The sequence below is a fragment of the Notamacropus eugenii genome, chromosome 6 (genome assembly GCF_028372415.1).
Source record: "Notamacropus eugenii isolate mMacEug1 chromosome 6, mMacEug1.pri_v2, whole genome shotgun sequence".
In the NCBI taxonomy this organism is placed as follows: domain Eukaryota; kingdom Metazoa; phylum Chordata; class Mammalia; order Diprotodontia; family Macropodidae; genus Notamacropus; species Notamacropus eugenii.
In genome coordinates this window covers 229,443,935-229,732,292 of record NC_092877.1, presented here as the reverse complement: position 1 = coordinate 229,732,292, position 288,358 = coordinate 229,443,935, and the positions used below count along the sequence as shown (strand labels likewise).

Below are 288,358 nucleotides of genomic sequence, written 5' to 3'. Positions count from 1 at the left end.
AGACTTGGACACAACTGAACAACAACAAACTCTACAAATTAAGGAGGCTGGATGATGTGGAAAGAGACAAGAAATGGAGTCAGGAAAGAGCTCCATCTGACTGCCACTTCTGAAAGTTTTTAGATAGCATGGCCAAGAGCAAATCACTTAAACTTGAAGAACCTCAGTTTTCATCTCTGTAACACAGAGATAATGATACCTAAAGTACCTATTGCCAAGGGCTGTTGTGAAATTGAGATGAGATAATGTATGTAAAGTCCTTTGTAAACGTTCAAGTCTCTGTATGTGTCAGTAAATAAATGTCTATTAAGCTCTATGTGCCAGGGACTGCGCCAACCATCATTATTAGGAGTACAAGACCATATCTTGTCTAAGCAATATATCTTACCCCATCCCCTACATATGCACCATGTAATAACACAGTCCTCTGCACAGCTGGGCACTTAGTGAATATTACTTGTATAAAGGGATCAATTCATCTATCAAGAAGCATTTATTAAGCTCCTACTAAGAAGCTATTATTATCATCAATTAAAGTGGCTGTAGGTGATGATTGGGCAGCTAGGTGGCACAGTGGATAACAGCCTGGAGTCAGTAAGATTCCTCTTCCTGAGTTAAAATCTGGTCTCAGACACTTAACTAGCTGTGTGACCCTAAGTAGGTCATTTAACTGTGTTTGCCTTAGTTTCCTCATCTGTAAAATAAGGTGGAAAAGGAAATGACAAACCTCTCCAGTATCTTTGCTAAGAAAACCCCAGATAGTCTGACAGTCAGACACAACTGAAATGACTGAACTGCAACAAGATTAAGCATCTGTATAGGAAGGTAATTTTTTAAATCCAATGAAATGAATGATAGATTTTTTTTTTCTTGACACACAGCCTGCTCTTCCATCTGAGCCTGGGGGCCTCTACTCATAGAATCTTGGCCTCATAGTCTTCCTGGCGCCTCTGTTCAAGATGAGTCCCCGGCCCAACCCCCACCTTCTGATTGCTGCTTGCCAGGCCAGCCTGTCTGAGTGGTTATTTTCCAACAGTCTGCCCCATGCCACATTGTTTGATGCTGAACTCCAGTGCGGAATTCAAAATGGCATATCAGATTTCATGACTTTAATCCAGGGGAGATGGCTCCAATTTAGCGCATCTCCAGAAAGAAATCCAATTTCTATAAAACAACATCTGGCCTTTCATTACTTATGACATAACCACATCCTAACTACAAACAACTAAGTGCATTAGGCCTCTGAAGGTTTAAATTCTAATAACCTTTCTAAGGACTACTGTGACAGGAGATTGTGTATGTCGTGATGTCTCTTAAGTTTTCTGAAACTCCTTCAACACAATGATTTCTCATCTTGGGCTTCATGGATAAATTTTGGGGGAGTCTGCGAACTTCAACAGGGAAAAAACTTTATTTTCACTAACCTATAATTGAAATTTACCATTTCCTTCAGTTATGAATACATTATGAAAAAGATATCTAGGCTTCACCAGACTGCCAGCAGGATCCATGACATAAAAAGAGGTTAATCTACAGTCTTCAAGACACTAAAGACAAACATACTATTTCTCTGAAGAGGAGGGGTAATGAGTGTCGTAAATTAAGCTAATGGAAATATCTAGAGAATATTTCTAAACCATGAGTTGTTCCCTTGGGGTACAAGATCCTAAAAGAGAAGATGGAGAAAATAAAGAAATCAGAAGCAGGGAATGTGATAAGCATTTATATAAGAGTGACAGGCATTGTGCTAAGTCCTTTACACAGCGTCTTCACAATAGCCATGCATAATAGGTACTGTTATTGTCCCTATTTTATGTTTCAGAAAACTGAGGCCAACAGAAGTTAAACAACTTGCCCAGGATCACACAGCTAGTTCAGTGTCCGGGGGTAGAGTTAAACTCCAGTATTCCTGACACTGGCAGCTAGGTGACACAGTGTACAGAGCATTGGGTTTAGAACCAGGAAGACTTTTCTTAATGAGTTCAAATCCAGCCTCAGACACTTACTAGGTGTGTGACACTGAGCAAATCACTTAATCCTTTTTGCCTCTGTTTCTCTTCTATAATATGAACTGGAGAAGAAGATGGCAAACCACTCCAGTACCTTTGCCAAGAAAATGACCCCAAATGGGGCCACAAAGAGTCAGACCTGACTGAAACAACCCAACAACAACAAATTCTTGACACCAGGCCCAGTGCTCTATCCTCTATACCATCGAACTGCTGCTAGACAATGACCAAATTATTATATATTTTCAAATATATACATAAATACATCAAATTTTTCAACAGAAAAACAAATCAAAGTCAAGAAAAGTAAATTTAATATATTGAACTCTCTTTAAATGTTAGAGTAGGAGTGGTAGAAAGGAAACATACCATAACTGTACCACAAGTTGACCCACAAGATGGATCAAGGGATGGGAACTTGTCCCAGAGGACAGCTCCCTAAGATAACTCTAAAGACTTATATGAACTGATGCTGAGTGAAATGAGCAGAACCAGGAGAACAATGTACGCAGTATAGCCACAGTGCATGAGGATTGTTTTCTTATAGACTTAGCCCTTTACAGCCATTCAAGGACCTAAAACATTTCCAAAGGACTCTCGCTCTTTGGATAAGATGCAAATTGAAATGCAAGATGGCAAAATGCCATCTACATCCCGAGAAAGAACCAAAGAGTTGGAATGCAGAATGGAGCAGACTATTTTCAGTTTTGCTTTGTTTTGGTTTGGTTTTTCTCATGGTTTCTCCCATTCATTTTAATTCTTCTATGTAACATGACTGATGTGAAAATTGTTTAATAAGAATGTAGGATCCGTAAAGATGGCATGTCATTGGGGGGAGAGGGGGAAAAGTTTTAAACTTACGGAGGTGATTGTTGAAAATGAAAACCAATTATATATATTTAAAGATATCTAAAGATCTCAGGACTCCATGAAGGGAGAAAGGAATTTCTATGGCCAAAAGTTGGGAGGTGCCCCTCTACCACTTGGTTCTCTACATGTGTGGCTCACTGCTCTCTCCATAATTCTGTGTATAATTGTAGGAAAGTGGACTTTGGGTTGAGGGTCAGGGTGGGGTTTTATTTTTTACCTACTCCTTTTGCTATGACTTCTTAGTAAATACCCTGTCTTGAAACGTTTAAAGAAAAAGAAAATATATCTTAAAAAGATCCCAAGGAACCAATCTCCTCTTATTTATCTAGAGGCCCCAGAAACAAAATCCCTCTGATGAAGGGAGAGAGCTTTAATGTTGATTTCCAACTTCACCTCAATGGGATAATCCCCCATATTCCTGAGCCTGAGGGCCAAAGCCTATGCCGTGGTGTGGACGTCTCCAGTGTCACCATTTCACCCAGTACAGCTTGAAGTACCCTGACCCCAGTCCCCAGCATTATAAGAGTATTGACTTGTATTGAGCTTGTCATCCACTAAAAACACTATATCTTTGCTGTTTAAATTTTTCTAGCCACACATGCCTCCTGCATTATAACGTTGATTTCTTTAAACTTGAGTTAGACTTTACATTTATCTGTACTATATTTCTCCTTATTATTCTATTAGCATCAGATTCCCCACTGCCCCTATTTCTACTGACCAAATTCATTGCCCTGACTATATTTTACTTCCAGTTTTACTCCACATTATGTTTGGTCAACTCCATTTTCCTCAGCAGAAAGGGCCTTTACCCACAATTGGTGACATTTCGAGAGTTATTGGAAAAGGCCAATAATCATAATCCACCCCCCATCTTGTAAAAAAAAATGCAATTCCCAGCACTTTGTTTTTTAGCTATAATTTATACCCACTACCATGCTTCATTTATACTTCTTTTTAGACTCGATCAGTGATTTCTTTTGTATTAGGAATTTCCAGTGAGGATACTGCTTCTGTCAATTCAGATCTGAACCCATAAGCTGATCATCTTGGAGAACTGCCTGGTATGTTAAGAGGTTAAAGTCCTTGCCTTACCATATGTCAGAGACAGAATTTTAACTCAGATTTTTCCAGTTCTGAGGACCCCTCTGTACACTGTGCCACACCGCTTCCTATTTACACATTATATTTCATGAAAGAGGTATCATTGTACAAAGTGATAGAAGAGAGGCAGGAGACCTTGGTTTGAATATCGGCTCCAAAATCTACAAGACGAGTGACCGTGGCTGGAATGTAAAGGATATCATTAAAGAAATATATAACTGAAGGGAAAAAATGGACTAGCAACCGGATGAGATGAAAGAAAACCAGTGGATAGCCTATCTGTACTCCACTGGTATTCTGGTGATATCAGGATATCTCTGAAGAGGACTTGTATTCGAATCCTATCTGGGATGCTTATTCCCTGAGTGACCCTGAGCATGGCACTTAATTTTTCTGCCTTGTCTGTAAAATGAGAAGATTGGACTAAGAGAACTCTGAGATTCCTTGGCTCCGAGTCTGTGATTCTTTCATGTACTCTGCGGTCAACTGAAGGCCAGAAAAGGATGGAGGCTACCTAAGTCAGGCAAACATAACTACGCTGTTGTCTTCATTGTTAGCGAACACATACTATTTGGCATATTGGAGTAATGGGGCAAGTCATTTATTCCTCCCTTAGAGTCAGTCTCTTAATCTGTAAAATAAGGATAATAATACTTGCACTACTATCACAGACCTGTGTGAGGGAAGTGTTTTGTAAACCAGATAATGTCAGGGAATCATTCTCCAGAGACACTCTTGCTGTCGATATTCATTTCCCTAAGTTAAATCCATCATCTATGCATCCATACTATTTGCAGTACCATACTTACACATTAGATAAAGAAGCAACAGCATGGCATAAGGGAAAAAGTGATGGATTTGTAAGGGAAAACTGCCCTCAATACTCACTACGTTTGTGACCAAACTTCTCTCACCTTCAGTTTCCTTATCTATAAAATGGGGATAATACATATCTATTCCACAGCATTTGTGTTTCTTTTTTTTATGGTGAGGGTCAAATGAGATATTTTTGTTATATATTTGGCAAACCTTAAAACATCATAGGAGCTATTATTGTCAACATATAGCTGCTAGTTTTCTCCCTGTGCTTCTTATCGTGGGGTGCAGTATGACCTATAAGCCTACAGCCAAAGACTGATAAAGGGGAATCAAAAAAGTTGGAATACTAACGTACACCAGAGAAGTCTTTATACTACACAAACCTGTTGCATGAAGTAGGTTGGGAAACAGTACTATAGTTTCTAGTTACATAACTGCCCACCCTTATTTTCAGGATTTGGTGGTCTGCTGGTTTTTCATGCTGAGGAAACTGATGATTAGAAGTTTCAATCTGAAAAAGAAGCCTTTTCTTTCCCTCCAAATACCCACGAATTCAGCTCATTAATTTAATCCTTCTGTCCTGTAGTTTCCCCTCTGGGACTAATTGACAAAAGAATTCTAATTTGACCAAAATTCCTTGTTGTCCTCAAGTGTTTGAGCCTCCCTGGTGCTAGGGCAGAATTGCCTCCTGAAGACACATCAAATGCAAAAGGCTGCTGAATTCTCTGGGGCTGGGCATAGATGACAGAGATTTTTTAAAAAGTCGCAAATTGCTTGAATTTACAGGGTACTCTCTCATTTAATCATTTCACCTTTTGAGGTGACCTTTTAGAGTACCATAAAATCAATCCATTTTATTTGACAGCCATGTCAATATTTAGCCCCCAAAAAGGGCTAGGACTCTTGACTCAGGAAGAAAACTGAGGGGAGAAAACCCGCATTATGCCAACCATTCCTGCGCAGAGAGCACTGGACTGCTGATTTTGTGACTTAAGAATTCTGCTATTGACTTGCTGAACAATCTCAGGCAAAACCCTTAACTTATTTGGGCTGCAATGCAGTTTCAGAGCTACGCATCTCAGCAAAGGCTCAGTCTCTGTAGCCACAGCACAGGGCAATCGCTACTGGGCACAGTTGTTTTCTGGACAGGCAGGCAAAGCCTGACTTGCCAAGTACCCTCAGAGAGTCTAATGAGATTGAGGTGGCAGACCTAAAATTAATTGAATTAATTTGGCTTCTCCTTTCTATTCATCTTTGACTTGGTTTTCATGGGAATCTTTGTGTGAGGGTTTCCTTGGGGAAAGGGAGGGAGAGGGGAAAAGAAGATCCAGCAATTCTGAATGGATGTTTTGTAACCAGATGTTATGTTTCTAGTCTAATGAAATTAGAGGCAGTGGGGGATGTAGAAGGCCAACAAAGACAGTTATGTAACAGAACACATACATATAAATATATATACATACACATATAAGATCTGTATCCATCTATCTCTCTCTGTATACATACATACATACATACATACATACATATACAGATGAAGACAGAGAAAAAGGGAATGAGAGAGATGATAGTCACCTGGATTCAAGACAAACGGCATACGTCTAGACTTTAGCACATATTGGATCTCTCACCACAGTCAAGTTTCCATTGCCCTGGATAACTCTAGGACTGTAAATTACATAGCAGTAGCTGATTTGCATTCATAGAGGGAATTTTCCTCACCATAGAGCTTCCTACATCAGTGATAATATATCCATTCTCCAACCTCCAATACAGACATACAATGTATACACAATATATACAAAATACTTGTGTATATATGGGTATATGTACATACAAATATAGATGTATGTATTCCTATACATTAAATAACCTCACCCTTACATACATATATGTCTCTATGTGTAACATATATGTACAACATACATATACACACTGTTGTTGTTCAGTTGTGTTTGACTCTTTATGACCTCATAGACCATAGCATGCCAATACTGTCCATGGGGTTTTCTTGGTAATGATACTAGAGTGGCTTGCCATTTACTTCTCTAGTGGATTAAGGCAAACAGGGTTAAGTGACCTGCCCAAGGTCACACAGCTGATAAGTGTCTGAGGAGAGATTTAAATTCAGATGTTGTGGATTCTAGGCCCAGTTCTATACCCACTGAGCCACTTAGTCGCCTCCACACACCCACACATATGTGTATATATACACACATAAATATATGCCTATATGTATCAGTGTAACAGGGCACTTTTCTTCTGAAATCTATTCGGATATGCAGCTGCCATTCTGGTCAACCATGAGGAAATTTAGGGGTTAGTTTCTAGAAGTGGCTGCTGGCCTGGAAGAGCTGATGAAGCTGAATGCCACACCTGGTAGAAGAGGAGGTGGTTTCTGACTGGTGACCCACTTGGAGACAGGCCTCCAGATGACAAAATATTATTTCAGCAAGAAGTGAAAGACAGCCCCTATCTGCCTAGATATAATGGCAAAGGGGGCTCATCTAGTGAGTCTTCTATTGGAACCTCTGGCAGCCTTTGCCTCTATTGTATATTTATTTCCTTTACATCAGTCTTGTGAGCATTGAAAGACCAATGGCAAAGAACAATGGCAGTTGTTTCCTTTTACTTTCCCAACACAGGGAATAGAACAGTGGATAGAGTGCTCAGAATCAGCAGGAGTAGGCTGGTGCCAAGGAAAGTATTGGCATTGGAGATAGGCTGCCAGAAAAGCCAAGCTTGAGCATTTAACCATTCAATGTCAAAAGAGGTTAAATGTAGTGTGACCAATTAGCAGTCTTGTAAAAGACTGTCTTGTGTCCCAACAAGGTTTGAATATTAGGTTTGCATAATCCAGCTGATTATACTGGTAGGAATAAATTAAGATACAGAATTCTGTTTAAATCATTCTGTTAATGCATACTGAAATTTTCTTATACCTATCATTGCTTTCCGTGTGGTAAAAAATATGCTGTCATATCCACTTCATATTAGACATCTCTGGGGGAAAATGATAGATGAGAACAAAAAGGATAGCAAGAGTAGTCAGGCTGGAGGTATATCAAGTCTCTAACTCTTGCCCAGTATGAATCATCTTTAATATATACTAAGTAGAAGTTCTTCTCTTTAGTGTTCTCATACTTCATATAAGTTGGCTACCTTGAGTAGAAAAGAGAAGCAGCAACATATCTCTGGTTTTCTTTCTCTTGGTCTATTTTAGAAGAAGAAAATCGTGAGATCACAGTGTCAATAAGCTAATTATCTCTTCTGGTCTGGTTTTCATTCTAAGAATGTTTTGAATGCTTCTTTATTATTGGACAACACTTTTTTTTCCATTTATGGTTAATCTCAGATTTTTCAAGGTATTCATCCTGAGCTGCATCTTGAGCTCCATAACTCTTCAGAAGTCACGATTACATTCCCTCCTGCTTTTTTGTAGATGGTGAAGAATAGTCCTGTATTATTCAAATTTATTTTTCTTTGTATTTGAAGGTTTTTCTCTTAGTCTCTTCCAGAATTTGGTGTTTTGGAATTGATTTGTTAAATTTAATCATTATGTGTCTTTGAGTTTGCAGTTTTTGTCTTTTTGAGGTTTGTTTTTTTTTCTCTTGGAGGTGATCTGTGCATTTTTTCAACTGTTATTTCCACTTCTGCATTCAGAATTTCTGGACAATTTTCTTATATAATTTTCTGCATTATAATGTTCAGTCTTTTTTTTACTTGTATTATTCTTCTGTAAGACCTATAATCAATCATTAGGTTGTCTCTATGCATTATGTCTTCAAGATCAGTATGTTTTTCTTGAAATGATAGCATGTTTTCTTCTAGTATTTTTGCTTTTGCTTCTTTTATTCCAGATTGTTCTTCCTGTATATTTGCATTTCCAATCAATTATTTAGTCTTTATTTTTTTTTGTTTTGTTTGTTTTTGTTTTTTTATGAGACTTGCCATGACAAATTCAAGTTTTTCTATTCTACCTTTATTTCTGCTGGGCAGATTATAAGCTCTGCTCTCATAATTCTCATTTAAACCACTCAGAAACAGTATATTGTGGTGCCATATTTTCCTCATTTTCCACAGGGTCCTCTGCATCATCATATGTTGAGTCATTTTCTTTTCTTTTGCAGTATTTATTCATAAAGACCTAAAGCCATTTACTTCCTCTGGAAGCCATATTTCCTCCTACTGTTAATATTTTTGCTGTTGATTTATGGGCTTACGTTCAAGGTCTCTAGGTTTTCTTCCTTCTCAGATCTTTGGTAATTTCAGAGTCTTTTCTTTTCTTATTGTCTCCTATTGCTCACTTTCTGACTCTTTCCCCTCTGATTATTTACCTAGAGATTTGATCTCAAAACACCTTAGCCTGCTCCCATGCTGGGCAATTCATGGTAAATCAGCTTAGGTCTCTGCCTCAAGTGACTTTGGGAGGGGAAGGGGGACAAAGCTAGCCCCATCTGGATATTTGGCTCTTTCCCTAAAGTTTAGTGGAATGTCACACAGTATACACACTCATACACACACAAACACACACAGATGCACACACGCACACACATGTGCATGCACACAATATATTATCCTCTCCCTCTTTTCTTCAGTTCTTTAGCCCAGTACCAGTAACTCTCTGTCACACTGGTATTATGGGGTTGATTTATGTAAATTGGGTATCTGAGGCTCTGGGAAGATGGGGAAGTGAACCATAGGGTTGAGTTCTATTTCAATCCCAGATACGTGTTCTGTCCCTTCCCCTCTGTTCCTCCATTCTCCTGAAGAGATCTTTTGCAACAGAGAATGCTGCCTCTGAGGCACTGGTTGTCTGTTAAGGCCCCAACAAAATTCGATAGACTGTAGCCCAGATTTCCAAGGCAAGAGGGAGATGGGACCAAGGTGTGAGGTTCTATTTCTTACAAGCCTGTGAGTCAACTAGTGTAGTCTCACACTGATAGCCTGAAGAGTGTTGGACTAGGGATGCTGAGTGAGCTCAGAGTGGGATGTTAGTTCATGGAGCTCTTACATTCTTTTGGATTCTTGGTGTCCTAGACCAGAGAGACAGCTGAAGTTATTTCATCTTTGTTGCATAATTATCTAGTTTTTATTTGAAGGCATAAGGTGATTGCTATCTTGGGAGCTAGTTCAGTTCAATTTGAGATTTTTTTCTCATATTGAAAATATGTGGAATATACACATAATTTTTCTCATATTGAATAAAAATGCATATTTTCCTAACTTCCACTTCTTACTTCTAGTTCTGGCCTCAAGCCAAGCAGAATAAGATTGGTCATTCTCTTGTCTTAGAACTTCAAATACTTAAACATAGCTATCATGTTCACAGGTGTTTTCAGCGCCAGACAAAACATTCTAGGACTTTCAACCAATCCTCAAGTATATGGGAAGACTTTTCTACTAGTCCTGGAGTCAAGAGGACGTGTGCTCAAATTTGGCCTCAAACTAACTGTGCTATCCAGAGCAAGTCACTTAACCCCTATTGCTTCAAAAAAAGACTTCTCCTCATTGCTTCTCAGGTTCATTCCCTCCTCTTAATTCATAGTGCTACCCTCCTTATCAACTCATACCCACATTATTACATGGATGTTATGGAGGTTTCTCATTAACCTGATCTCTTTCCTTTGAATGTAATCCAGACAGATTGTCAGCATCTCTCCTGAAGAGCACCCATGATTGAATATGACACTGGGATATAGTGGAAAGCATGTTAGATTTGCTGACAGAGGACCTGAATTCTCACCCTATTTGTACTTCTACTACCTCTCTGACTTTGGTCAAGTTAATTGACTTCTCTGGGACTCAGTTCCTCATCTGCAAAACGAGGTGACTGGAATAAATGACCTTCAAGGTCCCTTCCTGCTCTAAGTCTCTGATCCTATGTCAGACCAGGCCCTAACAAAACAGGACAAAAGTCTTGCTCATTCCTGTCAGTAGACTTCCAATTATGCATTCTAAGACTGCATTAGCTTTTATGGATACCATGACACATTGTTGATTCATTTTGAGTTTGTAGTCTTATAAAATTTCCAGGTATTTTTTAACATGAAATGTAATCTCATCATACTTTCCCTACCTTCCACTTACATAGTCTACATTTGTTAACACAAATAGAGGACTTTGCCTTTTTTTCTATTAAATTTCACTTCATTAGATGTGACCTGTAAAGATTTTTTTTTTTGCATTTTTTACTCATCACCTAACAATTTAGTTATCACTTCCATCTTTTTATCATTGACAAATGTGAGGGTAAATAAGCATTCTACTTAGTTCTTTGCAGGTAATAAAAATGTTGACCACAGCATAACCAATGACATTTCTTTGGGGATTTTCCACTAGAAATCTTCCTATATTTTTATATCAATCCATTAACTACATCAATTTATTAGCTCATTCTAAATTTACCTAATTATACTATCTTCTGATTAAAATTTCTCCATCTTGACCACAAGGATAGAGTGATAATTTTTTAGATCCTTTGCTTAAATCTTGGCATATTGTATCTACATTTTAGCCTGGGTATGGTGACAGATTCCTCCCTTTTTCTCTGAGATGGCTCACTTGCCCTAAAATGTAATTATAGTTGAAATTCTGGCTTTCAAGAGCAGAGTATGTCATGTTATTAAGTGACTACAACTCCTTATCTATTAGGGTTCTAGAGATAACCTTAGTACGGGGAAATATACTCCTACTACTCTCTGTGGTAGTTCTTGGGCCTCCATCAGTGTTTCCCATTTATACAAAATTAGTCACCATGATACCACACTCTTATACATAAAACATTTACTAAACAAAAAGACAAACGCAATAATAATACTAACATTTACACATTAGAAAGCAGGGACAGAAGTAATCATACTATTTTTCCAATAGAAGACCATGGAAGAAGCATTTAGAGCATAGCAGTTCACCTATAAAAGTGGGTCATGCTCATGCCAATGCATGGTGTCCAAGGAAGGAAAAAAGTGTTATTTCCTTGGCATGATAATCAATTCCCTTACTCAGCACTGCCAAGCTCCTCAGGTCTGCAAATACCTAGGAATTCCACTTCAATCATTTCCAAGCCTTATTCCCCAGCAAAGCCCAGCCCATGGGTGAAAGATGCAAAGCCTGTTCTTTTAAATGTGAAAGGGCAGAAGAGGGTAAGACAGGCAGGACTGAGAGCTTTTACCTCTCAGCTGTAGTTGAAGCTTGTTGGCAAGTAGCAAAATTCAGCTTTCAGCCTTTCATGAGCTCCCAGGAGCAGTTCCAGCCTTTCTTTAGCCAATCTGCAAAGAGATACCTCCTTTTCAATCAGCAAGTTCCCAGAAAAGCAACTGCAGTCATCAGTCTCAGCTGAAATTCATCCACATGTTTTTTTCTCCGGCTTCTTATTATTTCTCCTGTGTTCACCTCACTCTTCTGTTTCTGCTGTCTCGTCCTACAGGTACTGCTTGAAGTTTCTCCTACTGACTTGTTATCCACTCTCCTGCTAGTTTTTCCTCTCCTTCCAATGCCTCAAAACAGAGCTTTCTGGTGTTGGTGACTGATCTATACCTTTTTAGAACCTATTCACCACCACAGCCTGCTGCTTCAATCTCCTGGGACATCTCCTGACTCCATGTCACACTTGTCAAGGTCCAATTTCCTTGTACAATAACCTGCTGGGAGGATTTTAGGTTTTGTCCTCTGGCATAGCATTTTTACAGGATGGAAGAGTTCAGTGATAGTTCTTTAGAGATTTGTGGATTTTAGAATAGCAATCATCATCATTAGTAGATATTTTGCAGAAGAGATAGGGAAATGGTCTGGAATTATTTAAATTCCATGTTAACCTTTTTTTTCTTCATTCTTCCCCATTTAAAGATCATTCTTCAAAGAAGAGAAAAAAATAGAAGCAAAATGAGAGATACATAATTCTTTCTTTTTTCTGTCCTCTATTTTCATTGCATCACTCACTCCCACACAGTCATTCTATGCCTTCTTTGGTCCTCTTGTCCCAATACCAGTAAGAAAACCTTTTGTTTTTGTTGTTTGGACTAATTATGAAGTTTAGCAATTGTAAGCTTTTCTCATAAGACTTTGTCATTTTTTGTATTCATCTTTAGTGACCTAATCTCCTCCATGTGTTTTTCCAATCTATCTTGAATGATGAAACAACATAACATTTTAGTTAAAAATAAATCTCTGAAAACATTTAATAGCAAAATGGATAAAGAGAAGATTAATGAAGTGAGCATGCAATTAAAAAAACTAGAAAATCAATAATTAACAAATATAAAAGAAATATCATTCTCGAATCTACTTATTCTGCCCCAGTCTCTGCTGACCTCCAATTTCACATCTCCAGACACTGCAAACTGGAGGTCCAGTCGACATCTTAAACTCAATCCAAAATAGAACTCACCATCTATTCCCCTAAACCCTTTCCATTCACCTTCCCCCTACCCTACCTTCCCTGTTATTGTAGAAGGCAACACTATCCTCCCATCCCTTAGGTTTGCAATGTAGGAGTCATCTGGATTCCTCACTATCTCACTCCTCATATCCAATCTTTTGCCAAGGCCCCTTGATTTCACCTTAGCAAAATCTCTGTGATATGCCCCCTTCTCTCCGCCGCCACCACTCTAGGGCAGGCTCTCATCACTTCACACCTGGATTATTGCAATAACCTGTTGGTGGGTCTACCTGCCTCAAGTTTCTCCCCACTCCAATCATTCCTCTATTCAGTCACTAAAGTGATTTTTCTAAAGAGCAGCCCTGATCATGGCACCAACTCTTCCCCCCCCCCCAAATCAATAAACTCCAGAATCAATTACAAAATGCTCGACTGGGCATTCAGAGCCCCTCATTCTGCTCTGTCACACCTTTTCAGCATTCTTACACCTTACTCTCCAACAGTACTATTCTTTGATCCATCAACACTGGCCTTCTGGCTGTTCCATGAGCAAGACTTTCCATCTCTTGACTCAAGGCATTTTCTCTGGCTGACCCCTATGCCTGAATGCTCTCCCACCTCTGTTCTGACTACTGACCTTCCAACTAAAATCCCACTTTCTACAGGAAACCTTCCCTTACCCTTCTTAATTCCAGAGCTTTGTTTTATCATTATTTCCTTTTATCCTGTATATAGTTTTCGTTGTGTTTATATGTGTTTCCATGTTATCTCTCCCATTAGACTGTAAACTTCTTTAGGGAAAGGACTGTCGTTTGCCTTGTGTAAATATCCCCAGCACATAGCATGGTACCTGGAACATAGTAGGCAGTTCATGTTTATTGACAGATTGGAGTACTAAAGAAAAACATTCTTGAAAATTAAAAGATATTAATTACATTAAAAGATAAAAATTAAAGCCAAAGACTACAGAAATGATAAGCAAAGCCAAGAATTCTTTTAAAAATTAAGAAAACAGATAAACCATTAGCTAATTGGATCAAAAGAGAAAAAAATCTTTGTTGTTGTTGTTGAGTCGTTTCAGTTGTGTCTGACTCTTCCTGATCCCTTGTGTGGTCTCCTTGGCATTGATACTGGAGTGTTTTGCCATTTCTTTCTCCAGCTCATTTTATAGATGAGGAAGATGAGGGAAACAGGGTTAAGTGACTTGTCCAAATAATTAATAAGCGTCTAAGGTCAGTTCTGAACTCAGGAGGATGAGTTTTCTGACCTTAAGTCTGGCACTCTATCTGCTGTGCCACGTACTTGCCCAAAATCAAATTACCCAAATCAAAAATAAGAAGTTGAATTCACAATTAACCAAGAGGAAATAAAAAGAATTATTAGAAACTACTATACATAATTATGTGCTTGCAAAACAGAGAAGTTAAAGGAAACAGATGATTACAAACAAAATATGAAATACTAGGTAAAGGTGAAGTTAAAGCAACCCAATTTCAGGAAGATACATTGAAGAACCCACAAATGAATTCTCAGATTGGGGTGTAGGGTGAGGGCAAGAAGGAGACCTAGTCAAGATAGATTTTCAAATAAATTCTATGAATCATTTAAAAGCAATTCAATCCCATATTAAGAAAATTGTACTCAGTTGATTATTTTTTTCAAAAAGGCACTCCAGTAAACTGAGACAAATATCTCATGGTGTCTAAAGAAGGAAGAGAAAGAAATAAAGGAACTTCAGAACAATCTCAGTAAGAATGTTGATGCAAAAATATTTCAATAAAAATCTCCATAAAGAAACTATATAAATATGCCAAAAAATATTCACTGCCAGGAATAAAAGGACAGTTTAATATAAGTAAAACAGTTGGCATAATGACTCACATAAGCAACAAAAATAACCAAAAATATATGTTGAAATAAACAGACTCAGAAAAATTCCTTGACAAAATTCTCCTGACAATATTGGAATGGTACAAATTACTATGTGCCTTCAGTGTCATGTTTATCTTCATCACAGGGGTTCCACCCAACATATGGGGGGGTTTTCCTCAAGTGATCTTGACCTCATAAGGTTGCCAAGGGAGCCTGTAAGCTACATTCTCTATGAGACTTATTAATCTTTTTTTTTAAACTTATGTATTTTACTAACTTTTCTCATACTATTTCTTCTGTGTAATTCCTCAGTTGTGATGTTTTACACTCTACAAATATCTAGTTACACAGTCATTTCTGTTATTCTCAACTCAAATTTTTCAGACTCTATATCACCTGATGACTTATAGTCATTTGACTATCTATCACCAGAAGAATATTGGATTTAAGACTAGAAGTGTTTGTTTTAAAGGGAAACACTTCCCTTTTCTTATACCTATCCTTGTCAACCTTTCCTCTTCAGTGTCCCACTACAACTATAAGCAACACTTTCATTGTGATCTCTAGAATAGTAACTTCATACTCTAGAATATTTATTCCAAGTTAAGAAAACTTCTCCTTTCATATTCCTTCCATCTCCTGGCTCTTCCTGAGAACTGAATTCCTCCTGGTAACACGGTATTCTTGGCCACCCTTTCCAGAACTAGTCACACTTTCACTCACACCCCTGGACTCATTGGTTATGGTGGGGGAATTGGCATATTCCCAGTTTCTCACTACTCCTTCTAGGCTTTTCCTCTATCACTGTTACTCACTAACTGCTCCCCCTTGAGTTTCATTTATTATAAATTTATCAACTAATCAAAATTCTGGTAGCTATTATATGCTGTCCTCCAGAACACTCTTCTTCCTTCTTCAACGAGTTTAGTATTTGGCTCCATCTTTCTCTCCTTCCTAACTCCTGTCCTCTTACCAGAAGACTTCAACAAATATACTAATACTCCCTCAAACAGCATCACTTGCACATTCCTGAAGTGACATATTTTCCTTGACCTGCTCCTCTACTCTACCTCTGCTGAACACAAAGATGGCATACCCTTGACATTGCCATCACCCAAAAAATGTTCCACTTCCACATTCATGAATGCTGAAATTCCTTCATCTGACCTTAATATTTTATCATTTTATCTTTCCTTCTGCCTTAAAACCCCTAGGCTTGTTGATTGTCTTGTCCATGAACTCCAGTCCCTCTAGTACCATCCTCAGTTCTTTCCTATCACATTACCCAGGCACTGGATATAGTCTCCTTCCTTGCCTACTTTAGGCCCTTGATGAACCAGTTCAATTTTAACATTATTCTCTACATAAGATGCCCCTTTATGACCTATCATGCCTTGTTAAGTCCAAATATTGAATTATTTACACATCTAAAATGGCTTCTTGATCTGTCTACAGGTTTTGACACTGTCAGCACTTTCATCTGGATACTTTCTAGGCTTCCATGAATACTCTTTCTTGGTTCTCCTCTTACGTTTCCATCCATTCCCTCTCAGTCTCCTTTACTGATTCTTCATCTAGATCATGCTGACTAATGGGAGGTGGCTAGATGAATCTCCTTTGCCTCTCTTCCTTCTATATACTATCTCCCTTGGCATCAACTCCTACGGATTCAATTATCATCTTTCTGAAGATCTATCTCAGATCTATTTATCTAGACAAATTCTCTCCTGATGTCTCCAATTGCCTATTAGAAATCTTGAAGTAGACATGAATAGACATCTTAGAGTCAACATCTCCAAAAACTAAAGTCACTATCTTTTCTCAAAACTCTCTACTCTTCTGAATTTCCCTATTACTATTGAGGGCAACATCATTTCCCAGTCACCTGGGCTCAAAATATCATTGACTCCCTGTTCTCTATATTCACTATCCAATATTGGATATCCACATAACCAATGTGTTGTCAAGTACTACCTTCATAATTTCTCATTTTTTTTACTTAGAAACTGCTACCACAGTGGTACAAGTGCTCATCACCTAATGACTGGACTACAACAATAGGCTACTGTTTGGAATCCCTGACTCAAGTCTCACCCCATTCTAGTCCAACTGTGGCATACCTATCACAAGTGATCTTCATAAAACATAGGTCTAACTAGATTATCCCCTACTCAGCAAACTCCACATGTTCCCTATTACCTCTAAGACCAAATATAATATAATCTGTCGTTTAAAACATTTCATATGCTTGTTTCTTTCTATATTCTGAGTCTTATTACAATTTACTACCCTCCACATAATTTATGATCCAGCAACACCAGCCTCCTTGCTATTTCTCACACACAGAACTCCATATCCCACCTCCTTGATTTTTCACTGGTTGTTCCTCATTCAAGGAATTCTATTCCTCTTTTACCTGTACTTCCTGGCCCCTGACTTCCTTCAACTACATCTTTCACTGACTTCCTCCCCCATGTGTATGCACGTGTGTACACTTGTGTGTGTACATACGTGAACATGCTCACAGATTAGTGATGAATAAATACTACCAATTTCCTGACAGAAAGGTTAGAATAACATACAGAATGGGGCATATTTTTGGACTTGTCCAGTGTTGAAATTTATTTTTATCATACATATTTAATGGAGATATTTTGTGATTTTCTAACTTTTTGGTCATTGAGGTTGTAATGGGGGAGGGAGAGAAAATAAATGCTTATTCATTGAGAGAATAAAATTTAATTAAAAATGCTAACAACAATCCTAAAAATCATAGGCTTGATAGGACTCTTCTTTATTATAATAGAAAGTGTATATCTAAAACAAAGAACTAATATTATTATCTGTAATTTCTAAGCATTGGAAGTTTTACCAGTAAGTACAAGGGTAAAGCAAAGATGACTCCTCTCTTTGCAGCTATCTGATAAAATTCTAAAAGAGTTACCAATAGTTATGAGGTAAATGATAATGATTAAAAGTATAATTATTGGCAAAGAAATTATAATATTATATGTATTTTAATATGGCAGTACTTAGACAATCTAGAAAAGAAAACTAGTTAAAACAATAGCTTCATTAAATTAATGAGATGCAAGATAAATCCACTAAATCATCAATATTCCTAAAAGGTACTAGCAAAAATCAGAAGGAAAATATGGAAAGAAAAATTCCACCTAAGACAATTACAAATCATATAAAATATTTGAAATTTAGTCTACCTCCTTCCTCAAGAGAGAGAGTCATATAATTTATTAGTACAGAATGTTATATAGATTTTCAGAGTCACTATATCATACCTAGAAAGACTTAAGAACCCAAGCATTGGTTGTCTTGTGCTAGTCCTTCATTGCCAAAGAAGACCATGTGCTCAGAGAAATGATGACATGACACTTGACTCTGTTTTGAGTGAGTTGTCTAGAGGGAGGCTAATAGAAGAGTAACCACTTGCTAAGTAACCATAGTTAACCCACTACCCATTAGATGAGCAATAAATTTGGCTGATAATTTTGTTGACCTCTTGTAGTAGGTGAACATTTCACAACCCTTCTAGGAACAAGTAGAAAATAATGGCAGAGAAAACTGTAGTTCATGGGTTCTGAGAGTATAATGCCTATAGTTTGAGAAGCTAGATAGTATGGGAGATAAAGAGAGGGACTTGGAATCAGGAATATCTGAATTGAAATCCTACTTCAGACATAGTTTTATGCCTTTAGACAAGTCATTTAACTACTTTCAGGTTCAAAATAAGAATAATGCTAATAGTATCCAACTCACAGAATTGTTATGAGGATCAAATAAAATGATATCTGTAAAGTGCTTTTGTAAACCTTAAAGCTATTGTATAAATGTTAGCTATCATAATTGTTATGCTATCTAAATTAATTTGCAAAATTAGTTCTACGCAATCAACCTATCAGGAGAATACTTTATAAAACCTGACAAAATAGCAACACTTATTGAAGGAACAAAATATCTGGAATCTTGATGGAAACAATATAAAAAAACAAGAATGAAGAAGGTATGGTATTCACAGAGCTCAAACAGTTTCATAAAGTTGTAATCATTAAAATATTTGAAATTACTTAAAAAACAGAAAAGCAGATCAGTGGAACAGACTAAAAAATTCAGATCCACAAGGAAATGAATAAAACAGACCAGTGCTAGATAAACTCAAGAGCCTAAATAAAAGAAGAATCTTTTGTTGTCAAGAACGTTTGAGAAAACTAGAGGGTAACGAGGCAGATATTATAAGTAATGTATACCATATGCCATTGTAAGTTGGAAATATGACATGAACATGAAAGGTCGCATCATTTTATAAAAAAAAATAAGAGAAAGGAAGCAGTTATATTGACTAAGTAGAAAGAGAATTGTGAGAATTATGAAAGATGAATTAGATTATTTCAATTATGTAATATTTGGAATTTTATGACTAAAATTGATGTAATCAGAAAAGATATGAAAAATAATAGGAAAAATACATTAAATATCTCAAATAAGAAGTTAATACCCATGATATGTAGAGAACTCAATAATATAGACATATAGGAGCCATTCCCTAATAGATAAAAGTTTGAGAACAAACAGGTTTAAAAAGAATTTCTATCAATAGCTATATCAATGATCAGCTTAAATTACCAATGAAAAGAGAAATATAAAAATAACTGTTTCAACTCATACTCTGCAAAGTAGCAAAGATGAAAATAGAATTATAAATATAGAATAGAAATAAAAAATAGAAATAGTTAACAGAGAGGATGTTAGAAGAAAGACTCTTTAGAACAGTGTTGCATGGAATTGTGAATTGTATAACTATTCTCAAAAACAATTTTTAATTCTGAAGGGAAAAGATTATTAAACTGTTTAAATACCACTACTAGATTTATACTCCAATGAGACCAAAGACAAAAGAAAGGGCCCATATATACCAAATTATTTATAGCAGTAGTTTTTGTGATAATTAAAGAAAAGCTTAGAAATAAAAATAAACTAGTAAAACAGTCTATTTTGGTCAATAACTTCTCCATACATTCACTTCAGTCTCTTGAAAAGTCTTTGCCTTTATTTCCTCTTCAGAATTATATGTTTTTATGTTGTCAGTAAACAAATACGGTCTCAGAGTAGCTGTAATATGAAAGAAGAGCCATGGTTTTATTCTGATTCTTTCCCCCTTTGACTATTTTATATATGTGGCCTCAGTTCCATGTCCATCTACATTTCCTAGATTTTGCCTGTGATAGATATATTTGATCCATATGCATAAGCTACAAATGAATGCATTTACATGTTCTTTCCCATAGGCTGCTGCTATAAGAAGAGAAAAGGCTGAGGAAGCCAGTAGAGCAAGTAAAGGCAATTATCAATATCATCATAGCTACCTTCTGCTCTCTTCTTCTCAGTATGGAGAGTTACAGTGTGAACACAAGCCAAAACTGGAAATAAAGTATTTGCTGCAACTTTAGGAAAGAATTATTCCTTATCAAAGCTTGTATTTAACACTGTTAAGCACTCACTTCTTCCTGTGGAAGTGTTGATAGAAAGGGAGAAGAGGAGGGAATGTTCATTTTAATATAGTGCTATACCTTCCATCTCCATACAAAGAATATCATAATCTAAACATTATAACATTAATATGGTTGGGATATTTCTATTATGCACAGAGATGAATATAGCCTTTGTGTACCTCAGATTCACCCTTACACTCTTAGTTAGGAGTTTTTAGAACTAACTTTTAAGTTAGGAGAGTCATGATGGAATGTGGGAATAATGGAAATTTTCTACTAAAAGTATATCTTTCTGAGGTGTTTTTATGTCATCATTTTTATTTAGATTGTGGGTTAAAAAGCAGAAAGTTTAATGAAAATAATAACCAATGATATCTGAGACCTGGACAAATAAACAAATAGGAAATCAGTATCCATATCAACCTACACCAAAGAGACCCTCAACATGAGAATTAAATCCAAGGTCATCTGTTCTATGGTTGACATAATTACTATACAACAGGCCAATTCAGCAATTAAATCCAACAAATATTTATTAAATACTTGTGTATTATGTATGGGCAACTAGGTGGTACAGTGGATAGTGCCAAACCTGGAGTCAGGAAGACCTGAGTTCAAATCCAGACTCATACACTTACTAGCTATGTGACCATAGGAAAGTTACTTAATCCTGTTTGCCTCAGTTTCTTCATCTGTAAAATGAGCTGGAGAAGAAAATGGCAAGCCACTTCAGCATCTTTGCCAAGAAAACTCCAAATGGGGTCATAAAGAGTTAGATATGACTGAAAAAACTGAACCAAACAATATTATGTATAAGACACAAATATACTTAGATGGCATAAATATGTCCCCAAACCTGTTTCTTGCATGAATTGAGACCAGTGATGGAGGTCATTGCATGAATCACTCTGACTGGATAGAGTAATGGAAACCTGATTTGCATTTTGCACAAAGAAACAGAGGCTAACAGTGGAGACAGTGTCTACAAAGTGGGAATGTTGAAGTTCTGGTAGGACTCAGATTCCCATGGGTGTTTGTTGTGCTGGTGACAATATCTATGGGGAAAAGGAGAGAAAAATAGAAAAGCTTTCTTTGCTCCCTGCAAGAGCAGGTGGGCAGGCATGATGATTCTTTAGTTGAGATGGACTGCTATCCCTTGCTCAAGAACAGTAAGGGTTCTCTATAACTTTTGCAACCAAAATAGCCCTCTCTGGTCATCACTTCCTTAGAGAGGCTATCCTCAAAGTCTTAGTGGAGTTTTAAGCTATCAAAGTTCATCAGACTCTATATGGGTTTCTTTCCCTGTTAGAATGAGGGTAGAGACCATACTTACTTTTATAAATATGGATTTCACATACACTTACATTTAATGTTATACATTAAAATATATTTTATAAATATACCCTTAATATGCACTATCATTGACGTATAGTTAAGTGCTTAATACATGCTTTTTTAATTCATTCATTCATTTATATACGATGCCTGCATGTATGTATTCAGGCAATCATTCCAAGATGGAAGTAAGACATTGGTTCTAAACGAAGTAATGGATCCAGAACCTGACAGATAATTTTGTGCAATGGTTTCTTCCAAATTATTTCCTTAAAAGTACACAAGTGTTCCATTTAATTCATTCTTGACTTAAGGGACCCCCTCTGTGAGCTCTAGATGATGACAGCTGGTACTTCTAGCTAATAATAAATGATTTTTACATAGCACTTTGTATACATTTTCTCATTTGCACCTCATAACAACCTTGTGAGGTAAAAACCATCCACCAGTATAATCATCCCTGTTTTACAGAAGAAGAAACTGACACAGAGAAGTAAAGTGACTTAGCTGTGGCAATAGAGTTAGAAAGCTTCAAAGAGGAGATTGAAACTAAGACAAAGGCAAATCCTCTACCTACTCTGACATGATGCCTTTCAGAAACACAGATTTAAAAAATACATTAAAACAAGAAATTCTAATACCTTCTTACAGACATGCAGAAACTACCTAAATAAGGACATTTTTTTGACTTGAAAGTATTTCCAAATAAGTTTCATTAATTCTCCTAAAACTTAGATACTGCTAGCCAGTGTGGTACTAAGGAAAGAATGTCAGATTAGAAATCACAGCACTTGGGTTCCAATCCTTACTCTATGTTTCCTTACCTGTAAAATGAAGGAGTTGGACCAGGTGATATTTTTAGGTAATTTCCAATTTTAAATCCTATAATACAGATAGCAAGGACTATCCTATGATAAGTCAGGAGTCATACTAGATCCATGGGACTCTTTAGACATCATAAATTCACAATATTGAGAGCCCTTTTCTCACAAGAACCTAATGAAATAGGTTTCAAGCCATTAGCGCTTTGTTGGGATTAATCACAAGCTCAGGGTGTCTCAATAGGGCGGTGAGGACACGAAAGGGAAAAAGGCAGCCCCAGAGAGAGGCAAAAAGAGAAGGCTAAAAAACGACCTTTTTCTAATTAAGAATTTTGTTGGGGGGAAAAAACCCTTTAAAACTGCTAGTTATTATCATTACTATTAGTCATTTGGAGGAATTGTGGCTTCACCCCATCGTGGGAACTCTGTCTACCCTGATGCAACTCACAAACCAAGCCTTCTGATCACACTTGACTCTTCTCAATCTTATTCCTCCTTTTCTTTCTTTTCCAATTTGACACTAAAATTCATGAAATATTTATCAAGCTCCTAGTAGCTTCAGGGCAGTGTGTACACAGAGAAGCCAAACAAAACAAAACAAAAAAACTCACTCCTCAAGGATCTGAGACTCTTTCTCTTCTCATTATTATAAATACAGTTCACTATTTATTGAAGAATGGATTTTCATCGTTCAACAGGGGACATCTGCAGACATGATATTTTCATCAAAATGAATGAATGCATAACAGTGGAATTTCAGACTCTGGAGCTGGACAACAGGAGAGATATTTGAGGGCAAGGGAACCTATGTATCTGCATGATTATTTTCTTCATCATAAAGATTACCTTTTTTTGATCCAATTTTAATTATTTCTCTTCCTTGCGACCACATTATGATAAAGTTCAAGTAACCCAAATCTAAAGGAATGAAAAAAAAAAAAACCCAGACAAAAATATTGATCCTTTTAAAGTGTGATCCTCCCTGATTGTTACAGGGAGACAAAACTAATAGTATTAGGCCTATGAGGGAAATACCACCTCTGGAAAGTAAATTAAAAAAGCATTCAAGATGACTTTAATTGCACTCTTCTGCACACTTTCCAGGGCGGGGATATGGGTCATCTGGTCTCCAGGGTAAGAACAACCACCCCTTGGGCCACCTCCCAGTACCACAACTGACATACAAACCCAAAAAGGGCCTAATGAGACCACGGGCAAGAGAGACCATCAAGGGCCCAACTTCTTTAACCGCTGCCAATTCTTTCCTTCCAGACATTGGGCCTAAACAAAATTACTTATAAGGGCTGTATTCTGATCAACCAATATTCTCTGCTTCTGTCAGCTTTCAACAAAATAGCCACAAAGTTGGCTGAAATTCTCTCTTTAGAAGGGACCAAGGCCCCAGAATTATTTTGTTCCCATGAATAATTGATGCTGAGGTAAATATTACTCCTCATTCTTTCCAATCATGTATTCACCCCCAGGGCAAGTATATTTTGAGATTAGATCAGTACTAGAGTAATTCACAGACTTATTCTTGGCATGCATATAAAAAAGATATTCTTCTCTAGCCACCTGATTTTTCTAGTCAATGAGAATGAGTGAGAACGGGAGGTGTAGGCATTGTTTTCTATTTAGAGTAGAAAGAGCACTGGTTTTAAAGTTAGAGAACATGGGATAAAATCCAAGCTCTACAACTAAATAGCTGTATAACTTTTGCTAAATCACTTTACCTCTTGATGGTTAACTTTCTCATATGTAAAATAAATAGGTAGAAGAAGATGATTGCTGAAATCCCACTGAGACCTAAATCCTATGGTTCTATGATCCATTGGCAGATCAAAAAACAGCAGAACTTTGTGAATGTAGCATTTGTCTTGGAGAATCTGATAGAAGGGGGCAGGTCGTAGGAGTTAATACAAGCATGAGCAAGACCTGCAGCCATAGATTAAGGACAATGCCATGACCTGGATCTCTGTTTCTTCACCACCAAAATACAAATAATGATGCAGTACTATCATTGTCATCGTCATCACCACCATCATTGTTATCTTATCCCATAGTAAATGCAAATGACTCCTAAGCATACATAGATACAGAAAATATATAAAGCACCCCAAAAAAATCTATAAACTCCCTGAAGGGAATTGAACTTATAGTTTCAATCAGGGAAACATCACTGACATCCCAACAAAGTCCTTTTCTCTATAGGACCGTGCTGCCCTCCAATTTGAATTCCTTCTGTCTGGTAGACAAATACACTCTGGGGAAGCTGACCAAGCAAGCTCATAGCTTCTGAGACTAGCATTGTCCAAACAACACAGCAATAGTGAAGAGAATGGAGAATTCTTTGCAACCCAAGTTGTGGCTTTAATTCTTTATTAATCCTTCAGCTATGGAGGACCAACTGCATTGGCAATCCTCTCTCTCCAAGAGGCATGCTGCTTAGGGAGACTCATAACTGCAATTGCCCCCAGGGCATCCTTCAAGTCTGGCGCTGCCTAAGAAATCTCCTTTATTTGTCTAGAAAGATAGATTCTGATATCATATTGCCCAGGAAATCAAGACTCCACATCTATTGTACAGCAGATTAGGGTTCGAATATGTTGTCCATGGACCACTCTTAGTTTACATGAACAAGTAAAAAAAAAAAAGAAAATATATATCTATATATATATATATCTTCTGTGTTTCTCTCTTTTAAAAAAAATGTGTCTATTAATGTCTTTTATTTTTATAAAATCACTCTTAATTCCCAAAGACTCTCCTTGCCTCCACCTCCTATAGACCTCTCTCCTGTTGCTGTCAAGAAAAATACATCAACACACCGACCATGAATGAAAATGTATATGACATTCTATATGTGTATGCGATCTGCCACTTCTCTGACAGGAGACGGGAGGAACAGGACACTCAGTCCAACAAAATCTAATTGGATACTGCACTGATCAGAGCTCTGAAGGCTTTCAATATGGTTTCATTGTTTTCTTTTACATTATTGGAGTGACCACGCAAATCATTCTCCTGATTCTGTTTATTGCATTTGCATCAAACAATGATATTTGCTTGACCTGCTTTATTATTGTCATTGAGTCTTTCAGCCATGTCTGATCTTCATGACTCCATTTGGGTTTTTCTTGGCAAAAGTACTAGAGTGGTTTTCTCAGCTCACCTTACAGATGAAGAAATTGAGGCGAGCAGGGTTAAGTCACCTGCTTACACAGCTAGTAAGTGTCTGAGACAGGATTTGAATTCAGATCCTCCTGACTCCAGGGTTGGTACTCTAGTCTATCCCTAAACCTACTATATAGGAAGTGACCTAATTCATATGGAAGGATTAAGGGAGGTAATAGAAAAGCAATTACTTTGAAAAAATAAAAGCACTATTTAGATATGAGATCTGATCATATTACCACTATTGCAATTCTCATTATTCTCATCTCAGTGAGTTTAGGTAGAGATTCCTGGGGTGAGATAATTATACCATTCCTTCCATTTGGACCACAGAATATGCATTAGTTTTAATCACATTTTACTATACCATACATAAATGCTACCTCCAACTATTCACCATTCTACTAAGCAGAGAGATCTTTCCCAACTATCTATTGCAATAATTTTCTCCAAATATATTCTCCCACATAAAAGGGGAAAGGAAAGATGCATGTTAAATATCTAAGAATTTTGCTCCCTGATTAAAGTTAGACCTTCCCTGGTTTAGCACTATTAAGATAGGTCATTTTTTATTTTCATCTCTGAGTTTGTGCACTTTCCCTTTATCAAGGCAAAGTATAATGTTTGGTTAGAAGAAATGAAACAGTCCTGTATTTACTATAAGAAAAAGAAATGATTGCTTCCTTGACCCTTCTCCTAGCATATTTGCAGTGCAAATGGAGTACACAAATGAAATTAATATGATCACAACTTGGAGGGACAGATAAGAGATTTTTTAAAAAACAATTTTCAGCAAATTTTTATTGATGTTTACTTTGGGAAAGAAGTACACAGCATGCACAGCTGTGGGTACTGTGTAGCCACCTGCTACCTAGTGGTTTTTCAATCATGCTTGATTACAAGGAGGACGGAAGGAAAACAACCAGATAGCTAACTCAATGTGGGTTTTATCGTTCGGTTTGTGTTTGTGCAAAGTAGCTCAAAACATAAGTGTCAGCAGCATGTGGGATGGCATGGGGTTCAGGACACCTGCCGCTGTTCATCCCTTATGCAGGTTCAACTTGCCCCGTTGGCAGGACAGAAAGCCAATTCCAACTGTTCCTCATAGGTAGCGGCACCTGAGGTCTTCCTGTGACCAGGGCCTTTGTCCGAAATGATGCTAAATGTGGACATCTTGCATATTCAGGACCACTTGTCAAGAACAAGCAAGAAGGAAAAGAAAAGAGTGCATCTCTAGTTATCAATCTCATCATGAAAAAGCATCTACAATGACCTATGATAAGCCTAAGCATTCAGTGCCTACCTTCAGATGGGTATTTCTTTCAAATGATAACTGTCAGCCATTCCTGCAGTTCTTCAATGGCTCATCTGACAGAGTTTGTCATCTTAGATCTCAAGGTGTTATCATTAAGAAAATGATAATGGCTAATATCCCAGGAGGAATGAAAATTAGGCCATCCATAAACCACAACTTTGTTTACAATTCTTCGGCACTAGGAGGGTCATCATCTCTGAATTAAAGTTTGGCCCTGTGCTTTTATTTTAGATACTAACAACTGAGAGTGTTGATGGGGCTTGGGTACCTGCCCTGAAACCAGAGATAAGAAAATTCAAAGATATTTTCACTTTCTTTTAGTTACTTTGACTCTTTGTTACACATATATTTAAAATTTGACTATGTTCATAAAACAAACAAATTAATAGGCAGGTAGAGGGTTCAGAGCATTGGATCTGGAGTCCTGAAGACCTGACTCCAAACCTGGCCTCAGATATTTATTTACTCACTGTAGTACTCTGGGCAATTCACTCAAATTTCTGTCTACCTCAGTTTCCTCATCTATAAAATGGGGATAATAGTAATACCTACCTCCCAGGGTTATTGTAAAGATCAAAAGAGATAAACTTTGAAGAGCTATATAAATGCTAGCTATTATCATTATTAATTTTCACTAGACTCTAATTATAGTCAGTTCCAACTTATAAGTCAGTTCCAAACTCCATTAGTGAATTACTGCTTTGGAATCAGAAACACATAAATGGTGGTTAGATTTCCAGCTTAGCTCACAAAACATTCTTTAACTCATGATTCAACTATATATACACACACACACACATATGTATATATGTATACATGTGTATATATGTGTATGTGTGTTATATTTATATACATGCATGTGTGTATATATGCGTGTATATGTGTGTGTATATGTATATGTATATATATCAAAATACTTATTGACAAATGAAAGAATTCTCTCCTCAGAGACCCTTACATGTCACAGTTGAAGTGTGCACTTGCTATCCTGTTTTTAAAAAGGAATACTGCCATTGCTACCTTCTTGTTCACTGAGGTTTCTGGTTGCCAAAAAAGGGAAGGAAGCCCATTAAAGCATTTTCCTTACTCCTGTGGGCTAAAGGGAGCTTTCTTCATTCCCCATGCCAGCCACTTACGTGTATGGACATTGAAAAGTTTTATCTTCATGAGTCAGAGAATGCCTGTCATCAATTTTCTAAATAATCTTCCTGACAAAAGTGAAAATACACACAGAGGCATTGTTTCCATTTTCTAACAAAAGGCAACATCCAAATCATCTTCAGAAATAAAGCTGTTCCTGGAACAAAGAGTAAGCAGAAATTTGACATATTGAACAACATCTTCAACCACAATTTTACAAGAGAGACAATGAATGGATTGGAATTCCCTGTGTCCTCACTGAAAGGGGCTATAGTATGTGTGCATCATTGTGAAGCAGGCCTCCCCACAATGGTCCATCCATATCCTATAATCTCATCAAGTGGATTGGTGATAGGAAATAGGGAATTCCTCAAATTGACTGTAGACTTCCCAAATAATTCCCATTACAAGACACTTTCATGTTAGCAACCTATTGAGATAGGTAGCATCTTATTAGATTCATTTTAAGAAGAAGCAAATTGAGAATTTCATTGGAAATCATACCTATACAAAATTACATCTACTGAATATATGTAATATTAGCTAAAGTGAAATTCATAAACTGGATACTGGATATAGGAGATGAAAAATTTTGTAATCTGTTATGAAACTTTAAAAACCCAGCACTCTCAGAATGAACCCACATAAACCTGGTAATGAGGAACAGTTGACAAAAGTGAAGCAAATATTTTTTTTCAGGAACAGATTTTTTTTAATCTTCTTAAGCTTTCAGTCTCATAATTAATACAAAATATGTTCCAAAACAAGTTGTATTTTTCTTTTTAATTCAATATGGCTGCCATAATGTGTCTTATTTTAGGTACTATTACATCCTGTTCCAATTAGTAGAATGTTAGTTGCAAAAATGTTTCCTTAAATAGCAGAAAAAAGTAGATATGTATATAGAGTTGCTAAAGATCACCAGTTTAAAGGTTGAATGACTCCTGCATGCAGTAAATTTAGTATCTGATCCTTCCCTTGACCATTTGACCTCCAGCTTCCTATCTTGTGTTTGGGATTCTTGCCTCATCTGGCTTCCTGAATCCTGAATCCTGCTTTCCTAAAATTACAATTCTTGTCTATGATGAAATTGACTGTTTCAGAATATTGATAGGAATCCATGGGGTTTATATAAAAATGTTCTACTCTAGTGCTTCACCTGGTAGTGAAGTACCTTGGGAAATGAAAGCTGTGCCAGAAAAATGCAAAATAACTGCAAAAAAAGAGAACAGCTGTTGCAGAGTGTGAAACAATAGAGAAATTTATGATGAAATCAACAAGATTCTTCAAACTAAGACAAAATTTAGTGATCATTGATACTCTATCACTTCAATATGAAATTGGATGTAGGATAAGACAACAAATATATTAGAAAATGGGGAATGGAAAAAAGAAAATACATCGATTCTGATTGCCACCAATTCCAAGAAGTTTAACCAGTAGTAAGCATGTAGCCAATGTTGAGATAAGAAGGTCAAAATAACCGAGAACCTGCCATAGCCAATGAATGCCTGATTTCATTGAAAGACCCCAAATTAGAGCAGTGCCAGTTCAGGGGATGAAAAAAATTGGTAAAAAGTTGCAGAGGAAGGTCATACCAGATACCCAGTTGGGACAGAGTAGAAACAACACTGGGCCTGGAGTCAGGAAGACCTAAATTCTAACCTGGACAAGTCACTTAATCACTATTTGCCTCAGTTTCTTTAATAGTAAAATGGGGATCATAGTAATACCCATCTCCCATAACTATTACGAGGATCAAATAAGATAACATTTGTAAAACACTAGCTGTAGTACTTGGTATATAGCGGATACTTAATAAATGTTTATTCCCTTCCCTCTAGCATCACAGAGTTGGAGTTGGAAGGAGATCTCAGAGATCTCAAATTTTACAGATGCGGAAACATGCTCAAGGAGATTAAATGATTTGTCCAAACTGACATGCAGTCAATAGGAGGGTTAATATTTGAACCCAGGTCATCTGATCTACAACATCACACTGCAGGCATAGCTCTTATCAAAAGTGGAAAGATAAAAATAAGAAAACGTGTTCTGGGGAAAGTTTGTTGATCAATCTGAAATGAAGAGGTTTTTGAAGGATCATGGGAGAAACGCTGGAAAGGTAGGTTCAGGCCAGATGATAGGAGAATTTTAATGTCAAGATGAGTTTGAATTTTAGTTTATACGCTATGGGAAAATCCTGAAGAGATTTAAATGGGGGCAGATAAAAATGGTGCTTTAGGAAGATGAATCTCTCAGTGGTGTGAAGGACTAATTAGATGGGGAGAGATTCAAAGGTAAGGAAACCAGTTAGGAGGTTATCACAGTAATGGAGGTGTGAAGCAATAAAGACCTAGACTAGGGCGTGGAGGTGGAAGTGAAGAATTGAATGAAGCACATTGGAAAAGAAGATGCATTTGATGGTAGTTTCAGAGTTAGAAGGGAACACGGGAAATCATCTAGTACAGCTAGACTTCACAGATGTAAATGGTGAGAATCAGAAAACTCAGATGACTTACTGGGGGATGAGCATTTATATAGCACATTTCTATGCACCATGCCCTACATTTCATTCTTTTACAAATATTATCTCATTTAATCCTTATAACAACCCTATGAGACAGGTACTATTTGTTACTGTTGTTGTCATTCAGTCATTTCAATCGTCTAACTCTTCAAAACCCTATTTGGGGTTTTCTCGACAGAGATACTAAAGTGGTTTGCCATTTTCTTCTCCAGCTCATTTTACAGACGAGAAAATGGAGGCCAACAGGACTATGTGACTTCCTCATGGTCATACAGCTAAGAAGTGTCTGAGACCATGTCTGAACTCAGAAAGATGAGTCTTCCTGACTTCAGGCTGGGCATGCTATCCACTGTGCCTCCTAGCTGCCCAGGCACTATTACTACCCTCATTTTGTAGCTGAAGAAACTGATGCAATCAGAAGTTAAGTGACTTGCCCACAGTCACACAACTAGTAAGTATCTGAAGCTGGATTTGAACTAGTGTCTTCCTGACATCATGCCCAGTGGAACCACCACTGTACCACCAGCTAAACAGGCAAATAACTACCATATTCAGAAGTTAAAACCATTTTCTTTATCTCCAAATCCAAGCCAACTACTCTTTCCGTTATATCACATAGCCATATTAATATCCAACTAATTGGATGATAGGGAAGAAAGAAAGGGAAAAGTCAAAGATGATTCTGAGTTTTCAAGTTGAGGTGATGTAAAGAAGGATAATACAATGTATAGAAAAGGAAAACTCAAACAAAGGAGCTGCCTTGGGTGGGAAGATGATCAATTCTGTTTTAGAAATGTCTAGTTTGAGGGGACAGCAGGACGCAAGTGGAAATGTCAACTGGAAAGTTAAAAGATTGGAGTGAAAAATGAAAGGCAAGGACCAGGAGTGTGCATTTGAAAATGATTCACCCAGCAATGGTAGTTGGAGCTGTGAGAGTAACTGAATTCTCAAAGGGGAAAAGTTTAAAGAAAAGGGCAGAACAAAGAATTAGGGGATAAACCTGGAGGAACATTCATAATTAGGAGGCAAGGGAGAGGGAGAGTCAATGAAAGGGGGAGAAGAAGAGAATTTAATTATATGTACTTCTGTTATTTGTTCTTTATTGTTTTTTGTATGGCTTGTTTTTCTGAATAAATTATAAGGTCCTTATGGGCAGCAAACATGTTTTATTCTTTTCCATCTCAAAAAAAGTAACCTGGTGCTAGGCAATTAGTAGCTTCTTGATATGTGGGTAGATTCTGTTTGGTGGCATTGTAGGGGTGACTGACTTGACCAACTGGCTTACCAAGTCCTTAGTAGGTCAGATTGATTAATACATTGGTGATTTTATGTAGGAAATTAAATCAAACTTCCCATGTGTTTCTACATGAACTAAGCAGTGGTGTGAGAATAACAGATGACCATGTAACAGTGAATTAGATGTGATAAGTGGCTTAAAAGGATTTGGAGGTACATTTCCATCAATGTTTATTCTTTCCAATCTAGTCATTTTTACCTGACCTCCTCCAGATATTTTTTCCCATTTTGCCAATTGACTTGTTACTTTGCAATGACTCATTAGAGTTATGAGAATCTCACAATCTGCATAGTGTTGCTTCGTTATATAATAGTTCTATACAAGTTATTTGCCACATTCTTTTCACAAAAAGCCATATTAGTATCAGTCTGTGATAACCAGAGGCTGCCCATTATGTGCTCTCATAGACAATGTGAATCACATTTGTATACTTGATTTAGTAGGAAGTAAACTAGACCTAAATCAGGGAGTATAAGCTTCATCGATATGGATTGTGCCACACAACAGGATCCACTAAAGTAGGGGTAATCATATCGGCCCGATGTCATTGACAATGGTATTGTGAAGGTTAGCGTCAATGTTCTTATCCACAGTTTACAGATGAGGAAATGAATTCAAAGTAAGATGATTTATCCTAACGTATGCCCCTACCGAAGGCCAGTATTTAGTAAGTGCAACGTTGAATGTCAAATATTTTATAACCACAGAGTTCTAAAGCATTATATGTATGTGCTCTATGCATGCTAATAGGCATGGGGAAGATGCAAATCGTTCCTAACTCTATATTTGTTGTGCTGCTTGATTAAGAGCATGTATGTACATAGATATATGAATACACTGTGCATATATACATACACATATATATGTCTCCTGCATATGTGTGTGCCTATGTAACAAATATGTTTGTGCATATATGCATATATACATATATGTATGTTTATCTTTGTGCGTGTACAGATATACACACATAAATGCAAATGCTACAGAATATATACACATACATGCACAGGGAGTTTGTGTTATATACACACCTCTATTCATGCATGTAGGCATATGTACATATATGCACATATGTTACATATATGTATGTCTATGCTTAATAATAATAAACCATCATTATTCATATTGTTTCTCATGCCCACCTTGTCTTTTGTTCCTTGTGAATCCACCATGAAACAAACCAAAAAGGAACCAACCAAAATGTGTCTTGCAAAATACTGCCATACCACTAGACAGTTAAGAGTTGGTAGCCCCAGTGTCCTCTGGGCATTACACCCAAGTGCAAAGTCACAAAAAAGACAGTTTGAGAAGGAAGGTTAAGAAGATGAAGGAAGATCACATTTTTCATGTATTCTGTACCTTTTGCAACTGCTTCAAGTATTATTTTTTTTTCACTATATGAATAATGCTATCCTTAAAATCCTAGAGAGTATAAATTAGTTTTTTAAAACATCTGGGTCTTCTGTCTCTAAGTCCAGGATTCTTTTCATTGTGTCCCATCGCCCAAAAGTGTTTAGAAGGAGTGTTATGTAGTCCAACCCCTCCCCAAACCATCAATTCCATGTAAATGACATATAGAGTCCTGGGCCTAGAGTCAGGAAGACCTGAGTACCAGCCTAGGATGCATAGTAGCAATCACTTGATCTCTGTCTACCTCAGTTTCCTCAACCACAAAATGAGGATAAAATGGCATTTACCTCCCAGAATTGTGGTAAGGAAATGATATAAAATTTTTAAACCTTTTAGCACAATTCTTGGAACATGACAGGTGCTATATAAATTCTAGCTATTATTGTTATTCCTACATCCTCAACTAATGGTCCCTCATCCTCCCCTTAAAAGTGTTCTCTGTTGGAAAACACCATTTCTCAGAGAAGCCCAGAGAATATTTTTGAATCTCTCCACTTGTTAGGAAATGTTTCTCTTTAGTTGAGCCAAAAACTGCCTCCCTGACATCTACATTGTGAATTCAGGGTCTCTACAAATGGATTCTTTTTTTTTTTTTTAAATGAACAGTTTCTTGTAAAGATCCTTGGTTAGAAGATGATTTCTTGTATTTTTAGTTACTAAGTTTCTTCACTCATTCCTTGAGAGTGTTGTTCTCAACCTTAAAGCTTGCTACTTAAACTGAAAAATGTCAGCAGTTTCCTGGTACATTTGTTTTCTTTGTTCATTTACCCTAGAAATTATTATTCATAATAATGAATGAGCTACTTTTGATCAGTTGTTCTTGGCCAGCCATTTCTTCTTGACAGTTTTACATGTTTACTTGAATCTTACTTTTCTGTATCTTTTATTATCAGAAATATTATTTAAATAATGAATGGATATTTCATCTGCAATAGTATTTTATATACACACATATACATATATAATATACATACATATACACATACATATATATGTATATGTGTGTATATATGTATTGTGTGTGTGTGTGTGTGTGTGTGTGTGTGTGTATATATATATATATATATATATATATATATATATATATATATATATATATATATATATATATATATACTCTTAAAACAAAATGTTATTTTTTTTTAACCATTGTGACTAGGGTCAAATGGCCCCCTTCTACCTTTCCAGTCTTTTTATACTTTACTTCCCTTGGCATACTATGCAATCCAGTGACATTGGACTCTCTGTTTTTACTTGCACAAGACTCTCCATCTGCCAGTTCGGGTTATTTTCACTGGCTCTCTCCCCCATTCTTGTAATCCTCTCTCTTCTCATCTACATTGCCTGACCTTCCTCTCTGTCTTTCTATTTCTCTATCAATCTTTCTTTCCATCTATCTACATAGATAGATAGACAGATCTGACTGTTGAGACAGATTTCACTTGCACATCATAATTTTCACATTGTTTTCTCTATTAGATTGTGAGCTCCTTGAGAAGAGGGACTGGTTTTTGGTTTTTCATGTGTTTAACCTTTTTTTACCTTCTATATACTGAACTTAGAACAATGTTTATCATATAATAGTTATATTAGGTGACTGAATTTTTTAAAGTTTAAAGTCATCTATTAATTTTTAATATAATACTTGGTTCATTTGAATTATAATAAGGTAAATTTAAGCCAGTAGACATTTTTGTTTCTCAAATGATAATATGATTTTCCAATCAAATCTTTTACTCAGTTCCCATTTTAAATTCAAATTGTATCACTATTATTACATACTGAAACTAAAGATTTACTTAATTCTACTTACCAGATGGTTTGTTTTGATAGAATTATAAATTATGTGCTATAGTTTCCACTTTATATTGGATTTATATAGGAATAGAATATTGGGTAGAAATACACACTTAGACTAATTGTGTCCCATTACATTGGATCCAATCAAAGTATAAAAATGTATTCCTTTCTCTTTTTTTTCTTTTTAATAATATAAGTAAATCAATTGACATCCTTTAGAGTTTTGTGATGTTTCAATCTTGCAGCTTTTGGGGGCAGATTTTTGGCTAATCATAATCTCATTGCAATAAGAACCATCAATTAAGATTTTAAACATGTGAAATATAGATAGATAGACACACATGTGTGTATGTATGATGTACATATAGATATATAACATATAATTTATTGATATAAAGTATGATGACTGTTTTGATTCTTCAATTGCTAAGGTAGGTTTTTCTTTACTCTTATTTCTGTTTATATGTCCTTGGATTCTAAGAAGTTATTTCCCTGAACTAAACACTGGTAAAAACTGAGACACCTGAAATTTTCCTTATTTGTTTAATTTTGTGAATTGGATGTTCTATATATGTTTGTGTATAGTTTGAGACTTTGTTTAAGTATTGGTAAAATTCATTTCTTGTTGAGTTCCTGAAAATACTCTGTATTTTTATTATTTCATAGTAACACATTTCTATACTGTCTAAGGTCTATAGCATCTTCTCTCTATAACCCAGTGAGGCAGACAATAAAGTATTATTATCCTCATTTTACATCCTAGGAAACTGAGGTTCTGGGGTGTGAAATGAGTCATCTAGAGTCATGAGACTTAGAAATGTTAAAGTCAAGACTCAGAATGAGATCTTCTAACTGCAAATTAATAGACTTTTTTTTCCCACTACACCATTTTGACTTTCAATTCCACTTTCAATTCTACTCATCCTATGAGAATCTACCAAGTGTTAAAGGAGGTGAATTGAAATCTTTATACATTAAAGTCAGCTAATTGACTCAAGTATGCAAATTCTTACTCATTCAGTTGCCTGAAGGACGGTTCAAATTGGTTTGAGGTTAGGGGGTGAGTTTATTATTCCTCAATGAAGTAAGTCTGTCTAAGCAAACAATTCTTCTAAATTCTCCACCAATCTGTGCTTGCCTCTCCCCTCACCCCGCCCCCCGCCCCTCCCTCCAGTTGAAAAACTTAAGTATTCCTTTTGGTGTGAATATATTTCCCTTCCTATTCATTAAGTTAATGGATTTGCAGGTAAGAAATACATCTCTAAAAGCTACTTCCTCAAAGTCATTAAATGATTTACCTTTAATGATTGATCTCTTTCTTTTAAAGAAATGGAGCTGGAGGTCAAGAGAAGCATGATCATATTAAGTAAAATGGAACTATAGAAGACAGCACCTTTTGACCTTTGAAAATGTATAAACCTTCTGAGCTGGGGTTTGCCATTGTATTATCTGTCTGTTCTCTTCTAATAGAAGCCCGTTGTAATAAACCTATCTATTGGGCAGAGAATGAGTGTCTGCCTATGCTCTTGAGAGGGCAGAGTACCATTTGTGTTCAACTAAGTATTAATAATCCTTCCTTTCATGTGATCCAGAGAAAATAGTTTTCAATGTTCATGGATACAATATTGTACAGACAATTCAATTGTGCACCTATTGTTTGGTTAAATGAAAAAAAACTGTTGAATTTTATTATTTCTCAAAAAGTGTGAAAAAAATTGTTACTTTTAAACGTTGAGGCCATTTAACACATGATGCTAACGCTAGGATTGGTATATTTGCCACATTGTCTGAACCATTTCCATGACTTATCTCATTGTGCCATCTACTGTAATTACTTGACCTTGTGGTCTGCCACTGCAATGATTCATTGGATGCCACCATAGATTCCCATCCTACTAATTGGTAGCCTTTGGCAGCCCTTAGCATCTTATTCCTCCATTCCTGTTAACAGGATGCTGCACATTGTTAGAAAAAATCATGAAATTAGGAAATTTCATTCATTATAAATGTGTTGTACATATAACCTCATCTACACCTTTGATGCCTCTAAGCTATCCTTCTGTTCTATACTTATTGACTCCTTTTCTCATTTCCAAATAGCAATCTGTTAAGATCTACCCTCCCCACCTTCAATTTAGCCTTCTTCTTCAGAGGTCAAAACCATCCAGTCTGGGTTCAGTCAACTTCCCACTTAGATTCTTCAAAAATTCCCCAAATCAGAACCCATTCTCTCCTCCTTCCTTTCTGTCTCAGATGAAAAGTTATCCCTACTCCTTTCTAACATTAAGCTCTCTGCCTTCAGGAGGCAATAATGCATAGTACATAGAGTCTACTTGAATTTGGATTATACTTGAACCTGGGTTTGAATAGTGCCTCAGATATTTTGTAGCTATATTATCATGTGTATGTTTTCATTGAGCCTTAGTTCCCCATCGATAAAAATGGGGATTTCATATACATATATATGCATATATATGTATGTGTATATATATATATATATTACATATATAGTGTGTATATATCTATATGTAGGTATGCATACATATATATGTGTGTATATCTATAATATATTATGTATTATATATGTATATACTAACATATTTATTATGTATATTTAGCTCTAACTACTTTACCTATTTTTTATGAGAAAGGGACTTTATAAACAGCAAAGCACTATGTTGACATGAATTATTATTATCTAATCCCACCCCCCAGTCCTCCAGGACCTAGCTCAAGTAGCATTCTCTCTCCTTGTATCCGTTTTCAGTGTCTTCTTTTCTATTGGCTCTTTAACAAACATGCTCAGGTCTTTGCTATCCTGAAAAGAAAAAAAACAACCTCTTTTCTTGTCTGTTCAACTCCAGTAAGTTATTGTTCTGTCTTAGCCTTCTTATCAATGGCCACATTTCTTGAAGAGGAGACCTACTAGTGATACAGTTCAATTTAAAAAAACAAACATCCATTAAGTACCTAGTATTGTATGGTATTGTCATAGGCACTGGGAACACAAATTGATCTATGATACAGGCCTTACTCTTAAGGAACTTAAAACTGACTATATGTTTTCAAAAATAGAGAGCATGATAAACACAATGGAAAGGACCAGGCTAGGAATATAGAAATATAGGCGAGATATCTCTTTCAACTAGGGAAGGGGATGAGCATACAAAAAACCCTTCATGGAGAGGATTGCATTTGAATTAGGCCTTGAAAGAAGGGAAGAAATTCAAAACTTCAAAAATGGAGATGAGGATGGGAGATCTATTTCAGGAAGCTTTGCTGCTGCACCCAAAAAAACTTGGGAACATCTGCATCTAAAACCTTCTAGAGGTGCTATCTCCCCAATTAGAGTGTGGGTTCCTTAAGAACAGGGAAAAGATTGTGTTTTTCTTTTTGCATTCTGAGCACTTAGCATAAGGCTTTACAGATAGTAAACACTATCATTTTTCATTCATTCATTCATGACAGGTTTAAAGACAAAGAGATTGGAAGAGAGGGGTGGAAGAGAATTTTAATATGTCTGGAGCAGAAAGCATATGAAGAGAAGTAGTCTGAGAAAAGGCTGGAAAGGTACACTGAAGACAGATTTTGAAAAGCCTTGTTACCATTACAAAGTTACTTGTTCTATGGCTAAGAGTTAAAATGTATTTAGAAGATAATTGTGTTCAATCTTTGTTGCCGAAGAAGACCATGCCATCAGAGAAATGATGACATGACTTGCACTTGACTTTGTTTTAAGTGAGTGAGGGCTGTGCAAGGTCACCAGCCTTGCTTCTTCTCCAGAGCCATCTGAATCCAGTGACCTGATATTCCTCAGGATGACTGAAGATGACCCAGGATGCACTGGGAGACTTTGGCCCCTTTAGGTCAAGATCTTTGCAGGTACTCCCTTAGGGTGAGGCAACACCCATTCATTGAATAGGTCTGTTTAAGAAGTAGCCAAGGTATGGCCCCTTTAATGAGGTCAAGAAAAAGAAAGACATGGTGGGGGGGGGGGGGGGCGGGAATCCAGCAACACTTACTACTGATACTCATTGTAAAGCTAGGAGGGTCCAGAGGAGCCTTTAGGCAGGGGCCCTTTGGAGTCCCACTTTCCGAGTACGTTTAAGGTTTTAGGACAGGACAGAACTGGACAGCAAAGGAAAGGAGCCAGTAAAACCCAAGTCAACTGGGCAGCTTTTGGCCATCCAAATTTAATTATTACAGGTTATTGAGTGATTATTGGGAGTGGAATAGTACATTGGAAAGATTAAACCCACAGTCGCAAGATGTTTGCATGGGAGAAGGGAAAAGCTGGAAACTGGAAGAATAATTAAAACAGAATTACAATAGTCTGCTAGAGAAGTAAGGAAGGCCTCAATTAGGTTACTTAAAGTGCGAACAGAAAGGAGGTGGAAGGTTCTAGAGATATCATTGAGGTAGAATCCATGGGACTTATTAACTTATCAAATGAGGAGTCTAAGGAGGATTCACAATACTTTCTGAGCTTGAGTAATAACGAAATTGGTGTCCCCCTCAACAGAAACAAACAAGTTAAAGGAAGTGACAGGGTTGTTTTTGGAGGTAGAGAGAGAAATGAGGAATTGCATTTTTATGGCTGGTTTACATTACCAGAGGCAAATCAACCTCCAGGTATCCATATCTAACAGACACTACTCTGCTGAGGTATTTCTAAAGTGCTTAGCACAGTGCCTGACTTGTTGTTCAGTCGTTTCAGTCACATCCAACTTTTCACTACCCCATTTGGGATTTTCTTGGCAAAGGTATTGGAGTAGTTTGCTATTTCTTTCTCCAGCTCATTTTACAGATGAGGAAATTGAGGTAAACAGGGATACCAAAGCCAGTGGCCTCTTTGGACTTCCATGTTCTTCTTACTCCTCTAATCATTCCTTTTCAGTCTACCTTACAAGTTCTACAGAGGAGAAAATGCATTTTATATATTTGTATATCCCTGGCAGCCTCTGGCTGTCTTCCTTGTACTCAGAATAGTGAGTTACACAGGGCAGATGCTCAACAAATATTTGCTGAATGAATAAGTGAGAGAATAGCATTCTCATCAGCATCCTAGAGGATAAAATAGAAAGCATGCTCATTAAATGCACCAGGGACAAGTAGTGATAAAATGGAGTGTGGAGAATTGAATTAGAATTTTAAATTGCTGTGATAGAAAACAACAGAAAACAATAATAACAGTGAACTCTCATGAAAATAAAGGTAGAACATCATGAGATAACTAAACCTGCTCTAAGTCCAAGGGTAAAAGGCCTGTAATTAAGTCGGACGGAAGGATTTGACTCAGCTTTATTTGTTATTTGCAGCAGATGTTTTGGTCTGTCAGAAGTATTTGTGAGAGCAAACCCAAACAGTACAGGGACTCCTAACAGATCATCTAGAGTGGTGAAAACACAAATAACATGGAGACAGAGCCATAATTAGGGTGAGATGATCAGTTTTTGCCATCAGTTGCTAAAATTTAAGGGATGTTGATAGCATAGAATCAGTAACATAGGATCAGTTGAGTTGTGCATCCACTTAGCAAGAATAATTCATTATTAATTATTATTTAATATATATTATTTTATATTATATATATAACTAATATATAATATTAATTATAATTAATTATCAATCCTTAGATCATTTGTGTTTCTCTTTCCTCTTTAATTCATCTCCACCTTCTTCTCCTCCCCCCAACTCTTTACCTTCCTTTTAAAGGAAGTCAGTATACAAAAGTGGTTAGTAGACTGGAAGAATTTGGCTTGCAACATTTGTGATGAGCTGTAATAAAACTATGCTGGTTATGGAGAGGGTGAGGAAGAAAGGGATGCAGGCATATAATCAAAAGATCATCTGTGTCCAGAATAACAGAAATAAGTACACGTTTATTGAAGTCTGCAAAATCACCTTCTACACATCTCTTTCCCTCACAAACCCTTCAAGGGAGGCACTTTTATTATTCCCATTTTAAAGCTGAGGAAGCTGAGACTCATTAGAAATTACATTATTTGTCCAGCATCAAGATGCCTATGAGCATCTGAGGTGAGATTCCAACAGAGATCTTCCGGACTCCAAGTCCAACAATCTATATGGTATGCTCCACTTCTTTTGTCATGAGAAACCAGCATAAGAATCTGCCTCCTCATCCAAAATGCAGCAAGTTTGCAGGATTAAGATGAGCAGAATGTTGTTATGTTTCTTAACCTATTTTGAAAACGTAACATCACCTATTATCTGAAAGTAACAACGTTCCATGGAAAACTCTTTGGGGTCACAGATCAATGACTGAATTCAATAAATATTTATTAAATGCCCAGTATTTGCTAGGCACTGTGAAGGATATAGCTATAACATTCATGATTCATAGTTGCATCATTGTAAGATTGATTTGAAGGTTCACCTTTCTAAAAAGAGTTGCCTAGATCAGAGAAATGCCATGGATCCTCTGTACTTGGATTTAAGGAAAGGAAGGCAGGGGAGATAAATTATAGTCACGGGCGTTAGGTTGGGAATCTATTACAGTTCTAGTTGCGGCAGCTAGGTGGTTTGGTGGATAGGGTGCCAAACCTGGAGTTAGAAAGAGCTGAGCTCAAATGCGGCCTCAGACGCTTGCCAGTTCTGTGACCCCGGGCAAGTCACTTTTGTCTCCGTTTATTCACTGGTAAAACGAACTAGAAAAGGAAGAAAACCCTAAATTCAGTCATGAGGAATCAGACATAACTGAATGAGAGTAACAGCATAGTTATAGTTAAGAACCTATGGTTAGATTCAAAATTGATTAAATAACTAAACGCTAAGAATAACCCATTGTGGTCAGTCACAGGATCATAAACTTCGATGTAGAAGAGACCACAGAAATCATCTAGTCCAGTCCCTTTATTTTACAAGTGAGGAAACTGAGACCTAGACAGATTAAATAATTTAGTGACAAGTAAGAAAACTGCAGAACCAGATTCTGAACCCAGAATTCTTTCCACTGTAACTCAGACATTACAAGTATTTGACAGTGTTCCAACCTTTGTCTTATACCAATCCACATTTTTATCATTGACCATAACGATGTTGTAGAGGGCACACTTATCAAATCTGCACATGAAATGAAGCTAAAAAGACTAGCTAACACACTGAACGACAAAGTCAAGATTGAAAACACATCTTGACACAACAGAGTACTAAGCTGGATTTAATATGATGAAATTTCATAGGAAAAAATAAAAAGTCTTACTTTAAAAGAAAACTCAAAAATTAACTTCTTAAGTACAATTTAGGGATATTTATGTCTAGATGACAGTGTGCGGAATTAAAAAAAGGGGGTGTTTTACTGAACAATGTGTTGTACTGTGCCTCAGTCAGATCACATCTGGAATATCATGTTCAGTGAGGGGCATGATACGTATGAGGAATATTGGCAAATGGGAGCAAAACAAGGTTAATGAAATGGGTTGGAGACCATATGAAGAAAAAAGAAAAGATTGGTTGGAGGAACTGAAAATGCTTATCCTGGAGGAAAGACGACTTAGAAGGGTGGGCAGCTTTTTCAAGTATTTGAAGGGCTGTCATATTGCGAAAGCTAGAGAAGGAAATGGCAAACCAGTCCAGTATCTTTGCCAAGAAAATGCCAAGACTGAAACAACTGAACAACAACATGTAGAGGAGAGACTGGACTCAATCTGTTTGGTCCTTGAGGAAAGAGTCGAAGTTGCAAAAGGAACAGTTTTAGGCTTACGCTACCTGCTGCTGACTCTGCTTAGGAAACTGTACCATTGTAAGTTATGTCAAGGAAAATTCTTATGAGGAACTTAGGAAGTATCAAGTACTGGGTCAAACAAGCAGGTTTATTCAGTACATACTTGGAACCAGAAACAGCATGGACAGAGGAAGGAATTCATCAGTATATTGTCCTCAGGTGGAAAGTGACGCTAGAATTTTGGCTAAACAGGGAGGTATATGGGAACTAGAACTGGGTGTAGGAGGTCCTTTATACCCTGACCCCTACTCCAAGTGTGCTAGGTGTGGTCAGAGCCTGACTCCAAAATTAGCCTTACTGAAGCAGGAATGAAAAGAATTCTATTGGGTTAATGGTAAGGGAACTCAAAGTTTAGGCCCTGAAATACTCATTAGGCAACCCGAAGATGTGAGGAAAGGATCCCAATAGTGAAGGATCAGTCATTACAAGCTGATGCATAGGTTGCTCCAGAATAGGTGGACCAAGAGCACCACAAGGCTCAGTCAAAATTAACCAAAATTGGTTTTGTACAAAAATGAAATGACAGACCTTGAAAGATAATGGGTTTCCCTTGTTAGAAATATTAGGAGAATTTCTATTTAGGCGCAAGTTGGAAGAGATGACTTACAAGGTCTCTTCTCACTCAAAGGTTTTGAGATCCTGGAATTTAGAAGAGAAAGCGTAAGAGAAGATATTTAGAAATAAAGTATGGATGCAGTTAGAAGAGAGAAAGAGAAACATTGCATTTGGAAGATTAAACTCTAAGTGAACTAGAGGTAATATCCTAGAGTATTTAGATGGGATTTTATTTTTTTACTTTAAATATTGCATCAGTTAGGAATAACTGGGCTGAAGATTTGTCTGAAAAAATAAAAAATATGATTCAGAGCCTATAAATAAAGAAATAGTTTTTTAAGTAGATAGAAAATTTTGAATCAATAGTTGATAAAATGTGACCAAGTAGAGGTACTTTTGAGCCTCCATGTTTCCGTGGATAAAGCATATTTCTAATTAGCCACAACTATTTGGATGCCAGAACCCACATGTAATAAAATACTTGAAAACTATTCTCTTAAGTAGTTTAAAAATATTCCCTTGAAATTTATTAGAGTTATTATTGGTTTGCTTAGAAAAACTTTTCTTTCATATGTTATTACAGATTCTTAATTATTAATAATATTAATGTCTACATTAATGATGCTTTTTATATAAAAAATATGAAATATTTTCCATAGAATATGAAAACATTCAGTGTCACACATGAACTTTCCCCCAGTTTCTTTCTCAAAACCAAGTTGAAATGATCTAGTCCTACAATCTATGTAAGTTATTTTTGTTAAAGAATTTGAATATTTTTGTTGACCTAAAGTTTGAGTCATTTCCTGCTCCCACCCCCAACCTCAAATGGAAGGAAAACCATCATTTAGAGGAAGGTCTGTCAGAAGGTGACAGCTGTTTTTTGTTGGATTTGGAATTAAGTAAACAGTTAAGACAGTGGGGGCTTTTACTAAGATGATTTAATAAAGCTCATTAATTTTGTTGATTTACATAGCTGACCTAAATAGAATGTGTAATTCTGCTCTGTGATTCAGTAATGTGTCATAAAAATGCATTGATGCATTCTATGCAGCCACTAATGTTAAATTTTAATTTTGGATTTAATTAAACCTGTAAAGACAAAAAACAGAACACTGGTTGGGAATGTCAATTGTGAATCGAAAACTGATGTTTCACATTTTTTCTTATCTTATTTTAATCTACATAAAGCATTTGGGGCCAGCATTTAATTAAATTATTAATAGCATTTTAGCCATTATTTTAAAAAGCACAGAACTATTTTCCTGATTATGGATCAGCACTATTAATTCAATCAATATTAAAAACCAGTAAGTAGCTATTTAAGGGTACTATACACATTACCTTGTTTCTGTGATCTGTGCCTATGGTAATGAATCAGCAAGATATCACTTGACCTGACAAAGCTAGCCTTTATCTCTGTGTCCTGATTGATGTGGTACTAAAGCTTTGGAGAGAAATGGTCAGTCACCTGGATGCTTCCTCTCTTCTCCTTCTCTGACCAATTCCTTCCTCTTTCAATCACCACATTATGACTTGAGTGTATTATGCAGACTCATTGGCCAATGTCTAATTCACTTTTCTTAGATTATACACCCTTAACCATCTTTCAACTTTACAGGGGAAAGCAAGAAAAATGCTATTGTGAGTGATTTCAATAGGCATATACAGATCAACTGAGTCTATTGCCCAATGAGCTGGGAGAGTTATAAAATATGGGAATGAGTCTGTGAAAGGAAGTAAGGGTTCATTAATTAATTCACTTAACAAGCATTCATTGGAAGCCTTCTTCATGAACAGTACCTTGGTGCTAAATATTCCTGTGCATTATTGTGGTCACAGTTCATTGTGCCAGTAGACATAGCCATGCATTGATTATAATCTACATTCTATATATCTCCAGGATTGTAGAATAACATTTTGTTGAGCTTTCTTATTTTTAAGTTATATATGATATCTGATTATGATAAAACCAAGTGAGAAAAGAGTCGACTTCCTTACTGGTTTTCTCTTAGCAAGCCTCACTTCAGGTATGCCACACCACCCTGCTCCATGTCTGATACCCTGCCTCAGTCTACCCACAAAGCTGAAGCCTGACTCAGAGGCAGACTAAGACTCAGCAGGGCCTGGATGTGTCAGAACAGGACACAGTGGACTGGATTCTCATCAGGGATGCTATTGAGTTGACAGTACCTTTAGATAACCTAGTTATTGTTACCTTATCTGCAGGCAAGGAGCCAGGGGAGAGTGATCAGAGAGAGGCGAATCCTAGAGAAGGGATGAAGAAGGCACAGTTCATAATGGAGGTTAGCTTAAGAAGAGAGTGACTAAAATTGGAGGAGTGTAAGGTATAGATGGAGAAGGAGGAGTTAGGGCTGACTTAGGAAGGAGACACGTCTGATTCTTAAAAACCTTTCCAGAACTAACAATCTCTTATTTTCCAGGAGTAAAGAACACAAGGCCCAGGGCCAAGGAGATGGCCTGGCCTGTCATTCAGCCCTCTTAAATGTTGCCCCACCTCACCCTTTGTGTTAAGCAGAAAGATCCTCCTGGGCATCAAAATACAGACATCACTACTAGAAGCTCTTTTTGAAAGCTACACAAAGTTTCCTTAGCTTGGCAGTAAACTGAGAATGTGTCCTTGATAAAAACTCAGTTGAAAATACAGGAGGGCTTCTTTTTGCTGAGGCAGTTTTTCATATGAGCTTTTAATCAGGGTATGGCCATAAAGGTATAGCTGAGAAATAAAACTGTTCTCATAGGCAGTTTGAAAATATACAAAGAATACTAAAAAATGCATGTGGATATGATTTGGGGTATTTTAATAATCTGGGATCTCAGAAATATGAGTTTTTCTTTTTCTTTCCAACATTACAATAGAAGAAAAATGTTGGAAGTTGCTTATACAATTTTAGGGACTAATGAAAGCATTGCTTCCATTATTTTTCTGTATTCCAAGAAAAGGATTGTCAGACATCTATTTACCCCACAGGCTTTTAACTTACCGTCCCTCTCCCCTACCTATGTATGTGTACACACACACACACACACACACACACACACACACATATACATATACATATACATATACATACACACTGGGTCATGTTTCAGGATTATGCTATTTCTGATTTCTAGTGTGTCAAGGGAGGAAAATTAAACAAAGACTTGAAAACCAAGACATCTGCGTTTTTACCCACTCTACCATTAGTTTGCTATGTGCCTGAAGAGGACCTGGAGTCATATCCTTACTGTCATCGCTACTCTCTACTCTACTACTACTCGCTGATCCCCAGCGAGTCCCTTATAAACATCTCTGGGTCTCATTTCCATCATCCTTAATGTGCCTTAATTTCCCCATTTAGAAAGTGAAAAAAAAAGCTATGACCTACTTCTCACATCCCAGAGCTAATATGAAGAAGAAATAAATTATTGTAAAACACTTTTCAAAAAAGATAGTGCTCTGTGAATGCTTGAATAACAATATTTCCAATATTCGAGACATGAAGATAAATTAGGCAGCCCTTTAGTCTCCCTTGAACAATGACAGAATCCCTATTTGGATGTCAGCAAGTCTAATTATTCGTTGATTCAGTAAAGAAAATGTGTTCTAATTGCTCATTAAGCAAGATTTACATTTCTCTAGAATTTTTAGAATTCTTTTGTTTTACTGTTTTAGTTTTTTAAATAAATGTCCTTTTCAAAAAGGTATTAATTTCTAACTAAATGAAAATCTTCCTATTATACTTATTAAATATGAATATTAGAAAGGTGAAGGCATTTAAAGACAAATGTAAGCTGGAATACAAGCTTAGGGTCAAATTCAGTAACTCGAATTTTTTTAGGCATGGAACTAAATCTGAAATACTTTCTTGTAAGTAGCCTAAATACTATTTATATGGCACATGTCTTTGATGTTTAAATGGAAAGGATCATACGAGTTAAAAAGAGTTAGGTGGTGTAGTAAGTCAGATACTGGACCTGGAGACAGGGAGATGAATTTAAATTACGCTTCAGTCATGAGGTTGCTTTTTGACCCTAGTGAGGTCATTTAACTTCTGTCTACTTCAGTTGCCTTATCTGTAAAATGAAGATAATAATAACACCTACCTTCCAGGCTGTTAGTGAGGACAAAATAAGATAATATTTGTGAAGTATTATAATAAATGCTAGCTACTATCATCAAGACTTTTTCATAGTTAGGTTTTTACTTAGGTGCCCAACATTTGAGGGTACAAGGAGTATGAACTGCCTTTTCAAAGTATTAAAATGCATCCCCAGAAGGCAAATAATCACTAATATGTGATTATATTTTATAGAGGAAATTTCCTTTATAGAGGAAAATTTTATCCTCCCTGCATTTTTTCATGGTTTTGAGGGCTCCTAACTTGATCTTACCATGCTGGGAAATAGAATACACAGTTTCCTACCTCTTTGTTTCCCCCTATCATTACATCTGAATATGAACAAGCATAACCAAAATCTCTATGAAATTGTGATTGAAAATATTTTGTATATATTATATATATTTATATTTTACATTAAATTATATATATTACATAATATATTATATACTAAAATATAACTTCTTTTGAAAGGACAGAGGCTGTGCCTTGTTTCCTCTTTCTCTCCTCAGTACCTCATGCAGTTCATTAACCAGAAGAGGTTCTGAATAAATGTTTGTTGAAATGAATTTTGAGACCAAACATACATAAGACTGGAAATGAAAGGGAAAAAATCACTATTTCTTGGATTGGCTGAAATGATTGTGATACTTCAGTGGATTTATAATCTCATAATATGGGGCTTCTCCCTTCCCCGTGCTCATGATGTGAATCATGTTTGTCCATTCTATGTGATTTTTGTCCATCGGCTCCCATAAATTCTCCAAGATGCTAAGAGCTTTACTTTAGGTCTCATGCCATCCTTTGTATACTAATGGAGCTTGTTACATGGTTGACCAATCTTTGTTTTTCCAAGTAATAAATTTCTCTGAGGATATCCTTTAAAATTTCTTGGTTGATAATGTGATTCAGACTCCCTGTGCCCCCCATAAGTTTCTCCATCAATCAGCAACGAAGCATATGTGTGTTCCATGAACTGGGTTGGAATACAAAGAAAAGCAAAAATATTTCCGGCCTTCAAAAAGATTACACTCTACTGAGGGAGACAACATTTGTACAGATAAGTATGAGAAAGAGAGACACACACACACACACACACACACACACACACACAGAAGAAAGAAGAAACAGAGGAGAGAGACAGAAAGAGACTGAGATTGAAGAGATTGAAGGTAACCTTTGAGGAGGAGAAGGCTTTTAGCAGCTGAGGGGGATGGTGGTGACCTAGGATATACCTCTCTGGCAATATTTGAGCTCAGTCTTGAAGGAAGCCAGGGATTCAAAGTGGCAGAGGTGGGGAAGGAGAACCTTTCAGGTATGAGGGATAGCCCAATGAGAAGGCACAGAGATGAGAGTGCTGTGTCTAAGGAATGACAAATGGTACAGAATGGCTGGCTGGGTTATAAAATTCATGGAAAAGGAGTAAGTGTAAGAAGATTGGAAATATAGGAAAGATGAGATTGTAAAGAGCTTTAAGTACAAAAGAAAGGACTTGTATATTTGAAAGGGAGCTCCTATTCACTGAGGTGGGGGATGACATGATAAGACCTACATTTTAGGAAAATAACTTTGGCACACTTTGGGGAAGCTAGACTGGAATGGGTAGACATAGGAGGCAAGAACGATGAGATTAGTGTAATCACTGTGTAGGACCTGAACTAAAGGAGAGGTTGTGTGAGTGAAGAAAGGGGCACTTAATTCTCTGCAGACTATAACATTGTGACATACAAGATCACCAAGAAAATGTTGTCAGTTAAAAGATGGTCCTGAAATTAGTCAGTTGAATTTAAAGTATATTGGTTTGGAGAAGAGAAGGGCAGTGGTGACAGCTATTGGGAATTTTTTTTTGAATGTTTGAGAGACTACATAACTCTCTAATGTGTACAAAACATGCCCTTTTGTTAAAAAAAAAAAGTCATCTTACCCCCTCTTGGGCTTTGTTTCATATTTGGAAAATGAGGCAATTGGCTTAAATTATCTCTAAAAGCTCTTTTAGGTTTTTGGTTAGCTGCCATTTTTTAACTGAGGAAAGGGGAAATAGAGGGGAGAAATTTACCAAGGAAATGAATGGAGGCTAGGACTTGACAAAGAGAATCAGAATAAGAACCAATAAACTCCCTTTTTGTTTTGCTGCCATAATGTGAAACTCATTGAACATAGGATTAAGACAAGAATGAATCTGGAAATATTGAAAATATAACTGTGTAGCTTAGTGAGTAGAGCGGTGGACTTTGGTTAAAAGACAGGTTCAAATCCTCCATCAGGCATTTAACTCTCTGTGTGACCCTGTGCAAATCACAATCTCTCTGAGGCTTAATTACCTTATCTACAAAATAAGGGTAACAATAGCTTCCACCTCAGAGGTTGTGAATGTCAAAAGAGACTATAAATACAGAGTTCTGCAAACTTGAGCTAACTTTGTGTGTGTTTGTGTTTGTGCGTATGCCTTTGTGTGTATGTGTTATTTTCATTACTCTCTCCTTTCCCCATTGAGTATTTTGCTTAGAAGAGCTCAAAGTTCCTACTCATTTATTTTTATCCTTTGTACAATATGTAAATGACTAGGACAGTTTGTTCTAATTCTTTACCAAACTATCTCATTCTCTGATCATAATTCAGGAGCTTAAATGGACCTCAGAAGCCAATTTCTCCAACACTTCCACTTTACAGATGAGAAAACTGAGGCCCAGGGTGGCTGGGACTTTGCCTGGGATCACACAAATAGTAATTGTCGGAGGCAAAATTTGAACCCAAAGTATTCTGACTCCAGAGTCAGCACTTTTTCCATTGTAGCACCCTGTCTTTTCTCTCTAATCAGACTGGAACACAAAACAGATACCCATTTTTGGTAAGGAATTTAACCTAAACATAATGCTACTGCTGCAGAAAGTTGAAAGAAAGCTAGATAGATGTGTTCCCTTCACGTAAAGACTTGATAATTTAAAATAGCAACAGCTAACATTTTTATTGCACTTTAAGCTTTGAAAAGTACTTTGGATTCAGCATTTATTTGATCTTACTATAAGAATATATATTATCATCCCTAAACTACAGATGAGGAAACTGAGACTCAGAAAAGAAAATTGTCTTGCCTACGATTGACTGAATCACAGCTAGCAAGGGTTGAACAGATGTTCTAATCTGGATCTTTCTAATTCCAAATTCAGCATTTCCTCAGTAAAATGTTGTATCTTCATAATGGAGAGATGTTGATATAGGTTTAAAAATTGAAATATATTATATGTGCATATAAATTACATATATAATTATTTAAACATGGTACAATAGGAGGTGGTACAGTGTGGCAGCTAGGAGGCACAATGGATAGAGTGCCCAGTCTAGAGTTAGGAAGATTTCTCTTCCTAAGTTCAAATCTGACCTCAGAAACTTACTAGCTTTGTGACCCTGGGCAACTCACTCAACCCTGCTTCCCTCAGTTTCCTCATCTTTAAAGTGAAAATGACCTAGTTTGTCTCTGAGGTCCCTTCCAGTTCTTGAGTGAGCATCTGAGAATGAGATCATTTGGTAGAGCATCCCAATAGATTGTCCTAATCATTTGAATTTTATGAGAAGGACATGAGGAAACAAACCATTCCAGGCTCTCAAAGAGCAGAAAGATACGGCTTAAACAGTTCATTAAAGAAATGTTTTAGCAATAGCATTCTGATTGATTGAGGCAGAAGAACGATAGATCTGAAGACAAAAAAAAAAAAATGAAGCTACAATTATGTAGATATCAGATGAGAAGATGTTGGGTCAGGAGTTGTACCATCAGAGTGAAGAGATGGGCATGGGTCTAGGAGATATGTTAAAGTGGCAAAAGATTGAGTAAGGGAGGGTTTAGATTTACCCCTTCTTCCCCACCTTCTTTCTTCACCCCCAATCACAAAAGACTCTTTTGCCTTTTGTTAATTACAAAAACACAAAGCTGAGAAACCATCTAGTTCAGCTCTCCCCACCCCTCCCAATTTTCAAGATGAGGAAACTGAAGCCTAACCAAAGCTAAGTAAGATTCACTCAGTTTATAGTGAAAAAATGGCAAAGTCACAATTAGAACCCAGATCCCTTGATACTTTTGATTCTTGCTCCTATAGCTCTAGATCTGTGATCCTATTATTAGGGCAGAGGCCCATCAGTCCTAATTAAACATAAAAGCACTAGACTTCCTCCCTACAAGATTCTTTCTTGAATCATTCCATCAATCACTAGTATAAACTATGCATGAACAAAGCCTTGATCAATTTTTGAGGAGCAAAGTGCTTTGATCAATGAATGAAAACAGATGATGCCACACAGGACATATTTTATGCTGTGTTAGATAAAATCATTTACAACCTGTGCAGCTGTAGATAAAACAGAAAGCCTGTTCAGAATCCTGGATAGGTAAGTTCAGTCTAGGTGTAGAGCAGCTCCATTCCTGTCCTTGAGAGGAATTGCTTAGAAGTAGTGGGAGAGAGACTCTGTGTCATCCTCACCTCCCAACCCTAGATAACTGAAGGACTTTAGCTATCTACCATAGCTATTGGAGAGGTCCCATTAACCACTAGAGCTGGTAGCAATGTCCCTGGAGTAGCAATGGCTGATGGCAGGATCTACACCAAGAGCTTAAAGACATCAGAGGACATCCAAGAAAAGGTGGCTTTAGGACTCAACAAAGGCACAGACCTTCAGAATTCCACTGAGAGCTCCACCTAAGGGAAACTTGATGAGGATCCCACAAAAGGAGTAAAGGACTTCCAGTAACAACTATGAATTATCAAGTTGTGGCCACTCTATTCACAGATTCTATATATATTAGTGGGAGAGTGTGCCCAGACTATTGGGGGAAAATGTACCAACTGTATCTACTATACTACATAAATAAATACCTTTTCTAAGAGCAAAAATTTGACCAGTAACCTGTAAGCAACATCTCAGATAGGGGCTTCTGAGTGACAGTACTAGAAAAGCCCCCAGTACCTTAGAGTTATTCTTAGAAATGATGGAGTTGTCATTGAGATGAAATGATTGGAGTTGTCTGGAAAGGTATCCTGCTGGTATAGTGTAATGTGGGAGAGTGAGCCCAGAGGGGATTCTACTCTATGAACACAACCCCTCTGATTCCAATTCCAGGGCTTCTTGCACATTTTCTATGCATCACCTGAGGCACAACCTTTCTCAAGCTTCCATTCCAGTTTTCTTCTTCTCCCTGGCCAAATTTCTCAAACGTGTTAAGATAGAACAATAGCATGGGAACATTTCTTCTGCACAAGATTTTTCCTTGTTGGCAGGCCAACTTCCTTTCTCAGCATTCCACTGAAATCGCTCTTCCTAAGGTCACATGAGTGACCTCCTACTTCTGCTTGCCTTTCTTTTAATCCCTATTCCTCTGTAATATAAACAATGAAATCCTCTCTGGGATTTAATTGTGTTATTTTTAAAGTTCAGCTTGATTCTGTTGATTCATCAACATATTTATCAATTAGAAAGCATTATTTAGGGACTTTAGTGTGCTTAGAGCCTGGATAGCTCTGTAGGTGACATAGAAGTATAAAACCGCAACCCCACTCTCAAGGATTTTTTAATCTAATGGAGGAAACTAGACTAATTGTGTGAAATAGCAACAATCAATAGAGCAATAATAGTTTGTATTTGTGTAGAAATTTACAAAACACTTTTTATGGCAATGCTCTAAGGTAAGTAGGGCAACTATTATCATCTTCATTTTATCCTGGATTAGTGGAAGGATCTGTGATCTCAGATGTACTATGACTAGGTATATAAGTCCCAAGGAGTTGCTGGAGTTATATAGAGATAAAGTGATCTGTTCATATTCAACTCTCTGGTAAGGGTCTAATGCAGAATTTGAACCCAAGCCCATATTTACTGTATTATGCAGCTTCTATGTCCACATTTTACAAATGAAGAAAAAAATTCAGGTGAAATGTCTTGTGGAGGCATCATGAGTATAGATGAAATCACCCTGATTCTTTAATCAGAAGCTATGGCTTGAAATGTGCCCCTAATGTTTTCTACCTGTGTGACCTTGGGCAAGTCACAACCTCCCTGGGCCTCAGTTTTTCCATCTGTAAAATGAAGGTGTTGGACTAGATTGTCTCAAAGATTCCTTCCAGCTATAAAGCAATAATCATACCTATGATCCTATGATTTTACCCAAGGACATATGTATATAGCTATACACTTAAAAAGGCACATAGACATACATGCATATACCTGGCTTGAGCCAGTTATCTGATTAGGAATAGGAAATTAATTGCAATGACAAAGACTAAGACTAGGTGACTATACTAAATCAGGGAAAAAGATACAGGGAATATCAAGGTGTTGACTATTCTTGTGATTCACTTTATCACCACAAAACTTTTATGGTGGCTACTTGCATTTCCCACACTCACCTTATACAGATGTTCTAGACTAGCCACAGACCAAATTCACTCTATATTGACCCAGTAAGGCTAGGGCTTCCAATACCATTCCTCTCTCCCTATTGCCCCTATGTATCTCTATTCCACAGCTTTATAGCATGGTGTTGGCGGAAGAATTCTGCCATTTCCAGGATGCCCCCATTGCATTCTGGCTCTCAGTTCTTTTAAGGCCTCACCGGTTCTAGTTCACTCGGTACTATAAGTTTTGCAGTCACCCCCTCAAGTCAAGGCTGTCCTTTTCCTGCCCATCTACAATTAGTGGTGGTGAAAGATGACTTTTAATATATGATTGAGGCAATCTATCAAAATCTGGGGTGAATATGGAGAGAAAAGAAGTAATCTATCCCACAGGCCACCAGACTTACTATCTGAGTCATTGGAAGGTGGTATCATTGTTTCTACCAGGTTCCTTAAAGTTTTCTGTTGTGGAAGTTGCTAAAACTTAGCTAGACCCGGTCCTCTATTATCAATGACTTCCAAACAATGTTGGTTGGTCTACTTTTTGTGTACTACTTTAGAACAATGGGATATACTACAAGATAGCCTGGGCAGCTTTCAACTTCCCTGCAGTGTATTAGATGGGTGCAAGGGTGGGTGGGGGAAGTAAAAATTGAGGAAATCTAGTAATGCTGAAGGTACAAAATATAGCCCTGGAGATAATTGTTCCAGGGTTCAGTTTGTATACTATTCATGCCTATAAGTTTGGACATGATATGAAATGGAAAGATGAATTTTTACACGGAAGGCCATGAATAATGCAGGCTAAAAATATGGTATAAACTGAGTGCCCTAGTCATAGGTGATATGGAATGGAAAGATGTGAAACTGAAGAAAATTTATTAAGTACCTGCTATGCTCAAAGCACCATATTAAGTGTTAAGGATGCAAATAGAAAAATAAAACAGTCTCTGTCCTCAAGATACTTCTGTGTGTTCGTCCTTCATTGCCAAAGAAGACCGTGCCATCAGAGAAGTGATGACATGACTTGCACTTGACTTTGTTTTGAGTGAGGGAGGGTTGTGCAGGTCACCAGTGTCACTTCTCCTCCAGAGCCATCTGAATCCAGTGACCAGATATTCATCAAGATGACTAGAGATGACCCAGGATGAGGCAATTGGGGTTAAGTGACTTGCCCAAGGTCCCACAGCTAGTGAGTATCAAGTGTCTGAGGTGAGATTTGAACTCAGGTCCTCCTGACTCCTGCACTGATGCTCTATCCACTGCACCACCTAGCTGCCCCACCCTCAAGACACTCATATTCTAATGAAAGAAAAATATATGAGAAGGTTTCGAATTCAATTCAGATAGATAAGTCCTATGGTTCTTACAATACAGCAAAGAAAGAGATAGTAACACATCTTCTTAAGGATATTTCCACTAATAATAATCGTTTCCATTCCTGATGATGAAGCAGTTGGGGGAATCGAGGACTTTAGTGTTACTCATGTGCTTCAAATCACTAGACATGAATTAACATCATTCTCTTGTTGTAGTCACCAAACATTACATGTAGCAATGTGATATTCTCGATAAAGCTCTTAATAAAGACCAGAACTGCATGAACATGGGTATGATTTCCATTTGAGTAGCCTATGACCACTGCTAGTGGGCTAATACTAATAGATATTGTTGGGATTTGTTGGTCACAACATTTATAGGTTGTAGAAGGGCTGCTGGAATGGTAGAGGCATATAGTAATAAAATGCAGGTCTTTGAAATAACATGTCTGCTTGAAGATTGTAGAGTCTGGGAAGGCAGGGAATGGAAGATTTGACCCTATTAAAAATAATGCTCAGAAGACCTAACATTGATAGAATTTTTGGACGGCTAAAAGATACTCTAGGTTTTAAAGTGGGTAAGACATTGCAACCCCTAAAAAGGTGTCCATGCATGAATGTGGATATGACTCTCCTATTTTCAAATTCCTTATTGAATTCCAAATGGATTAACATGAGAGAGAAGTATGTAGAGAGCTGGGGAGTGGGAGGTATGGCATGTATGAGGACATCCCTCACAGTGATGTAGAGTTTATCCATCTTTATCAAGATCTGTGACTGGCACTGTCAAGTAAGAAAATTTAGGGAAAATGTAAAAGTACACACACCCCATAAAGCCAAAGAACTATTACAAGTCTTTCTCAGAGGTGGGTGTCTTCCACTGCAGTATTTCATTTTGCATGGACTCTCTACTAGCTATTCATGTAATCTTGGGGTTTTAACTCTTCCTTCACAAGCTGATATTGCTCTAATTTTTCAATTAAGCAATTGGCATCAGTTGGCATTGGTGAAAGCCCTGGAAGAGAGCTCTGTAAGGAAGGAAATGTTTTTCACCACTGTGGACAAGGACAGTTCGTGACCAATCAAGACGTAAAGAGAATCACAGTAGATAAAACTGACAATTTTATTACATAAGATTGAAAATGTTTTTGCACAAATAAAATGAATACAGTTAAAATCATAAGGAAAACAGTTAACTGGGGAAAATATTTGTGGCAGATTTCTCTGGTAAAGCTATAATATCTAAGATACATACATTATATATATAGAAATGGTTCATATACATAAGAAGAAGGGACATTCCCTAATATATAAATGGTCAAAATTTATAAACAGTAAGCTCTTAAAGGAGATAATCTAAGGTATCAATAGCCATATAAAAATGTTCCAAATCAATAATAGAGAAATGCACATGGAAACAACTTTGCATTTTTACCTTATACACATCAGATTGGCAAAGATGACAAAAATGGAAAATTACAATTGTTAGAGGGGCTACAAGAAAACAGGCAAATAGTGGGGTGGACCCATGATGGCCAGAGTAGAAGCAGGGATCTGCTTGAGCTCTCCCCCCAAACCCCTCAAAATACCTGTAAAAATGACTCTAAACAAATTCTAGAGCAGCAGAAGTCACAAAATGACAGAGTGAGACAGATTTCCAGCCCAAAACAATCTGGAAGGCTGACAGGAAGGGTCTGTTGCACTGGACTCAAAAAAGAGCACAGCCCAGCATGAGTTACACAGGCACAGATGGGACTAGGGCAGGCCTCAGAGTGTTGAATCACTGGCAACTGTAGCAGTTTCCAAACTTTTAGACCCACAAACACCAAAGACAACGTCAAAGATCAATGGGAAAGCTTTTTCACCTGGGTGAGAAACATGATCAGGCCCCAGCCCTGGCCCTAGGGACAGAAGCAGCCTCTGCAGCAACAGGGGCTTCTTCTCACAGTCCTGGGTGGCAGTCCTGGGGCAAGGAGGGGAGCTGATGTGGCAGAGCTGGTATTAGCTGTGGAGAGGGAATCCTACTCACAGTTCCAGGGCAGAAAATAGTGCTTGTGGTTTTTCACAGACCAGAGTAAACACTTCTCCTTTGATCATACCACTTTGGAGGAATTGAGAATTTTACTAGAGAAATCTCTGAAAACAACTGCACAAACCCCATGAAACTTGGGGCAGTAACCCCTCCACTTGACAGAGCTCAAAAGTCAAGTAATTGTCTGGGGAAATGACCAAAAAAGGGGAAAAACAAGACTAAAAAGGTTATTTCCTTGGTGAAAAGGTATTTTCTTATGATGAGGAAGATCAAAGTGTACAACCAGTGGAAGACAGCAAGGTCAAGGCTCCTACATCCAAAGCCTCCAAGAAAAATATGAGGAGGAAGAGAAAGGGAGAGGTAGAATGTAGTAAATCATCTCACATAAAAGGCAAGAATGAGCTTTTACCATGGAGGGGAAGAGGGGAGAGGTAAGAGAGAATAAGTGAGTCTTACTCTCATTGGAGTTGACTTAAGGAGGGAATAACAGATTCAGTTGGGTGTGGAAATCTATCTTACCCTGCAGGAAGGCAATGGGAAAGGGGATAGGAGAGGAAGCATAATAAAATGGATGGCCGATTGAGAGAAGGGGTAATAAGAAACAAACACTATTGTGGGGAGACAGGTCAAGAGAGAGAATGGAATAAATGGAGAGCAAGACAGGATAGAAAGAAATGTGGTTAGTCTTTCACAATATAACTGTTATGGAAGTGTTTTGCATGGCTACACATGTGTGACCTATTTTGGATTGCTTGATTTCTCAATGAGGGTGGGTGGGAAAGGAGGAAGGGAGAGAATGTGGAACTCAAAGTTGTAAAAATGAATGTTAAAAACTGTTTTTGCATGCAACGGGGAAATAAGTTATACAGGCAATGGGGCATAGAAATCTACCTTGTCCTATAGGAAAATAGAGAGGAGGGGGATGAGAGAAGAGGGGGTGATAGAAGGGAGGGCAGATTGTGCAAAAGGGTGGTTGGGGTGCATGCTGTCCTGGGGTGAGGGGGAGGGGAAAGATGGGGAGAAAATTTGGACTTCAAAATTTTATGGAAGTGAATGTTGAAAACTGAAAATAAATGAATTATATTAAGAAAAAAAGAAAACAGGCAAATAAATGCATTTGTTAGTGGAGCTGTGAATTGATCCTGCTGTTCTAGAAAGGGCTTTGGAAGTATGATCCCAAAATCACTAAACTGAGAATGCCATTGAACCAGAAATTCCACTACTAGATTTAAACTACAGCAATATTAAAAAAATAAAAAGGACTTATATGCACAAATTATTTGTAGTAGTTCTTTTTGTGGTCATAAAGAACTAAAAACTTAGGGGATACTCGTCAGCTTGGGAATAGTTGAATAAATTATGGTATGTGTATATAATGTAATACTAATTTTCTGTGAGAAATAATGAAAGGGATGGTTACAAAGAAAATTGGGAAGATTTATATGAACTGATGCAGAGTAAAATGACAATAACCAAGGGAATAATTTGTGTAATAACAACATTTTCAAGAAGAAACAACTTTGAAAGCGTTAAAGACTCTGATCAATGAATTGACCAACCACAATTCCAGGAGGTCAACAATGAAATATGTTACCTAACTCCTGATAGAGAGGTGATGAACTCGAGGTGCAGAATGAGACATACATTTTTGGACTTAGGAAATGTGGGAATCTGTTTTACTTGATAATGCATATTTGTTGTAAAGGTTTTTTGTTTTTCTTTTTCTCTTTTGTTTTCAATGAGAGAGAAGGGAGATAGGGAAATTGACTAGCTAAAGGACTGCCAAAATTGAAACAAAACAAAAAAAGAAAAGAACAGTGAAGTTTTTTAAAATGTGCAAATGAGAGGAAAAGCCAGGAGGAAACAGATAGATAATCAAGACAACTTTGAAAGTTACATTTTGAATTTTTTCTATATACATATGTATGTATTTTTGTACATGTATATGGGATTGTACAATTTTTGCATATTGATTTTTATACTTTCAGTCTTATTGAAATGTTTTGGTTTTTATATTATAAACATTTGCAAATTAATCTTACATCTTGAGAGATCTCTGGAAACAAAGTAAAACAGTTAATTGAACCAAACTAATACAGTGACATCATCTGAAAGTTCATAGAACATTTCATATCTATAGCACCCCACTATATGTCTATTTTTTAAAAAATTAACAAAGATCTATTCCTTCTTCTTCCCACACTGTTTTAAAAAAAAGAAAAGAAATCCTTGTAATAAATATGCATAGTTAAGCAAAATAAATTTCCCCAATGGTTGTATATTCTGTATACTAAATCTATCACCTTTTTCTAAAGTATAGCATATTTCATCATTAGTTCTCTATAATCATGACTGACCATTGTATTGATCATAATTCTTACAGCTTTCGCAGCTGTTTTTGTCATAGAAATTGTTCCCCTGGTTCTTCTCATTTCATTCTTTATTAATTCATAAAAGTCCTCAAGATGTTTATTTTTATAATATCGATGTTTTAATATGTTATTCTTCTGTTTCTGTCCAATTTACTCTGCAAAAATTCATATGTCTTTCTAAGTCTTTTTTGAAATAATAATCTATTTCCTCTTTTCTTACAACATAATAGCACTCCATCACATTTATCTATACCACTATTCAGTCATTCACTGTTGGACAACCTCTTAAGTTCCAGTTTTTTACTACCATCGTAAGAGTTGGTATAAATGTTTTTGTGTTTCAAGGGCGTTTTCCTCTTTCGTCTCTTTAGAGTATAGACCTAGTAGTGGTATAGCTGGGATAAAGGGAAGACACTGTTTAGTAACTTTTTTGTGTATAATTGCAGGTTTCTTTCCAAAACAATTATACCCATTCACAAGGATACCATCATCATCAATATATCTATTGTACCATTACCTCTCCAACATTCATCATTTTCACTTTTTGTCAACTTTCCCACTCTGTGAGGTGTAAGGTGGGATCTCAGAATTCCTTTAATTTGCCTTTTTCTAATTAGTAGTGTTTTGAAACGTTTTTTATCTTTTAGTTATATGTAGCCTGGGTTTCTTCATTTTAAAACTATCTGTTCACATCATAAGACCATTTGTCAATTGAAGAGTATTTTTTCTTATAAATATATATCTTAGAAATTAGACCTTTAGTAGAGAAAATCACCACAATTTTTTTTGCATAATTGTTTCCCTTTTAATTTTAGCTTGGTTAGATTTGTGTTTTTAATATTATATATTCACAATTATCCATTTAATGTCCTATAAGCCTCCCTATTTCTCGTCTGGTCATGGATTTTTCTTCTATCTGTAGATCTGATAGGCAATTTTTTCCCATGTTTTTCTAATTTTGTTATAAGACTTTTTTCTTCTAGGTCATGTGTTAATTTGGAGCTTATCTTTGTATAAGTTGTGAGGAGTCAGTCTAAATCTAATTTTTTTCCATACTGGTACTTTGATTGATATGACATTGAATAAATAAATTTAAGTATCCATTTTGTATTTATTGGTTCTTCCAACTCACTATTTTTCCAATTATTTAGGTCTGTATTTCTATGAACATTGTTTATATTTATATTTTTACAGTTTTTTTGTATATCTTGGAAGGTAGAGACTCAAGTATTATTTGTATATATATATATATATATATATATATATATATATATATATATATATATATATATATATATATATTCTGTAGTAATTTTAAATGGAATTTCTCTATCTTCTCCATGTGGGTTTTATTCATATTCTATAGAAATACTGATCATTTATATGGATTTGTTTTATATCTCACAAATTTACTAAACTCATTAATTTTTTTCAATTCATTTTGATTGACTCTTTAGGGTTATTTAAATGCATAATCATATCATTTGCAAAAGATAATTTTATTTATTTTTTATCTATGGTTTTTATTGAAACAATACAAAGAAATGGTAACAAAAAGAGTTCCAGCAGAGCCAGATCTCAAAATATATTGCTAAACTATTATTACTAAAAAGATGACAAAATTTGGACTAATTTAATGCTCTGGCTAGGATCCTAGGAACAGATGAGAGTATCATTGAGATACTCAAATGGAGTGATCTTATCAATTATCTAATAACGTAGATGACAGGTCATTCATGGCTTTTTATCCTATGAGACTGTAATCCATATCTTCCTATGAGTGTGCCTAGTGTGCCTCCATATTCTTCCTATTTGCCTACTGAACCCCAGTGGTGTTGAGAAGAGAGAATGTGATATTTATGTTAAATTTGTTGTTGTTCAGTCATTTTCAATTGTGTTATGTTACCGAATTGTGTGACCCCTTTTGGAGTTTTCTTGGCAAAGATACAAGATACAAAGATACAAGAGTATCTTTGCCATTTCCTTCTCCAGCTCATTTTAGAGATAAAGAACATGAGGCAAATGGGGTTAAGTGACTTTCCCAGGGTCACACAGCTAATAAGTGCCTGAGGCCAGATTTGAACTCAGAAGATGAGTTTTCCTGACTCTAGGTCTACCACTCTATCCTAGTTGTCCATGTAAGTTAAATACCTCATAATATATCCCCACTCTGACTCATGGGGGCTTGGTCTACTAGATTACTAATCTGAGCTCAAATGGATACTCATCAGTTGTTTAGATTACTATCCAGGCAGACTATATTCTAATTTACTCACTTTCTGCCAATACTGCCTCCATAAAATTTTCTACCCCCTAGTTTACTTTATGAAGGATTCAGTGTGAATTGACTACTTCTTGGTAGTTTGTTCTTAAAACTATGAAATAGTCAAGAAATAATCTATCCAAGGATGAGTGCTAGTATGGAGGCAATGTCACTGCTGCCTTATTTATGTGACAATAGATGGCTCTCTGTCTTGGAGGATCCCATGCATGGGCAGTGAGAGTTAGCCCCACATGTTACCTCCCTCAAACTATTCTGATTCCCCCAACCCTTGATATGCAACCCTTGTGTGTGGGATAGAAGATGCCATGATGGAGGATGATCCATCATGGCAAGTATTTTATTCCAAAAATATTTGATATAGTCTATTATGAGAGAGAATCAAAATCATGAGTCTCTGAAAGAACCTCTCCTTGCTATCTAAGAGGATACAATTTTCAGTGAAATATAAAGTGACTCAGCAGGCAGCTGGACCCTTAGCCTGGACTATGTGCAATCCTCAATGGTAGGTTACCCAAACAACATTTATGGTCCCAGAAACCCTACGCATTCCTTTCTATTGCTTGACAAAGACATCTAGGGAAATATAGGTGCTATCTGGAGCCAGGACTGCTGACTCTACCTGTGATTTACTTTATCATTTTGCTTTCCTCAGAATAACAAATGCAATTTGTGAGGTAGCCAATTCCTCAGAAGTCTGAGCCAAATATTTTCATGGCTCCCTAGTCTCTGGAGCCTCCTGCTGGAGGAATTGATTCTTGTTAAGTGACTTGAGCATTGATCAAGGAGTCAGACAGTATAATCATCTCCTATCCTGGGTCTGGTCACTGGATCCAGATGGCTCTGGAGGAGAAGTGAGGCTGGTGACTTGTACAGCCCTCCCTCCCTCAAAACAAAGTCAAGTGAAAGTCATGTCTTCATTTCTCTGATGGCATGGTCTTCTTTGGTAACGAAGGATGAATACAATCCTGTCCTGGGGGAAAGGGAAACAGATCAATGAATTACTCAATCAGCAAGCATTTCTTAAGTGCCTACTATGTACCTGGCATGGTCCTAGGCATTAGAGATGCAACAACAAAAGTGAAATAGTTCCTACTCTCAAGGAGCTTACATCCTATTAAAGGAGATACATTTAAGAGTATGAATGAACAACACAGTTGAAAAATAAAAGGTAACTTGATGGGACACTAGCAGCAGGAGGGTAAGGAACAGCTTCATAGAAAGGTGACAAATGATCAGAGTTTTGGAGGAAACAAGGGACTCTGCGGGGCAGAGATGGCATGGGACTGCATTCCAGACATGGCAGACAAGTACAAAGCTACAGAGATAGGAGATGAATTGTTATGGTTGAGAAGGAATGAGAAAACCAGTTTGGCTGGACTGTATAGTATGGAAAGTGGTTGTGACCAGATTATCTTAAAGCCAAACAGAAAAGCGTATACTTGATCCTAGAGACAATCGAGTTATCAAAATTTAGTGAATATATGAGTGACATGATCAGGCCTGAATATGAGGAAAATCACTTTGGCAGCTATGTGGAGAAAGGATTGTAGTGAGATGAGAAGAGAGGTACAGGAAGATCCATTAGAATGTTATTGCGATAGTTTAGGTGAGATGCCATGAAGGCCTGAATTAGCGGGGTGGCCATGTTACTGAAGAGAAGGGGATGGATGTGGAAGACATGAGGGAAGTAGACACAATGAGTTTGGCGACTGATTGGATATGTTGGGTAAGAGAAAGTGAGAAGTCAGGTGAAGAAGCATGAAAAAATGATTAGACAAGGAAGACAGTCAAGGAAGTGCGATGTCATGAAAATTCAGAAGGGGGAAATTTCTAGAAGAAAAAGGTATTCAGTATAAAAAATACATAGAGGTCAAGGGGGATGAGGAAAGTGGGGTCCAACATGGAGTCAAGTAAATATAAACTGAAAGCACAGGCTACTTTGTTACCAGATTTTCTTGAAAGTATTAAAATTCAGGGTCTAAGATAAATGACGAAACACTGAGGAAAAGCTACAAAGTTGACTTTATGACTCAACCTTCCTGCCCTAAATATCTTATCTTTTTTATGACAGATCCTTCTGTTTCATTCCCCCAATTTACTCAGCCATGTTGGCATGACTATAGGCTAGGCCCCCAGTGCCTTCTGATTGAATCATGTCAATAGTCCAAACTCAGACGAGTATAAACTAGAAATACTATAGGAGTCCACTGTAATGAAGCATGTTAGCACTGACATGCTCAGGGATGGCTTTATAGAGAAGGCTAACCTTGAGCTAGGTCTTGAGGCATAGGAAGGAGTTTCAGTATGTGAAAGGAAGGAAAGGGAATATTTTAGGCAGCATGAGGTAAACCCAAACAAAGGCATAGGGACAGGAATGAGCATGGAATATCCATTGAATGATGTATTTAACTAGAACATAGAATAAGTGTCAAGAAGTTTATGGAATAAGGTTAAGACAAGACCTTAGAAGATCTTGGAAGTCAAGCAGACTTTAGATAACTTTTAGATTTGTTAGGATGGGAGTCCACTATAATGGATAGACCCCCTGAATCTTGAGTCAAGAGATATGAGATCCACTTCTGGCTCTGCTACATATTAGCTGCATGACCTTCGGAAAGACCCATCATATTCCTCGTATTTAATTTTCTCAGAGGCAGTCTGTAAGCTCCATTGATATTCTTACAATGCCAAAAGAGCATGAGGAATGTCCCATGTGACAACCACAAGGGAAGATAAGGATGAGAGCTGCACTAGGTAGGAATACTCACATCTTTCTGATGACAGGTCCATTTGGAGCAGGAAAAAAATGAGGAATCTGAACTAGATGATCTCTCAGGTACCTTCTAACTCATTATTGTATGACTATGAGGATTATAAACAGGGAGGCAACATGATGAAAGCAGAGTTACAGGAAGATTAGTCTGGCAGCAGGATGGATAGTGTGTCATACACATCAGCAAGAGGGCTATTGGAGTAATGCAAGCCTGGGATGATAAGAGTCTGAACTGTGAGGCAGAGGTGGGAACTGAGGGGAATAAATGAATCTGTGAGACAATTTGAAGGGAAAATTAACAGGCCTTGGTGACAGAGTGGCTGTGACTGATAAAAGAGGGTAATGAGTCAAAGGTAAATACTATGGCTTAATAACTTGGTGACTTACTACCTCGGGGGGAGTGTTAGTGCCACTGATAGTGATAGAAGTCAGAGGGGAAGAAGTATGCTCCTGTATTTTCATATACATATATAAAGCATATGTGTATGTGTCTATACACATACACATATGTATTTTATAAAATAATATGTGTTGCATGACTACAAGAATATAGACAGAAACAATAATAAGAAAAATCAAAATCAAAATATGAATGCTGTAAAATTTTATCTACCAAACTTGGCCCCAAAGAAGACCTATGAGAATATACTACCTTTCCATATTTATAGACCTGGAAGACTGTATCTATAAATGTTTGAAACACTGTGGATAATGTTAGATTTGTTTCATGTGTTGGATAGCTATGCTGTATTCTTTTCTCCTTTTCATTCTTTGTGATGGCTCCCTGAAAGGGAGGGGGAGAGTGTATGTATTGGGAACTGAAGGTGATATAAAAGTGAAAGATATTAATAAAATGTTTTTATTATTTTATTTTATTATTTTTATAATAAATAAATATATTTATTTTATTATTATTCAGATTATTACTGAAGGTATTTTTATGAGACTTGTTTTATTGACTAATCCAAATCAAAACAAATTAATCAAATTTGAAACAATTTTTGGAGATTGTGAAATGAACAATTCAGATTAATTGAGATATATTATATTAACTTTGAAAAGTCACAAACTTTATGGAGCTCAGTTGTTTTATACAACGTTGATAATGGTTTCCCAGTCTGAGTGAAGGGGAATAGACTGGATAATCTCTTTGGGCTCCTTCCAATTTTAGGATTTCTGAATTTGTTAGATTTTTATGGGGAATGCAAAAAAAAAGGCACTATTTTAAAAGAGAGTTAACTATTGTAAACTATTTTATAACTATTTTAAAGGAGAGCAAATGTGGGGAAATCAATAATGTAGTGTGGTATACTGGATTTTAAATCCTAGTTCTGCCCTTTCCTTCCAGTGTGACCTTGGGTAAGGCCCTTAATGTCTCTGGGCTTGTCTCATTATCTGAAAAATAAGAGTTGGCCTGGATGAATAAGTGAAAAAGAATGCTACAAAAGTAAATTCTCTCACCCTGAGTGTCAAACAAAAGCTTGATTTGTCAGATATTTTGTATAAGGCTTTCACAGTTAGACATGGGTTGGATTTAATGGCTTCTAGAGACCCATATAGCTTTGAGATTATGTAATTCTCCCTTTTATAGCTCTATAAGCAAATATTCATTTTTCAAAGATATTTCCCTTTCATGACACGTGAAAGACAGCATGTCATGGTGGAAAAAAAGCTAGCCTTGGAAAAAGGAAAGCATAGTTTCATGGCCTACCAATGATATGACTGTGGGAGCCTAAACAAGTCACTTAACCTCCCAATGTCCCTAGCAACTTTAGACTCTAAGTTTCAGAGTAGATAATGACTTGCATTGGTAGAGGGAAGTTCGTTACTGGGAACTCACTTCACCTGTGAAATCACAGATCTAGATTTAAAAAAAATAAAAGAAACATACCAAGAATGTAACCATCAGAAACTTTAGAAGAATATGATTCAGACAAGTTGCTGATCTGCATGAGAGGAAGGACTTTCCACACCATGAGTTCCGAACACAGATGAAATTCTAAGGCCAGATCAAGAAAAAAAAATTATTAGATATCCTCATTATTGACCTAAATATCTAAAAATTTAGCAAAATAGAATTAACATTATTTTGTGTATATTTCCACTTTGAAATTACACCCCTTACTCTCTTCTTGTTTACATTGCTTTACCAAAGAAAAAGTGCTTGATGAGCCGTGTGAAATACAGTGTTTTAAAAAATACTCTTCCTAAACTAAAAACAAGCTTTCCAGTTCCAAGAGTTAACTTCACAGGTGCACTGGAGAGTCACTTATACACAATGGTGCTTTGGGTTAAACCTTTCACATGAATAGTAGCTTTATTCTTGCCTGTGTGTACTCATGTCATCATTATACTTATTTATTTTTTTTGCTCACATTGTGCTTAATGTAAGGAAAGTACCTGCTTTGTGTGTTTTCCAAACACTCTAGAGACTTTCAAGATGTGGGGAGCTGCTGTCAATTCTTTCTTAATGTAAACCTTTATTTACCCTGTTATTGTTGTCTCCTCAACCACATCTCTTGAACACCAGACATGCAGAGAACTCTCCATGTGGGAGAGCACCTGATAGAGAGTTCTGGCTCATGTGCTAAGCATGTTTGGCAAGATTTTGCCATGGCAGCAGGCATCCTCCTGAAATCATTTCTTCATGAAAGGCAACCTGAGCAAGGGCTCAGAATTTATTAAATAGCAGCTAAGTCCGTTAAGGTACACCTAATCCATTCGTGGGCTCCTGCCAAAATTATAAAAGGGTAATGTATGGATATCATTTTTATTGTTCACCGTTCCCTAATTACAGTCCCTGGTGGTCTGAAAACTTAGATGAAAGATATACAGGCTCTAGCAATTAACCATAGCAACAGCAGATGTTGTACAGTAAAATTGATGTGTTTCTGAACTAGCAACATGTTTGGATTTTGAATATGCATTGCAGCTAATGATCTCTGGTTTTATCATAAAAAATAATTTGGAAAGATAAATGACCAGTCTCAAGAAGCAGGTAGAGTTCCTTTCCTTTGTTTCTTTCTCTAAAAATCTGCCCTGTCATATGGGGCAATTACTTCAGCTTTATTATCTGTGGCCTTATTTCATCTCTGTTCTGCACAATTTTGTATTTGTGAAAACATCTATCCTGCAAACAAGAGATCACAAAAAAAAAAAAAAGGTTTTCTTTAGATCGGTATATCCCTGCTTTGCCAGTTATATGACACTTTATTTTCATGCTCTGACTGCTTTCTTCTGAGAGGGAAATTCCTTTTTCATCAGTATGGATGCACTGTTTTCACATATTACAAGTGCTGTGTTGCCTTGTCAGTCATCCTATTACAGCCAGTTTCAGACCAGTAGAGCTGACGAAATAACTGTTGATTGGCCAGCATCGACTGGGAGGGACTTGTTGGAAGGAAGGGCTGCAGTCTTACAGCAACAGAGTTTAGACGGTGTCTTTGCTTCATCATCTGAGGGGAAAATTCCCAGGCAGAAGGCTTCCCGAGTACAATAAAAAGGGAATGAGAATCATTTCTTCCTAATGATGCAGCGGGAAAGGTTTGGCCCTTTGATTTTACCCGGTGGCCCTGTGCCGATGGCAGACGTGAGGAGCAGACAGAGCTAAATAAGGTAGGACGTTCATTGTCCCTTTTTTGGAATGTTTAAAGAGTTTGCTGCAGTGTGCTGCATACCATGTGTGTTGCTCAGGGAAGCCAGTGAAACTGAATTCCTCCCATGCAAATGTGGAGCTTGGGGGAGAGACGAGACTTTTACGTAACATTTTCCTTTCAGGGAAGGGGCTAGCACAACTTGAACCAAAACCACTCGATTTGAGGGGGAGAGAGAAAATCGTGATTTTATTTAAGGAAAAGATCGGTAGATCGTTCTAAAAGTACTGTGCTACTTCATGGGATCCTCCATAGTCTGCTCATAGCTTGCCTGGAAAGGCTTCATGCAGGGAGAGTTCACCCCCAGATCAATAAAGTTTGCAATGACTATGTTATTTGAAAAACTGACTCATAATGGGGGGCGGGGGGAGAGAAAGGGAAAAAACCCTCCCTTGTAAACAATGATCGGTAGACTGCTTGGCCAAATCCAAAGGACCGTCTGTTTAGAAACCAAGGACTGATGCCCTCGGATACATTGTGCCTTCTCATGGAGTTTGAAAAGCGCATTTTTAATAACACGGCCAGGCAGTTTCTGGCAAGTTTTGGATACTGTAGCCCAATGTTTACACTTCTCTTTCTGGCAAGGCGGAGTCTTTGTTTCCAGCTTAGAAGTAGAAGCCTTCTATAAAAAAGTAAAGCTGGGTGAATAACGCTCACTGCAATTATCTGATCTTTATGCATTTTTAATGAGAACACACAGCCAGCAGAATAATTTAATGAGGGCAGGCTGGCTTTTAAAGCTGTGTTTTCACCGTGCCCAACCATATCAACTTTCTGCCTGAGACTAAGAGTGGGAAATGGTGGAGAAGATTTATATTTAACACTCTTGGCAGGGGGAAGCGAAGGGCGATATTTGCGGAGGAATCCTCGCTGCCCTTTCTGTTTTAGATTCTGCCAGGCAGAGGGGATCAGTGCCTTTTTGTTAGGCCATGGAGGCATGTGTTTACAATAAATGTGTAACATTTTCAGAATAGTTAGCAAGCACTGAAGCGAGGAAAGAAAGCCTCGCTCTTCCCTCAGCACCAGACAGAATGCTCTTCTGAACACCATTTACTGTCACGTTAACGATGGTTATATTTAAAGATATTTTTAATAATCGGGTAATATGTATTAATGTGAAACTGAAACCATCAATCCATTTTAAATGGCATTTTGTTCTCTGTAAATAAAAGTGATTTTTCTGAGACCTTTCGACTGATTTTCCAAGGCATAGCCCAACGACTTATTTAGAAACAAGTCCAGTGCCACATAGATTCTTCTAGACCTGCTGATTTTACTTTCAAGGAGAAGTGCAGGACACTAGCCCAGAACTTCTGACGTCATCTCCCAACTATTTCTGCTGTCTGTTCTTGTATTCCAGCTTCTGGAGAGAAGCCTTCTAACTCCAGATTGACAGGTCCTGAGTTGTGTCTTCAGATGGTGAAATAGCTAAATTCTGAACCGACCTGAATGGTTCAGAGGGCTTCTACCTAATACCTGCCTGAGAAGCAGACAGCAAAGGCCTTCTGTCTGGTGCCCGGATTGGGAGGGGGGAGGGATGACGAGAGGTGCTGGCACACTGAAGCACAGAGCTGCTCTGGCCCATCCTCCCTTTTGGTGCATACAGACAGTTGCCACCATATCCAGTCTCCCCAGAACGAGGACTGAGGAGGCAGCTTCCCCCAGAGTCCGGGCATAGTCATGACGGTGGCATCAGCTGTGCAGACCCTCCATACCACCAGCATACATTGGGCCAGGAGGGCCAGAAGAACGGGAAGGTGATAGCAGTTAATGCGGCACAGGTGGGAAGCTGTTAGTAGACATCCATGGGCAAGTTCGCCTTTAATAACGAGCCTATTAGGAAAGAATTTTGATTAGAGCAGTTTGTCAGGACTTCCAGAATCCATTCTGTATTCACACTAGCTGATTGTGTAACCTTGGGCAAGTCACTACCGCAGTGTTTCCATATTGAAAGTCAGCAACGCTGTCCTCTTTACCTCGTAATTTCTGGGAGCATGGGATCTTTTATGTGCAAAGAAGTTGTTTCCTTCTTGGTAGAATTATGTTTTAATGTACAAAGGCTTACATCTCAAGTATTAAGGAAACTCTCTGGGCAAAGGCTTCCGGGAACTGAAATGTATGGTAGTGTGTATTTAACCCTTTACAATCCTGCATAATTTTATTTTTCTAGAAATGTTCATACTTATTCTGCAAGACTAATTTTGTCAGGTGAACTGAACACAGTGGGAAAGTAACATAAGAGGGACTGTGTAAACAAAATTCTAATTATGGATCTTGCTTTTAAGAAAAGGCTTAACGTTATTTTGTTTGACTTGTGGCAAGTTTGTGAATATGGAGTACATCGGAGAGGGTAAATTACAAATGTTTATGAAATACAATTGTTGTCACTACTGATTAACTGCTGCCGTTTAATACTAATTTTAATTCAGTGCTGTTGTAGCAAAAATAAATGAGAAAGATTGGTATAGGAGCCAGGTCCAAGATTCAGCAAGCTGCATGAGCATGGAAGGCCAAGGGGCCGATCGTACGCAAGACATAAAGATTAGGTGTTGTGAAGGGAGCTGAAAAGTGTGTCCCATGTTAAGGTAAATTTGGGTCACTTACAATGAAGGTGTTTTCTTCTTATCTTCCCATACTATCCTCAAGGAAAGATAGTAGGAAAGGCACCTTGAATTCCTTAGATTTAAAATAAAACCAAAAGCTACACCGCATTACCATCCTACAAACATTTTTTTAATTGTAAAGAAAGTAAAGCTTTCTTATTAATGAAGAGACATTACAGTCTCAAGTGACTATTTGTATTTTGGGTTGTTGGGTGATAATTACATAGTGGTGAAACCTCCTTTTCCCTTTAGGTATCTGAATCCATCAAAGCTAGGCAGGACCAAGAGTGAGGCAATCTTGGTACCAGACAGGCAGGGCAAGGACGGAAAAGCTCTAATAATGTCTGTGTGATAAAGAGTCAGAGTGAAGCTTGGAGGGGTGTGGGGGGGGGAAGTGTCAAAAAATAAAGAAGGTAAAACTCTAGCTCAAAACCTTGTTCTACAGTTCAGGAACAGGTAAACACTGCAGTTGCGTATTTGTGGACCCAAATCCCAAGTAAACTGTTAGACACTAGTAGGTTAACAGGCCCTTTGAAGGGGAAGTAAAGACTGAGTATCTATAATCAACTTGAGCTGATGTAGCTCATAGAAACCTTGATATTCTTTCTACTCAGGTTTGAGTCAGCGATTTAATGAGGCCAACCTGAAGCCCAATGAGTTATGGCAGGTGGGTGTTCCTGGCTGGGGTGATGAGTGAGGGTGCTATGAGCACAGGCCTCAAGAGGGCCTTGGCCTTACTAGACGTTTTGTAAATATATATTCAGTTGAACTTCTTGAGGAATATTGGGTCATAGCTTATCAGTATGCGTTGACTTATGATGCATCCATGAGCAACTAATTTAATATTTTATACTTGCTTCTCTTTCAGTATAATGAGGCAAGAAGATAATACCAGCACTTGTAAATTTGTTATAGGACTCTTTATTCCAAGCTTTCTGATCACCTCAGATTTAAAAAAAAACAAAACCCTGTTAGCTATATGTGATAATAGTCACATTAAGGAATTAAAAAAAACCCATTAGGACTAGGTCTGTATAAGACAAATGAGTACAAGCTGTACTGTATGGTTTGGTTTGAGATGTTTCAATTTTCTAGCACAAAAAGTTAAACCAAATGTTTAGAGATAAGGTAGGGAACTTTATTTTGTAAAGCTGAACAATTTCGTTTTTTTTTAGCAAGATTTAGTCTAGAAAATTTCTTTTGCTGTGACAGCAAATAAATACCCTGAAATAAAGGTGCGTAGGATCATTTTTTGCCTCCATTTAGCCTCTGTCAAAGAGTTTGTTATCTGATGGATGAAGTCCATTATCTAAGTCCATTATCTAATGGATGAAGTCTAGGGCATGCCTGATGTATGGTTTACAAAATTGCAATTTAAGTGAAATCTTTGTGAAATGTATACTTAACTTAGTAATGTTAGCCCTTCAGGCAATTAAATCATATCTAATTTGGGGTCAGATTTGCAGGTGGTACTTTCCGGAAGAACAAGTATAAGGACCCTTTATCACCACAGTTGAATGCAAAATCCAATAGAAATTCCACCATTGTGAAGCCACCGGGTCCATATTGTACATTCACAGTGTATACCGCAGCAGTTTCCTATTAACACTCATACCTATGTCATTTTAAAACTTTTGGACTCCAACCAATTGGAGAATAATCTTGAACTTAGTCCCTGATTATCTGATTGAACCCACGGTCTTCATCCTATCAAGGAAAAGTGACTCCTGGCCCTCAGGGCATTGTGATCTTTTTAAAAAGCATATTTACCTTCTTAATTATATGTTTCTTTTCCTACTATTAAAGTTAATTTACATTTCCTGAGCATGTACCAGCTAGGTGATGGGAGAAAGCAACCTGAGAAAGTCCTAAAGGTGAGGGAAGAAGGTTCAGTTTTAAAAATTTATCACAGACATATATAATTCTCTGAACTTGAATACTCAGTTTTGTAAATCATATAGCAGGTATGCCCTAGATATGTGACTGATCATGTTTAATGCATAAGTGCTACATTAATTTAGAAACTTTGATTAGAGTACATGAGTCCTTTAACAGACATGCCTTGTTCCTCAAGCACATGTATATACACACATACATGTTTCATACATGCATGCATGTGTGTATGTACATGTGGGGGACATAGAACTGCCTTAAGAAGTTACCATCAATAGTAATTGGGTGCCCATGCAATTTACACAAACACACACATGCAATTCAAGGATAGTTTTTTAAAACACTCACATGTATACAAATTAATATAGTCATAATATATATAAGTATATAAATGCTGAAAGCATACTGACCAAAAGACTAATCAGGTTGGGTGTTGACATGGTTTAAGGAGTCCGTAAAGGAGTTGAATTGGCAGAACCAATAATAATTCCAGATTTGGATAGAATCCAAGGAACATGGAAATAACCCTTCTGGCAGACTTTGGAACCACCTACATAGCAGGTATGGTATAGAAGTTAGCGAAGTGGCCTCAGTCACCTGGTTTAAGTCCCTCCACTGAACCATATTGACTGTGTTACCCTTGTAAGTCATGCTTTAAGTTGCAGAGATAATGTTGGCCTTCACTGTTAGAGGGAGCTTCTTTATCTTGGAATACCCTATATCTATGACAGCCAGGGGTGGGGAACCTGTCGCTTCTAGGCACAATCTTTTGAATTTGAATCCAAAGATTCAGTCAAAGGGTCACCCTTGAGAGCCTACAGGGCCACATGTAGCCTAGAGGTCACAGGTTCCCCATCCTTGCCTCCAGACCCTATCCTGGGAATAGATTTACTTGTTAAGAATTCCCCCTCACCCCATATATATGTCTTGTGTTTTTGAATTCTTGGAGGAAAGAAGAAATTATTGGAGAGCATCTTAAATTCTTTAAATGAGACATACAAAGATGAAACATAGCAAAAACAAAAATTTTTTAAAAATTAAAAAAACACACAGCAAGAACTGAAAATCTTGTTTCCTGATCATACCTTAGCAGCAAAGCATAAACGATGCCTATCCTTCTGGGTCAGTAAATAGCCTGAGGATATCATGAAGTCTTCACCTTCCAGGTTCTCGTTCCAGCTTCTCCCTGCCAGCACCTCCTCCAAGTATCCTGTTTGACTATAAATATTATCAGTACAGGTCTGGAAGCAAGGAAACAGGTTGGGTCCAGTAATGGCAAAGATTAGATATGTACGCTAAGGAATTCTCTTAGGAATAGCAAAATCTAATGTTTGTAATCCTTTGTTGGAAATGTAATATATGGATTTTAGTCTAAATTTTAATACTAACTTGCATTTTGACCTCGGGCCTTTATAGAATGATAGGTTTGTAAACTGAGAGCTGAAAGTAACTGCAGAGACCACTAGTCCGACTGTCTAATTTATAGATGAGGAAACTGAGGCTTTAAATGACTTGTTTTCCATCCTACCACATTAATCTCTAGATGAGATTAACACATTGTTCATAAAATTCAAAATTCATAGAATAGAAGTGGTTGTGAAGGAAGCCAGAGTAACACAAACACATTTCATTAGTTCACCTTGCCCAAGTATGTCTGCTTGTTAATCTCTTTATTTCCATATTTGGTTCTCCAATGGTTTTTGGATAAAGTATACAAAAAAAATTTGTTAATAGATAAAATTGCTAGACTTTTCTCTGAGATAATTGGTAGGTACAATATACCTCTGAAAGAACTTAAAGTTTTTGTATGAATTCAGTGTTTTGGGTGAAAGGATAGAGAGAGTAAGGGAGAGAAAAGGAGGAAGGGAAGATGAGAGGAAAAGGAAAGAGTGAGAAACACAGAGGAAGAGAAAGGGAGTGAAGGGGAAAAAGAGAGAGATGGGGTAGAGGAAGATATTGAAGGGAAAGGTTGAGGGTGGGAGGTTAATTGCTTTTCTCCTAACAAGCTTAAAATTTGCATCATGTAGACAGTTTAAATTATAGTACATCAATATCATGTGTAAATGAGTGATTGTGTATGAATATAGTATTTAGTGAAATAAAATAATTTATGTTTAAAATTGCACTGTTGTTTGACATGGGAGTATCTTGTCTGGCCTTTTGAAATAATATTGAGTTCAACCCATCACTAGCAATTTATAGTTAGAAATTATTAGAGATTGGCTCCACTTCTTTACTTAAAAAAACAAACTCTGGTAGCAATGATGCAATTAATCAAAAAGTATTTATGGAGTTCCTATTTTATGACCACCAGGAATGTGGTGGAGGGAGGCATCAAAAAATATTCGTTGACCTCAAAGAGCTTTTAATCTAGTTAGAGACAGCACTAATAAAGATGAAACAATCTGAAAAAAAAATATGTTAGATTGTCAGGTGCAAATGAGATGTGTACAAGGTGTTAGTGAAGTTTCTAGATTAGCAGAGGGAAGGAAGAAAGGATTCCAGGAGTGGAAGATACCAGGAACATGAAATGATCCAGAATTGGAAATGAGTTTGGCATCTATGGATGACAGTGCCTTGAATATTTAGAGAAGAGGTTCTGTGTTGGGGAGTAAAGGGAGAACTGGTTGGATATGTAAATGAGAACATATTATGTAGGACTTTATTAAAGGAAAAAAGAGTTTGAGATTAATGAGGCAGGCGATGAAATAACTATTCTAAGGAAGTTGATCAGGTAGCACTATGTAAGATAAAATGGAGGAAGGATAGATCAGAGAAAGTGAGACTAGATATAAAGAAATGCAGTAATACAGGCATGAGGCAGTGAAGTTCTGAGCTAGAGGTGACAAAAGGAATGGAGAAGAGGGTGAATCTCGGCGAGATTTTGAAGGGGAATGAAAAGCTTTGTCGAATGACTGCATATGACATGATAAAACAGAGTAAAGGGTTTAAGAAAACTAGGGTTTCTGATGGGAAGATGGCAGTTTTATTGGCTTTGATGGGGATGAGGGTAAGTTCAATTTTTCATATGGTATGTTTGAGGAGAACAAAGATCCAAAAGGGAGGCATCCTGTAGGGTATATGGAAGTTGCAAGCTGAAATACAGAGAAGTTAGGGCTAACTATGAGCTACGGTCTTATGATTCATCTGCAGAGGTCCTAGTTACAAATATAGAAATGGTCCAGCTTACTAAATGAGTACAAAGAAAGGGAGGAAGAGGTGACCAAAGGCTAAGCCTTGGGAAGACACTCATGGTTAGAAGCAAGATGAGGAGGAAACACCAGAAAAAGTGAAAGGAAAAGGAATGGAGATGTAGAAATAATGTCTGAAAAGTGCAGTGTTACAGAAACCAAGAAGGAAAGAAAGAAAAACAATACATTTATTACCTGTTTATTACATGCCAGGCACTGTGCAAAACAATTGGGGTGGAGAAACTTCCAAGAGGAAATCTGGGATCCAATTGCATACCAATTTCTTTGGCTGTAGAGGAAATAATATGACTTCCCTAAGTTGTTTGGGTTTTTTTAACCTCGGTGTCCATAGTTACTGGTTTCTCTGGGATATTTCATATATAACAGCAGTAATATAATTAGAGGTTACAGTGAAGTTAGTGTCCTAATAAGCTTTAGCATAGTGGTTGAAAGACAAATGCTTGTTTCATGCATAAGCATGAGAAAGGTGAAAAATTAATTCGTTCCTTAGACTGAAAATGGAACAGATTAAAAAAAATGTAGCACTTCACTAGTAACAGGAAGCTTAGTCTCATAAGTTTTTTTATTAGTAAGCCCTTGTACCTTCTTCATTTGCAAGTGTGTGTGTATGTGTATGTGTGTGTGTATGTGTGTGTGTGCACCTTGTGGGAAGAGGAAGTGTTTTATTTTCATGTTTTATCCTATCAGTTTCAGTATATGATGAAGTAAGGGTCATGTGTGTTTCTACATCCACAACATCTCTTGCTTTCCTTCCCCTCTTCTGTTCAATCACACAGTCACCATCCTATCAGTCCCTCCTCACTTAGGCTATTGACAGAGGCTCCTAATTAATCTCTCTGCCTCAACTTAAATCTATATTACTCCCATCTCCCTCTCTCTGTCCCCTCCCTCTCTCCTCCACACACACTTAAATTCCAGTGGCTCCCTGTTGCATCTGGGAACAAATAGAAGCCACTCCACATGGTATTTAATTTTGCCGTTGCTATTCAGTTGTTTCAGTTGTGTCTGATTCTTCATGACCCCATTTGGGGTTTTCTTGGCAATGATACTAGAATGGTTTGCCATTTCCATCACTAGCAGTCATTTTGCAGATGAGGAAACTAAGGCAAACAAGGATAAGTGACTTAACCAGTCACACAGCTATTTAATTGTCTGAGGCTGAATTTGAACTCAGATCTTCCAGATTTCAGAGTTCTATCTTCTGTGCCATTTTGCCTTCAATCTATGTTTCCAGTCTTATTATGTATTATTCCCCTTCATACACCTTATAGTCCAACCAAACTGGCCTTCTCACTGTTCCTCACATACAATTTTCCTTCTCCTACCCCTGTGACTTTGTACTGGCTGTGTCATATGCTTTCCTTCTCACTTCCCCTCCTAGAAGCCCCAAGCCTTTTCAGAACTCAGTGTAAGCATTGCTTTGTGTATGTCCTCTCCCATTACTTTGTATTTACTTTAAAATATATTTTGTATATGTCTACACATGAACATCTGTCACCCCAGATAAAAGGTAAGCCGCTCTGGGATTGGAACTGTTTCTCTTTGTTTCCCCAGTACCTACCTTGGATAGTACCTGAAAGTACTTAACAAATAGTAAAGTGTTAGAAAGTGCTTAATAAATAGAAAGTACTTAATAAATGCTTGTGTTAATGTAAGACCTGTAGCATCTTGGTTATTTCTAGAGATGGTTTAAATCTGTGCTTAAGCTATGGCCCAGGAGCTCTTAAATTCAACTTCCCAGGAAGAAAAGTGTTTCCCTAGGGTAGTGGAAGTGAGAAAAGAATGAAATTAGGGAACTCATCTTACCATTCACCTGGCTATTTGAAAATTAATGTCTCCTTATATTTGTGATAGTTAGAACACCCTAGATATTGAGGAGTACTGTTGTCTGGAGGGTGACCTGGCATATACATGGTGCCTGCTACTTCTTCAAATCAGAGATAACTTGAAGCATCTCCACTCAGGGGTCATACAGTACCAAGCTTCCCAGTTTGATTAGACCTGAGGTGGAGGTGAGATCTAAATGAATAGTCCTCCCCAGCCCCAGCCTTTGCACCCCAAACTGTCCAGAATCCCAGGAGAAAAATCAAGCAAATAGCTGCCTTAGTCTCCAGAAAGCTGCTGAGGTCCCCATCCCTTTCCCACTTCCAGGATGCTGAGTGACCCAAGATGGATGTTCTGTCTCTGCCTGAGTTTGCTTATTGTATATGTAACCTGCCACCAGCTCATGTTTCTGTGGAGACAGAGCCTCCCCACCATCACAAGGGATTCAGCCCCTGCTGTTTAACCTCAGCAGACCAGGAAAGGAGGATGTGTTTGTTTACATGTCTGCAGTGCGGTTTTGTTTTCACATGGAAGTGTATGTCTCTTAAATCAGGATTAGATTAGCTTTCCCAGGTACTGGTCAGGTCACTAGACTGAGAGTCTAATAGGCCAGCTTCCATTCCTCCCTCCTCCCTGAGCTGGTTTTGTGACCTCTTACAAACTAGACAAAAATGCCTCATGGACCAGTTTTCTCCTATGACAAAAATAAGAAGTTTTGCTCCAGATTCTCTAATAGGACAGTGAAGAGCAAGGTGGAAACTAGTGGTAAACAGAACAACTTTAAAATTCTAGGTCTGTTATCTTTCTATGTAAATTAATAAGTTACTGAGGAGTTATCAGTCTTTGCTCCAGGCAGAAGTATACATGTACCCAGGAATTCACTATCCAGTTCTGATCTCTGTCTCTCAAACACCCTGTGCCCTGAAACATTCTGTTCCTCAGATTGTAACTACCAAAAAAAAAATACCAACACAAAATTCAAAGTTAAACTATATATATTTTTATGGAACGTATTTATCTCTACATATCCATGAAAGTGTAACAGTTTTGGGAACAATTTCTAGAGAAGGCTTTATAAGTATTAAAATGTACTTTTTGTAGCTCATAAAAGCGATAAAAAAATTTACAGTCTCGAGTCTTTTGGAGTCTGACCATGACCTCTAGTCTAATCAGTCCCCAAAAGCCATAGCAAAGACTAGGAAGTTCTTAAATGGGAATGTGCCAGGTTCATCTCAGGAGCTAAGCCCATGCCAAGTCTATTCCGGGTCCAATATCCTTCAGGCCTCATCGAACTGACTTCCTGTCCTTTTACAAAAAAGTTGGTGATAACAATGAAAGCATTTGTGTAAACCCTTAAGGTTTAGAAGTTCTTTACAAGTATCTCATTTAATCCGTATATATTACAGATGAACAAATTGAAGGTAAGTGACTTACCCAGGGTCACACAGCTCCTGAAGCCTGAAGCTAGATGTGAACTGAGGTCTTCCTGATTCTGGACCCGGCATTCTATTGATTGTGCCATCTAAATGCCAAGTAGGGAAAAGGAATGTTCTCCTCACCCATGCCCACTTAGGGACCAACCAATCAAAGAAACTGAAGGAGGAGAAGGAGGTTTGATACCATGTTATTGATAAAGCAACCATATGGAATTCTGCAGAAAGAAGGATCTGAGTTTGCTTTGAAGTTTTCATGCTTAGAATCAATGGAAGCTCTTGAGTTTTTGACTGAAAATCCAAAATCGATATTTAAACTGAAATACCACACCCTGGATCCATTCTCAATTTTTAAAACTGCTATTGATTATGAGTGCTACTATTATTGTTGTTTTTAATGCCGGAACTTTTTTGTGTGTTTTTTTAAGTAATGGATTATAAGCCTTATCAGCACTCTTTTATAAAAATTGTTTTTGCTTTTAAAAATACATATATATATTAAAATACATATATGCATAAATACATACATCATTATATATACATATATGTATGTATGTGTGTATATATATGTGTGTGTATATGTACACATACATACAATACACACAAAACAACATTTTTACTTGACCACTAGAGAGCAGAAATTTCCTTCTTTGCTTTAGTTCATGGTGAGAACTAATAAGTGAATAGAAAATGACTAACGAGAACATAATTTTTATAAAGACAAATCTGTAGTGGTTCATATCTGTAGATTCATATCTATGTGGCGATTTATAATTTACAATTTATAATGTCCTTTGAGGTAGACAGCACAAATACCCATTTTACAGATTATGACCCTGAAGGTCAGAGGGGTGGAATGACTTGCTCTACAGTCAATAAGTAGAGAAGCTGGACTGCAAACCTAGTTTTTCAGACTCCCAATTCAGTCCTCTTTCCACTCTGACACATTACTTTTAAGTAATGTATGGCCAGAAGCCAATAACTAAAGATGCCCAACATGAAGGTTGGTGGCACTTTAAATCTAGTGGGCTTTTAAACTTATATTTGTTCCCTTTATCAGCTACATGGTATATCCTGAGCTAATTGCCTTGCCCCTGTGGAATTTTATTTGAAGCTCTGGTCTCTGGCCTCTGTCTTAATAATTAGCATGGAAACTAATGAGAAAACATGTCTTCATTATATATGTTTGGAGAGGTCAAAAATTCTCAATTGTTGTATTAAAGTTAATCAGTAAAGGTATATTTTAGGTCATTGGCACTCAGCCATTTTACCTCCTGTCCTTAGCAGTTAATGTAAGAGGGCATCAGTTTACAACATAAAAAAGAGTTCCATTTTAGGTTGGCAAGGTCCTGGAAATCCTGGCATTGGTTTTGTGAAGTGTTCTGTCTTGTTTTCTGATTTTTTTTTCAAAGCTATGTGTTTAGTACAAAGCCAGATTTGTAATGGACATTTTCTTACTAAGAATAATAGTTACACCTGCATGCCCAGACATTAATGAGAATGATGGCTAGTTTCCCAAGGCTAAGACTGAGGAATCTGGTAGGAGGGCAAGGGGAGAGTTTTCTCTTCACATCTTTGTCCCACAGGGCCTGTTGCTATAATATTCTCAGATTCTCATAGGAGAAACAGAAAGTATTTACTTGTTCATGTCCTCCCTTGTGCATTTTCTCCTCCCCTCACGTTTTGAGAAGAAAAATGAAGCAATATTTTTCCACACAAAATTGTCCTTTAACACATGCCTTTTTCTTCCAGAGTAGCAAATGCCACTGCCAGTGGAGACTTCTCTAAGCAGAATGTAATTTATCCTTACCAGAACAAAGGGGTAAATTAAAAGAGCAGCTGGCTACTTGCCACTGGTTAGGATAGTAGGAGGAAAGACCTAGTTAACATTCATTCCCCTACCTCTGTTCAAATAGCATTCACCCCCAGTCCCCAACTATGTTTTCCTCTGCCTTTTGGGCCTGGAATAGAGAACTGCTAGAAGTCTAGTACATCTCTGGACCTATGGGGGGAAAGCAGCAAGAAGGAGCTACAATCATTCTTTCTTTCCTTGGGCCAAAGGAGTGTAAGTCCCACCTAGGAAACTTGAAAGGAAAGGAAATCCTAAATATTAAAAAAAAAAAAACCAACCAGATTTTAATCACTTCCAAACCATCTCCCTTACTCTTCACAAATGCAAAGAAGCCTTTCACATAAGAAAATTATTCAAAAAGAGAAAGATTGGGATCATATTTCAACATCTCAAAAGATGTGTTATTTTGTGAATGTAGGTATTCCTTCCACCAAAGCAGACTGCTGTCCTTTCATATCTTAATAGATGATTTCTTTAGTTTCTGTGGTGAAAATGACTTAACACTCAGTGACCAATGTTCTGATGATGAGTCCCGATGTACTTAACTAGACTGGTCTTCATCTAACATCGTCTATAACTGAACCCATATGTAAAGCCTTACGTGAGTCATTGGAGAGAACACCAGATTGGGAGTTCCAGAGGAACTTCATAGTACTTCATAGCTCTGTACCTTATTTGGAAAGTCACTTAATCTCTCTGGGTCTGTGGGTTCTTCTAGCTTTATAAAAGCTACCAGAATATGTGGTTCACTGGAATAGCATCCAAGAAGTAATGCTATGCTCATCACCCTGCCACGATGAACAATGGAGCAGAACTTTGCAAGAGGAAAATAACAATAACATTAGGATATAGCTATGCTAAGACCAGTACAGAAGGACAGATACTGAAGCTGAAGCTTAAATACTTTAGCCATGTAATGAGGAGACAAGACTCATTGGAAAAGACTTGGCGCTGGGAAAGATTGAAGGCAAAAAGAGAAGGAGGCAACAGAAGATGAGATGGATGGATAGTGTCATGGAAGCAATAAGCATGAGCTTGGATAGACTTTGGGAGGTAGTGGAGGATAGAAGGGCAATAGTCCATGGGTTCACAAGGAGTTGTACCCACCTGAATGAATGACAGAATCAACAGTGATAGCACTAGCCCATAGTATTTACTAGAAGATAATAACCATATTAACAATAACACATAATATATACTAGAGAACAGTAATAGTATTTATACACTAATAATATTGCTAGCACTTTGTATGTCCTAATGGATAACAGTAATATGTGTAATAATTATAACACTAGCACAAGGTAGATAAATCAATGTTTGTTAAAAGAATGGCTTAATTTATAGCACTTTATGATTGCAACATGATTTCGATTATTAGAGTGGTATCACACCACTCTCATTTTGGATGGGAAATTATGAACAAATGAAAAAGTATTTACTTATTGAGTGCATCTTTAGCAATTTTTCAAAATGTTCATTGTTAAGGAAATATTTTGGGAAATATTGTTTAAACTAGAATAGTTATGTTATTTTTAAAAGTAAGATTGAAGGTTATAGGTTAGACTAACAGGAACACTCATTCAATCGTCCTTCTAGATTTGGGGGTCTTAATCTGGAATCTGTGATCCTGTCCTTTTAAAAAAATTTTATATAACTTTTATATTTATATAGTTCGTTTTGTGCTCCTAGGCATTTTGTTTTATTCATTTAAAAACATCATTTGGAGAAGAGGTACAGAAGCTTCACTGGACTGCCAAAAGGGGTCCGTGAAAAAATATAAAATAAAATAAAAACATTTATCCTAAATAAACTTAGAAGCTTCTAATAATCGCTAATGATAAATAAAATGAGTATTTTCCTGAGTGCGTACCAGAGCAGGGAACTTCACTTTGGTGTAATGCCAGAGAAGGAAGCTAAATTTAGAGGGGTGGGGTGTTGCTTGCCACTAACTCCTAGAATTCTAGCTTTGTTGGAAACTCCTCTTCGTTCACATTTCAGAAAGAAGATGATGAAATGAAGAAAGGAGGGAGAAAGGTGGATATTTTTCTTGAGAATCCAAATGTTTTCTGGTTGCATAATCACCACAAAAACAGGCCTTTCTAGTAATCTTTGACCACACAAGATGTACAACATCTTACGAAACTGATTGACCTAGTTGTTTGCCCTTGAGCAGCACCACTCAAGGTCTAAGTTAGAGACACACACACCTATGGGACTAATGTCCTGCATTTGTGACAAGGCTATGCATATGTACCATGGGGAGGGTTTAGTAGCATAACCATGTTCTCACCTAGCTCACTCTGCGTCCACCCATACTCACACATCTTTGAGGATTCCGAAAACTGTGGCTCTGGAACAGAGAACAACTAACTGACCTATAATGGAATCAAAGTCATGAATTTAACCTCATTAAAGCTATACAATTTAGTTAATCAGTCATATAGATGTGTGTGTTTGTGTAATGTGTGGAGGATGAAAGGAAGGAGACAGGAGGAGTCTTTTAACTACCTGCCTCTTATATATTATTAATATCAATAATATAAGCATACATATAAGATTTTACTGGGGACCAAGAAGGTGGATCAGATAACCTCTCGGTCTATTCCTGCCCTCTAATTCTAAATATGTAGCTGTACCATTTACTGTTTCCCCAGGATAAATCAGGCAAGGACCTAAGGTTTTTCCTAGAACTAACTTTTCCCTCCTGCCTGAAGGCAGTGTCCTAGTTTTAATGTGTGAGATGGTACCATTTCACCTACATATTAATTTCACCTACAGTCCATTATTGCCAATGACTCTTTCACCTCTAAGATGCAGAGCTGAGCTAAAAACTAGGGGATCACATACAAATAAGAGGAAGAAAGGTGGCAAAGTTCATATTAGCGGCATGCAGGGACAACATATAAGGGGAAAGAATGAAAACAGAAGTAGTGAGAATTTCCTATAGGCAGTTGGGATGTAAAAGTTCCTTTCTCTACATTCGAGCAGGAGAGAGTTCCAAAGTCATGAACAAAAATAATTTTAATTCCAAAAATATTTATTAACTACTGCATATCTAGTACCATGAATAAATGCAGAAGATGTTCAAGAGGTGATCCCAATCATCACAGAGCTTATCATATCTTTGAAGTAATGAGACATACATACATCCCAAATTCATCCAACACATATTCATTAAATGCGTACCATGTACAAAGCACAGTACTAGACACTGTGGAAGATAGAATGAGAAAGAGTAGCTCCCCTCAAAAAGCTTATAGTCTGCAAAAAAAAAAAGACATTTACACAAATATATACAGTAGAAATTTTAAAATGTTAAGTGTGTGAGGAATAAAAAGCATTATAGATATTGTATGAGAGGTAAAACACTCCCAGGTTGTAGGAGATAAAAGCAGGTCCATGAAGGAAGTGGAATTTGTCTTGAGGGATTCATAGTATGTCAACACATAAAGACAAGGCAGGGAAGAACCTTTCAAGTGCAAGAAACAATGTGAGTAAAGAAGTTAGAAAAGCTTAGCATGTATTCTGGAGGAGAAAAAGAAGAATCTAGTTTGGCTTTAATATATGAAGGAGAGTAGCAGGAGATAAGGTTGGAAAGGTAGGTTCGAGTTACATTGAGTACTAAGGAGTTATTCTTTATTCAGTAAAAAAAGGGAGACAAATACTTTGTATTGAATATATTTGAGTTATATGATCATACCTGTGATCCAAGAAGATCAATAAGGTAGTAGAGTGTAGGATGAATTGGAAAGGGAAGAGTCTAAAAGCAGGGAGAAATGTTAAGAGACGATTACTAAAGTCTGACCTAGAGGTAATGAATCCTTAAATCAGCGTGTGCGTTCATCCTTCATTGCCAAAGAAGACCTTGACATCAGAGAAATAATGACATGACTTGCACTGGACTTTGTTTTTGAGTGAGGGAGGGCTGTGCAGATCACCACTCACTGCTCCTCCAGGGCCATCTGAATCCAGTGACCAGATATTCCTCAGGATGACTGGAGATGACCCAGGATGAGGCAATTTGGGGCTAAGTGACTTGCCCAAGGTTCCTCAGCTAATGAGTGTCAAGTGTCTGAGGTGAGATTTGAATTCAAGTCCTCAGATGGAGAGTTTGAAAGGAAGTTAAGATCAAATGAGTTAAATCTATGTAGAGGCAGCTAAAATGATAAGGTGTTGAGCAGTCTGGGAAATATTGATCAGGTCAAATAAAAAGGAAATGTCAGTAGAGAACAAGAAGAAAATAAAGACAAAGAAAATGCTAAGGTTACAAGTATGGGTAACGAGGGTGATTGACAGAAAGAAAAGTCTGGAAAAGGAAAAGGACTTAAAGGGAAAATGATTTGTTCCGACTTAACCATGTTGAGCTTAAGATTCTTAGGGAACATCCAAGTGCAGATATCTAGCAGGCAGTTGAAAATGCTACTTTGAAGTCTGGGAAGGAAGTCAGGACCAGAAAAGTTCATTTGGGAATCATCTTCAAAAATAGTTTGAATATGAAAAAATACAAGATTCATATGACCAAGTATTAAACTCTGTACCAGAGACTACTAGAAGGGAAGTTCCTTGAGGGTAAGAACCATTTTTCTTTTTTTTCTTTTCATTTGCATCCCAAGTACTTGATTTGTTACCTGGTAAATAATAGATGTCTAATAAAATTGGGCAGCTAGGTGACATTGTGGATCTTGGAATCAGGACCCCATCTTCCTGAGTTCTAATCTGACCTCAGACACTATGTGACCCTGGGCAAGTCACTTAACCCTGCCTTTAGTTTCCTCATCTATAAATGAGCCAGAGAAGGAAATGGCAAACCACTCCAGTGTCTTTACCAAGAAAACCCCAAATGGAGTCATGAAATTGGACACCACTGAAAAAATGACGAAATTGTTATTGTTGTTACTGATATTATAAAAAACCAGAATAGGGAAAGGTCAATATATACTAGAATAGTGACAAAAAAGGTTTCTCGAATGTGATGAATTTGAACTAGACTTTGAAGGAGGAAAAGGGTATGGTCAAATGAAGAGGAAAAGGACAGGAGCCACAATTCTGTTTGAAGTAGACAGGGTGAGCAAAGATTTGCAGCTACTCTGGTATACTATTAAATCTGTGGTATTACACCAACCAAAATATAACTGGCATGTATCAAAGAAACATTTTTTCCTTTCCTTCCATCTCTGAAAAGTTGAGTTGTTAAGGAAAACATGAAGGAAACCACTGTAGAGCTAATAGCAACATGAACCAGAACAATGGTTTCGTTCTTCTTCCTCATGCTGAGGCTACAAGGCTCCTAATTTTGTCTGAGAATTCCGAGCACTGAGGCCAGTGCTGTGGTTGGGATACAGGTTGTTGCCTCTGTTGGCATCCCATTCTCATTCCTGTTACGTGTCGCAGCTACATAGGAGTACCACGTGGGCTTGGTGGTGGCAGGGAAGAAAGGTCAACATGAAGGAGAACTCAGTGGGTACATGAAACAGTTTGTGCTACTGTTGTTATACTGGGTGAGTGTTTTTCCCTTATCCTAGAGAATTAGAGGCACAAAATCTGTGCATTTTCTTTTGGTGTTCTAGTGGGATCTTTTATTTCTAATATATTTGCATCTCTGAATCATGGGACTATAATTGTGCCAAAACAAATAACCAACTGAGAGCCCTAAGACAGAATTTTCTGTATATTTCCATTATAACCTCTCATCTCACTCTCTCCTTCCTCCCTTCCATCTGTCCCCTCTTTCTCCTTCCTTCCAAAACATTTATTGAGCACCTAATCTGTGTAAAATAGTGGGTTAGTTAGTCTCTATGGCCATTGAACTAGACATTGAGTTAACTAGTATTTTAACATCTAATATACAGAACAAGTGTTAGCCACGCTTGGTCAAAAGGGACTTTTTAGATGCTGGTACTAATCTCAGTTTGGTTTTTGGTTGTGCTGTCAGTCATCATGACAGAGGGCAGGGCTAATAAAGAGAAACAATGACTGTCTGAGAAATTCTATTTTGTTGCCTCCTGTATATGACTCTTGCAAAGTACACGGAAGGGAAGCAAGGTCATTGCTTCCTTCTTCATGGTGAATTCAATAGTCTCTCCCTCCTCCCCTCTGGCTAGCAAGACAACTGGATAATAAGTCTATTCATTGCATTTGACATTTGATAATGATATCCTCAAAATGCTTCATAGTTTAAAGACTGGTTTACTGGATTAAGTCATTGAACTGCTTGCAGAATTCCAGGCTGATTAAGTAATGGATCATTTCAAATGTTCGAAAAAAAAATTTTAGTTCTAAAGATTTAAGGGGAAAAAAGGCTTAATTTCCTTAGAAGGATTTTAGCAATCATGCCTTTTTAGTACTTAGTACAAGATAATCATTTAGAAAACTATAAAGTAAAAGATTCAGGGAAAGAACTAGAGCATTATGTAATGCTACAACTCAACTGATCACAATAGAGAAAGCCCAGAAAAGTGTTAATCTATAAACAGAAAAATTATGGAACAGGGAGAAGTCATGTGATATCCAGGATGATTCCTAAACTCTTGCTTTGCTAAGAACCATGTAACTTGGTCTTTTCTGTGTGCTGAAAGCAGTTGTGTTCTTTGTTTTTCAGGGGGAAAACAGGGATTCTTGACCTGGGAATCATAGATCTCTGTATAGATTTTGGGGGATCCATGAGCTTAGGAGGGGGAAAAAATGACATCTTTATTTTTGCTAACTCCTAACTTAAATTTAGCATTTCCTTCAATTATTTAAAAATATTATTCTGAGAAAAGGTCTTCAGGTTTCACAAGCTTGCCAGAGGGGTCCAGGACACAAAAAAGGTTAAGAATCCCTAGCATTAAGGAGCTAATAATGTGCCTTGGTCCTGATTTACTCAGGAATTTTCATTCTTCACCACAAACATAATGGTTTGTTTATTTTCCTGCGTGATGCATACTGGCCAAAGAAATAGCCATTTGTTCCATTGCCCTTGTTTTGTTTTGGAGAGAGCAGTTCTGGGTACATCTTTACACTGCCAATAAAAGAGATGATGACATGCCAAGGTAGGAGTTGCATAAAGGTTGACATTACGTATAGGTTGAAAGCATAAAGACCTTTTAATTATAGAATTGTCTAGGGTAACTGGGCTTGGTTTGAAATTAGCTTTGTATGCCAATAAAGCTTTACTTATTCTGATTAACTGTAGGAAGTATGACTTATAGAACATTTATAAAGAAATGCCCCTTTTGCGAATTTACAAGTAAACAATTCCAATTGGGTGACTAAAGAGATACTTGACAATAACGGTCCAAAAGTGCCTTGCACTAATTTTATTTTAGTGGTTTTAATAGCAACAGCCTGGTTTAGGGGAGAAATAGTAGGCTCTGGCATCAGAAAGGCCCAAGTTCAAGTCAAGACATATACCAGATGCATGATCACAGGCAAAGTCCCTTTTTATCTCAGTGCCACAGGCATCGCTGACCTTAAGTTATAAATGGTTCCAATTTACATCCACTTGAGGAATTTCCACTCAGGGAATTCCCCAATACCAAGGATATCATAGATTTAGACACTCTCCACCCCCATGATCCCCCACAAGGATCATTGTTTACCAGCAGACTTAAATCACTGGAATTCTGCTAAAATTGGTTTTTCTTCCCCAAAGAACCCAATCATAAATCAACCAACACTTGAATTGTTGAACTGAAGAAGCACTGATAAATAATAAGGGAAACCTCTCTAGTGGGGATACTTGTGCTTTGTAATAAAAAAGAGAACAGACAGCTTTATTTAAATCTTTAAGAGGGTTTAAAATTTAAACTTCCACCAGTGGCCACAAATTTTAAACCAAAATAATCTAATAGTTATAGAATTAAAAAGGACCTTAAAAATCACTTCTTCCAACTCCTTCACTCTACATGTTGAAAAACTGAGGCCAGAGAAGTTAAATAATTTGCACAAATTGATTTATAGAGTAAATGACAGGATTTTTAGCACTTTCTACACAACTCCCTGCTGAATGAATGCTCTGTTAACACTAATTTTCATAATCATTGAATATTTAGACCGAAGCGGATTTTAGAAACTGAAAAAGAGTTTGGCTGCCCTGCACCTTTAATAGATGTGTGCTAGCTACCTGTTGATTGATGGTCTGTGAAAAAGCGAAAATGCTCCCTGGAAACATTTTTACCTTCTTTGTTTGATGGAAAGGGAAATGTTAAATTTGAACTTTAAATCCCTCCACTTCTACTTCTCTGTCTGTCTGCATAGGAAAATGAGGGAAAACTTGGAAAAATAAGAACAATTTTAAGAGGAAAAAAGGGATAACAAGAAAACAAAATCGTCAGTATATGCAACATATTCTGCAGGACATGTAAATGAAAGTTCGCTCATTAAGGGCTTGTCTGTTTTCGTAGCATTGTGAAGACAAACCAGTTGTTAAAGTTCTTGTGGAAATATTAGGGAGGTATATGTGTGGGGGGGGGGGGGAGTGGGGAAGTGGAGAAGGATGCCCTTTTTTCTTTTGAGAAAATTTCTTAATGTCATTTTTTGACATTATGACGTCTGCTTCCTTTAAGAGAAAAGAAAATGTTCTGGTGCTTTTTTGTAGCACACCAGGCTTTGTTTTGTTTAAATAATAGATTGGCTTTTTACTCTCTGCTGAAGGACATGGGAGGTGTCAGGGCTATGATGCGGTGCAGTGAGCTTTATACTAAAGCCAGCAGATTTCCCTAATATACTTATCGCTGTTCTGTAAATAGCATGGGGGCATCCCATAAATCTGAGCCACACGCGTCCTGGGGAGGAAAGGATCAAAGCATCAGACTGGTAATCTTGGCTAGAAAGTGCCCAGGGGCACATTTCCTGAGGCCGTGGGCCTCTGTTGTTCGTTCACAAAGTGCAAGTTTATGGCATTGGTACCAGTTAGCTTTGAACCCATTGCTTGCCATCTGAAATGAAGATTTTGAGGCTGAGTTCTACCATTGTCAGGAATGTTTGTTAGAAATAGGCTAGATTATAGCTTAGAATTTGCTTCTAAGGGTTTATTTTTATTTCATAATTTTCGTTTTGAATAAAACTTTTTTTAAAATTTTTAATGGAGCACATCCCTGCTTGGCAGCGGTGTACAAGTAATACAAAAGCTGCATAGAAACAAACAGATTTAGTCAGTTTGTTGTGGGGTTTTTCTTAAAAATTTTAGGTTGCTTTGAAAAAATCTTTCTAAGGAGAGGAGCTTTAGCTTCTGTTTGCAGAACAGCAGGAGAAGAAACCTGATCTAACAGCAGCTAACAGTGGTAGAGGGGGGTGGTAGAAGGGGGTGGAGTAGTAATTCCTAATTTTTAACCCTGACATTGCTGCTGGCTTTCTTTCTCTATGACCTTAGCTGAGATTTTAAAAATTCCTCTAAACAGATTTCAGGGGGGCCCTTCAATGGGAAAAAAAATAAATCTTCATCTTTATTAAACACTGGTTTCCTTTGTAATCCCATGCATTTTATTTTATGCATTTAAGAATATTATTCTGAGGAATCCATAGGTTTCACCAGACTTTCAAAGGTTCCATCATACACACACACACACACACACACACACACACACACACACACACACACACACATACTCACACACACACACACACACACACACACACACACTGCTAAGAACTCCTGATTTAGATCCATTTCCCTGTGCCTGTCCATAGAATGGAAATGATCATACCCAATATCTGTAGAAACACTAATTAGCATCATTCTTTTAAAATATGGTTATTGTTAAATTCTGATATTGCTAAGGATCCTTAGGAAAGAATCTGTTTGGGGCTTTAAATCAGGTGTTCTGGTAGCTCCTTTGCTGCTTCTTAATTTGCAGAAAAGCAGAGTGCTTATCAGTACTGCATCCAGATTTTGTTACTGAAATCCTGTTTTGATTTCATGACATTTCCATTTGTACACTAAATTTGAGATGCGCCTGCATCTCAATGAACAGTTAAGATCAAAGCCTGTACAGTGAACTCTTGTCACTTTTTTCCTAGCAATTTTGTTTACAGCCAGGCAAACGCGCTCCATTTTGTTTATATTATGGAGCAATGATGTTTTCTTGTAAATGTGCCTTCTCATTTTACTACTCCATGATTTAACTGGGATCTGTGTGTAATTATTGATCTTTTGCATAGCAACAATTTAGATGGTATAGTTTAGATGGAATTCACACTTACATGCTAGGGATGGAAGGAAAGAAAGAGTAACAATCCCTGTCTGCCCTCAAGAAACAGGGGAAAAACTATGTATGTAGTAAATAGAATGTGTATATTTGAGTATGTGTATATACATATATATGTAAATTCATATAAATGTGAATTATATATGCACATATATGCATACATATGTATATATTTTTAATTCCTCATCAGTGCAGAGAACTCATGATGAAGAATTACTGCCACCATATTTTCTCTTCAATTTAGAGATTTGGTGGTCTGAGGCACTAAGAGTTTCAGAGATGTGCCCAGGATCACACTAGCCTGTGTCAGGAGTGAGACTTCCAAGTCTGAGACCCACTTTATATCCAATAGACCACCCTCCTTCTCTAAGTGTAAAATATACATGAAATAAATACAAAGGGAGGGAGAGAGGGAAATCATGAAAGACATTTTTGTAGGAGATAATAGCTGACCTGAACTTTAGAGTTATTGATTCCATGGATAGAAGTGAGGAGGAAGAATATTCTAGACATGGATGATGTGCTTTGTAAAGGTGCAGAGACAGAAGAAAGAATGTTTGATATGGGGAACATCAAGTGTGGCAGTTTGCCTTGGAAGAGTACTGTACTATGGAGTCTGAAAATCTAGATTTGGATCTTGGCTCTAATAATTAGTAGTTACATGATGATGAATAGGTTGCTGTATCCATTAAACCATTCTGAGTCTGTTACCTCCCTTACAAAATAAGAATTTCAGTATTAGTGCTACCTTCCCCTGAAATTTGTTGTGAAGAAATTTTTTGTAAACTATAAAGTAAGCTAGCCACCCTAGCTTATTCAGATAGACCATTAAGTCAGTAATCAGTAGGATGTCACAGAATCACAGAATTTACAAGTTGGAAGGGACCAGAGCAGCCATTCTCTGCCTGCTAGAATTACCCACTAACTATAACATATTGGCCAGCGGGCATTCAGCCTTACTCAGAAGACCTTGAGTGAGGGAGAACCTACCACCTCTCCTGGCAGCCATTTAAAATTTTGTTAACTGAATATTTTATTCCACAACAACCTGCCCTACTAAACCCTAAAAACGTATGCCACTGGACATAAGAGAGGAAAAGAACAAGGAGGTAGAGTTGGATCACTGCTAATTGAGTACTATGGAATAGAAGAACAGTTTTTGATATGAAATAGGTCAACAGGTTCAACTTCTCATGTTAAGGACAACACATAATTGGTATTATCTTGTGAAACCATAACTGCACTTCTGTAGGCCTATTGATAAGACAGTCACAAGAAATGTAAAGAACCGAAAGTCAAGAAACCTGGATTGAAAACCCTATTCTTCCTCTGTCCATGAGCAAATCACATGGTCTTTAAATGAGGGAATTGTAATAGATGATCTCTAAGGGTCCAGTGTCCTGTCATGCCTTTTGAGGCCTGAGGAAAGTCCACTCAACTTAACAGACAGAAGAGAAGGTAAAAGGAAAGAGGAGGACAGATGAATTATTTTCAATGGCTTCAAGTTTGCAAAATGGCACAAACTTTCAAATATCCATACACACATATATACACACAAAGACACATATGTGTGTACATGTATATGCACATATATGTCTATATACTATAGTGTTTTAATGTTGAATTTTATCATTTAACATAGTATTATAATTAATAGTATATTTATAATTCCATCTAGGTGTCATTTTATAATTCCATCCAGGTGTCAATCTATACAGATATTTAGATGGCATCTAAATATTGGGTTTTATTTTACCTATGTGTTTGATTATTGGTAATAATGAGTGAGCATTAGTTGTACTTGAACATTTTAAAGTCAGCTTAATGATATTTTCAAAATTGTGCTTTTGCTTAACTAAACTTATAAACAATCCATTCATACATGTACTTCGTGGCCTTTTCATTATTAAAGCAATATCCATATTTATAACATTTAAAGTAAAGTCAAATCATTTAAAAATGTATCTGTCTTTCACCACTCAACTTATTATTCTGTTGTACTTAGCACTTTTTTTTAAGTTCTGCTAAATGTCATCAAAGATCTAGAGTTTGACAGATTTTTTTCCTAGTCAATGACCTAGGGTTTGACATATTTTTCCCCACTTCTCACGGTCCTATGTTTCCAAAATTCAGAGTAAACAAGAAGCCTCCCAAACTTCGCAGCATGTTACGATGACTCTTCTCAACTAAGTGAGAGGGCGGATAGGCTTGTTGGTGCTTTCTGCCTGAGTCGTTCAGCCCTGGAAAGAGTGATCCTACTTCAAAAGGGGTTGCTCCCACCCTCAGTTTTTTTTAAAACAAACATTTGTCCTAGTGTTCCAATTAAAAAAGGGAAATGAATTACCATAAAAGATAAAAACTGGTACTAGGAAAAATTTGCATCATTTCTTGATGTGCTATTTTTTACATATAATCATACAATATTATAACTTTCCTATTTCATTTTCTTTGCAAAGCTCTAAAATTGGTTAGAGATGGATATTATCTCTGTAATGTCCTACATGAAATCAACTTTTTCTCTAATAAATATTAAAATAACAACAACCAGTAGCATCAGACTATTTATCTTGCCAAGTAGAGTCTAAAATGTTTAAGCATCTCATGAATATTAGCATTATGAAATCTAAGTCTTAGTTCAAGGTAACAGGCGAAAATTTGGAAGTATGCAATGTTTTCCTTTATACAAATTATACCTAGAAATGCTAACAACACTGGGCTAAATAAAGATCCTGTGGGCACTGCATTAGAGACCTCCTTCCAAGTGGACATTAAATCATGAATAACTAAGAGTCTACCTATTCAACCAGTTCCAAATCCATCTAGGAATACTATCATCCAGCCCTCATCTTTTCTACAATAGTAGCATGAGTGGCATTTTGTCCAAAACTTTGCCAGATTTTTGATATATTCCATATACAACATTTCCTTGATCTATTGACTCTGAGGGGGAAAAGATGAAAACCATCAATCTGTTAAACATTTATTAAGCGCCTACCATGTGCCAGACATTGTGCTAAGTGCTGGGGAAAGTTTAGTTTATTATTGAAGCTATGCTGGTTCTTTTCTTTTCTAGAAGATTATTAACTATCACTTTGATTGCATAGTCTAGAATTTTTCCAAATATATAAATTAAATTCACTTGCCCATGGTTTATAGACATTATTCTTTTGTCTCCTTTTTGAAAATTAGAATAGGATTTGCCCTCCTCCAAACCTGGGGTACCTCTCCCGTCTCTTCCAAAATCCTTGACATTGGCTCAGAAATAACATCTTCCATTTCTTTCAGAAACCTGGAGTACAGTCTATCTGGACCTAATGATCTGAACTCACATAGAACAACTAGGTGAGCTCTTAATAGCTCCTTGCTTTTTTTAGGTATCAGTTCTCTAAAAGTCATTTTTGTTCAGTCCTTTCTAATTCAAAAAGCGTAGTCCTTGGCAGGAGGAAAAAAAAGACACAAAATAAGAGTTGGGCAGCTCTCCCTTCTCTCTCTTGTTGAATGGTATTATCCTACTCACCCTGAGGAGCAGTATGGTACCTTCTTTCATCTCACTCTTTTCTTTTTTTCAATATTTTGTTGTTGTTGAGTCATTTTCAATCGTGTCTGACCCTCTGTGACTCCATTTCTGGTTTTCATGGCAAAGATACTGTAGGGGTTTGCCATTTCTTTTTTCCAGCTCATTTTATAGATGAGGCAACTGAGGTATAGTTAAGTGCCTTGCCCAGGGTTACAAAGTTAGTTATGTCTGAGGCTGGATTTGAACTCAGGTCCTCCTAACACTGAGACACCTAGTAGTCATTCTTCAATATAGAGTGGCTTTAAAAACTCCACAATTCCTTTTTTTAAAATAATAGATATGGATTTTTTTATTGTTTTTAAATTGCCTTTATTTTGCTTTGTATCCCTGCCCCTCTTTCCTCTTAGAGAACCATCCTTTATGTCTGTGTGTGTGTTTGTGTGTGTGTGTATGTGTGTGTTTAAAGAGGAAGAAGAGAGAAAGTGGATCAAGTCAAATTGGAAAAAAAATCTGTCATTATATGCAAGGTTGCATCTTTGTAGACCTCTCCCAGATCAATATATTTGGTAGGTAGCTGGTAATATAATAAGCCTTGAGATCAGGATGAAGTTTAGACCTAGATAAATAGATCTGAGAATCATCTGCATTAAGATGACAATTTAATCCATGGGAACTGATGAGATCACCAAATGAGATAATATCAAGGGGAAAGAGAAGAGGACCCAAGGCAGAGCCTTAGGGAACACCCACACTTAGTGGGTGAAGATCCATCAAAGCATACTGAGAGGTCAGAGAGAAGGAAAACCAGGTAAGAGTAGTGTCATAAAAACCTAGAGGGAAAAGAATATCCAGAAGAAGAGGGTGATCAGTAGGGTCAAAATTTGCAGAAAGGTGAGAAAGGATGAGGATTGAGGAAAGGCCACTAGGTAGACCATTAAGAGATCAACTTTGGAAAACAGCAGTTTCAGTTGAATAGTGAGATGGGAAGCCTGACAGCAGGAAGCAGTGGGGAACCAACTGGCCTCCACCTCAAGGTCACATGTCCTTCTGAGTCTTTGGGTGCAACCTTTTGACTGAGTTTAAGTTTTACAGAACAAGTAATTTTATTAAGGGGATTTGTTCCATGAAGTTTGGATGCAGTCAAAGGGCTGCACTTGAGGACTGAGAGGACCACATGTGGCCTCGAGGCCGGAGGTTCCCCACCCTTCACAAGAGAGTATACAAGGGAGTGAGTGGAGTGAAAGTGGAAGCACTGATTAGAGTTGGCTTTGTACAAGAATTCAGCCAAAAAAGGGAGAACAGAAATAGGATGATAGTGAGGATGGTCAAATCAAATGAGGGTTTTTTAAGGTAGAGGGAGACATAGGCAAGTGTAGCAACTAGTAAATGTGGGGAGATTGAAAAAATTAATGAAACATTTTCAAAATATTTAATTTTCCCACTAGTGGACCAAAAGTGACTTTTAGATCACTCCTTCTTTCAGAAAATAATTATAATAAAAATTAATTAGTCAAGACAAAAATATAAAAGCTTATACTTATATTAATTAACCATTTTTAAAAAGTAGAGCCACTGATCTCTAGAAGTTTTATGTTAGAGAAGATCTGTATTTGGAGCTGGAATCATTCTATATGATGCATACTAAAAAGTGATATTTGGTTTTTGCAACTAATAATTCCATTTTAACTAAAGAATAACTGATTACTACTTAGAAATTTGAAACTACTTAATATCTCACAGTTCTCATTCTGAAGATAATTTCCTGTTTTTGTTAATATCTCTGAACTGTCAGTGGGGAAGGGGTGTTACATACACTTAAAACAAGGAAGGTAGTGCATATTCCTTACTAGGAGTCAGGCTAGAGAAGCTGGTTGGTATAGTTGAAAGACCTCCTAAACTATGAGTTCAGAGACCTGAGTTGAAATCCAGGCCTGCCACGAAGTACATATTTAACTTTGAGGTACTGTTCTCTAGGTTTGGTTGCCTTTTCTGTAAAACGAATGGATTGTATGAAAGTATTTCAGATATTCCTTCCTAAATTCTGAATCCATGAATATCTTGAACGGTAGTTGAAAAAGCTATAATCATACAAACCTGAGAAATACAAGAATCATGAACAAACATAAACTTGTAAAGGGCAGAAAAATAGAATCCTACCAGTTTGCATCATATTTAAACTGTTAAGTATGAACCTCCTGTTCCTTAGAGAACATTTCCATATACAAAAAAACTTTCATTTTCTACATGCAAAAGTGATACCTAATTTATCTTGCATAATTGGGAAATGAACAGTTCTGCATAAATTAATTTTCCAGATAATTGAAGCTTACCCCCTAACTAGTATTCATTTTCATATTTATGTTTCTAAAATATTGTAAGACATGTTCTCCTTGGAAGGCTTTAAAGCAGACCAACATATGCTTCTGGACTACATTCAGTAGAAGACTGAGGAAAAGAGTGCATGACTTTCTAGGTGGCTTCCTGAAGGTACTGAAGTATGCACATGAATGCATGAAGGGAATTTATAACTATGGAGACGGTAACAAGGCAGAGGGTCCTTCCCTGTTGCTGTCTACAGTGCCAAACTGGGGAAATTTTTATTTTACTAGCCTGCAGAGGCAAAAAGATGTGAAATGTACACAGGTGAAAGCCACATGGACAAGGGACTCACATGCACCTAAGAAATATGCAAAGGTAGAAAAGAAGGCACCTTGGGGAACATGGCTTGTGGCTGCCATGCTGCCATGCCCAGTGAGGACGAAAGGGAATTTTCAGCAGTAATACTTATTCCTGCGTTATGGACAATCAGTGATGGCTATAGGTTCCCATTCTAGTATTTGGACTTGGAAGGTTTTGATTCCCATATGGAGTTCAGGATGTTAGGGATAATGGCAATAGACTCCAACCTGAAAGTTAGTATTTGCCTTGGGAATGGGAGGTGGAAAGTGCTTGGAATATCACATTTTATGATATAAGGGGATGATGCTTTTTGGTTTTACCATGTTCTTACTAATCTAATTAAAACACAACTTAGAGATTTGAGTTACTGAAGCAACATGTTGGGTCTAGAAGAAAGTGGACATTGGCTAAAAGTTGAGATGATGTCGTGATTGACAAATAATTGATTGATCAGTAATTCTAAATAAAGAGGCTGAGATGGAGCAGTGAGAGATGGAATGCTGAGTGATTGATAGCCACCTGTGCCTTGAAAGAAAAGGAAAGTAAGTCTCTGGTCAGTGTAGCTGTTATAGTACAATACTCACTCTCCTGTGTTCTTAAACAACATTAAATGAACACAATTTGACTTCTTAATGATTCACAGTACTCATGACAACCATCATTATGTACTAACCTACAATTAATACAACATTGCTTCCTAGGGATTTTGAAATTCTAGGGAATTTGAAATTTGAAATTTGAGTTCTTTGCCCCTATGCTAAATAACTTGGATTATTGTTCTTCATTTTCTTTTATTTCTATTTGTGACTGCCATTATCCTTCTTGCTTTCTATATTTATTTTCAGACTCACTTTACATAAAATAGTCTGGTTATGTGGTTCAGTGGATAAAGCATTGGGCTTGGAATCAGGAACTTCCTGTTCACGAGTTCAAAATTGACCTCAGACACTTGCTACGTGTGCAACCCTGGGCAAGTCACTTCATCCTGTTTTTCTTGGTTCCCCCTCTGTAAAATAAGCTAGAAAAGGAAATGGCAAACCACCTCAGTATCTTTGTTAGGAAAACCCCAAAATGGGGTCACAGAAAGTCAGAAACAATTGAAATGACTGAACAACAACAAATTCTAGTTAAAAATTTATCACGAGAGTAGTTTCATCTCTCCTATGAAATGCATGGGTAGACTTCATGGAAATTATTTGCTGGTCAAGGAAGGACTTTTTTATTTATTTCTAATATGAAGTAAATTTACTTACAATATGACTATGTGAATTCTTGTTGACTGGGGTTACTTGATATCTTATCTCTGGATAAGTGAGGTGCTTCTTCAGTTAATTTATTATCATAGATTTCTAGAGCTTTAGAAAGGACTTTAGAGGTCACTGAGTCTAAACGCCATTAATGAAATAGCTCAAATCCTATTCTGCTTTGCAAATGATAGTTCACTTGCTAAGCAAACAATTAAATTGAAATTCTTTAAACATTTATTTAATGTCTATTCCATGTATCGTGACAAGTTCTGGATGCACAGTCCTTGAAGCTTTAGGAGAGTTTACAAACTAAATTGGAAGATAAGACATGTGCACAAATAACCACAATATAAAATAGAACTTCAGAAAAACAAGAGAAAAGGCAGCATGGCTTTGTGGATAGATGGCCCACCTTTGCCTCAGAAGACCTGAATCCATGCCCTGTTTCCAGTAAAATGCCAATTGTATTATCACAGGCAAATCACTTTTACCTCTCACTCTAAATTTTAAACCAATAGCTGATCTGCACAGGTCAGAAGAACTTCCATGAAGAGGATGAGATTGCAATCCCAGACCAAAATAGAAAGTTTGTGAATACTAAGTAAGAAGAGGCCTACGTAAGATGAGCATACATTCTCATACTTTTATTCAAATAAAAAGAAGCAGTCATTATATTTCCCTGTATACATCTTCCAAACATTAAATGTAAAAGATCATGGTGAGATAGAGTCCTTGTTCCAAGGCTATTTCTATTTTGGTTCCTTGGAATGAGATGAGAATAGTGAGAAAATAATGGCTGACTTTACATAGTGCCACATGTTATTTTTTTTTTAATTTTTAAAAATTTTATTTTTCCCCAATTATAGGTAAAAACAATTTTGACATTTTTCTCTCTCTCCCATACTTACCCCACCCCCTCCTCATTGAGAAGGCAAGCAATTTGACAGATCATGCATGTATAGTCATGCAAAATACATTTTCATTATACACCATGTTAATGTGCAAATATAGACTCAGATTTTAAAAAAAGAGGTGTTTCCTATCTGAGGGAATCAGGAAAGCTTTACAAAAAAAATTCCTAAGTCGTTTTAAGTCCTTCTGAAATGAGTGCTGCATTTGAATGACTGAGAATATTGCCAGTAGGAGTTACTTTTAGTCACCTCAAGGCCATCTCTGCACTGACCTCTCTGGGTCCCATATCTAGGTTCTGGTGAAAGGCAGCCTTCGTTACTTCTCTGTTCGCTTCCTTTCCTCCCAGAGCACTGACTTTCTTGTTGCACTGGTGGACAGATGCATGTCTGTAGTAAGGGCCAAGCTGAATGAAATCAAGGGAGCACTAATGGCCTGGGAATGTTCCTAATGTGTTATTTCAGATTTTAATCACCAAATAGGTTCTGCCCAGACCTATCATTACAGTGGGATTAGACAGTGCTGTATGTGCAAATAAAAGTATTCATAGATTTGTTTGGATGGGAGGCTTTCAAAGTGCACTGAAAATATCCTCTCTTTAATACTGGCCCTAGGGGGAAAGAAAAAAAATCCCTAATCATCCAAAGGGTTCACCATTTTACAAATAGGAAAGAACCACAGTCAGATCTGTTTAAAATGGACTTCCTCAGGTCATTAAAAGGTAGTCATTGAAAGAGTTGGGAAAAAAACTAAGAGTTCTAACCATAACTATTAGGCTGAATGGATTCTCTGTGTAAAATATGTCCATTACAGGCAAATTTATTGTTCATCTAGTGTTAGTATTAATTTGATCATATATTTTGTTTCTTTTGCATAGTTTAGACTCTTTCATCCTTGCTTAAATGGTGAGTTTCTCTTAGAATTAGCAGTGCAAGTGTAGGCTTAGATTTTGTGTGTTCATCCTTCGTTGCTGAAGACCATGCCTTCAGAGAAATGATGACACGACTTGCACTTGGCTTTGTTTTTGAGTGAGGGAGGGCTGTGCAGGTCACCAGCCTCACTTCTCCTCCAGAGTCATCTGAATCCAGTGATCAGATATTCATCAGGATGACTGGAGATGACCCAGGATGAGGCAACTGGGGTTAAGTGACTTAACCCCAAGGTCACACAGCTAGTGAGTGTGAAGTGTCTGAGGTGAGATTTGAACTCAGGTCCTCCTGATTCCTGCACTGTTGCTGTATGCACTGCACCACCTAGCTGCCCCAGGCTTACATTTAGAATCGAAGAAAACATAGAGTTCAAACATTCTCCTCCTCTCTCCCCCTCCCAGCCATTTTATAGATAAGAAAACTGAGTCACAGATCAGTAACTTCGTCAAGTCCTCATGGTACCATATCCCATTGCCTACTCTAAGAAAACTCAGACTAAATATGGGATTGTTTTGATTTTAGATAAACGGTTCCTAACCTGTTTTTGTTTGTTTCATGAGCTCCTTTGAAATGTTTGGTGAAGACTATAGACCCTTCAGAGAAAAATATTCTTTTTAAATAATTGAAAGAAATGCTAACTTTCATTTAGAGGCTAACAAAAATAAAGATGTAATTCCCCCCCCCCCCCGTCTATGTTTATGGATGCCCTGAAATTCACTTACAGACCCTTAAGGGGTCCATGAATCTGAGGTTATGAACTCGTGATTTAGCTACCTCCTGTAACAATGCAAATTGCAACCCATCTGTATCTGCCCCTCTTCTACAACTCTTGTCTATATTTTTCTACAAGTGCTCTACAGGAGGTGTCACCCATTGTACTGGGTTCTTTTTTCTCTTTATATTTCATAAATAGTAATGGAAGATGGACTGTCCAATGATTATACTTCATTCTCTTTATGGGACTGGCTTATTTTTTTCACACATCTCTCTAATGAAATCATTTGTGGTATTTTTCCTTGTGTATTTCTGTTCAAAACAACCATGGACCTCTGTGTTTCCATTTGGGTTATTCTCACCCTTGATTTCTTCAGAAACAATGGTATTCAATGTCTCACAGCCATATAGCATCACCAGAAAAATGTTATTAACAAGATAGACCTACAAAAACCTAGACTTAGAAAAGATAAATTTGAGTGATGGTTCACGTTAAGGAATTTTCAAATTACAAAAGTACAGTTATTCCATAAAGTCACTAAAGAATTCCTAGGGTGTGGAGTATGTGATAATCATCTCCTGGAAAACAAGGATTGAAAGGAGCAGTGCAGGTAGGAGAGTACGGAAAAATTTTGTAACAGCTAGTAGTCATCTACTATTTGAATATAGGTAAGAGAAGAAATTAAAGCATCTCTGAAGTTAAGAAATGTAAATGGGAAATATGGGACCTTGTTAACAAAAAATATTTAAAACATACCTATTGCATAAATCAAAGCATACCTCTGTAACCTCTCTCACAGATGAGATTTTGAGATTCCAAAAGAGAAATACAGGATGTCCCCCAAAGCCTTTGTTCTTGTTTTAAGATATTACAGTTTAAAACTAGTAGAAAGACTTTGGAGGACATCCTATATTTTGTAGTAATACTTTCGAGGGACAGGGCAAGCACCTACCTCATAGGATGTAGAGGCTAAATAACTTGTTCAAAGTCGCACAGCACAGAAATAGGAAGATTTCTGATTGAGTCCAGTAATTCTGACTCCAGATTCTTTTGTCTTTACATTAGACTCAGATGTCTCTCCCTCTTCTTCTCCCTTCCCCTCCCCCCTGTCTCTTATCTCTTTCTCTCCTTCTCTTTCTCCCTCCCCCTCCTTCTCTCTCTCCCTTTCCCCCCTCTCCTTCCCATCTTCCTCCCTTCCTTCCCTCTTTCCTCCTCTTTTTTCTCTCTCCCCTTCACCCTTTTCTCTCTCTATCATAAACCCATATACATATATACGTGTCTTTATATTTAGATTAGACAAGTGATTTCACTGATGTAGTGAATTCCTAGTGAAGAAGAGGAATCCCTTTTTACTAAAACAGACCCCGCCACTCAGCATTTCATCAGTACTTTTCAGCCTTGAGTGTTGTCCAGAGATCCTGAAAGGATTAAGTCCCTTGACCAGGGTCACATAGCCAAAACTTTTGCTCGACCTTCCAGCCTCCAAAGAGTGCTCTCACTTCACCATGCCATGCCATTGCCTCTCATCAACTATATTACTTTAAACACTTATATGTAGTTCTTACCTATGATCTTACCTATCAATCAAGAGGCATTTCTTATGCATCCATTAAGCACTGGCTGACACTGTGCTAGAGACTGAGGAGTCAAAGTAAAAAACTCCCTGTCCTCAAGGAGATTACATCCTATCAGAATACCTATTGTGTTCTAAGTTAATTTAATAATGAATGTGGTAGAATTGGAATTTCTCATAATCTTCTCAGATAAAATAGTGCACAAAAAGGTTTTAACTTTGAGATCCTCATGTCAGAGGCATTAAGTATGACTAAAGTACAGTGAACACTAATTTGGAGAGACATGAAGAATGTGTTATAGATAGGGATAATATGTCATGATCTGCTAACCAGTACTAACAGACTTTGTTCACATATTTAATAAATTGAAATTCTATGAGTGTGGTATCTTAATTTTGAACATATGCTCTTGCAAATTCAGGGTATTAATGGGTTTTACATAGAATGTTTCCTTCCCTGACAGTGGTCAGTATAATAATTAAGATGGAAGCTTTAAACATGATGGATCTAGAGTTATTGCTTTAGGGCAATAAATGGAACCCCAGTGACCTGAAAGAATTAATCCAGCTCTCTAAGTACCTCTCTTAATACAAAACCATAACTTAGATTCATAGGTTTTCAAGCTGGAATGTATGTTAGGATCACCTAGTCCAACTTCCTCCTTCTGTAGCTCAGGAAGCTAAAAGAGTAATTATGTCTTGCCAGTGCCTATTGCCTAGTTTAGAACTCAAGTCTTCTAACTCCACATAGTATTTTTTCCTCATTGTACAAGACTATCCCAAGAAATGTTAAGTATTTTCCTAGGAGTGTGGAAAAGTAGGAGGAGGAAGAGAGGAAGAGGGAGAGAGAGAGGAGTCTAATGTAAATACAAAAGGATTTTCATTCCCAGAGACTCAATGGGTCTGACATCTTAAGAATGAGCCCAGTGTGCTTTATTGCGCAACTTATTGAGTATCCATAGTTATTCAAGCAAACTTTACAATGATAAGTCCTGAGATCTCTGCCTTATTGTCTCTCATTTTCTGGGTATACTTAGAAAAATCATTTGACCTTTCCAAAGAAAGCTGAGAGGTAAACTTAATAATTACCCTAAGGAGGGACCTCCACTGACCCTTAAAATTTCTAGCTCAGTTAGGTATATATCTCTCGTTTCTTTTCTTTGCAAATGCTGGAGAAATAGTTTGGGAGGTTGAATAAAAAATTGAAATATTAATTAGTCGACTTTGCTGGGAAGCATGGTATTGTACTTACTACAATGATAAATAGCCAATGCTCAGTAAATACTTCCTTGTGGTGAGTCATGCTCATTGGACCAGGTGATGAAAGGAAAAAAAAAATATCTAGAGGTTCCAAGTATAAAATTTGGCAACCAAACTAAGAGTTTCATGGGCAACCTTGCACATAGTGGATGCTCAACAAATGTTTGATGCTGTATTGGTTATAGTGTCCATCTGCGATACAGTGAGGAGGAAGCTTCCAACAGTTGGGGGTTCTGAGTGGTTGGTGGACAGGAAACTGGATTACATGATTACTTTAAACCATTAGTCCAATTCTTTATAAAATCAATAATGGTGTTTAAATTCGAAATTAAGAGCTTTGACTATTTCCAAAATGACATAAGTTAATATGGAAAATCCACCATATATATCCATAATGCGGGATCTTGATTGAAATTGAAGTTTCAGAAATTGAAAGGATATTTCTGCTTCATTTTATCTGAAAGCAGACCTTTGTATTATGAGCTTGCAAATATGTGTCAGGTGAAGGTATCAAAATGAAATATTTACATCCTTTTTTCATTGAAATATTAAAATAAAGATTTCCTTCTGGTACCTCCCTTATTTTTTTATTTATTGCTGGGGAAAAAATATGTACAACAAATATATATGTTTAAAAGAAAAGCATTAACTATAAGGCCAAATATGTTTAATATTTTGTCCATCCAGATGCTAATAAAGAAAACATTAGAACATGGAACAATTTTGACAAAAAGGAGAAGTTTGCACACTTTCCCAGTTGTATTGCCTGAGAGGATAAACGCATTTAAATTCTAAAATTGTTGCATTTTTTCTTTTCAAAATTGTGTGACTCCAAACTACTAGAATATCTAAAAAAAAAAGAGAGAGAGAGAGAAACAGCAAATGTTTTGTGACCTAGTAGCAACTGAAGAATGCGCATGGGAGAACAGATGATAAAATCACTTTGGAAACTAGAGAACAAGTAACTTGAGAGCTTGTCATGAGGGTGGTATCTCAGAGCATACTGAGTTATCATCAATTGTCCATCTAAGTGTGCCTCTTTAAAATGCTTTGATTGATATAAACGTAGATAGATAGTTTAAAGAAATGTTAAAAAATAATTAAGGAATTGGCTGAAATTAAGCAAGCCTACTTATGTTAAAGAGAGAAAATTTAAAGAAACATAAAAATCTGTAGGGAGGCTACATGGCACAGTGAATAAAGCCCTGGTCCTGCGGCCAAGAATACCTGAGATCCGATCCAGCCTCAGACGTTTACTCGCTTTGTGACTGTGGGTAAGTCACTTAACCCTGTTTGCCTCATTTTCCTTATCTGTAAGATGAGTTGGAGAAGGAAATGGCAAACCACTCCAATATCCTGGCCAAGAAAACCCCAAATGAGGTCATGAAGAGTTGGATATGACTGAAATGACTCAACAACAACAAAAATCTGTAAGAGAAAAGTATCACCATCTCAGGAGTAGAATATACTAGCCACAATATTAAAAATTATAATCATTAATATGTATAAACCATGTTATGGTTTATGGTATGCTTTATGTACAACTCAATTCTGACAGCTCCATAATGAGAAGATATGGATGGATTGTGGTCTCCAGTGGTGGAAGGAATACCCACACCTATGATATCATATATCCATCCAAGTATCAACTTTGTGACATTGGTAGAATAGATATTCTCACCCTCCTCTTTTAGATGAGGCAGCTGACACAGAGGAGTTACGTGACTTATCTAAATTCCCATAGCTATTTAGTAGCAAACCTGGAATGAGAATCCAGCTGTCCAGATTGCAGATTAGTGGCTCATTCTACTGTCATGGCTTTCACCACCTTGGTGGCCATCTGAATGATGCCAACAAAGCTGTGGGATCAATTTAGTCAATCTGATGGGGGAAAAAGTCAGCCAAAACAATACCCTGGTTACTAGATCAGTGGGTTCTGTCAAAACAGTGGATAATGGCTTCTCTGTTAGGTTAACTTTATGGGCATCTAGGAGTATAATCAGAATGTTTTTTCTTAGTTGGGGGCCCCGGGTCTCTCCTTCTATAAAATGGGAACCCTCCTCTTTGCTATCTCAGAAGCTGTCTAAATGAAGACACAGTACAGCATGTGATTATTGTTTTTCCTTCCCACCCATTTTCATGTGGCACATCTTAAAGTAATGGCTCCCTGTTGCTATGGAGACACAGCACCAGGAGATGCTGCTTAGAAATAATGAAAGTGGTGGAGGCAGGGAAGCAGTATTCCTGGTGATTAGTCTCTAAGGAGAACACCCTCTGAGCTAAGGCAACAATGGAACCTATTCCCAGAGTGAATGGAGTCCCAGGAGGGAGGGCCCGATTTAACAAGTTGTATTGCCTATGACAGCAGCCAGTGATTAACAAACGGCGTTGCTTACTAATAAATAGACACCTTTCTTAGACTAGGTGTTTAGTTCCCTGGTCTTTATTGCTCTGAGTTTTGAGTTTGCTCTCAGCAAATATTTGTCAGCAATGATGATTTTTGCCAGTTTGCTTAACTTCCTGAAAAATAAGAGGGATTCTTGGTTGACTCAGACCCACCTTTGGAACCCACTCTCAAAGCTGTGGTTTGTGAGTCATTCCTGGCCAGTGAGAATTAAAATATGCCAAGAGAACTTTTTTCCCCCTTTCAAAAGCAATTCAATTCAATTTGCATTTGTTAAATGCCTACTATGCATTAGACATTGTAGGGATACAAAGACAAAGATGAAAATAGTCTCTGCTCTCAAGGGGCTTCCAATCTACTACAGAAAGAATAACTTAAAAAAAAAAAAGTCCAATAATGCTCATTTTCCTAAGCCTCCTTTCCTCAATCCTGTTCACTTGACTACTCTTAGAACAGCCATGCACTGAGTTCCTGCTACTACCCCATCTCATCCCTGCCAGATTTTACTTTTGTCTTTGCATGGATCCTCTCTTGTATCTTCTTGCTTTCTTCTGAATTTTTGACCCTTGATCATTGTGGTTAGTGGAAAGGACTAGAATTCAAGCTCTGGTTTTGTCATAGATTAGCTAAAGTACTTTACTCTCCCAGAACCTGAATTTGCTTATCTAACAAATAGAGTCTATATTTATGCTCACTGGGTTGTAATAAAGATCAAATGAGATAATTTATTGGTGTCTGGACCTTGGATTCACTGGGTAAGGAATTCCCAGTAAGGAACCTCCCTCTACCATTGCAGATCAGCAGTCACTCAACAATTTAGGGTCTTAGAGCATCAAGCCCAGCACTGAGAAGTTGAATATCTTACTTATAGTCACACAGCCAGTGTTGTATCCAAGGCAAGACTTGAACCCAGATCTTCCTGACTTAGAAGCCAGTTTTGATCGACTTTTTCACCTTGCCTCTCATGATCAAGGCAGTGTATTTGTAAGGATAACAATACTAGAATTATCCACCTCATAGGGTAGTTATGGGAAAAAGCTCCTAGCAAGCCTTAAAGCACTAATAATAACGTGGGCTACAATTATTGTAACCATAAAGCACCATAAAAATGTGACCTGTTATTATACCCTGACCACTTCACTAAGCAAAACCCTGCCCACTAAGAGGAGCCATGTAATCAGAAGAAAGAAATAGGCTCTGCACTTGTACTGAATGAAAGAAAAAAGGGAGTGAGGTGGAATCAATAAAAAATACCTGACAGAGTACTGGACCTGGAGTCAGGAAAACCTGAGTTTGAATCCAGCCTCAGAAACTTATTAGCTTTGTAACTCTGGGCAAGTCACTTAACTTCTATCTCTGAACTATCTCCTCTACTATAAAATGGGTATAATAAAAGAACCTACCTCTCAGGGTTGTTGTGAGAATCAAAAGAGATAACATTTATAAAGTGCTTAGCACAGTATCTTGAATATAGTAGGTACTTAATAAATGTTTGTGTGCCTTCCTTCCTGTGGACATGCAGCAAAGGGGTGCATTTGCTTACTCAATTACAGATTCCAGGACAGAGTGTTAGCCTGAAGATGTGTAGAGATAATACTTCACCAGATCATGTAGGTAATTAGAAGGTGGTGATCAATAATAATAATATTTATATATTTTTATAAATTTGGTCTATAAAGGCTCTTCTTTACAATGAACTAAAGAGGTTGGGTAGTACAGATATTCTTACTTTCATTTACAGATGAAAAGACTTTGGCCCAGAGTATAAATGAGTTAGCCACAGTCCCAAGGTGGCAGAAGAATTAAGCCTTGACCCATGTCTTCTTCTGACTGACCAATCAGCATTCTGGCCCATTAGAAATATCAACTCCAAGAAAGTTGTTTACACACCAAAAATGCACTGTGAGGAATGATTGCTGGAGACTAAAACCTGGAGTTTTATCTGTGAGTGGCCTAACCAAGAGATACAGCTTTGTGAAAGCATTCCAAGCAATGGAATTTATGTAAATAGATGCAAATTTTCAAATATCAGTTTTGCCTTGGTAACTATCAGAATCCCTACATTCAGCCCATCAGATACTGCTCCTGTTTCAGAAATTGTGGTTGCTTTGCTGGACAGCCCAATTTATGCCCTGATGTAGAGGAGAGACGAGGGAAAAAGCTATGATCACTATATGGTCATTGGGATAGGATTGGGGAGGATGTTTGGCGAAGCCTCTTTGTGACTTAGTAACTGTCCTAGTATGCTGAAGGAGAAGACTTCAGCCTTGCGGATTTAACTTCCTGGGGCTGAGTCTTTGGGTAAGTAGGATTAACTAACACAAAGATATTAAGATAACAGAGAGATAGGGTCTGGACCTTTGGTTTCATTAGCTACATGCAGAGCAGATCCTTCTTTACAACTTATAACCCTAAGAGAGTTTTGCGTAAAGCCCTAGGGATCCAGGGACTTACTTGCTCATGGTCACCAACCAGTATTTTTAATTTGTTGTTGTTGTTGAGTCATTTTTCAGCGAGGGCTGACTCTTTGTGACCCAATTTGGGATTTTCTTGACAAAGATACTGGAATGGTGCACCATTTCGTTCTCCAGCTCATTTTACAGATGAGGAAACTGAGGCAAACAGGATTAGAAGATTTGCCCAGGTTCATACAGTTAGTAAGTGTCTGAGGCCAAATTTAAACTCATTCCTTTCTTCAGGCCTGGCACTCTATCTACTATGCCAACTAACTGCCCATTAGTTGTTCATAAACAGAATATTCCATTTGAGGATAACTCTCCAGCTACTATCCCATGGTGCCTCTCTGTTGATGTAATGGATATAGTAAATGGTGAATGAATGAACGAAGATGTATGTGTATATAATTGTATTAGAGATTTTAATAAAACTAATAATTATAGCAGGAACAAGCAATTGTTAAATTCTTAAATTATCTATTTATACTGAGTCGCAAAGCATACACGTCAAAACGCTGTTTTATGCCTTGGTCAGAGTATTAGCACATGGAAGCTTTGACTTCTTAATACTCCCCTTGATGTGAAATGTAACCCAAAATCAAATACATTTTTGATACCTAAACACCACTCTATTTTTTCCATCACAATTTTCCTGATTTCCCCCTTCCTGTGTTGCTCTCCCTTTGGAAATGATTCTTTATCCCAACTCCCATGGATATCAAATAGCACTTTGTACTTCCCTCATGCAGGCATGGATCATGCTTTCTTCTCAATTATAGCTGTCTATGAATGTGCCATATAACGCTACTGACTTGCTAATTAACTGGCATTAGCTATTCAAATTCAGTTAAGTTCCCTGTGGTTCCATGATGGTTGCCATGTGCTATTATACTCCTATCTTGCCATCATCATCCCACCTTGATTCTCCTATTTTCTACCTCCCCTCTGAGGTATGGACTCCAAGAAAGGGATGAAGGTAGCTGCAGGAGTGACTCTGCTCTGCCAATCTCCTCCTACCCTTCCATTGCAGCTTTTTCTTTCAACTCCCACTACTTAAAGGCCTGCTGTTACTAAATCTAGGAAAAACTTCGCAGGAATGATGAGACTTACTGAAGGACAGCTAAAAATATATCCCTCCTGAAATCAGCCTTGCTTAAGAATTAGTTGTTTAAGAAACTTACAGAAGAACTTGTCAGTGTTAAAATTGGAAGGGACCTTGGAGATGATCTAGTCTAGTCCACTCAATTAGACAAATATTCATAATACAAGGCTATTCTGTACATGGATAGATACCAAGAATACAAAAATGAAAGGCACAATCCATGCATTCAAGGGACTTTTATTCCACTGGGGATAGGTTATATACATACATGTGCACCATCTACTAAGGCAAAGAGAGGTCATGCTCTGTCAGTGGAGGGGAGCCACCATTCTGATGAAATAATTAGTTCTTGAAGAATAAATCAATGTTCTTGTCAATTTAATTCAAGGCAGTGAGAATTTGCTAAGTGCCTGCTTCATTACAGGCACTATACTAAGTGATAGGGATACCAAAAAGGGCAAAAGTCGTCTTTGCTATCAAGGAACTTGGAATTCAATGGTAGAGACAATGTACAAACAAATATTCAGGACAAATTGGAGATACTCAACAGAAGGAAAGCACTATGATTGAAGGGGACTAGTAAAGGGTTTTTGCAGATGTTGTAACTCAGAAAGCCATAGAAGACCTGGGATGAAGATGAGGAGGGAACAAATACCAGGTATGGGGAAAACAGTGAGAGAAAATGTACCATCAGGAGATGGTATGTCACGTTGGAAGAATAGCTAGGAAGCCAGTCATTGGATCATAATGTACATGGAGGAGTAAGCCATACCAAACTGGAAAGGTAGGACGGGTTCAGGTTATGAAAGGCTTTAAAAGTCCAACAGAGGATTTTACATTTGATCCCAGAAGTAATTTAAAAGGGATTGGGGAATGCATATGGTCAGTACTTTAAGAAGATCATTTTGATAGCTAAGTGGAGGATGAAAGACTTGTGATTGAAAGACTAATCAGAAAGCTATTATAATAATAATAGTCCTGGTGTAACTTCATAAGAGCCTGTGAAGGGGTGGGTGGATATTGGCAAAGGAAGGAAAAGTCTTATATTATAGATATTGGGAGGGTAGAATTGATAGGACTTGGTAAGAGATTGGATACGGAGGATGAGAGAGAGTAAGGAGTCAAGTATGACTTTAGGTGGTGAGTTTGGGTGACTGGGAACATGTCAGTGCCTTCAATGGTAATAGGAGAGGGTTTGCGGGGGGGAAAGACAATGAGTTCAGGTTTGGACATGGTGAGTTTACATGGCGTTTACAGGCCATCTATTTGAAGATATGCAATGGGTAGCAGTCAGTAAAGTAAATTTACTGAAAGTCAGTAAATAAAGTAGGCTTGAAGAAAGATCTGAAGATCATCTGCATAAAAATAATTGAATTAATGGCAGCTGATGATATCATTAAGTAAAATAGTATAGAAAGAGAAGAGGAAATAGGATAGAGCCTTGGGGGACACCCACAGTTAGTGGATATGATCTGATGATGATCTAGCATAGGACACTGTGAAGAGGTTAGACAGATACCAGGAGAAAGTCAGATCATGAAAACCTAAAGAAAAGAGTATTCAGGAGAAGAGGAGATGACCAGTAGTGTCAAAGGCTGCCAAGAGGTAGAGAGGGATTAGGAGTGAGAATCATCCATTTGATTTAGCAGTCAATTATTTGAGAGAGAGAGACAGAGATAAAGAGAGACCAACCTCAGTTAGATGATGAGGTTGGAAGCCAGACTGCAAAAGGTTTAAAAAGGACATGAAAAGAGAGGAAGTGAAGGTAACCATTGCTGAGGGCTTTCTCAAGGAGTTTAGCCACAAAAGGGTAGGAGGGAGAAATAGGATGATAGAAGGGACGGTTGGCTTAAGTGAAGTTTTTTAAAGGTAGAGAGATATTCATGTATTTGTAGGCAGCAGGGAAGCATTCAGTAGACAAGGAGAGACTGAAAATTAGTAAGAGTAGGGATATCATTGCAGCAATTTGCAGGAAAAAATGAAGTGGAATGGGATCACTATTACATGAAGAGATGTTTGCATTGGCAAGGAGGACTACCTCTTCATCTAAGACGGGTGAAGGAGGAGATGGTGAGACTGGGATAAGCAACTGAGGAATGTGAGATGTGTTGGAGTCTATAGAAGAGGGAGATCTCTTTTGTGTTCCAGCGAATGGAACACATTCTTTCCATTTCTCCAATGGCTCTCTTTGCCACAGGCTGTAGAAGTTGCAGCAAGGAGAATGAAACAATTCACAGTGCCAGCCTTGAATACGTTGGAGCTAGGTAGTTTACCCAGTGAGCTAATGGCATGTCTGCTTTAGCCCAAATCTTTTTGTTCTAGTTTCCAAGAAACCAGTAGATGATGTGTCGATCTTAAAGAGTAACTAATGAAACTGCTTTTATTCTAATAAGAAATTCTCCTAAATGAGTTAAAATATTTGGATTGAAAACACAGACCTAGTGAAAAAAATGTAATTTGGATGCAAATATGTATTGAATACATCATATCTAGATACAGCTTCAGGGATATATTTAGATTATTTGTTTTTATTTCCTTCTAATTGAAAACTGAGCTTTCTTCCCTACTCACTGCTGCAAACTTGGCTATTGTAACTGAGTGGAAATAGTTCCATGAGGACAGACTCAAGTCATACCTAAATAATGGACGTCCCTCATGGCCCAGCTTAATGCTGTCCTTACAGTACAGTGCTTTTTAAAAGATTTATTTAAAGGAATTAAGGTGCAAAATATAGCTTTTGTGTGTATTTGTTTTCTCCTATCCTAAATTTTTCATAGGCTTTTTAAATGCATAATAACCTTTCAGTTTTGTTTTGTTAATTAACTTTTGTACTTCAACATTTATAATGAATAGGTTGGATCCTAATAATTATAACCTCTAGTAAGTAGGGCAGCATTGGCATGGTGGGAAGAAGTCTAGTAGAGGAGATGCCAGAGTGCCTGGGTTCAAATACTGCTCGGAAGCCTTTGTGACCTGGGTCAGCATTTATGAAGTGCCTACCATGGGTCAGGCACTTAACCTTCCTGGGCCTCAGTTTTTTCATCTGTAAAGTGAAGTTTATAGCTAGATAACCTCTGAGGCCTCTTCCAGATGTAGATAAGTGACCTTATGAATAATAGTGCCATGTTGATTTCACTGTATTACCTTGAATAAATAATAACCTTTATATTTTTGCTTCTCCTACTCTTAAAATAGATTTGATAATAATATCTATATTACCTTCTTCATAGAGTGATTGCAAGGATGAAGTAAGATTGTGAATGTGAAATTATTTTTAAAATTTAACGCAGCTTATTTAATGCATCATTATTACCTATGGTTATATCCATTAATTAGAATTATGGTTGTTGCAGAAAGAATTGGCTTAAAAGCATTCAATATTTGTAGTTAATCTTAGAAAATATGCTGCTCAAGGTCTAGCTGATTGCATTATAGAAAAGATCCCATGATGGATTATATAATATCGCCACTTTTATTAAGGGTATTTACTTTTTCTTTTTTTCAATATCCAACTTCATTTACAGATTTCCATTTTTTTGGAGATTAAAGTTATTTGTGTTTTTTTATTGTTTTGTCATTTTTCAGCTATGTCAAATTCTTTGCAATTCTATTTGGAGTTTTCTTGGCAAAGATGCTAGAGGAGTTTGCCATTTCCTTCTCTAGCTCCTTTTCCAGATGAGGAAACTGAGGAAAACAGACTTAAGTGACTTGCCTAAGGTCACACAGCTATTAAGTGTCAGAAGCCAGAATTAAACTCATGTAGATGAGTCTTCCTGACTTCAGTCTGGCACTGTATCCACTGCATCACCTCGCTTTCTCCATTAGTGATTACTTTATAATTTAACATTTTTATCAATATTTTTGGAGAATTTCATCTAATAGGACAGTGAGAGATTTGAGATAGGGGATCGTGAGGGGGACCACATAGAGCTCTTATGTCAGTCAGTCCCTGGCTTGATAGACGTCCCCAATACAGTGCATCATGCATTCACCTAGCGAGCAGTACATGCTTTCTCGTATAGTTTCACTTGAATTCTTTTTTTAATGTTGTAGGAAATAGATGAATCTAAAGATAACTCAAAAGGAAAGGCTTTTTTTAAAAAGAAAATTCCATATCACTATTTTAACTTCCTGTCTCCTGCCTCAAATAAAACCAAATAATTCTTTCATTCCTTTATATTAACAATACTGCATTGGTCCAGATGTAGGCCATCTCACAAGCCTAGGCTACCCCCTAAATATGTGTGTATATGCACATATATGTGTGTGTATATGTATATATATGTACGTGTATATGTGTGTATGTATATATGGAAAAATATAAATATACATTAAAACAAATATTCAAATGACCATATGAAAATGTATAGTTATTTAAAGGGTTTTATTATATTTTCATTCAAATGAAATTTCATTCAAATAAAAACATGTTATTTATTATTAATTCTCTCTTCCTCTTCGTAACATTTGTTGTCTTATCCAGTAGATCAGTGGCTACAGTAAACATTTCAATCAATCAGTAAATGTTTATTAAACACCTCCTGTGTACCAGACACTGTGCTAAGTATGGAGGACACAAAAAGAGGTAGAAGACAGTCCCTCCCCTCAAGGAGGTTACAGTCTAATGGAGGAGACTGCATGCAGACAGATACGACAAAACAAGCTATACAGAAGATAAATAGGAAGTATCTAATGGAGGGAAAACACGAGAATTAAGAGGGGTTGCCGAAGGCTTCTAGTGATTTCTAGAGATTTTAGTGGGAACTTAAAGGAAGCTAGGAGTTCAGTAGGTGGAGAGGTAGGAGAGTGTTCAAGGCATGGGGGACAGCCAGAGAAAATGCTGAGAACCAAGAGATGAAGTGTCTTGTTTGTGGAATGCTGGGAGGCCAGTGTCACTGAGTGGAAGAAAACCTGTAAGGATGTAAGAACTAAGAAAACAGGAAAGGTAGGGAAGGACTAGGTTATGAAGGACTTCAAATGCCAACAAAACCATTTTTTATTTAATCGTAAAAGCAATAGGGAGCCACTGGAGTTTATTGAGTAGGAGTGGGGGGGCAGGGAATGGGGTAACATGATTGCATCTGCACTTTAGGAAAATCCCTTTAATTGCTGAATGGAGGGTGTATGGTGTGGGGAGAGACTTGGGGTTGGGAGACCCACTAGTATACTATTACAGTCATCCAGGTGTGGTGGGATGAAGACCTACATTAGCTTGAGGACTCTGTCAGAAGAGAGAAGGCTTAATAATCACCTTCTGTGTGCCAGGCACACTCAAATTTTGTACAAGCCAGATTTATGGGAAAATGGTCCATATTCAGATCAGAATGATAGTGGCTTGTACTTATATTGTGCATTTAGGTTACAAAACATTTTGTATATGTTATCTTATTTGATATATAATATGATATAATAATATTATAATATAATAATAAATTTATTATCTTCATTTTAAAGATAAGGAAACAGCCTCAGAAAAGTTCAGTGACTTACCTGAGGTCACAAAGCTAGGAACCTGTATAACTGGGAGTAAAAGTCAAGTCTTTTGACTCTGAGGCCAGTGCTTTTTCTATTAGTCCTTTGTGTGTAAGGGTGTGATGGGAAAAGGAGGGGTGTTGTGTCCTGTATTCAAGTCAATCTAGTAATATCTAACCTTGATATTGTGCTTTTAGGTTCAGAGTGCTTTATATGCATCCTTTCATTTGATCCTTACAATAGCCCTTTGACACAGGGAGCATAAAATTTGTTATCCTCATGCTACATATGAGAAAACTAAACCTTATAAAGGGCTTGTCTCCTAAAACTCTGTTCTCCCTTTGTACCCTCCGAAGTATTTTTCTTTCCAAATACAACATTCTGGAAAGACCTCAGTTAGAGACATCTTTCCCTGTTCCTTTAATTATAAAGAAGGATTCAGCATCTCTCCTCGAGGTCAATCTCCTCTTAGCTCCTTTCCCCACCTAAGATGCGCCTTGAGGTCACTCTTAAATCTAGTCTGCCATCAGACAGGCCACAACGATGCAGCCAAGCCATCAATCCAGGGGAGTCAGAGCATTTAGTATCACTTTAAAACAGGCTCTTTAAATAGATAGGAGCATGTTTGATGATGCAATCTGATGAGCACCTGATTTTTTTAAATAAAATATTACAAAGATGCCTGTTTTGTTAATAAATTGTGGTTTTTGCAAACAGATTAAAGGTATCCTACAGATCCTTCTAGTGGATAATATTTCAAGACGGTCTGGCTCAGAAATGAGTTTGTTCTGCTACCACCCTTTAATCGATCCTCTTCTATCCAGATGTTTGGCAGTCAACTAAAATATACCATAGTGAGCAAAAAACAAGCTGAGGGCTAGAGTGCCAGGAAGTTATTTTTCTCAATATGATCTTAAATTTTCACCAGCTTCAGTTTCAAGTTTGACATCATAATCATTGTGGGGGGGGATTTTAGGGGGGGAATATGTGTTAATTGCAAAGTATAAACTGTCCTTTGAATTTTCCTAAGTCCCCCCCCCCAAAAGGAGTAAGGGAAGGGTCAGTTTAGGGTTGGTGGGGAACACGAAGAAGGCAATTTCAAAAGTGCTAGGTAGGACAATGCCTTCATCTCCTCAGATTTTAGTGGTCGAAGATAGAAAATTCTCCTTGGGCTAAAGTAATCAGAAGCTGGGAGAGAAAATCAAGTAATATGTTTTTTTAGACTTGCTTAAAAAAAAAGCATAGCTGTCTGAAAATTTAGCACTTGGGAATGACTTTTAAATACAAGCAAAAAGTGAGGTCTGCAAAAGGCTTTAAAAACAACTTGGTTTTCTTTTGTACAGTTGAACAGCAAGTCCATCAGCATTTCAGAAATGAGTTGAGTAGCTCATTCCATTAACCTCAAATTCCAGGCGTGACTTTGACAGAGAAATTGAGAGAAGAACAGCAAAGCTTGTTATATCAAATGCTGTCTGGAGAGGATGGGGCCATTACAAGGATACAGGCAGAAATATATCCACAGAGGGCACCCCTGTCAATAAATCAAGTACCTAGCAAGTGGGGAGATACCATAACAAGGTTCACCAAGGCCAGGCATTTTCGAATGCTTCTCTTTGGAGGCTGAGTCCTGGGTCTCAGGTACCTCATAGTGGTTTTCATCGATGTGCTTTGTCTGAGGGGAAATCTTTTGTTTTTTCAAGTTTCTAATAGTACCTGTCCCCTTCCACTAGAAGTGTCTATTCTGCCTAATTACTGCATGACTAATCCCTGGTTTCAGCTCAAACACCAACTTCTGTGTAAAGTTTTGGTTTTTTTTCCTAATCCCCCAGCACCTAGTGCTCTCCATTCCAAAATGGCCTTGTATTTTTTTCTATACATATACATATATGTATAAAGTGTCCCTATATATGTACATACATGGGTACATATGTGTATATGGTATCCCAAAAATCTTAGTGTGATTTCAAGCTATTAAAGCTAATAACTGCACTAAGACTTTTGGAACACTGTTGTATATCTTTATTTATGTAATGTTGTTTCCCTTAATAGACTGCACATTGAGGGGAGGGATTTTTTAGTATCCCTGGCACCTAAGAATTGCTCCTGACCTGTAGTTGGTGCTTAGTAAGTGCTTGTTGATAAATTGATAACCAACCAATATTACTCTACTCTTACTTTCTTTTTCCAAAGAGAAGCCCTTAGAAAAATAATTAACCTTGTCCCTGCTCCAAGAAAGATCTGAAAGCATGGCTCTAGTTAGGCTGCTGCAGAGAGGTAACAACTAAGAGAGATTGGTCTCTTCTCATGGTGGAGCACGTTGCAAGAAGTCATAATGGATAAACTCTGTGTACCATTTATTATTGTTAACCCCTCATCGTGTAGCTACATCTTCTTCAAAAATGAATTTCTAGGACATCAGATACACATGACTGAATTATAAAAATTAACGTACATTCTCAAAATCAAAGGTAATTTCTGGATTATGTACCACTTAGGATTATTCTTAACTCTGCCACCTCCCCTGCTGTGTAAAATTGAGAACTGGACAATACATTCAAAACAAAGAATGAGCAAAATGAAGTTGGTTTTTTCCACCCTTTTAACCAATAAGTCCAGCAGCCTCTGTGGAGACAAAACCACAGTAATGTGCTAGGTAGGAGGCAGTCACACTATAACTAAGATAACCCCATGCATCGATTTAGCATGCATACCTTAACTTGGTAGTCAGACCCTCTACTCAGTTGATTTGATGTTGACAAGGTATACAATTGTTCATCAATTGATAATTAATATTTTCATGAAGATACAGGAGAAATTCTAGCTTCCTATTATTCCTGGAAAGAATGTGTTGTCAGTGGCCACTAAGTCTGCATCTGCCAGTGTTTTCCCCATGGATTGTTGAAACAGAGTTTCCAGTTCCTCTCTGGTACCTGATTAAACCTGCTCTTTTAGATGCTCATGGACACAATTCAGGATTTCAGGGCCCAGGGCAGGGAGCATTACAACCATTTTCCTCTAGAGCAACAGACAGGACTAGTCATACACATCCAGGGTAATTAGTCACCTGTGCTGGCTAGAGTGATTTTAGGGTTGTTGGAATGCCTTGCTTTCTTTTCTTGCCCCAATCCTTGACACAAAATACCTTTCTACTGATCAAAGACTTAAAAATATACATCTGAGGCCTTTTCTTTTACTTTTTTCAAAATATATTTATAGATTTTTTTTAATGAAATACTTCCCTAGGAACATGCAAACAATCCTGACATGGTACATTTTCTCCATTTTTTCATTCATATGATCAAAGACCTTGATCCCTGTGAATATGAAAATACCTGTTTAGAGGGGCAATTCTTTAGTCAAATTTATGTGAATGAGTTTAATCTCCTTTGAAAAGAGGTAGTTTTGACAAAGAGGAAGACGTGGAGACCAGTGAGCCGGGAGGCAAAGAGTTCACCAAGGAGAAAAAGGACCATTAATCAGAGGAAGGTCAGGTGAAGAAGACTGATGGAGCCAAAGAATAAGGAAGGCAAAAGCAAAAAAGCAAATTGTGCAGAGACGGAAAAAAGTGGACTCTCAGATAATGGTGTAGCCAGGAAGCCCTAGATTTCCGGGAAGGTTAGCACAGATTTTTTTTTCAACTACTGATAGTTCTAGATGTTGATTCTAGGACCATAAAGCTGCTGAGCCCATTTCAATGTTAATAGAGGCTGAAAAAATATAGAAAAAAGCATGGATAAGGATTTCACAGCGCCATAGTTCCTCCACTTAATGGCTGTTTTCTGGACCTTCCTGGCTTAAGAGTGATTATCAATAGTAACTGTTGCTCTTTCCCTCCCAACTTGATTTACTTACATATTTCTTTCTTTTGCTCATTAAAGGGGCCATTCCCTCACTACTTTTTAAAGAGGTCTCATCATTGACTGGGCATGACCTCACTCTAAGTGAGTAACTGAAAATGCCTTACCCTAAAAGGCCAAGGTCTCCCATTGCATCCTGGGCCTTCTCCAGTCATCTTGATGAATATCTGGTCAATGGATCCAAATGGTTCACGAGGAGAAAATGAGGCTGGTGACCTTGAACAGCCCTCCCTCCCTCACAACAAAGTCAAGTGCAAGTCATGTCATCATTTCTCTGATGATATGGTCTTCTTCAAAAACAAAGGACGAACACAACAACAAGTTCCTCATGGGCCCTCATCTTATTCATACTGTGACTTAGTGAAAAGTCAATGGTTCTTATTAAATGTAGTACAAAGAACTCTTGATTGACCTAGTCCTGTCTTTCTTCCTGCATTCTCCAGCTGCTAGATCCTGCTTACTGAGGAAGCTTAAGACTGGTGCCATTATCAAGGCAGTCACTTTCATAGCAGCATCCTTGGAAATTTTAGCAGTAGGTGATGTGGACTAGGTAGAGATGAGATTGGTTTGGTGAGAGACAATAATCCTGTCAAAAGTGAGTCTAACTTGCAGATCTTAATAGATCTTGACTTATTATGTGTGACTGATTATTAGAAAGTTAGGCAATCTTTGCTGTAAAAGTAATAAATCCATGTATCTCCCAGCTTGATAAAGTTAGATCACTATTGGGAAATCAATTTCTGGTTAGATTTTGATAAAAATAAAATGTATAGGAAGAGAGTAAAACTGAATCTTAGAATTTACTTCTTCTTGAAAGTAAAAACAAGGCTATGTCTCATTCACTGCATTAAGTTACTTTAATGCATTTTAGAGGATGAAGATGCATTTAAATATTTCAATATTTATGCAGCTAATTTAATGACAAAAGAAGTTGTTTATTTAATTACATTTAACCCACATTTTAATTCAGTGATAATAATTTTAGTTTTTTCTTCTTTGTATTAAAACCTGTTGTATCTATTTATAAGTAAGGAATTGAGAATTGATTATAAGAGAGAAGAAATATCCTAAAGTAAATGCAGAAACCTAGGTTGACTTGGTCTCTCCCTCCTCCTCAAGAGGAAACCTGTGCTTTAAACACTTGTGGAGTTAGAGTTCATTGAAATCTCATAAGCTCCTAATGATTCAACTCAGCAAATACTTTTAAATGCATGTCTGTCATGATACAGGATAAATGAATGTTTTATAAATCATCAGGCATTTTAATTAGCAAGTTTGAGTTTCATTATTTCTCTGCCTCAGTTTTTGTTATGAAACGATCCGTGGCTCTGAGAAAAATGTGCCTAGGAAAGTTGTTTAATTATGGAATAGAATTTTGTGAAATATTTAAGACTCCTATGGCAGTCTCTATCATATACGTTTATAAACATGATTCACTTTTGGTCCTTATTCATGAATCTTATTTACCCTCCCATAGGCAAATTTTTCTTCTCTGAATACTATTGGTCTAATGTCCAAAATGTTTTAGCAAATATGTAATATTTTTTAAAAATTAAAAAAGGAAACAGCTTATTGTTTTATTGTTTATGTTTAATTTAATGTCATGAGATTGTTATGTAGAATGGAATATTTTCATAAAGGTACATAAATAAAATATAAATTGCTGACATAAGAGAAACAAGCACATTTTTTTTTCTAAATGATGAGGGTGATAGAAGAATTTCATCCAAAATGGTAATATCTTCCATATACAAGAGGGACAGATCACAAATAATTGTTTATAGCTTCTCAAATAATGAAAATAATGTAATCTGTGGGCCTAAATGTGAAATTAATTGGAAACTGTGGATCTAATACATTGTTTTGGCGATTAAACACATTAGATTGAATTGTTTCAGAATCAGAATGCCTAATTATTGTGTCTACCACATTCATCTGGTTGAGTCATTCCGTGCTTTTGGACTGCTGCCTGGATTGTTTCTGCAATACGTGTTTCAATTGCTTATCCCTTTTTTTCATGCAAAAGTTTATGAAATTCCCTACATTGTTTTACTGACTTCATCTAGAATTGAGAAAATTCCAGTTGAAGGAGGTATTGGTTTTAGAAGTGTAATTTCCAGGAAGGTTGGATGAAAACTGACATTTGATTTATATTTTATCAGGTTCATGATTAAAAAGTGCCTTTGTGAAGTCACTTTTATCGGAAACAACTGTCCTACGCACCTCTCTGTTTGCAGAACTTGGTCTCTGCCTACTCCAAACACCTTGTCCCAACCTCATATGTGGCTGAGGGTATCACAACTGCCTGAATTCGCGATTTCAACCTTAAAGAGGTGAAAGGAAGAAACAAAAGTGCCAGGACGTGAACAACTGACAGGGTTGTTTTCCAGTGTCACCAATACAAGAAAGCAGCATTGGAAGAATTAACATTCTCTCGAGGAGTGTGATTGCCTTGGAGCCACTGTCGAAGAAACAGTGTCAAAAACAGACAAGAGACTCAGACATTTTACAGCCAGAGATGACACTGAGCATGTTTTCATTGCAGCCCACCTTCTTCAAGTGGGGCATATTGATTGATGAGTGACTGCTTGCTGAGAAACTGTCTCTTCTCATTCTGCTTTGTGCATATTGGACTTCATTAATCAATTTACTAGCTCTTCTAAGAGCTAGATGCAGTTTGTTTCTCAACAGTAGTTTTGTTTTGTTTTGTTTTTTGGAGTTGGTGGACACAAGACTGACATAATTCACTTAACAGCAACACCCAGAACCTAAACCTCCTTTTCATCATGGCTTTGAACGTTGCTCCTGTAAGAGACACAAAATGGCTGACACTGGAAGTGTGCAGACAGTTTCAGAGAGGAACTTGTTCACGCTCTGATGAAGAATGCAAATTTGCGCACCCCCCCAAAAGCTGCCAGGTTGAAAATGGCCGGGTAATTGCCTGCTTTGATTCTCTAAAGGTAAGGAAGTCGATTGTATGTACAAATCCAGTTCTAATACCTTACTTGCAATGCCAACGTCTAAGTTTCATCTTAAAAACTCCCTTTCATTTTATTCAGAAGTTTAAAAATACTTTTTGGAGCACATTTCCTCACATATGGTAAAAATTAGGAGATTTTTACTTGTTTCTCCCCACCCCTCCCCAAGTGCGTACATATTCTTTGCACGTCCATGTTTAAGCAAAGAATGTAAGAGGGCTTGGTTTGAACATGTTCTTCACAGGTCCAGGAGCTTGGAAAGGGAGTCTGCTTTAGCACAACTAAAGACAAATATCTTATTAAAACTTGATCTGCCCAGAGCTGAATAAAGCAAATGAAATTAACTGTGACATCTATGTGCTGGTTTTGGCATATCACCTCTCTGGAAAGCTCTGGTCTACCACTCTCACTTGCTTTTTGAGGTCTTCATTCTCCTGGCTAATTTGCCATGGTCCACACAAATAGAAAAGCATTATTTGGAGACAAACTGGCAAGACCCTATGATAACCCCATTTATTAACTGAGAGACAGACTCCTAGCAGAGGATATTTTCAGGTTTCTCTTACCTCCACAGTGTTAGGATTCTGTCTGATAGTGTAGGATTAAGATCTGTTTTAAGGTAGGAATGGGACAAGGAATATTTGTTTGTGATAAAGTAAAAAGAGCAGTCAAAGGACCTGGGTTCAAATTCCACTGCTGATGCTTGCTACCTATGTGACCTCCAGCAAGCCCCTTAGCCTTCGCAGATCTCAGTTTCCTCACTTGTAAAAGGAGGGAGTTTGACTAGGAGACCTTTGAGGTCATTCCAGCTCTAAACCTCTGATTCCTATCTAATGTTTCTGAGAGAGAACATCTAACAAAGAGAGCAGAGTGTATGAAATGAATTATAATTATAGTATATAATTATATGTGAACATATATAATTACATATTATATAATATGTAATTCACAATTATAGAGCACTTGAAGGTTTGCAAAGTACTTTCCTCAAAGCAACCTGGTGAGGTCTTTAGTGCAAGTAGTATCACCCCATAATAAAAATAACTTAGATTTATAGAACACTTTATGGTTTGTGAAGTATTGTACATGTATCTTCTCATTTGAACCTTACAATGGTCCTCTGCAGTTGGCACTACTCAAGGCATTATTATCTCCATTTAAAGATGATGAAATTGAGGTACAGAGGGTAACCTCACACTGTGAGAAGCTATGTGATATAATCTCAGATGGTGGAACTCTGCTAAAACCAGCAGTTTGGTGAAAGCAAGGCCTCCTGTGTTCCATAGTTATGATTTTTTTACAGATGCAAAATGAGCAAAGCCAAGGAGCAAAGGATTTGTTTGTCCAGCAGCTTCCCTAAACCTCATTTCTTCGAGACATTTCTTCTGCATAGTTCCTTCTGTCACTTATAAACCATATTCACGGGGAAAGTTCCTAAGAGTCTAAGGAATTCCAGTAGTTTCAAAAGCTCCAGATAATTCAGACAGCTTTCTTCTGTAGGCAAGATTGAGTCTGGTAGCAGAATGCAACATAGAAAAAGTACTGGAGAATCTTTTCTCTTGAAATATAATTTAGGCTTCATCCTCCTTAGGGCAATTGGACTTTCACATCTCTACAGTCTAAATTCCAAGGTGTGAAATATACAGCTCTTTGACAATGTCAGTGTGAGAGGCACCCTGTAATTTGGATGATGGCAAGAGGTTTGTCAAATTTAGTTTCTCTATTTCATATTTATGGACTTCAATTTCAAGATTAAAGACTTACACAAATGTTCTAATAGAGACAGCTCCTAATATACTTTAATTAACTAATGCAGTTCAAATAGACAACATTGTGTACAAAGTAAGTTTGTCCTTCCTGTAATGTCCTCAAATTCCCACGTACCCTGAAATTGTGCAAACAGAAAGTTCAGATGTGGTTACACCCATATCCCTCATCTCTAGCTTGATTATTTAATATGACTCAGCCAAAATGGCTAAGATCACTTACCCAATTAATTCTATGAGAATCTTACTACCTGTATTTTCTACAGATTTAGCATCAGAAGGGACCATGGAGTTTTAGTCCACTACCTTTATTTTACAGATGTGGGAACAGAGGCACAGAATGGTTAAATGAGTTTCCCCAAAATCACAAGGTCATAAATGACAGTGTCACATGAACCCTGTTCCTCCAGATTCAAATCCAGCATCCTTTCCACTGTGCAATTCTCTCTCTTGTATTCAGCAACTTAAGTACTTTGAAGTGTTCCCTCCTCCTAAAATGCCCTGGTAGAAGAGCCCCCAGATAATCTGATTTTAGAAAACAAGTAACATAAAGATAATCTCAAGTAATAGAGCAGCCAAGGTGTATGTTTATAATGAAAAAAAAGAAAGCAATGGTTTATACCCAGTTATCAATTCATATAATGCTTGCCATTTTCAGCCCATTCCCACAATAAGCCAATACTAGTCGCGTAGAATTTTTCTCTTGTGCCCTCCTTTGTATTACCTCTGATAATCAGGCACCAAAATAATCATTAATGTTCATGCACAATGAGACATGGGTTGGTCATAATGGGAACTTTTTTCTTTTAAACTGAGCCAGTAAGATAAAAAAGGTAATTTCAAGTTAAAACTGTTGTATGGAATGTGTACAACAGGCTATTTGTGTGAGGCTGTTAGCCCTTTTAATCATTCATTGTAATTTATTTTATTAGTATGTATAGAAGTATGTCACTGTGACTTTCTAGATTTGAACATAGAACTATTGTCACTGGTTAAAATTGAGTTTGTGTTTGAGTGTACTTGAATAGATTTGATGTATGTGTGTGTGTGTATATGTATGTATGTTTGTACATATCTATATCTATATCTATATCTATATACATCAGTTAAAGGACTTAATTTGAAGCTTGTACATTAGGGATCACTGTACCCAAACAATAGTATACATTGACATAATAGCACATAGGTGTGTTCATTTCCTGACTCCTAATCTCCTTATTAACCTCTGAAACTCAATTCCTCTTGCTACCACATTTGAAAAGAGTCCCTCAGTCATCACCCCCAATGCCTTACTTACTGCCAAATCCAAGGGCCTTCCTTACCTTGTCTTTATTCCCTTTAACCTCTCTTATATTTAACATTGATGAGAAGCCCATGTTTCTTTTTTAGAAGTATATTATTTTTTCAATTAATAAACAAGTAGGTTCTCTACCTGCCAATTTCTCACTATTGAAAAAAAGTAAAAGAAAACATTTGTAGCAAATGTATTTATTCAAACAAAATAAATTTTCACATTGGCCATATCCAAAAAAATGTATGTCACCTTCTTTGTCTGATCTTCGTGGTAACATACTATCCTGGTTTTCCTTTCTCTCCAGCCAAACACGGCTTACTTCTGCTGACTCTTCCACCTGCTCCTACTCTCAAACTCCTACTCTCAGATATTAGCTCCAGACTTTTTCTCTCTAAACTCATTCTCTTAGTTACTTTCCCTTTTAACATGACTTCAGATACTGCCTCTATATTGATGACTGGACAATCTCTATCTGTAGGCCTGCCCTTTCTAGGTCTTTCCTTCCCATTCCTGAATTTATAACTGAACGCTGAAAATTTCCACTTCTGCCTGTCACTCTGTCACTTCAAACTCAATATGGCCAAATCCACATTGATCATCTTCCTTCCAAATCAACTGTCCTACCTTCACCAAAGTGTCATATTATGAGTAGTATTATCATTACTGAAATTATTAATCATAATGTATTTATAGAATGCTTAAGTATTTTTTACTTTGATTATCATGAATTTAACAAACATTAATAAATGAGTATTCATACATACATAGAATAGGGCCATGCATGATTCTCTTAATTACAAGGTATTTCATATGTGGTTTATCAGATTTTATCTCATGATCAAAGACCAATAATCTCAAATTGGTTAAAGATTTATCCACGTATAGCTGACTTTTTCTAATTGATTGAATCCAGGAATTTGTTTTCCATAATTAATTGCGGTGAGGGCAGAATCTCAGTCCTACATAATCAAGAACGACAGGTACCAGAGTGAGCTGAAGGAGCTAACATCTGTCCTAGTGCCCAGTTTAATCTAAAAGTGACTTTAACCCTGAGGAGCTGCTGGTTTCTTGGTGTATTAAATTTGCCTACGGTGGTTAAATCTTATTTTAACATGAAAGGATCAATAAAAAATTAAGGAGAAAAAAATGAAAAGAATGTATTTACCTAAGCACATTTTTTTTAGTTTTTATTTTATTAATGTCAATATTTAGGATATGTTTTCAGCAATTCAATGATTGTTTATTGAATACTTTGGGGTACAGCATCAGATAGGGCAAGAACTTTTTGTCTGATTATAATGTAAGTTCCATGACAGCTGAAATTGTTTATACTTTTATTTTTGCATCCCAAAGCTTAGTATCACACTTATCACATGATAAGCACTTAACAAATGCTTTTTGATTAATTGATTGATTAACTTCCCTCTTTGGGTCTATTTAGATTCATTCAAACTATGTATTTGAATTTCAAGGATCTTTTTTCCATGTGGAAGAGAAGCCATCTTTATATTAAGATGATCCATCCTTCATAGTGCAACCTTAGTCATATTTCTAAAACAGTCTCTCTGTGGACTAACAAACTAAGTGTGAATCTTAAAAGAAATGAAAACAAGTAGGAAAGGAGGGAGAATATAATTTCCAGATCAAATTATATTACAAATCAGTAATCCTCAAAATGATTTGGTATTGTTTAAGAAATAGGTAAGATCAGTGGAACAGATTATAAAAGCAAGAATCAGAAACAATTAAACTCAATAGCCTAATGTTAGCTAAACCTTAGAACATAATTTAATTGGGAAAGGCTCTCTATTTTACAGGAACTGCTAAAAAAAAAAAAAAAAAGCCTGGAAATCAGTTTGGAGATACATTAGTATTATATAACGTCTTTCTATATCTCTAGACCTGGAGTCAGGAAGACATGAGTTCAAATCCAGCCTCAGACACTTTGTGACCTTGGGCAAATCAGTTAACTTCCATTTGTCTAAAATCCACTGGAGAAGAAAATGGCAAACTACTTCAGCATTTACCAAGAAAACCCCATAGACAGTATGGTCACAGAGTTATAAAGAGTCAGAAAAACTGAACAACTGAATAGCAACATTCTTATAGCTTGCCATATATGATTATACAGACATGCATGTGTTCACTTATACACATACACACATATGTAACATTGGAAAACAGTGATACTCTTCACCATCTTTTCCTTCCTACCACCTTTGTCTTAGAAAGTTAATCTGCCATGCCCTGTCATTACTGTTAGCTCATTTTTTTGTGTTGGGCCAGTGTAAAGACCCATTAGGTCTACATAGTTCCATCCCCTGTTGCTTTTTGGAGTTTATATTAAATGACAAGTTCTAAGTACAGTCATAATCACTCAAGTTAGAAAAACCTTTCCCTCTTCTAAACTTTCCTGTTTCTATCAAAGTTACCGTAATCCTTCCAGTTTTCCTTGTCATAATCCTCTGGTCCTACCTCTTCAGTACTTATCACAGAGCCCAACATATAGTAGCTATTTAGTAAATGTTCATTGAGATTGACTGACAAATCTCCCTTCTCCTATCCCAACGTATCTGTCAGTTATAATAATTCTGCTGTATCTACCTCTGCATTCCTAGTCTCTGGCTCCTTCTCTCTTCCCATACTTCACCAATGAGGGGCAGCTAGGTGGTGCAGTGGATAGAGCACCAGTGCAGGACCTGAGTTCAAATCTCACCTCAGACATTTGACACTCACTAACTGTGTGACCTTGGGGCACGTGACTTAACCTCAATTACCTCATCCTGGGTCATCTCCAGTCATCCTGAGGAATATCTGGTCACTGGATTCAGATGGCTCTGGAGAAGTGAGACTGGTGACCTGCACAGCCCTCCCTCACTCAAAACAAAGTCAAGTGCAAGTCATGTCATCGTTTCTCTGATGTCATGGTCTTCTTCGGCAACAAAGGACGAACACATACACTTCACCAACAACAATTGCAGTTCAGGTCCTCATCACTTTTCACCTAGATTATTGCAATAGCTTCCTAATTTTTTCTGCCTGCCTTGAGTTTCTTATCAGTCTAGTCCATCCTATAGAGTTCTGCCAAAGTGATTTTCCTTAAAATTAAATATGACCATTTCAATCACCTTCTCATTTAACTGTAGTGGTTAACTATCAGATCTAGAAAAAAATACATAAAGCTCTTCTGTTTAGTTTTAAATCTCTTTACAACTTGGCCCCAGCCTGTCTTTCCAACCTTCCCTCGTTTTGACTGTAATGTAGCTAAACTGCTTTCTCCTCTGTTCCTCACATATAACACACTGTCTCCTATGTCCCATCACTGTGCATTTGTACCCGCTGTTCCTCATGCCTGGAATGTCCCCCTTCTTCACCTCCATTTCATTAAACACTCTCTTCCTTTGAGATACATTTCAAGTACTACCTTCTACATGAAGCCTTCTTGGATTCCCCCAAACCTGCCCAATCTCTTTACATGTGTGTGTGTTGTGTGTATACATATATATACGTAGATAAATGTACATGTATATACATATAGTGTGTATGTATATAAAATGTGCATATATGTACATATGCACACATGTGTGTATATATGGTATACATATTTATAATATATACACACATATACTTATATTTATTTTCTTTGTGTTTAACATGTCTGTATATACTTGTCATCCCTATTAAAATTTGAGTTCTTTGTAAGGAGGATTTTTCATTCTTCGTTTTTGTATCCCTAGTGCTTAGCATAGTACCTTGCATGTAGTAGGTGCTTAATAAGCTTTTATTGATTGATTCAAAATGGGACCAGTAAATCAAAAGACATAGATAGCAAACTGATTTTGAAAATAGCAATCATACTTTGACTATATACAGCACTCAATGTGCACTACAATCTTGTAATGTAATTAGATTGGACCCAGTGGTGTTCAAGCTTCAGAATGCAGTAGATTAAAGGTTTTAGGAAGGGAAGGGAAGGGAATCTACCCAGTAGAACCCAAGTCAACTGGGCCCAGATGACACATATACAAACAAGATAAATCCTCACATTGCCCTTGTCTAAAAATGTACATTTCCTTCTGCATCTTAAATCCATTATCTTTCTATTAAGAAGTGGGTAGCATAGTTCATCTCCAATCCTATGGTTCATTGTCCTTGATCAGATCTCTTAAGTGTCAAAATTGTTTGCCTTTATAATGTTGTTATTGTATGAGTTGTTCTCTTGGTCCTGCTTGCTTTACTTTGCATCAGTTCATACAAGTCTTCCCAGATTTCTCTGAACCTTTCATCATTTCTTATGGCACAACTGTACTGCGTTACATTCAAGTACCATGATTTGATCAGCATGATCCAACTGATCCATACTCCCTCAGTTTCTAGTTATTTGTCATGACAAAAAGAGGTGCTATAAATATATTTCTACATGTGGTTAATTTGCCTAATTTTTGATAATTTCTTTGGCTTGTAGTGCCAGTAGAGGTATCATTGAGTCAAAAGCTGAGTGCCATTTATAGCTGCACAAATTCACAGTTCTGCCAACATTGGATTGGTGTGCCTGTTTCCTTCGCCGTTTGTCATTTTGTTTTTTGTCACCTTTTTCAATTGGATGGATGTGAGGTGGACCATAAAAGCAGCTTTAATTTGAGTTTCTCTAACTATTAGTGATTTGGAGCATTTTTTCATATGACTGTTGATGACTTCTTTGAGAAATGCCTCTTTATATCCTTTGACCATTTATCAAATAAATTTTCATCATAATTACGTATCTTGGAAATGAGATTTTTATCAGAGAAACTTAGTGCAAAGATTTTCTCAGTTATCCCTCACTCTTCTAATTTAAGCTATATTGGCTTTGTGAAGAAACCTTTTTTAATTTTATATAATTAAAATTGTCCATTTTATCTTTTGTGCTCTTTATCTATTGTTAAATCATGATCCAAAAGGAATGTCTTCTTTGTTGTTCTGTTTTTTATGACCTTACTTCATATCGAAGTCATATAACCATTTAGAGCTAATCTTGTTGTATGATATGAGGTTCAAACTTTTTAAAGCATTAATTATTCTTTTAAGGGTGGAATCTGTTCTGTTATCCATAGGTAATGTCCTTGACAGAAGAAAAAAAATAGGATTACTCTCATCTAGCTTATGAGCTAATCAGTTCTGTTAAATTCATTATTTTAGTTATTTGCAAAATCAATTGCCTAGGACCTTGACTCTAGGGTTCTGTCAAGCACCTTTAGACTCCACTCTTTTACTGTGATTAAGACACTGGTGCATATATAGAAAGATTCTTAAGTTGAGGTCCATGAATTTTTTTAAATAATTTGAAAACCTTACTTAAAAATAATTAGTTTTCTTTAGAATCCTAATCTTTGTAATTTAACAAATTTAAAAACATTCATCTGAGGAAGGATCTACAGGCATAACCAGTCAAAGATGTCCATTATTTTATTTTTAAACATATTTCCACATTACTCATGTTGTGAAAGAAGAAACAAAGCAAAAGGCGAAAGCTAAGAACAACAAACAGCAAGTGAAAATAGAACGCTTTGATTTGCATTCAGATTCCTTAATTTTTTCTCTGGATGTGGATATCTTTTTCCTTCTTGAGTTTTTTTGGAATTGTCTTGGATCATTGTATTGCTGAGAAGAGCTACATCAATCATAGCTGATCATTACATAGTATTGCTATTTGCCAAGTACAGTGTTCTCCTGGTTCTATTCACTTCACTCAGCATCAGTTCATGTAAGGCTTTCCAGGTTTTTCTGAAATCTGCCTGTTCATCATTTCTTATAGCACATAGCATTCCATTACATTCATATATCACAACTTGTCATTCCTCAATTAATGGGCATCTCCTTGATTTCTAATATTTTGCCACCACACAAAGAACTGCTGTAAATATTTTTGTACATCTAAGTCCTTTTCCCTTTTTTATGATATCTTTGGGATACAGACCTAGTAGTGCAGATCCAGTAGTTGCTGGTTCAAAGGGTATGAACAGTTTAATTGCCCTTTGGGCATAGTTCCAAGTTGCCTCCAGAATGGTTAGATCAGTTCACAATTCCACCAACAATTAGGGTCCCAATTTTCCCACATCTTCTCTGACATTTATCATTTTCCTTTTCTGTCATATCAGCCAATTTGTTAGTTGTGGGATAGTACCACAGAGTTGTTTTAATTTGCATGTCTGTAATCAGTAGTGATTTACATTTTTTCATACGATCATAGATAGCTTCAATTTATTCATCTGAAACTTCCTATTCGTATCCTTTGGCCATTTATCAATTGGGGAATGACTTAAAATTTTATAAATTTGGATGTCCAGTATTAAAAAAAAAAATTAAGAGCCACAACTAGAAACTTTCCACACACAGCTAACATTCTTATGAAGAAACAAGAATGGGAGGGTGAGTGTCACTCACCAGGACTTTAAAGAAAGATTTCATGCTGAAGTCCTGAGGTCTGGGATTTCCTTAAGTGAGACTGTTAAGCAACATAGCATTGAAAATAAAAAAAGTATCTTAAAGGTAACTTTTTATGTTCTTTTAATTAACCACCTCAGAAAATAACTGAAATTTAAAAGTGAACTTCATTAATTGAGGGCAGCTATATATCTGGAAGTGCATATCACTGATTTTTTTCTTCAAGCATTCATGTCAAATATCTACCCAGATTCCTAAATCAGAATGTTAATAAATGTTCTTAGTAATTTATTACTATGAAATATGACATCAGGGTTAGTAGGACACAAAATAAGTAGGAAAAAACTTGTCAAATATCTACTTATATGAACTAGATTAGGTTATTTATTTCTCTTGCTTAAACTGAGGTTAAACTTCAGTATTAATATAGAAAAGCCATTGTGATTCATTTCCTTCTATTGCCTGTGTTTAGGAATATAAGATGGGAATAGACCTGTGCTTTCACTGGTATAGGGAAGCCCTGGATGATGAAACTCCCTCTAACCAATCAGATCACTACCTTCTCTGCAAGTTGCAGTCATAGATTTGTTTAGAGCACTGTAAAGTTATCATTTGCCCAAGGTTGCACAGTCAGTATATGTCCGAAACAGCACTTGAATTCAGGTCTTCCTAGCTCAACTCCCTTATCAGCTATACCACACTGTCTCTCCTCCATTAGAATGTAAATTCCTTGCAAGTAGAAATTGTTTCATTCTCTGTGAACAACAAGCAGAATGCCTGACACATAGCAAGCACTTAGTGAATGTTTGTTAATTGACTGATTTTAAATGGCATCAATAAATTTTTAAAAAGGAATAAAAGTAAATTGGGCAGCAGACTGTTTTTATATAGCATTTTATCCTAAATATTGTTAACTGCAACACTTAGCCCTTACTTAATATTGCCTTATTAGTTCGCCAGTATTTCTGAATGGCAGTATATTTAACAGTGTTTAAATGAGCCAAGAAGTTTATTAATTAGTAATTTTGGATGGTTTTTCCTAATTAGTCATTTGCTTTTAAATCATGAATGTACCAGGGAGTAGAGGATTAAAACAGCCAAAATCTTTGTTTTCAAATTTTTAAAAAAAGAACAAAACTAGATTGTATGATCTGGTAGAGAGAAGATTAGATGGAGAATAAGAAGACATGGCTTCTAGCTCTATCTTTGCCACTAATTAGCTTTGTCATCTTGGACAAGTCATTTCTTTGTTCCAGGCTGCAATTTTCTCATCATTTAATGAGATGTTGAACTATACAATGTAGAAGGTCACTTTCAGCTCTATGATTATGTGAACATGTGTTTTTCATAAGAAATGCAGCATTTCATCTATTTCAATATGACATACAATACTTAAACTGCTTGTAAGAGTTTTCTTTATTTATTCTATGCATATGTACCAAATCATAATGAACAAGAAAAGTCATTTAAAAAATATTTAACTTCTATGCCAAAATATTTTTTAATTTAAGGGGTTTTTTATCCTAAGTGATAAAAATGGAAAAAAAATGAAGACATTATTTAACTATAAAAATATACTTTGGAGATTACTTTGGAGACGCTGTGTACTGAGGAATAAGGCTATGCAAATATTTCAAACTCTTTGGCAAATAATATTCTTTCTGTAGCAAAATGGATACAGTTCTATGATAGGCATTAAAATAGGCAAGGGAAGAGAATGACTTTTTGGCAGCCAATCTGAAGAAATCTTATTTTCTGAAAAACTGCCCTTAAAGAGTGGCAGGAAAACTAGAGAGAAAGGTTGATACTAATCATATCCGAAAAGTATATTTGTTTTCTGAAACGTGAAAAAGGAGAGCTGAATCATATCCATATTGACAGTCTTGTGATAAGTCGAACTGGAATATAAAAGGAATTTATAGCCTTACAAATGGCCTACAGCTTCTCCTTGGAGAACCAAAGAGAATTTGTACAGGTGGTGTCATCATGTGCCTAAAAGCAATAAACACCATTTCTTGGGACCCAGTCATTTATTCTTGAAGTACTCACGGGCCAGATTTCCTTCCTTCCTTCGTTCCTTCCTTCCTTCGTTCCTTCCTTCGTTCCTTCCTTCCTTCCTTCCTTCCTTCCTTCGTTCCTTCCTTCCTTCCTCCCTCCCTCCCTCTCTCTCCCTCCCTTCCTTCCTTCCTTCTCCCTTTCCCTCCTTCCTTCCTTCCTTGTCCCAAACTGCACTTAATGCCTCTTTTCAGAACCTTCCTGGCTTCAGCGTGGTTACCAATAGTAACTGTTGCTCTTTCCCTCCCAGCTTCATTTACTTTTTTTTTTCTTTGTCTCATTAAAGAGGCCTATTCACTGAATGGGTGTTACCTCACTCTAAGTGAGTACCTGGATAGGCCAAGGTCTTCCATTACATCCTGACCCTTTTCCAGTCATCCTGATGAATATCTGGTCACTGGATCCAGATGGCTCAGGAGGGGAAAGTGAGGCTGGTGACCTTGCACAGCCCTTCCTCACTCAAAATAGTCAAGTGCAAGCCATGTCATCATTTCTCTGATGTCATAGTCTTCTTCGAAAATGAAAGACAAACATAGACAGATAGACTCACAATGAACCTAAACCCCAAAAAAGTAGTTTCACAAAGCCAAGGGTTTTGTTTTTTTCTGTTTTAATATGTACGCATTTCCACTTATTTAAAATCTTGTGTCTCAAAATTATTTTTTTTCAGAAGCCAAACCACTATAAAGCTAAACAAAGTGTAAGTGTACCATTATATTAATATCTGCTACAAAGAATAAAGCAAAATGATTTTATGAAGTCTGCAAACCCCTACTATTAACCCTGTGCTAACTGCTGGGTATGCAAAGAAGGACCAGAAAGAAAAAATAATCCTGCTCTCAAGGTGTTCACAGTTGGGAGCGACATGGGAGACAACATGAGAGATAACATGAAAAAAAAAATCTGTATTTATGCAAAATGTATACAGATTAATTGAAGATAATCAACAGAGGGAAGGCATTAGCATCTAAGAGGATTAGGAAACATGGAATTTTAGTGGAACTTGGGAAGGTAGGGAAACCAGGATTTGGAGATGAAAAGGGAGGAAATTTTGAATGGGAGACAGGCAACCAGTAAAAAACATTAGGTGGAATGCGGAGATGGAGTATGTGAAGTGTTGTGTGTAAGAAGCAGCAAAGGAGGCCAATGTCACTGGATCATAGAGTACTTAGAGGGGAGGAAGGTATAGGAAGATTGGAAAAGAAGGAAAGGGCCAGATTTGAAGAACTTTCAAAGCCAAACAGAGAATTCTGTTATTTGATCCTTTAGATAAAAGGTTCCCACTAGAGTTTACTGAATAGAAGAATGACATGGTCAGACCTGAATTTTAGAAAGATCAATTTAACAGTTGACTGGAGGATGAACTAGAGCAGGGAGAGACTTGAATAAGGGATACCAATCAGCAGGCTATTGCAGTAGTACAGACATGAGGTGATGAGAGCTGCACCAGGGTGTTATTGGTGTCAGAGAGAAGAAGGGCATTTACAGGAAATGTCAGAAAGGCAGAATCAGCAGAACTGGACAACAAATTAGATATGCAAAGAAAGGCCTAAGGGGTGCTGGCAAAAATATACTGGAAAATGTGGCTCAGTTTTAAGAAATAAAAGAAATAAATTGATAAATAGAAAAAAATGAGAAAGAAAAGAAATTTTTAAAATTTAAATAAAAATAAGAAATAAAATAAAAAACCTCAAGCTACTGTATCATTGCTTCAGTATAAGAAGTGTGAGACTTCTAGGATTAATAAGTTGACACCAGTAGATCTGAAACATGGTAGTAACACAGTCATACATGTTCTTTAGTAATATCCCTTTCCCAGCTATGTGGAATATCAAGTGAATGAAGAGGGAAAAAAACTAGAGACAGACAAATAAGGATCCTTTTGAAATGGTCTGGGCAAGAGTTCATAAGGGTCTGAAGTAGCATGATGGTCTTGGGAAATACAGAGAAATAAATGAAGGTGACAGACATTATGGAGGTAGAGCTGCAACTGTCAGCATTTGATTATGTATGGAAGTTGAGGGAGACTGAAGAATTGTGGGTGAGTTTGAGGTCATGAATCTGGTTGACTGGAAGATTAGTGGATACCCTCAACACAAATAGGAAGAGGGGCGAGTTTGAGGAGTCAGAATAAGTTCTGTTTTGTGCACATTGAGTTTGAGATACCTACATGATATCCATTCCAAAATGGCCGATAAGGAATTGGTGAGGGAATAGAGAGAGTGACTTGGAGTTCAGGAGAAAGACTAGGGCTGGATCTGAAAGTGATCTACAAAGAGATGATGTTTGACCTCGGTGAAATGACTAAGAAAGGACTGTAGTACATACAGAACCTTAGGATATGCCCACAGTTAAAGGACAGGGTACAGGAGAACAAACAATACTACCTTTATCTGAAGGTGTTCAATTCTGCAGAGATACACACTGAAAAAGTGAACTAGTGAATGTGAGGGATAATAGATAGATAGCCAGAAGGCTGCACTGGTATCTCCCAAAAGTCAAAAGACCTAGAAGGCCGCTGGAATGTTGGACAGATCAGTCTTCTAAGGAATTTCTAAGGGAGATAACAGACATTACATTTTTGTATGGCACTGTCAGTTTTTAAGGTAATTTCACATCTGTTTTCTCATTTGATCTTTACAAAAACCCCTGTCATAGGCGGTACAGATGTTACTATCATTAGCATCATCATCATTTCCATTTTACAGATGAGGCAACTGATCCTCGGGAGGCTCTGAGATTTTTACAAGGTCATAGAATAAGACTAACCTCTGACTCTGAATCTGGCATTCTTTTCACTTCCCTAATTATCATGATGACAGCCTGTCTTCCTATAGAATTCCTTTGGAATACTGTATCCCCATCTGTTTTCCTATAGAATGCTTTTTTTAATGTTATGATTTGTTCATGTTTGTGCTAGAAGTGCATAAATGCAAGACACATTTTTGAAGGAGAGATTGAATCATGAGGTGGAGTGTATTACTTTTCCCTCACAGCTGCAGTGATGCTTCCAAGCTGAGACGAAGCCTGTTCAGTTTGCTCTTAATAATAAAAAGACAAACGCAGTCATGTGGAACAGCTCATCCTAGTAATCACAGATGTGTTGCAAATTGTAACATGCTGGTGTGTGTAACAAACCTGTAATCTTGTTTTACAATGAAGGGAGAAGTATGTAACTTGCCATGAACCCAGCTAATTTGGAGAAATGACAGAACAGGAAACTATGTGACAGAGGGATTTGACAAGTTTAGGAGAGAAGCCTTCTATGATTGTCTGAGTAATATCCAAAACTCAAAGTGTCCTTAGTTCATCCAGCAAAGCTTTACCCTGATCCTTTTGTCCACTTACAAAACTAGACTTAAGCTTTCATCTTTTTTGCCTGTGGTTTCTTCTTCCTTGATTTATAGATACATGTGATTTTTTAAAAAAATCTTTTGCTTATCAAGCTTTAAGGACCTAGCTCCCCTAGGATGGCTGACCTTCTCTCTCTCTCTCTCTCTCTCTCTCTCTCTCTCTCTCTCTCTCTCTCTCTCTCTCTCTCTCTCTCTCTCCTCTCTCTCTCTCTCTCTCTCTCTCTCTCTCTCTTTCACACACACACACACATTCAAAGTGGAATCAGTGGAACCATTGGCATCACTGCTTTTTTAAAATTGATCATATAGACAGGATTAAACTGCTGTGCTCTTGTGAATCTGCTGCATTATCCTGTTTTTATAAGTATTTTGATGATTTTTTTGAGGCAGCATGCCATAGCGGATAGAGAGCTAGCCTCAAAGTCAACAAGATCTGGGTTCAAGTCCTGAGTCTGACACATACTGGTACCTGATCCTGGGTGTAACCTCTCAGTGTAGAAGGCAGCTCCCTAAGACTAAAGCTGTAGAAAAGGTACAGACCTGCATTTCTAGAGGAAGCTTCCTTACCTGGAAGTTCCCTATATCAATGAAATTACAGGGACTTGCCCTATTTTAGGTGCTTTACTGTGAGAATCAAATAGTATAATGTACGTAGAAAACTTTTCATTATAAAACATTTTGTAAATAATAACTCGCATTACTAGATCACTTTAAGGTATCAAAGTGCTTTCTTTATAACAATCCCATGGAGTAAGTAGTTCAAATATTATTATATCCATTTCACAGTAGAGAAAACCGAGACTCATCAAGAGGGAAGTTATATGCCCACAATTACCCAGCTATTTTTGTAATTATTCCATTTGGTCATTAGAGATGTACTCTTTAAAAAAAGTCAATGTATTTGATCACTTTCATGTGACCAAATGTGTATGTTCATGTGCTTTTTTAAGTTAAATTTTATTTTATATTCAGATCTGCATTCTATCCCTTATATTTTCCCCTACTTCTTGAGGAAGAAAGAAAAACAAAACCCCCTAAATGTACTCTTTGAATATCTAATATTTTCTCCCAATTATATGTCAAAATAATTTTTAACATTTTTTTTAAAGTTTTAAATTACAAATTCTGTCCCTACATCTCCCTTTGCTCCCCTCCCCCAAGGGCAAACATCAGATATAGGTTACATATGTGCAATTGTGTAAAACAAAATGTACTCTTAACAGTATTTTGTGGAAGAGTATTTTCACAAATGCTAGGTTATTGATATTTTATGTATATCAGATGTTGATATTTTATACATAGTATGTATATATGTGTGTTTATACATACGTGTGTATATATACATGTATATAAATAATATATGAGAGCCCATCCAGTAATTCCAAGTATATGATAACATTTATCTCATTCTAGATTTTGGAATGCAGGAAGAATCCTGTTTTAAAATACCATTGTAACATTTGGTTCAATAATATGACACTGTTTCCATGTTCCAACTGAGTGTCATTCCTTTCCTAATGTGGATGTAACAAAGTCTGTCCAAAGGAAGAAACTATAAACACTTGTTCTCACAGTTCCTGTCCATTTAGCAGTCAATCTCCTTAATGGAGATGTTGTCTTTATGGTAAAGTATCTGTGTGTACTCATGGAATTTGAATACCTAGAAAGTGGTAATACCTCTTAGTGTATTCCCAGGGCCATGCCCATTAGCAGGTGCCTAATAAATTTTTATTGGATTTGGATTGATCACAGAATTTCCGATATTTATCAAAATGTCATATTGGTTATTTGAGAATTTACCAATTTAGGTGTGGAGGTATAACAGCAAGGACCCCAACGTACACAGGAACCTGCTATCACAGGTTCTTTGCTTTTCTAAAAGGAAAACAAACTTGAGGGGTCAGCAGTCACTTTAATCAAGCACATTTATCATTCACTTAGTTTAGGGGAAAAAGTCAGCACCCTGAACTTCAGGGAAAATACAAACAGAGAAACAAAGATCAACCAGCCAGCAGGACTTCCAGCTGTCTGACCGAAAGCAATACATACATCAGCAATCAACAGACAGATAACTCTCTGACTATACATACATAGTTACCAAAGAGAGAAGCACCAACCTCTGGGTTTTCAAAGCTGCAGGGGCTCCTTAGCAGCTACCCAGAGTCTCTCCAGAGTTTTGTCTGACCAAACAAACACTTCCAGTGAGTAAGCCCCAAAGTAAACCTCACCTCAGAGTTTTTCCACACTTTTCAGAGCTAGAGGGCATCACAACCTTTGAGAACCAGTACCTCATTAGAAATTAACTAAAGGTGTGAACCTTCTTACAAAACAAGCCTCCCCTAATCACACTTCACTTAATGGGCAGGCCCATTAATGTGTGGGGAAGATCTTTAACTCTCATTAGCATTACAGGAGGATAGTAAGAAGGACTTCCTTTGAGAACTAGAAGGGTGTACAATGATTTTACTCTGCCTGCTTCCCAAGAGCAGACTGATATTTTGGAAATTAATATGCATTATTTCTCCATAGGTCATAGGAAACACGTTTAGTTTTATTTTCTTGGTGTCCCCAATGCCTTTGGTCACAACAAGCAGTCAGTAAAGGGGCTGGGGCTGGGAGAAGAAAGGAGAAATGCTTTGTTCAAACATGGAATGGGGGTTTTCTTTTTACAGTTCTTCCTTCCATCTTACTCAGAACTGGTTAAACATTGAGCAAACCACATAGCCTTTCATGGCTTTATATGCCTCCTTTATGTTGAGTTTTTAATACCTTATGGTTACAAAGACAAGGAGAAGAGACTAGTCGTTTATATAGCAACTACTCTATGTTAGGTGGGCAGCTAGGTGGTACAGTGGATAGAGCACCAGTGCAGGAGTCAGGATGACCTGAGTTCAAATTTCACCTCAGACACGTGACACTCACTAGCTGTGTGACCTTAGGCAAGTCACTTAACTCCAATTGCCTCATCCTGCGTCATCTCCAGTCATCTTGATGAATATCTGGTCACTGGATTCAGATGAGTCTGGAGGAGAAGTGAGGCTGGTGACCTGCACACCCCTCCTTCACTCAAAAGCAAAGTCAAGTGCAAATCATGTCATTATTTATCTGATGGCATGGTCTTCTTTGGCAAAGAAGGATGAACACACTCTGTGTTAGACACTGAGCTAAATACTTTTTACAAATATTTAATTTGGTCTCAACAACACCATACCAGGTGCCATTATTATCTCAGTTTTATAGATGAGGAAGGTTAGACAAACAGAGGTGAAATGACTTGCCCAAGTCACTGAGCTAATAAGTTTCTGAGGTTAAATTTGAACTCAGGTCTTCCTGACTCTAGGTACCTTGCCACAAGCTCTCTCCAAGACCTCTGCATTCAATGCTTCAAATAGCTGTATGTTTACTATTTTTTCAGATGCTCTTCTGCTAAAAGATAGGGTCTTTCTCGATCCTTACCCCCAGTACTTAATTCATGGGCTCACTCATTCAGCTACTTATTTACTGAGCAGTCTTTACATGCTGGGTGTGGGGGGTGGGATAGTGGTAGTACATTTCGTTTTGCTGTTATGTCATATCACAAAGTATAGTCATATAGTCATAAGTTCAACAGGAGCTGAGACCATGTGTCTTCTAAAATCTGTGCTGTTCCTAAAGCTCTCCTCATAGTAGAAGCTTAAGCAAAACTGAATGTTATTAAAGTATAGAATGGTAATATCCATCCTCAGAGTTTATAATCTAGTTTCTATATGTTCTTGCTTTCATTCATTCACTCAAAAGTGTATTGAGGACATATTATTTGCCAAGTATTTTGAAATATTTGTATAGTCTTACTCTCTCTTCAGTATATAGTTTTTTGGTTGGTTTTGTTTTAATCTGCAAAGTATATTTGTGGGAGAAGCAAAGATCTCCATCTAGGACTCTTGTCCTCAAAGAGCTCATTGCTTAATAATGGACATCCGACACACATATAAACGGAGTGGTTGCACAACGACACAAGCTAGGAAGTTAATGAATGTCAAAATAAGCATTGTAAGAGTGCCCACAGGTGGTGAGTGGGGCCTGAAAGAAGAACAAAAGGCCCATTAGAAGCCGTGGAGGCCCTTAAGGATATGGAGTATTTAGGTTGGCAGAAAGTGAGAAGGTATTCTAGACAATAGACAACCTGAGCAAAGCTTGAAAATTTTCAGAAGACAACGATGAGACTAACTTGGAGCAGTTTGTAACACATCTGTATCACCGGGCTGAGACAATGGGCAGATTGTCCCAGGTCCTCAATCACTAGAGTGACATAAGGGCATTTTTCTTAGGAGAACAGATTGGATTTTAATAGATGGACTCTTCTGTGGAGAGAAAAGCAGCTCAGCTGTCCTAGCGATATGGGACAAGCTGTCCAAAACAGAACCCAATATCTTGCCCTCTTCTGAACATTACCACATCTATAGAGGGCACTCGCTGCCTAGGTTTGTAATCTTGACAAGCCTTCCACAACCTCCATTCTCCCTCTACATCTCTCACACTGATTCCCTTTGCTCAACTCATATCCCTCCACCCCCACCTCAGTTCAGGTCCTTGTCACCTCTTCCTGGAGTTTTGCAAGTCTCCCAACTGGTCTTCCTGCCTGAAGTATTTTTAATCCATCCTAATCCTCTCTAATCCATTCTCCACACAGCTGCCAAAGGGATATCCCTAAAGCCCAGGTCTGATCACTTCACTGTACTGCTCAGCTAGCTCTCCTGACTTCCTCTTACCCTTAAGATCCAATACAAACCCCCTCTTGTCTGGCATCTAAAGCCTTTACAGCTGCTTCCAATCTCCCTTCCTACCTACCTTCTTTCTATGTAGCCTGCCAAATGGGTTTACTTGTGTTTGTCACACACAACAATCTTCTGCCCACCATGCTTTTGTTTAGGCTATTTTGTGTTCTGGGAATCCTTCCCTCTGACTCTTAAAATCTCCATTTCGCTCAAAGTTCAGCTCAATCATCACTTTCTACATGAGGCCTTTTCAAACTCTGCCAGCTATTACTAACTGTTTCTCCCTCACCCCGCCCCGCATCCCCAATGGGCTTGTATTGATTGGATTTATTATGTACATGTTTTAAATGTGGGCAGCGAGGTGGTGCGTAGATAGAGTACAAGGCCTGAAGTCAGGCATATTCTTCCTTAGTTCAAATCTTGCCTCAGACACTTACTAGCTGTGTAACCCTGCTTGCCTCAGTTTCCTCATCTGTAAAATGAGCTGGAGAAAGAAATGGCCAACCACTTCAGTATCTTTGCCAAGAAAACCCCAAATTGGGTCACAAAGAGTCAGATATGACTGAAACAACCGAACAACAACAAATTTTAAATGTACTTTGTATATATCTCGTCTCACCCAATAGAATATATATGTAGCTTGAGAGCCAGACTGTTTTAGTGTTTCTAGCACTTACCACAGAACCTGGTACATAGTAGGCACTTGTTTATTGATTGGTTGGTTAGTTGATTGATTGATTGATTGACTGATTAATGAGGGACTGCTATATGTTAATATATATTCTACTAGAATTCTTGAACTGCTTTAATCTAAGAATCATGGAAAGTGCCACTATCAATACCAGGAGTGAGACTTAGAACCAGACTACGATCAGGGAAAATCTGTTGGCCATGACCTAATTTCTTAGCTAATGATCTAGTTTCCAGTTATTTTCTCAGCTTGATCTTAGTGCTACTGGAAAGAAAAGGAATCAGGTGGTTTTAAGGGCAGGGGGCCCTCTACCATTATTTCACCTAAATGATCCTAATTTATTTACTATTCTTTGTATCCCTATTTTTCTATTTATTCATCTTTGGTCTTCTATAGAGTGCTATGCAAGTTCTCTTTGCCTTTCTTTTCAATGAACTACTAGACTAATAATAGAAGTGAAGACTTTACAAGTCCTGCGTCCTGGATTTACTAAGTCCTAGTTATACTGGGGCAAATTTTCCAATTGCTTTCATGCTTTCATATTCTTCTTCCCCCTCTATCTACCAGTTCTTTCCAAATTTGCTGCTCATGAACACCTTCATAAGAACGGAGCACCACAATCTCCAAATCCACATTTGATTCAGAAGTTTCTGGCAGAAAAAAAAGTGGAGAGTACACTAAAAATAGTGGTTAAGATGTTTTCCATATTGATCTGTTATTTTTGATATTCTGTACTCTTGTCATGATTAATCAAGAAATTATTTTGATAAAAAAACTCTGAATAATAACAATACCTTGCATCTATGTCTTTCTTTCTGGTACACAAAGTACTTTCACACGTTATCTCATAGCTATTTTAAAATAAGAGAAGAATATAAATATTGGATACACATTAAGAAAATATGAATATGATCAAATCAGATAAAGAATTGGGTGGATACTCTCTAGAAGTCACCAGCATTTAGCATTGTGTGTGTGTGTGGATTTTTAGATGAATCTAATAAAGAGTTGCATATATGCTTCATGATGCCATATTATATATCTGTAGACAGAATGTAATTTATAGCAAGACCTTATAGTGGCCTTTTACAGAAGAATTCAAGAAAACTACTCAACTAATAATTAACATTTCTAGGAAGCATAGAACAGATGGGAAGAGGAAGGAATAAATTAAAAAAACAAATAAATTAATTGTGGTGTTTTCTGCTACACAAAAATTTTCAAAAGTCAATATTCCTTTGGGGGCTTTCTCTGTCCAGGAATGAGAAGGCGTGCCAGTACAATGGACAGTTTTGTCTGCTTTTGTCATAGAATCCACCTTTGTTATATTGCTTATACTTTCATTAATACAATCTATGATCACATTAACATTTTTGTTTTTCTCATCACACTGTTGACTTGTACTGAGCCTGCTTTTCATTAAAATTCCCAGGATTTCTTCATATAAACTATTGTCTATTCACATCTCCCTCATCCTGTAATTGTAACAGGACATTCAACATTGTATAGCTGATCTCTGAACATGAAAAGTAAAATAGAAAAAAATGTAATTACTAGATGGTTAGATAATAAAAACCAAAAAAGTTCCTGTATTTCCCATAGTTATTTGGATATTTCAGGCAATTTTAGAACCTAAATTCATTTTGTTTTATTTAAAAACTCAATTTAGTAGCCGACAACAAAAATTTGGGCAGCTAGGTGGCACATTGGATAGAGTGCCAGGTTTGAAGTCAGGAAGACCCATCTTTCTGAATAAAATCTGCCCTTAGACACTTGCTAGCAGTGTGACCTTGTTTGCCCCAGTTCCTCATCTGCCAAATGAGCTGGAGAAGGAAATGGCCAGTCTATAATCTTTGCCAAGAAAACTCCAAATGGGGTCACAAAGAGTCAGATGTGGCTGAAAATGACTCAACAATAACAAAAATTTCCAATAAATAAAAATTATTATACCTAAAACTATTTATTTACAATTTGTTTTGAAGTATAAAATTTAATTTTTAAAAAGCCCTTTTGCTATGGCCTACTAAATTATTAAATTATAATATTATTATTAAAAATTAAATTTTAATTTATTAAATTATTATTTATTAAAATAATCTATTTTTATCCTACGTGGGCTGTTGTTGTTACCATCATTATTTTTTTCCATAATTTAGTTGGAATATCATTATTCTGCTACTGTTTTCTTCTTCTTTTGTATTTGGTATGCTTTCTCATATCTCTGTTTTCTTCATTTTTGTCGTTTCTTATGACTCAGTAATATTTCCTTATATTGATATTTGTTCAAACACGCATCAGTCATCAGGCATAAGGATTTTAAGTCACAAGGTCATAGGATCCTAGTTCTAGAGCCAAAAGTGAGAAGAGGGGCCATTTAACCCACACTCTCATTTGACAGATGAGAAGACTGAAGACCAGGGATGTTGTGTAGATAGCACAAGATCACACAGATAATAAGCATCAGAAACACAATTTGAACTTGATCTTCCAATTCGATTCTTTCCATTGGATATACTGTTTTTAGTATAATAAATAAATCACCTATAAATATTTTTTATAGGTGGGCTTCTTTTTTCTTCTATAAAATCCTTATCTTGTCCTAGTAATGTTATCCTTGAGTCAAAGAGTATTATAAGTTTGGTAGGTCTTTATTGAATCTTACCATGTGGTTTTCCTAAAGGGATTTCATCTTTTCATAACTACTGAGTGTGACAGTATTCATGTAAACCTAAAATTCTACCAATAGCAAATGTTATTGTTTTTAATGTCTTTGCCAACTTAAGTGTATAAGAAAGCAAGCTAAAATTGTTTTAATTTGCATGTTTATTGTTATTGGAGAATTTCCACAATTTCCCAGGTGACCATTGATAATTTGTATTTCTTCTTTTGAATTAACCTTTCTTTTTGTTATTTCCCAAAATTCTCTTTTCTACTTTAAGTCTGATGGATTTCACAGGCCCAAGAACACACCATGCTTAATTCTGCTTTCTGCCTTCGCTTAGGTTGTTTCCTTTAAAGGACAGTGCCCTTCATTGTAATTGTCATTCTTCATGCCCTATACCCTTTCCAAATCCTTGAAAAGCTCGAAGGTTTACTTTTCTACCTTGGTTCATGAAACTCATTCTGATTTACTTGAGTCTAAATGAGGACAGAACCATACATTTCAATGCATTCATTAAATATTGTTCTGAATTTTTGTTAAGCTTATCTCCAGAACTTGACTGAACGTTCTTAGAGAACAGGGATCATAATTTATACTTTGGGACCACAATAGTCAATGATAAGTATTAGAAGACAAAGTAAATATGTGTTGATTGGTCTAAATATAATAATTTAAGATAATTACCTGTGTATCCCACTTCACTCATCCTTGATAGGCATGTCCTTGTTGCCTCTTCTGGGCCAAACCCTACATGTCTCGGGAGTCAGAATGCCTGGCAAATCATTTAGCTCCCAGGGTCTCAGTTTATCATCTGTAAAATAAAGTGGTTGCACCAACTCTGGATCTAGTCATACAGTTCTATGATTTACATCTATTTTACCAACATGGTGTGATGGAAAGAGGATTATAGTTGTAACAATGATAATGATAATTTATATTACATACATATGTATGTATATACCCATTAGATTGTGAGCTCCAGGGCAGGGCCTGTCTTTTGATTTTCTTATTATCCCCAGCACTTAACACAGTGTTTGGCACATAGTAAGTGCGTAATGAATGTTTATTGACTGAATGACTGGTGTCAGAAAATGTAGGTTCAAATTCTGACACCTCTACTTATTACCTTTGTGGCCATGGGCATGTTGCTTCACTTTTCTGGGCCTCAGTTTCTGCATTTCTAAAATGTTAGAGCAAATGAAATGATTTTTGAGGTTTCCTTCAATTCTAAATTTGTAATCTCTATTGAAGTCCTAAATTGATTATAGTCCAATTATCAGTAGATAATTGGATTTTTTTTTCTAAATCTGTAATCTGTGCTCAAATCCTAAATTGATTCTAGGCTTTTGGCCACATTTGCACCTTTTTTTAAAAATTATGGTCCAGAAAAAAGGTTGAACATGCTTTAACTCTGACTTGACTGAAATCAGTTAACTTTTCAGAAACGCATGAACAGATGACAGCCTGGTTGCCTCAGAAGCCCATTGGCCATTGTATCATGTTTCAGAGATGTCATGGAATCTCATCTTACACATCACTTCTTGCACAAGAGAAATATTTGGTTAGCAACATAACGGGAAAAATAAGGTCAAGAGCTCATGTCTAGATCAAAGGTTCTTAACCTTTTTGTGTCATGGTTATCGAAATATTTTTAAAGTTCATGCACCATAGGTTAAGAACCCTTGGTCTAGATGGACAACTCCAAACCGGAACAACTTAATCTACAGCATCGGGACAAATCATCCTTTAGTTATTTGTAAAGTGCAACTGTTTGTTTCTAAGAAGAGCCATTTTTGAAAATTGTACTTTGTTGTAAATAAATAAATGTTCCTTCTTAATAAGCTTCTTGAGGATAGGGGCTATTTTTTGTCATTTGTTTCTGCATCTTCAGCACCTTGTATGTAGAAATTATTTAATAACATTTGTTGAATTGAATTTGCCTTGAAACATAAAACCTTAAATTTGGAAGGCACTTTAGAGAATATCTAATCCACATACCTGCTCTGTTCCTTCTAAGTCACTCACCCTCTCCTATAATATCTAAACTACAAAGGTCTTTAGGGCATATTTCCTACATCTTCCTTAAATCCCTATGGTGCTAAATACCCTCCATACACTGTAGTTATTTAAATAAATGAGGATAATGCTGATGCAGATGACAATGAAGTAACTCCTATTTACTTTGTAAACACTTCTTATTTCCTAGCCTAGTTTCTTTGATAATGACCCTATAAGAGCCATAGGATTACTGGTCACATTAGGAATTGAGTCTTTCAGATGGTCTTTGTGTTTTTTGCTCATTAACATGCAAAGCAAAGAGCCTGTCGCCTTGGTTGCCATGTTCTGGCATATTTCCATAACACCTGCAGCTCTGTAGTTTATAAAGTGACTGGTTTATTGACCCATCCTCACAAACTTGGATGCATATGTTTTATCTTTATATCACAACAGTGTGGTGTGATTACTCTTGAAGATGCCCTGTACTGATACTAGATCCATACTTCTATCAGAGTTTTTTTAAGTCTAAACAGCTGTCACTTAAGTTTAATTAACAGGTCTCTCAATTATTTATGCATGCTGGGTGAAAAATTTCAAACATCTGGCTGGGTAACAAAACCATCCCTTCTAGTGGGAAAAGGTCGTTCTAGCCACCATCTGGATCGTTACTTTTCTTCAGAAATGGATGATTATAAAATTTCCTTTTTGATAGATGGAAAGGGAAAAAATAATTACCTAAAAATTATTGTCATCTTCCTTTCTGTTCTGTGTATACTGCCTCCTCCAATTTTACAGTCAACTTTTGTCCAAGTCACCTACTTCTCCTACTTCATTTACATATTGCCTTGGCAGTACCATTACTGAAATAAAAATCAAGATCTAGCTGGAATGCTTCTGATGTGAGTGGAATATCTAATTGTCTGTTTCTTTTGTCTCAAGTATGCATAAATAAGGGATGACAAACTGACCTTTGAGAAGGTTTCCTTTTTATTGAGAGACATAAAGAGAAAATAATAAGATAGAATTTATATTATAGCCTCCCCTTACCTTTTTTTTTTTTTGCAACATTTGTACATAAAATCCCATTTTCTAGCCTACTTTGAAAAAATGCTTAATGAGAGACATTTCCCCTTTGAAACTCCAGCCTTGAGAACTGTACCTGCACATAATAGGTACTTGGTAGATGCTTATTAATTGATTTGACTTAAATGGTAGCACATGTGACATAATCACCTTTTTCCTTGAGACAAAGTGGGTAAAAATGTATTTGACTTCAGTATCCTGGTTGACTTTAGCACTGAAAATATGACTAGGTAACCAGTAACAATCCTGCCTTTGCTTTTCATAATCCTGTGTATATAGAGCCCAGCATAGTAGAAATGCAATACATCTCTCTCACTACATTGGGATACAATATCAAAAAAGTCACAACTTCTCTGGATTTGTGTGTGTGTGTGTCCCTAGAAAATGAGAGGGATGGATTTATTGCTTGTTCTCTATGGCCTCTTCTAGCTCTAGAAGTCTGATTATATGAGGCTAATTACCTTAGAAAGTACTTTGCCAGTATGATATTATTAGTTATGGAGGGAAGAATCTGGGCTGGGAGCTCAAAAATATTGCAATTAAAAATGAACCAATTCAGACACTTAGGTATACCTTAGTGCCTTGCTTTGTGAGGTTAATTTGGGGGAAAATAAAAAAGCAAAGAAAAAAACCATTAAGCTATGGCAAATAATCATCCCATATGAGCAATATTGTTAATTAAGCAATTTCTTAAACCAGGTGCCTTCGTCAGCTGATTAAAAAAAAATAATTTTTTACCGTATCATGGAAAGGAGGCCTAATAGGAGCTATCCTGGAAGAAAAAGACAAGGGTTGAAGAGTTACCTCTGCCTTAAACTAGCTACATGCCCTTGACTCCCAGATAACTCTCTTACACTGAAATCTGCAGAAAAGTTGCTGATCTGCATTGGTGGAGAGAGTTTTCAGACGGATTCACTGGCCTTGGGATTCGTGTGATTAGCAAGATGGCAAAGGAAACTGCCCCCAATTAAAAACTTTAGAAAATAAGTATGTATCAGAAATAGTTACAGGTAGAGTTAGGAAGGCTCATCTTCCTGATTTCAAATCTAGTCTCAGACTTACTGTGTGACTGTGGGCAAGTCACTAACCCTGTTTGCCTCAGTTTCTTTATCTTTAAAATGAGCTGGAGAAGGAAATGGTAATCCACTCCAGTGTCTTTGCCAAGAAAACCCCACATGAAGTCACAAAGAGTCAGACATGACTGAAAAGTGACTGAACAACAGCTCTAATAGTTACTAAAGCTGCATCCACAAAAATAATGAAAAAAATTACACAAGTTAAAAACCTTATTAAATAATATCAGTGAAAACTCATTTTCACCATGCAGCTCATGAGATACAGTTTGGTCTGAGCAGCCCTTCAGGCTTACGCTTCATGATCTGGCTATAGGTGTACATTAACTTTTCCCCTACAGTAGGGACTCATTTGAAACCCCATCAACCCCCTATATCTCACTAGAGGCATCAAGCAGTCATTCTGCCAAGCCTCTAGTAGCTACTATTAAAGGAAAACAACTGGAGTGGAGGGGATGGAAAGTAAATAGTACAGAGAATGTCACAGAGCTGGCTGGAAGGGGGAGTGTTCCCATGCCTAAGGAAAGACTGCTAGAGACCAGCCTGGATCCCAGCAAACCCTCAGGGATGCCCAACCTCAAGAGCTACTATGCAACAACGAAACAGAGAGGAACCAAAGACTAAGAACAGAAACTGGAGACAGATGACTGGGAATATAAGAGAAAGGTTAAATGACCAAATCCTAAAAGTCTGAGCTTAAATTAAAAAACCCCAGCTCACAAGCAGGTAAAATAACAGAGGCTAATAGAGACAAAAAAAAAAAAATAGTAAAATACAGGGGCGAAAAAACAATGAGGAAATACTAGACTTTGAAAGGAAATGAACCATTAATTACCCAATGAAAAAGAATTCTGTAGACTCCTCAGAGATCATGGAAAAAAAATAACAAAATCTAGAATGTTTCAAATGAGAAATAAAACTGTTTGAAGAATATATTAGGAATGAAATTAAGTAGAAATTCAACACGGAATTTTAAAAGATAGAGATTAAGCTACAGAAGTTAAGAGGACATGATAGATAGTCTCTCCAGAGAAGTAGATATTCTGAAAAAGAGAATGGCAGATTTGGGACTTATGTCCCAAACTGAATACTGAAATGGAAGAAAATTTTACAATAAAGAACATATGAATACCATATAAGCCAAAACAACTAACCTGAAAGATAGAATGTACAGTCATAATTTAAGGATATTAGGTCTTCCAGAAAATCATGATAACTCAAAAAACATGAATACCATTTTTTTGGTATCACATCTGAGATTTCATTTATATAGTGGACTTTCAGGGAAGAAAGTCTTTATTGATACAGATCAGCAAATATTCTATATCTAATAGTTTTAGAGAGTCAAGGTGGGGCTCTAAGAGAGTAAATGATTTTTCCATAATCACGAGGAAGGATCTGCATCACAAGACTTGAACTGAGATATTCCAGTCTCTAAGGCCCAACCTCTAACTACTATATAATAACCTTCCCTCATGAATACCATGTGATTAGAAATAATCCAAATAAATTTCCCAGAAGCTTTAAATATAGAGAGCAGCTGTTTGAATCCAAAGAACTCAGTCATAGAAAAACTTCATCCTTAAAACTCCACGGTATGTACTGGTTAAGATGAACAATTTAAATATCATACAATATATTTTACAAGCATTCAGGGAACAACTGTCAGCTATTATGGAGAACCAATAAAAGGTGTCATATTTCTTACTTTCTCAATGAATGGTGGAGGGAGGGAAAGAATTTGGAACTAAAAAGAAAGATTTTTTAAAATTAAAAAACAAAAAAAGAAAAGGAAAAAAATGAGGAATGTCAATTCAAGCCGTAAAAGATCACAGACAGAAAAAAAAATTTGAAAAGAGAATGAAAAAAGATATTCCAAAAAGCAAAGGAGCTCAAGTTACAACCTAAAATAACATCTGGCAAAGCTAAGCCTAATCATCAACAAATAAATTTTGACCTTGAGGAAAAGATAAGTATTTGATACATTTTCAGTTCATAATTGAAAAGTTAACTGAATTATAAAAAGACATGGATAGTAACATAATAATTCTAAATGAGTCATGTTTCCCTCTTAAGCTGAACAAATGTAAGAGGTAGATAAAGAAAGAGAAAAATCTAGAAATAAACTGTTAAGGAAGTTAAATCTCAATATTTTATGATGTCTTCTGAATGGGAATTTTAAATAATATGCATATTTCTCAGTACCACATGATAGTTTTGCAAAAACAAATGCTTTTCTAGAGTAGAGAGAAACTAAATACATAGAGACACAGACATATGTATATATACACACATAAATATATACACATATACACATGAAATAATTATCATATACCGTATTTTACATAGTACAATATAAATTTTAATTTAAGGAATGGAAGCAAAAGATATCTAAATGGAAACTTAATAGTGACATTATGATTGTAAGCACAGGTTGAAGAAACAATAACTTTGTGAAATATAATTTTTAGGATGCATCTAAAGGTCATGAGGGAAAAATTTCTCTCTGAAAACATCTATCAACAGAATATAGAGAAAATAAATAAACTGAGCTTAAAATTTTTAATAACCTGGAAGATCCAAAAAAAAAAAAATAACCTGGAAGATCAAACCAAAATAAGCACAAAAGATAAAACTTTGAAAATTGGAAAAGAACTCAATAAAATATAATATAAAGACACTAGAAAGGATTTTAAAAATCTAAAAGGTGATTCTTTGAAAAGCTTGTCAAAATTGATAAATTTTCTGCTAACCCAATCAAAACATAAGGGCATAAGGACTAGATCTTTGATTGCATTGATCTAGGGAATTCCTACTTCAAGGAACACCATCTACCAATGCAGGTCAACATCTTATCTACATTTTGTAGCCTTGAAGATTTGCCTACAATAGAGAGAGAGGTTAAATGACTTGCCCAGGGTCACATATCCAGAGATGAGACTATAAGTCCAGCTCACTACTCTTTCTCTCAATCAAATATTGTACTAACTCCTAAACCAGTGAAAGATAAAGTGAAGAATGAGCTTTGTGGAGCAATGTGTGTTGTTGCAAAATTTTAAATAAATCCTGATTGTGTGATGCAGTGGAAACAATAATAAACTCAAGGCGCTTAACTTGGGGTTATTGGTCCTGACTTAGAGAATCTAAGATCTGCTGCTTCCTATTTTGAGCTCTCTATAAGCTCAAGATTTTCAGCTTTAAAATCCTATGATATAAGTATATCAAAAACATTATTTTTTATAAAATAAATTTGATTTTTACCAGGCATGGAGAGATAGTCTGACATTTGGAAAACAACATAATCAATCATAATACAACAAATAATGAAACATCTGACAGAGAAGAAGGCAAATTTATGCTTTAAAAAAACACCAAAGAAGCAGAAGAATAAAAATATCATTTTAATATGAGCAAAAAAGACCTATAGGAATTGAACTAGCATTATTTGCCATGAGGAAAATATTAGAATTGTCCCTCATAAATACAGAGATAAACTATGGATACTCCCTCTTCCTATTTTTTTCACTTAGTTCTATAAAACTAGTGATAGCAATAATAAAAGAGAGAAAAATAAAAGGCCTAAGTGCTGGAAAAGAAAAGATAAGAATATACCTATTTTCAGATAACATGTTTTACTTAGAAAAGTCCAGATAATCAAAAAAAGAAACTATTAGAAAAAAATTATTCAGTAAAGTAACAGGATGCAAAATAAGTATACAAAAATGATCAATATTCTATAAGGCAATAGTAAAATCCAAAGAGAAATTATGCAAAAAGAAAATTACATTAGAATAACTGCTACATGAATAATATATTTTGGAATTAATTCACCAATATGTAGTCAAGATTTCTATAAATATAATTATATAACAATAAAGAAATAAAGGATATATTAAGTAACAAGAGGAATAATATTTGTTCACGGCTGCTATTGTAATAAAAATTATGATGCTATCTAAATTAATTACAGATTTTGTACTATATTATTCAAAATACCAAACTTTTGCACAACAAAATCAATGCAGTTAGGAATAAGAAACTTGGTTGAAGGGGAAAAATCTTTGCGTTACAAAGTAACTCTGATATTGTTTTATACCCCAGATATATAAGGAATAATAATACAAATGTATGTTGAGAATATCCCAAAATTTTTAAGCTATTAAAGCTTAAAACTTCACTAAGATTTAAGTATATGTCATACACATATACACATGTATATAATCTCCAAAAATTATTTCCCAATGACTGTCCAAAAGATACAGAGAAATAATTGACAAAATAATAATAAACTCTTAATAATATTCAAGATTTCTCCAGATTATTAATACTGAAAATGCAAATTTAAAAAAATCACAAGTTTTACCTCATACTCACCAAATTAGAAAAGATGGCAAAATGTAAAACTAATCAAAATTGAAAGAGTTTTGGAAATACAGGGACATTAATGTCTAATTGGGAAAACTATGAATTGCTGTAGCCATTCTGGAAACAATTTGGAATTATGCTTTAAAAGATAAAAATGACTGCATTGTCAGTAACCTTTGACCTAGGCATTACACTGCTAGGCATAAGACAGAAAGATCCCACCATAGTAAAAGGTACATTCCAGCATGGTTTCTTATTGCAAAAAAGCTTGAAACAAACTGAGGAATGATGGGGAAATTGCTAAATAGATTGAAATAAAATGTGTGTGTGTGTGTGTGTGTGTACACATATAAAGATATATACTCGTGTGTGTGTGTGTGTGTGTGTGTGTGTATATATATATGAATATCACTGTGCTTTAAGAAACAATAAAGAACTCAGAAATATGGACCTACTTGAAATATTGTAGAATTAAGCAGAATAAGAATGATATACATACTGAGAAAACATTGTAAACAGAAACAAGAGTAAAGTGTACTGAATGATGGATAATTGTAATAACGAAGCTTTGTCTGGAGAGGAGTTAAGAAAATGCTCCTTCTCTTCTCCGCCTAAATGGTGAAGTATGAAATGTTACATATGTTGTTGAATATGAGCAAATGTGTCAATAGGATTTGCTGAAGTTTTTTTTTTTTTTAATTTTTGTTTCAAGGGAAGGTTCACTTGATGGTTGAGGAGACACATTAAAAAATAAATGTGATGTAGAAACCAAATCAATAAATAATAAAATATATTTTAAAAATCATGAGTCTGAACAAAAACTATATTGTGATTATCTTAATGGCCTTTTTAAATTTTATTTTATGGATCCATTAGGCTTGCCTAAGGAAGCATCAGTTCAGTTGTTTGGTAGGAAGCAATGATGAAATAGGGATTATAAATTTTCTGATTTGTCACACCTTTTATATTTTTCTCTAAGTCTCCTCTCTTGAACACCTAGGTACTAACACATGTTAGTGCTTTTTGGGGACCATCTGCCCTATGGTCCATTATACCATAATTCTTTTCCTTCTCAGAACTGAAATACGCTCCCATCCTGTTACTGCTCTAAATGAGGCAAATAGCATCTGCTCCAGATGTTAATTCAAATGAGAATGAATAAATACAATCTAAAAAAAAAGTAGTACAGGAATTTTAGGATCCATTCAAATTCCCATGACATGTAGAAACATTCTATGGATGACTTAGCCCAGGAAATAACTTGGCAAAACTCCCATAGAGAAGACAGCTTTAGAGTACAGTGCCAATCTTGGAAACATTCTGAAGTAAGCAAAATTTCTCTTCTACTCCACCTTTGCCAATCCTGTTAATGCCCTTGTCATTTAGGACACCTCTCCCTACATGCTCCTCCTCTTTTATGCCTTTCTCCACAGACCCTCCTGTTACTCCCTAACAGTGAGCTATTAAACTAATTCACACTAAAGTGTTAGTAACTTAATGTGTTACTCCTCCCAGAGGAATTTGTGGTTTAAAAGGGATCATCATGGACAGAATTACTTAAACCAAAGCAATAAAATTGTAGTAGTTAAATTTCTAAGTGGAAGAAATATTTTTGAACACAGAAGCTCTTATATAGACCATCCAATTTGAACTTACAGATCTAGCCATATAGATGTGTCTATTGTCAAAACTATCTCTGTGAATGAATGTTTTGTTTATAGACTCTATCCTGAGGCATCATAACCCCTTTTTTGTCAGTTAAGGATGCCCGTTGGCAATCTGGTAAAGCCTCTATGGCCTCTTTTTTGGAGTTATATTTTAAATGCATAAAATGCAAAATACAGGATTACAAAGGAAACCAAATAATGTTGAAATACAGTTGTCAGAATTAAACACACAGACGTGCACGCACAATTCTAGACCTTGACTTAAAAAACTTTTGTCTCTTCTGTACGCAAAGAATGTCTGGGATATTACAGGAAGGCTAGTCAGGTGGAGACACCATAAAAATCTATGAACATTTTCATGAATCAGCACTTTGTGATCACATTCCAATTGTGCGAAGTTGGGCAAATTATGACCTCTCTGAGCCTCTGCTTTCTGATCTGTAAAATAAGGGACTTGGGCTGAAAGAGTTTAAAATTCCTTCTAGCTGCAAGGCTGTGGCCCTGTGATCCTGTCTGTAAAATTAGCTCTGTCCAGGACAAGTGACCCTTACAACTAAGTACTTCATGCTCAAAGTTCAATTGATATCTATAGCCTGAGACACTGATAATGGAAAAGTTATACCAAACACTAAGCCTTGAATTCAGAAAAAGAAGACTGAGTTGTCCAATGAGTCATTCCTGCCTTTCCTTCTTTTCCACCTGGCTTGCCTGCATTCTGGCCATTGCCACACTCATTAGTATCTATCCCCCACCAATTCTATTCTGCTCAGCTATTTCACAAACATTTAGGGTAGAGCCCGTAGGAATATCTGCTGTATCAATCACTTTTGCTCCTTATTGGAAAGGTCCTTTTCCACCTCTACAACCAATTTGTTTTATAGGTGTTAAGACTGGTTATAAACTTTGGTTTTTGAAAAAAAATGTGGTTTAAAGTATTTAGGACAATATATAAATTGACTAGTCCTATAGGATAAAATGAAATTGTCTGTATAAAATCCAAATTCAGGAATTAAAGTATATCATGGGATATGAAACCGAACTGGAATTGTCTGCATAAAGTCCAGATTTTCATTTATTGTTATACGTCTTTCTTCATCTAGATGTACCTTGCTGCTTAAAGTGCTGGTAATGGATTGCAGCTCATCTTGCATTTACTGCTCGAAGTAGAATATGAAAAGATTTTCCAGTCCATTAGCAGCTGTTCCAATGATAAGGATAGAGCAGGGCTGGTGGGAACTCTATCCACCTGCAGGAGGGAGGGAGGGAAGGTAGAGGGGATTTGTGCTATACCAGGACTTTGTTGACCTATTTTTGTGGAGAATGGATTTCCCTGTGTCCCCAGGCTAGAAGGGCAACAGCCATTTATGGGCCCAAATCTCACTACAGATGGGCTCAGAAGCTTTGATCTTCTCATTTACTGATCTGTGCCAGTTTATCTCTCCCTAGGCAACCTAGTGACTTCCCCATTTTCCTACCCAAGAGCTCACCATATTGGTGCTGGGATTAGTGCAGAAACCAGATCAATTTTAGCCCTACTGCAGTTCCAAACACCTGCACTCAAGCAATCCACCAGCTCTAGCCTCCTTGGTAAGAGGAATTATGCCAGGCAGCTAGGTGGGGTATTTGATAGAGTGCAGGACCTGGCATCAGGAGGACTCATCTTCCTGAGTTCAAATCTGGTATCAGACACTTACTAGCTGTGTGACCCTGGGCGAATCACCCTGTTGGCCTTAATTTCCTCATTTGTAAAATGATCTGGAGAAGGAAATAATAAACTATTCCAGTATCTTTGCCCAAAAAACCCAAGTGGGGTCATGAAGTGACAGACACAACTGAACCACCACTACCTTCAGCCTTGAACAGACTTTTAAAGAAAGTTTAAAAAGAAAATTCTACAGTACCTGTGTATTGTGCATTTCAGTGGTACACACTATCCCTCCCTCCCTCCCCCACAACCCCATTACCATTACTGTACTAAAGGGAGATTTGTGGGAGATCAGCAATATTTATTGCTGTTAACTTTTACATAATGCATTTTCTCATAATTTATTAAAGTGTCTAATAAATCAAAGAGCATATGGAAAGTGCACTGAAACTTCACACGTACACAGTTCGGTATGGCCCAAAATTCAGTACAACATTTGTCCAAGGGGATCTTTTCCTGGCTTGAAATCACTTAATGCCACAATCTCCAAGGACTCCAAATTGCTAGTCATGCCCAGGGTATTGAAGAGACCTGTGGGGGGAATAGGCTATAACGGATATAACTAGAGTAGATTGTACACAAGAAGTCAAGCAAAAGGTGTCACCTAAGGGATGTATGCCTAGGGAGAGAGGTGAGTCATTATGCAGTAGGAAGTTTGATAGCCTATGTGTTCCATTGGTAACCCTAGAATATAAAAAGTCCTGTAGGAAAGCCTGCGTCCTTTGGGAGAGCATAGGTAAGAACCATCAGGGCTGGGTGGGATGTGAGCTAAACAAAGGATGTATCCACATTGATGATATGACAGAGCCATTGAAGAAGATGATGACATCCAAATGGGATGTCACATTTTAAACAACACACGGGAGAACAGTTTTAAAATCTTTCCAATAATATTCCTTGATGCCATTTACCAAAAGTAGAGCCACCTACATAACCAGAATCTGATAAGTGTGTATCCCCAATGTTTTTACTGTTTGAAGGTCCTAAAAAAGGGAAGAAACTGTCTTTGATTAATCAGCAACATTATTATCATCAATTAACTCGTCCCACATCAGGACACGTTTAGAAGTGTACCTGGAATGTCACAGAGTTCAGACCTTCATTCGTTTATTCTACAGCTGTTCAGTGAGCACACACTATGTGCCCAACATTGTGTAAAGCCCTGCAAGCGATCAAAATATATGCATTCTGATAAAGGCTGCCTGCTAGAAGAGATAAAAATTGAAGCTTTCTAACAGACTGACTTTTGACACAAAGAACCTGGATACACTTTGGGAATTTCTCACTTCTTGCCCCTTACTCAGAATGTGGGGACTTGAGTATCTCTCTTAAGGAAAGCCATCAGTTCCTTACAGGTACTCAGGCTTTTAAGGTTTCAGTGCTCGAAACATAATGATTTTTATTTATAAAGTATGTAGAAAGGACTCACATCTGGCACTGTGAAAAGTAAAGAGATCTGTCAGTGGGCCAGTCTAACAAATGACCTGTTCAGTGATTCTGCATCTTACAGAGCTGCCTTGGATGAGGGTCCACCTTTGGATGAAGCCAAAATTCACCCTCTGACCTTATCACTAGCTTCCACGGACCCTTTGCTTTTTTCACTGGAGACTTTTCTTAGGTCAGTCCTTGTGAATTACTTACTATTCTACTGAAGCTCTGCCTATTAAGTGTTGTACATCCTTTTGTCTTTGAGGGTGCTGTGGGAATATCACTCATACTTAATTGAGTCAGATCTCATTTTTCTACTCCTTGTTGACATAAGGTGCACTGGACCCCTTTGCCTTCTCTCTCCTACAGCATCTGGAACTTTGTACTTCTGGCTATCAGTACCTTCTCTTGAATCTTGGAGGTTAGAATAGGACCCCTTCCTTACTTTTCTTTCTCCCTTACTCCTAGATAAGAATGTGGCCAGACTATAACAATTACCTTAGGCTACTTCTTGAAATATTTCTGAAAAGAAGGGACAGCCAGCTCCTGGTGGCTCCTATCAGATGATATGAAGGGAAAGGGGGAAATGTACCCCCTTCTACCAAGGCTAAAGTTTTGTATCTTCCCTACGCAAAAACATTGTGCTTGGGACATCATTGCATTTGCTGAACCTGGGCGCATCATTTCATCTCAGTTCCTTTTCCTATGTGTGGATTGTTACAGGTTTCCATGTGACAGCAGACATGAGGGCACACAAATAAAGAAGGCACTACAGGAACATAAATATTATAACCCACCCTTTACTTTTTGTCAGAGGGAAGGGAATGATAAATAATTTGTGCAAGGCAAACACCCAGGGAGTCCTGACTGCTTTTCCTGTTCTGCTCATCAGTGTTTGAAAACCTCACCTTTTTTCCTGCCTCTACCTGCCTCTACACCCCACAGAAATCAAAGCTAGTTTTCTCCAGGTATATGCCAAGCTCTTTCCACTGCCTGCTCCTCCTGAGTATGCTAACTACATACTCAGGAGGAAGCACTGAGATAATTAACTGGCTTCATAGCAACCACTGGCCCTAGTCCTCTTGTGGCCATTATATCCCACCTGCATCGTCTCCTGCTCCGGTGCCCTGATGCAAGTCTTCCTCCTAAGTCTAGTGGCAATAGTCATGGAGATGTAGTATGGTGTAATATAAAGAACATTGAACCTAAAGTCAAAGCACTTGGACCATATCTTGGTTCAAGAGACTTATTAGCTCTATGTAGGACTATAGGCATTTCACATAAGCTCTGATTCTTAGTTTCCTCATGTATAAAATGGGGATAATGCTTATAGTACTACCTATTTCTGATAAAAGCACCTTGGAAACTTGAAAGTACTATATGAACAGGCATGGAAGTAGCACAGTGGAGTCAAAAAGACCTGACTTCAAATCCTGCCTCAGGCACTTATTAACTGTGTGACCATGAACAAGTCATTTATCCTTGTTGTCTCATTTGTAAAAGGAGAAAGATGATAGCACCTACTTTACAAGGTTCTTATGGGGATCAAATGAGATAACATGTAAAGTGGTGTTTTTTTAAAGTATAAACCTTATAACGCTTCAGAAAGTTTAGTTGTCATTATTATTATTGTGGGACTGTAAATTAATATTATTAACTCTAATTAAAGAGGCAGCATGGCATACTAAATATAAAGTCAGGTTTTCAGTCAGGAAGCTCTAGATTCAAGGCCTGCTTAGGAAACATAGCAGCTCTCCCCACCCAAGAGCTCACCATATTGGTATTGGCCTCAGTGCCAACACCAGATTAATTTTACTGCACTATCGTGCAGAAGGGCTACTGTCCTGCGTTTAAGCAATCCACCAGCCTTAGCCTCCCAAGGAGCAGGAATATACCACCATACCTAGGTGAATTTGAATTATATTCAACGGACAACTTGTTGCCTTTGAAATTGTCAAAGCAGTATCAGAGAACTTAGAGTTAAAAGTGATGCTAGGGATCATTTTGTCCAATCCCTTAATTTTATAAATTAGAAAATTGTGCCCTAGAGAGATTATATAAATTTCCCAACTTTACATCGACAGATAATAAATTAAAAAGCTGGACTTTAAACTCAGAAAAAAATTGAAAATATTGAAAAATTGAAAAAAAAATGGATTTGGAGTCAAAGAAACTAGGTTCAACTTCAGACTATTCCATGATATTTATCTGTGACCCTGAACAAGTTACTTACCCTCTGGGTTCCTGTTTCATCTACAAAAAGGAGTTGAAATACATGATCTCAGATCTAAATTCTATGAAATGAGATTCACTGATTTCCAGTGGTCTTATCAGGATGTTATCCTGATTTGTACATGCGTAATGTGATCTGAAATGTGCTTTAAATTTCAGGTGGGAGAGATTGAAAGGAAAAAGTAAGGCAGAACTCTGTTTCAGTAATAGAGAACAGGTAAGACAGGCCTCAGCAACATCAAGGATTAGCAACAGGCAAAGAAAACACTCACTTAGAGCATTCAAGGAGGATGCAAAAAGAGATATTTCATAATCCTATAAATGTACATATTTTTTAATACTAGAGAACTCTGATTTCTATTAGGCACACATTTTTACTTTGTATTATAGTGGAGTTTCAAAATATCCATTAAATAATAAATTGGGGAAGAAAGGAAAAGAAGGGACCAATTTTAAACCTTGCATCAGGGACACAAATCCTATGTCCTCCCTCTTCCTAGAACTAGAGTGGTAACAGTGGAGATATAAAGGAAGAGGTCAATAGGAGAGACATTGAATTTAATATCCAATTAGTTTATTTATTCAGAGTACTAGGCTAGTGAGGGTCTTGTCATAATTTCAATATAAAGCAGTCTAGTTTCCTTTGTTTTCTTTTTTAGTGCTTTTTTAACTCAATTTTATTTTATTTCTAATTTTAAATTCTCCTCCTTTCTCCTTCCGCTTCCCCAGCCATTGAAAAGGCAAGAAAAACAAAACTCATTGCAAATATTTATATTCTTGAAAAACACAATCCCCCTTCAGCCAAGAAAGAGAGAAAGAATGATTTCAATTTGCATTCCACTAGTCCATCAACTTTCTATCTAGAGGTAGATTCATCGTGAATATTTTGGAATTTGGTTGCTTATTGTGTTGATCAGTCACCGTCTTTCAAAGTTGATTATCTTTGCAGTGTTGTTATTGTATACGTTTTTCTTCTGGTTCTGCTCATTTCATTTTACATCAGCTCATACAAGTCTTCTCAGGTTTTTCTGAAACCATCTCCTTTATCGTTTTTTATAGGACAATAGTATTCCATCACATTCATATAGCATAACCTTTTCGGCCATTCCCCATTTGATAGATCCCCTCAGTTTCTAATTCTTTGCCACAACAAAAAGAACTGCTACAAATATACATATGTATATATGTATGTGTGTATATATATATATGTATATATAGGAGCAGAGACCTAGTAGTGGTAGTGCTGGCTTAAAGGGTATGAACAGTTTAGTAACATTTGGTTCACGGTTCCAAATTGCTTTCTGGAAGTGATGCACTGGTTCACAGTTCTACCAACACTGTATTAAAGTACTTTTTTTTCCACAGCCCTGCCAGCATTTGCTATTTTCCTTTTGTGTAAGCTTAGCTAATCTAATAGAGGTGAAGTGTTACCTCAGAATAGTTTTAATTTGCATCTTTCTAATTATAAGTGACTTAGAATGTTTTTATACAGCTTTGATAGTTTTAATTTCTTCTTCTGAAAATTGTTTTTCATATCCTTTGAACATTTATCAGCTGAAAAATGGTTCTCATTCGTAGAAATTTGTCTCAGTGTCCTGTATATCTTAAAAATGAGATCTTTATCAGAGGAGTTGGTTGCAAGGATTTTTTTCCTTGTTTCTTGCTTCTCTTCTAATTTTATCTACATTGGGGTTTTTCCAAAAACAAATTTAATTTTATGTAATCAAGATTGTCTATTTGACTAGCTGTGAACCCATTTTAACTTATCTTGGTTTGTGGTGTGAAATGTTGACCTATACTGAGTTTCTATAGGATTGTTTTCTAGTATTCCAAGCAGTTTTTGTGAGAAAGTGAGTTCTTGTCCTGACAGCTGGGATATTTGAGTTTATCAAATGCTAGGTAGCTGGATTCAACCAGCCTGCCCCTCCCCATGGCAGGCCAATAAGGTCACATATTTAAAGCTAGACATGACCTCAGAGGTCATCAAATCTTCATTTTGCAGATCAGGAAACTGAGGCACAGAGAGGTTAAGTAATTTGAACAGGGTCACACAGCTAGGATATGAGACAGGATTTAAACTCAGGTCTTCCTGACTTCAAGTCCAGCCATCTATCCACTATGACACCTATCTGTATCCTCACAATATCCTTCTGGGATTTTACCCACAACTAAATTTATCTTTCATAATTCATCTGAGAATGTTTTTTATTCTACTTGCTCAAAGTACAAAACTTTATAATCACGTCTTTGTTCACTTTGCCATCTTCACCCTGGACAACTATCTTGCAAATATCCCCCAAAAGCCTATCTGGTATGTTGAAAGAACACCAGCTAAAGTCCCTACTCTACTTCATATAGCTGCATTTTGCCTCCCTGATCCTCAGTTTCCCCAAAGAATTCTGAAGATTAAAAAGAGGGTTGCAGCCTCTTCTGGTATAAGGAACTCTTCCGAATGTTGAAAATTTTAACAGACTTTCAGGTGATGGTAGTTGTACAATTAATATCCATTGAGAAAAGTGATATTTTGCCAGTGGATTTGCAGAACTCTTCCAACCGCTCCATGAAAGACACTGTACCAATCAGTCAACAAGCATTTAATAAAAGCTTGCTACATTCCAGTTGGCACTGCATCTTAGATCATGTATAAGGCATCTTCCAGCTCTGACGTTCTGTGATCCTGTGAATAACCAAGAGAAGCCTGATGGATCAGGATAAACTCAATGAAGAAAACCATCACAAAAGTATGTGTAAAAGCAGCAGTGAAATGACAAAATCAGGAAGAACTCTCATAGCAGCAGTAGTAATAATAATAGCTAACATGTCGTTCTTACTATATGCCAGACATTGCTAAGCACTTGGTAACTATCATCTCATTTGATCCTCATAACTATCCTGGGACATGGTGCTATTATTATCCTCATTTTACAGATGAGGCAAACAGAGGTTAAGTGACTTGCCCAAGGTCCCACAACTAGTACATGTCCACGGCTTGATTTGAACACAGTTCTTCCTAATGCCATGCCTGGAGCTCTATCCATTGCACCACCTAGCTGCCTATATTATTGAAGTATGTTTACAACATCGAATTGCAGTTCAATGGTTGTCGTTTTTACTCATGTAAAATTTTCTATAATTCACATACGTAATGATTTAGAGAAGACTCAACTGAGTCATTTAGTAGCAATAAAGAACTATCTGGAAGGTTGCTCATTTTTCCTCTTTTTTTTTTTTAAGTTAGACAATATTGATCTGTTTTGTTTTTACATTTACTTATTACTCTCATTTCATGAGAAGTCTCTTGTAACAAAGTAAAGCAGTTAAATAAAAACTTACAATACAGTGACTTCATTTGAAAATGAATACATTTCATGTCTGTAGACATGCCCCCAACTTATGTTTTTAATTAACAGAAATCTGTTTTCTCTCCCTCTCAGCCCCACCCCAGTAATACCTTACCCATCATAAGAGCAGACAGTTGTTGAGTGAGAGAAATTTCCAGGATTACTAGATATCAGGGGTTAGAGGCATCTGGAGTGGGAAGGCACCCAGTCGTATTGTAGGTGTCTGCCCTCTACTATATCTCTAAAAGCTGGCTTTGCACCGTGGAAGCACGTCAGATTAAGAACACAGTTAAGTAAATCATGAAAACTGCACAAGAATCTGATCAGTTGGTTATTTCTACAACCAAAATAAAAAGCATCAGGAGTCAGTTTAATTGTATGATACAGATGTGGTCTATGATTCTGTTATGTATAGCTTTAAGCATATGACCTTATTTAATATGTACAATTATATACTCATGTTATCTGTGAGTCAAACACTCTGTAGATTTCACCATGTTGTACTATTATTGATACTAGGAACAATCCATGATGGTGACAGGTATTGATCTTAGGATCAGACAGCATCCTATTATGTTCTTATACTCTGATAAGACAATAGATTTTGAGCTGACCTCCTCTCACTGTCCCCATTTAACTACATTTTTGATTCATTACAGTGTACTCAATCAAAGGACCATAGGATTTAGGGCTAGAAAGGAAACTGGAGATCATCAACCCTTTTATATGTGATTTATAGAAACATTTTAGATATCCTTTTTGTCTGCAATTGGCTAAAATTCCAAATTCTCATTCTCTCTCCTGTAGTGTGTGTACATATACATATATACATATATGCGTATATGATCATATATTTGAATAATAGGGATATATATGGATATAAACATAAAGACCAGTAATAAAAATAACAATGGGGTTGTGTACATCTCCACACATTCCTGTAGCACCTCATTTCTCTCACCTAGGTGTACGGTCACCTATTTATTCTCTATAATGGCTAACTCCAACATGCTCAACTGGCAAGTATGGATTACTAGAGACAGACTATCACCATATAGTTATACGCAAATTCTCCTAGCATCCTAGACATAGCTTCATTGAGGAGGAATATACCCTCCTCTTTCACCACCTTAGTTCTTGAGCCCTGACTAATAAATTTATTTTTATGTAACATTGCTATTCACAATAATGGCATGCTTAAATCTTCCACATACCATTTATTTAGCAATAAATCAAATAATGATAATTTTCCATATGCTAATATATTAAATCCATTGCATGAATAATGAAATACATTGCAATCTACATGTGATTTGGCCCATACTCTCCTCCAATGAATTAAGTATTTTTGAAGGAGAATAAGTTCATTCTTATATAAACTTGGCAGTGAAACATATGGAGAAGCAAAACCTATGTGCTTAGGGGAACTCACAGTTCTGGATTGCAGATTTTGATGTCTTTGTGCCATTCTGGAACATCTGCATCACTCAAAAACTAAGTTTCTGCTAACTACTTTTTGGTTAGTCCAGTTTAACTATTCTTAAGTTAAACAAATCCTCCTTGTTTTTATACTCCAGCTGATATAGATTTGCCAACTCTTTCTACTTAGAATAGGCCTTATTAAAAGGATAGTGAGGAAATGTTATACCTCTTAATTTGGATAGCAGTTCCCTTTAAACTAGAAAATACAAAGTTGATCACTTTTAAAAAAATAAAGTATATTCCTCTGCTCCTTTAAAGCATCAAACTGCTCACATACAAATGAGGTATCATTTCAGATCTTTTCAAAGTTTTTTAAGTGTTTGTATTTATGCCACAGTTCATTTCTGTCCAAAATTGCACAAAGCCTAACTGAAAACTTTCTTCATGAACACATTTTATAGTTTTTATTAAACAAAAGGTTTTTCCCCTTTCTTCTTACTCCTTTCAGGTATCCAAAAAATTCATCTATAATAGCAATGATATCCTGGATATTTTACCAGTTTAAATTTTTCTGTTTTTTCCAGCAAAAATAAATCCATATGGAAAAGATCTTAGAGGAAGGTATTTATACACACACATACATACATACATGTGCTTGGGAACTGGACCTGTGATTTCATTACTTTCCCCATTCTCAGATCATGCAGTTCAGCACATTCTCTGCAGCTTAACAGTCTTACAGAGTTGCCTATAGTACTGAGAGTTTAAGTCACTTGCCCAGGACTCCATTGTCAATAGAAGCCAGAGATGAGACTTGAATGTATCCGTTCCTGGTTCCAAGGCAAGCCCCCTATCCAGTATGCCTTATTGCTTCTTACATGTAGATTATTAAAATTTTAGCACAGAATATTTATTTTAGTAGGAAGCCAAAATGATTCACTGAAGAACTCATTAGTAATGCATGAAGTACTTACTTGAGCCTTAACTAAATATATTTTTAAAGACTGTGTATACGTACTTCTATTAGACACACACACATGTGCATATATAGTATACATACACATACATGCATATATAATGCCATATTATAATTCTGGCCTAAATCTGTAATTTCATTGTACAGGAAGCTTCCAGTGAAGTTACTCCCTCTATTAATGCAGGTCAGTACTCCATCGGCAACTAAGACGACTGCTGATTCATTCAGGGTCGCTAAACCCTGGAAGTAGCCAGGCCAGTGGCGTGACTTGAATCTAGGTATTTCTATCTCTACTCATAGCCACAGAATGGCCCCCTCATCCCTATTGTGGATACTCAGTGATGTCCAATGGGAGGAACATTGAATTATGTGGGGATTGGTCGCAGTTCTGGAACTAAGTGAACTGGAGCAAGTCACTTAACCATCTATTTCTTCTCCATCTGTAAAATGAAATGATTGTACAGAATGGTTTCTAACGTGTCTTACAGTTTAAGCTGTCTTCTAACAACACCAAAGCTACTTCCATTCAGCTTCCAAAGTTAGTCGGACTAGTGGCTTTGCATCATGGCAACATAACTAGAGGTGCATGGATATCCAGGACCTGAGTCCATGGATTGGGAAGGGGAGGATGGAGATAGGGAAGGAGGAGACAGTAAAAGTATCCTTATAACAATAGTGCAGGAAAATCACAGATTGGAGAATGAAAGAGGAAAAACAGAGTAGAGAAAGAAAAAGAAAGAAGACAGAAGGCAGAAGAAAAGAGAAAATAGGGCCTAAGAGAGTTTCCCCTTCACTTTCCTCACTGTTTCTCAAGGCAAGTAAGAAAATAATTCAGTAAACAAGAATAGTAGCTGTTTGTGGTCTCCAGCTTAAGAAACTGCTCTATTGACTCCTTAATGAATGTTTCCAAACAGAAGGGACTTACTACTTTTTAATGCGGTCCATTATATTTTTAAACCATTCTGTTTTTTAAAATGTCTTATATTGATCCAAAATATAGCTTATATGCAATGGTTCTAGTTCTTTCTTCTGTGCAAATTAAGTCTAATCTCTTTTCCACATACTTTATTTCAATTTCTCTTTCCTTTACTTTTTTTTATTCAGCGATTCTCCACCATACTTCCATCTTTAGTTCTGTAGATTTCCATACTGATGAATACCTGATGCAGTGGTATTTCTTGCTTCTTCTTTTGTTAACAAAATTATACTTTTAAAAAAAATTCTAGTCATCAGCCAGCAAGACTCAGTAACTTTTTGTCTAGTTGAAGAAGAAAAAAAATTGAAGAAGGCACAAATCTTGCATCTTAATCATTGGTCACTTTAATCCAAATAAGAATGATATTCAGTGCAGCATGAGGGTAACTTATCTAACATACCTTTATTAGCACCTACTGTATTCAGAACACTGCTCAGTACAAAGAGAGAAACAGAATTTATGTAATTAAGGTAATTTGATTCCTGGTACTGTCACTTACTAGCTCGGTGGCTGTAGGCGAATCACAGAACCTACCAGAATCTGTTTCCTCATGTGTCAATTAGGAGAATTCTAATTCTTTTACTAACTTCCTCTTAAGACAATTGTGAGGACTCAAATGAGACCATGAATGTGGAAGGATTTTGTAAAAGCCTGTATACATTTACAAGATTGTTTTTAATGAAAAGTTTTCTTTTACCATTAAAAAAGGATAAGCCATAAACTAGATAATGGTGTCTCCCTCCCTTTTCCTCTCAGCTCTTTAGTTCCTCCTTCATAACTTTCTAATACTCTTCCCCTGCAATCCCATCTCATTTCTAGGAAACCTTCCCAGTATTTCCTGTCAACCAGTCGTCCAGATTACATTGTAATCATAAGAGTATTCTCTACACTCTGGATCAGAACCCAGGGAAGCCCTAGCATGTTTATATCAGAGTTAGGCAAATTTGGCTCAGTATGCTTAAAATCACTCTATGTCTAAGATTACGTGATCACAAATGCATAATGTGACCTGTGGATGAATTTCATCTTTTCATAACTGAGGAAGTCCTGGAATTCTGAAGCCTATTGACCATCTATCTGACAAGAACACAACAGAGCCCAGGAACACCATTTATTTTGTAGAGAACATTCTACTACAGTGAAATGCAAAAGAAGCAAAGACATGAAAGGGAAAGTTTATCTCCTTATGGGAAAAATATGAATCCAGTGATACTTCAATACTTTGAGAACTTACTCATTGCACACATATGAGTCCTATTATATTAATTCTTTATATGACTGTTGGTTCCACTGAAGTTTGGAAATATGTTTGCTGTCATGTAAGATAAGCAGCTGAATGTTTATGAATCTTGTGATAGTATGCATAGATGATCATTTATCTTTTCTTATGTATTTTTTTCCAAAGTACCAAATTAGATGGGAAAATTGTAGGTACAATTACAGTTTGCTGAGGTATGTGCTTTTAGACTTTATTATTCCTTACTAAAGTCCTCTTCCTATACCTCATCATGATATTGAGGGGATCAGTACTATCTCCAGTGGAATCCAAGTTCCTGCAAGTCACACCAAATTGAGTATTCTGGGACTGTCCAGCTGAAGGGTTGTATTCTTGGAAGAGTAGCCTGCCTAAGATGAGAAAGATTCATCACCAGATTAGCTTCAAGGTGATGAGTTTAGAGGTAGCAACTCTTAAAACTGGTCACCAAATTATAAAGGGGGTCCCAAGTACATCAATGGAAGAAATACTAAGACCAATGAAATTGTATGTCCTTCAGATATTGAAATATAATATTCCTATTTCCCAAAGGTATCATTTCTATCCGTTAGAGTGCACATCATATAGTCTCAGTGATAGAATTCACACAGAATGAAAACTAGATGTTGTAGATAGACTGTTTTGGTGTAGTATAGGCAGAGTGATGCAGTATATCTTTAGCTGATAAAAAGGATCATTTAAGTGAATCACCTGGTACACAGGAGAGAGCCCTTTGTGTCTTCTGAGCGATTATTTTGAGCCTTGACTGGAACATTTTCAGTTATCGTATAGTATTGACAAAATACATTGAAAAGGAAGACATGATTGCTTCATAGACATCTGAAATGGCAAAGAAAATTTAAAGAATTGACATACTTTATTTCTTCCTTTTTTTAACATAATGCTGTAGTATCCATTGAAAATATGTCAAGAAATTAGACCTAAATGGTATGTGGATATAATGTTGAGATACTAAAATTTAAGGTAATAGGGAAGTCAGTTATTATGCATTTATTAGACCCCTATTATATGTCAGGCACCATACTAAATACTGGGGATTTAAAAAAACACAAAAGATAGTTTCTGCTCCCAAGAAACTCAGCTTAATGGGGGAAAGTAAAAACTATGTACAAACAAGATGTATACAGGAAAACTGGAGATAATCAATGGAAGCATTAAGGACCATCAGGAAAGGCTTCTTTTCCAGCGTAGGGATTCAACTGGAACTTGAAGGAAGCCAAGAGATAGAAATGAGGAAGAAGAAAAATCTAGGCATGGAAAATGCCCTAAGACAGGAGAAAGAGTGTTTTGTGAAGAAAAAAACCCAGCAGGGGAGCCACTGTCATTGTTTCAGAGTATGTGGAGACAGAGGGAAACAGGTAAAGTGTAAGAAGACTGAAAGGTGGCCAGGAGGAAGCACGTTCAAGTTGTAATGGACTTTGAATACCAAACAAGGATTTTGTGTTTGATTCTGGAGAGAACCACTGGAGTTTGAATTGGGGGAAAGCATGGGGAGAAAGGGGATGACATATTAAAAGATCTTCATTTTAAGATCATTTTGACAGTTGATTGGAGAATGGTCTATATTAGGGAGAGACTTGAAGCAGGGAGACCAACCAATAGACCATTGCAGTAGTCCAAGTATAAAGTGATGAAAGCCTGCCTCAGGGTAGTGGCATTGTCAGGTAAAATCAACAGAACTTGGAAACAGATTGGATATGGGAATTAAGAGAGAATAAGGAGTCAAGGATGGAAACAAGCTTGTGAGCCTGGGTGAGTAAAAGGGAAAGTCACACAACAGGAGTATTTTGGAAGAAAGATAATGAGTTCAATTTTGGACATGTGGAGTTTCAGTTATCTACAGTACATCCAGCTCAAGCTGTCCAATAGGCCTGTGGAGGTGCAACACTGAAGGTTAGGAGAGACGGCAGGACAGGAAAAAAATGGCCTGAGAATTATTTGCACGGAGATGGTAATTGAATTCATGAGAGTTGATAAAATCACCAAGTAAAATAGTGTAGAGGAAGAAAAGAAAAGGGCCAAGGAGAGAACCTCAGGGAACAACCAAGTGTGATACATGACTTGGATGAAGATCCAATAAAGAAAACTGAGGAGTGGTCAGACCCCCCCAGGAAAGAATAGTGTCACACAACCATAAAATATCAAAGGGAAGATGCTGATTGTCAGTGTCAAAGGCTTAGGAGAGGTGAAGAAGGATGCAGATTGAAAAAAAGATCAATAGATTTGACATTTGTGAGGTCATTGTTACCAGACTTTGGAGAGAGCAGTTTTAGTTGAATGATAAGGTTGGAAGCCAGAATAGAGAGTGAGAAGAAAGGAAATAGAGACATTAATTTAAAATGATCTTTTCAGCCCCACAAAAGGAAGGACAGATATAGAACAATAACTATTTGGAATGGAGATATGAAGGAAGGGTTTTTTGAGGATCTTCTTGCCAAAGCTAACCTCTCTACATTCACACGTGTCCCCATTCCATCTCTCCTCCAACAGATTGTCCCCCTCTATTATCTCCACTCTCACTTATCTTCAGTCTCTCCGTGTCTACTGTTTCCATATTGTCTGTAGCCATGCCCATATCTTCCCAGGTCATCTCTTCATGTGAGATTGGGTGATGGAGATAGCGATAGAAGGCATCTGGGTGATGTGAGCCAAAGAATGTGAAAGAATGAGCTCACAAGGAATAACATCAATTTTTCTAGTGAAATATGAAGCAGGATTCTCAAGTTGAGAATTTGGAGAAAAGGAGAAGCATGCAAGCTTGAGAAGAGATGGGAAGTTTTGGTGAAACTGCTATAATGAGTGACATAGTGAGTTAATTAGGAAGGTGATAGCTGTGCTGTATGTGTTGCTTATGGTCAGACAGTTAGAAGCCCTGTCTGTTGGTCTTTATTTCTCTGCTTGTATTTTCTCAGGTGACTATAATTAAAGTAGGTTGTTGAATTCTCAAAAGTTGCTTTTGTTTTAGAAAAACAGATCTAAGAACCTGTATATCAGGCCTTCCTGTGCATGTTGGGGTGCTTGCTGCTACAAAAGAGTGGTCAGAGAAGCAGGAGCTAGGTCTCAAAGAGAGTCCAAAGATGGAAGGAATGGGAAAGAAAAATATTTAAAATGATAGCAAGTTTGTTTTCCGTGAAGCAGGAATTTCAGGGAACACAACGGGACACTGGGGAGTTGAGTTGAGGGAAATAGGACTAAAGGAGTGTAGAGTGAATCACAAATTATCACAAATAGCAAAAATAGTAAGACCCGTTATATAATGCAGACCTGAACAACATATGGCCCTTGGGCCACTTGTGGCCCACCAAAGGATATTGAGTGGCCTGAGGCAAATGTAGAGGATGTGAAAGAAAGTAAAGATGCAATGAGCACTTCTCCGTGCCAGTTTAACCCACCTTCCCCTCGTCACTATTAAGCCCACCATGTAACTTGATGAGTAGGATGCCACTGTGCACTCTCTCCTGTTTGTCATGTGACCCACAGCAACCAACCACTGTCAGTCTCTCTCTAGTCTGAGAGGAGCAAGAGTCCTATCTGTTCACTGTGTTTTTAGTTGTTACGGTCATTAAACAGGGACAGAGTGAGATGCCCACCATGAGATGGGTGACAACAACATGAGAGCTTCTTCCCCTCCCTCGCTGTGCAGCTGCCCTCCAAGTTACATAAGTGTCTGGAACTTTCTTGAGCGTCACTCAGTTCAGTATTTCTTTGTATGTGAGCAGTTGCTGTGGAGTGGTTTTTTTTGTTTTTTGTTTTTTTTGTCTAATATTAAAGTTTTAGGGTGACTTTATAAAATGGGTGATAAAAAGAAACAGAAGAGTGTTTTATCCAGAGTGGGTAAATAGATACTTGTTTACTTACATGAGAGACAAAATTATGCCTTGTTTGCCTAGAAATAGTAGCCATTCTGAAGGAATACAATCTTTGTCGCCATTTCAAATCAAAGCATCTTGACTGCAGCAAATTGGACATCAATGAAAAACAAATTAAAGTGTCCGAAGTGCTGAAAAATCTCAGTGGGAAACAACAATTTTTTCAAGAAAGTAAACTTAGAAAATGAGGCAGCTACTAAGATTAGTTCTCAGATTTCTAAAGAAATTGCTGCTATGGGGAAGTCTTTTACTGACGGTCGCTTCTTTAGGAAGTGTTTGCTGATTGCAGTTTCTACATTATGTCTTGATAAAAAAAAAAACAAAACGTGGTTTTGAGAGATGGTTTAATCATTAGTTATACCTTTGCTTGGAAAGTGAGCTGCTAAACACCTTTCTGCGCCCCAAAAAGCTTAGCCTATTTTCATTTTGGCTCCTATCTACTGCCAAGTTATGCAGGTCTCATATAGTGTTTTAAAGTTGACACACCCAGTGAGCTAGGTAGTATTAGCATTATTATCCCCATTTGAAAGATGAGGAAACTAAGACATAATAGTTAAGTGACTTACCCAAGGTAAGCTGGTTGGTTTTGCTTGGGGCACTCAAGTTCAAGTCTTCTGACTATAATTTGCTGTAGATAATTTTATGTCCTGAGATTTTTCCACTCTCCTATAATACTTAAAACTGCCAGACGGCCAAATGTAGATACACTCAGAAAAATCTTCTTTCCAACCTAGAGGAAAGGTAAATCTTAGCAAGAGCACTATGGACCTAAGCCACTTCCTTCCTCCTGAGAAGAGTATGAAGGGGATAAACTAAATAACTTCTCAAGCTTTCTTCTAGTTAAATGATCCTAAGTCTATAAGGTAATTATTTTAACTAAATGTGTGATTTGATTTAATTTAAATTAATTTACAGGGAACTCCTGGCTAAGAAACTCCCTCTACCAATGCACACTGACACCTACTCAGCAACTTTTATAATAAGTCTTAGAAAGTTGTCTTAGACACCAGTTGCTTTTTTTATTATCTTGCCCAGATTCAGTATGATATGTACTTGCCAAAATATGGTAGAGGCAGGACTTCAAAGCAAGTCTTCTTGACTCCACAGCTGGCTTTCAATCCATTATTTCCAAGATCTTGGGGATAAAGGGAAGATTGGGAGTACAGGTGGAGGTAGGGGAGAGCAAAGTGAAGAACATGACCTACTACATCTTGGAAGGTAGGTTCAGAGTGTTTCAGGAATTCAGTGCCTCTTCAGATTTGCATCCAGCTATCAATTCAAATCTTCTTTCCACTTTTCTTAATGTGATTTTTATCATCATAATCATCATACATATATATATTTATGTGTGTGTGTGCGTGCTGAGTACTGTAATAAACTTTAGGGATTCGGTAAGCATGAAAATAAAGCAATCACTGCCCTCAAGGACTTTAGATGGGAGGAGATAGGTAAAACACATATCCAGGTAAGTAAATATAGGATCATCTCAGGAGAAAAAGACCAAGGTCAGAGAAGATCAAAAGATGTTTCCCATAAGAGTTGTCACCTAAGCTGAGCCATAAAGGAAGCTGACGATTCTGATTTGGCGTCTGATGAGACCTACATTCAAATTCTTCATCTGTTACCCTTGGCAAGTCATTTCACCCCTCTGAGTTTTTTCCCTTTAGTAAAATAAGGACAACAATACTTGTTGTACCTATACCTAAAAAAATTATTGTAAAGATCAAATGATCTATGTAAAATACTTTGTGAAATCTTGAAGGATTATATATATCTCATAAGGCCATAGGTGAAACCTGCTCCTGTGCTTTTATTATGCATTTATATGCCATGTCATATGTCATATTGTATTATATTATCATCACCATCATTATATAGGAGTAGCTAAAGAGGAAGTGTATTCCAGACTAGTTGAATTGAGGAGGCAGCCTGAGAAAAGGCATGAAAATCATAGACGGAATTTTAATTTGAGGGAAGAGGTATGGGCCAATTTGACTGGGGATGTATAGTACATGAAAGAGAATAATGTGAAACAGTTCTGGGAAGGTAGGCTGGGGAAAGATTTAAAAAAGCTTCTGTGGTAGGAGTAACATCTTCACCCTGTCCCCAAGCAAGTTAAGCTAGTTTTTCCTTTAAAAGTATGGAGAAATTCACTGAAACTTGGTTGACTTAAGGACTAAAAGATTCAGACAGCTAACATCATGTTCTCTCTGCCTGAGTAGAAAGCTGTCATGAGGAGCGCCAAGGGCATTCTGAAGCATGGCTAGTGGATCATAATGGGCTACTCAGGGCAAGGGATCTTCACTCAGATGACTGAAAGTGTCTTCAATGCCTAGCCTTCTTGAATATCCTTCTCCTACTATGGCTAAGTAAATCTCATTTTATTATGGTTGAATGACCTATGAGTATCTTATTTTGCTCCAGTATCAAACCTAAACTGCCGGAGGGCTGGCTCCAGTCAGAATGGCTTCAAATGAGAAAAAACATTTGTATTTCAGCTGAAAAGCAAGAGAGTTGCTTAAGTTTCTTGAGGAGGAGAGTGACATGGTCAGAGCTCTATGGCAGACAGATTGGAGAGGGAAGAGAAGGGACTAATTAAGCCACATTTACATTAGGTCGGATAAAAGCTGGTGGAGGTTTGAACTAAGACAAAATAGAGAGAACTACGTCATTGCAAAAGATGTTTTGTAGCATGAATGGATGACACCTGGTAACTGATTAGAAAGGAGAATGAGGGAAAAGGAGGAGTTGAAGATGAGCCCGAGACTTTGAACCTGGGTGACTAGGACACAAACAAGGAAGTTAAGAAGAGAAGTAGGTTTTTTTGTGAAAGATAATGAGTTCTATTTGGAGTGTGTCGTGTTTGCGATATTGTTGGACCATTCAGAAAACAGCTTGCAATGTGGAACTAGAGTTCAGGAGAGTAACGGGGGCTGCACAGGCATCTTTTGTGATTGTAACTCATTAGAACTGGAAACATGAGAGATAGAGAAGACGGGGCGGGAGAGACTTGGGGGACAGACATGCTGGATATGGATAGTAAGATAAGGGATAGTGAGATAAACAGGAAGAAAACCAAGAGTCAAGGGAAGAGAGCTTCATGAAAGAGGAGTTGTTAACTCTTCACGTGTTGTATAGAGGCCAACAGAGAGAATAAGCACCAAAAAAAAAAAAAATTCATTGGATTTAACATGAATTTAATGATAAATTTAACATACTGTAACATAAGAAAGAAAAATTCTGGTTGAGCGGTAAGGTCAGAAGCCAAACTTCAAGGTGTTGAGAAGTAAGTAAGATACAAGGAAATTAAAACAATGAGTACAGGTACTGCTAGGATGAAGACCTGGCTATATTTGTATACTGCAGTGAAAGAGCCAATTGATAAAGGATTTAAAGAAAGATGCAGAATGATAAGGACAATTTAAAAAATCCAGTATCTCCTAAAGCATACCCCCTAACAGGAGAAATATATATTTACAGATAACCTATAGTTTTTGTTTCTGTTTCTGTATTGCCTCTTTTGATCTAAGCAACTTTTACCCCTAATCTCATCTTCTCTTCTCTGGGTAATTGACTTTATCCCCCAGAAATTTTTACCTAGGATACAGTCTCTGTGTCTGCTTGGCCTTTGAGCACTGCCATACCGGACTCAACCACCTTCTTACTGTTAAGTATGAGCTGAATTCTCTTTCTTATCTTTCTTCTCTACCTTCCTGATTCTTGGTTGATTTTCAGCAGGCCATTATTTGTAATAATTGACTTCTGTTTCCTCACTGTGACTGGGCTATGGAGGTGACTATAGATTCTCAAATATTACATTAGTAGGTTTTCAAATGTTGTATCATTAATAACTTTTCTTCCAAAATTATATGTATGTATACATACATACATGCACGTGCACACACACACACACACACACACACACATTATCCCTTCCACAAGCTCATTGAAGTTGAGGATTGTTTCATTTTTGTTTTTGTATTTTCAGGTCTGATATATACAAAGTCTGACACACAAGGCTGGGGACTGGTTGTGATTTCAGTAGTATAGGAAACTTCTAGGGGGTATTTCCCAATACCATAGGAGATCATTACTTCTACTTTAATTTATAGTTTTAGAGAGTTGCTTAGAGCACTGGAAAGGTGTCAAGTTCTTAGATCACACAGCCAGTAAGGTGTCAGAGATGAGATCTGAATTCAGGTCTTCCTGACTTCAGGGTCACCTCTCTATCCAGTACACCACACTGCCTCTCCACAAATAATGATTGATTGATTGCGCCTACAAAGCTGGAAACGCTTTGAATAGAGTACCAAAGAAGGACTGTGTGTTTATCATTTGAAGATGAGCTTAGCCAAATTTGGACAATCTAAAGCACTGACCATCATCAAGGTGATCTTTTTGGTCACAGTAATTCAAGAAAACAATATTTCTGTGATCCTGTGATATTGCTGGAGGGGGATTGGTTCTGCCACGGTAGAGATAGGACCCACCACTGGTGAAACCCAGATCTCGGAAATACTGAATTCTAATAAGAAGTGCTGTATTTAATACAATTCATAAAACTTTGTAGAGTACATGGAAAAGAAAAGATGAATTATCAAATAAATTGACTTAAATTACTTATCAAAGAAAGGAAAGTACTTGTTATAGATTTGTGCACAATATCTTGGAATAGGCAATGACTCATTCTGATGGCAGTTCTGGCTGATTACAATGCCTTAGGAACATAAAGACCCCTCATAATGTTAATTTCCTTACAATGCTTTCTTTGATTTGCTATTTCCTCCATTTGAAATAGACAATATAGGGAATTTTCTGCTATCTGGTTTTTTTATCTGTTTAAATTTTAAAATATTCTGGAGCTTAATAGATCACTAACAAGTTGATCTAAATACTAAGTATAATGTTGCAAATCATGTTTTGGTATAACTATTTTATTCACTTTCCCAATTGAATAACACCTTTCTACTGAAATTTTAAGCAGGAGGAGACAGAAAACACATGAGGCAGTAGGACTAGTGCAGAGGTCTCAGAAATATTTGGATAGTACAGTCCTATCGGCAAAAAAAGAAAAGTGCACAAACACCCCATTGCATGAGTATTTACTTATTAATAAATTATATATATGTACTAGTAATCATATATATTTTAAAACAAGCAAGTGTATAAATTTTAATGTATTAAAAAAGACAAAAAACATTGATACTTAAGTGAATAAGGGATGCCTAGAGTTTTTGGAAAATCACTTTAGTGGCTCTGTGGAAGATGATTTAAAGTGGCCAAGAGTTTTAAGGCAAGGAGATCCAATTAAGAATAGATATTATTTGTTTCAGTTTTTCCTCCCACCTTTAGCACTGAACACCAAACACCAGTTGAGGTCTGAAAAGGGTAAGGTACAAGAGGACTATTGCTTCCCTAGACCTCCCTAGCAGCTGTGCCTTTTTTAATGCAGGCCAAGACACCAGTACATTTAAAAAAAATTTTTTTATGCAAGAAACAGTGAGAAAACTGGTGTTGCTCCAAGTATGTAGTGGGGAATAAAGTGCAGGAAGACTGAAAAAGTAGGAAAGGGTCAGTGTGAAGGGCTTTAAAGGCCAAACAGAGAATTTCATATTCATACCTGTAAATAATGAGCCCCTCAAATTTTTTGCCTAAGAGCTAGGTAAGGGGGGAGTATGGTGGGAATATGAGTGTCACATGGTCAGGCTTGTAGTTGAATGGAGAATGGAGACTCTGTTGCAAAAAGACTCTATTGCACAAGAGGATGAGGGTTTCCCCAGAGTGACAATTGTGTGAGTGAAAAAAAAGGAGACGTATATGAGAAGGCGGTAAAACTGGAAAAGGCGAGATTCACAAACTTATAGCCAAGCTCACTAACTTATAATCTGCTGAATTTGTTTCCTTGCCTCATCTGAAAATTGGGGACAACATTCACCTTTGTCCATTCTTATGGTACCTCTACTGTTTTCTGGAATCTTTCAGATATCAATGAAAGTGGCTCAGATCATCTTGACCAAAAGACATGCATTTGTCAAAGGTAGCTAGATGCTCCTTACTATTTCCTTATCTTAGGTATCAGGTCCTTAGTCACTTTTGCCCTGAGTTTTCCAGTGCAAAGCTCATTTCCTTTGACAGAAAAAAAAAAAATCAAAGTAGTAAACGAGCCGCTTTCGCTCCTTCCTACAGATGTCCTATCCACCCCAAGCAAGGTCTTATCCTTCTCTGATCTTCCTTTTTTCTCCTAATAGAGACAAACAAAACAGAAACAACACACTGTATTTCCCTCCACTTCCTCTGCTTATTCTGAGTTCCTGATACTATTTTGAAAGAACTGTGCCATGCTTTTCTGTTCATCGTCTATTAGATGTTGCTTCTATTTTCTGTAGATTTCTTTTCTTTGTTTAAATTAAGTTGTTTGGTAAGTTCTCTGTGCAATCATATTGCTCCTTTCAGGACAAATCCCTGATTTCCCCTCTTTGGAATTATTTCCCTTTGTGTCTTTTGACTTTCGTTTTTGAACATTTCCCATCTTTTTTGGGTTGACTTTCCCTAAAGCATTTTAGTACATTGGGATCCTATCTTTGTTTAGATAGGTGGCATGGACAGTAGAACATTGGACTTGGAGTGACGTAGACCTGAGTTCAAATCTTACATGACCTCTTTCAGCTTTAGTTTCTTCATCTGTAAAATCATGGTAATAATAGTAGGTACCTCACAGGGTTATTGTGAAGATCAGATGACATGTGAAGAAAACTTTGCAAATTTTAAAGCACTATATGAATGCTGGCTACTTTTACACCTCTGAACCCTTTGAAATCTGCTTGCCCCAGACTATACCTGGGCTCCCTATGATTCTTTACCACACATTCCAGGAAGCATCATGATTCCCTTCTAACACACACACACACACACACACACACACACACACACACACACACACACATACGCACATCCATCATTTCCCACTCCAGTAACAAATCCTTTCTTATTAGTGAGAACTGGATCCATAATAGGATTCCCCCTTGTTGGTTCCGCAACCGTTTCAAAGCTGAAATTATGAGTAGGCAAGTCAGGAAGTTATTAGCTTCTTTGCTTTTGGCAAAGAGAGAGGCTCTAGCAGATAATCAGTCCACCATCACTACTATCATGTCTTTATACCAGACTTGTGGTCTGTTTCACAGACTCTTCATGTGTTTCCTCTTTCAATTTGGGTGGCTGTAGTATGCTCCAATGACAAAATATTTCTATTTCTCTCTCCATTGATTTTCACCCCAATACTTCCCATCATGCTTCTCCCCTCTGGTTCTGGGATTTTCTCACAGGAATGTGCCTTTTCAGTATACATTACTCACTCTACCCTCCCCCACATAGCCTTTATCTGTCTTGGTTTTTGTTTTTTTTTTAACAAGGTAAATCTGTCTGGAGTGTCATGACTCAGACATGGCTTTCTTCCTACCGAATCTCAGAGAAATCTATGAGGTAGGCATTTAGCTCTTGTTTACTGCCCAGATTTTGGGGGTTTTTGTATAGACATTTGAGGCCATGGGTTTTTACTACTTTACTACTATTTTATTACAATTTCCTTGGTAATTCAATGAGGGAAAATAATGACAATGATAAATTAACATAATTACATTAATTAAATAAAAATTACTCATAAATGATATTTAATATGGCAACTTAGCTATTTAAGAATCATGAGTATATGAAAGGTATTGGGGGTTTTTCCCACTCCACAGAAACTAATAGATTACTGATGGCTATCAGGTATATATGGCATAATTTAATTGTTTCAGTATGCAAATATTGAATATATTTGCTGCTTTTGCTCCACATTTTAACATAATTTTCAATGAATACCATGCTGGAAAAGGATCATGAAGACTATTTTATAAATTAGCAAATTAGAAAATTGGGTGGTTTTCAAAATATGTTATGGTTAGTAACTTCATTTTGTAACAATTTTCACATTAAACTGGTTCCCGAAATCTTTCCTCAGCTAAGCTTGCATCTATTTTACTGTAAACCCTGTAATTTAATAGCCATCAAATTTTTACAGCTCTGATTTGTCTGTCTACTATGTGCATATTACATTTACCACCATCCTTCAAGTCAAGGAAATGAGTATTTAACCATTGTGCACCATGTTCGAGGCACTGTGCAAAGTTCTGGGGATATACAGAAAGGCAAACAAAAAAAGCAAAAAGCCCCAGGTTTCAAAGAGCTCATAGTGTAGAGGAGGAGACAGAATGCAAAAAACTATGCACAAATGAGATATGGACAGAATAAACTGGGAGTAGTCTCAGAGGACTGAGAATAAAGAGGACTGGGAAAGTCTTATAGAAAATGGAACTTTAGCTAAAATTTGAAAGAAGCCAGAAAAGCCAGGAGGAAGAGATGAGGAGGGAGAGTTCCAGTTATAGATGATAGCCATTGAAATGCCCAGAGTTGACAGACTGACTTGGTATAAGGAATAGCAATGGGGACTGCACCGTTGGATTACAGTGTGTGTGAGCTGAGCTGGAGAATAGAGGGTGTACAGTGTAAGAAGAATAGGATGGTAGGAAGGGGCCACATTATGAAGGGCTTTAAAAACTGGACAGAGGATTTTATATTTGATCCTGAAGGTAATAGGGAGCTACTGGAGTTTACTGAAGGGTGGGGAGAGGCAGTGACATGGTCACAGTTGACTTTTAGGGAGATCAATTTGATTGCTGAGTGGAGGATGGGTTAGAATGGAGAGAGACTTGAAGCAGGAAAAACCCATAGATATTTGCAATCGTTCAGGCATGAGGTGATGAGAACCTTACCAGGGTGTGGTCAGTATCAGGCATATCTGAGAAATGGCAGAAATGGCAGGATGGAGGGGATTGAGAGAGAACAAGGAGCTGAAGATACCGTCTAGATTGAGAGTCTGGATGACCAGGGTGTTCTTGGCAGTAATAGGGAAGTTTAGAAGAGGTGGATATTTGCAGGGGAAAGATAGTGTGTCCAGTTTTTCTTGTGGAGCTTTTAAAAGATTTTTAGAAAGGCATACAGTTTTAGACCTACAATAGGTAATTGGAAATGTGAGACTGGAAGTTGGAACATTCACAGTTACTAGGTATGACCTGGATGAAGATCCAGTAAAAGAGACTGAGAAGCAGTATGGTTCTTTATTTTTATCTCACTTTGGCTTGGAAATCTATATTGACTTTAGTGGCACTTACTAGCCTAAAAGGAAAAATAAACTGCCCAGATCACCATAGCCAAGAACTCATTGGAGGAGATGAAACCAAAAGGGATGGAAGAGAGTAAAGATGAAGGAGTTAGAAGAAATACTTGATGGAACATGGCCCCAGATGAGAGAATGTGCATGCAGGTGGATAGGATTAACCTTAACAAGGAGGAAAGCCATCTCATCCTCCAGAACTGGAGAGCATATGGGAAGATATCAGGAAATATTGAGGTATGGAATAAAGGATTTGAGTAAGCACACAACCAGTGGTCTTAGTTTTCATAAAATAAAAACGAATGAATGGAGGGAGAGATGTGTGAATGAATGGTTGAAAAAACAATTATCAAGTATTATGCTCTGGACATTGAATGGACACTTGGGATTCAAATATAAAAGGGAGAGTCTCTGCCCTCAAGGTCCTTACATTCTAATAGGGGAAAACAATACATAAAGTAGCTCAGTTGTGATCTGGGTTGTCCAAGGATTGTGAGTGGAACTGTAAAATATTTGAGTGCCTTCTTCATTAGCAATGGTAGTATTGATTTAGTTACTGTTAACAAAGCAAGAGGTGGATAGCACATAGAAATGCTCACTGGGTGGCAGGGCAGATGGCAAAATCTCAAGATAGACCCCAGTGTCCTGGCGGATGACTCGTTGGAATGTGAAGATCTAGCAAGGTTAAGTTAATTAAGGAAGGTCAACTTTGGCTAAGTCACTTCAGCTCTCTTGGTTTCCTCATCTGAAAATGAGAAGCTGCACTATAGGATCTCTCAGGCCCCTTTCAGCTCTGAGCTAATATGATTCTAAGAGTTTTCTAGAGGTCAGAAGATGATCACAACCAGGATTGAGGGCTGGGAGTGGGAGGAAGAGGATTAGTTGAATAGCATGGAAGTCAAAGGAAAGTTTGCTAAGTGATGATAACAGAGCAAAGACTTGAAACTGGCAGCGGGAACAAGGAGCAGCCAAAAATCCCTTTCTACTGTGAATCAGGTAGAACAGATGAAAGAGCATTTAGTCTTATAGAGGGTTGCCAGAGATAGGATAATCCTTAAAGAAATGCCAGGTTTCATTGAATGAGAAAGAAGACATAGAGGATGTCTCACAATTCTTATTGCAGCTTTAAGATTTAATAAATAAGACTTTTGGAAACAATTTGTATAAAAATAAAGGATCAGAGATAAAGAAGTATTTGTAATACAATCAGCATTACATAGCACACAATAGAGGGGTTAGTAAATGGGTGGACATCTAGACTTCCTTCAGTGATTTCAAGCTAACAGGGTCAAGCTAACCGAATTTCAAGGTTCTAGCAAATATGAATCATGACCCAGAAGAATCTTAACAGGCTAGAAAAAAGGATTAAATATAATAAGGTAAAAGTTAATGATCAACTAAGTGGTACAGTGGATAGAGTGCAGAATTTATAGTAACTAGTTATAGTGAATGAGATCAAATCCAGTCTTAGACACTTACTGGCTGAGTGACTCTGGGCAAGTCACTTAAATCACCTCAATTTCCTCATCTATAAATCAGGGTTATAATAGCATCTACCTCCCAGAGTTGTTGTAAGGATAAAATGAGATAATATGTATAAAACATTTTGTAAAATTTCAAGTGCTATAAATGCTAGCTTTTTTTTACTCGTTATACTTGCATTCCAAAAATCACCTGCACAAGTACAGAATGAGAAAATCATGGCCGGCAATAGTAAATACACAAAAACCTTGGGGACCTAAGAGTCCTGGACATTCAGTAGTATTATATGACAGCCTAAAAAGCTCATTCACACTTGGACCGCATTAATAAAAGTACAATTTCCAAAATAAGAGAAGTTTTATTCTGGTTGTACTGTGTCCCAGTCAGACAATCTGGAATGCAGTATTCTGTACTAGGAATAACATATCTGAGAGGACATTATCAAATAGAGACCTAAAGAGGGCCAACTAGGATGACTAGGGGGTTTGGAAACTGTGCTGTTATCTAGCATCAGTTGAAGAATCTAGGAATGTTTAACCTAGAGAAGGGAAGCTTGGGAAGGGTATGATAGATGACTTCAGACATTTAAAGGGTTTGGGCTCTAACTAATCTAAATGACAAGAAGTTACATAAAGTAGATGATATTAAGGTGAATACTTCCTAATGAGAACTATTTACAAGTGGAATGGGCTGCTTTAGGAGTTAACAGGGTCTTCGTCTTCTGGAGGACTTCAAGTGGATATTGGACGATCCCTTGTCCACGCTACTATGGAGGACATTCCAATTCAAGTGTAGGGTAGGATAGGATAGAATACTAAAGTTTTGTAAGCTCTCATTTTTTTTTTCATTCTGAGATTTGGAGGGTAGGTGATGGATAAGGACAAGGGTGGTATAAGAGAAGGAGATAGTTTATGGCTAAAACATTAACTGAAGGGACATGCTAGCCACAATAGAAGAGATGGAGATAGTTAAAACAAGAAATTTGCAGAATTAAGAATACCTAAGTTTCTAGGTAGTTAAGTTTTCACAGAATGGTTTCTTCAGGTGAATATTCTTCACTTTTAGAACCTGTGATTGGTCAACCTCTTTTCATGGGGAAGAGGAAAATGAGCTGGTTGCAAACTTTCAGTGAAAGGGTGACCTGTCAAGATGATTTCTAAAAATCTCCCAGTTGTGTCTGTCATTTTTTGCCAAAGTGGAATTTGGACCCAATCAGTCAGACTCCGAGAAGCAACATGTTATAGAGGCTAGAGCTTTACTCTTAGATTCAGAAAGGCCTGGGTTCAAGTCCTGCCTCAGATACATACAAGCTATTGACACTTGGTGAGTCACTTAAGTTCTGAGTACCCCAGACAACTCTCTCAAAATCATAAATGCCAATCTGAATTGATAACAGAAGTTCCTCTCTGGGAACTCCCTACCCGATGAAATTGCAGATATAGTTAAAAACAAGTCAGGGGGGACATACCATAAAGCTTTAGCATCTGTTTAGAATGTAGAACTTTAGGACAAAAGAGATTGCTCAGTTCAACCACTTCATTTTACTGATAAACTGAGGCCCAGGGGAATTTGAATGATTTATTCACAATCACACAGATAAATAAGGTAGCAGAGTGGATATTCAAACCCAAGTTCTCTTTCCAGCAAATCAAGTCATCCCTCCACTATACAGCACTCTCTCCTGCTAGGATTGATGATCGTCCTTGTCTTCTTGGCCCAGTCCAACTACAAACAAGACCACGCAGGGCTGGACTCCCAAAGTTCACTGATTTTCCCCCAAATACAATGAGTTTTCTAGGGAGAAACTGGGGTTAAAAAATATGACTAAAAAGTAACTGAAGAGGTATTTTGTTTTGTTTTGCTTTTTAATCTGTAGAATGAAATGATCAGAATTCTATATGTTTAAAGATTAGTCAGGGACTTGCATACAGAATATATTAGAGAAGGAAGAGATCGGAGATGAATGAGCAAATCAGAAAGCTGTTGTAGTAGTTCAGATGAGAATGGGAAGTAATGAGGGCCTTAACCATGGAAAGAAAAGACTGCGCTGGAGAAAGTGGAAGGAAAGACAAACATGACTTGACGGATGATTTAATATGGGGACAAAGGAAGAGTCCAAAATAACCTTGAAACTTCGGGTTACTGGGAGAAGGGTAGTGACCATGAATAAAGTAATGAAGTCAGGAGGGACACTGGTATAGGAGGAAGTGGGCAAGTTCAATTTCAGGTGGGTTAAGTGGGGTGCCAATAGAAGTTAGGCTACCTATGAGGAGAAGTCCTGTCTTTGTCTATACTGGGGCAAAAAGAAAATATTTCCCAGCCTCATGTACCAGCACTATTATCCTGTATGAATTAGAACTTCCTGAGCTTGGTGTACCACAGTCCTTTTGGGGGTATGACTTTGTATGGGGAGATACAGACCAATAAAAGAACAATTATATTGTCACGTTTCTTGACAATTCATTTCCAGAACCAGATTTTCTACATTCTTTATTTTCACTGTACCCAGCAGCCCTTTCAAAGACTTGTCAGGTATTCTTTAACCTTCAAGACTATGGGGGATGGGTCATCATGTCATGAGTAAATATTAGTGTTACTGATTATTCATTAATCTCTGTCTTTAAATTCTTCTAATCACAGTGACAAGTTGCATTCTCTTTCTCTCCAGATGATTATGAATATACTTATCTATTTGCATATTGCATACCCCCCCAAAAAATTATGTAAACAACTTGGGGGCAAGGACTATTTTTATTGAGGCTTTATATTCTTAGCACCTAACAGTGCCTCGTATGCTTTTTTTTTTGTACTATACTTTTGACTTTACCTTTTGCCTCAGTTTTCTCCTCTGTAAAAAGATTGGATTGAACTCAGTGGACTTGTATATCCCTTCCCCTTAGACTTGTATGTCTAAATATATAGCTCTATGATTTTATTAGTGTAGGGAATTCTCAGTAAAGATCTTTCTTTGGCAATTTCCTAACAGTTAACACTCTTAGAGAGTTGCCTGGGACACTGAGAAGTTACATGACTTATTCTGGGTCACATTATCAGTATGTCAGAAATGGAACTTGAATCAGGTCTTCCTAACTTCAAGGGGATGATCCATAGACTACTGTATGCCGACTGTATGCTTTGTACATAGTAAGTATTTAATAAATGCTTGATGAACTTGATTAGACTCACTGGTACCATATTAACTTGAGGTTGGTTTGTTTTTTTTTTTTTTAATGTTCATGTACCTCTCTAACTAACTTGATCAGGAATATCTTGTATCTTATATTTCACTGAAATTCACCTGCAATGCCTAAAGTAGTAATACCATGCTACACAAATAGTATAACTTAAGAAATATAATTTATCTTATTTGGTTGTCAGTGGGGCAATCATTTCTATGAAAATTTGAGGCTCATAACTCACTTTGAAGCATAGAAATGAAAATATTGGCAACACTCTACCTTTAAGGGAATTAATACTATGTTATGCACAGAGACAACTGGGAAAATGGTTAGGTTTGGTGAGGAGCCAGAATCTTTAAAATAATCATTTATGAAGGTATATTTAGTGTTTTCACCTTAAATAGTTCTTTCAAAGTGGCAAAATGGATAGAAAATCAACCTGATGGTCAGGAAGACCTATGGTCAAGTGCTGCCTTAGATACATGCTGCCTAGGTGACCTCTCAGTGCCACAGGCACATCCCTAAATTGCTGAGCAGCTGAAGGTTGGCACTGGTAGAGGGAACTGCCTGATCTGGAGCTTCTTACATCAACAAAGTCACAGTCCAAAAACATTGCTTTTTTATACCTCATTAGATGATTTTCTGTTGACCTGTGCCAATAACACTGTAGATGTATATAGAGCTGTAAGGTTTGCCTAACATTTTCTTTACCAAAAAAACTAAAACCTATAACATAGCTAGTGCAAGCCCTGTATTATTAATTTCATTGTACAGATGAGGCATTGGACCTCAGAGATGTTGAGGGTTTTACCCACAGCCGTACAGGTAGTAGAGAAGCTAGGTGCCACAGAGGATAAAGTGGTGGGTCTAGAGTCAGGACAACCTGAGTTCTAACCTGGCCTCAGACCTTAATAGCTGTATGACCCTGGACAATTCACTTCAACCCGTTTGCCTTAATTTCCTCATCTGTAAAATGAGCTGGAGAAGAAAATGGCAAATCATTCCAGTATCTTTGCCAAGAAGATCCCAGAGTCACAAAGAGTTGGACATGACTGAATGGACTGACCAACGACAGCAGCAAGAATTCAGCCAGTAAATGCCAGAGTGGGAATTTGAACCAAGTATTGGTTAATTAAATAAGAAAATAGTTAATAATTAATAAATAAATATTTTCTTCAGCGAGCTTTTGGACCTACTTTTGTATTTGGCCAATTCTGCTTTTTAAGGCATCTTGTCATCATTGGCTTTTTAGACTTCGTTTGCCATTTGGCCTAGTCTGTTTTTAGGTGTGTGTGTGTGTGTGTGTGTGTGTGTGTGTGTGTGTGTGTGTGTGTCCTTTACCAAGAGTTGATTCATTTTTCATTATTTTCTTGCATCACTCTCATTTCTCTTCCCAATTTTTGCTCTACTTCTCTTACTTGATTTTCAGAATCCTTTTTGAACTCTGCCATGGCCTGAGACCAATTCATATTTTTTTCTTGGAGGCTTTGGATGGAGGAGTTTTGACTTTGTTGTCTTCTGAGTGTGTGTTTTGATGTTCCTTGTCACCATAGTAATTTTCAATAGTCAGAAGGCTTTTTCTTTCTGTTTTTTGTTCATTTTCCCAGCCTGTCTGTTGGCTTTTAACTCTTTGTTAAAGTGGGGCTGTTTCCAGGGCAGAGGGTGCACTATTGCAAGCTTCAGGGGTTTTATACAGCTGTTTTCGGAGATGCTTCTAGGGCACTGTAAGTTATCAGTTCTTCCAAGGTGGTATGATCGAAAGAGAGACATTTACTCCTTTCCTGGCCTGTGCTGTGGTCTGTGAGCAACCATAAGCACTGTTTTCTACCCTGGAACTGTGAGGAGGGCGCCCTTCCCCTCCACTGTGGTGGTAAGCTCTACTCTATTCCTCTTAGTCCTGTAACTGCCATCCAGGATTGAGATCCAGTTTCAAATATGGACAAAGAAACAGAGTCCCACCCCAGTGCTAGCAAAAAGACTTCTGTAATCTCCTTCTGACCAGTTGTTTGACCCCCTTACCATCTGTGGGCTGAGAACTCCAGAAGCAGCATCTGCCTCTGCCACAGCTGATTCAGTCACTCACTAGACCTGCTCCTGGTTTGCTGGGACCTGGGCTGTGCTGGCACAGCCTGCGCTGGAGTGCATTTCTCTCTCACGTAGGTCCAACAGACCTTTCCTGTTGACCTTCGAAGTTGTCTTTGGCTTCTGTGGACTGAGAGGTCTGCTGCCAGTGATTCAGTCGCCCCGAGGTCTACTCCAGGTTTTCTGGGGCCCAGCCTGCGCTGGAGTGGCCTGTGCTGAGCTGCATTCCTCTCTCACCTAGGTGCAACAGACCTTTCCTGCCAACCTTCCAGATTGTCTTGGGCTGGACATTTGTTTCACTCTGTCTTTTTTGTGGGTGCTGCTCCTCTAGAATTTATTTAGAGTCACTTTTAAAAGATATTTGGAGGGGATTAGGGGGAGAGTTCAGGTGAGTCCCTGCCTTTACTCCGCCATCTTGACTCCTCCCCATTGTGCTTCCTATTCTTTAAAAAGCAGCAAAATGTGCTCAAAGCTCAAAATGTACCTGTATCCCTATGGTCTTTACTCGTACCTTTCTCCTCATCTTCACAGCCCTCAAATTCCTCTAACATTGCAAACATAATTCAATAAGTTCTCCTACTTTTGGCTTCTCACATATTTCTGCTGTGTTTTTTAATAAAGAACTAAAAATGAGAGAAAGAGAGAGAAAGAGAGAGAGAGAGAGAGAGAGAGAGAGAGAGAGAGAGAGAGAGAAATGGAAAATATATAAAGAACGAGTCATATTAGCAGTAGGGAGCAAAATGATGAAAAGTGCAACTTGTCCAGTGTCTCTCCAGAAGAACGTTGTCCCCTCATTTGTAGTATAAAGTTCAGAGGGTGGTAGGTTTTTCCTGACACATCAGCATTTTTCCCTCCAATGTATCCAGCACACCTTGCATTTCTGTTCCCTGCTTTCTTCAGTTCTTGTCTGACATTCTGTGTCATTCAGTCCCGTTTGCATAATGAAGTGCTTTCTTTCAACTTTTCTATCTACATGGGTATTTTCTTGCAAATTGTTTACTATATCAAATAACTCTCTCCTTTCCCCCTCCAAAAAAAAATTGTTTCTTCTTTGAGATTTTTGAAGCCTACAAGAGCTTATCTCAGGATTCTGCTATACAGTATACTTCAGTGTTATTCTCTTAGAATATGTGTACCTACCCATTGGTCGTATCCTTGAGAACTGATGATGCAATTTGGGGTAACATCTTTGGATGGAATATTTCTAGAGACTTACCCAATCCTGTTTAAGATAATGTTAAATATATACATTATTGCATTATGGACAATCGTTTTAAGCTATCTTTGACAAAACTTCCAGATATTTATTAGGCCCCGCTCCCCATCACAGACCCTATCTTAATTAACGTATGCCTGGCGGATTCTGTAGCACTTGTAAGCATCAGTCATCTTGCCATCAATAATGCTTATTTTTCTGTGATCAGTACTACGTGTTCAATTACAGTAACAACTCAATAATCCATAATGCCCCCAAAGATCTATGTTCTTTCTCAGATATCATTCCTCCTGCCCAATCTATTCTTCTATGAAAGGCAGTATTGCACATTATTCCTACTGGGAATAAGGAAGGCACAATAGGAAGTTGCATTAACTCTCATGGAAACAGAGTTCCATTAATAAATTACCAACCAGTTTAGAATGCTAACTGGGGTTTGCAAACAAGCACAGTTTTTCAGCCCCAAACAGATGTTTTTCTTCTCAGTATATCTAACCAAAGCAAACAGAAGGATTAGCCATCATACAGACAATTACACCGAGTCAAATCTTAACAGTTAAATTGGTTGGTGTATAGAAATATAACACATTCTCATCCTTCTCTCTGGAATTCTATGCTTTCTCCAACACCAGCCTTTTTATTCATTTCATTCATAGGTCTGTGCATGCCTTCCTGAATCCTTGGAGATATATATGTATATATATATGCACATGCATATATACATATATATACATACACATATATGAAGTAAGCATTTGTGCATATCAGCATTAATGACCTGAGAAAGAGGTGAATCCTGGGCTCTGCATTGTTTCAAGCTGATCATAGGGTGGGGGGAGATTTACATATTCAGTATCAGCCCCATCTTTTTTACACGTTGATTGAACACTGCTACAGAGGTCTCACTAGGAGATTAGCTATCCTTCATAAAAACTAACTCACTATTTCTGAGCACAGAGCCTGCAATTGTGAAAGGTAGTTCAAGCCCAGCAAGTTATAGGCTGCCCGAAAGGACACTAAGACTGTGGAAAGCATGTTCACAACTATAGATGTTAAGAGTTAGACAACTGATGTCATATCTGCTGTTCTCTTATCTACTTTTTAATGAGTCTGGTAAGCAAAATCATTCCCTTGATGGTCAGTAGACAAATAATGATTATTAATGACTCAGTCATAATACTGGTTAGCATATCTTGATCTGGGTATTTGTTTTCTAGAAATTTATCACTTAAAATGAACATTTCATTCTGAATAGATGATGCATAAAAAATAGTGTTATTTAGGAAAGTAAAGTTTAAATCTTATTTCATTCCAAATTCTATTACTACTCAGGTCCCTGCTCATGCATTGCTGTCACCCAACTGAGCAAACTGTAGCATCTCTCCCAAACTCCCCTAGCATGTCTCTCTCTCTCTCTCTCTCTCTCTCTCTCTCTCTCTCTCTCTCTCTCTCTCTCTCTCTCTCTCTCTGTCTCTCTGTCTCTCTTTCTCTCCCTCCCTCCCTCCCTTACACACACACACACACACACACACACACACACACACACACACACACCCTTAGCAGCTTTACCATTAGGCATTTACACTGTCACTGTTATCCTTTTCGCCATACCTCAATCACCAGACATCAGCGTACCTGTTCTCATATGCTTAGTGAGGTTCACATTTATGTAACCTGCAAAAAACTGCCGGAACTTATAACTTCCTTAGAAACCTTCTCTTTTGACTAATTTCTTATTTGTTGCCAAGGACTGTCTTTTTGCCTACGATCACTGATGAGGAAACAACAATATTTGGTATATTTGGTATATTTGGACAGTGTAAATAGATAACCCAGATAACCCAGAAGACATAGAATCATAGAATCTCTGAGTTGTTAGGGTCTTTAGAGATCATCTAGTCAAGATTCTTAACTTGGGATCTGTAAACTTTACATGCATGCATACATACACACATACATATACAGAGGAGATCTATGTCTATGTGTTTCTGTGTCTATATAAAGTTTATAAATCCTGGGTTAAGAATCCTAGCTAGATGATCTATGCTGTATATATGTATATATTCATATATGTATGTTTTCATGTATATGAATATTATGTATGTATATGTACACAGATACATGTATATATGTATTTGATAATAATTCAATGTAATTGCTTTCCTTTGTAATTCTATGTATTTTATTCTATGTAATTCTATGTGTTCTATGTATTTTATCTTATGCAATAATGCAAAAGCATTTTTCTAAAAAAGATTCCATGCATTTCACTAGACATGATATAAAAAATATTAAGAATTCTTGATATAGTCTATGTAGGAATTTTAATCAGAGTAGTGATAATAATAATTTGCATTTATATATAGTACATTCCTCATAGAAGCACTATTAGATAGTGTAAATATAATTATTGCTATTCTACAGGTGAGTAAACTGAGGTGCTGAGGTGAAGCCCCATGCCCAGGGTCTCCCAGCTAATAGGAAGTACTCCTGAGGTAGTATTTAATGATTAAACACAGGTATCCTTTGGGTTCAGTGTTCTTTCCACCATGCCATGCAATCTGTCATTCTTGATGAACAGTCATCCAGCCCTACCTTGAACACCTCTAATGATGGGACAATATGATCTTACAAGACATCCTAAATCTGATTACTGCATGGTTTTTATGCTTCAGTAGTAAAAGGACCTGTAATTTCATTGCTGTGATCACTCCTTCCACTGATTCAGATCGCAACCCCTCAGTAGATTGGTCATGGTATGTTACTATAATCCAAAAAAACCACAGTATTCGAAGCTGTGCAACTCCACGATTAGAATGATTCTGAGACAGTGGAAATGTGTTCATTACCAGACTTGTTCTTGAAGCTTTTCCAGATTGATGGCACTGCCCAGAACTTGTCCTCCGTGGGCATGCCTTTTAAGACCTTAAGGTAACCTCTACACCGTGATTCTTTCAATATTCAATAAATATTTATTAATCACCTACCATGTGCCAGGTATTATACTAGATGTAATAGATACAAAGAGTGAGGGGGGAAGGAGTGGGAGGGAGGGGGAAAAAATCTGAGATATATGGAAATGATTGTAGAACACTGAAAACAAATAAGATAATTTAATAAAAAAATTTCTAAAAAGGATACAAAGACAAAAGCTAAATAGGCTGTGTCCTCAAGAAGCTTGTATTCTACTGGGACAAGGAGACGGGAACAAAACGTACATGAAAAATTAACTACAAATTTGGAGAATGGGGAAGGGCACTGGAATCTGGGGTAAGAGCTAGTAAGAATAGGCTCTTCTATAGGAGGGGACATGAGTTGAGCTTTAAAAGAAGACAGAGATTCTTCAAGGTGAAGAGGAGGTGCTTTCCAGAAGTGGAAAATCGTTTGTGCAAAGGCATGGAGATAGAAGACAGAATGTTAGCATGTACAATACACAGTAAGCAGGCCAGTTTGGCTAGAAGGTAAAGGAGAAAAATTGTTTGTATTTTACCCCAGAGGTAAGAAGGAAATCTTGGAGCAGGACACTAGTGGAGGGATGGCTGTCCATTCTGCCTACATTTACCTTGACTTCTGTCTGGCACAAATAAACCAGTTTAATAATAATAACTAGCTTTACATAGCACTTCAGGTTTGCAGAGTGCTTCACAAATTCTATCTCATTTAAACAACCCTGGAAGGTAGGTTTTATTATGATCATTCCCATTTTTTTTTTCACTTGTGTCTGACTCTTCATGACCCCATTTGGTGTTTTCTTGGCGAAGGTATTGGAGTGGTTTACCATTTCCTTCTGCAGCTCATTTTACAGATGAGAAAACTGAAGCAGACAGGGTTAAGTGACTTGCCCAGGATCACACCTCTAATAAATGTCTGAGACTTGATTTTAATTTAGGTCCAGTTTAGGTTCAGTAGCCAGGTCCTTTCTCCAAGTCCAGCACTATCCACTGTATCACCTAGATGTTCTAATCAGTTCATAGCAAGCAGTCTGACCTCTCTTTTGAGAAGCAGCATTACTATGCCTTTGCCTTCCCCTCTCCTTTCCATTCTTTATAATGTTCATCAGGAGCAGGAGTTCTTTTTAGTCCCCCTCAAACAATTTACTAAGCCAAGTTTTCAGAGCCAGTATCCCAGCAACAAATTCAGGAGTTTCTACATCTCTCCTCTGACAGGTCTGCGTTAGATGTTATGCCACCCTTGGAGTGGCCTGGGCAGGATGGGGAGGGAGGAGGTTGTGTTTCTGGATCTGTCATAGACTTTGGTATAGCAGCAACACTGAGCTCCTTTTAAAAGCTTTAAATTTTTTTTTTTTTTGGAATGTTTCCTTCATAGGGTCGTTGCTCAAGAGAGAACTGCAAGTATCTTCACCCACCAACACATTTAAAAACCCAACTAGAAATTAACGGGAGGAACAATTTGATCCAACAAAAAACTGCAGCAGCAATGCTTGCCCAGCAGATGCAATTTATGTTTCCAGGAACACCGCTTCATCCAGTTGTGAGTACATTTTATCCAATGATGGGGCTGATGGTTAAAGTGTGGGAACAATTGGAACCATATTGACTTGGGAAAAAAATGTCCTCCAAATGCTGGCACGTTAATTGGAACCAAAGCTTATATAATCTGGTAGCCTCAGAGATACGAGAAAAGGGCCATGTATACATTTATCTGGGAACAGGTATGATGGCATGGTTTGGAATGGGTAGTTCTCTAAATTACATCAAGAAAGACTTGGATTGACCACAAATTCCATGTGTCGGGAAATGGCTGCTCTATTTATTTCTTTCTCCCATGAATTATTTTCTTGAGGTTTTGGAAAAGTAAGAGCTGGACATGGCAGTATGTGGAGAATTTGGTAAATCTTACATCTTAAGGGCATTTACCCATACGGTAAACTTAGTCTGCGTTATTGTCATTGACTTCAGACTTTATGGGACAACCACTTTTCCCTCCATTAACCTTTTCACTCCAGTAGAGTATAAGCTCCTTGATGGCAGGAAATGTTTCCTCTTTTTGTATCCCCAGTGCCTGGCACATACTAAGTGCTTAATAAATGTTTATTTATTGATTTAATGATTGGGGTCAGGGAAATCAGATTCAAAATATTGCTCTGCTACTTATTAGGTGACCAAGTAACAACTTCTCTGAACTTGTTTCATAGATTCTTAGACTTAGTGCTGGAAGGACCCCCAAAAGCTGCCTAGCTCGATGTACTCATTTAACAGTTGAGAAAATTAAAAAACAGAGAGGTAAAGGAATTTACCCAGAGATGCAGAACTTCCTAGTATGAAGCAGGATTTGAACTCAAGTCTTCCTGATTCCAACTCCAGAGCTCTGTTCACTTCTTTTTCAACTAGGAAAGGATTGGATTTTAAGTTATCTGGGGTCTCTTAGAGCTCTAAATTCTCCACTTACCCCAGACTGATGTTTTGTGGAAAGAATGTCAATATATGGAATGTTCTTTTGGTAATATTAGAGGCATATGTATGGACGCAAGACAGCAGAACAAGGAAAGAAAATTAAGTTGTGGATTAGCCCATAGAAGGTAAACAGTACCATAAGGTCTTCCCTGTCTCTTGTATGGCAGAGATAAAAGCATCTTTCAGAATTTCTTCTCTGAGGATGGAGTGGGCGAGAGAGTGGCCCTAAGACTGAATTCCTAGGAGTGGGGGATGAAAGGAAGGAAAGGCAAGAAGCTTATAAACACTTATTTTGTAAAATGCATGTTCGTCCCCTTTTTACATAATGTTTGAAAGCACTGATTTTCCCTAAAGAGTTGGCAATTGTTTTCAGGACTGCAAATGAGAGATTGGCAGGAGGAGTATATGTGACTACTAGGTTTGATTCATGTTTATGAATTGTTCGTTTAAAAAGACCAATTTTTTTAAAAAGCCACTTCTGTGAGTCTTTGGAGGTTTGAAAGCAAAGCATACACACAAAAGGCACTATTGTGTAAAAAAATCAGTCTTTATTGTGTAAAAAATTATATATTACTGAAAGCCCCCAAATTAAAATGGTGTGCTTTGGATAGGAATATGCTTGAATTTATTCTTATTTGGTTGAGGATTGGATGCTTTGGGCCATCCCTAAACTCTCCATGCCTTTGTACAGCACAGAGTACCCAAGATTACAGAACAGTCCTGCTTGGGCTAAGGAATACTTAAGCCCTGCCTTCCTTCCGATAACATTGTTGGTTGCATTATGATCATCTTTTTCCTATGTTAAGTGCCTCTCACTTTCATTTTCTAGCTACAGTATTCCCTTTGTCCATTTGAGTAAGTGCTACATAATCCAGTTACCAGAAGCCTGTGATTAATTTCATATTGACTGAGAAACACATTTGCTAGATGTTGATCAGGGCATACAAAAGACAGTCCTGGTTTATGGGATCATATGTTCTAATTATGATGGGAACAAATCCAACTCTTTGCTTTAAAATCTTTCCAGTTTACTGGAAAGCTAGATGAGTTGATCTCAGTGGGGACATATATGAGAAGACAGAGGTCTCGTTATGATTTCAACAGTCTGACCTCTTACTAATCAAGAAGTAACAATTTGTAGAACTAGATTTTGAATGATGCACTAGTTTTGTTGACTAGGAAGCACAAAGATTAAATGAGGAAGAAAAAAATGGAGATTTGACTGAGTGGAGGCCAAGTAGTTGATTTTAAAGTCTGTGAGCCCAACAGTTCTAAGATCCTTGAGTTTACTTTTATTGGTGTTATCTCTGTGTGTGTGTCTCTCTGATTCTGTATGTCTGTCTCTCATTTGTTTAAACCTTTGTTACATAAACTCAAATAATGGTTTTATCCATTCTTCTGGCTATCACCTACACCTAGATGCTCATTCCTGTCATCTGTTTCATTCATTGTTGTTGTTGAGTTGTGTTTGATTCTTCATGACCCCATGGACCATAGTGCACCAGTGCTGTCCGTGTGGTTTTCTTGGCAAAGATACTGGAGTGGTTTGACATTTCCTTCTCCAGTGGATTAAGACAAAAGAGGTCAAGTGACCTGCTGAGGCTCCCATACCTAGGCAGTGTCTGAGGCCAGATTTGAACTCAGATCTTCCTGCCTCCAGTTCTCGTGCTCTATCCACCGAGCCACCTAGCTTCCTCCATTTCATTCATAAGAAGGGTTTTCTTTCCATCCCCTTTCTAATTCCTTACCCTTTCAATGACTGTCTAGAATATAGTCCCATGGATGTTTATAGCAGTGTGCAGTAGAAAATATATAACCCAAGTCCTGGGATTCCCATACTGTTCTTTCTAATTCTTTTCATTCCTTGGTACTACCATTGGCATTCTATTTTGACTTTGAGTCTCTAGAACTTTGTACTATCATCACCTAAATGTGATTTCCCAAATACTCAACCACTTCTCCCATCCCCACTAAGGGTTAACACTGAGGCACATGACTGCCTTTTGTAAATGCTAACATGTGCAAGCCTCAAACTCCACCTTCCGTAAGGTTTATTACAAACCCTTTGAATCACCCTTTCTTGACTCTGACAGTCAACTTAATGCTACTGCCTAATTATTTCCTTTCTGCTAGCTATAGTCAACTCTTGAAATAACCTGCTAATTGGTCTTCTAGACTCAAGTCCCCATCCTCCACTCAGCTGTCAAGCTGATCTTCCTGAAGAAGACTGATTGTATCACCCCACCCCTTCCACTGAACTCCAGTGGCTCCCTATTACCTCTGGGATCTAATATAAAATCTCCTCCATTTGGATTATAAAAACCTTCCATAATCTGTCCTCTTCTTACCTTTCCAGTTTTCTTATAGCTTACTGCCCTACCCACCCCCACCCATCAGGTACTCTGAAATCCAGTTACAACATTGCCTCCTTGCTATTCGTCTCATAAGCCATTTTTAGAAATTTCTCTCTCCCATGCCCAAAATTCTCTCCTTCCTCTTCTCTACTTCCCAGCTTCCAATGCAAGGAAGTTGAGTCTCAGCTAAAATCCCTTCTATAAAAAGCCTCTTAATGCTAGTTCCTTCATTCTGTTGATTATTGTATATCCTGTATATATCATGTTTTGCATAAAGTTTGGGGTTTTTTTTACATGTTTTCACCCTCATTACTCCAGAACAAGGAGTACCTTGTTCTTTTCCCTGTATCCCCAGCCATTAACACAGCCCTTGTCTCTTAGTAGGTGCTTAATAAATGCTAATTGACTGATTTTATCAAGAATACTCTGGATTTCATGTGGATAATTCTCTGTAAGTGGGCATATGAGAGCACTTACTTCTGTTTTCTTAGTCACCTTTTTGAGGGTATTAACATTATCCTTGTTTCTATTTTCCGTTTCTTTGTATTCTTTCCCTCCTTGAGATATCTTTTAAAGCAGACTTTTGGTGCTATAAAGATTGTATTACTTCCATGAAGATGGGGTTAGCCTTACCCAGCTGTTCTTCACAATTCCACCTTCCTAAATACTATTTCTACTTCTTTGTCAAGCATGTTTGAGACTGCAGTGTTTAGGTTCAAATGTGGTGGTTCCTGTATTCCTGATTATAGAACATTGTGGTATGTCTGAACAGACCGTGGTACACAAATGTTGTGGAATATTACCAGGAACAGCAAATATGAAGAATTCATAGAAACATGGAAAGATATACAAAAAGTAATGCAACAGGAGGAAAAAGATCTAAAAGAATATAACTACAAAAAATGTAAATATAGTCCCTAATAAAGGCAAAAAATGAAACAAAACCAACAAGCCTTCTGTCATGGGTTATAACAGCAAGAACCTTGCATACACAAGAGGGTGTGTTGTACAGGTTCTTAGACCTGCTTTTCTGAAAGGAAAGCAACGTTTGAGGGGTCAACAATCTAATCAAGCACATTCACTTAGTTCAGGGGGAAAAGTCAGCACCCTGAACTTCAGAGAAATTACAAATAGAAATTACAAACAGAAAGACCAACAGACAAGGCTTCCAACTGTCTGACCATAGACAATATATAAATTGTTGTTGTGTTCGTCCTTCATTTTTGAAGAAGACCATGACGTCAGAGAAATGAAGACATGACTTGCACTGGACTTTGTTTTGAGTGAGGGAGGGCTGTGCAGGTCACCAGCCTCACTTTCTCCTCCTGAGCCGTCTGGGTCCAGTGACCAGATATTCATCAGAAGGACTGGAGACTGCAGTGGGGGTCCTTGGTCTTTTCAGGTATTCACTTAGAGGGAGGTAATGCCCATTGTGTGAATAGGCCTCTTTAAGAAGCAGTCAGGGAATGGCCTTTTTAATGAGCAAAAGAAAAAAATAACTAAATGAGGCTGGGAGGGAAAGAGAAACTGTTACTATTGATAATCACTCTAAGCCAGCCATTAAGTGGAACTTGGGTATTGAAAATGAAAAACATTTTCACTAGAGGCGCCTCCGTGGACTCTGCCTGAAACTGAGGCCTAGAGTGTTTAATAAACATTGTATGTGCACCCACAAGTGTCCAAGGACAAAAAGTGACAAGTTCTTCAGAGGCCTTAGAGTCCAAACCCTTTATGTGATTCAAAAGGAAAGTGAGCCCTAGAAAGCTGGATAGCTCAATGTAAGATCACTAATATGATCACTCAGTGTAAGATCACTAATATAATTTAATCACTGAGGATTAAAAATGTGAAGGATTTCAAGAACTTTTGAGACAAACCCCCTACTGTGACCATACTGGAAGCAGAGGCCTAGGGAGCTTCAGGAATCTATATGTGATCCAAGACAGTTTCCTAGACCTAGAGGTAAGAAGCCCTTAAGACCCTTTAGACGACAAACCCCCCTCCCAGGTATCGTCCTGAAACTGAGGCCTAGTGAGCCAAATGACCATTATAAGATCAGCCAGAAGGGTTCAACGAATAAACGTGACTAGTCCTTCAGAGGCCTTATTGTTACCAGAGAGAGAAGCACCAACATCTAGATTTTCAAAGCCAGGGAGCTTCTTAGTGGCTCCCCAAATCTCATCTGGCACACCAACCTTCTTCCAAAAAAATAGGCCCCAAAAACCTCAGCTCAGAGGATTTATACACTTTTCAGAGCTGGACACTCGTGAGTCAGTGCCTCATTAGAAATTAACAAAAGGTATCTGAGGCCTGTTAACGGGTGGGGAATATCTTTAATTCTTTCCCCCACCCATCATTAACCTTACATTAACATTACTTAAGTAAGGGATAATTTTGTTACCATACTAGCAAAGGTAAAGGACACATCCTATCTCTCTGTTAACTAATGACTAAAGTTCAAAATAATAGGAACATTGGTCATAGTATCAGGTAGTTTTGTTTAACTGTTTTCAGGGAATATATTCTATTGTTGGGTGATTAGTTTTTTGTTTTGTCTCAGTGAGGAAGAAGACATTCATGAAAGATGGTCCAAAATAAGAATAAAATTTGCACATCCCATAAAGTGGTCATATCTTCATTTTTCCTACTCTAAAATGTTGAAAAGATATATGTTAATGACATAAATGATCATCATTTATACTGTCAACAAGTTCATAAACTTTTATCTTTTGATTAAACTTGACAGAAAAAACCCCATAGATTTCTAAATAGTTTTTTAGTGAAAGCCATAGCAAAGAGATAGGCTGTACTGTATCTACTCTGGAAAAAGAAAATGAGTGTTGTCCATATTATGACATGGATCCCATTAAATTGGGCCATAAATGTTTATACCTTGAAAAAACAATGCAGAATAATAATTAACTAAGTATAAAATTGAATAGGATCACGAATGAATTATATTTGGGATTTCAATAACTATAATCTACTCACTATTTTAAAAGCTCATCAATTTAATAACAGTATTTCCCAGTAATGTTTTATGTCTTCTTAACGTAAGACATTGTTATCTCAGTGCATTTAAATGATAACTAATCCAAAAGGCAATGTAAAAGTTTATGTTGGGCCTAAGAAGGTTGTTGCATATTACTACAGACAATTCTGGGGAGAGACTCAAAAACATTGCTGAAAATGAATTAGCAAGTGTTGAGAAAAAACAAGTGTTGAGAATGAAAGAAACAGATGGGCAGATTGAGTGGTACACTGGTACCCCCAAAATACTAAAAAAAAAAATTAGAGGATATATCAATTCCATTAGGTATATCATCTTTCTGAAATTTATGGGGAAATGTGGGCAAGAATTACAAAGAATAACAGTGCAGAAGTGCTGTAGAATGCGTAATCATGCCAGTAAAATCACAAGTGTTTTCCTAGTTACCACAGTGAGGTATGATATGGATTAATGAGATAACTTTGGCATTCCTCTAAGCTAAAACTATATTTCCTAAACCATAGTCTTCTAGACATATGCACCAAAAAAGCTGGGGGATAGGGGTGAGAGGATGAGGTTTATTGTAGTTAAACAGTATGTAGTCAACAATCCCAAAAAATGGGTAAGGGGATTTTAAAGGCATTGACTGTCATTATTTCTTAGAGAGGTTTGACATAAAATAATGACCATATCAAGGAGGCCAGCAGAGCCTAAAAAGCAAATAATTTCCTTGCCTATTGTTGAAAAATGGCAGCCAATAGCAGTATTGGTTTAAAATACAATTTCACCTGGAAAAACTTTGGAAAAGAATTATAGAAAGAAGAATTAAATCAGAAAAACAATGGAGTGTGTGGTATGAACAACTAAGCCACATTTTCCTGGGAGAATTTGTCGATGAAACAGGAGGACAGCAGATGTATAATGGAACAGGCATGCTGCCATTTTTAGCTGTTTTTCAAGAACAATAACAGTCAAACTACCACATTTGGACTCTGCCTCATTACCTAATATTGCTCGTATCTAATATATGTGAGGACATGACAACGGCATTTAAAAAGGTCAAGTGAGGATCTGATCAGATACTTTTTTTGAAGAAATCTGCTGAAGGTAACAATTTTAAAAACCTTCAGGAATTACTTCTCATGTTAAAAAGGGAAAGATTCCGAAAGATTGGTAAGCCGCATGATTCATGCTTTTACTTTAAGAAAAAACATGGGATTTGGACTAAATGACCTTAGAATTCCCCTTAAAACCCTAAGATTCTATGATTCTTTTTATTTAAGATACCAACCACCAAATTACGTACCTGCTTTCATATCTCTGTAGAATCTTTGTGATAAAGTCTATACAACCTTCAGACATATTCTTAATAAAACATGAGATAGAAACAATCCAGTCTTCACAGATAATTTTCTATACTGGGACACCTCATTAAAGTCACATAATGGAGAGGTGAGTCTTTAATGGAGAATATTAAACTGCAATGTGCTTAGTATTTGTTAAGATATGACACAGAAGAAAAATATTTTATAAGCTATATAGAAGATAATTTATTTGATATAGAAGAACAGTTCAGGTTTGAAGGTCTTTTCAGATAAAGTGTCTGCCATATGTATATTAAAATCATGTAAGAAAGAACTAGAGTTCTAACTTTGTAAAAACCATAGTTTGATTAATGGCATTGAGTAACATTTAAAATAGGGAGATGAGTTATGTACCATGAAGTATCCTTTGTACTCCAGATAGATCCCTAGATTTGGAGTTAGGAAGATCTAAGTTGAAATCCGTCTTCAAACATTTAATTGCATGGTGTTTCTGAACAAGTCACATAACCTCTGTGAGCCTCAGTTTCATCATCTGTCAGATGGGGAAATACTATCACCTACCTCCTAGAGTTGTTCAATGCGTTGACACAGTGTATGTACAGTGCTTTACAAACCTTGCAAAGCTACATCAAAGTCAACTCTTGCTAGATAGAAAGTTAACTTTGTTACCACTTGATCTTTTCTTGTGATCAATTTTTTTATTCTATCTGTGATTTCCTGAATATAGGGACCTCCAGGGATCAACTTCCTCTACCAATGCAGATAGAAATCTCTGCAATTTATATTATAGAGAGCTAACTGGGAACACTGAAAGGTGAAGGGACTTGTCCAGGGTCACACAGTTGGGACGTCTGAGAAGCAGGACTTCCTGACTCAGAGCTCAGTCCTTCTAATTCCATGCTGTCTCATGCTGCTTTTAAAACAATAAAATAATTAATGAAATTGATTTTAGCCTATTAATTCCTTTTGATAAATGAAATATGTTGGATTTCTGAAAAAAAATGGTTTCATGAAATTTAATTGAAGGCATGTTTAATTTGTAAAATGTCATCAAGAGATTTGAGATGGTTCTACCTGCCAACATTCAGGGCCTGGCTTCTGCCCCCAAAGTGAACTAACCTGGAATTGGGAACATTCTTTCTTTTTATATATGTGTGTGTGTCACACACACACGTATACATATGTATTCATTTTATTTATTTTTAATGTTCTACAATCACTACCATAAAACTTAGATTTTTTTCCCTACCTACCTCCCATCACCCCCCTCCCTCCCCAAGACGGCATACAATTCTATATAGGATCTACATGTACATTCCTATTGAATACATTTTCACTATAGTCATGCTGTGTAGAAGAACTAAAATAAATGGGAGAAATCATATAACAAACCAAAACATAATACACACACACACACACACACACACACACACACACACACACACACACACAAAATGATCTGCTACATTCTGCAGTTGAATTCCATAGTTCTTTCTCTGGATGTGGAAGGCATTTTGTCTTAGAAGACCACTGGGAATTTTTTTTAAGTTGCATTGCAATGAAGTTCGAAGTCTACCAGAAAAAACTCGCACACCGTGGTCATTGCTGTGCACAAAGTTCTCCTGGTTCTGCTCCTTTCACTCAGCATCAGATCATATGAGTCTTTCCAGGCTTCTCTGAAGTCTTGTTCATCATTTCTTATAGCGCAATAGTATTCCATTATATTCATATACCATAATTTATTCATCCATTCCCCAATTGATGGGCATCCCCTTGATTTCCAGTTTTTGGCCACTACAAAAAGTGCTGCTATAAATATTTTTGTACATGTGGGACCCTTTCCCATTTTTATGATCTCTTGGGGATACAGTCCTAGAAGCGATATTGCTGGGTCAAAGGGTAAGCACATTTTTGTAGCCCTTTGAGCATACACACCGCTCTCCAGAATGGTTGGATGAGTTCACAGCTCCACCAACAATGAATTAGGGGAACATTCTTTCTTAAAAATAAGAAAATAAAATTTGAGAAGGAAAATTTCCTTTATTCAATTATTGTAGAATTTGGTCATCAGCCAAAGGTTCTAAATGATACAGTTAGAAAAAGTAATATTTCATGAGCATTTTCACATATCTTGCCTAGGAGGTTAAGGTCTTTTAGAGTTACATTTTCACAAAAATTCTACCCTTTTGCAGTTCACATTTATTTGAAATGACTGAGATTTTTTTTAATGGAACCAAATTATAGTTATGAGAGCTATAAAAAGCCAGTGAAAACCCATGGATGAGAAACATTTATATACAAATACACTAAATTTTGAACAGAAAAAAAAAAGGAAATGAAAGAAGAGCTAACCACTATTTATTTCCCATGCTGAGAGACTGTAGGGACTTCTTCCCCAAGTAAATCTTATGCCTGAATTTTAAAGATTTGGGAGATTCTTGTGAGAATGCTGAGGCAGCAGTGCTGACAAACGTGGTTATAATTAGCTCAGCCAGCACTTAGTTACTGCAGTAAAGACTTCTTCAGTCTCTCCTGGGAGTAAAACAAAAATTCTACAAAATATCAAGGATCTGTTGTCTTCTATGAAACCCATTTGAAATCTCTTTGCCCAGAAAATTTGGTATTTAAAAAGAAAAGGATTCTTATCAACCCTTTCATATAAAAACGCCGTCATTGTAGCACATCCTTCACTCATCCCTAAGCTTCCTACGTAGGACTCAGGAGCCCCCCGCTATATAACGGCTCTCCTGATCAGTGTTTCTCCAATCCCATGTATCAGCACTCTCTTCCTCTCTCAATTAATTTATGTCATTTTGTACATTATTTATATTTACTCAATTGGTGCAGCATGTGTCCACCACTAGGATTTAATCTCTTGGAGAGCAGGGACCTTGGCCTTGCATAGTACCTTCCACACAACAGAAACTTAATAAATGTTGAATTGAATTAGATTGAATTGATAAAGTGAAACATTTATTAAGAAAATCTTAGGGACATCATTGAATGTTTTAACAGCAAGCCTTAAAAATTTATGTTTTCCTGTGAATTGTACAGGAAATAATTCCATAATATTCCATTTTACAAACATTTAGGTGACACCTGAAAATATTCATCACTTTTGATATTCTTAAAAAAAAACAAAAACAAATCTTAGAGCATTTCTTCTCAACCAGCATGCAGCAAAGTCATTGAGGATTTAATGGATAACTATGGTGATTATTCAGTTCATGATGTGATCAGAGAGGAAAAACAAATTTCCTATGACTGATTTCTTCCCTTCCCACCTCCTGTGCAAAGAAAGTGAATGTATCCAAATAAAACTGAATTGGAACTGAAAACACAGTCGGTCAATCAACAAACATTTATTCAGAGTCTACTATGTGGTAGGCAGTGGGTAAAAGTGAAACAATCTCTCAAGAAGCATCCATTCTATGCTATTGGTCAGTCGTTTTCAATTGTGTCCAAATCTTTGTGACCCCATCTGGGGTTGTAGTTTGCCATTTCCTTCTCTAGCTCATTTTACAAATGAGGAAACTGAGGCAAATAGGGTTAAATCACTTGCCCAGGGTCGCACAGCTTGTAAATGTCTGCATTTCATGGACTCCAGGCCCTGCACTCTATCCACTGCGCCACCTAGCTGCCCTTACTTTTTACAAGGGGAGATAATATGTACGTATATAAGTAAATTCAAAATAAGGATGGGGAGGGAACCAGTGGGAGGCTCAGGCGAAGCTTTTTTATAGAAGGTAGTGCTTGAGTAACAGTTTGGGGAAAAAAGGGGGTTCTTTGAGGTGGGTGCAAATGCATGGAAAGTGAGTTTTGTGCCCAATTTTCGACAGAACATTAAACTAGAAAGTTTTACGTATATGTATATATATATGCATATATATGTATATTTGCACATACATATATACATATATATACACATACATATATGATATACAAAGAAAGAAGAAAAGCTGGTGGGCAGACTCAGTCGTGCTATATGAAGATCAAGGTTTTCATGTTATCCTCTTTTGTGAATAGAAAAGACAGAATGATGTTGGGTTAGGGGTGGAGGGGGGGTTCTTATAAGACAAAGGACAGAAATCATTGAACATTTGTTGGGTATTTGTATAGAGGACCCTGTTTTGGGACAGATGACTTCATCAGGACTCAGGTGTCTCACCTGTATAATGAGAGGGATAGACTAGATAAGTTCTAACTGTCGTTCTATGGTGCTATGATTCCGCAGGGGTATAATAGACTAGCACCTAAGTAAGTGACTATTCAACAATCCGAAAGGCTGAGAAGTCACAATGAAACTTCTCTTTTTTTTTCCTTTGCATGAGTAATAACTCCATTTCCTCCCTATTGTTGCATGCTTAGATTGTTCTCAGGTGTTTTTTTTTTTTTGTTTTTTTTTTGTACGTTGAAACTATTTTAAAGGAACATTTTTTTTTACAGGAGGAGCCAAGTGCACAGGTGCTATCTTGGATTTATTCTTCACCAAACTCCCTTAGCAGAACTGTTATATGCCCTTTAAAGCTATTATTAAATCCTGCTTAAAGCCAATGAAAATATTCATCCAATAGATTTATAAAAATTGTATTCGATTTTCATTGCTAACTTTTTCCAAGGAAAGCTTTTTTAAAAAAATGTACAAAAAGGTATCTATTTCTTTTCTTATGTGTTGTCTTCATTTCACAGCCTACGTTTCCTGTAGGTCCAGCACTAGGAACAAATGCAGCAATTAGTTTTGCTCCTTACTTAACACCTGTAACCCCTGGAGTTGGGCTAGTCCCTACTGAAATTCTACCCACCACACCTGTCATTGTTCCTGGAAGTCCACCTGTTACAGTCCCTGGCTCAGCTGCTACTCAGAAACTCCTCAGGACAGATAAACTCGAGGTACTTTCCTTAATATTCGTGATGAGAAGTGCATTTCTGTGCTAGCGAGTGCATAAAGAACAGTAATTCCGGTCTAGTGAAGCAGCCATGCCAAAAAAGAAAAAGCAGACTGGTTTATAGATAGAAGTATTAAAAGGAATTGGACTGTGAGTTAGAATTTTAATAATAATGAAAACAAGGCCCACAGAACTTTGTTCAGTTATATGTTTCCTTTCACTAGACACGTAGCAGTATTGTGCTTAGTAAATAGATGACAATTTGGGAATTTAGTAAAAATATCAGTGAACTAGTAGATGTTTAAAAACTATTTTTCGAGACCATTGTAAAATGTGATTTTAAAATAATTTCAGTTGTTATAATGCATAATTCTGTTGTTCTAACTCAAGAAAACCCCAACAAATACTTTGTCTATTGAGTTTCTGTTTGAATCTGATCTATAGAATTCATCCATTTATTTTATATTTTACATTCCTTATGGTAGAATTGGCCATGGGTAAAAAATGTAAATATTATAGTAGATTTGCTGAGGAATTCACTTAAATCTACCTCCACTTTTAGTTCCTGTAAATTCTTATGTAAAGGTGCTTTGAAATTATGCTGTCCTTTGTATCCAATCATGAGAATATGTTCTTTCAACTTGTATTTGTTTGAGTTAAATATACGGTTGAGTATTTGCCTACTAAACTCTAGTGGCAATGAAATGTTGAGATGTTTTAGAATCTAGACTTTCAGGCTGCCACTATTTAAATAAACATTTTCAGAGGGCTTTTATTGGAACCATGCTTCTTTTTCATTCAGAGTATTCAGAACAAAGCATATACTTAACTTACTCATACACATCAACGCCCAATATATATCATAAAATTTCTTCTCACGCAAAACAAAGGGCTTAACAATGTCCTGACAGCGTCATCTCCCACCCTGGGCATGCTACTTCAGTCTTCAGTACTTGTCAAGCAGGTACAATATCCTCACGAACAGAATAAAATATAGGACAAATAGATTTTTAAAAATTCACAAAGGAAAGTTATGCAAGGCTAATGGGGAAGAAATTAATCCCCACCTCCTTTTTGATGAGTAATTCTAATATAAAATGAAAAATAATTGTTTGCCTTTCAAAAAACTGCAAAATGTTTTGGGCTCCACCTACTGGCCTCACCAGGGAATTGATGATGAGCATTGTACAGTAATGGGCAGGTTAACACTGCTGAGGCAAATCCAGGTGATGAGGAGAGCAGACCTTCCATAAATTGCTAATAGACAATAATATAATACAAAATAATTGAAATGGCTTTTGGCAAAGCAGGTTTTAGTTCATTTCAAGTGAAGAACAAAGTCTCTAACAGTAGAGTATATTCACCCCGGATACTCCTTAATAGGAATACTTGATGAATGTAAAACATGACTAAAGAGTATATTTTTTCCAGCTATGAAAAAATCTTTACATGTAATTTAGGGGAAAATCAAAAGAGTTGTTTCCTTCACTTGTTACAAGCTAAAGACAGAATGTTAGTTAACGTTCCTAGCGGGAAAGACCTACTGATATTTTTATAATGGGTTCAAGAAATATGTTTGAATTTTAGGAAGCTTGCATTTCACACCCAGAACTAAGCTCAGTTAAAGACTTTCATACATCAATAAATGTGATTAAGGCACAAAACACCACTTTAACAAAATAATATTTAACTTTTAGAATTAAAATCTGAAGACAATTTAAAATTTTATTAGTCTTTTTTTCTATACTACTGACATTAGTACTAACAAATTACTGAGAATTTCCTAATTCTAAAGAAATTTTGCTTTATATACTAAAACTGTGTTGAAAAGAATGCTTTGGAGATGGCATGTTCTGGTTACTTGCAGTTTGGAGATGAGAGTTGAGGGAAAAGCCCTTTTTTATTTCAGCGTTTCCTCTTGGAAATATTTCTAAAACATATTAATCCACTTTGATGTTTTACCAAGTACACTATAGTGAGCATAACTGAATCTGTCTTTGATGATTAAGGATCTTATAGTTCATTAGACTCATAATTACAGACATCAATTATTATTATTATCTATAGCAGGACTTACTCTTACCTCAGTAAGGGGAAAAATAGCTTTGATTCCTTCTTCCCCTGCCCCTTTTTGTTACATGTAAACCTGTAGGAACCCGGAGAAAACCATGGAAATGTGGGAAGGCAAAGAAGAGATCATACCTGGTTGCAGGTGAATTCTTTACTAGGACCCTGATCTCAGCTTATATTCTTGTTCTTTATCTCTTCATCCTAAAAGCAGAGAAGAGCAAAATGCTGTTTAACTGAGGACTGATTGGGTATTAAATAAGGCTTTCTCATAAATGGAATGGAAGGAACAACCACTAACGGGAGAAAAACCGCACCATCTTTCCTTTAAGAACATTCCTGCCATTTGGTCCATCACCTTCAATTTCTCCTCTCTGCCATATGTTTTTAGGTGTGCAGGGAGTTCCAGAGAGGAAACTGTGCGCGGGGAGAGACTGACTGCCGCTTTGCTCATCCTTCAGACAGCACAATGATTGATACAAATGACAACACTGTAACCGTTTGTATGGATTACATAAAGGGTCGTTGCATGAGGGAAAAATGCAAATATTTCCACCCTCCTGCACACTTGCAGGCCAAAATCAAAGCTGCTCAGCACCAAGCCAACCAGGCTGCCGTGGCCGCTCAGGCAGCCGCTGCAGCAGCGACAGTAATGGTAAGTGAGCATCTCCCCAGCTTTGCCTTTGGCCACCTTCCTCCTGCCCAGCCATGGTGCCCCTAACAGTAGGAATTTTCCTGAGGCCACGTTCCCTTTGGACTGCCCGCAAAGTAGCTAGGAAATTGGGAATGCTGCTGCCATTTCTTCCCTACTGTATTAGTTTCTTCAGTGTCTACCCTTCCTTTGCTATTTCAGCACAATAGATAAACCCCTTGGGTGTAGAGTTATTAAATACTTCCTGTTCTCCTCTCCAACGTTATTTCTTAACCTCCAGACTTAAATGTATCAGTGTAGTTTTGTGATACAAGAATATTATCAAACTACATGGAGGGAGGGGTTATACAGATGTATTGAGAGCACTGGCTATAACAGGTGAAGAAGGTCTGGACCTTTTATCTTCAGAGTGGGAAACAAAAAGTAATTGAAGTTAATGAGCTTCATTGAGTAGCAACGTTAGCAACAAAGTTGGACAAAACAAGGCAGACGTTTCAGACTTTTTCTCAAAATACCTTCTGCTCTTACCTGCTTGAGCAGAGTAGTTCCACGTTCATTTCTGTTGGTATAAGAATTCTGATGTAACAATGCCTTGCTTTAAGATAAGAAAGGCCGTAGGCAATTATTTCCCCTTTGAATATATTTCATATTAATTGCCTACCAGCACTTAATAAAGTAGCCTGTCAAAATGACACAATTCTGTGATTTTTGGTAAACTTATTAAGATATAGATGTGTAATTTATCCATCTCATGTCCTTGTTTTGTCCTTCAGGCCTCTTTCAAAGGGTTGCTATTTTTCATGTCTTCCTCATTCTCATTTCTCCTCTCTCTCGTCATTCCCTCTGAACTTACTGTCTTCCTCAATGCATCTGTATCAATGGAGCCATGTACAAAAAATGCAATATAATATTATTTCAAAATATAGAAAAATTTAATGTTTCTTTTTTGGCAAATGAATACTTTTGGAACTGGTTTTATAAAAGAAAGAAGTACTGCACTCATTAGGTGGTTAATTATTATTTCCAGGTATGAAGGGCTCTTTAGAGTAAATAAGGTTTTGACACATTTTATATGTCACTTTTTTCAAAGTGAAAAGCACTTCAGTTTTAGCTGTTTTAATACCTTGTGAGAAATGTCTTTTAATTATAATTTTATTTTTTCAGTATACAAGCAATTCTAAGTAACCAACAGGCATATTAATAACTCACCAATACGTAGTGTTTTCCTCACAACAACCATATGCTGTAGATAGTGCAAATATTTTTTCCAATTTGGAGATAAGAAAACTCACCTTAAATTATGTAGAAAGTGATTTTGGAAGTCTTAAAATGTTTTCCAATAGAAAAAAATTGAAAAAGGGTGGCTCGGGTCCTAGACTACCCCACAAAACTTACTCAACACCTGGTGGAGCTGGTATTAATTTACGGTATTAATAAGAAATCTGAGTTTCCATAAACCTTCCTGAGCTCCAAACACTGAGCTCAGTTTACATGCCCACATGACAAGGGCTGATGGTAGCAGTTCACAACCCCGCTGTGGGGAATATCTTCATATCATCAACATAGATTAAGGAAAGTTTTTGCAGTAAATGTAGCGCTAAAAACTATAGTTTCTTGAATTGTTACACTGTATCTAAATTCAGATTCCCAGTATTTTGGGTACTCTGTCTACTGAAAAACAACCCCAAAAAATGTTCTTACAGAAAGAGAAGCCACATAACCCTCTCAAACAACTTGTCACATATGTTTAACAGAAGTCAGTTGCGAGTTTTGTGGATTTGTGGATTCAGCTGGGTTTCTGTTCTAATGCTAACACTGCTGGTACACTAGAGACATACTCTTCTACTTCTTGATATGAAAACACAAATGTGAATTGTGACTTTTATAATTAATATAGCCAGATGATATCAACGAACTAGTCACCTAGGAAAGAAATGTAATGAACACATAGAATTCATTCAGTAGTTACTACTGCCTGGGAAGTAAATGAACTAAGGAACAAATTTGCAGACATTTGAAGTTAAAATGTAAGTTTGGGGTTTTTTTCCAGCTCAAAAAAAAAAAGATTATAAAAGAATTTAAAATTCTCTAGCCCAGAAAAGGAGAATTTATTCAACAAAGCATTTATTAAGTGTCCCTGACAGGCCAGGAATTGTGCTAAGTGCCAGAGATATGGGGCTTCTGTTTTTACTGCTCCTTTTGTGCTTCTTGAATTATAATAATCAAAAGATAATCTACTTCCCACCATAGAAGGTCTTTTTAAATCTGCAGAGTTAATAGGAGAGAATTTTCCTGTGTAATCATACAAAAGTTATCTGATTTTTCATTTAAATCAATTTTGTTAACATATATGAAAATGTAAGCATTCTTTAAAAACCTTTGCATCTGTTATACACGTCTCAATTGTTCATGAAAAACACATAGAAACTGGGTACAATTGACCATTTTGCACCTTTTTTTTCAAAGTTGAAATCTGACGTTCTGTTCAACCTTGGCAGGACTTACCTGACCTCCAGACTTTGTTCCCTTGTCCTTTGTGTCCTGGTCAAACCCTATTTGGGCCTTCAGTTTTCTTGTCCTGGCCCTTAGCCCTTATTCTGAATACTGAATCCTCCCAAAACTTTATACTAGCAACCTATCTATGTTCTATTCATGAGGCTACAAAAGCACAGGATAAACTTTAGGGATTGAACAATTAGATCTAAGAAAGGTTAGAATGTAATCTGTTGGTTTTCACAGTGTAGTAACAGATTTGTGGAAGTCTCCAAGATCCTTTTAGCAGGTATAAGAAGTCAAAATGTTTTTCATAAAGATGCTAAGCTTTTTAAATGTCTTAAATATTTTTAATTTAAATTTAATAATTAATTTCATTTCTTATTTTATATATTTTAATATATTTAATAAAATATATTTATTACAATTATAATTAATTAATTTAATAAATTAAGTTTTAAAAATTTAAATTTAACAAAATTTAAATGTTTTAAATAGCAAATATTAATAGACTGAAGTCCAAGATTATGCTGGAGCTAACTCAAACTGGCCCACTCTTCCATTGATGTATATCAAAATTGATATAGACAGGTGTTAGATTTGAGATGTAAATGAATTTCAGACAATGAAACGCTTTTACCAAGGAAGGTAAGGCAATATAAAGATCTTTAAAATATAGCCTCACTGGAATAACTTAGATGTCATTTTAATATGGATTAAACATGTAAGATCCTTTCTAGTCCTATGATTCTAGGTTCTATGCAGAAAAAAAATAACCCAAATTAAATTAAGGGGGAAAACCTTAACTTTCCAGTATCAATCATTACCAAGAAAGGATTTTAAATTGCCTTTTCCTTCAGCTGATTCCTTGCTTTATGTCTGTTTCTCTTGCGGCAGAGGGGTCATCTACTATTTTGGCTATTTGAAGAAGGAATGCATTATCAAACAGATGTAACTGACAGCTCTGACTAAAGAGAAACAGGCAGCCTTTGGGTGTTTGCGCAATTAGGTCTCTAACAACTCAGCAAAGATTCCTTTCTGAAACAATAGTACTGTAGTGACAGCACATTCCTTTAGCAAAAGCCTTTACTAGCTTGCAAAGCAGCAATATGTGTCAAGTCTGGCTGGAGTTTGGGATAACATGGTCCCTGTGATGCTGTGAATTTAGAGAATTAAGTTGAGTTTTCCGTCAGCATACCTAATTCTGGGACATTTTATGCATTACAATCTCATTCAAACCTTTTATGAGTGTGTAGAAAATATTAGCATTGATAGGAAGCAGGAAGGCTTAGCAAATGAGGCCCAGCTTGGGTTCAGGCCTTTGGTACATACTATCTGGATGATCAGAGGCAGGTCACTTGACTTAGAGTTGTCCCAGGCTCCTCTCTGAAACTATAAATTGCAGGGTGATTGCAGATTATCTGAAATGGTATAGAGAGTTCTCTAAAGTAGAAATCTCTTAACACGAATGAAATCACAGATCTGGACCAAGTCAGATAGCAGAAAGTGGCACAGTTGAGTGGCATGCTTAACTGAACTGAAAATGGACCTGAGGAATTCACTGTCTCACCAACAATTGGGCAGGGTTAGGGTTAGTGAACAACATATGTTAGCAAAATAACAGTAACAAGAAAGAAAGCCTCTTGATCTGTCTAGAAGAGTGAGATGTAAGGACAAGGCTTGGTTCAACATGGTAAGGAAAGTTTATCTGGGCAGAAACAATGAAAAAAAAAAGACTAGATAATTCAGGATAATTCAACTCATTTATTAAGTACTGCTTATGTGCTAGGCCCTGGGGAAAAAACCAAATAAGTCACATGGTCCAGCACTAACCTTCAAAAACATATTGTCTACTAAGGAGGATTACACATAAACACCTACCCATAATACACAGTATAATGTGATAAGTACAAAGAAGGGGTCAATGCAAAGTTCTATAAGATATTTGAGAAAGTAAAGATCATTTGCAGAGTTGGAATAAGAAAAGAAAGGCAGCTCTCAGGGGAAGGTTTCATGGAGTTCAGGGCTGAGGGAGAGGATGGTATCTAAGAATTAGAGCAACATTCTTCATTCTAGAAATGTTTCTTTTAGGATCCCTAAGACTGAGTGAAGGGCTTAGTTTTGCTACGTAGAAAATTAGAACTACTATGACACTCACAATAGTCCAGAGACAGGCAGATGATACTAAAGCCATTGAGTAGGATCTGAGGCAGTTACGGTATGCATACCATCACTTCCAACTCTACGTACTTCTCTCTTTTTGTTTCCTTTCTTTTCTTCCTTTCTCCTTTTCTTCTTCCTGTTTTTTTTAATTCCTTGCCTTTTCAGTAGGTCTGCCAAGGATACCAGTGATTCCCATAGGCATTATTGAACCCTGCTGGCACTTTGGTGCTAAAATAAGATAATCAGAAACTAAGTTATACTCTAGTACATGGCAAAAAATGGACATGGAGAATATGTTACTTGACATATACAGATAATTGAAGCTCAGGTGTGCTAGATTATCAAATTGATTTTAATTCCCTTGAGAAAAAGAAGATGTGTACTTCTGTAGTTATCACTGATTAAGCTTTTTTTAATGTCATTCCGTTAAGAGGGAAATAAGCTTTATTGTTTTAAACAAGTGACAGAAGCACTATGACGATGTAGTAACTTCTCTGATAGGAGTTCACCTACGTAGCCAGTGTTCATTTTTTAAAGCAGGAACCATGGTTCATCAACAGTGGCAGCCATTGATTCTAATGTATACCTTCTACCCAGACTCCCTTTTTCATGTCTCATTTAAACTTCTTCTGTATCCATTATTCTTCCTAGTCTTCTCTTTAGCACTCTGTCATCCTGAATATCTTTTTCTTCATCAAACATTTCCTGTCTCCTAATTTCCTTGTGGGTTTTCCCTGCTTTGACCATCTCTTCTCTCTCTCTCTCTCTCTCTCTCTCTCTCTCTCTCTCTCTCTCTCTCTCTCTCTTTCTCTCTTTCTCTCTCTCTCTCTTTCTCTCTCCCCCTCTTCCTCCCTCCCTCTTTTCCTCCCTCCTTCCCTCTGTCCCATATTTTTTAATCGGAATTTTCAAATGTTCATGAGTGACACTTTATTTATGGAGAAAAATGTGGCCCAGCATATGTCTCTATTTCAGTGTTAGTCTGACTGCTTTTCCATAATTTATTTATTTTCTGTCTGTTCTTCCACATCTGGAGTTTAGAATAAGTTCAGCATAAGTATGAATTTATTAATTAAACATGAGGGGCTTACCTATTGTGCTGCACAAAAAAGGAATTTTTTTTGTTTCATTTATGGCAATTTCTTCAATCCTATGTATTTTCACAGAATGCTATTATACTACTATGAATCTTTGTAAAAACTAGAAAATATTAGCAAAATTTTCTGTTGTGATCTAATCAGATCAACCTTTGTTTTCATTTCAGCCCTTTAAATGCAAATATTGGCAACAGAGTATGGTTATGTGCTAAACATGTTATTTGGTTTAAGCATTTTAACAAGTCTGCTGTTTTTAGCTGTTACTCCTTTTCTAACCATCAGTTCCATGCTCTTACTAATAACTCAGTCATTGATCTTTCTATATATACATATAAATTTACTGAATATAGATGAGTTTGATAGCTCAGAAAAACTTATATTGCTAAAAAAAAAAAGTGTCATTTTCTCAGTATATTGCGGTAAGTGAAAAACACCTAAGCCACCACTCCAAATGTAGTAGATACTATTGGATGGATGATAAGTTAGTCAACAGATATAAAATTTTAGTATGAAATTGGGGAAAATGAGAAAAAAACTTTAATTCCAAAGCTTGCTAAAATCAGAAGGGTACTTCACACTGCCAAGTCCACAATGGCAAAGTAAAATGGAGAACCGAGGCAATTGTCCACATAATTCAGCCAAAGAAAAAGAAAGTCCCAAACACTTTTGCCTAAATAATTTGGTGTTTGTTATTTTTTTTTTGCCTGAATTTTTTTTGTCCCAGTTTGTCACTTCACTTTGCTATGGTAGATTTGGTGTGAAAACATGAAATATTATCCAACTTGGGCAGCAAACAACAATTATTAGATTATTTTTGACTTGACAACTAACTTATCAGAAGTTCTTCTGAATCAACCCATGTAATCTCTAAGATTTTTGCATTTCTGTGAAGCAATATAAAAATGCTTACAGTGTGTATGCAAGCTGCTATTTTAATTAACTTTCCTGAATTTCAAACATCTATATCTTACTCTCTTATATGCTTTTAACTAAGGTATAGTAGATGCATTTTTGCTTCAATACTAATTCAAGGTGTAATATTCATTTCCTTAGAGAACATTTTTGTTGTTGTGCATGCCTAGTGTTCTGTATGTTGTATATTGCATTCAGAATATTTTTTTCCTTCTCACCTATCCACAATGCAATGCCGTTCCCATGATGCACCTCTGCTTGCTGTTTACCTGTATGTTAATTCGCTTGAATCCCATTGGCCCACTGCCATCATGTGCTCGCTGCCTGTTATTAAAAGACTCAGTCGACTGCCAAAGCAATGAAGCGACCTCTCGAAGCAACTGTAGACCTGGTACTTTGACCTTTCACCTTTCGCTTTGCATGTAGCTTTTCAGAAAACCAACTGAGATTTGTATTGCTTTTTGTTTTAACATCAGTTGAAAACAGCCATTATTATTAATTTATGGAAATATCCAATTTAGTGTTTAGCCATCTCATTTTTCATATATAATAAGTGCAAGAGAATCATTTAATTCTAACATGTTTTAATACCGTTTCTAAAAGTTTTGAAGCAAGTTTCAGTGATTTGGTAAAAGAAAGTCCTCATTAAAATCCTTATTAACTTTTAAACTCCAAATATTTTTGTGCAGTTAGGGGGAAAAAAGTACTAGACATTAATAATACAAGTGCCTTTTTCCTTTAGAATAGTTTAACTCATTCTTAAAGCAGATGCCATTTTTGTTGCTTGATAGTTTCCTTTTCCATAGTTGTGGTGCTACAGTCTTAGGTTAATGAAATCATGCTTTTGCCCTCAATAACAAAACCTCACTCATTGTACATCGCTGCTGTTTGAATTAAGGTGCATGCAAAGGCATCTCTTTAGCTGTCAATTTTTAAAGTATGTTGCAATATTTTATCTCTGTGTAGACTGGGTATGTTTTTACTTTAAGTTCTACAAGTCTTATCACAATTCCTTATTTGTAGGCCTTTCCTCCCGGTGCTCTTCACCCTTTACCAAAGAGACAAGCACTTGAAAAAAGCAACGGTGCCAGTGCCGTCTTTAATCCCAGCGTCTTGCATTGTCAGCAGGCACTAGCCCACGCACAGTTGCAGCAACATACAGCATTTATTCCGACAGGTATGTTCCACTTAATATTTTAGGAAAAAACCACTGGTTTGAATGTGCTTCTGGTAATTCACTCTCTTTTTTTCATTTCTTTAAGCTATTTGGTGATGCCTCCTCTACTTTTAAAGGTACAGCACGGACTGAAACATGGATCTAGAAGGATTTATGTTAATTTGAATTTCATCTAAAGCCTGCTATGATTCTAAAGCCAAACAGTTTAGATAATTAAATACAAGATTTGATCCTTGAGATGATAAAAAACCAGATCTCTTGTTTTTCTGTATTTACAGACTGAGTATTGCTAATAAAAACATATCCTTTTAATATGAAACATTTCCAAATGAACCCAAGATTTATTATTAATGTTTTATATATGTACATATACATATATTTGCATATATATGCATAGGTATGTATAACATATATGAATATTAACCTCTATCTTTTCCTAGAGAGTACACATTCAAAAGACAAGCAATGTAATTTAAGGAAAATCTTCCAGTCATACTGTCCTTGTCTATACCTTTCTCCATCTCCAGCAATATCAGATTTGCAAAGACCTTAATTCTTAGTGCCAAGTCACTCCCTGGTAACATGTGAGATGCTTCAATATTGACTCTTTCTGGCTATTTGAGGGTCATTTATGTTAACCTTAGGATTCTACTGGTAAACCTTAAAGATCATCTAAATATAGCCTCTGATATCTCAGATAAGGGAAATGAGGCTTCCAAAGGACATGTACTAAGTCAGCAGTGGACCTGGGAGGAGAATTCAAGTTTTCCAAATCCTAGTTCCAGCTCTCATTCTGTTACATCCTATTGTCTTTACATAGTATAGTGTATGGCACCAAATATGGGGAGAAATCAGTTAATGAATGGTTAGTTTACACAACACCTAGCAATCAATTTATGATTTTTTTCTTTTACTTAATTAGCTGTTTGTTTGTTTTTTTTCACACCGTAGACCAAAATGACCTGTTGTTGCTCTGTCATAGTATAACTATTGCCAGGGAATGACTTAGGCCTTGGGGAGTAGAAAGTATATTGAGTTTGGGTTTTTTTTTAATTATTATGCTTTTTTAGGTTGGGGTGGGTGTGATAGTGATGGTGGTAGTATTTCAACATTATTTAATCTTTTAAAGGAAACAAATTTAAGCTAGTTTATTTACTATAAAAAAAAACCCTAATGAAATCAAACATTTTAAATGGCATATTATTAGAGTGGCTAATCTTTTCAAGGATTTTTTTTTCAGCTCCTAATATGTATGGTAAGCATGTCAGTCTAAGAAGTTTTTTTAATAGTCTTTCCTGATATTTTGTTATTATATGTATACTCTGGCATGTGTTTATTAATCTTTTAAAAAACATTTTTAAAGTTGTAATAAGTATGCAAATTAAGCAAGTGAAAGGATTCATAGTGCTCTGCTTTCTTGGTTTAAGGTTTTATATTTATTTTAAAACTAGAAATCATGCTCCCACAAAATGCACTTTCCCATGTTGGAAGTCACTGCCTACTGTTAAGGCTACACTGGTACCATGGTAAATAAAGCCCAATTTGATTATGTTTTGGTACATTTATAACATGTATTTCTAGAGATACAAAGCTACAAGTCGCTATGGCTAATGGAATTCAATGGCATTATTCCAAGTTAGGCTTTTAGGACAAGGTCCTCTGAGATAACCAGCTGTTTTAGGATTTCCACAGGCATCTCCTAATGTTATGTTGATGAGATTTCCACCACTAGTCCCCTGGCTGTGATAAGTTTGGGCAGCAACATGGTATAACAGAAAGAGAGACAAACCTGGGTTTTTTTGTTCTTGGCTCTGCCACTAACTTTTGGGGTTACCAGAAGCCAGTCTTCTCACTTCTGTGCTATACACCTCTCAGGTTTCTCATTTGGAAAACAAGTGCGTTGGACAAAATGACCTCTAAGGTTCCTTCTTGCTCTTAAAATTCTGTGATTCTGAAAAACAGGTAGAAAAATAACATAAAAATGTGGGAAAGTTCATCAAACCCAGTTCAAACCTTGCAACTGCCTATGAATCCCAAGAGCTCTGCTGAACAGTGGAACTTAGATAACTTGTGATTCATTTTATCACCTCTAACACTAACTCTTAACATCCCTCCATAATAACTGTTTCATTTAATCGTAGAAAAAAACTCTCATTTAAAAATACTTTATTTAGAAATCATTTAGATATTTTCCAATCAAGAAAACAAATCATTCCTGTGTGCCATGTACAATTTCTTGATTTTCATTCATGGAAGAATATTAAATAATTAAGGAAACATAATATGTTGCTGGGGCTGTGTACTGTTGCCCTCTATTGGATGAATTAATCATTCACGTTTGTATAGGAAAACTTCGTGTGCATTTTGACTGTGGGAGATTAATTGTAAACCACCTATTTCCATGAAATTTGGAGTAGCCAAAGGTGTGTCAAAAGTGCTTTCACCGGATAGCCATATTGTGAATTTTTTTAACTATGCAAGAATGTAAGTCTCTGCAGAGAAACTTATAGAAACATTTGTGAAATGCAATGCATGAAAGAGTTCATCTCAAATACTACTTTTTTCTTGAAGTTTTATGATGCTTGTACATGTTCTCCATATATGTCTGAAAAAAAATGAATCTGAACAGAAATTAGCAAAACTCTTTTTTTGCCTTTGCATGCCAATTTCAGGAAATAATATGCTCACTTTACTTCTGGCTAGTTTCAGATATTGCTTTAACTTTGTATAAAATACATTTTCCAAAATCCATAATAGCCATGATAATAATAAAATTATTGTTATTATTGTTGTTTTAAATCACACAATTCAGATGATTACTTTAAATCATTTTTTTTTTATTTTGCTGCTTGATGGATGATGGTCTTTTTGCTTTAAACTGGCAGAATTTTTTTTTCTCCCTATAATTTTTTTTTTATGTTTAGAATATTTTATAAAAGGAAAAAAGGAGCAACATATATCCATATAGAGGTTATCCTTTACCGTAAGGTCATTCATAGTAAAGTTTTTGATGAGTTACTGAAATTAGCACCATTGAAACAGGGTAACTTTCATGCAGACTGTTGCCTAATAGTGGTGTGGACACCATCAATACCTTGCAAGATTGGAAACTCCTGTAAAAAACTAATTGTCCTCATTGGTGCCCCTAGTATATTAACAGTATTTAATTTTCCCTTTTTAAATTTAACCCAGTAGTTATCATTCTTTTTTTTGCTATTAGAAAAATAATAAAAAAAATACACATCTACAAAAATAGCAGCATTATAAATTTTGGCATCTCTGACAGGTCTATTCTGAATTGCTGAAAGTGTTTTTGCAGACATTATCTCATTATTTCTCAGTATCTTTCACTATAGTCAGTGGCAGGCATCATTATACTCATTTTGCAGATGGGAAAACTGAGTTTATAAAATATTAAATGAATAATAGGGTTATCCAGACAACTTACACACACATATACAAATCTTTTTGATTTGCATTTTGGTGAGAATATCCAAACAAAAGATGTCTCAAACATTTTTTTTCCTCTCCCTAATATAATACATCAGTGTAGCATATTGGCAATAAAAGAGCTCACTTAACCATTTCATTTTATTAAATACTATGTAGATATGTGATAAAAATAAACCAAACATTTTGGTTCACATGGAGTCTATGTAGTCTTGTGCAAAATTCATAGACGAGTTTCAAGGAAGCTATATAAAATTGTAGATTCAAAGCTAATTATGACCTTAAATGTCATCTATTCCACTTCTCTCACATACAGAAGAAATGAAGACCACAGCAGAGCCAGATCTTCTGACTCTGAACCTAGTGGTCTCTCCACTATATGATGCCACCTCCCCATGGGTCCTGTTTAGATAGTTAAATTGTGGCTATTTCAGTGTCATGGTATTCAGGGCTATATCCACAAGACACAGCATATCGGGTCAAGTAAGCATTTCCCAAAAATCTCAGAGTTGGAAGAGACCTCAGAAGCCATCTGAGTAATCCGTTCCTGAACAAGAATCCCTTTGAATAATATAGGTGATGAGTGATTATCTAGCTTTGATTTGAAGATGGTCAGTGAAGGTGAGTCCTTTGTCACCTTACATAGTCAGTTTTACTTTGGAGAATCTTTTGTCAGGAAACTCTTCTAAAAACTCCTCTTTGCCATCTCTAACCATTGTTCCTAGCTCTGTAAGCCAAGCAGAATTATTCACTCCTAAACTTTCTCTGCCCTGGGCTAAGCATCCACCACAGGTTCAGCTGATCCTTATAATGCACAAACTTGAGGCCCTTCCCCAACCTGGTTGCCATTCTCCCCCCAAGATGGCTCCAGTCCTTTCTAAAGCATGGTGACAAAAACTGAAGATAGTACCTCTGATATAGCCAGTATAGTACTCTGATCTAACCAGGATAGAGTACAGTGGGACTCTTATCTCCCTAGTCTTGGACTCCATTACTTTTAATGCAGCCTAAAGTTACATTCACTTTTCTTGACTGCCTGATCCCACTGTTGATTCATATTAGGTTTTCATTCCATTAAAACCTCCAGATCTCTTCAAGATACAAGCCAGAACAAAAGTTCCAACATCCACTCCTCTCTACTCTCCTGAAGGCTTCTAAATCATTGGTCTCACTTAAAGGTCCTTCCATCAGTCCCAGTGACTGTCAGTTCAAGGCAAGACCCCCAACTCAGACCCAGTTTCTGATACAAAGCTGGGTCCAAAATGCAAGGAGCTCAGCGAGCAGTTGGATCAAGAATCCAAATCATATCACCATTGCTGTAAGTATAGCAGGCAAAGAGAAGGGCCCAGGCAATAAGGATCATTTAAACATTGATACTCTGCCCCGCCTACCCCCCTCCCATCCCCCAGCCCCAAAGGATTCCTAGACTCCATTTTCACATGGTCATGGGCTTTCAAAGACAAACATAAGATTTCCTTTGTCCTTAAGCTTTAGCCTGAATTGCCAGCAGCCAGGGGAAAAAATGATTTCTGGCACCATATAGCCAGGGGAATTAACCACCTGCTTTTTAAGAAGGGTGTCAAAGCCAAAGTGTTTTCTAAACTCCCTAAGCAAAGTGAAGTCCAGTATGATTGCAAGACAAATTGAGAAAGAATCTTTGGCAGTCATGGTGGTCTTTAAGATCCTGGATTTCTTTCCTTCTGTTTTAAACCCTTTGGGCCTCACTATATAGTTTCTTGGCTTGGGAGGCTGTTCTTTGTGTTTCCTTGAGACATAATCACAAAAGCATGTGTCTTTCTGGGGGCAACAGAGTTAAGTTATACAGGGCTTTAAGTTATACAAGTTATACAAGTATACAAGTAATACAGTTATACAAGTAATACAAATAAGCCATATAAGGAGTAGGCCAATGACAAGATAAATACACATAGACAGTGTTATTTGTGAGGCAGCCTTTCCTTAGTTTCTGAGGTAGATGTCATCCTTTTTTGATTTCTTATTTGGGAATCTTGATGACCTTGCTAACTTGGAATATTTTCAGTAACAAAAGAAGCAATCGTTATAATGTAATGAAGACAACGTAGTCTACAGTGGATAGAACACTTGACCCAAATTTAGGAATATGGACTCTATTTCGAGCCACACTATTGACTCACACACTGTGTGACCTTGGATAGTTGTCTATACTTAGTTTTCATCTGCAAAATAACCACTGTTTTCTTTAAGGGGAATAACTTGATAATGTCTACAAATTATATGGAGGTCTTGGAGGAAAGAAGTTAGAAACAAATCTGATATTATTAAATACATTTTTATATTATGAAATGCCTATCAGTCAATGTGCTTTAATTTTTGCACCCAGTCATAAGTCAGTTATATTTCATAAATGATGAAAGCTATGAATGATCTTCAAAGGTCACGTTAAACTAACCTCTGCTGGTATCTGTGTGTGCTTGAATCTCACTCTGAATGTTAACTCTAAACAGCTAACCTGTCTCTTTCCCTTTATTCACTTTTCCCACCTCCCATTGCATGACATGCAGGGTCAGTTTTGTGCATGGCACCCGCTACCAGTATTGGTAGGTTCCAACCTTTTTTATTTGTCTTTGATATTCTGTATAATACCTTCACATGCTTCAAACTTCTTTTTGGAAATCTCAGACATTCCTTAGGAAATGGTTAGATCTGAAGACTTATTTGACTTTAGAGTTAACTCATAGGGTTTTTAGAGTTTTGTTTTTAAGAAAACTACAGCTTGGATGTGACATCCCCTGCTCTAACTACTAGTCTACACTAGCATAAAACCATGAATTCCAATCTGCTTTTCAGTGATCTCTATTGGATTATTTGTATATTTTATGTGGTCTAGCATAAGGGGAGGGGGGTATCTTAGTTTATAAAAAGAATAGGCTAATTTCATTGGTGTTTTAAAGTTTCATAGTGGTGTGCCTTTATTTCCTCTTTGCTGTGTGTTAGAGTTATCAGAGTTTCCCAGAATTCTTTTCAATATATTTTTTCCAAGTAGAAGTGTTTTATAAGACAAAATGCTTAAGTTACCATCTTATTATTACGTCTTCTATGATCATTCTTATTATCATGTTAGTTCCCCCTTGGAAAATATAATTTAATATTAAAAGTAGATTGTTTTTTAAAAGTTGGTGTTGTATGAAAACAAGCTAAGATTAAATGTAGAAGCCACTGATTATTTCCAATTAAAATGGATCTAAAATGAATTGTACCCAAATAAATTTGATTATTTTACATCACATTTATTACTATTTGCACCCAGGCTATAATTTTTGAGCACAAATAAATAATCCATGGCAGGTCCCATTGAAATAGGATAGCAGGGCTATTGAAAAATATGAATTTTGAGCCAAATTGAAAATCTCAGCATTATTGAATGCTAATAAAATTTCAGCCCAATCATAAATCATTTTAAGGAATAGCATTTCCCATTTTGATTTGATAATTAAAACATTTTGTCTTTCACAAATCTGTCAAAGAAAATAAATTATAAATTCCTACGTTGTTGGACAATTTTATTCACATTTATAAGAACTCATAGCCGCATGGATTAGAGAAAGACAACTTGGGGGAATAATCATACTTAGAAATAAAATTTTTATTAATGCAACCAAAGGAGTCTGCTTTGGATTTTCTGGGAATCACTGATTATGTTTTAAAACTTCCTTTAATTGTACTTGTAATAAGCTATTTTCCCTTTTTTATTTCTCTCCCATGCTTCCTTGCTTTGCATTGTGGTTGCATGCCATCTGCTGGTTTAACCCATGATGGCTTGCTGCTCTGATATTCACCATGCCAAAATACCACTTCTATCACCATAATGCTACACCCTACTGTTCATTGCTTCCATGGTTCCCCTCCTGAAAGTACCCATGATGCACAGCGCTACGTCCGCCACTGTCTCTGCAGCAACAACTCCTGCAACAAGTGTCCCCTTCGCCACAACAGCCACAGCCAATCAGGTTTGCTCCTTTTAAAGCTTTCTTTCACAAATCCCAAACTCTAAATGAGTGCTGATACTTTGAAAAAAAAATTCTCCATGAGAATTTTTTTTCATCTTTATCCATCAAATTTTATTTTTAATGAGTTTATAGCAATCATTTATGGACAGGTTGCACTTATTTAGAGTTAACATTTACTGCAAATAATGATGTAGCTATGTTTTGTGTTGCACTGTTCGTTTTTGTACCTAATATTGTGTAATTAACCTGACAGGCTGAAATTTCTTTTAGTAGAGCATTGCCTCTCCAGTGGAATCAGAATTTCTATGTTAAAAGACATCCAAACACACCATGGACTGTTTCAAACTGGTTATATTTTAAGGTTTTATCCACACAAAGTGAGGTATGGAACTGAGGCAACTATTCAGTTAATTGAGACCCAGTGATCTGTTCTAGAGGAAAGGACTGTTCTTTTTTTAGAGCCTACTCTTTCCTCAGAAACAGATTTGAAGTGGGAGGGAAGTTTGGGAGGGGGAGGTGGTTAAATTTTCTGGATTGATGGTTCACACTGATTATTACATAATCACTGGACTCTTCACATACTGTGTAGACATAGTCTTACTTAACCATACATACAGTACTCTAAGAAAACTGTCATGCCACTTTGTTCATAAACACTCGATCCAATCAATCTTGACTAATTAGATCAGCTTACTAGAACAAGGTGCTAATAAGATTAAAGCTGTGAGTTCAGTCATGACTGGGGTGGCCAGTTAGTTTCCCCCTGTCCCATAGAAAACGAGCAGGAGAGTATTGATGGATGAACACAAGTCATGACCACTCTTGGAAAAACAACTCATAGCACATATGTTGCTGGTGGACATCTTCATAAAAGAAAGATAGGGCTTGCAAAGGCTCCTGTAGTAGTAGAATGGTATTGAGGAAAGGAGAAGGAGCCAGAGAGGGAGAGAGACAGAGGGACAGAGGAAGAGAGAGAGAGATTAAGTGATGCAGAAAAATAACAAAATGAGGAATTCTAATAAAACCAAAGTCAAAAGAATAAACCCACCAAACTACATTTACATGGAAGTTCCATCCCCTCTAGGAAAAAGGGCTGAGGATAAAGGAGGGAGGGTGAAAGGAAACAAGGAGAACTGAACTAAGCAGAGTTGTAGACAAACTATTTACAAGTTTATTGTAAGTATTAAGAATTACTTATCCTTCATCTCCTTTCTCTACCTCCCACACCATAAATCCCATTTATTCCCCAGAAAAAGTCTCCTAAATTCTCCAACCACCCACCAACACAAAACAATAGATGGAAAATTCAAAGGCTAATTGGAGTAAAGTGGGGAATGAAAACGTTCCATCCCAAATATACCTCCATCCCGAGAAGTTTTGGCTGCACCCCTGAAATGAGTACTCATCAAACAAGTCTATCTCACCTTGGTACACGCAGATAAATCACTTAGCTTTTCTGAGTTTCAGGAAAATGGGGGTAATAATACTTGCATTACCTAACCCACAACTTCATAGGTTCTTGTGAGGAAGGTACTTTACAAAATCTTAACAAATCAGATTAGAGTGGGGCCAGGGAGGAGGGCGTCAGGGGAGAGAAATGTGGGGCATATATTTGAGCTAATTTGGTATATGTTATATGACTAAGAATCTCCAAAGAAAAGCAACCAACAAGTGTATAAATTATGGTTTCTCTGACACATCTATTGTCAATATTATATTATCAGAGCTTTACAAAGCTCTGTGTAATTTCACACAAACGCACACACACACACACACACACACACACACACACACACAAAATCATTATGTAGCTTAGGACCCAGGTATGGGAGGAATGTGTGTTTTACACTGCTGCCCAGATAGCCATTGTAAAATATATAAATTTAACTGGAAACAAGGAAACCCACTGGTGGAAAAACCAATATCTACTTTGTACCCTTTTTAGGGATAGTTTACAAAAAAAAAAAATAGCATAAATTCCAATATGTTCTGCTATAGGAAGCAGATTTAGCAACTGTCAGGATCTGATTTATTTAAGTAAGACACTCCAGACTGAGGCACTTGATATCTGCTGTATACCATAAAATGATTCAGTTGCTTCAGTGATTTGTCTACCATATAGGAGTCCCCAGGAGAATAACAATTACTACATTAAAATCAGGCTTCAAAATATACAAGATAATTTCCCTAGAATAATGGTATGAGCTAAGTAGTGCACATATTGTTATCGTCATTGTTTTCAGGTAAGGAAATTGAGGCTAAGGAAAGTTAAATTACTGCTGAAACTTTCACAACCAGTGTCAAAATGGAGACTAAAACCCAGTTCTCCTGACTTCAAGGTCAACATTTTTTCTCTCACACCACACTCCCAGATATTTCAAATAAAGTAAAATGAGACACATGCAAAAAAAGGGGAGTCTTTAGGTCAGATGGAACAAACCAAACCATTGGCAATTGGATCCAGTCATCTTCAATGGCTCCATGCTACCTCAGTACTAGCTTTCCTTAATTAGTTTATTGAAATTCAGCACTTTCAGTCTAGCCAGTTGCTCGGCTGGGAAGAGGCTTTATCTCAGGTGAATCTGGTTCTAGATTCTGAGGGTCCAACTTGTGATCTATGCATTATGCCTTTCCCTGTGTACAGGGAACTTGAAATTCTTAGCAAAATGAAACAAACAAAAACACCTTTTTGATGAATTTGTTGTTGGGTAGTTAGGTCTGTCCTATTATATAACTGCTGCCAGGTCTGCTTTGTCTTTGTAGCCAAGCACGGTGTCTAGAACATTGGTCCTTAGCAAGAACTTGTTGAATTTGATTGCGTTAAATAAAGTTAGCCAGCTTCAATCAATTGGTAATTGTAATTAAAGCTGAATATGATTAATTCATTTAGCCTGAAAATATGGATTGATGATCATGGGTCCTTCAACTGAAAAACTTAAACCTGATTTAGAAGGATTTTTCTCCCTTTAATATGATAATCATTATTTATGTATTATTTTGTCTTGGTAAAAAGCAGAAGATAAAAAGACCTTTATTTTCTTACCATGAAAATAATTAGAAAAGTTTTTAAGATAGGAGAGTGGCAGTAAAAAGGAAAAGGTGCTACATTTAGAGTCTGAGACCCTGGATTCTATTCCGGGCTCTGCTAACACAGAGCTCTATGACCTTGAACAAATCAGTTCCCCTCTGTGGGCTTCAATTCCTATTCTATAAAATAGGAATAGTGAATGTAATACCTACCTCACAGAGTTGTTGTAAAGACCAAGTGAGATAATAAAATGTAAAATGCTTTGCAAGCTATCAGGCACTCTTTAAACATTGACTATTATTATGATAAGCTACCTTCCAAGAGTACAATGAGGTTTGAGATTCACTAAAGGAAGGTTAAGATATAGATAAATGATGTTCTCTTCCTTTACAAATACTTTATACTTCGTGGTAAAAGATTCTAACCCAGATAACTTTTCTTGTATGTAATATCTAAAGACATCCTCTCAGTTCCAACTGCATGCTGTTGAAAGGCAGTGAATAGAAAATGTCAAAAGCCTTTACCATCTGAAGTTCGTATGTGTCACAACAGTAGGTCTCTGCCCATTCCACTTAATGTCTCTTTTCAGGACCCTCCTGGCTTCAGAGTGATTATCAATAGTAACTGTTGCTCTTTCCCTCCCAGCTTGATTTACTTATTTTTTTATTTTGCTCATTAAAGGGGCCATTCCCTGATTACTTCTTAAAAAGACCTATTCACTACCTCACTCTAAGTGAGTACCTGAATAGGCCAAGGTCTTCCATTGCATCCTGGGCCTCTTCTAGTCATCCTGATGAATATCTGGTCACTGGATCCAGATGGCTCAGGAGGGGAAAGTGAGGCTGGTGACCTTGCACAGTCTTCCCTTACTCAAAACAAAGTCAAGTGCAAGTCATATCATCATTTCTCTGATGTCATGGTCTTCTTCAAAAACGAAGGATAAACAGAGACTTACTGGTAGATTGTCCTATGCCACAAATACCTAATACCACAAATCTAATCCACTATTCATTTCATGAAAAAAAAATATATTTTCTGTTAGACTGAGAAGTGATTGGCTATACAATCACACCCAAGTTCCTATTTTAAGCCTTTTATTCTGGGGAAAGATGACTGGAGTTCACAGTTTTTCTATCTGCATAGCCCTGGAGCATCTGAGAGGCAGACTACATGCCCTGCAATAACAGATCCAATTGGCAGGGTTGAAAGGCCACTGGAATTGTGTTATTTTAAGAAATAATTTGTTATGAATTTTAAACAGTAAAACCAAGTGGCAATACATTTGTAAGTAGATACAGTTTTTAAAAAAATATAATTTCCATAAATAAGTATACATAACAACCTATCAGTGGTTCTCTATTTCCTTCCTTTTCCATTGTCTTTGTTCCAGTCACTCCTGTATTTGAATATACATTTTTTCCTTTTATATAATCATAGGGGGTGTGTTCACTGTTCTTTTGGCGGAGTTTTCTTCATGTTTTAATATGATTTTTTTCACATTTTTTTGTATTCTTTGTATTTTATCATTCCTAATTGCATTATAGAATTTACTTACTTTAAAGCCAGCTACATTCTAATAATTTATTCAGCCATTTCCCCATCTACTGAACTCTAAAGTTGCTTCTAGGTCATTTCCCAACTATCAAATACTAAGGTTGCTTTTGCAATTACAAATAATGCTACTAGACACATTATTTTTTAAAAAATAAAAGTAGTAACAGCCTGGGCAGTATACAGTGATTACTTTTGCATTATGATTGACATAAAAGTAGTCATTTTCCTACATTTTAGCAGATTTGCAGATTCTTTCCTTGAGGAGTGTCTCTCTTCACCTGCCATCTGAGTGCCAGGTCTTGATGAGGAAAGTAGCTTCTGTTTGGTCTTCAGTTGTGACATATACCTACAAAAAGAAGCAGAATGAATTTGGTTGCCTTTCTGATTTTTCTTTTTGTTTTTTGAGCTAAGATTTTACAAGTTCAGTTCAATTCAATATTAAGTGCTTACTGTTTTAAATAGCATTTTTAGCCCAATTCTGGGTGCATTTTTTTGATCCTACATAATAATGTAGGCATTATTAACTACAAATTATTCAGAAAGTAGCAGTTGCTTTCCTGTGACCTCATCCTAGCTGAGGTAAGAAGCCACAAATTCACTGAATCTCAGTATTAAAAGCGATCTCAGATTTCATCTGGTCTAGGAACTCTGTTTTTGTGTCATAGACCCCTTTGGTAGTCTGGTGAAGCCTATAGTCCCCTTCTCAGAGTAATGTGGTTAAATGCTTAAATAAAACACAATAGCCTTGCAAAGGAAACCAATTATAATGAAATTATAAAAAAAAAAAATTTAAGATCACAGACCCCATATTAAGAATCTATAATCTCATCCAACCAGTACTTCACCAAAATCCCTTGAACACCCATTCTAAGAGTCACTCAGCCTCCAAATTAAAAACAGACAAAAGAAGTCTCCATTGCTGATATACCCATGTGGAAACCCTTTCTGGTTTCAAGTAGCTCTAATTAGTAAGGTTTTCCTTACATTTAACCAGATATCCTGAGCAACTTCTATTAATTGTCCTCTGTGTCTGGGCAGAACAAGTCTAATCCTTTTTCAGTATGAAAAGCCGGTATATAAAGACAGCTGTCATGTCCATCTCTAGGTCTCTCCTTCCTAAGGGTAAACAAGCCCAGTTTGGGAGGGCAAGCTTCTTCTCATCCTCTTTCTCCCACACAATGAATATGGATAGAATCCCCCAAGGCTGTCATAGGTTCTTTTTCTTCCCTGCACTTTCTCCTTTGGTGTGCTCATCCGTTTCCATAGTTTCCATCATCATCTCTAGTTAGCTAGCTGTTACCCTTGCGCAGCATTCCACCTCTGGCCTTTATGCCTTTGTTCAACTGATCTCCCATATCTGAAAAGCATCCCTTCTTCCCTCTACTTCAGAGAATCCCTAAGCCTTCTTTGAAAGCAAATGTAGGTGCCACCTTCAACAAGAAGACTTCCCTGACTTATCCCTTCCTCCATTAGTCCCCTCTCACACTTGAAATTACCCCCATATTATAATTTACATTCTTATGTACCCACTAATTTTTTTAAATTAATTTATTTGTTTTTAATTTTCTACAATAACTTCCATATATCTTAGATTTTTTCCCCGTCTTCCCCCTTCCCTCCACCTCCATCCTCTAAATTTTTCTAGTAGAAAATTAGCTCCTTGAAGGGAAAAACCATTCTGTTTTTCTTTTTTGTATCCACAATCCCAAACACAATCCCATATACAACAGGAGATTAATAAATGTTTATTGAATTTTATGGCATTTTTGCAGGCCCTTCACCATCTACATCACATTCCTCTGGACATACTCCAATTTATCAATGTCCTTTCAAAAGTATGAAACTCAGAATGGAACACAGTAATCTGGATGAAGTCTGTTGAGGGCAGAGTACATTATCATCTCCTTCATTCTGGATGAATGAGATTCAGTAGCACAGGGCCAGAGACAGATCCCTGAGATCCTTCTTTAAAGACCTACTTTCACATTAACCCATTGACCCATGATGACCCATTAATTACTAAATTTTTTAATTTAATCATTCTACCTTATCTAAGTTTATCTAAAAATACTATCATCTAGCCCACAGTTCTCTATCTCAGACACAATGAATTCATGAGACAGTTTGTTGATTTTTTTCCCCCTGAAATTCAGACTTTATCATCAGCATTATCCTAATTTAATCACCCTTTTAAAAAGAAAAAAAAAACAGTAAAGAAAGTTAATCTTTGAATTGTATTCTTGATAAAACAATGCTGGTTCTTAATCACTCTCTTCCTTTGTAGTGCACTTAAACAATCTCTTTAATATCAGTCAGGTAATTTTGCCAAAAATGGAAATGATGCTTAACAGCGTATCGGCTTGTAGAATCTACTTCCATATTTTGAAAATCAGGACATCTTTTGCCCTTTGCCAGTATTGTGGTACCTCTCTCCTTATTCTTGATCTTTCATAGATCAAAGGTAGCTACTCAGCAATTACATCTGCCAATTTCAGGACCCTGAGATGCAGTTTTAGTTCAACTGAGCCTGGAGACTTGAACTCATTAAGAACAATTAAGTGCCCTCTTACCAACCTTTATAAATCTTAGATTGCTATACCTTTTTGATCATTTTTGTTTTTCCTTCCCCATATAATAATTTTCCACAGAAGAGAAAATAGAAGTCAGATAAGAGTTGAGTATGTCCATCTATCTATATAAGCCCATCAACCTCAAACGATGATCTTACATTCCTATCCTTTCTTTGATTTCTCTCCTGCCCCCACCTCAGCTTAAAAAAAAAATCCTTTTAGTTGTCCTTAGCAAGCACAGCTACCTCAGTGTATTCGGGGTTTTTCACTCTTCTGATAACTATATTTACAAAACCAGGCTAATCTTTTTGTATTTATCCTCCATTACTCATTTCTATATCCATCTTCTGTTTATGTCTTTTTTAAAATATAAAGTGGTCAGTTAGTTTCCTGTCAGTGACATTAAACTAATGCAGATAGCTCTCCTTTTCCCCTCCTTACTGAAATAACTTTTATCTTTAGAATTATTGAGAACTTCCTATCCCCTTTCTGTCTTGAGTCTACTTCCCTTATAAAATTTTAGGTCATTGGATCCTGCCAATTTTTTCTCTGAATCCCTTTAAGCCAGTTTTCCCCAAATTGAGTGTGCATCAAAATATCCCATGTTTCCTCTCTATCATCTAAGGTATAATGACCTTTAGTCCTTCCACATCCCCCCCCCCCCCCAAAAAAATTTCTTTACTTGAGCAATCTGTTTTTCCCTTTTAGTCAGAATCAGATCAAGAACCTTCCTTTTAGCTACCAGGAGGGACTGGAAAGTTAAGGGAATATAAAAGCCATCTCATGGCACTCAGAGACTTTTTTAGGGAATTCATTGGTATAATTGTAAAGGAAGTCACTGGATGAGGATTTTGGCTCCAAGCTACCAACGAACTTGAATATTCACAGCAGTAAATCAAGCAACTGAGAAGAGAGAGCCAAGGGTTTGAAGCCATTGAAAAAAGGGTTCAAAAATATAATACTTAAAACTCAGTGTTTCTTGAAATCTTCCTCTGCCCATTCATCTTTTGTATATTTGTTGGTTTTAACATTGTTATCCTTTCCTTCTTAAGTAAATAATTCTGTTTTTGAAAAGGGTAATTAGATGGAAAAGTTTATCTTCTTCAATTCAGGTTTTTAAGGCTATATTCAAAATATTACTTCTTACTTGGTAGAAAAATGCTCTAATCTGCAGTTAAAGTACCAGACGGACACTATGAGTGCAAGATTTGGAAATCTAAATATATAAAGTGATTCAAGTGGTATGAATACTGCAGGAAAAAAATGTTGTAGGATAAGGCTGAAGAGGCAAGAGGTGGGAATTATTTAATTATGAAAGATAGAAGTGAGACTCTTGCTGCTTACCATTTTCCTTCCTCCAGTTGATCACCCATTTACTCAGACATGGCAGCATTTCCTGAAGAGCTCTGGTATTGATGGCAAACTAATCTGACCACCAACATTTAAAAAACTCTCTATATGGTACACCACAAACCACACATGAGAGCTGAATGGAATGTCAAGTCATCTAGCTTAGCCCCTTATTTTACAGTTGAGGAAACAGAATCCCAGAGAGATAGGGTGATGTTCACACAAGGTCACACAGCTGGTTAGTGGAAGAGCCAAGACAAGAACTCCCAAGCTGCAGTTCAACATTCTTTCTTCCACACCACACATTAGTCCATTATTTTTCTAAGAGACTTTTAAGTGCCATTGCAGTTCTGTTATTATATACAACCTCCTTCTCTAACCCACCTCCCATCCTCTTATGCGTGTGCACACCCGCGCGCACGCACACACATACACACACACACCCCAACAACAACAAAGAACTTGGAAAAAAGACACATTTTAATGTACAGTGGTTTTGAAAATGGAACTGCTTTCTGAAAGGTGTGAATTTGCTAGATGGCAGTGTCATCACAGCAGATGAGAAATAGGATTCTTAATATGCAAAGAAATGCACACATTTTCATTTTCCTTACATAACATTCATTTTAATGCTACTCCCAGTTCTTTCACTACATGTGAGCATTTGGTTGTTTTTCTGTCTTTAGTCTCTTCAGAGCCAAGGCTGAATTATACATTCTGCTCCACTGCTGAAGTAGGAACTGTAGCCAGACACTGCCCAGGGTTCTGAGTCTTACATAATGGCACTGCAGACAGAGGCACAATTTTAAGTAGGTTTCAGGAGCTTACGTTAACTTCAGGTAGGTTCCAGTTTCTGTGACTCCCCTTGGAACATAACTTCAGTCTCCTCTTTAAATGTCCTTCCAATTTCAGTGTAAACCATTTTCCATTGCTTATCCCCTGGCAGTGGTAAAGGCTTTCTTTATTTCTCTCCTCAAGTCCTGGGGCCCCCTTGAATAAAGCTGCTTTAAATTGGCAGTAGCCTATTGAATCCAAGATATTGGCTAGCCTTCATAGAACAAACATCCTCTCAATGTAGACATCTGAAATAATTTCAAAGTACAAGTACTTGTTTTATTAATTAAATATGTAGCAGCTGGTGCCCTCCATATCTTAAGTAACATTTTTTTGCCACATCATGATAGCATTTTAAATTTTTTTAACAAATTCCAAACTGCTTTTCTTACCCTAATTTAGTACATTAAGATTATAACTATACTGTAAAAATATGCTGTGACATAAACAAACATCTGGCTATTTCATTTGCATGTGGATATCTTCATCTGGAAAAGAGTTACTAGATTTTTCATTAGACTGTAGTAGATTTGAAAATAATCTTGGCAAAATGCTTTCTGAAAAATTCAGATCCAAATACATTTGGTTTTTTTTGTGCTGTCCAAAAGTCTCAATTTTTATGGATTTGACATGAAGCCATATGAGAGGTGAAAGATTATTCTCAGATACAGTATTTCTATTCATATGGATTTATATCCAGATGGCCTACATTTCCAATAAAGACCCAACATATCTGTCCTTAAAGAGGACTTTTTTCTATATATTTCTTTTCATTTTAAAGTTCAGCTGTTAATGATTTGTGAAACTATAACTTTTCACACTCAGCCGGAAATGTGGCTGAAAGAATTTTGGTCAAATGTACCAGAATGGAAAATGTCAGGGAAAAGAAATCTTTTCATAAAAAATTATGCATCACTGACATCAGAGGGCTTTGTGCTTTACTTTGCAAACATTCTAGTAGTTCTAGAAGTCAGCTGGGCCCTTATGTTAATCTATAGTGAGAGTTCGCTATTCTTCAGCAAAACAATTATTTTCACTAAACCCCTCTTTAGAAATCTGCTAAATATTACAGATAATTTGCCAAACAGCAGGCTGCTCCTCTCCAAAATGGAGCCAGCCATAGTTTTATCCAAGGACCACAGTTTAAGCTGGTAGTCTTGGAAACCCCTTCTGCACAAATAAAAATACTTGTACAAAAAAAACAGTCAAATTTGGTATAAAGCACAAACTGCCCTTCTCATCACTATATTCTTTTTTCACTATAAATAACTGGCAATGCTACTTCTCAAAGTGTCTCTAAATCTCCCCTTAATTATCTTTGACCTTTCCATATAACAGCAGTTTATAAATGGCTATATAATAGGCTAGGCAAAGTTGCTCCAAAGTGTTCATATATTAACACATATAATTAGCAGTGCATTAATTAATTACCTCACTTCTGGTGTCTTATGTTATCTCCAGGCAATAAAGCTTTGCTTTTGGCTTTTAGTAATCATGCAGTGTTCAAGTATAGAACTGTAGTTGAGTCCAAAATCTGAACTATCTTTCTGAAGCAAATTCAGAACTTGCCCCAACTAAAATGCTCCCTGAAGTTTGCCTTACAGCCAAAAACAAAAAGGTGCGGACAGGGGTGGCTGGTATAGACTGCAGGTGAAGACCAAAAGGGAAAAAATGGAGATTTGGTGAACACTGGGGATAGAAAAAAGAGCAGAGATGGAATTGGAGGCAGGGGAGCATAAAGGAATACTCATAGAGACTATTAATGAGGCACTCCAAAAATAAGGGAGTATGATGGATGGGTGGGGAAGAGGAAGGTCTTCCTTCTTCCCACTCTTGCTTTTAAAAGAAAACCATGCAATTTAGTATCATTGCTGGGTTGTTGTTTTTTTTAATCAGAAATAAATGTATTTTAAGGAGGCAAGGGGGAGATAGGATTTATATCTTTCTATAAATTGCTAGAGGTTAAGACTGTATAACCTCAGTTCCCAAGGAATTTAGGAAGGAAGGAAATTTTCTTCACCTGACCCTGGAACACCTCTCTTCCTTACCAGCTGGACTTCACTCCTCTTGCATTTAATCCTGTCTGTGGCACACTTCCTGTTGTATATGTAGCACTGAGAAGGGGAGGAAGAGGACTTCCTATTCTCAATTTCCACTGAATTCTTTCAACTTTAACTGCCCTGCACAACCTCAGAGACTCCTTATTTATTTCATTCTTTTCCAGTCATTACAGTGGGAGGTTTTTCTTTTCTTTTTTTTTTGTGCTATTTGCTTAGCTGTGGGGGTTGGGGATGGGAGGGGAGCAATCATAGGAACACAGGGAGAAAAAGAACCTTCTAGCACTAGTGGGGCTCCATTCATAAAGCAGCTCTGCCTAGAAGTACTTAACTTCAAAGTCAATATCAATGATATTTTGAGATATCCGAGGTTCTCACACTTGAGATATGACCCAGAATCATAACTAGGAATTCTGGCATCTGAAGCAAACTAAGTTGAGCTGGGGTTGAAGGTAGAGGGTAAGTTTTAGGTGTGACTACTCACTCCTGTGCATGGTTAAGGTAAATTGGAAACTGAGGTCATGAAAGTTGAGGAGGTTGATGAACTAGGAGTTCAGAGGGTTTGAAAGGTTAAAATGCAGGATAGAAAATAAGATGCTAAACTTATGGGGAAAGGATGAAGAGTCGCCATATATGGCAGCAACCAGGATCTAAATAAGAAAGAAAGAACTTTAAAGAAGGAAAAGTAGTGGCTAAGTGATGGTCTGCATGTGGCAAGGGCCATAGAGTTAGCATCCATACAGTATGTCAACTCCGGCTATGGTTCTCAGTGCCATGGGGATGTGAGAAGAGTAGTTAGCCTTAGCAAGAATGTCAAGACGTGGTAGTTTTAGCAGAAAGAGAGGTCTTTAGTAGTGAGCACCAGAAGATAGAAAGATTCTGAGAAGAGCTCATACTTAGATCTGTAGAGATGAGGAAACTGAGTGACTTGATGAAGGTCATAAAGGCAGAAGTTGACAGCTATTTAGGTCTTCAGTTTCTGAATTTGGTGATCTTTTCACTAAATCAAAATAGGGGAAGGTTCACAGAGGACTGAGTGGAAACAAGAGGCCAAGGAGAGAAAGGCTTAGTTCACTCTGCAGGTCAGATAGCAGAAGGCAGTGCCAAGGAGCCTTTGCTTCTGATCCACCATCCACTGGTCCCAGGGGTCCCTTGGGATTCAGTTCCCCAGGCCAAGCAGCTGGCTGAGGAGAGTAAAGGAAGGTAGGGCTTGTTTACCTTGCTGAAAAGAGAGAAGCTGGAGAGCACAGAGACAGCAGTGACAGTCTGGGTTTCAGTGAAAGCACACATAGCTGGTGCTGGAAGGGAATGAGGAAACAGGAAACAGGACCCCTTATGTCCCCTGAGATGCCAGCACAGCCCTGGTGGCCTTGTTTTAGTTCTGGCTCTATCTATAATTAGTTAATAAGGTACAGTTTAGCTGCTTCACTATAACATAGTTTTGAAAAGACAACATTTAAAAACTGTCCATCAGAAGATTTCTTCTATCCTTTTCTCCTTGTTGTTTTGTGGCTTGGATTCATAGAGCTGTTGGGCTTTTTTCTTAATTTTCCTTAGTGATTAAATGAAACTGTAAGAGTGTTCTTACTGAACTTGACATTAAGGACAATCACTTTGTAAAAGAAGTCATTTGACTTCTCTGGATCTTTGAAATGAAGCGTCATTACTTAGAAAAATGTAGGTATTTCTGGAACAGTCATCTTGAATTTCACTGTTTAAGGAGAAGTGTATGGTTCCTAAGAGAGTCACTTCATCTAAAGAGAGCTCTTGTTCTTATAATGGCATTTTATGGCCAAAGGAAATCCTTAAATTCCGATTAGTTTGGATCAACTTCATAATCACTTTGTTACTTATAGAGATGTTAAAATCTAGTTAAAGGGCTAGCTGCTTAGAAGGTGATAGGTTTAGAAAAGTCAAGTGGACAGATTTAATCTTCATATAGTTAATTAACAAAGAAAAAATCTCCTACAGACTGCATTCATAACTCTAGCTAGCCTCTTTACAAGTGTATGCCATTGACGTTTGGGAGCACAGTGGGAATCGAGTGAGAGAAGATGGATGGATCAGTTCATAACATGCATCATATTACAAAACAGATTTCTAAGTATATCCCTATTACAAATAGGGAAGTGTTATAGAAAGAGCACGGGATTGGCATCAAGAGGATCTGGGTTTGAATCATATCTCTGCAGAAGCAGGGCTTCCTCTTTTGGCTGAATGCAAGGAGAAACTTCCTTAATAATTTGAGCTATCCAAAAGTGGACTAAGCTAAGCAGTAACTATTTGGCAGAATTTTATGAGGATGATAGACGGAACTAGATGCCTTCCAGCTCCGATTCTGTGATACCTGGAGATCTTGGGTATTTCACAAAGTCTCTGTGCCTCAACTTCTTTATGTATTAAATGAAGGGAGTGGGGCAGTGAGGTGGCTGAGTTCAAATCTGGCCTCAGACATTTACTAGCTGTTTAACCCTGGGCAAGTCACTTAACCCAATTGTCCCCCCTCAAAAAAAAAAAACAAAAACAAATGAAGGGGGTTGGTATAGGTGATCTCTAAGGTACATTAAAGTTCTAAATCTTATGATAAATCTCATTCTTGGTAAATCAGCATTCATTCTGTATATACAAAGGACCTGACTTGCTTTTGTAATTTCTTTTTTAAAGATTGAGGGCATCTCATGATTAAGCTGTATACTAAAATCCTTCCCTACACTGGAAGAGTGGCATTAATATACAATGCAACCTTTCCCCGTTTCCCTCCTTCCTTTTCTCCCCAACTTCTACATCAAATGGTTAGCATTGAGGAGCTCTTAATTATAATAGAGCAGATAATGAAAACCTCAAACACTTGTAGAATCAGAATTGATTATTTGTTTCCCTTAGGGAATACCTGCTATAAGGCAGATGTACCTGCATAGATGCCAAGTTACAACTTAGACAGAGTGCCTAAGTGCCAGGCTACTGACACCACTGTAGTTTAAAGTCACATGTAGAATGCTGCCATTTTGAAATAAGCTAATAGCAGGCACTCCTTTGGATCATACCTGATTGGGTTTCAGAGTTATTAGACTTGCTGCTTATAATGTGACCACTGAACTTTCTGGAGTATTTTGCCTCTGGCATAATAAGGTTAATACCATATTGATGACCTGAATAATTTATACATATGTGAGGACTTTGAGATTAATGATTAAGCGGATCCTTCAATATCTCATCCAATATTACTGCACCCTTGCTATATAGCATTAGTTTGAGTGTTTTACTTTTTTCAATCTGTTCAGTTTGTTGAGACTTAAGTAGACATTGCTTAATAGAGAGGTGTAATAAACTACTCATTTTAGTAAGTGACCAATGAGCATTTTAACAGTTCTTGGTCTTATCTGTCACTGTTAGCCGTGATGCTTGTCAATATTATGTTTATTATCTCTGTCTTTTACAGAGATAATTACTTACCTCACATGAGTGTTATGAGTGTCAAATGAGATACTACATGTAACGTGCCTTGCAAACTTCAAAGTGCTATATCAATGTTAGCTATTATTATTACTGTTAGCTGCTACAATAGGTTGTCATTAATTCATGATCTGATACCAGGTATGGTTTCCTTTTTAATGTTCTCAAATCTTGTGCAGCATCTACTTAAACTTGTCTTCTCTTTTCAATGGAAAAGGGAACTCAGACTAATGCTTTCAGTTCAGGATTATGGTTGAGTCAACAATTTGCTAAATTAAAAATATCCAGTTTTTAGTACTTGGAGTCTCCTTTTTCATCCATGTTTTTCCATCATTGAAAAGAAGGTTTATTTGAGAAAAGAGACTGTCTGGGATGCAATAATGAATAAATTTTCCTCTTTGGATTTGATATCCTTTACAGCAGAGGAATTTGCCAGAATTTTTCAGAAAAAGGAGCAGAAAAACCATGAATTTGACTGGTTATTAACTGTCTGGGAAAGGGCTATTGGGAAGCAGCTGAGCCTCCAGAGCAGCCCACAGAAAGTACTAGCATGGCCCAACGTGGGAGAGGTTGGTTAACCCTGGTGCAAGTACTGGAGAAGGTCAGGCACAGTAGGCCCTGGAAATGGCTCAGCTCTTTAGGGTGGCCAGCATTTTCTCCCATCCAGTAATATTGCCTTTGGCTCCTGACTATTGCTTTGCATTTTACTCCCATTCTCCGGGCTGGATTGGAAATGCTTTCCTTTTGCCTATCTCCACCAGCACCCAACAATGACAAGGGTGCCGTGAGTATCACAGAGTTACTGTCACCATTGATCAAACATACTCTGGCCCCTACAATAGCCCACTTCAGAAAAGCATAATAAAACTATTTCTTGGTAGAGAAGACAAAGCACCACACAGGAAATAAAAGTTAAATGCTCCTTTTTCGCTTTGAGACTGCTAGGTACCTTGGGCAAAGTATACATAAGGTGTCCTTAAAATAAAACTTCCTTGTGCCATAATTTTTAGATCTGCAAAATGGGACTAATAATGTTATACTATAAAGATCTCATGAAAATGACCTTGAAAATCTTTTAAGAGTTACTAAGGGGTATTTCAAAAAAATTCAGTGTGGATAGATAAAAGTGTCATATATAATACTCTGGACATGAAATTCAGAGTTTTAAAACTGCTACTTACTTGAAGAGGGAGCATGAAAAGAACCTCAATTATTGAACTGAAAGATTTTAATACCCAGCTAAAGCTTTAGCTGAGGGCATATCATGAGATAAATCACTGATGAGACATCCAGGTTGTTTTGTGGTCTAGATTTACTTAATCATATTTAAGGCTATGCAATAAAAATATTTTTTAAATTCTATACAGCCTCTTTTTAAAAATAAAAGTGTATACATTGTTAGGATTTGAGATTCATTATTTGAAAAAAAGATGCTGTTTGTAAAGTAGGTTCCAGCCCCAAAGATATATTTATTTCTGAAAAATGTGCATATCTCTGGTCTGTGCTAATGAATTTGTGGTGCATTAATGATCTCATAGTCATAAAATTACAAAATATATATACAATAGCTTAATTGATCTATTAGATCAGAGAAGTAAAGATTAAATATGTATGTATAAAACATGCATATATATTTAATGTATATGTACATATAATTTTTAGTGCTTAAGAAAGTTTCATAATAAAAGCACTAGGAAAACATATAGGACTTTACAAAGAAAAAACAACAAAATACCAAATTAACGCTTCTAAAAGGTTAGTATAAAGTAAAGTATGAATTTCTATTTGTTCTTAAAATTTGACAATCTAATTGAATGAAGGAGGTCTCTCTAAAAATATAGGCTAAAGACATAATTTTCTGATAGAAAATGTTTTGTGATGTCACCAAAAAAACCAACCAAATAAAAACAAAATCTTGTCCTCTCACTTTAATCTTGCTCTGTGGCAGCAATGACTAAATCCAGTATTTTGTGGCTAATCCAGTTTCATAATATTTTTGAGTTGGAAAGGACATGAGCCCATTCAATCAAAACTCTTAATTCTATAAAGCAGGAAATAGAGACTCAGAAAGTTTCAGTGACTTGTCCAGGGTCACAGAGTAGTTATGAAAGACTTTACTTTCCCTTTGAGCACTGGGGCTGTCATGTCTTATAAAAATCTGAAAAAGCAATCATAGGGTGATGAGTTTCATGAAACCTTAAAGCTTATGTAATCCAACTCTGTTGGATTTTTATGGATGTCATCTTATAGATGGCAATATGGAAAAAAGAAAGATATAAAGTGACTTGCCCAAGGTAACACAGACAGGAAGAAGTAAAGCTAAGAGCTGAATCCACGAATTTGCACTCTAGTATGACAATGGATCTTCAACTATAATACTTGTATTTCTCAAATCTTCAATAGTTAAGAAGCAGACAGTTCTTCACCATAATGTCTGCATTCACATACAGTTTACCCTTAGAAATTATCTATCATATCCATAGACTTTCTATCATATACGTAGACATTGTTTATCATTGCCAGATTCTTTTTTTAAAAAATTTGAATTCTCAGAAAAACCTGGATTCAAAATGTAATTTTAAATATTTTTTTAAATTGCAAGAACCTGTTAATTTGAGTTTCCAGATGTTCAAAATGGTTGTAATTGATCTTAAGAAAAAAACGATGGATTTTAAAAAGTGACTAGTAAGAAAAAGAATTACATGTTTTTAAAGCAAAGGAAAAACAAAACTATTTTTAAATAGGAAGTGGTCCAACTTTCCTGGTAATCTATTATCTTAAATTTGAAACAGAACTCTTTGATAGTTTTGATACTTTTTTTTAAAAAGGAAGATAGTAGATTCAGAGGTTGGTATGCTTAACTTCAATTTCTGTGGCAAAATTTTGTAATACATATTACCAGAGGAATAGTGTATAAAAATTCTGGAAAGAAAAATGATATACTCAGTAATATCAGGCAGGTTTTCATAAGGAACAGTTATTCCAAACTAACTAGATTTCCATTTTTGATAGGATAAAAAAGGTCTTTTTAAAGATGTTGTCATATAACATGTAGTTTAATTGGGCAAGAGAACACCAGAGACATAATATACCTAGATTTCAGAAACACTTATTTTTTCATGCCATGCTTGAAAACAAGATGGAAAAATGTAGGCTCGATGATAATAATTCTATGTATTGGTTAAACGGACCCAAAGAGTAGTCATTAGTGGACCAAGACCAAAGTGAAGGGAGATCTCTGCAGGAGTGTCCCTTTGGTCAGTGTGACGTTTATCAGTGACTTGGATGAAGGCACAAGTGGATGAATTGTTAGATTTACAGATGCCAAGTGTTAATGAGAGATGCAGAATTTAAGAAGGGAACAGTGGCTAGAAAAAATGGACTGCATCTAATAAACTTAACAGAAATATATGTAAGATTCTGTACTTCAGTCCAAATAACTAACTTCATGTCAAGATAACAGTTTCTGTGAAAGGTTCCTGGGTAAGTTAAAGAGGAGTCAACAGAATCCTATAAAAGTAGTTAACATTTATATATCATTCAAAAGTTTGCAAAACACTTTACCTATTTCATTTCACTTGATCCTAGAAATTTCTTTTTGAGGAAGGTCCTGCTGTTATGCAGATGAGGAAACAGAAGTTCATGTAAGTTATTTACCTAGGGTCACACAGTAAATGTCAGAAGCCAGCCTCTTGGTCCAGCCCTCTTTCCCATCCACCACATCTAGTCTACCCTAATAAGGGATAGGGAGGTGATAGTCCAACCATATTCTTCTCTGATGATGCTTCATCTAGAAAATTCTTCAACTCTGAGTACCATATTTTAGGAAGAATTGTGTGACAAGCTATTGTGTGTCCAAAGGAGGATGGCCAGCAAGGTGAGGGGACTACACATCATGTCACACTGAAGGAGCTCAGGTATGCTTTGCTGTGATTCGGTCATGTCTGACTCTTTGTGACCTCATTTGGGGTTTTCTTAGCAAAGATGTTGGAGTGATTTTCTGTTTCCTTCTCCTGCATGCTTAACCTAGAGAAAAGCTGACCTAGGCAGGGGTTGAGGAGATTATAGTATGTCTTCAAGCACCTGACAATCTTATCATGCGGAATAATTAGACTTGTTCTGCTTAACTACAGAGTGCAATTAAGAACCATGGGTTGAAATCGCAGAGTCCTAGTTTGATCTAAGGAAAAACCTCCTAACATTTAACCAGTCTAAAAGTGGGAAGGATTTCCCAGAGATACTCCAGCTCTCCCTGAGCAAAGATTTCCAAGAGGACTCTAGATAACCACTTGATAGTAATTTGATAGATGGGATTCTTGGTCAGGTATAGGTTGAACTAGACGGCTTATGCAAATCTCTTCCAACTCAGATTCTGCTATGGAGCAATATAATGAACATATTCTACATAAGAAACGTTAAGGTTTTCCAAACATTAAGAAAATGGTTGTGCTATTTTAGCCAGTCTTAGGAGAACAAAGAAAATAACAACTCACATTTTTGTGGCACTCTGAGGTTGGCAAAGTGCTTTCCTCTCAGCTGAGTGAAGTCAGTAGGAGAAGCATTATGATCTTCATTCTGCAGATAAGAAAACTGAGGCTCTGGGTTACAGAGCCAGCAAGTAATAGAGCCAGGATTCAGACGTTAATAATTTCTAACTTCTAATCTAGAACTTTTGCCATGACTATGCCCCAGATTAAGTAAATACGATATATGGCAACCCAAACTTTCCAATCAGGTAATGTAGATTGTTATTATTCATTTTTAGAAGAGTATATATTATTATACAAGTATTCACCATAGCGTAACTTTACATAGCCTACTTTCAAAGAGCATTTAAAGTGTGATCCAATTTCAGTCCAACTTTTCAAGATGACTACTTTATAAATTAAGATTCTCCTATGCCCATAAAATCTTAATTTATTCTGAGTAGACTATTATGTTCAATACTTGGACATCGTAATAATTTCATAAGTATTACTTGATGGCTATCTGTGCACATAAATTTAAAAGTTTAACTGTTACTCTATGGTAGATTTATAAATTGGGAGCTATCATTTTTCTGAGGAAGCAAGGTCAAAGGCATAAAGAAGCTGGCACATCATCCATCGACTACTTGGCAGGAGGGACCAGAATTATTAAGATGTCTCTGTGAATGGAATGACTGGCATTTCTAAAACTGTAAAGACTGTCATCACAGACCTTTAGAGTTAGAGGGGACCTCACAGATCACACAATCTAATCTCTAGCTCTAGCTTAAACCCCAACTGTAATAATGCAGAGGGCGTTCATTCAGCCTCTACTTAAATAGCTTTCTCAAGAGGCAAACTCAGAGCCCATGAGGGAGCCCATTTTCAGTCTTCTGTCATTGTCAGGAAGATGTTTCTTTCACTGTGCCAGAATCTCTCTACCTAGAACTTCTGCCTGCTCCAGGTCATGCCTTTGCCTTCCTTGGCCAAGTAGAATAAATAAGTCTACTCCTTCTTCCATGAGGCAGTTTTTCTAATGTTTAAGGACTGTTAATCACTGAATATTGTCTTCATTTCCTCCCTGGCCCCCATCAAGTCAGATCATGATGTCATATATCCCGAGGGCCTTTAAGCAACATTTTAATAATAATGGCTTTCAGTTCTCTCACCAACCAGGTTGCTTCCTCTGGATTCTTTCTAGCCTCTTCAATGTTGCTTCTGGTTGGGACATCCAAAATTGCACATGATAATATTCTATAGGTGGTCTGACCAAGGCAGGGTTCGATGTTTTATTCCTTCCTCTTGTCTGACCACTGCACTTCTGTTAAAAATGGTAATGTTACTTTGGACCACCACATCACACTTCTATTTCCTACAAAGCTCACAGTCCACTAGAATTTCCAGATCTTTTCCATGTAAATTTTTCAGTTTATGTCTCCCGTGCCCATTCCATATTTATGCAGTAGAATGATTGTTTTTTTTTTTTATTTTTACCAAAGTTCAGCACTTTATATTTAACTTTCTCATTTTGTTATCTTCAACCTACCATTCCAACTGGTCAGGATCCCTTTAGAACCTGATTCTGTCATAAAATGTGTTAGCTAACTCTATAACTTTTGTGTCATCTTCAAATGATTCCTTTTATACCTTAATTTAAGTCATATATGAAAATGATAAATCAAATAGCGCTATGGACAGAACCTTAGACTGACCCACTAAGTCAACGTTGTTTGGGTCTAGCCAATCAAATAATTTAAAACCCAACTAATGATAGTATATTTCTTGACACAGAGGTATCATGAATGTCATCCTGAAATTCAGATATGTCATGGACAAGCCTACCCCTGATAAGCTGCACATGTACACACACACACACACACACACACACACACACACACAGACATCATTCCTTTTATAATCCAGTCTGAAATTTTACCAACAGTCATCATCCTATTCATTGGCCTAAGGTCTGAAGTAATTTGCTTACTTAGATTTTTTTTAAGTTAAGACATTTGCTCATCTGCAGTCCTAAGGCACCTGTCACATTACCCATATATCCTTAAAAACAGTTCAGCAGTCACATCAGTAAGTTTGTTCAGTACTCTGAGGTCTAGAATGCACCAGGGGACTTGAACTCATTGAGGGCAGTTGGGTGTTTTCTTAGCATCCTCTTGGTTATTTTGGCTTTCCTTTATCAATTTGGCCATTTTTTTCTGTCATTCACAGTCTGAAGACAGTTCCTCCTTGATAAAGAAAAAAAGAAGCAAAATTGGAGTTAAAATTTTTTTGTCTTCTCTTCATCATGTTATTGTCCCATCTATTATCAGAGATCTTAATTTTCTACTTCCTTTCTATACTGCCCTCCAAACCAAAAGCGTTGGTAATATTGTCTTACTCTGGTCATTAGTATTGGTGATAAGCCTCAGTTCATGGTGAATGCTCATTCCCAGACAGACACTTCTCTTATAGGATTCACTTGCATTCTTTTTTGGTTACTTGTTCTTGCTTCTATTTCTTGTATATGTCCTTCAAAAATGTTCACTGAATCATCTGTAAAATGAGAGCATTGAACAAAGTGGTCTCTATATTCCTCCAGCTGTAAATCCTGTGAAAAATTATAAATTAATCACCATTTCATCCTAAGAATTTCATTCTTGAGAGTCTCCCACTCCTCTTGAGCCTCCTCTTTTAGAGGCACAGGCCAGGAGATCCTACTTATTTGCTACTTTTGAACACTTATAATTATTGCCTAAAGACTCGAGTAGTCATCAGATTATATCTTGCTTTGCCCTTCTTATCTATTACTAATTCTAAGAGGTAAGGATCACAGCCTCCCAACATGGCCATCATTTTCACTTCACCCACTAGCTTCTCATTATTGATCAAAATTGTTACCCCTCTTTGCTTTCCTTACCTTCTGAAAGATAGAACCCTTTATGAGGCAAGTTCAAGATTTCTCAGCTAATCTGCCTTCGGAAGAGGAAGACCTCCAGAAATTAGCTGAATAAATCATCATGAACCAAACCACCTGAATTTTTCAGACAGCTTCTCAATTTCCAATAAAATCTTTACTACTTTTGTCCATGAGCATTTATTGAGTATATAACTTCAGCTGATGGCATCTTATCTTCACCACCAAGTTGAAATTTTCCAAAGGCATAGAGAATTATTCTGAATTTCTGATTTAACACAATATCTTTCATTACACCCCAAACCACAGGCTGTGTAAGTACCATGTCCAATACTTAGAAGAATTGTACTGGGAGTTGCTCCCAGCATCTCCTGTGACTAGGGAAGAGATATAAACTATACAGTCAGAGCATGGAAGTAACACTTCCCTGTGGTAATGAAAACAACCCCTCCAAGAGGACATCAGAAGCAGCTTCTTGCTTACAAAAATGTGGCCTGTGTAGACAAGAAGACCAAGGAAGACTACCACAAGTTCTCCGACTTGTTTTGAAAACGATAGACTCATAGGTGGTAAATGCTGTGTTTTTGAGTTTCTTGGTGATCAGAAAAAAAGGTCACCACCCTCAGTGAACATAGTAAACTAAAAATGGAGCCTTTTGCAAAATTTTCTTCTGGGGGCTTAGATTTCAAACCATCATGAGGACAAAAGTTGAGCTCTTTTCACACATACGTGGCGTTTTATTTCAAGCAGCCACTTGTCCAGACCCGTGTAATTGCTAGTGAGAGCCCTGGCACAGACTAAATGCAGAGCACAGAATTAAACAGGGGACAGAAGCAAAACAGGTAATGCTTCATAGGGACAGAATGAGGGGTGGGAGGAGAATCAGGAGGAATCCCTATTGACATCCAGATATGGAAATCATTCTCAAGTTACAAAAGTGGGCCCCATTTAAAATGGACCACCTTGTATCTTGGGCTTTTGCTCAATAAAAAGAAAAAAGTGTGCAATTAGCAAATGGTTCTAAATATGGAGACAGTTACTGCTGCCATACATGTCTGAGATAAGTAGCAGTTAAGAGTTCAATAATCCAGGAGGTTGTCTTGATTTATTTCATTATCCATATAATTCAGACTGTAGCCTGGGGCCTGGAGCAAAAGTAGCCCAGATGAGTATAGTTAAGTGTTGTGTAATTATGTGCAGTGCTGACTTACAGTCTAATTAAAGGTGGGTGATCTTGCATATTTCTTTGTTACAACCCAAAAAGTTGCTTTAGGTCCTCTGAGTAATTGCACACTTCGTTATGAACTTCTTTTAGGATACATGCTGAAAATATCTTTGTTGTGACCTGCCCATTGCTGTGCTTTCTGCAGAATGCTTTTTCTCCAGGTGTACCAAAACTTTGGTTATTTTAGCTCACATTTCATCCTATTTGGCCTTTTTATCAAATAGGCCTAACTATAAATAAATTCTAAAAGGAAAACACACTTTCAAGAACCACAACATTACATGGCAAGCTATTTATCTCATAGGTACCAATAAAGAGGCTCTTAGTAGTTTAGAATAAAATTTAAAAGGTATATGATTTAACACATTGGAGCACAAACTGCTTAAGAAGCCTTGCAGCTAAATGAAGAAACTAAACAATTAACATGTAATAACTGTATGCCCAGATACAAAGATTAAGTTAGAGTCTACCAATGTGGAGGATATGAGTAGTGTTCTCGTTTAAAAAAAAAAAGCATATGTGATATTTTTAAAGTTTTCTAAATCTAATCTAACTTTTCCAGATCTAATAGTACACAGCTTAACAAAGAATGCATTTTTTTCCAAAACTGAAGTGCTAGTGATCATATCAAAAGAAGGTGATACATTAATTAAAACTGATAAAAGAAAGAAACTTATTATCTAAAGATATGGCTTCCCATTAAGTATGTCTATAAGTAGCTCCAGCAGATTTCATTCCTTGCTTCTCCATTCTCTATACTCAAGATGCCATTGCATGAGTCTGTGTTCTGTTAAGGAGCACTTGTGTATACTTACTATAACCTATTATTTGGGGACACTAAAACTACACTTTTACAAAATATAGCTGTACCCATTTAAAGGAAGTCTACATGAGGGAGTCCACATTACTTAGAACCATAAAGTGTGCTGGAAGGTAATAGCTCTTTTACTAGGTAAATAATCTTCCACTCTGCAGGAAGACCCTTATTATAAAGAATTTATAAAAGATACTTCCTAAACAAAAACTTTGGGACTTTAAATAAACAAATTTTTAGCTAAAATATAATACAGAGTAAGCCTCTTTGGCAGGAATATTTGGAAGCTTGCATTTGTAAAACAAAATGTTTATAAAGACAGCTATATATAATAGACTGAATATAAAGGGTCAGGCTACATACACATAGGATATATCTCCCTTTGCCATTAACCTAGAATCATAGAATTTTAAAACTGTAAAGGACCTTAGAGATCAAGGGTTTTGCATAAAATTTTTAGTTTCAATGTAATATTTTTTATCTTTGTCTAATTTAGAACAAATTTCATATTAATAGGAAATTAACATGTTTCATTTAAACATGGGACTTCAAAATTCACAAAGTGATTTCTACTATATATTTGGTCAAAATTTGTTTCTTTTAGAATACATTTCCAATTTTATAGTGGAAGTCAGTGAATAAATGTTAGTCAACTTAGGAAAATGTGTTCAACTTTTCATACATATACATGTAATACATATGTATTACACATGTATATATACATATGAATATACATATAGAAATTCTCTGAATATCATGGATAGCCAACCGATATGAATTTATAATGAGCTGAGTATACAGAAAAGAGATCTGGGTCATTTAAAAAAGAATGGGATCAGATAACAACGCATGCATGACCTTACACATTTTAAGACTGCTACGGGGATGAAGTGTTGGACCTGGAGTCAGGAATATTTCAGTTGAAATCCTGCCTCAGACACTTCCTGGCTAGGTGACCTTGGGCAAGTCTCTTAACCTCTGTCAGCCTCAGTTTCCTCATCTGCAAAATGAGGGAGTTGGATTTGATGGCCTACAAGGTCCCTTCTAGTTCTAAATCGGTGATTCTGTGGTCCCTTGTGTGGACATGCCCTAATGTTGAAATGGAAAAATAAGCTTGAAGAAAACACAAGGTGGGGAGGGAGGATGTATTTGCCTTGGAATTGGCATTCTTCATAATGATCACATTAACAGAAGTAGTGTGCCATGTAGCCGCTTTCCTGCAGAATTAAGGGTGGCTTTGCATATTCATTATATTCACACCCATTTATAAGAAGCTGATGAAAATCCCATAGAATTGACTCCATTTTGACATGCATGAATTTTCAGTTTTTTTGTTTTCACAAAAGGATATCTAACAGTGATTTTCTTTTCCCCCTTTAACAGATAATACTGAAATAATCAGCAGAAATGGAATGGAATGCCAAGAAACCGCATTGAGAATAACAAAACATTGTTACTGTACATACTATCCTGTTTCCTCCTCGATAGAATTGCCACAAACTGCATGCTAAATAAAAATGTAGTTCTTCTGGACAGATCACAAACTCTAAGAAGCTAGTGCTGCTATATCATATATGAGTATTAAATATGGTATGCTTAGTATATTCCAACCTAAAATAGTTAACTACCTGATGCCAGCTGTGATGTTTAAAGACATAAAGGGTAAAGTTTACTTTCAGAAGTTCTCTAAACATGGTTTTCTGTCCTAGGAATATTGTCTTATCTCCATAACTATAGCTGATGCAGAAAGCCCAACAAATTTCTTCTTTTCAGACTCAGAACATTTCAAATTTAGCAATAATCAGTTTGCATTGGTTCCAGCCTGTTCCAAGTACAGGTTAAATTCTTGTTCGAGTTATTATCGTTTCCTTTGCCCTCTTAATCAAAGGGTAAGTGTTCACTTCTCAATGAGATGATGCTGCAGCAGAGAAAGAAGTGAAGTAAAACTAAGACCTGTCCTACAGGTCTCAAATTCTAATGGAAAATCCAAGGACAAGCACAAGTTCTGGGGATGCATCAAAGCCTCGTGTTTGGCTTGCCTGGAGATGCTATGTTGAATCGTGTGATTCTAGAATAAGAGAAATAGAGTAAAAGAAACAAAAACTTTGCACGGTATGAGCTTCATACCCCCAACCAACAAAGTCTTGAAGGTATTATTTTACAAATATATTTTTAATGTTGTTTTATAAGAGAGACTTTGCAGAAGTGCCTAAATTTTGCCAGACTTCATCCAGCTTGAAGGAAAGGAGGCCAATGCCAACAACCTAATCTAAGTGATTAGTCTTTCAAACTCACCATCCAGTTGCCTGTCACAGAATAACACTTTGAGACTAAAGATGTATGTAGTAAAATAAAGAAGCTGTAGGTGAGGAGATCTGTATAATATTCTAATTTAAGTAAATCGGAGGTTAGTCACTTAAAATCTGACTGTGACTTTAATCTAAATTACTACGTAAGCAAACAACAAAAAGGTAGATAGTTTCACTTTTAAAAATCCATCACTGTTTTACATTTTAAAAGTTGAATTAAAGGGTTGTAACTGACTACAGCATGGAAAAATAGTTCTTTTAATCTTTTCACCTTAAAGCATATTTTATGTCTCAAAAATATAAAAAAACTTTAATACAAGTACATACATATTATATATACACATACGTATATACTATATATGGATGAAACAGATTTTAATGTTGTTTACTTCTTTAAATACTTGGTTGATCTTCAAGGTTATAGCGATACAATTAAATTTTGTTCAGAAAGTTTGTTTTGGAGTTTATTTTAAGCACTATCGTACCAAATATTTCATATTTCACATTTTATATGTTGCACACGTCCGATACAATACCTGCGTAGTCTTTAAATTATTGTTTCAAAAACAAAACAGCTGTAATAAATGAATATGATGTGTAATTGTTTAAAACATCCCTTTATTTTGTGAGCATATTAGTGATTGCAGTATTTTGACTTAAACTTTTCAGATTGAATGTAAAATATTTTAAATGTTGGCATCACTGCCAATTCTGAAAACTAGAGACACTAACTGTGTCATGATTTGTCTCAAAAAAAAAAAAAAAAAGATCTGCCATTTTAACTCATGTTGCTCAGAGTCTAATTCCTATCTATTTATATTAAGTGATAGATTTGATCACCCTAAGGAGAGAAAAATCACAATCTAAGTGTAATCTAACATAGTGCTTGTACTGTTACATTTGTTTTAATTTGTGGGAAAATATTGTATCTAAACTTTTATTACTTTGGTAGTTTTACCATTATATACTATTAGTATTTGTAATTTTTCTCAATTCTAACAATGTAGTTATGCTACAACTTGCCTAGAGCATTCAAAGTTGGTTTTGTTCATTTTTTTTTAATACTTATTAATTTAGATTCCTTGAAAAGTTAGCACACATAACTAAAAGGTAAATTATGAGCATCACTGAAATATTTTTGTAGACTACTTGTTATAACATTGTCTTTCATGTTATTGTTGCATAATTTTGATTTTTTTAAATGACTATTATACAACTGTTTTCAACCCTTTAAGATAAACCATCCAAAAGCATCACATGTACACATCCCAAGATATAGAAAAGACTGTATTTTTTAAGAAGATATCCATTTTCCAGAATTTGTGACTATATTATGCAAAAGGACCATAAGGATACCATTTACAGTAAGGAGGAGGCAAGGCAATTACATAGATGTACAAATATATGTACAACAGATTTTGCTTTTTATTTATTTATAATGTAATTTTATAGAATAATTCTGGGATTTGAGAGGATCTAAAACTATTTTTCTGTATAAATATTATTTGCCAAAAGTTTGTTTATATTCAGAAGAGTCTGATTATGATGAATAAATCTTAAATGCTTTGTTGAATTACAAAAACAAAATCACCAGAATCCAAGATGAGAAGATACCAGTTCAGTAAATGCTGTGGTTAAGAGACTGGATCTCCACTTATTTTGAGAACAGCATTTCATTATTGGTTTTCAGTAATTTAACAGCACTTCACCAAACATTCACCTCAATCACTCCACTGACAACACTTCTACTAAATCTTTCAGTAACACTTACCGAAAGCCCTCATTCATTACCTTTCCATGTAAACAGAAGTCTAATTTGTATCAATTCTATGTTTCAGTTGTAATATTGAGTTCACTCACCCAATGTGCAACCAATGAAATAAAAGAAGCATTTAAAAAGGATTTTGTAGTCATTCTTCCTTTCTGTGCTAAGAGAAATTGACCAAATCCAACTGAGTGAAAATGTGGGCATCCCCAGCCAAGGGTGGTGGACAAACCCTAATGTTTGCCTCACCCTAAGGTCTTCAGCAATTCGGCAAATGCCAATATGAAAGGCAGTTTTCTGTGTGTGGATCTAAGTGGGCTGCAAATGGGTATTGTGTGTACATGTGTACGTATCTGTCTTAAATTTTAAAGGGTATATTTTGGATGAGTTTTGGTGTTTACATAATTATTATTATTAATCAACCCAACTAATAAATGAAAATTTGTTAAGTGTCTCCAAAGGAGCAGGCACTTGAGGATATAAAGACAAAAAGGAAACATTCTTTACCCTTATAAGCTCTATATTCTTCTGGAAAGGCAACATGCCCAAGTACAAAATAAACGTAAGGTAATTTTAGGAGGGAGGGCCTAGCATTTGGAAGAGAACAGGACAGGCACATAGAAATGTAACATAGAAACCGGATGTATGGAAATCTGCGTAGAGCTTTCAGAGGTTTAAGCACATTCCTTAAGGAGCCCTGAAGGAGACAGGATTAAAAATAAATGTGGCCAACTTTGGTGGTGCACACTGGTAATCCCCCTTCTACCTTTGGCATCGGTGGTGGGCTGGAGCACTGAGCTGCAGTGGGTTAAGCCAAAGTGCCATTCAAAGATCCTGTACAGATCATAAGTGAACTCAGGCCAAGAGTAGCTGCTACATTTTTAGCCACAATGACATGGGAGACTCAGTCTTTAAAAAAAACAGGGAAATTCCTATTTCTTATAGAAAACAGGCCTAGTGGGGGTATCACGGATGCTCAATCATGAATAGGTGAACGAATGGTTTCTTTTCAAAGTAATTCCTGCAGGAATATCCAGAGATAAAAATATTTTTTTATAAACATCTCAAAACATGTGAAAAGTCAGAAATGTATGTGTGTCAGTCGTAATGAATAAAGTAAACATTATGCTCTCATAATTCCTGTTTCCAAGTAGAATTACTGGAAATGAGATTAAGTTCAAAATAATGTTTTCAACTAGTTGATATCTGAAATGAAAATGTATGGTAAATTATATCTTAAATCTGTAAAGGCTACTCTAATGAAATGGGGCAGCTAAGTGACAAAGTGGATAGAGTGCTGGGCCTGGAGTCAGGAAGACATCTTCCTGAGTTCAAATCTAGCCTCAGATGTGAGCTGTGTGACTTTGGGCAAAAGTCACTTAACCTTGTTTGTTTCAATTTCTCATCTATAAAATGAGCTGGAGAAGACAACAGCAAACCGCTCCAGTATCTCTGCCAAAAAAACACCCAAAAATGGAGTCATGAAGAGTCAAATATGACTGAAGAACAAGAACTCAACTCTAAAATAATATTTATCAACATACTGGCATTATTTGGCTGAACATCAAAATCAAAAGTTAAAAAAAAAGTTAAAATTATTTCTTTCCCTTGGTGTGAAATTGAATTAAGTAAAACTAATGGCATTTTTGTCTATAACAAATGGCCAAAGAAAATTGTCACTGGCATTTTAATGCTGTCATAAATATTTAAAGAATATACTTTTGCTATTAGCGTAGATAATTATGCAATTACAACTTATTTCAGGAAAGGCCCAGGTGCTTCAGTAAGCTAAACACAAAGGCAATGAGATATTTTCATATTCTGGAGAAAATAAAGAGAACTCATCCTGTAAATATTATTCCTTCCACATACCCCTTCATTTCTGACATGGTCAGCTGCCCTAACTAGAGAGTTCTTAACCCTGGTCCCAGAGGAATAAGCTTCCCCCTACCCAACCCTTCCACCTATCTCTTGAGGAATGATATTACCCACACAAAATGGACATTAGTATTGACATCCCTCTTTGTAGTGGTGGCTTGGGTAAATGTTTACCTTGAAAGGTTTCCCTTTGTAAATTGTTCAAAGTATGCTCGTCTTTAATCATCCAAATATTATTTTTAAGGCATCCATAAAACAACTTTTGGGTCAAGAGACTCTTACCATTGTTCTTGACAAAACTCCAGAGAACAAAATAGAGGCAGGAACTTGTCTGAGTTTATGATATTGTTTTCATGTCTGATTCTTGGTGATCTCATCTGAGATTTTCTTGGTAGAGATGCTGAAGTGGTTTGCCATTTTCTTCTACAATTCATTTTACTGATGAGGAAAGTGAGGCAGAGTGAAAGGACTTGCTCAGATCACAAAACTAGTGTTTAAGGTCAGATTTGAACTCAAAAAAAGGAGTGTTCCTGACTCCAAGCCCAGCACTCTATCCTCTTAGCTATCTAGCTGCCCCACATATTACATAAGTCATAGATTTAAAGCTACCTCAAAAGCCTTCTAGTGTGTCACCCTCCTTTTACAGGACATAGTTAAGTGATTTGTCCAAGATCACACGAGTTGTATAAATACCTAGATTTCAAAGCCATACTCTGAATCCATGTACCATGCTGCCTCTCATAATTTTAGTCTCTGGAAAGGATCTCCAGTCAAAAAGGCTTAGGAGGACTTAGAAGGCCACATATGGCCTTGAGGCTGAAGGTTCCCCACCCCTATTGAGTCTTTGTTTTCAAGAATCTTTTAGCTGAGTCACTTAGAAAGTGTTTTCTGTGAAACAAGAGCACCACAAGGATGAGGTATGGATTAATGACAATCTGAAAAGCCCCTGGGAATTGTAAAGTGCTAAGCACTATTATTCATCATTTAGAACCAAGGTTGCTTCCTTATCAGGACAACTGGCCACGGAGTTTTTTTACTCTTTTCTCAAAAGCAGTTCACATTAACAAACACTTATTAAGTCCTGCTGAGCACCCTCTCTCTCCTAAACTAATCTACCTTTGTACCTAGTATCACCTGTAGCTTCAAGTGTTCTCTGTGATCAGAGTGAAGTCAATTGCCTTTGCCCCATATAGTACAATATTAAGTAGATATATAACCTTCTACAGTCATAGGGAAGCTCAAGATGACCAAAAAGCAACTCCCAAGGCTAATGACGCTCACCTGGGTGAGGGTCTAAGCTGAAAGACGTACTTTGTCAAACTCTTCCCAAGGTAGTTGAAACAGGATGTCTTCATGTGTGCATCCATGGACATGCATGCATGTGTGAACGTTTATGATACTGACCATAGTAAAACTTTGTATGGATGAGGAGGAGTTAAATGTACCATCCCTAGTGTGTAAATCTAAGATTGTATGATAAAGTAAGATTTGAGGGGACTTGGGAAAGTGTCACATATTCACAGTTTAACAATCACTTTGGGAAAAAATGGTTCATTACATATATAAATACTAAATAGAAAAATTATCATTTTCCTAATCAGACAGTAGAGTAACAATACATTTTTAACGTGTACTGTCTTTTTAAAAAAAATCATTGATTTTCATAATGATAAGGTCTAAGTAGCCTGGAATAATGGACAGAAAGCTGAACTCAGAGTCAGTTGACCTAGGCTCAGGTCCTATCTCTAATATACCCTGGTTAGAACTTCAAGTCTACCCCACTAACTTAACTTTTCAGGGTCCTCAGATGATTCTCGAAGACTATAAATTGCAGAGAAGGATAAAATATGCTTCTAAATTTCCCTCCTTGCTATTAAAGAGTCAGCCAGTCCAGGATTCTGAAAGGTGAGAAAAGGAAAAGCTCACAGCCTTTGTGATCATGGAAAAGAGGGTGTTGGAATAAATGATGTCCATGGCCCTTCTAAACTCTCAATCCTGTGATGCTATGAAATAAAAGATAAATTAACTTCTATTTCCCCATTGGCATGTACTTCCTCATTCTAACTGAAAACTTTTAAATGACAAAAGATACCCCTCTTGTTCTCTTGATGGAGGCATAGTCAAAAAATGGGAATGATCTCGTAACAGAGATGCCAAAACAATCCATCAGAACCAAAGACAAGGCCAGTTATTTGTGGGAGCCCAGAGCATCTGTAACAGAAGTGGCATGTGGAGCATACATAAAGAATGGGGTATTCTTGGGGAAGAGAAAGGCAGAAGACCAATAGTAAATTTTACTGTGCTAAGCACTTTCCAACTTGGTGCCCATAACAACCCCAGGAGGCAGATGCTATTGTTGTCTCTAATTTACAATTGAGGAAACTGAGACAGATAAAGATTAAGTGACTGTCCTAGGGTCACACAGCTAGTAAGTGTGTGAGCCTGGATTTGAACTCAGATCTTCCTGATTCCAGGCCCAGCTCTCTATTTGACCTAGCTGCCCTCAGGCATGATAAAGTATAGTTAATCAGGGAAGATTTTTAAAGGAAATAGTACTGAGTCATAACTTAAAGGAGGCAGTAAATTTGAATAGGTAGAAAGTAAAGTTATAGATCTAGCATTCTAGGTGTGAGTGTGGGCTAGTGAAGCATGAGTAAAATCAGGAATGAGACGTGTATAAGGGTAAAAAATAGCTAACCCGGCAGCGGCAGGGAACCTGGTGACCTGGACAGCCACTCTCACCTGGAAGGCCAGGATGAGTACGATGCCAGCAATGGAGGCAATAAGGATAAGCCAGCACCAACCAATGGTTAGACTGACCACCAATGCCAACCAATGATTAGCAGGAAGCCAGCAAGTCAGAAAACCTAAAATAAGGACAGCACATAGCTTCTTTATTTTGTAGGCAAAAAATCTGTTTTTAAGATTTACTTTTATGATGAGTCCTTTGTATGTGCCCCAACATACCACAGTTCACCTTAATTTACAGAAAGACAAACTTAAATGTGTGACAGAGAAAGAGGTCAAAAAGGAAAAATGTGTTCCCCACAGGAAAAAAGATAAGCAAAACCTTCCAGTGACCATATCTGTCAGCTAAGAGGTCAAAGAGGAGGCTGAACACCATATGTAGCTGAAAAACACCCTTCTTGATGTGTGTTCTTGTATGTGCCCTGTTTGATACCTGGAATGCCTTTTTCCTTCCCTATGCCAGTTTTTCTCCATCATCATCTTCAAGATAAATTCTATAATTTTACTGCTCCCAAGAAATGTTTCCTGATTAAGTCTTTTAAAAAATATTTTGCTTTTCCCTCAATTACATGTAAAAACAAATGTTAACATTTGGGGATGTTTTTAAGTTTTGCATTCCAGATTTTATCACACCCTCCTTCCCCTCCTCCTTCTCCTTGACAGTAGACGATGACATTGTTATACATCTGAAAGCATGTAAAATATTTCCATATTAGTCATTTTGTGCAAAAAGACTCAAACTAAAAGAAAGGGGAAAATAGTATGCTTCTGTCTATATTCAGACATCAGTTCTTTCCCTGGATGTGGATAGCATTTTTCATCATGAGTCCTTGAGATTCTCTTGGATCGTTGTATTGCTGAGAATAGCAAAGTCATTCACAGTTCTTTATTGTACAATATTGCTGTTACTGTGTATAATGTTTTCCTGGTTCTGTTTGCTTTACTTTGTATCAGTTCGTGTAACTCTTTCCAGATTTTTCTGAAATCATCATTATCTGATTAATTAACTCTTCTTGAATCCAGTTTATTCCTTTATTTGGTATCCTTTTCAACATTTGGATACTCAGCTCATAATTTTATATCGATCCAAAATCTTTCCCCGTAAATCTGGCTTAATCTTTAGTGTGGCCTCTAATCAAACTCTTGGTACCACAGACAGCTTAAACTTGCTAGTTTCTGTGCTCAGATATGGCAGACTCAATTGCTATAGGGACAGCTTCCCTAAATGCCTGTATATGCAGCAAGAATTTGAATTAGTGTCCCTGCTGTTAGTACTGAAAGGTTAAGAAGCAGCTGCCTACCTATGTTTTTGCCCTGAGTTCTTTAGAGATAGGGATCTCATTGCAAAACCCATTAACCTGTTCTCTACCCCTGCCAAGTCTGGAGAACATCATCACTAGGGGTAGATGCAGAACCTGGTTTGTTTCATTTCTTACTTGTGGACTGACCCCTCCACACACCCCCACCACTACTACAGAACAAATACATGTTCTGCAGAGCGCAGTTTCCCAGACCTTCACCAGAAAGGGGAGGGGGGTACAGGAATAGGTTATGTGGATGTGGGTAGAAGGGTAGCTAAGAGATGGGATTGTATTTATGGTGAGAGAAGGGTGGAAACACAGTGTAAAAGAAAGAAAACAATTGAGAATGAACTCTTTATTAGTCTCTTCTTGGAGGCAAAAAATCCTGTGGAAGTTTGGGGGCTCCAGTATCCTCAGTTTTCAAAGTGGAATAGTAACAGAGAATGATTTTTTTCAATATATAACTATATCTATCTAGCTATTTTTAACGTACCTCTCAGTTGCCACCTCTATACTACATATGGCCTATTCTCATTCCTCTGGTGATTAGCACTCCCTCCCTCTTGAAATTGCTTTAAATTATTTTCTATTTATTTGTATACATGTTGCATTCCTCCAGTAAAATATAGCCTCCTTAAGAACAAAGATTATTACTTTCTTGTCTTTGTATTTCCAGTGCCTAGCACAGTATCTGGCACATAGTAGATGATTAATAATTTTTTATTGATTTTAATCCAACCAAATATCATATGAATGTATAATTTGTGCTGTGAATTCGGAAAAGAAAATGTTGGTGTGATGGAGGGGTGATCTGATCAAAGAAGTCTGATCAAAAGAAGAATGATCTGAGCTGAGTTTGAGAAAGCCCAATGTAGCATAAGTATAGGGTTTGGAGATCTGGATGGAGAGTATATCTATTGTACCTGTGGAAATTAAACACGTTCAGGGAGGATGTCATTAACCTTTTAGGAGACACCAACACATTACTTAGGGCAGCTAGGAAGTGAAGTGGATAGAGTGCTGGGAGTCAATAAAATTCAACTTCCTGAGTTCAAATTTGGCCTCAGACACTTAATAGTTGTATGGCCCCTAGGCAAGTCACTTAACCCTGTTTACCTCAGTTTCTTCATCTGTAAAATGAGCTGGAGAAGGAAATGGCAAACCACTCCAGATCTTTGCCAAGAAAACCCCCAAAAATTGAGTCACAAAGAGTTGGGCACGACTGAACAACAAACACATTACTCAGAAAATTTAAAAACACATTACTTAGAAATATGCTAGGCAGTTCTCCATTCTACAGATCCTGGTTTTTAAGTGTTTGGTTTCCTTTTACACTAATAGAAGAAATTCATTTAAGGTGGCAATTTGTCTCTGTAAAAGACACTTCAGAGGCAGTACTGGCTTAGTCATAGAAGAGTGGGAGTAGTAAAGAGGGAGACAGTCAAGGCTCAAGTGTTTGCTTGTTACAGATACAAAGAAGCAGTAAATCTGTGTAAAACAATTTCCAGTAAGTCCTAGCAATTTCAGGAGATGAAATAAATAAAAGAATTTTTTTAAACAAATAAATAGCAATCAAATGTCTTACTTATTGGATGCTATATTCTTTATATTTTCCACACAGAAAATGTCAGGAGCAAGTTCTTCTATGAAAAAAGAGTTGAAAACCACCTCCTGGAGGGCAGAGGCTGTTTTATTGTTACTTGTGTGTCCTCAGAGCCTGATGCATCTTAGGTAATTAGAAAATGCTTGCTTTACTCAAATGATTACAAAAGTCAAGTTAATTGATGTGGTAGATATTTCTCTAGTAAAATGTATGTTTTTTTAGAGTCATGACTGAGACTACCTCATTAGTGGCAGCCAGGTGGCACAGTGGGTAGAGTACTGCAATCTAAGGAAGAGCCCTGTTCAAAAATGACCTCACATACTTTAATAGCTGTTTGTCCCACTGGGAACTTAACTTCTGTTTGCATCACTTTCTTCTACTGCAAAATGGGGCTAATAATAGCACTTACCTCACAAGATTGTTGTGAGGATCAAATGAGATAATTTTAAAGACTTAGCCCTGTACCTGGTACATAGTAGGTACGCAATAAATATGTATTCTTTTCCCTACATTAGTGCAAAAGCTAGAAGGGACTTTAGAGGTAATTGATTCCAACCTCATTATTTTTTCAAATAAAGAAGCTGAGGCCCAGAGAGGTTAAGTGACTTTTCCAAGGCCACATAGGTAGCAGGTGTTACAAGCAGAACTTGAACTAGGGTCATCTGACTGCAGAGCCCAGTGGTCTTCACCCCATATCAAACTTGTGACATGTGTGGGCCTCAGTTTTCTCATCTGTAAAAAACAAAGAAGTTGAATTCAGTGATTTCTAGGGTTCTTTTTTTCCTTTTAAATTTATGATCCACGGATCACAGATCCTGCCTCACTCAGGATAAGTTCATCAACTGAAATCTCATGGTGAAGACTGATCTGTCTTTGGTGCTCAACCCCTCCTCAGCCCCCAGTCACCTTTCCCCTCTGGTCAGAACCCTGGAGAGCAGAGCAGTGTACTCCTCTGTTATGGTAAGCAAAATAGCATCTTTTGCTATGCTTGTTTTAGTATAATCAAGTGCCTCTGATTGAATCTTAATTTCATCAATCAGAATCTTTACTAAGAGTAAAGTACAGAAACAAGAGTTTCTTTAACTAGAAACAGGATATGTGTTTGTATTGTTAATTATTTTGATGTGATTAAAGATCTTCTGCACCCATTAATGGGCCTGTTAATGAGGCATTGGTTCTCAAGGTTTGTGATGCCTTCTGGCTCTAAAAACAAGGTATAAATACTCTGAGTTGAGGTTTTACTTTGGGGCTTACTGATTGGATGTGCTTGTTTGGCCAAATGAGGACCCTAGGAAACTTCTAAAGGAGCCCCCCACCCCCTGCTTTGGAAACCCAGATATTGGTGCTTTCCTCTCAGGTAACTTATGGTCAGTCAGTTGGATCTGTCTGTTGATGGTCAGGCAGAGGAAGCCTCGTCTGTTGATCTTTGATTTCTCTGTATTTTCTTTGAAGTTCAGGGTGCTGACTCCCTTGAAGTGAATGATATATGTGCTTGGTTAAAGGAATGATACATGTGCTTAATTAAAGTGATTGCTAACCCCTCAAAAGCTGCCTTTCCTTTTATGGATGCAGATCTAAAAACCTGTGAGAGCAGGCCACCCTGTATATGTTGGGGTACTTACTGATGTGTGTTCATCCTTCGTTGCTGAAGAAGACCATGCCATCAGAGAAATAATGACAGGACTTGCAGTTGACTTTGTTTTGAGTGAGGGAGGGCTGTGCAGGTCACCAGTCTCACTTCTCCTCCAGAGTCATCTGAATCCAGTGACCAGATATTCATCAGGATGACTGGAGATGACCCAGGATGAGACAATTGGGGTTAAGTGACTTGCCCAAGGTCACACAGCTAATGTCAAGTGTCTGAGGTGAGATTTGAACTCAGGTCCTCCTGACTCTTGTACTGTTGCTCTATCCATTGCACCACCTAGCTCCCAAAGCCTCCCTTTACAGGAGGCTTTTCTAGCTAACTTCATTTCTTCATTAGCTGTTCTGCTTGAATTCTACTACAGGAACATCATCTGTGCCCCACTCTACACACACACACACACACACACACACACACACACACACACACACACACACACACACACACACACACACACACAATGGGTGCCCTCTAGCAGTACCCCTCTCACCCTTTTCAGTCCCTTTTTGTGTATTATGTTCCTCCATTAAATAGTAGCTCCTTGAGGGTGGAATCCCTTCTTATTTGTACTCCCAGAGGTTAGCACTATGTCTGGAATATAGTATATAATTAATAACTATTTATTGACCACCATTCTCTGGTCCAAGTGGTACAAATGAGGTATACAGGGAGAACTAGCACCTCTGGTGTGAGGGCTTGCTGAGCCCTTTAAAGGCTGCTCATCCACCTTTGGTGTCCACCTTATTCACCCAACTTTCACATGTGGCTCCAAGAAGCTATAGTGTACACAGCAGCCATACCACAGTAAACCATCTCAGCAGATGGTTAAACTAGGTTGAGGGTAACTGATGGGCCTCAAATCCATCAGTGAGCTGGGAAATGTCTACCCCAAGTATGTCAAGACTTCCTCTGGCTGAATGGGCAGATGAGAACAATTTGTCCCAACAGCCATGAAGGTGGGCTGCTAATGCAGGTACTGTAAAGCACTCGGAGCTTGGTCAGACATCTAAGATGCCAAGGTCATCCACTGGGTCATCACCAGTTGCTTTTACTTTTGTGATGTCACTGAGCTTCAATGATTCCAGAAAAAAGAGTCAGAGGCTGATGATTTTGTGCAGCTGCCTCACTCACCTGTAAGTCAAGACATCACCCCAGAATAGCATTGGTTCTCTTGGAAAATAAAAAATGAACAACAACCAATGAACAATAGGGCTCTGCCTCTAACTTCCATGAAATCAGGTAGATAGAATAAATTTCTGACTTTGGAGAATACAAAACATCCATACACAATAAAGAGACAATAAACATTTAACTAGATGGCTTATCTGCTTAGAAATGAGGAAAATGAGGGGTGAAAGAGTTGTTGCTTGTTTTATTTTCCCATTTGAATTCAGCTAGAGAATAGGAAGAAATTATAATGTGAGAGATGTCCCTAGGCAATTTGGGACTGCAAAACACAATGAAAATCTTAAAAAGCATCCTGTGTCATGACCTTAGAGTAACAGCCAGGATTGCAAGAGAAAAGTTCTTTACACAGAATCCTTGGGGTCACATAATCCCTGACTCTGATCTTTCTCTAAAGACACCATCCCTTCTGGTGAGTGGATCTGATAACATTGTGTTCCTGTGCTGGGATGTGAAGGGTCCTCCAGTTGTTTCCTGAGATACACAAAGAACGACAAAATTCCATGTCTAGCTTCTGAGAGTTATTGAAGAAAGCAAAATTTCCAACTCCCTCCCATGGCTTTTTTTCCCATCTCATTGTCAGGAAAAATGCTTTCAAAGTCACATTCCCTACAAATATTATTCTGCCTGTTAAAGAAAAGCCACTGGCAGAGCTATTCAGCAACACCATTATACCAACCATCAGTCTCACTGGAGTACTGCACAATCTGTGCCACTGATCAGAAAGTGGCTATTTTAGCTTTGAAGGGGAAATCAAGCTTCCAAAAACAGTAATGAGCTTATAATTATTTTAACTAAGAAATATAAAAACAGCTCCTTTCTCTCCAAAGGACAATGCAATTTTTGCCAGGACTCCAAACTCTTGATAAAATATTTAAGTTCTTTCACAAACTGAAATTTATAGAAAATAGCAGATTAGAGATAAATAGGCATGGTAAAGAAGCATTAGATAAGAAAAAAAATACTCATGTGAGGGAATCCACAAACTGGTTTACAGGGAAAATATGATAGAGAAAATTAACACAAGTTCATAGATTTAGAATTAAAAGAGACCTTTGACTTCATCAAGTTCAACTCTCCATTATCACAGATTAGGAAACTGAAATTAAGAGATATAAAAAAAGGTTTGCCTAAGGTCACACAGGTGGGAAGTGGCAGACTGGGGTTTGAACCTAACTCCAAATACAATTGCCCATTCCATTAAACCACACTGCCCTTTGTCCTACTGCTTTCATTTAACTACCAATCTCCTCTTCAACAAGTTCTTACTTTCTATCCCTTCAATCAATCAACATGCATTTGTTACATACCTGCCATGTGCCAACAGCTGGAAATGAAAGACAAAAATAAATGAGTCCCTTTTCTCAAGGAGCTTACAAACTATTATTGAATAGGGCTTGCCTCATTTAAACTGAGACCTGTTAAAGACCTCATCTTGAAAAACCCTACCTTCCTACATCTTGGACCATGGCCATCTCCAGTTATCCTGGTCCATATCTGGCTACTGGACTCAGATAGCTCTGGAGAAAAAAATAAGATCAGTGACTTTACACAGACCTCCCTAACATAAATTCAATTCATTTGCATGTCATGGCACCACATCCCTGATTTCATGGTTCTCTTCAAGAATGAAGGACAAACAGCACCAGCAACAGCAATTGTTTCAGAAAAGATACTATGTACCAAAATAAGTACACACAGAATAAAGACAAAATTAAAAAGAAAAAAACAAGAACAATAAACAAGCTAAGGGAGGAATGGTAAAAACAAGAAGAATGGCAAATCAGGGAAGCCTTCGTGTAGGAGGCAGAACCTCAGCTGAGTCAAGAAACATAAAAGATACTATGAATAAGAGATAAGGAAAAACAGAATTTTAGGCATGGGGGATAGAGGTGGGCAAAATTCACTGCAACAGAATATATTATGCTTCAGCTGAAATAAAAAAAAAAGCAGAGATAGCAATCCTGATTTCAAACACAGCAAAAGCAAAAAGAGATCTAATTAAAAGAGATAAGGAAGGAAACTACATCCTGCTAAAAAGTACCATAGAAAATGAAGAATCTCAATACTAAACATATATGCACCAAGTGGTATAGCATCCAAATACTTAGAAGTTAACAGGGTTAGAGGAAGAAATAGCCAGCAAAACTATACCAGTAAGGGACCTCAACCTCTCCCTCTCAGAACTAGATAAATCTAATCACAAAATAAATAAGAAAGAAGTTAAGGAGGTGAAAAGACTTTTAGAAAACTTAGATATGGTACAACTCTGGAGAAAACTGAAGGGGATTAGAAAGGAATATACCTTTTTCTCAGCAGTATATGGCATATATACAAAATTGACCATGTACTAGGGTATAAAAACCCCACAATCCAATGCAGAAAGGCAGACATATTGAATGCATCCTTTCAGATCATGATGCAATAAAAATTACATATAATAAAGGGCCATGGAAAGATGGACTAAAAATTAATTGAAAACTAAATAATATAATCCCAAGGAACAAGTGGGTCAAGCAACAAATCATAGCATCAATCAACAACTTCATTCAAGAGAATGGCAATAATGAGATAAACCAAAACTTATGGGATGCAGCCAAAGCAGTTCTTAGGAGAAATTTTGTATTTCTAAATGTTTACATGAATAAAATAGAGAAAGAATAGATTGATAAATTGAACATACATCTAAAAAAGCTAGAAAAAGAACAAATTTTAAATCCCCAAATAAATACTGAATTAGAAATTCTGAAAACCAAAGAAGAGATCAAAAAAATTAAAATTAAGAAAACTATTAAACAAAAAATAAAACTAAGAGCTGGTTTGTGGAAACAAAACAAAAAAATAGATAAACCTTAGGTTAATTTGATTTTTTTTAAAAAAAGAAGAAAACCAGATTACCAGTATCAAAAATGAAAAGGGTGAATTCACCAACAATGAAGAAGAAATTAAAACAGCAATTAGGAGCTAGTTTGCCCAACTGTATGCCAATAAATCTTGCAATCTAAGTGAAATGAATGAATATTTACAAAAATATTAATTTCCCAGGTTAGCAGAAGAGGAAATAAAATAAATAATCCCATTTCAGAAAAAGAAATTGAACACATTATTAATGAATTCCCTAAGAAAAAATCTCCATGAACAGATGAATTTACACGTGAATTCTACCAAACATTTAAAGAACAATTAATTCCAATAACATATAAACTGTTTGGAAAAATATGCAAAGAATGAATCCTATTAAAATTTTTTTTATGGTACTGATACTTAAACCAGGAAGAGGCAAAACAGAAAAAAGAATTTATAGACCAATTTCCATAATGAATATTGATGCAAAAAATTTAAATTGGATATTAGCAATAAGATTACAGCAATTTAACATGAAGATAATACACTGTGATCAGGTAGGATTTATAGCGAAAAAGCAAGGCTGGTTCAATACAGGAAAACTAAGCATAATTGACCATATCAATAACAAAATTAACAGAAATCATATGATTATCTCCATAGATGCAGGGAAAGCTTTTGACAATATACAATACCCATTTCTATTAAAAACACTGGAGAGCATAGGAATAAATGGAATTTTCCTTAAAATGATAAGTATCATCTATCTAAAACCAACAGCAAGCATTATATGTAATGAGTATAAGCTAGAAGCATTTCTAATAAGATTGGGGGTGAAACAAGAATGTTCATTATTGCCACTGTTATTCAATATTGTACTACAAATGTTAACAATAAGAGAAAAAAAGAAATAGAAGGAATTAGAATAGTCAATGAAGAAACAAAACTATCTCTCTTTAAAAATGATATGATGGTATATAGAGAATCCCAGAGAATCAGCTAAAAAACTACTTGAAGTAATTAACAAATTTTGCAAAGTTGTAGGATATAAAATAAATCTATAAAAAAACATCAGTGTTTCTATATATTACTACCAAAGCACAGAAGCAAAGATTGAAAGAGAACTTCATTTAAAGTTATTATAGATGATATAAATATTTGGGAGCCTACCTGCTAAGACAAACTCAAAAACTATATGAACACAATTACAAAACACTTTTCACACAAACAGAGTCAAATTCAAATAACTGGAAAAATGTCAGTTGTTCAAATGTATTCTAGGTGATATAAAAAAAGGTAATTCTACCAAAATTAATCTATTGTTCAATGCCATACCAGTCAAACTACCAAAAAAAATTTTTTATAGAACTAGAAGAAAATAACAAAATTAATCTGGAAGAACAAAAGTTCCAGAGTATTGAAGGAATTCTTGAAAAGAAATGCAAGGGAAGGTGACCCAGCTGTACTAGATATTAAACTGTATTATAAAGCAGCAATGATCAAAAGGACTTGGTACTGGCTAAGAAACAGACTGATGGATCAGTGAAATAGGTAAGTATACAACACACAGTAGTCAATGACTATAGTAATCGGTTTCATAAACCCAAAGACTCCAGCTTTCAGGATAAGAACTCCCTATTTGACAAAAACTTCTGAAAAAACTAGAAAATTGTGTGGCAGAAACTAGGCATGGATCAGCATCTTAGATCATATACTAAGATAAGGTAAAAAAAAAAAGTAAAAAATATTTATGTATAAAGAATGATACTATATGCAAATTAGGAGGGCAAGGAATAGTTCACCTGTCAGTTCTATGGAGGACAGGATAATTTATGACCAAATAAGAGATAGAGACCCTGACATACACAGGAGGGCCTGTACAGGTTCTTAGATCTGCTTTTCTAAAAGGAAAACAACTTTTGAGGGATCAACAATCACTTTAATGAAGCACATATGTAATTCACTTAGTTCAGAGGAAAAATTCAGCACCATGAACTTCAGAGAAAATACAAAGAAATAATAACCAAAAGACAGGACTTCTAACTGTCTGACTGTAAGCAATATATACATCAGAGATCAACAGACAGATCCAACTGTCTTACATACATATGGAGAGAGAAGCACCAACATCTAGGTTTTCAATACCAGGGGGCTCCTTAGTGGCTACCCAGAGTCTCATCTGGCCAAACAAACACTTCCAATGTGTAAGCCCAAAAGTAAAACCTCACCTCAGAGTATATATACACTTTTCAGAGGTGGAGGGCAGAACTCTCTGACCCAGTGCCTCAACAGAAATTAACAAAAGCTACTTGAGGCCTATTAACAGGCGAGGAAGATCTAGTTAACATTACATTCCCTAATTGATAAATGTTTAAAAGATATGAACAGTCAGTTTTCTTATGAAGAAATTAAAGCTGTCTCTGTCCATATAAAAAAATGCTCTAAATCAGGACTTCTTAAATTTTTTTTTTGCACGTGTGACCCATTCAGCACTTCTTGAACTGTGGGTTTAGATTGGTTAATAGCTGAACAAGTTGTAGTACATGAATCTAAAACTATTGTTCCATTAGAAATGATGGGCAGGAAGATTTCAGAAAAACCTGGAAAGACTTACATGAACTGATGCTAAGTGAAGTGAGCAGAATGAGTAGAAAATTGTACGCAGTAACAGCAACATTGTGTGATGACCAACTTTGATAGATTTAGCTCTTCTCAGCAATGCAATGATCTAAGACTATTCCAAAACACTCATGATAGAAAAAGAGTATCCACATTCAGAGAAAGAACTATGGAGTCTTAATGCAGATCAAAGCATATTATTTTTTCTTTTTTTTTGTTTTTTTATTTCTTGTGGTTTTTGCCTTTTGTTCTGATTCTTCTTTCATAACATGACTAATGTGGAGCTATGTTTAGTATGATTGTATAACCTATATCAGATTGCATGCATCTTAGGGAGAGGGAGAGATAGAAGGGGGAAATTTTTGGAACTCAAAATCTTATAACAATGAATGTTAAACATTAAAATAAATTATTTAAAAAATTTTTTATTACAACAGGAGATTTATTTAGTGTCTAATGTGAGGAACATCCTACTACCAGTAATTAAGGTGTAGATCTGGAGATTACAAGAGGTCTCATGTAGTAGGTGAGATCTGAGCTGTGTTGAAGGAAGCCAGGAGATGGGAGAAGGCACAGAGCCAGTAAATGGACTAGCATGTGCAATGAATTGCTAACATCTCTTGATCACAGACTATGTAGAGGGTAACAGAGTACATAAAGACTGGATAAGTAGAAAGACATCATGTTGTGAAAGGCTTTAAAAAGTAAGCAAAGGGAACTTCCAAGAGCCAAGATGACAGAGTAAACCTTAAGTGCTCTCACTCTCCCTTGCTGACACTGAAAAACCCAGAGAATATTGGCCCAGGAGAAATCTGGGAATAGTGGAGCCAGTAGAAGGGGTATAGCAGTCTTTCAGCTCAGTAGGCTGGGGATATTGACGGAAAGGGTCTTTCTTGCCATGGCTGAAGAGGACCAGTGCAGCACCAGAGGCATCCCAGAAAGCCCAATCTAAGTGGACCAGCAGGAGATCCTGAGCACAAAGGGGGTGTGGGGGTGGAGCCAGTAAGCACCAACACCAGGACCCCAGGCATGCCTTAGAACAGTCAGGGGACACCCGCATATATGGGGGTCCACTAGCCACTGAGCCTGCCTGTTCTCTAGCACACTCCTAGGGAGGAAGAGATCTCCAGGGGCTAGACCACCCATCCCCCACACCTTGTACTATAATCTTTAGTGTAATCCCAGGGAAACTCAGAAAGACTTCACCTGCCCTTGACCTTGGCACACACCAGCTAGCTCTGCACCCAGGTAAACTGCAGCATTACATAGCTTCTAGCTTACAGAACCAGAGGTCACATCACACAAAGTCAGTAACCAGACCCCTTGCTCCCAGCACAAGAAACGTAGGAGAGAGCCTACTGTGCCCCCAAAGCAGAGATACACTTTAAAAGCCAGGAAAAAGGCAATCACCATGAGTAAGAAGCAAATTAGAAAAGCAAAGACCAGAGAATCTGACCATGGGGATAGGGAATATCAAAATATGAATTCAGAAGAGGACAGCACTGACAATATACCCATACCTGAAATCTTGAAAGGGAATATGAACTGATATCAAGCCCAAAAAGCATTTTTGGAAGAGCTCAAGAAGGATTTTAGAAGCCAAATTAGAGAGGGAGAAGAAAAATTGACCAATGATTTAAAAAATATAGTTGACAAAAATGAAAAAAAGAATTCACTGAAGGAAACAGCTCCTTAAAAAGTAAAATTGGCCAAATGGATAAGAAGGTACAAAACCTAACTGGAGAAAATAACTCCTTAAAAAGAAACAACTGAACAAATGAAAAAGGAGGTACAAAACTAATTGAAGAAAACAATTAGTTAAAAATTAGAATTGGGTAAATAGAAGGTAAGGGGAAGACTCCATGAGGCATCAAGAATCAGTCAAACAAAATCTAAAGAATGAAAAAATAGAAGAAAATGTAAAATATCTCATTGGAAAAGCAAATGATCTGGAAAATAGATCCAGCAGAGAAAATCTAAGAATTATTGGTGTACTGGAAAGTCATGATGAAAAAAAGAGCCTGGACAGTATCTTTCAAGAAATCATCAATGAAAACTTTCCTGACATCTTAGATCCAGAAGGCAAAATAGTCATAAAAAAAATCCACTGAAAATTTCCTTAAAGAGATCCCAAATTAGAAACACCAAGGAATATTGTTGTCAAATTCTAGAATTATCAGATCAAGAAGAAAATACTGCAAGCAGCCAAAATGAAACAATTCAAATTATTGAGGAACTACAGTCAAGATAACACAGGACCCTGAAGCTTCTACATTAAAAGATCATAGAGACTGGAATATGATATTCTGTAAGGCAAAGGAGCTTGAACTACAACCAACGATTAATTACCCAGAAAAATTGAGAATAAAGCAAGGAGATGGACATTCAATGAAATAAGGGATTTCCAGACCTTCCTGATGAAAAGGCCAGAACTCAATAGAAAATTTGAACTTCAAATATAAGACTGAAGAGAGGCATGAAAAGGTAAACAGAGAGAAAAGAAAAACTTATTTAATATGGGCAAAGCATTTACATCCCTATGTGGAAGGATGATACTTATTAATCTTGAGAGTTGTATATTTATTATGACATTTAAAAGGGATATATATAGAGGGTGTGGGTATAAAGTAATCGATATGATGATAAAAACCTAACTAATGGATGCAAAAGGAGGAGGCAGAAAAGTGTAAATTATATCACATGAAGAGGCACAAAAACATATTATAGTAGAGGGAAAGAAGGGAGGAAGATGAGCATTGTTTGACCTTTACTCTCATTGAATTTGGTTCAAGGAGGGAATAACATGCTCAGTTAAGTATAGAAATCTAACTTGCTCTACAAGCAGTAGGAGAGGAAAGAAGGAAGAAAGGGGAGGGAATGGTTAGAAGGGAGGGAAGAAGTAGTAAGAGAAAAGGGAAAGAAAAGGGAGGGGACCTGATAGAAGGGAAGGAAGATTGAGAGAGGTGGTGGTCAAAAGTAAAACTCTGAGGAGGGGAAGGGAGAAGGGAGAAATAAAAGCATAAAGAGGGGATAGAATGGAGAAGAAAGACACAGATAGTAATCATAACTGTGAATGTGAATGGGATGAGCTCTCTCATAAAAGGAGGCAGATAGCAGAATGGATTAAAAACTATAATACCACAATATGTTGTTTACAAGAAACACATTTGAAACAAGGGGATACGCACAGGATGAAGGTAGAAACAACCCCATTTCAGAAAAAGAGTGGACAAGCCATAAATAAACTGTCCAGGGCCAGTGAATTTACAAGCAAATTCTATCAAACATACAAAGAACAATTAATTTCAATACTATATAAACTATTTGGGAAAACTAATGAAGAAGTAGTCCTACCAAGTTCTTTTTATGGTACCAATATGGTGCTGACACCTAAACCAAGAAGAGCCAAAACAGAGAAAGAAAATGATAAACCAATTTCCCTAATGAATATTGATGCAAAAATTTTAAATAAGATATTAGCAAAAAGATTACAGCAACTTATCACAAGAATATCAGGTAGGATGTATACCAGGAATGTAGGCCTGATTCAATATTAGGAAAATTATCAGCATAATTTATCATATCAACAACAAAACTAACAGAAACCATGTAATTATATCAATAGATGCAGAAACACTGGAGAGCATAGGAATAAATGGAACCTTCCTTAAAATAATAAGTAGTATCTACCTAGAACATCAGCAAGTATGGTATATGAATGGAATGGAATACTATTCTGCTATAAGAAATGAGGAACAGGTGGACCTCAGAAAAACCTGGAAAGACTTATACAAACTGATGCTGAGTAAAGTGAGGAGAGCCAGGAGGACATTATACACAGTAACAGCCACAGTATGCAAGGACTGTTTTTGATGGACTTAGCCCTTCGCAGCAATGTAAGGATATAAAACATTTCCAAAGGACTCATGATGCAAAATGCCATCCACATCCAGAGAAGGAACTACGAAGTTGGAAAGCAGAATGAAGCGACTCTTTTCTCCTCTGTTATGTTTTGTTTTGTTTTGTTTTTCTTATGGTTTCTCCCATTCATTTTAATTCTTCTATGCACCATGAATAATGTGAAAATGTGTTTAATAAGAATGTGTGTGTAGAAGTCATATAAGATTGCATGTCATCTTCGGGAGGGAAGGTGGTGCAAAAGGGAGAAAATTTGAAATTTATGGAAGTGATTGTTGAAAACTGAAAACAAATAAACTAAAAAATTTGGGGGAAAAAATTTAAGCAAAGGATTTTATATTTGATCCAAGAGGAATAAGGAGTCACTGGAGTTTGAGTAGGGGGATGACAAGGTCAGATTTACACTCTAGGAAAAACATTTTGGCCTCTGGGAGGACAATAGACTGAAGAGGAAGAGACTCGAAGTAAACAGACCAACCATCAGACTATTGCAATAGGCCAAAAGTGGAGTGAAGTGGTGGGAGGTGGGGGGGGGGGGGGGGGGACAGGAGGACGGAATATAGAAAGAGATGTCAATAGAACAAGAAAAACTTGATAACAGGTTGAATATATGGGATAAACAAGAGTGAAAAATTGACAATGACGTGTAAGCTTGGGGTACTAGGTACATGTAAGTGGGGTACTAGGAGAATAGTAGTTCTTTTGACAGTATTTGGAAGGTTAGGGGAAAAAGTGATGACTTAGGCGAAAAGAAAATGAGTTATATTTTGGACATGATGAATTTGAGATTTCTACAAGAAATTCAGTCTGAGGTATCTAATGGCAGATCAGCAGAGAGATTAGGGCTGGATAAATAGACCTGTGAATTATCCACATAAAGATGATAACTGAACCAATGGGATCTAATGAGATCACCAAGAGAAACAATGTAGAGTAGAGGTGCGATAAACAGCCCACAAGCAGCATATGGATCAGCACACTCCAAAGTGCTGCCTGAACCAGATTAAAAGGTACTTAGGAATTATTGAAAAAAATAAATATAAATATAATAAAACAGTGATAATATTACATCTTAAAACTATATCAATATTCAGCTTTTCAGCATTCTGGATTAGTTGCCTCCCTTTCTATTTGAGTTCGACAGTCATAGTATAGAAGAAGGAAAGAGAGCCTATGAAAGAACCTTAGAGGATACTCAAGTTTAGTAGGCATGACCTGATCAGCAAAGGAGACTAAGGACAGATAGGAGGAGGAGGAGGAGGAAAAGGAGAGCAGTGTCATGAAAATCTAGAGAGGAGAGAGTAATTAGGATAAGACGATGACTGACACTATCTAGAGTCATAGAGCTTGGGTAGCCAGGTGGCACAGTGGATAGAGCACCAGGCCTGAGGTCAGGAAGATGCAACCTCCTGAGTTCAAATCTGGCCTCAAATACTTGCTAGCTGTGTGATCTTGGGCAAGTCACTTCACCATGTTTGCCTCAGTTTCCTCATCTGTAAAATGAGCTGGAGAAGGAAATCACAAACCACTCTTTGCCAAGAAAATTCCCAATGGGGATTCAGTTGAAAGGTAAGATTGGAAAGCCAGAATGAAGAGGAGTCAGAAGAGGGAATGAAGAGAAGAAATAGGAGCACCAATTTTAGATATTCTTCTCCAAGTGTGTAACCACAAAAGGGAAATGTAGAACAATAAGCTAGCAGGAATGGTTAGGTCAGTGATCATTTTCTGAGGATGAAGGAGACATGAATATGTTTGTAGGCAACAGAGAAGCTAGTCAGGAGACAGGCAGAGATCTAAGTGTGAATGAGAAAAAGGTTCAATCTGCTGGAGAAAAGGGGATCATTATAGAGGGGATTCTCTTGTCAAAGAGAAGGCTACCTCTTCATGTGAGACAGGGTGTGAAGGAAGACTTAATAGGCCATGATATCTGTGTGAAATGAGATGAAGAGGAGCCCATGGGTGTGAGGTCTTAGAAAATGGCCTTAATTTGAGAGGAAGAGAGATTGAACTATGAGGCAAGGTGCTCAGAAGAGGGTAGAGAAGTGGTGCTAGGGAGGCCTGAGGAGGCATCAAAAAGGTTTAGAATTTCTTATTGATGAGAAGAAATCTCGGAATAGTTTGATATATACCCTACCCCAGGGACTTTAAGCATGGCATTTAATCTCTCTGTCCTAATTTGTAAAATACTGGAGTTGGACTAGATAGCCTTTGAAATCCCTTAGAGCTCCAGGTCTATAAACCTGTGACTACCTTGATTGGCCCTCCTCTCATCACTCTAAAGTAAACCATTATCCTTATTAAACTCTGACACCCAGAAATGAGTATAGAACTCCAGATCTGTGATCTAACAAGAGCAGAATACTTAAAAAAAATAATCACCTCCTTATTCTTCGAAGCTATGTCTCTCTTACTATAGACCAATATTATATTAGGATTTTTGGCTGCCACATGACACTTTTGGTTCCTATTGAGCTTGTAGTCTGCATATTTGTTAGACAAATTGCTATTTAACTGTATTTCACCTGTCTTGTATTTCTGAAATTTATTTTTTTTAACCCAAGCATAACACCTAGAGCTATCCCCAAAGTACAGTAACCTGTCTTAAGGGGTGGCAAATTGCTTAATACTGGAAGTTTTTAAGCAGAAGTGAGAGACCATTTTGGGGAGAATATTGTGGAGAAGACTCCTGTGTAGGTATAAGTTGATGTAGGTGACCTTCAAGTTTCTTTTCAATGCTGAGATTCTGTGATGTTTGAAATAGGTTTCCATATAGGATGTTTGTTGAGATTCACCTCACTGAATCATAAAATAATAGGGTTCTCATTCTCAGCCTGGGTCACCTTTAAAGCAGCCTCAAAACCAAAAAAAATTATCTTTAGTTTTGAAGACTTTGATTAATACCCAGTGCCAATAATTAACAAATCAAATTGACAGAAAATTTTTTTTTACCTTTCTGTATTTTTTTATTTTATTTTTTGTATTTAAATTTATTTGTTTTCAACATTCATTTCCACAAAATTTTGAGTTCCAAATGTTCTCCCCATTTCTCCCCTCCTCCCACGCCAAAACGCCAAGCATTCTAATTATACCTATCGCCAATCTGCCCTCCCTTGTAACATCCCTCCCTTCCCTTATCCCCATCTTCTCTTTTGTCCTGTAGGGCAAGATAACTTTCTATACCCCATTACCTGTATTTCTTATTTCCCAGTTGTATGCAAGAACAATACTCAACAGTTGTTCCTAAAACTTTGAGTTCCAACTTCTCTGCATCTCTCCCTCCCCACCCCTTCCCTTTGGGAAGGCAAGCAATTCAATGTAGGCCATATCTGTGTAGTTTTGCAAATGACTTCCATAATAGTCGTGTTGTGTAAGACTAACTATATTTCCCTCCATCCTTTTCTTCTATCCCTTCCCCCATTTCTTCTATTCTCTCTTTTGATCCTGTCACTCCCCAAGAGTGTTGACTTCTAATTGTTCCCACCTCCCACTGCCCTCCCTTCCATCATCCCCCCCACCCTGCTTATCCCCTTCTCCCCCATTTTCCTGTATGTAAGATAGGTTTTCATACCAAAATGAGTGTGCATTTTATTCCTTCCTTGAGTCAAATGTGATGAGTAAGCTTCATGTTTTTTCTCTCACTTCCCCCTTTTCCCTCCACTGAAAAGTCTTTTACTTGCCTCTTTTATGAGAGACAATTTGCCCCATTCCATTTCTCCCTTTCTCCTCCCAATATATTTCTCTTTCATCCCTTAATTTCATTTTTTTAAGATATGATCCTATCCTACTCAATTTACCCTGTGCTCTCGCTCTCTCTCTCTCTCTCTCTCTCTCTCTCTCTCTCTCTCTCTCTCTGTGTATGTGTGTGTGTGTGTATGCGTGTGTGTGCGTGTGTGTGTGTGTGTGTGTGTAATCCCACCAACTACCCATATACTGAAAAAAGTTTCAAGAGTTACAAATATTGTCTTTCCATGTAGGAATGTAAATAGTTCAGCTTTAGTAAGTGCCTTATGATTTATCTTTGCTGTTTATCTTTTCATGCTTCTCTTGATTCTTGTGTTTGAAAGTCAAATTTTCTTTTCAGCTCTGGTCTTTTCATCAAGAATGCTTGAAAGTCCTCTATTTCATGAAAGACTATATTTTCCCCTGAAATATTATACTCAGTTTTGCTGGGTAGGTGATTCTTGGTTTTAGTCCTAGTTCCTTTGACTTCTGGAATATCATATTCCAAGCCCTTTGGTCCCTTAATGTAGAAACTGCTAGATCTTGTGTTATCCTGATTGTATTTCCACAGTACTTGAATTGTTTCTTTCTAGCTGCTTGCAATATTTTCTCCTTGACCTGGGAACTCTGCACTTTGGCCACATGTTCCTAGGAGTTTCTCTTTTTGGATCTCTTTCAGGAGGTGATCAGTGGATTCTTTCAAGATTTATTTTGCACCCAGTTCTAGAATATCAGGGCAATTTTCCTGGATAATTTCATGAAAGATGATGTCTAGGCTCTTTTTTTTGGTCATGGCTTTCAGGTAGTCCCATAATTTTTAAATTGTCTCTCCCAGATCTATTTTCCAGATCAGTTGTTTTTCCAATGAGATGTTTCACATTATCTTCCATTTTTTCATTCCTTTGGTTTTGTTTTGTGATTTCTTGGTTTCTCATAAAGTCATTAGCCTCATCTGTTCCATTCCAATTTTTAAAGAACTATTTTCTTCAGTGAGCTTTTGAACCTCCTTTTCCATTTGGCTAATTCTGCTTTTTAAAACATTCTTCTCCTCATTGGCTTTTTGAACCTCTTTTGCTAATTGAGTTAGCCTATTTTTCAAGGTGTTATTTTCTTCAGCATTTTTTTGGTTCTCCTTTAGCAAGTTGTTGACTAGCTGCTTTTCATGATTTTCTTGCATCTCTCTCATTTCTCTTCCCAATTTTTCCTCCACCTCTCTTACTTGATTTTCAAAATCCTTTTTGAGCTGTCCATGGCCTGAGACCATTGAATATTTATTTTGGATGTTTGGGATACAGAAACCTTCACTTCCGTGTCTCTCCCCGATGGTAAGCATTGTTCTTCCCCATCTAAAAGGATGGGAGAAGATAACTGTTCACCAACAAAGTAACCTTCTATAGTCTTATTTTTTTCCCCTTTTTTGGGCATTTTCCCAAACAGTTATTTGATTTTTGGGTCCTTTGTCAAGAGTAGGGTATACTCTGGGAATCTGTAGGATCTCATTTCTTCCAAGGTGGCACAATCAAGCATGTACACTGGTCTGGGAGCACAGAGAGATTTTTGTGCCCAGAATCTTAGCAGAGTTTCCTCTCCACAGCCACCTGGCCTCCAGTTCCACCAAGCCAGCACTGGGAGCTGAGATTCAGATAACCTGCATGTGCAGGGCCAACATTCAGTGTGAGATAAAGATCAGCTGCTGCAGGGCCTCTACACAGGGCTGAGGTAAGCATCAGCTGCTCAGTGCCCTCAGGGTTTTTACAATCCAACAATGGATACCGGCTGCTGTAGGGGCTGCTGTGGGAACTGCTGCCACCTGCCCGTTGTGACCTCTGTGGCCGCTGCCTAAAGCCAGAGCTATGGGAAAGCCCCTCTCCCTTCACAACCAGCTGAAAAAACCCTGTCACTGACCTTTGGCAGCAGTGGGTTGAAGGATCTGCAAACCCATTGCTACTGTGACTAGAGATTCCACCCCTGAGGGCTGTTTACAAGCCGTTCACCATGGCCAAAGCTGGTCTGCGCTCTGCTTCACATCGCAATAGATGTTTCCCAAGGGACTTTCAGGTCACCCTCAGCTGGAAATCTCCTCCACTCTGTAGTTCTCCACTTCTGCTGCTCCAAAATTTGTTGAGAGTCCTTCTCTATAGGTATTTTATGGGTTATGTGGGGAGAGCCAGCATATGTGTGTCTTTCTACTCCACCATCTTCCAGAAAATTCTTGCTAATAAATTGCTTGTATCCACTGAGAGAAGTAGCATAGTTGGAAGAAAAGACGATTGGACTTGGAGTTAAGAGAGGTTCAACATCAAATCCTCCTGAAGACAGTTACTAGCTATGTGACTATGGGTAAGTCATTTAATTTCTCTAGGATTCAGTTTCCAAATCTGGAAAATAATCTATAGTAAGAGGATAATAATACCTATATTCCCTGTCTCATAGAGATGTTGAAATAATGAACCTGTAGCCAATTTATTGTCTGGGATGCTTAGCTACATATGAAGAGAAAAGAAACCTTTCTACTCTCTATTCTACAGCGCCCATCTTGGAATTCTGGCCTGTCAGACTTTCTCCTTTCTCTCCTCTAACAGGACTAGACTTAGTAATTGTCTTACTCCTTTCAAGGAGGTCTTATTGATGGGATGCTTGGGTTCCTGTGCTTGGACCCCAATTCTAAAATCACATTTCTCTCTAAAAGTCACATTTCACCCTAGCCCCAAAACACTATCCTGGGCAGTTTCTCCCCAGCCCAAGGACAGCCTACGTGAGATCTCTCTTCCTGATACAGTAGCCAGCTGAATTTATTGGTTTGAACCAGTTGTGTACTGACTGAACCTGCTATGTACTGGGTCATAAAGAGATTTACTACTCACTGACCAATCATATGTATCCTAGACTTAGACATACATATACTCCTTTATGTTTATCTTATCTAATCAGATATTGATGGGAACAGCCTGGGTATTTCTCAGTCAGCCCTGACCCTGCCTTGGGTTATTTCCTGATGAACTCTGGGTAAAATACCTGCACAGTAGATACTAAAAGTTCATGTTCCTTTAAGAACTAACTACTCCCTAATCCTGCCCTGAATCACCTAGTTAGCATATTTGGCATATGTCTTACTATATAATATCCTATATAAACTTTAACTGTACTCCTCTACGTTTACAAGTTCCCTAAGAACTCTTGACCTCTGAAAAACATAATAAATCTTTACCACCTTGACTTCCAGGAAGACTTGCTTGAGTCTGTGAATTCTTTCAGGACAGCCCATCCAGGGAACTCCAGCCTTAGGGTTCCTGTACTTTTCCAATCCTTATCATTATGAGCCTGTGTAGAGAGAAAATAATGGAGAATGACTTAATGTGTCCATTTCCTCCCTTACCAGCTAGCAATACCAAACAGCTTGATTTTTTGCTGAAGGGAAGGAATGGGGAAAGAGAACTCTGAATGTACTTTTACCATACTTTGGGATGTTTAAACCAGGTGTCCCCAAAGTCTTAGTGCAGCAGTAAGCTTCAGTAGCTTACCACTGCACTGACTTTTGAAATACCATATATAACATAGGAGAAAAATCCAGATCAGTAAGATTCTCTCTTACCTGTCAAGACACTCTAGCTAAAACAGAATCCTGGCATTTGAAATAGAAAGTTTATACCTTTGTCTTTCTCTACATATACAAATCACAGTCTCTCTCCTACGAACTTTCTATTTGCAATTAATGATATACACAAATCAAAGCAGTTATGTTTGATCATAACTTCATATCTAAAGTGGTTTTAAGAGGGGAGAGGAAGAAAAAGAGTTTATTAAGTGCTGATTATGCGTCAGCTACATTAAGTGCTTTACAAAAATTATCTCACTTGATCCTCACAATAATCCTGTGAGGTAGGGGCTATTTTTATCTCCATTTTACAATTGAGGAAGCCTAGGCAAAAGGAGAATAAGTAACTTGTCCAGGGTCACCCAGCAGTGTCTAAGGTTGGATTTGGGTCTTTGTGACTCTAGACCCAGTGTTCAATCTACTACACTACCAGCTGTCTTAAAATATTGATTAAATCGGATATTATGGATAAACTTAAAAGAGCAGAGTAAAATTTTGCTGCATTATGGGAAAAAAGGAAAAGAAACATTGGCAGGGTGGGGAGGGGATTGAAGCAATCCACAGTTTCCTAATAAGAAAGTTCAACATGCCTCATTGGGTTACAGCTACACCCCTTCTCAAGTAGCCAAACATCCCCCTCTTCCATTGGAGGGACTCAGTCTATATTTTCTCTCTTTCTCTCCTGAGCGGATGCATTCAAATCATGTATTTGGTCAGTCTCTCTCAAATCCTTTGCTCTGATGGATGCACAAGAGTTTCTCAGTCTTTCCTAGGGCAAGAAAAAACAACAATGTTGTTTTGGGATGCCAAGTGGATGGAACCAGCTTCCAACCTGTGGGTGACTGGAGCCTAACAAGGCTAGAGATAGGAGTCAGAAATCAGGCAGAAGTTTAATTTGAAGTGAGGGAAATGGTTTGCAAGCAAGGACATGTGTGCCAGAGCCCCAGTCCTACTGGGTGGGACCGAGGCAGTGGGGCAGAGGAGATCTCAATACTTTTACCAATAGCTACAGAGTGAGCAGTAGCCCTGACAATGAGAGGTAATGGCAACAATGAGGCAAGTTTGATTCACAGCAATGTTTCATGAGCAGAAACAATTCTGGGCTTTTGTTGAGACTGGGATCATCCAGAGGGCGAACGCAAAACTTTGTTATGCCAAGCTCAGGGCACAGCCTGCTTCTCTCTGGAGAACAGGGTGTCTCCTAATATCTTGAAAGGGACTGCATTTCCCTGAAGTTTATACAGCTAGGCTCTGAAAACTTCATTTTACGGGAGAAAAGTGCTCACTTAATTCATAAATTACCTTGTAAAACTTTAAAATTGTACAAATATCTACTATAATTATGTTGTATTATAAAACTACTCCCAAGATTGATGCCATCCATCCTGAGTTCCATCTTCTATTGTACGCACCTCTAAATCTCTTTTTGTTCTAAGTCGGAACACCCTTCAATGTCCTTACTTGCATTTCCTTATTCTAGTTTCAAAGGATTAACTGACTCACCTCACTGTTCAGATTAGTTCTTCCAATCATACTCAATCCTATTGATTTCCGTCTCCTTCAGGACCTTGATTCATCAATCATCCCCTCTCTCTTTCATAGTTAATCTCTTTCCCCTCTACCAATATATGGGCTCAAGGGTCCTTTATTCTTTTTTTAAGGCAAATTTTCCTTAATCCTGCTTTCCTCTTCATCAATCATTCTATGTCTTTCTTCCTAATCTCTACTGAATTCCTAGAAGGAATAATCCTTATTGATTATTTCTCCTTCCATACCATCCAGTCATTCCTCAGTTCTGTATAACATGGCTTCTATCACTAAATATCTACTGAAGTTCCTCACTATATAGTCATTGATAGTTACCAAATTTCCAAATCCAATTCCTTTATCTTAGTACTCATTATTCTTGATCTTTCAGTATTACTTAATATTGCTGATTGTCTTTTCCTGCAAACTCCCTTGAATTCTAATGGCACCACTGTCTCCTGACTTTCTTACTTGTCTAAATATTCATTTTATTCTTTTTCATTGGTTCATTATCTTCTTTCCACCCTCAGTATAAATACTTCTTAAGATTCTATCCTTTTTCTTGCCTTCTTCTTTCCTCTATTGTTTCTTCCTCAGAGATTCTATCCACTCTCAAGGCTTTAATTATCATTATATAGATAACTCACAAGTGTAAATGTCGATCTCTAGAATCTTCTACTAAGCATTAGTCCTGTGTCTCCACAGTGCCTTCCAGATATCTATGCCTGCATAGATAAAATAATGCCACCTTCAAACCCAGTATGTCCAAATGCAAGTCCTTATCTTACCCTTCTCCCTCTCAATGTCCTGATTTCTGCTAATATTACTACTGCCTTTTAAAATATTCCAACTCAAATTCTTAGTCATCTTTGACTCTCTCCTTTTCTCATTTCCCGTATTTGGAATAAATGTGCTCGCTTATCATCTTTGCTTCATGGAGGTCTTTCTTTTCTTCAGTAGTACTACTTTCCACATGAAGCTTTTCCTTATCCCCACATTTCTAATGCCCTCCATTCTTAACTACCTTGTATTTATTCTATCTCTATTTATATATGTACATGTTGTCACCGCTAATAGAATATAAGGTACTTAAGAACAGCGGAGGGGGTTGTGTTTGTCTTTGTCCCCAATGCATATCCCCAGCATATCAAAAGAACTTAATAAAAACTTATTGATTGATTTATAATGTTTTTCTTCAGTGCAAAGATCTCTAGGGCTCTCTATTGCCTCTAAGGTAAAACATAAACTCCTTCACTAACAGTCCTACTCAATCATGTCCTCACTTACTTTTTACTCTTATTTCACATTATTCCATCTCATACATGTTACATTTCACACAAACAGAGCTACTCTTTCCTAATATCTCCTAGCATCCTCACTCCTTTGCACTTTCATGCACATCAGTTCCCAAAGAATGGAAAGGTACTGGCTCTTTATCCACATTAATTGGTCTCTCTCTTTCTTCAAGGTCCAGCTCAGATATCATCTCGTCTGTGAAACTTTTCCTCCTCTTCCCAACTTAAAATGATCTTTCCTTCCTCAATTTTTTTCTATAGCATTTTATCTTACTCTTCCTTTGCCTGAATTACATTCTATCTTGTATGATACATATATGAAGGTATACTATATCCTTTGGTAGATTGTAAACTCCTTGAGGACAATTGTATTTTTTTAAATGTTTAACATTTAAAGATTTGAGTTCCAAATTTTATCCCTCCCTCCCCTTCCCCATTCCTGAAATGGTAAGCAATCAGATATAGATTATACATGTGCAGAAGATGAGATTTTAGATGACACATGAAGGAAACCAAGGAAACCAGGAAGTGGAAATGAAGGGGAAGAGTATTCCGGGAAAAGAAGACAGCTATTAAAAATCTTCAGGCCAAGAAATGGAGTGTCTGGTTTGAAGGCCAACAAGGAAGCTAGATCAAAGAGTATGCAGATTATTGTAAGACATAAGAACACTGGAAATACTGAGGAGAGGGGGACCCACTAAGTTATGAAAAGCTTTGAATGTCAAATAGAGGTTTTTGTATATGATCCTAGAGGTAATTGGGAGCCAATAGAATTTAATGAGTAATGAGATAACATGTTAAGACCTGAGGTGACAAACAAAATGTGGAACTGTCCATTTTCTCTGCCAAGAACCCAATCCATGTTCTAAAACAAAGTCCAGTCCTGTGTCCCAGTTACCCCTCCCTCCTTTCAGGATCCTGAAGACCTAAACTACAGGCTGTAGAACAAGTCTGCTAGGGTCTCAGAGAAGATAGAGCATTCTATGCTGTGAAAGATTTCTGCAGGAGAGTGGAGGAAAAGAAAGAAAAAGGCAGGACCTGTGTTTGGACTTGAAATAGACCTCAAGCTCACATCCTAACCCCCAGATTCCATAAAACATTGGATATTCAAACTCCAAATGACAGAAACCACTCCAGTTTCAGTGATATCAGTGTGTCAACACTTTGAATTGCTGAATCAGAGAACTGAAGGACAAAGGCAATGGGACAAGACACTGTGGGGGGGGGAGGGGAGGGTCTGTGCAGCACTCCACTAGGCCTGAGAAAAAGAACCCAATATTTAGTTGACCCCCAAAAGTCTCTTGGGGCAATGTACTTAGTGTGGGAAAGGCTGAAGAACTTTAAGATCCAGCCAACAAGGAAACCATAATCAGAGGGGAAAGGAGTCAGAAAATGAACTATGGTGGAAAATAAGGGAGAAAAGTTTGAAAGAAGGAAACTCAAAGACCTTGAACATAAGTAAAGAGGAAAATATTAATAACAGAAGGAAATAGGGCCTCTAGATTTAATAAAAAAAATTCAGGCATATATAAATAAATACTGCAAAACAATAGAAAATAATCCAACGCTTGATTAGACATAGGAGTCTATGGAATTGGAGGAGAACATGGAACCACAATGTGTTATTTCTGAGTGGTTTAAAAGAGAACTAAAAACGTTGAGAGAATTTATGGCCTACACAGCAAAAATAATGGGCAGGATAGAAAAACCAACAATGGCAAGTCTCATCAAAGAAACAAAAGAGATCGTGGATTGGGAGGACAGATACGCAAAAGTGAAGAACACTCTAGAAGAAGAGAAGCAAAAAAAACATCAAAAGAGAATGTGCTCTCTATTCAAGCAAAACATCCCAAAGAGAAGATACAACCTTAACAAGGAATGATAAGAATATGACAAACAAATGGCACCGTAATACAAGAAATAATCAAAGAAAATAGACACGAACTTCTGAATGAAGGAAACCAAATATTAATGGAAAGAATTCATAGATCATCTCCAGGAAAAAACCAAACAAACCCATGACTGCAAAAGTCAAGATACAGAGTGGCCAAATTTAACAATTCCTTTGAGAAACAACAAATTCTGCAGGTGACCAGGAATAAGACCTTTACATATAAAGAAAAGGAAATTCAAATAACCCAAGATTATTCTGTATCTACCAAAAAAAAAAAAAGTAGGAGGAAATGGAGCAATGTGTCCTGAAGAGCAGCGACACTCAGGGTGACCTGCCCTGCAAATCTGAGCTCAACTATAAATGGAAAAGATGGATTTTTGAAACATTCTTAGAAAGAAAACCAGACTGAAAGAGAATATGTTTCTTGAGTACCCCAGGCAAGAGAAATGCAAGAGAGGAGAATGAAAGCCAAAGCCAAAGAAAGAGACTGCAACAGTGACAACAGACAGAGTACCACTAAGAGACTTTTTTCTAAATGGATACAAGGAGACAGGAGTAAAGATGGAAGTCAGGTGGAGATAATAGTAGAGGGGTGGGCCTGGATAGAATGCTATGATACCTTGTGTACAGATGAGTCAATGCTTTTTTGGTAGGACATTACAAAATCAGAGGATACATGAAAGAATAATGAGGGCAACTGAGAGCTACCCATAAGGAGAAAGTGATTCCCTATAAGTTCTTGGGAATAGAAGAGCATGTAGGGAAGCAGTGAGGAGGGAAAGAGTGAAGGATAGAGAAAGGGTGGGGGAAAGAAGGCCTTGGTTTGGAGGCAGAAGGAGATTTCACTAATAAACGCCTTCATGGGTGAAGACAGATGTGAAAAGGGAGCTATGGGATTTGGTTATTGAAAAGACCATTTGTTCTATTTCAAGTGTGGGGCTTGGGGTGGCAGAGTTGGAATGGGGAAAGCTGAAAACCAGGGGAAATGTGTAGGTCAGTGATGGTATGCATAATCATGGACTTGGGGGAGGGGGAGAAAGGCAGGGGCAAGAGGAGGAGGAGGAGGTGCAGTGCTACCATGAGGCAGTTTTCTCTCTGTCACCTGTAGGGAAGTGTGGCACAACGATGAAGAGGAATCTGTGGGGCAAGCTCTATAGGGCAGTGGAATTAACTGCATAAAGGAGAAAGCTCCAAAGGTATGTCTCAAAAGTTTTAATTCCATAAGGAATATGGAGAATAGAGAAAGACTGGATAATTTTAGGGGTCATGAACCAGAAAATAAAGGACTAGAGTTTTCAAGGTATTAGGAGACATCCTGTTTTCCAGAGCTGAGGCCCACCAAGCAAGCTATGCCCTGAACTTGGCATAACAACAATCCTTTCCAGTCCTCTTCTGGATGATCTCAGCCTTAACAAAAACCCAGAATTGTTTCTGGTCGTGAAACCCTGTTATGAATCAAACTTGTCACATTGTTGCTGTTACTGTTGAGGTCTGGGAACCATAATGAGATTTGGGATGCTCAGAACCCCAAAATACCAACACACAGTCCTGTCGAATGAATTTGACTCATGATTTCTTCCAGCCAAAGTAAAACAAAATTTATCAAAGGTTTGACATATTGAGTTGACTCTTAAGGAGCCTTGCCATTTGTGATGCTTGTGTTGACAAGTGGGCCAGATAGAATCTCAGTTAGACACATTCAGAACTGGACTGAATCTGAGCGCCTTTAGGGAGGCAAGATGGAATTTATATACACAAAGACCATGGGAAAGATCTAAAGGTGGTCTAGTAGTCTGGGAGGAGGATCTAAAGAGGATCTTGATAAGACTGGGGTAACTAGTGATGCAATCAAGGGTGGAAAACAGCTGGAGGCAATTTGGAGGTGTCAGACAATGGAGGGCTTGGGGTGGAAGTAATCAAGGATGGGTCAGGCTAGGTTAAGGGTAACAGATTTGAGTATGAAAGGCCAGATTATGTGGGAAGATTCAAGGAGAGTTCAAAGAGGTTTCCAGGGTCTGAACCCCATTATTACCCCTCATTGTCAGGGATACAGCTCACTATGCAGCCCTAGGCACAAGTATTGAGATCTCCCCCAACTGCCTTGGGTCCCACCCACTAGAGGTGGGGCTCTGGTGCATGTGTCCTTCCTTGCAAGCAATTTCTCTCACTTGAAATTAAACTTCTGTTTGATTTCTGACTTTCCTATCTCTTACCTGTTTTGTCAGGCTCCAGTAACCCAGAGGTTAGAGGTCAGTTCTGTCTAGCTGACAGAATAAAGAGAAGGTAGATGATCAAGACAGTGGTAGAAATCCTTTCTGGAAAGGGGCACAAAAATGAAATTTAGAAAACTAAAAAGCAGGAATAGGGGAAAAGAGAGAACCTACTTGACAAAGAAAAAAAAAGAAGGGAAGAATTAAATAACCCGATAAAAGTCAGAAAGAAAAAAATAACCAATAAGCAAAATTCCATGTGTAAGGGAATGAAGAAGGTGGTGGGGGGAAGGGATTAGGCATGAAAGGGAAAGCTCCAGTAGGAAAATTAGGCTACAATAATCAAAGAGAGCATAGTACTGTGCTTATGCAGAAAAGATTTTTTTTAAAGTACAACTTAGGTGAAAAACGATATCAAATAAATGGAGATAAATCAAAATCTAAATTCATAATTTTAATAGTGATGAATTAAGCAATCCAATAAAATGAAAAGGTGACAGATTGGAAAAGAAAACAAAATTACAATTTGTTACTTATGAGAAACACATTTAAAAAAAGTATTAAAATAGAAATCCTGATTAGGGCTGTGTCACAGTCAATGAAGGCAAATTCGTGAAATAAAACAAAAGGAGTTTATTAGAATGTCAAGGCATCAAACAGCTGGAGTGAGGCCTGTAGCCAAATTCAAACTGAAGGTCTGTTTTTATGGATAAAAGTCAAACAATTTACTTGTAAGAGTAAAACAATCCTAATTGGTAGACCTCAATGAAGAGGTGGG

General features: G+C 37.1%; 1 protein-coding gene and 2 long non-coding RNA genes across 9 annotated transcripts; 1 reads left to right on the top strand and 2 right to left on the bottom strand.

Moving 5' to 3' along the window:
- Window positions 1-68,356: 68,356 nt before the first annotated feature.
- Window positions 68,357-253,735, top strand: MBNL2 (muscleblind like splicing regulator 2). 7 transcript variants are annotated; one of them, XM_072622087.1, is made up of 9 exons: window positions 68,360-68,578; window positions 94,906-94,962; window positions 121,903-122,700; window positions 194,624-194,788; window positions 207,069-207,269; window positions 209,724-209,987; window positions 216,984-217,037; window positions 217,670-217,823; window positions 250,908-251,592. In XM_072622087.1, the coding sequence occupies exons 3-9, from the start codon at window positions 122,527-122,529 to the stop codon at window positions 251,033-251,035; spliced, it is 1,140 nt and encodes a 379-aa protein (XP_072478188.1). In that variant the 5' UTR covers window positions 68,360-68,578; window positions 94,906-94,962; window positions 121,903-122,526; the 3' UTR covers window positions 251,036-251,592. The 7 variants fall into 7 exon arrangements, with proteins under 7 accessions (XP_072478193.1, XP_072478188.1, XP_072478189.1 ...); XM_072622088.1 differs by lacking the exon at window positions 94,906-94,962 and adding an exon at window positions 225,168-225,262 and having other exon boundaries at window positions 68,373-68,578; window positions 250,908-253,735; XM_072622089.1 differs by lacking the exons at window positions 68,360-68,578; window positions 94,906-94,962 and adding exons at window positions 69,883-70,397; window positions 225,168-225,262 and having other exon boundaries at window positions 250,908-253,735.
- Window positions 230,109-245,895, bottom strand: LOC140512742 (uncharacterized). Its single transcript, XR_011969895.1, has 3 exons — window positions 245,744-245,895; window positions 244,602-244,683; window positions 230,109-230,190 (listed from the first exon to the last, which is right to left on the bottom strand). It is a non-coding gene; the product is annotated as an uncharacterized lncRNA (long non-coding RNA).
- On the bottom strand, window positions 246,696-280,380 carry LOC140512743 (uncharacterized). The gene is made up of 3 exons (XR_011969896.1): window positions 280,271-280,380; window positions 246,970-247,124; window positions 246,696-246,817 (listed from the first exon to the last, which is right to left on the bottom strand). It is a non-coding gene; the product is annotated as an uncharacterized lncRNA (long non-coding RNA).
- Window positions 280,381-288,358: the final 7,978 nt, after the last annotated feature.

Excerpts from the sequence above, each read along its gene's own strand:
- MBNL2 (XM_072622087.1), top strand. The coding sequence starts at position 122,527 with ATGGCTTTGAACGTTGCTCCTGTAAGAGACACAAAATGGCTGACACTG. Across the intron at positions 209,988-216,983 it reads CTGCAGCAGCGACAGTAATG|ACTCAGTCGACTGCCAAAGC; the intron begins GTAAGTGAGCAT and ends TGTTATTAAAAG. Across the intron at positions 217,824-250,907 it reads TACAGCATTTATTCCGACAG|ATAATACTGAAATAATCAGC; the intron begins GTATGTTCCACT and ends CCCCTTTAACAG.